The sequence below is a fragment of the Lemur catta genome, chromosome 1 (genome assembly GCF_020740605.2).
Source record: "Lemur catta isolate mLemCat1 chromosome 1, mLemCat1.pri, whole genome shotgun sequence".
NCBI lineage: Eukaryota > Metazoa > Chordata > Mammalia > Primates > Lemuridae > Lemur > Lemur catta.
The window spans coordinates 81,152,542-81,440,899 of NC_059128.1; the positions used below are offsets into that span (position 1 = coordinate 81,152,542).

General features: G+C 38.5%; 5 protein-coding genes across 16 annotated transcripts; 4 read left to right on the plus strand and 1 right to left on the minus strand.

The window, feature by feature from the left end:
• Nucleotides 1–51,324: 51,324 nt before the first annotated feature.
• SLC24A5 (solute carrier family 24 member 5) lies at nt 51,325–72,076 on the plus strand. Of its 4 annotated transcripts, XM_045528541.1 has the most exons (9): nt 51,325–51,475; nt 52,183–52,362; nt 64,106–64,189; nt 64,282–64,385; nt 64,745–64,845; nt 66,569–66,852; nt 68,900–69,106; nt 71,054–71,155; nt 71,651–72,076. In XM_045528541.1, the coding sequence occupies exons 1-9, from the start codon at nt 51,355–51,357 to the stop codon at nt 71,971–71,973; spliced, it is 1,506 nt and encodes a 501-aa protein (XP_045384497.1). In that variant the 5' UTR covers nt 51,325–51,354; the 3' UTR covers nt 71,974–72,076. The 4 variants fall into 4 exon arrangements, with proteins under 4 accessions (XP_045384497.1, XP_045384474.1, XP_045384490.1 ...); XM_045528518.1 differs by lacking the exon at nt 64,106–64,189; XM_045528534.1 differs by lacking the exon at nt 64,106–64,189 and having other exon boundaries at nt 68,999–69,106.
• Nucleotides 71,290–109,600, minus strand: MYEF2 (myelin expression factor 2). 6 transcript variants are annotated; one of them, XM_045528460.1, is made up of 17 exons: nt 109,318–109,600; nt 100,311–100,519; nt 99,033–99,085; nt 97,798–97,805; nt 97,609–97,702; nt 91,727–91,918; nt 90,918–91,071; nt 90,337–90,386; nt 90,153–90,216; nt 83,958–84,059; nt 82,464–82,514; nt 82,110–82,178; nt 81,697–81,795; nt 81,329–81,400; nt 79,112–79,320; nt 78,981–79,032; nt 71,290–72,712 (listed from the first exon to the last, which is right to left on the minus strand). In XM_045528460.1, the coding sequence occupies exons 1-17, from the start codon at nt 109,479–109,481 to the stop codon at nt 72,549–72,551; spliced, it is 1,806 nt and encodes a 601-aa protein (XP_045384416.1). In that variant the 5' UTR covers nt 109,482–109,600; the 3' UTR covers nt 71,290–72,548. The 6 variants fall into 6 exon arrangements, with proteins under 6 accessions (XP_045384416.1, XP_045384425.1, XP_045384432.1 ...); XM_045528469.1 differs by lacking the exon at nt 82,464–82,514; XM_045528476.1 differs by lacking the exon at nt 81,329–81,400.
• Nucleotides 109,601–134,407: 24,807 nt separating this feature from the next.
• Nucleotides 134,408–134,856, plus strand: CTXN2 (cortexin 2). The gene has a single exon (XM_045528552.1). The coding sequence runs from the start codon at nt 134,452–134,454 to the stop codon at nt 134,695–134,697; it is 246 nt and encodes an 81-aa protein (XP_045384508.1). The 5' UTR covers nt 134,408–134,451; the 3' UTR covers nt 134,698–134,856.
• Nucleotides 134,857–139,506: 4,650 nt separating this feature from the next.
• On the plus strand, nt 139,507–226,413 carry SLC12A1 (solute carrier family 12 member 1). 4 transcript variants are annotated; one of them, XM_045528582.1, is made up of 27 exons: nt 139,507–139,536; nt 140,751–141,359; nt 151,710–151,841; nt 151,995–152,070; nt 157,945–158,040; nt 160,100–160,239; nt 161,303–161,413; nt 163,359–163,470; nt 165,169–165,296; nt 171,054–171,138; nt 173,645–173,796; nt 174,946–175,053; nt 175,376–175,499; nt 177,251–177,352; nt 179,278–179,433; nt 182,581–182,680; nt 183,436–183,547; nt 191,362–191,502; nt 194,003–194,109; nt 198,781–198,863; nt 209,235–209,378; nt 212,133–212,264; nt 212,502–212,613; nt 215,427–215,513; nt 221,850–221,985; nt 224,046–224,113; nt 225,095–226,413. In XM_045528582.1, exons 2-27 carry the CDS (start codon nt 140,940–140,942, stop codon nt 225,228–225,230), a joined length of 3,300 nt encoding a protein of 1,099 aa, XP_045384538.1. In that variant the 5' UTR covers nt 139,507–139,536; nt 140,751–140,939; the 3' UTR covers nt 225,231–226,413. The 4 variants fall into 4 exon arrangements, with proteins under 4 accessions (XP_045384538.1, XP_045384522.1, XP_045384529.1 ...); XM_045528561.1 differs by lacking the exon at nt 157,945–158,040 and adding an exon at nt 157,327–157,422 and having other exon boundaries at nt 139,508–139,536; XM_045528566.1 differs by lacking the exons at nt 157,945–158,040; nt 215,427–215,513 and adding an exon at nt 157,327–157,422.
• A 22,700-nt stretch (nt 226,414–249,113) lies between these two features.
• On the plus strand, nt 249,114–259,143 carry DUT (deoxyuridine triphosphatase). Its single transcript, XM_045528591.1, has 7 exons — nt 249,114–249,387; nt 249,898–250,036; nt 250,908–250,999; nt 252,694–252,738; nt 258,165–258,239; nt 258,401–258,471; nt 259,039–259,143. The coding sequence occupies exons 1-7, from the start codon at nt 249,186–249,188 to the stop codon at nt 259,093–259,095; spliced, it is 681 nt and encodes a 226-aa protein (XP_045384547.1). The 5' UTR covers nt 249,114–249,185; the 3' UTR covers nt 259,096–259,143.
• Nucleotides 259,144–288,358: the final 29,215 nt, after the last annotated feature.

The window sequence follows — 288,358 nt, forward strand, 5'->3', positions numbered from 1 at the left end:
AACAGTGGCGAGAGCAAAGTGGCAACAGAACAGTTCAGGAGAGCCGAACCAAACACGAGGAAAAGCGTCCAAACAAGGTGTGGAGGGAGAACCACCCGCCACGCCAGGACGGCCCAGTGTGTCAGAGGTGTGACAGCAAGTGCGGCATCTGACAGCTGAGGGGAAAAGACGGTCTCACCCGCACCCCAGCCGTCCCTGGATGAGGAGCCGCCAGCTGGTGACACAGGGGCTGTGGCTCCCCAGTTTCTCTTGACTGGAACCCGATTTCCAGCTTAGAGGGGATTGCAGGGGAGCTGGGACACAGGCCTCTGGAGAAGACAACCAGCGCCAGCTCTGCTGTGTGAAAAAGGGGGACGAGGTGGAGAAGACGTCAGAAGAAAACTTGTGTGGCGGTGGCGTGTGACGGTGGCATTTGGCCAGATCGGGGAGGGGCTCCTCAGGGCGTGGGGATAGCTGAGCATAGCCTAGGCGCAGGGAAGTCCACGCGTGCTTGGAGGAGGCAGCAATGCCTCATGCAAAGGTGAGAACATTAAGGCCTTCACGGTCAGGGAGGAAGACGTGGCCAGTGGGCAGAGGAGCCGAGGAAAGGCAAGATGGGCCCGAGTGATGGGGCCTTCCTCCCATACTGGGTGCCCAGCTGAGGAATTTGCTCAGTACACCAGGTTCCAGACTTGCTCAGGGTATTTATTAAAATACAGATTCCCAGGCTCCTACCACAAAGATTCTGCTTCTGTAGGTCTGCGTTGGGTCCAGGAACTACAAAGAACGAGGCATCATTAAGACAGAAGGGTCTTTAGGAGTCTATTGCAGTAAATACAGCCCTGGTGGCAATCCCGGTAATAGTAACTACCACTGCCACCTGTTGAACATAGGTTACATCCAAGCTCTGTCATAAACATGTGAGTTTATGACATCGGATCCACACATCAGCCCTATTATTCCCATTTTACAGATAAGAAAACTGAGGCACAGAGAGGGCAAGCCCCTTGCCCAAGGTAGACTGGCAGCATCAGGCGTGACCTCAGGGAATCTATCTCCAAAGCCTGTGTTTTGAACCACTCTGTTATTCTGCCCCTGGGGGCTGGCGTCCTCTGGCATGCGAGGCGGCCAGGCTTCCGCCCTCACCTTGCAGTGCCCTGGGGTTCACAGTGCTCCACACCAGCCCTCTTCCTCCTCACTCGCAGCCAGCCTGGCCAGGAGAGATGAGGGCCAAGCTCGGGAGTCCATGTTTGTCCCGGCACACGGGCAGAAGGTGGGGGAGCCGTCCAGCGTCCTCCCCTGTTTGACCTCTCCTGTCTTTTTTGCTGAGGAAAACTAACAGTTCCACCGCAGAATGTGCCATTTTTTCTTTCTGATGTTAATCTACACAGGTCCCTTATCTCCTTAGGCCAATCGATTGTGCAGACCTGACAGCAAACAGTCCAGGAATTAAGCACCTGGAATCTAGAGATTAAACCTAACCCTACTTATCTGGATCAGACACTTCGCCAGGTGCAGTTTTTGTAGTTTCTCCCTCTAGGGTTTCTTTAGGATTTCTTCCCATTCAAATGTATTCTGCTGAAATCCTTAGTTTTCCCTTGGGTTCCTTCCCTTCTCTCTAACCTGGATATGCTCTTCTGCTGGCCTCACCCCTACATGACCATAATGAATTTCAGACAGGGAGGCCATTCCCCCAGGGATTCAGAAAGATCCTCAGTTTATCTTCTGAGCAGCTGTGGAAGGAGGGCAGGAACTCTGGGCTTGGGAACAAAAGGCCAGTGTTGGGAGCCTAGAAAGTGGAGAAGCCACTTCTCAATGTCTCAGGAACAAAATGGGAATGCTGATGTAAAGGCTGAATAAAATGATGACTTATACACATTCTTTATAAGTAGCAAAGCACTGTGCAAGTATAAGCTGTCACTTCCTATCGTCCAGTGACCCTCCCCAGGGCCAGGTCATTTTATCTAAAAATAAAACACTCCTGGTTCTGGATAGGGTCTATGCCTTGTCTAACACTTTGCACCTACTCAGAAAAGGTCCCTGGAGTCCAAGTTCAAAGTCCTCATCGGTGCTTAGGCTGTGAGTCAGAGACCAGACTCAACAGTGGAGTAGACCAGGAGGAAACTCTCCGCACCTTGTTTCACAGTTAACCTGTCCTTGAACAGGTAGGCGAGGCTGGGAGGAGTGTCATTCTGACCATGAATATGGCAAACTAGAAAGCAGTTATATTGCTAGGAGGATCTCAACCCCGTCCCCTCCAACACAGAGGCAGGACAAATTGGCCCATTCCAGGGGCATGTGGGATGCAAAAGCCAGAGCACAAATTACGACAGTGGGTGGAGCTCCAGCCCACTAAGCATCGGCACGGTTGGCAGTTGGAAACACCTGTGCCCAGTAGGGATGATGTTTTGAATGTTTATTAGGCTGGTCTAGGGCTGTCGTTTGTTTCCCAAGAGCAAAATTGTCTCATGAAGTTCCCCGCAGTGGCACACATGAGTTCAGAATATGAATATTAATGAAATAAAATGATACACCTTCCACTAAAACTTTATTTGTAGATTTTATTTTCTGCTTACAGGAACATTGATGTTGGTGCTTAGGTCTTTGCTGCATTTAAAGTGCCTCTTTAAAAACCTCATTTGGAGTGAACATTCCATTAATGTTTTGTAGTATTTGGCGTCGTTCCTTTGTCTCCTTGTGGTTTGCCTCCCCCTTTCAGGAGAGGGGCAAGAAAAGGGAAAAGGGAAGGCAGAGCTCTAGCTGCTGAGAAGACAAGTATGTGTATCAGCCAGCAGGGTAGGCTGAAAGGGACGAAGCCCTGCAAGATAAAATCTTGTTATGGCAAAGGTGAATCTTGTGGAAATTTTTCACTCTCCGTGGTCTCCCACCACCAACCACCAATTCTTTATTTTAATTACTCTCTGTATTTATAATCTCACCCTGTTTCAGAGTGGATTTTTTGTGGCTTCAGAGATATTATTTTGATTAGCTTATTTTGATAGTTAATGAAGGGATCTCTGGGAGTTGCCAAATCTTTGGCCATATGAGTCAAGTTCCTTGGGAGGTAGGTACAGTATGGAGCCATCTTCCCAAATTAGTTTTGGTGACCCAGGCCAGACCTGTTCAAGGGCTCCTAAAAATAAAACTGGCACTTTGGCTAGAGTCAGCCCAGAGTTCGGGTGCAGAACTCCATCAGGCAGAATCCCCGAGGGAAACCCAATCCCTCAGTCTTTTCACCAGAGCTCTTTGGAGGGCTGGGTAGTAACTCCCTAATCACAGTCCTGCAAGCCCAACAAGGCAAGGCCTTAGTGGGAGCCACACCTTCCCCGAAAGCTCTTTGCAGGACACAAGGGCAGACGGGGCACAAGCTCGCCACTTCGTGAGGCAGAGCGCCCTCCCGGTGCTCCTGGAGCAGGGAAAAGCCTTGCACCACCCCGGGAGCCCCAGGTACACAGCTGAGATGTGGCGCCTCATAGCTAACCGTACAACGTGGCTCTACAGAGAGAAGAAAATGTCCAGGCAGCCAGCTTCAGTCCAGGGCACACTTTGAGGGCGAGGTAGCCGCCGTTGTCTGTAAGTCCCAACCCAAACAGTTTCTGTGAGTATCAGAGTCAGCCCATTTATGCTGCGCACCTTCTACTGCGAGGCAGGGCGAAGGGGCCGGAGCAATGCGGCAAGAGGCTGGGAAGCAGCATGGCCGGGAGCAGTTTGTCCTACTCCATGTGACCCTTCATGCTAGCAGCCTCAGCCCCTGGCTCGTCAGGATGTGAAAGGTCCTAGAAACCATATAAACACAAAAGGAATCATGTAAAATTTTTGAGGGTGAGGTTCTTGATGTCACCCCTGTTACCTACCCAGACCTTTCAGAGAGGATATTGTGTCCTTTCCTTTTGCAAAGCCTGCCTGGCGGCGGGGAGGAAGAGGCCAGTGACAGTGGAGCTCGCCCCACCGGGGCCTTTCTCCCAGACACTGGCAAGCGAGTTCCTGAGAAGAGGGGCTCGTCTGCGTGGTTCAGAGCTGGATCTTCAGTCACGGCAGCCTGTCTGGCCGTCGGTAAGATACCAGGAACCATCACTATGATCAGTTGAATAAATGAGTGAGTGGGGTCTACTCTCAAGAGAAACCTAAAATACTGCTTCAGTGTACCTTCCACGGATGTATTTATGCTTGGGGAAGGAAAACTCCAAGGACTGAAGGATAAAAACCAAGTGAGGTCTGAGTTTCTAGGAGCTGAACTGAACAAGTTGAGACAGCCCGGCCGGGCCGCCAGAGGAGGTGGCAGTGGGCAAGGTGAAGGGCAAGGCGCACGGTGTCGCCTGGGAGCCCTCGTGAGCCCACGATGCCGGGGTCTGGACACCAGAAAGGATATCCGTGCTGTCCCCTCGAGAAAGGGACCCCTTTCCATGGCATCCCTCACAGCTGAGTAGGAGGAACCGTCCCCAGCGCAGTGTTCAGGCTGCAAATAGATGGTACATGGCTGCTCGCCTTCTGCCACACACGCCCCAAGTCCTTTCATTTAGGAGTACTGTCAGAAGGGTGTTATTTGATTCATCCATTCAACAAATACTTACAGAGTCCAGGTATTCTGAGAATACAAATGGGTGAAGACCTAAATTCTGGCCTCAGTGACCAAGGCAGCACTTGCTTGCGTAGAGGCAGGGTCTCACCCTGTCGCCTCAGGCTGAAGTGCAGTGGCACAATCATAGCTCACTGCACCCTTGAACTGCTGGGCTCGAACAGTCCTCCTGTCTCGGACTCCTGGATAGCTGGGACTACAGGCACGTGCTGTCACGCCAGGCTATTTCTTTTTTTGTTGATAGAGACAGTTGGTGGGGCGAGGGTGTCTCTTGCTATGTTGCTCTGGCTGGTCTCTAACTCCTGGCCGTAAGAAATTCTCTCTCCTCAGCCTCCTGAAGTGCTGGGATTACAGGCGTGAGCCACTGTGCCTGGCCTGGACAAACTTCTTTATAGTAGGGAAGGCTAGCCTACTCCTAGGGTCCTAAAACTCAATCATCTGTCATACCTCAAATCTCCCAGCCAAAGGGCAGCAACCATCAGTCATATTCTCTCCCCAGCTTCCTTCTCTTTGCCGTAATCCTTCAGATCAATAGTATAATTACTGCTCTAGTCTGAGGGTCTTTAATTTTCTATTATTCTTGCTGATTGCCAGTCAACTTGTAAAGTTGATTTTTAATCTAATGATTTTTGTAGAGAGATTTTCTGGTTCATTGGAGATTTTTTGGTTTTACGGAAGATTTAAAGAAACAAAAGAATATAATTTTACTTGATTTTCTTTTCTGGCTTACAAATCATAATTTGATGGCATTTGCCAAAGGCGAGTTTCTGTGAGTGGATCTGTTTCCGTGAGCAGTATCTCCGTGAAGGTGTGGGAGGTAACTACACGGCATAGGATTCTGTTTCGTGAAATAACAGCTTGGAGTTTGAGGACATGAGAGCAATTCCAGGAGTGAGTATGGAGATGGACTTAATTAGAGGAATTAGGGTACAGTAGGAAAAACACAGTCTGGTTTGATCCCCAGCTCTGGGACCTCGAGCAGGCAATTTACCTTACTGAATTCTGCATTTCTCATTTGCTCAAAGGATGCCTGCCTAACAGGCTATGTCAGCACTGTTGGCAGTGGGTGCGAGCACCAGGTGTCAGCCAGCAGTGGCTCTCACAACAGGGAACTGTGGCGCATGGCAGTGACATGCAAGGACTGCCGGTATGGTGCATCAGGCCTTGACGTTTGGGGACTGGCTTTCCCCATGCGGTGATTGGGGCACCCCGGCTGTGATTACACTAGTGTGAACAAGCCTCTGGCATTTCATGAAGACTGAGCTGAGGGTATGAAGCAGAGGGGCATGATGTTTATCTCAATCTCAGAGAACTAAAAAGAACCTTCAAGACCAAAGAGCCCATCTGGTAAGTAAGGTCAACTGCCTGAGAAGGGCTAGAACCCAACATGTAACCCATCTTACCCAGAGCTACCTTCCCTCCTCCCACCCACTCCCTTGTCCTCCTCAGCCTCCAAAGCAGGTAAGAAAGCAGAATTACTGCCCAGGTCTACGTTACTCTCTGATATTTTAAGCTGCCCCCAGTCCCCCGCCCGCTGCTACCATGTAAGCTCTCAGTTCACACAGCTCCCATGAAAATCTCTCTAGCACATTTTGGGAAAATCCTGGATGCAAAATCTATACTGACAGCTGTAACAGGGTTTTTTTTCACCCACTCCCACATCGCGCAGCCCAGCTTGCAGGGAAGAGAGTCTGGCGTGTGACCTGGCTTCTGCTGGCTGCTCCCCAGCCCCTGGGCCCTCTCCTGAGCTCCTAGGGCAGCCCACCCTCCTCCCTGGCCCCGTTGCAGGCCATAAGCACCAGCCCCACAGTGCTCTCACCCCCAGCCACTGATTCACTTAGAACCTCTCCCACTTTTCCCAAATCTGACAAATCCGTATTTATTTTGGGAAAACGTTTCTGTATTTTTTTTATTTGCCCCCAACCTTCTCTTTGGACACCCAGAAATCTTCTTTTGCTCCATCTGAAAACTCCTAAGTCTAGGATTCACCCGCCTCTTCCCGGCTTCACTCTTAGCAGTCATTTTGTTTTTAAAACCTATTCACATTTCCTGCCCTTCTCTTCCAGATCATAATCCATCTCATTCTCTCAAACAAACCAGGTCTAGGGAATTCTGAGTAAAATTCTTTCTTATTTTTAACACCATGTTTCAAAGCCTTTCTTATTTTTAACACCACCTTAGACCTTCCCCTGTCCCCGTCGCTTCTCTTTGGCATCTTTTCACCTTAGGATGCCTCCGAACACAATGGGAGGCCAGTCAGTCCAGGGCTGTCGGGCACAATGCAGACCACTTTACTGCGGGGAGTAGACTCAGTAAGGCACGCACTCTATTCAACTACATAAAAGTAGGTAAATCACAGCTATTCGTTACCCGAAAGCACGGGCTTTGAATCTGTTTCACTCTCATGTTCTGCCCTTATTTCCACCTTCTCCCAGCCTGTCCCCCACTCCAGTCCCCTAAAACCCACCCCTCCGTCCACCCCAGCCACACATGGCATCTGCCATATCTCTGTGGGTCGGGGGGATGCACATGCAGCCCACCCTGTCTGGTCTCTCCCATCTCAGCGTCTTGCCATTGAATGGAGGTGAGGCTGCACTCCAAGTCGCCCTGCCCTTCCGAGGGCGAGCCTCCCCTGTCTTCTGCAGACTGCTCCCTGGCTTCCTCTCCACCTAGACTGTTGGCCTCCTCTCTGCTCTCCTAAACTGTCCGTACTGTCCCCTGCTGACTTCCCTTGTCTTTGTCACTCTCCATCACCCGGTAGGCATAGTCACATCACTTGGCTTTCGGCTCCCAGTCTCTCAAAAACACTCCCTCTGTTCTTTATCTCTTCCCTGCTTTCAAGAGGGTCTTCACCCAGGCCCATAATCAGGGCCACAGATCGCAAAGAATGGCCCCATCTCAGCAGGCAGAGTCTTGGCAAGGGGAAGAACCTGTACTTGTCCCCTGAATGGGCGTCTAACCTATATAACCTTACACAGCAGCCCTGCCCAAGACATAGACTGTATTTTAGATGAGGAAACGATAGTAGAAAGTGGAGTCCTCAAGAAGTTGAGTTATGTCCCCAAAGTCATACCTTAATGAAGGGCCGATTCAGAAAAAAAAAACCTATGTCTCATGCATCCCAGTCTAGGGCTCCAGTATTCTGCAAACATTGGTGATGATCATTCTCTCCTTACATCATTAGCCACCATGAAAATGGTAAACTCACACTGAAATTAACTGAGGTTTCTGCCACAATCAGATTCAAGTCCACATGCCAGCAATAGTTGAGGGGTGGAAATTCCAAGATTGCTATTTACACGTTACATCCACCATATCCCTGTGCCAGCCCCCCGGAGCCCCGTGGAATAGATATGAGGCGGGTAGTTGTTTGTATTGGAGGAAGAGAGAGGAAAATGAAGAAACAAAAGGGGGAATAGAGGAACAGAGAGGTCTACATTTTCATTTCCTTTTCGGGTTAGTATTTTTACAAATATAAAATGCTTTCCCATTTATTATAACCCAATTTAGTATTAATTTGCTATTCTGAAGCCAAATTTCTTAAGCGATATCTCTTTAGGCTTTTTTCCTAAGTCAAAACATCTGCCTTTGTTTGGGGGTTTGGGATTTTTTTTCTTGTTTTCCTTTCTTTCTTTCTGTTTTTATAGTCCTCAAGGCAGCCACCCCAACGCCACAGCACCATTAACCCAGCTGCAGCCTGGATTCTGCGGGCTCTTTACTGCCTTTCCCGCAGCTGTTGCCAACGCATTGTCGCATTGTCCTATCCTGCAGAGAGGTCAGTGGAAGCCATAACTCACTGGTTGTGGCACTTACAGAGATACCAGGGAACCATCATCCAGGCTTTCAAACTGTACAAGCAATGTAAATGCTGAGAACATTGCTGTGGCAAGGAAGCGGGAAGGATCCTGCCTCTTGTTGTCCTTATTGCTCAAGACATGTTCCCTCCAACGGCCCAAGAGGAAGAAGAAGTTTCGGGTATCTTGACAGCCGGAAAATTGTCTTCTCTTAATGCAAATCCCAGGAGCACCTACTAGGTACCCAGCACTGTGCCGGTTGCTCTGCCCATGTTATCTCTCAGTATTTTCCTTATTATTTTAGGATGAGGCTAAGAGAGGGAACGTGATTTGCCTGAGGTCGCATCACCGACAAGAGATAGGCTCACTTAAAGGGAACTTGTTATAGGTAAATTAAGTTTGAAAAGGACCCAGGAAGCAGAGTGGGTCATTAGGAAATGAAAGAGGAGAGGAAAAGAGGGAAAATGACCTTATTCCCAGATAGGCCTGAAGTAGGTGCCAGGATGTCAGTCCTCTAATAGCTTGAACTTGATTTCCATCTTCCCTAGTGCTCAGTTGAGACTCAAATGTCCCATGGCTCTTCTTCAAATCCAGCTCTGGGTGAGGCGTCAGGTCGGCTAAAGTTAAGCGGCTGCCCTCCCAAGCCCCTCTAATCTGGCTTGCTCACCTGTGTGCACATGGCTTGCTCCTTGAGACCAAAATTGTTCACACCTGCTTTGTCCAGTGTTGTTCTAGTGTCTCAACACCTTTCTTCTTCCCACTCCTCAGGGAAGAGATAAACTCCCCATCTGGGGACTGTTGGCCTCTAGCCTGAAGCTTTATCCCAAATGGATCAGGATCTGTTTGGCCACCCAGGGTAGAAGGAGGAACTCCATATTTCTAGTTCACCCAGACCATCTGCTCACTTTGCAATAACATTGTCCTCTGGGTCTGTGCTAAGGGACCACTTAAGAAAATGCTGCTTCAGTAACTAAGCACTTTGATGTGAATTTAAAATGGATCCTTATTATAACCAACTTGATGTGATAGCCCATAAAATGGTGGTAGGATTCCAAGAGTCCTAATTCTCTCCATAAAAGGAAAACAAGAAGGAATTAGAAAAGGAGACAGTCTTTTTTACGTCCTAGATTCCAGCTAAGTCACTGCGTAAGTTAAGTAGCAGGGCAGGGGTGCCGCCCAATTCACTGATTCCCACAAGTACTTACTGACTCTCAGCCATGTTCAAAGTTTCCTAAGAACAACAGCAGGAGATACAGTCGTGATGAACTGAAACCCTTAGGGATGTTTTATCAGTCTTTCTTGGTGGTAGAAGTGAGGTGGGGTGTTACTTTTCTGAGTAGGGTTTTACTCTCACGGGAGAGAAGTTGTAGGGAAGAAGAAAGAAGAAAGTAGACAAAAATACTGTCCCATGTAGATGTTTGATTGTCTTGCTGGAGAAAATCTACACTTCCATCAATGTGTTGAGAGTTCGGGTTTTTTCGTGGGAATAATGCATTGACATGTTACGTTGGCAGAGGCTGTTAAAAGGGCCCAGCCACACATGTACTGCACAACATAAATAGATGAGGGTCTATTGCCTTCAAGGAACTTATGATTTTGTAGGATTCATAAGACAATTAAAAAATAACATTGGTGCAGGGAAGAACTTGTTCAGGACCCAAGTTATGTCCTTTGCATTCAAAGCCGTTCAGAGCAGATGAGACATGTGACATTGCTGTTTTAATATCCCAAGTGCCACCTCAGCACGGCATTTTATTGCCCCATCTGGTAAAGTTGGGGGTGGGGAGAATGAGGAACACTGTAAGGATGTCTGTCTTGCATCTTATTTGATATGCCCTGAAAATGTATGGTTGTAAAAGTAATAGAGGATAACTCATTATAACCTTGGAATGGGGAGGATTTTGAGCATTATACCAAAGCCAGAAATAGTGAAGATCAATTTGATGGGATAAACACACACAAACACACAAACTTCAAACAAGTTAAACAAACAAAAAGACAAACTGGAAGAAGTATTTGCAACATATGTCGCAGACTGTCATTTGTTTTTTATTTTTAAATTGGTTTAAGATTGTTTTGATTTTACACTTGGATTCTTACCAAGCTCTGCGCTGCGTCAATATAACAATAGTTTATTCAAATCACTAATAAAAAGATATACACCTGAGAAACCGTCATCCATCAATGGAGACAATGGAGGCATGGTAACTAAATGCAATGTGACATCCTGGACTGCATCCCAGAACAGAAAAGGAACATAAACCCCAATAAGAAAATAGACAAAGGATATGTACAGATAATTCAAAAGAAGAAATAAATAGAAATGAAAATAGTCAATGAAATATGAAGATGTTCAACCTCACTATCAAAGAAAGGAAAAGTTTTATATACATAATACATCCTATAAATTTATATGTATATATACTATGTATTACATAATATATACTATACACACTAATTTTGGATTGGCAAAGGCAAAAAAGATCAATGATATCCACTTTTGATAGTGGTATAAATTGATAAAATCATAAACTCTTCCACTCTTCTGTATTTCTGCCTTGACCATTCTGGTCCAGACTATGTGCTGTGTCTGTAGTCCAGCAGTTTGGGCTATTATCATCTGTGCCTTGGACTATGGCAGTAGCCTCCTACCTTGTCAGCCTGTCTTCATTCTTGCCTCTGTTCATCACTTCTCTCTACTCAGCCAAATTTATCCTTTCAAAACACAAATATGATCCCCAAACCCTGCTTACACCTCTCTTTGCTGTTAGAAAAACAACAAAATCCACAACCAGACCTACAAATGCACCCATGGTACGCTCCCTGCCCTGTCTCCAGGCTCACCTTGCCCCACCTTGCCCTCCTCATCTCCACTCCACCCACGCGAGCCGTCTTCACCTCCCTGCGCATCCACATTCCCACAGGCTATGGCTGAAGTGCTCTTACCTCCCTCGTTAGTGGAGCTAACTCCTATTTAACCTTTGGGATTTACCTGAACTGTCACTTTCTCCAGGAAGCCGGCCTTGAACTCTCATCTAGGTGCAATCCTCCCTACCGTACTTTCCAAAAGTGCTACATTTCTTTCCTTAGTAATACCTACACCAAACTCCAAAAGGCACGAGCCATACCTGGTGTCATTCTCCGTCGTGTCCTGAGTACTTAGTACATGGTTCTTGACACATACAATGTCCTCAATTAATACTGTTGAATGAATTATTAATCTTTCCAGAGATCAGTTTGACAACATTTGTCAAAATTTTAAATATGTGTCTTCTTTGACCCAGAAATCTATGTTAGGAAATTAATGTTTTCCTTTATTCTACTACACACAGGCATACATATATGTCACACATGCACGCATATGGGAGTGAGTCCTGAGATTTTCCACTTTTTAAAGTATGCACATATTACTTATATAATCAGGAAAAAAATAAAGATATTTTTATTCTTGGAAGAAAATGTAAGTTAATGATGTCGTATGTAGGTTATATCTAAACAGTTTGCATCAAAGGAATAGTTTGAAAATATCAGCGTTGTTCAAGAGACTACCCCAAATTGCTATGGCAAAAGGGTCATGTCAAAAATCAGAGGAGGTAGAGAGTTTCACCTGTGGATGGGGAACTGTGGAGTGTTCAAGAGCGTTTTCAGAACGAGATATCCTGTGGGTCAGGTTAGGATTCACACAGATGAGGAAGCAGCGAGAGGCTGCAAGTCAGGCAACAGGACCGGCACACAGAGAGTTATGGAGGTGGGAACATGCTGGGCAGACAATGTGGGCATTTGCCCCGAGTGCAAGGAGTACAGAGGGAAGCAAGATACGAGAGAGACATGGTAGGCAGGCCCAGATTACAAAAATTTCCATAGCTGATGGGAAACAATCGGGCGGTGTTAAGCATAGAATAAACAAACATGGCAGGCTCCATACTTTATTATTGTTTTCATTTCTTTTTTAAGATGATAAAACATACTATTATACCCAGTGTCACAATGCATACCTTTATGTATTTCTTCAGGCACAAGTTTAAATATAACTATAGGAGAAATTCCCAAACATGCGATTGATATGTGAAAGGGTATGCACATTCTAAATTTTTATAGATATTCTGAGACTGGCCTTTTTGGAAGTTGTATCCATTTACATACCTAAAAATATATATGAATCACTGCATAAGCTCTTCAAAATAAGTGGCCAAAAATACATTTTAAAACTCTTTGGCTATTAGGTGAAAATGCAGTTTAAATTTACAATTGCTTATTGTGTTGAAATCTAGGCATCTTTTCAAATACCTAAATACAATTTGTATCTCCTTTTTTGAGCTATTGGTTCATGTCCTTTGCCAATTTTTCTATTAGAGTTTTGATCTTTTTCCTGTTGATTTGTAGAATTGCTTTGTATAACAAATTTAGCTCTTCATCTGCCATGTTTGTTATAAATATTTTTTCCCTTTTTGGGATTTGTCTTTTGACTTTATTCATAGCATTTCCTATCATGCAGAAATGCTTGATTTTTATCATGCTTAGAAAGGCCATCTCTACTCTAAGATCATTAAAATTTTTTTTACATTTTTTTCCTAGAACCTCAATAGTTTAATTTTCATGTAGACAGTCCATCTGGCACTTACTTTGCTATAAAGAGTTAGGAGAAATACAACTTTTTATTAATATTTTCCAGATGGCTCCCCAATTGTCCCAACACCATGTATTAAATTGCAAAATTTTTCCCCATTGATAAAAATTGGCAAGGTCTATCAAATATTAAATCTTCATTAAGTATTGGTATCAATTTCTGATTCTATTCTGCCTATTGTTCTGCTTGTTTATTCATGCACAATTATTAACTACATTAATGACCCTCACTTTGTTATAAATTTAATATCAGTTAGGGTTAGTTCTCCCTTTTCATATCCTCCTTTTCAGAGTTTTCCTGGATATTCTAGTATACTTATTTTTCCATTAGAGTCTCAAATTGGGTGGACTGGTTAAAGAAAAATATTTAAAAAGCCCTGTTGGCATTTTTATTGGGACCCCACTAAATTTATAGATTAATTTAGGGAGAATTGGCAGCTTTATAATAATTTGTGCTCTTGGCCTTTCCATCTATGGAGTCTCTTTTGTGTCCCTCGTCAGCATTTGCAAGTTTCCCTCACATAGATCTTATGGGCACCATACTCTACAAGGAGTACTTGTTAGATGGGAGAGGAGGAAGACTGAGGCAGGATGGTCAGTTAGGAGAGCACTTCCCAGGTGAGATGTCATGAGCAACTGAGTTACATGAAGGCAGTATACTCAAAACGGTAGCATTTTTTACTTATTAAAAATTGAAAGCAAGGAAGAAAGCAGGAATCAAAACCTCCTCCAAGGTTTTGAGTGTAAGGGATGGGAAGTTTGGGAGGTGGGATTATCAGGAAAGGGAAACAAGGAAAGAAGAACCAGAGTGTAAGCAGAAAGGTGATGTATTTGGTTTGGGAAATACTGGCCCTTGGGTTTCAGCAAGATGGCCAGGTGGAAACGTCCATTGAGCAGGTGGAAATGAGTGTCTGAATATGTAGACATGACTTGGAAGACAAACCACTGGGTGACAGTCAAAATTTCTCCGCTTCTCAAGAGACGAACAAGAGCAGGACCTGAGAGGCATCTTTTTTTGAGGAGAAGAAAAAAGAAGGGGTAACAGATCAAGAGATGAACAATAAGAGTAGTGGAAGAAACAGACCAGTGCAGAGTCAGGAGAGTGGAAGACAAACGCAGTGAACGAAGCTGTATTTCCCATCCACTAGATGCTTTCATACACTTGCATCAGAGATTGGCCATCTGGGGTTCAATCTTGACCCCGTTAGCTAGGAGTTATAGGGCTCCTGGAAAGTTAGTTAAGCTCTCTGAGCCTCAGTTTCTTCATCTTGAAAGTGGAGATAATAATAGTACCTCTATCAAAGGACTGCTGTAATGATTAAAAGAAGTACCTCTGCAAAGACAGCAGGCACCCAGAAATACTAGCTCCCTCCCCAGCACCCAGAGCGACAAAATCCTGAACAGTAGAATTTCTTATTGGACCACACTGCAGCCGCCTCATTCTGAAGAACTGCATGGTCAACAGTGGGCAGAGACATCAAGGAAGCTGAGGTTTGGCATTTAGAACACTATAGGTGAGCTACTAGAAAAACCTTTCTTCAGAACAGTGGATACAAATCCAAATCCAAGAGTCTAGAAGTGAGTGGCTTATTTCCTCCTATGGACTCTGTTCTTGCTGTCCCCTCAGCTTACTTCCTCGTGTACCCTTCCAAAATTTCTGTTGCGTATACAAACAAATATTACATGGATCTGAAAGGTAATGTGCTTTCCACTCTGTACTGCACCTGACTTCCACTGTCTTGTAGCTCTTTTCAATGTTCAAATATATTATAACTTTGTTCTCTGTTGATAAACATCTGAGTTGTTTCTGATCTCCTGTTTTTATAAATGATGCTGAAATGGTTAACCATGTACACATGTTATTTCACACAGCAGTTCTATCTGTAGGATGAATTCCCCAAAGTGAAGTTTCTACAGGACAAAATCTTAATCAGGCCTAAAAAAAAGAATCAACTCCTGCAAATACAAAAACCAAGGCTGTAATTCTTCTATGAGATGTCCAGCTTTTAGCACAGGAACAGATAACTAAAAATCCCTACAGGAAAGATATTTCTTACTTCCTTTCCTTATAAAAACAGAAAAAAAACCCAAACACCCATGATGAATGTGCATTTTACTCCCCATTTAATGTGCTTTACTCCAGATGTTATTGAAATCATTGAATTTGATGCACTCTGTTGTAATTTTTATTCACACTCTGCTTGAAGCCTTGAATAGCATTAGGGAGGTGGCTGGGTTTTGCAGGAATTAATAGACAGAATTCTGGGTTGGAGTTGGTTACAATGACAACTATAGAGCCATTTTATGATCATTACAACTTTAGCAATTTCATATTCCTAAACTGAATTATTGAGGCAGTGGTTGGAAGACACGCAAGTTTAAATTCATATGGTTCCCCACTCCTTTCCTGGCTGTTGCCAGCACTTTGACCCCATGAACAACTGCATAACCCTTATCTGTAACAGGGAGCCTCTTCTTCCAGGAGGCCTCAAGCACTAAGACAGCGGTGTGTCCATGGCAGCTGGGAGTGAGGACTTGGCACTTCAACTGTGTCGGGTGGAGGAGACAGACGAGAAGAAAGAGCCAGGAGATGGCCTGTTCTCCTTACTTCTGACATCAATCATTTCATTCTAGATGATTCTGACAGTAAGAGAGCTGAGTTCCCAGGGGAGCTCCATCCCGGGTCATGTCCTCATAGATCAGAATGAGCTGCCCTCCCAGAGTCCACACCAAGGACAAGCCCTGCAGGCTGAGCCAAAAGCCAGCCCAGACATCCCAACAGAGAATGCAAGGGGCCCTGCCTCCATGAGGGATTTCAAAACAAGAAGAAAAAAGCCAGCCAAGTGAAAGTACAGAAATACTGGAGTCTTGTGCTTTGTAGCATTCCTTATCAAATTGAACAATAATAAAAAATTAGAAAACTCAGCCCACAAGGAAGAAGCAGCAGGCAGATAAACAAACTAAGTTGGAGGTAACTAACACCATAGCTCTGAAGATGGTGCCACCTGGTGAAGATTCAGGGAGACGGCACAGGGTTAAAGAAAACAGCTCAAGAAACTCCAGCAACCTAGAGGGACCCTAGAGGAAAGGCATCAGAAATCAAAGTGCAGCTGCTCTTTTGTTTGCTGCTTAAATCATTATATATTAGCTGCAAATTTAGTTTGCTGGCCAACACTCAAAAGTGACATATGGCCAATAAAAGGTTTGGTGGAGTTTTCCATCTGCCGATCGACTTTACCATGGCCGCCATGCATACGGCTCAGTGTCAGAGCAGACTGCACTTCAGAATCCTGTCATGAGCCGTACGCAGGCTGGTAAATGGGCACTTTTCTAAACCAGCGTATGCCACCAGCCCAGCAGAATGTTTAACAGGTTGATGTGCATGTTCTCTGAGATCTATTCCACTCTCAGATCCAACTGCCTTCCAGGTTCCAGAGAAAAAATAGCTCCTGAACGGACAAGCCCTCTGGAATGTTGCGGGTGGGGAGCCCATACATTGATTCCACACGTGGTGTTCCAAGGCATTATCTGGATGTTCAGCACAAAGATTGTGAGAGACAACTACACTCTGGGTGCTCATTAAAACCCAAGCCAGATGCAAAGAACTGGCAAGCGCCAGTGGCTCAGTTTTGGAAACCATATCCATTGGCATTAAAATGCAAAGAGAAGAGGTTTATGTTCCTGGCTCTGGATTGTTCATTTCACTCGCCGTGCAACTACAGTTACCTGCAATTGGGCAAATCAAGGCCAGTGGTCCACTCAGCTTTCACCCATCAGCAGCTGGTAAATGCTGTCCCGCCACCCACTGCAGCTGACATTCAGAGAAATATTCATGGTCCTGCTGTGCTTTCACTTTTACAGCCACACTGCAACAGAGGTCAGATTTTTACCCCAGAAACTTGCAATGAGAAGTCTCTCAAAAGCATTCTAATGCTTTTCTAATTGTTGTGTTCTTAAAAAAATGGAATTGGAGGATGAATGATAGCCACTGTGACTTATTTGTTCAAGTAAAAGAATAAAAACTGTCCCAAAAGGCAATTTCACTATAACCCAAAGGAATGCTAGCAAGAGAGATGACGATCCACAGAGCCGCATTTGCTTGCATTCTGCATCCCGCTGTCATTGCTCCTGCCTGCTCTGCACCTGTCAGAAACAGACTGCCAGAGGCAGAGTGAGATTCTGGGCGAGACTCAAAGACAGTCTGTCGCTGACTCCTGTTTTGAATTTGTTGGCAAAGAGATGGTAGAAGGGCAGGCGGGAGACAGGGACAGAAAAGAGACTTTTGAAATACTACGTAGGGATTGATGTAAAAAATAAAAAGTCCCTGAGTCTGTAAGGAGGTGGCACAAATTATAACAATGAATCATTTGCACAGAAATGGGCCCTCAGTTCTGACAGACAGCAAGGATTTAGGAAGATGGATTCTTCCTGGGTTCAGCAAGAAGCTGAGGCGATGAGGCCAGTGGCGCTTGGGGTTTGGCAGAGAGTCACAGACTCTTCCTCCAGTGCGCTGACTTGGCAAAAACTCCGTCCTCGAGGAGCCAGCCTCTCTGGAGACTATAATTTCTTTTTTTTTTTTAACCCATGTGCATTTGAGGGAAAATTTAATCTCTCTGCCTCTGACTCATTTGCACTTAACTCATCAAAAAGTTGTTTTGTTTGGGCTATTTGATGGACAGTAACTTAGAGTCTAATTTTAGAAACAGCCTCTGGTCCTGGAAAAAGACCCAAACCAAGACCCGAGACTCAGACCCAGCTTCTGCTTTGATTGAAAAGAGTGGGAGGTTATTTTGGGGGGGTAACACTTCAGGAAAAGTGTTCTCTCTGTTTCAACCTTTCCCCCAGCTCCCCTGCTCCCACCACCCAGGGCACAAGCACACACACTCACACATACACACGCTCATGACCTCACACACACACACGTACACACACACTCACACACATACTCACACACACTAGTGCAACTAAGGAACTGAGTCTGGTCAGAAGTCAAGGGAACGGGGTGCCTGAATGGCTTTCTTGGCCATGGTAAACCTGCAAATAGTGATTAATGGTTAAGACACACCATCCTTACCCATGAACTTAAAGGTGCAGGTCTGGGGCAGATTGCCCTTTTCTTGGTGTATTACCTTAGGCAATTACTTAATCCTTCCAGGCTTCAGTTTTCTCATTTGTACAACATTGATAATGAAAATCGTGCCCATTTCACAAGTGGTGAGGCTGAAATGTGTTGATCCATATATAGCGCTTAGCACAGTCACCACAGAGGGTAAATACTTAATCAGGGCCTACTTGAAACCAGTGAACTATAGCTCTTTTAGCCAGGTGGATCGGACACCCATCTGATTCCTGTATGCACCGCCTCACCTGATCCTCTCTGCCTCACCTGACTTCTGCCCAGCAGTCACTGCAGTGACCAGCTTGTCACATCCTCTGAGCAACTTCATGCAGGTGCAGTATGACAGCACTGGCCACGTGCCTGTTCTGTGTGCCCTGCACTTCTGCAAGGGCCTCTCTGTTGCCTAAGTTCTCCCAGAAGCAGATGCTGAGTTAAGAAGTCAGAGGTGAAGCTAGGAACAGTGATAAGGGAGTAGAGAAGGGAGACCAGGATGAGAAGAAAGCCAATAAAGGGTGTGTTCATGAGTGAGTTGTTGCAGTGGGTCACTGGGACTCAATCCCACTAGAAATCTCTGGGAGACATTGCAGCACAAGCTTTATGGTTGGCTCACCCAAGGGACAAGGACACTGGCATATTTAGCCACCAACTCTCAACTCCCAGGGATGTTAACTCCCTGGCATGGGAGCCTGTCATGCACCTGCCACCGGGGAAGGCCTCAAGCAGAGAGCTGCAGGTGCTGCCCTAGAGAGTGAACGTGTGTGTGGAAATAGGGAGTGATGAGGAGCTCGGCGGAACCATGGACAGAGCAGCTGGGCCTGTCCCTGAGAGCCCTGGGACTTCCAAGGACCCCTCTCGGGTCTCTGCATGCATCCAGGAAACACAGGGGAATTGAGAAAGTATGGCTCAAAACTTTCAGGGGCTAGTGGGGAAAACGGGAGTAGATAAATTCTTCCCCTTTCTCTCCTCAGGGAGGACTGTCCTGGGATCCAGTTTATACATCTTGGAAAATGGCCTCGTGAGATCAAGCAATCCATCTCACATAGAGGAGGCTAGCACTCTGACCCACCCTTAACTCACCTCTCCTCCTTCCTGCCTCATCCCCTCAGCCCCACTCCTGCTGCCTGGAGCTCAGCTGTACCAGCTGGCCTTGGCCTCCAGCTCCGCCTTCCAAGGAACCTCGGCTAAGACAATAAGGCTAATTTCTTATTACAATAGACTCCCCTTATCCACAATTTCTCTTGCTGTGGTTTCAGTTACCTGCCATCAACTGTGATTCAAAAATAGTAAACGGAAAATTCCAGAAGTAAACAATGCCTAAGTTTTAAATTGTGCAACATTCTGAGTAGTGTGATGAAATCTTCTGCCATCCTGCTCCATCCTGCCCAGGGTAGGACTTATCCCTTTGTCCAGGTATCCATGTTGTACAGGCTTCCTGCCTGTTAGTCACTTATTAGCTGTCTCGGTTATCAGATGAAAAAACATAGAATATACAGGGCTTCATACTATCCTCAGTTTAGGCATCCACTGGGGGTCTTGGAACACATCATGTCCCCTGTGGGCAAGGGGGAACTACTGTAATTCCAAATCTCCGTCACTTACCAACTTCACAGAGGCTGGATCTGATACAGGGTGCTAACAGGCACGATGTGGGATATCAAGTTACGTGGGCACCTATTAAGAAGCTAAGACCTCCTAAGTCAGCCAGGAAAAAATACGAGATCACAGTATTCGAGCACCCCGTAGGAGGGGAAATACAGCTCCTGGAGAGAATGGTCCACAAATGCAAGACCCTGCTTCTTGAAATTAGAGAAAGCAGAACTCGGAGAGGAGCTGAGGGTTTGTATTTAGTGGCTTCTGGGAATGGAGCTGGAGGCAACGTCTCTGCAGCCTGGCCATGTGGTTCCGTCCACAGCAACCCCACACCGCCCCTCCCCCTAACCAGTGGAAAGCAAGGACTGCATGATGGACAGTGGTCCTTAACAAAAATGTAATAAAGAATAGACATGGCAGTTAACTTCAAGTGTTGCAAGACTAATTTCAGATCTTATTATTTCAAACCTATTTTGAAGGAGACATTAAGTGCCTTCTTTGACACAAAATCCGTATCTGGTGAAGGAAAGAATTCTCAGGACACGTAACTGCCCGGCCTCTGTGGCACAGGAGCCACAATCCCCCACTGCCTGCCCACTCACTCCTGCCCCAGCCGGGGCTGCCCTGCTGCTTTCATGCCGGGAAACACTGGCTGCAAAATGAATAATACATCACTTTGTTTCCGTGAGGATGCTTGTCACTCTTTCACTTGCCAAAGTGCAAATGAATATTCAGCAAGGACTGTAGCTTCTACTGCCTGCCACGAGCAGACAGGGTCAGTGATGACCCCTGTGATATGATTTCAGCATGCTCCTCCTGCCCAGAACCCACCCCCAGGAAGGAACCTGAAACCTGCAGAAGAGGAAATTGGCACTTATTGCGCAGCTATGCACCAAGTTCTGCACTAGAGACTCTCCACGGATTAACGCAGGAATCCGCAAAGTTATTCTGTGCGGCCCAGGTAGCAAACGTTTTATGCTCTGTAGTCCACACAGTCTCTGTGGCAATCGCTCCACTCTGCCAGGCTAGCACCAAAGCAGCCATAGATAATAAACACATGAATGGGCGGAGCTGTGTTCCTAGAAAACTTTATTTGCCGAGACAGGATTTGGCCAGCAAGCCCATGTTTGCTGAGCCCTGGGTCAGCCTATGCCACCTTCGTGAGCACTGTGCGTGGCAGTTTCCTCTTTGTGGCGTTTCTCCTCAAGGGCAGTCACTCTTGAGAGAAATTACACAGCAAATCCCAAACATCTTAGTGTGACTTAATTTGTTGTTAGCTCTTCGAGAGATGAGAAGTGGGGGAAGAAAGAGAAACAGCTCTTCCGAGTGAATGCGAGTACCAGGAGGTAGTGAGCAGTGAGACAGAGTAGGGCGAGGGCACCTCCGGTGGGAGGCAGGGGAGGTTAGGGCTTTGAGGGCAAACTGTTACATGGTCACAGCCTCCCACCTTTAACCCGTATCAAATGACAGCAAAAGCAGGGTCTGGGAATCAACGCTTTGGTGAAACAGGCTCTGCTTCTGACAGGCACTGGGACCCTGGATGAGTCATGAATCCTGGACATCAGTTTTCCCATCTGTCAAGTGGAGATTCGTAAGATTGACGTGAGGATTAAATGAGATAATTCATGGAAAGGGCTTGGCAGGTGCCTGGCACGAAGTGAGCACTCAATAAAGGTCGGCTGTTATTATTGTTGTTATATTGTCGTAACCTAGAATGAGCCCAAGGAAGGAAAGTCTACCAGGATGACAATGCCCACAGTAAACTCATATATGTTTTAGGGATACTCTATAGCTCCCCTCTCCCTTGTAAGGAAGAAGCTCATCAGTGAGTCAACTGGACATTCTGAACTAACAATGAGTCGTCAACAGCAACACACACCACAGAACGTGTCCCCTCTGCCAGCTTCGAAGCCATCAATCTCTGCCTCTAGGAAGTCTCCCTTCCCCAGCCTTACACACTTAGGAGTCGATCACTAATGCTCCAGAGTGTGTCTGGATCAGACCTAAATGCTGGGGCTTGTTTTCTCAGTCATTTATTTCACCCATGCTTTCTTGAAGGCTTGCTGAGGCTTGAGTAGAAACACAAGAAAGAGTACAAATTAGATAAAATAGAGTGTTTACGGGACATAAGACTAATTCCTTTTTAATTCTCTCTATTTGCATGAAGCCTGGTGAGACTGTGTTCGCAGCTCTTGACCCTAAGGGGCCAACACGTGATAAGAACATTTAAGATGGGGAATCAAGTTTCCGGGCAAAAATGTAGCCACCACCAGAAAAATAGAAAAAAAAAAATGTGAATTGGAAATTCAGTGTTTCCTGAGCTGAAGATGCTCATTTACTGTGGAGCCCTGCTGGTCCCATGAACCCCTCCCAGCCCTGGGGGACCCACACGTCCACCTCCTGCGGGAAGGAGCCCTGGGCTCACTGCTCCAGCATGCCCGTTCCTGGCCCATCTCACCACCTATGGGACAAACCTCAGGGGCTCTCAATCCGGGTGCTTAGGGTAATCTAGGGTGCTTAAAAGATAGTAATGCCCAGAACCTCCCCAGAAATTCTAACTGACTTGGTCTTGATAGGACTGGATATCAGAATAGCTTTTAACTTTTTATTGAAATAAAATATATATACAGCAAAGGACACATAAGTGTTCAGCTCAATAAACATTCCCAGTGGGACATATCCATGTAACTAGCACACAGATTGAGAGGCAGAACATTCTCACCACCCTGAAGCCTCCCTCACCTACCCTCTCTGACCCCACTCCTCCCCGGGTAGCCATCCTGACTTCTAATAATAGAGGAACTTTGTCTGTCTTTGTATTAGATATGAATGAAATCATACAGTATGACTTCTTGATATTTAAGTCAATTCTTACATTTTGGAACAGTACTAGAATGACAGAGAAAGTGCAGGTAGTACAGAGAGTACCCACACACCTTGCCCCGCTTTCCCCTATTGTTAACCTCTCACGTTGCTACGATACATGTAAGTGTGTGACTCTCTTCTGTCTGGTTTCCTTCACTCGGCATTTGACTTAAGGGATTTTTCTACATTGTCGTGTGTCATTGTCGCTCTTTCATTCTCACTGCCTGCCCAATGGTGCTCCATTATGTGAATGATCCATAATTATTTATCTATACTGCTATTGATGTGCATTGAAATCGTTTCCAGTTTGGAGCTCTTACAAATAGTACTGCTGTGAACATGGGAGTAGGCATCTGCATTTTTAAAAAGCTCTCCAGGGATTCTAATGTGCAGCCAGAACTGAAAGCCACCCAAGGAGTTAATTCCACCTCGGATTGTTGTCCTATTATTCCATACCCCTCAGTCTTTTCTCTTCCATGGGGCTCTCGGGCTCCCCACAGTGCATGGGGTACAGTGCTGAAGACAAACACCTCTTACTTGATTAATCAATTGATTATGCTTTCATAGTTCACGTCACCCTCTGTTCCAGGTTTGGGGAAACCAGTTCTAGCAGCCACATCTCTCCCCGGGATGGAGCAGGCGCTACAGTGCCTTCGCCTGGCCCAGTGCAGGCCTTCCCTGGGCCTCTCAAACAGGCATCCCCGGGGTGCGCTGGAAAGAGCAGATCCTGAGCACAGATGTAGTGGAGGCAGCACACACAATGAGCCCACATCAACCAGGTGGCTATTGAGTGGTCATCTGTCATTCTTCCTTTGTATACTGATTGCATCTTTTCTCACTTTTCCAAAAGGCATTTTATCTTTTTCTTATTGAGTTTACAATTGTAGCTCTTACATATGAGAACATTAACCCCTTTTTTCTGTAATATACATGACAATTATTTTCAGGGTATGGCTTGCCATTGAATTTTGTGTTTGCCGGCCTCTGGAAACCCGATGTCCAAGCCTGTCTTCTCCTACCCTCGTCCTCTCCAATACCCACACAAAGCTCTGTTCTGTACGTGGCATGGTGAACATCTCCCCCTAATCTCAGCAGCGCATCAGACCCAGATTTCTGCCAGGAGATGTGGCCATTCCACTGCTGGGTTTATCTATGTCTTCATTTCCTAGGGCTACTGTAACAAATCACCATAAACTGAGTGTCTTAAAACAGCAGAACTGTATTCATTCACAGCCATGAGGCCGGAAGAACAAAATCAGGATGTTGGCAGGCAACATGGTTGCCTTCTTCTGGGGTCTCTGAGAGAGAAGCTGTCCCAGTCCTCTCTCCCAGCTTCTGCTGGCTCCCAGCAGTCCTCACCTTCCTTGGCTGTGGACACAGCACTCCAGCCTCTGCCTCTCTCTCAACGTCACCTGCATCTCTGTGTGCATGAGTCTCTGTGATGGTTAACTTTGTGTGTCAACTTGCCTGGGCCATGTTGCCCAGATATTTGGTCAAACATATTCTGGATGTTCCTGTGTGTGTGTTTTTGCACAACATTAACATCTGCATCGGTGGGCTTCTTGAGTAAAGCAGGTTGCCCTCCATAATGTGGGTGGGCACCACCCAACCAGCTGACGACCTGAATAGAACAAAAGGCCGACCTCGACAAAGAGGGAATTCCTCCAGCAAGCAGTCTTTTGACTTAAACTGCAACACTGGCTCTTCTCTTTCCTGCATCTCTAGTCTGCTGGCTCACCCTGCAGATTTTGGACTTGCCAGCCTCCATAATTGCATGAGCCAGTTTATTAATATGTATGTTATTATATTCTACACACACATATACTTCCTACTGATTCTCTGGAGATCCCTGACTAACACAGTCTTTGTGTGTTTTCGTCTCTTCTTATAAAGCCACCAGTCATCAAATTTAGGGCCAACACGAGTCCAGTATGACCTTATCTCTTACATCTACAAAGACCCCATTTCCAAATCAGGTCACACTCTAAGCTTCCGAGCAGTTGTAAATTTGGAGGTGGGGCACTGTTCAACCCAGCACAATCTGCATTAGCTTGGAGTTAGTGGATCCCAGTGCTATTTCCCTTTTCCTACCCATCTTGCAGATGTCATAGCTGCGACGACCGGAGGTGGCACACCTTGCAGACTTCTAGCACCAGCCTGGTCCTCCTTTTCCAGCCATTGCAGGTTGAGCGTGTTGGTCTCAGGTATTAATATAATTGTTATGTTTGAGTTGGACCCTTCCTGACTGTGCTTCCTAAACCCAGGGCGGTGTCATATACTCCAGTGTTTATCAGTTCATCAAACACTGGGCTGAGCACTGAATTCCTGGGGGTGCGAGTATGGTTTCTGGAGCCACGTGGGCTAGGTGTGAATTCTGGTTCTGTCCTGTTTAACTGTGTGATCTTGGACTAGTTATTTTACCTCTCCCTACCACAAAGGATTGTTATGAATATTAAAAAACCAGAAGATGTGAGAAAAGCACCTGGCAATAAATGTTACCTGCTTTTAGATATTATCAAGAAAATAAATGAGACAGGGTCCCCACCGCTGGCCCTCTTGCCTCACTTCTTTGGCCTCCTGGTCTGCATACCACACATTCCTCTCCTCCTCAGAAGCCTGCATGGCCCCTTTCAGAGCCTCCAGAGTAAGGTCTAACCCCTAGACCAGCCTCTCTCCCACAATCTCCCTCTACACACTCTGCAAGCTGGAGCACTCACCACCCAAAATCACAGCCTACATGTTAGGACACCAGGTTTTGTTCATTCTCGTCACTTTGCCTAAAAGCTGCTTCTTTCCCCTTCAGTTGTTTACTTATTCCTTTTTCAATACTTCACTCAATTGTCACCACCATTCTAATGTATTTCTATTTCCCCCAATAATCTTCATGTCTTTTCATCCTCAATTCTGCATCCCTTTATTTATACTTTTTATTTTATTCTATACAATTTTATAATTACTTAGTCTTGTGTCTGTTTCCCTGAAGATGGAAAGTTGCATGAGAGCAGAATGTGTATTTGATTCCCCCGCCCCGTGCATGAGGCATGCAGTAGGCGATCATCAATGTTTGCATCAACTGAAAAGGCCACAGGAGCTCTGATTGCTGCATGCCAGCTTGATGTCTGCTCTAAGCTTCTCGCTCATCTTATATTATTTGTGTTACATTACCTAAAATTCTTCTGGGGCAAGATCTCTTAACATTTCTTCTCATCACGCTGTATCACCCACCTGCATTCACCAGGAAGGAACCAAACAGCTGGTCATTGTCACCATCCTCACATGCCCTGCTGTCTGGGGCTCAGGCACACTGGCACAGGTTACCCACATTGCAGCGCTCTCATCTCGGCCCTTGACACTGCCGTTGTGCCCACATTATTGCACAAACATGTTCTCAGCCCATTAAGGATATGGCAAATCTACCTACAAATGGTGATCTTGACCTGCCTAATCATAGAAATTAACTAAATTCTTAACTCAGGGATCTTAAACAAACACAAGTAGCTGAGACATGACAGAGAATCCCAAAGTGCCTGAGTTCCAACCCCCAAACAGATGGTAATACACCCGGGTAGTATCGCCAAATGGCTAGATACATTTCTTAGGTCTAACATATAGGAAGACAACTGGCATTAAAATTCTTTATGACTCTGATGAGAGATGATGAAGGATTTACTTCAATTATATTCCTGGATTCTTGGTGCAGTGACATTTAGTGCTCCTAACCAGTAAGTGTGGTAGAAGCAGACAACCCTGACTTCTCCCTCCAAACTGCCCTCCATTCTGAACTCTGACCACATCCATCTACAGATTCAAATGATCCAAGGCTCCCCATTTCACACAAGCCCAAGTTTCCTCCAGAGAAATGGGTCCCTCCATGCGCCATCACACAGACACACAGGATCTGCCCCCTTCCAGGCCCTCCCTCATGCTCTTTCCCTGCCTGCACTGCCAGCTTCTCTTGTCTCGGAGGAAAAAGTAACCATATACCATATTGCAATGAATCAGAACTAGAAGCTATTGTAGATTTGGGGGGAGGTGGGTAGGAACAAGCTATAAAAAAAGTGTTTCAAAAATACGCATGGGCTTTGGGCATGGAAGAGCTTCAGTGAGGCCTGGAAGCTCATCCTGCAACAGCTCCTCCCTTTCCCTTGTTCGTGCTGCTTCAAGGGAAGTCGCTGCTCGGTCCCGCTGGTGATGGGGGCTAAACCACACAGAACGCCTCCACCGATGACTCACTACCAGGGCTTAGTCACAGACCCCTGATACCTTGCTGCAGGCAACCAAGCATACTAATCGGATGCCAAGCTGATCTGAGGGCTGTCACCAAAGCTTTGCTTGCATAAAACAGGACTTCATAAAGCAGCCAATTTGAGTTTTAAAAATTGGGTTTAAAAAAAGTTAATCAGAACACACAATCCTGATTCTTACTCCTCCTCTCACTCTCACCCATCTCTGACTCCCCACCATCCATGCCTCTCCCTGAACCTCACAGTGTCCTTTTCTCCCATCTTCTCCTTTATCTTGTCCTTAATGGTGTGAGGGTCAGAGTGGCTGTAGAGAAAGCACTGATTAGAAAGGAGGAGGCGGGGAGTGCAGTGGTGCACTGTGTATTATTCGATAACTATTTTTTTTTGAGACAGGGTTTTTGCTCTGTCACCCCAGGTAGAGTGCAGTGGCATCATCATAGCTCACTGCAACCTCAAACTCCTGGGCTTGAGCAATCCTCTTGCCTCAGCCTCCCAAATAGCTGGGACTACAGGTACGCGTCAACACACCCTGCTAATTTTTCTATTTTTTGTAGAGAAAAGGTCTCAAACTCTTGACCTCAAGTGATCCTCCTGCCTCAGCCTCCCAAAGTGCTAGGATTATAGGTGCGAGCCACCGTGCCCGGCCCACCCTGATAACAGTTTTAAAGGTGAAAGTTTAAGCATTTGTTTATTATTATTTTTTTGATTCAGGATATTATGGGGGTACAAACATTTGGGTTATATGTAATGCCTTTGCGTCGCCCAAGCCAGGGCTACAAGTGTGCCCACCATACAGTATATTCCACTTCCATTAGTTGTGGGTTTACAGCCCCCTCTTCCCCCACCCAACCGGCACCCAGTGAGTATTACTACCGTGTGAACACCTTAGTGTTGGTCAGTTAGTACCAATTTGATGGCGAGTACATGTGATGCATGTTTTTCCATCCTTGTGACACTTCACTTTGAAAGATGGGCTCAAGCTTTATCCAGGATAATATAAGAGGTGCTAGATCACCATTGTTTTTTTGTAGTTGAGTAGTATTCCATGGTATACATATACCACATTTTATTAATCCACTCAGTGTATTGATGGGCATTTGGGCTGTTTCCACATTTTTGAAATTGTGAATTGTGCTGCTATAAACATTCGAGTGCAGATGTCATTATAGAATGTCTTTTTTTCCTTTGGATAGATGCCTAGTAGTGGGACTGCTGGATCTAACGGTATTTCTATTTTTAGCTTTTGAGGTATCTCCAAATTACTTTCCATAGGGGTTCTACTAATTTGCAGTCCCACCAACAGTGTAAGATCATTCCAACCTCTCCAGATCCACACCAGCATTTGTTGTTTTGGGACTTTTGATAAGGTCCGTTCTCATTGGAGTTAGGTGATATCTCACTGTAGTTTTGATTTGCATTTCTCTAATGATTAGAGATGTTGAGCACTTTTTTATATGTTTGCTGATTATTCAAAATATTCTGATATCAAATCACCTGAATCAAGATGTTATGTGACACAAGAAAAGGAGAACAGTAATTGCTGTGGCTAGGGGCTGGGGTTGGAGGGACTCTTATGATTGATCCCCTTTGCATTGTGCATGCAGTACCTTTTCACCAAAACATAAACGAGTTTTCCTTAAGGTCATGTATGCCCTTAGCAGATCCATTGTACTAGGGTCCAAAAGAACTGTGCACACCAACTCCAGAGGGTACTAGGTTAAAATCCCCATTAATTCCAATGTATTTAGACCAGAGTTTCTTTAGAAATAAAAACTTGAAAGCTATCTTAGTAGCATTCTCTCTTTCTAGTATTGGAGGTGGAGTCTAGAATTGCCTGTGACTTACAAATAACAATAACACAAGATATAGGTTCAATATCATTCCTGAAGAGTTTTCAAAATATGTGTATGAGAAGTAAAGGCATATTTAGGAATGCAAGCTCATGTTTTCTGATTGGTGAATAAATATGACAGTCCTGTAACTCAAGACACACAGCCAACAATCTTGCAATGGTAGAGTTTATTGGCTTATTTATTTTTCAGAAACTAAACCAGCAAAATACAACATGCTGCAGATTTGTTTTATTTGCTCTCTTCAGTCAACTCTAGGCAAGTTATAAAAGCGTTACTCTTTTATATGCTATCAATAGTTTTTCTATCAGAAAGCTATTTTAATTCATTATTGATGCTTTTTTAAAATAAAATGCCACTGTCTAACCACTACCCTATTGATGACAGAAGATAAAGGAGAAAATATGTGGGGAAATGCAAGAAAATCCTGTGAGTGCAGCCACTGCTTTTGTTTTAATATGGTTCATTAAATTATCTTCTGGTGCAAGTAAGCTAAGTAACACCTCCATTACCCACCAGAATGCTGGAAGCACTAACAGAAACTCCCTGTACACACCCCTGCTGTTTTCTCCTAAAATCAGTCTGGCGTAAGAATTAAGCTTTGAGGGGTCTGAAATCTGACTTCAATGCTACACTAACTACTAGATTATAATCTTGGCCAATTTTCTCAACTTTTCTACCTAAGGTCCTTCATCTGTTTAAAATAGGGATAGCAGTTGTACCTCCCTCGTCGGGTAGTTAAGTGAAGTAAACAAGATAATGCATTGTAAAGAGGTTGGCAGTGAGTGAGCACTCAGTAAGTATTAGCTATTATGTTTACATAGTGATACAACAGCCCGACCCTTTGTTGGTACATATGGGATCTTCTCAGCCCAGGCACCTTCCCTATTTCGCCATTGCCTCATTGATGATCCATGCGTGGAGAGCAAGTTTCTATTGATCACAGGTTCCCCACTTTTAACTCCTCCATTCTGCCTTGTGGCTTCCCCACATTCAGTATTATCTTCGTCTGTTATGCTGCTATAACAAAATGCCTGAGACTGGGTAATTTTTAAGAACAGAAATTTATTCCTTATAGTTCTGGAGGCTGAGAAGTCCAAGGTCAAGGCACCAGCAGATCTGGTGTCTGGTGAAGGCTGCTCTTTGCTCCAGAGATGGCACCTTGTTGCTGTTCCCTCATGTGGCAGAAGGCAGAAGTGCAAAAGGGTCTAGCTAGTTCCCTCTAGCCCTTCTACAAGGCACTAGTCTCATTCATGAGGGTAGAGCTCTCAGGACTAAATAACCTCCTAAAGGCCCCACTGCTTAATACTATCACATTAGGTTTTAGGTTCCAACATGTGAATTTTGGAGGGACACATACATTCAAATCAGAGCAGGTGTCCAGCAATAGCTAAATGACTTGGAGATGTTGACTGTTTTCTACCCTTTTCTCCTGGGCCCTGCTACACTGATGCTGCTCTTAAACACAGGAAGAATAGTGAGCACCAGTGCAGTTTCACTTCAAGGGATAAAGGAGGTCTCAAGCCTCCCCTCATCCCCAATTATCCCTGATCTCTGGGGACTGCCTAAACTTATGCCATTGGCTCAGTTAAATCTTCAGTTAAAAGGAAAGAAAAGGAGAAATGAAATGGAATTAAAACTCTTCTAAAAAGAAATGGAACATGATTTTACCTTGTTCCAAACTACCTCCAACTCAGGCTTAAGATATGATGGAGAATTAAGACAGACTGGGTTGCCTGTGACATCTGGATTACTTTGTCTCCTTCTCCTTACCCAAATCCCACCCATTATTCAAGGGTATTCTACAAATATTCCATCCAGAAATAAATGCTCCCTTCTTTAAATGCTCATAATGTGTTGCAACTTGATTCTAGCCCTTCTTAATCCCTGCCTTATTTTAAGGTTATTCATGTGTTATAGTTGTTGTTGACCATGCTCTAACTTTTCTGCTGGGCTGTCAGAAACCTGAGGTCAGAGCTCCTGCCTTTATTTCTCATGAATGGTTTGCAGTCCATGCTTGTTTTTATGTTGTGCTGTCCTTCTAGCTCCAGCCTGCACCCATGGCCCCATTTGCTGCAGGAGCAACAACTATTAGAGCCCCAAACTTACAGTGTCTTAGACCCAGTGACATTATACCACAGCCTCGGAAACCATGACATAAACCAAGGAATAATCAATGCCATAGTTTTTAATAGTGCAGCTAAAAATGGATTGCCTGCTCCTCAGCATAGGGAAACAATTATAGCCGGAGCTGCTCTAGAGGGGAGGAGTGATGTTTAATAATATGATATAGGAAATCTCATGATACCACAAAAATGGATCATCTATTTTTAGCTTCAATCTGGATGTGACTTTTCTCACACAAAAGGGTTGCAAACCCCATCTGTTACCACAGCCCTTAAAATTTCAGGTTCTAGCCCCCAAATTACTAATCTTCACAGAGGGAATGCAGCCGTCCAGTCCATCTTCTTGGAGCCACAAACTCAGAAATCTATATGACCATGGGCAGCACATTGGAGGAACATTGATGGGAAACAAAGTCTTCTAAAGGATCTGATGAACTCAGAGCCAGTGATATCAGAGCCAGGAACATCATTTCATTTGTTTTCTTTTCATCAACTTAAATCGACCTCTAAGTTCATGTGACTCAGGGCTGGGGATACATGGCCTCTTGGGCTTTATTCCAGTTTCTTTCTTCTCCAGTGTCAAGAAGATTTACAAAGAACCCTGAACATAGGAGCAGGTCCTCATTTCTCTAATGGTTCCTTCTGGCACCTTACAGGTTTAACATTTGGAGGTTTAACATGGCCCCTTGAAGTCGAACTATCCCAAAGCAGAAAGCCTCACCCGATCTTCCCCAGGTGCTCAGCAGCCCTGGGGAGCAGGGTATGGGTCCAGCCGCTGCTCCGGACTGCTGGTCTCCAGACCCTACTTAGTCCCTAGGACTTGTCCTCCAAGGTGAGCCTCTTTTCTCCACCCAGCACCATCGCTTTGATATTTGACATTCAGTATTTTATAAAGCACTGGAGGACTTTGGCCTTCAAGCAGCTTCTCCTCTCTGCTATGCAAAAATGTCCAGGGTAAATAAATACAAACATCCTGTTTCCCATCTGAAACAAGGAAGGAGGAAAAACAGGGAAATACACACACCAGCTAGTATCTCAATTCTTTATTCTTCCATAAACAAAGACTCTGTAATAAAGACATAAGCAGGGTATAGATATTTCAGGGAAGATCAGAACTTTTCAGATAAGAGCAACATGAAATATGCAGAAAAGAAACCAGTTTGGACCAGACTTAGTAAAAGGTGAATTTAAAGTTCCTTAGTGAGGAGAGAAGAGGAGAAAAGGGCTAGATCTGTTGCTATCTTACCTTTCCCACTTCAAATCTATACATAAGAATAGTGAATGGTGTTTCGATTTCATCTCATCTTCACAAAACCCACCACAGAAACCTTCCTAAAAGTGTTAGAAACAGATGCAAGGTTTAAGTGATACCCACTTGATCATCAGGGTCAAAACAGTGGGAAAACCAGATAAGCAACTCCCCAAGAGGACTGTCTTAACCCCAGATTATTTCCATCTGTGTACGCAGAATATGAAAGTCATACAGCTTTTGAAAGGAAATCCAGGTATCTGGGTGAAACTTTTGCACAGCACAGATGATTTGAAACGTAGCAGATGCTTTCTTCCAACTTACTACACTACTCAGTTACTAAGGAAATGGAAATTTTGGAAGCTGGCCAGCCATGTTTAATCTAAAGATTTGTGCTTTCCAAAAAGGAGTGGAGATAAGCCACGCTTATCTTTCCCATCACAGACACAACCTACACAAGCCAGAAGTTTCCCAGCCACAATATATGGTCCCAAAACTTTACTTCCCCCCTCTAGTTGTTGGCCAAATGGTCCCGAATGGAACCACAGAAGAATCATAAATAGGTGTGATGAACAGGCAGGCAGCCAGTTTGTACGTACATGGAAAAATAATGTATGACTTTATATTGTACAAGTAACCCAGTAATACATGATTATTGTTAAATAAAAAAAACCTAGAAATCATATAGATAAGCCAATAGTAGAAATTAAGAATTGCTTATTATCCTATCACTTGGTAATAACCACTGTTAATATCTTGGTATATATTTGCCTGGACCTTTTTAATACACACATAAATAGAATATACATCTAATTTGTACAAGAATGGGGTCATTGCACATTTTATTTCCTGACCTATTTTTAATTTAGGGATATATTTCCATATAAACAAATAAACTTCTATTTAATCATTTTAACATCTACAGAGCTCTCCATTGTACCATAATTATTTTATTAGAAAATCTAGGTTATGTCCAGTTTTTTGAAATTATTAACAATACTATCATGAATGCATATACTCTAGGTGTATTTCTAGCCATTCTGTTAGTACAAGTTCTTTCAAAAGGAACTTGAGGTCAAAGTTGTTCGTATTTCATAGGTTCTTTTGATGTACGTTGCCAAATTGCCCTTCAGAAGAGCTGTTCCAATTTACTCCCACTTGTGTGGTGTGGGTGAGTGTCCAACACATTCATCTTAATGCTGTGCAGTAAACTCACTGACAGACCCAGCTTTTTATGACTGTAAGAATCTGAAGCCCTGGCCAGGCGTGGTGGCTCACACCTGTTATCCTAGCACTCTGAGAGGCCCAGGAGGGAGGATTGCTTGAGCTCAGGAGTTCGAGACCAGCCTGAGCGAGAGCAAGACCCTGTCTCTACCAAAAATAGAAAAATCAGCCAGGAGTGGTGGCATGCACCTGTAGTCTCAGCTACTCGGGAGGCTGAGGCAAGAGATTGCTTGAGCCCAGGAGTTCAAGGTTGCAGTGAGCTAGGATGACGCCACGGCACTTTACCCGGGATGACAGAGTGAGACTCTGTCTCAAAAAGGAAAAAAAAAAAAAGAATCCGAAGCCCTTACAACATGTTGTCTATCATTCCACACACAAGCACATCTTTTGTACAAAATGTTTAAGTCCTCAGGAGACTGTCATTTGGCAATAATTCCTAAATTATATTCTATTTTTAAAAATCTAGTTTAATCAAATCAACATCTGAGTCTCAGATTCTCAGATTCTTTATCAGCTAGGTGTTCTCTAAGGTCCCTTGTGTCCTCAAACTATGCTCCCCTCCAGAAAGGGAGAGAAAGAAAGGCCCAGGTCCTTCACCTGGCCCAGCCTCCCCTCCAGCCGTCCCTCCTCCACTTTCTCTTCTGGGCACCTTCATGCCGCTGAGCTGTTTCCTGAGCCAGCCAGGCCGTTTCTGAATTCTGAGTCTTTGGACACACTATCCCCTCCATCTTGGAATATTACCCTTCTTTTCTTCCTCCCCTGACGAATTCTGCTCCTCCTTGAAGAACCACCCCAATAGCACCTTCTCTGAGAAGCTATTTTGGGTTCCCCAGCAGCCCCCCTCGGCTTTTCCCACATCAGCTGGTTTACACCCCTTCTGCAACAGATAGCACTGAATGCAGTGAGCTCCTGCACGTCTGTCTGTCCCATGACCATGTGCTCTCTTCATCTCCTGGGTTAAGAACTGTGTGCTGCATATTAAGGATGTTTAGTCAGGACTTGATGAATGTGCAGGTGAGCAAGTGAATCAACAGGTTAAAACTTTTCAGAGTCCATCTGTGACATCTCTAAAAACTTCAGAGATTTATGCAAATCTACATCAACTTGAAGTTGTCATTTTGCACATCTAAGGGCCAGGGTTTATTCTGGGGCTTATCCCAGATCCAGGCTCCTCTTGATAGGATACTTTTCCTCCTTCCTATGAACAAGCACCTACTACCAGTTCTCATCCCTTGGACTAGGGAAGAAGGCGGTTAAAGCCCAGTGTGTACACACAGTGCCACGGCCCCAACCAGGTGCCATATGTGCCATCCACGGTGGGGGTATCAGTGGAGAGAAGGGAAGGTTACAGGAATTCTAGATGAATGAAGAAGGGCTGGTAAAGAGGACACGGTCTTTGCAGTCCGTTTTAGCAGCAACTATGGCATGACAGGAAAAATAAAAGAGAGGAAGTAAAGGGAGAAATGTGTTTCCATTTCTGTTTACTTTAGACTCAGGCTAAGGACATAATGTGAGTTATCCTCAAGCAATGTGAACATTCTGCAGGTCTGTCATCAAGTAACGTTTAGCAGTTCTTAACGCTGCACAACACGGTTCCCAAAGACACTCTCCTCCACTATTTTTACACAGCAAAGGAGATTCCCAGCTGTTTTTGAGATCTGATCTAAGCAAAGACTGTTTATCTGTTTGCCATGCAATTGCAGCCTAGCCATTCTGCAGTGGCCATAGCAAGACCACCACTGAGCACTGGTGAGCAGGAAGTCCTGTCTTTGGTAGTTGGAATTCCAAGAGTTGAGATCATACCTTCAAAACTGCCCTCTAGGCCTGCAGTGGAATCAGCCCAGAACTTTTGGGAGTATGGATGTATGTATGTATAATAATTAAAAGTGAAGGTTCCAGAGTTTCAGACCCTAAGCTTAAATTATAGCTCTTCCATTTTCTATGGGTGTAAACTTTGGCAAGTTACTTAGCTTTTTTTGAGTCTGTGTTACTTCTTTTATAAAATGTCTTACTCTTTCGTACTGTATACAAGTGTCTTATCAAATGTCATCTCCTCAGAGAGGCACTCCCAGACCACTCTGTCTAAAATGGTGCTTCCTGTCACTATCCGTCATTTTCCTGTCTATTTTAACATTCCTCCTGGCATTTATTACTACCAATATTCTGTAAGGTTATTTGTTTATTGTCTTTTATTAGTAGGAAAGCATCAAGAAAGGAAGTTCTTTGTCTCACTCATTCTAGAAACACATATTATGAATTCAGTAAATATTTGTTGAATGAATGAATGAATGGGAGTACTAATTGCATCTGTTATTGGATTATTATGAGTATTAAATAGTGCACAAACATGTTTAGCGTATTTCTTAGCATGTTATAAGCATACAATGTCTGATAGCTAGTAGTTCTAATAATACTATCAACAGCAATAAACATTACATTACCGGAGTCATTTTTTTAAAATCTAATAGTGAAAATATGACTTTCTAGTCTTATTTTATGTAGCCTTTAATGAATAGCCCAGCTTCTCCCAAGAAAGGATTTAAGGTAGCTTACAAATATATGTAAAACTACCTGGACCAACATAACTTAAACAATTCTAGAAGATTTTTATAGTCATTGATACAATTTTAATGCATTTTATTTACTTATTCATACATTTCATGGCAAACACAATTAACAATCTCATTCTCCTCATTTACAACAGTAAATGAATCTTTGGAGGAAGAAGCATGCAGTCATTCCTGATAAAATTACAAGCAATGGTTTGGTCTCCACCCCAGGGTAAGAGGACCGTCGCTGAGCTATACTCATGTAGCATGCTCTGTCCTTGCAGGCTTTGCATCTACATCTGCTGAAAACAGCTCTTGTAAAGTATAGTAGGTGTCTCAACTAGGGTTCTGGAATAAATTTTCCCATAATGCCAGTATTTAATATGCTTATTCAATGCATTTAGTGACTCTCAAATATCATGTATTGTAGAGCTCACAGCTGTAATACATTTCTTCTGTTTTTCCCTCTTATTATATTTTCTATATTATGTGGATTTTTGTGTCTGGTATCCCCACGTGTTTAGTTCTATAGAGTTTCATATCCTTTTCCTATTTCCATTCATTCTTCTCTGTCTACAGTGGCCTCTGTCCACATTTGTCATCTTGATCTCTGCTTTGCTCCTATATTTGCATTTCTTATAAGGTTTCCAGAGTCCTTACTCATAATTTGTTTCTTTTTATACTTCTTAATTTATTTGACTAAACAAATACATGCTTGAAAAAGATCATATTTGTCTTGATTCAATTAACAAAGGCTCAGATAGAAGCTTTTTATTTAATTGATAAATGCTCAGAAATGCTTTACTTCTTGTAAGCAATTTTGTCCCCAGTAGTAGCACAAAATAGGTGACATTTTGACATTATATGTTGTAGACATTCTAAGCTTCACTCAAAAAGATTAGCTGAATAAATTCTCAGAAACATGTATTGCTTATAAATGGTCATAATATGAATCTTCACTATCATAATTTGTAAAATAACAAGCTTGCTTTTCATGTGATCACCAGAAGTTTGCACCAGCTGAAGTGGTCAAGAGAAAATCTCAGCCAGTTGAACCTCAGAGAAACACACTTTAACATTAAATTTCTGAGAAAGATTCTAGAATAGAAAAAGACAGACAAGAAAAAAATAGCAAGATGAGGAAATCAGGAAAAGGTAATTGGATAAAGCACAGGGTAAAATTATTCCTGAGAAATAGTCTATTTTCCTGCATATTTGCTAAAGTTGAACTGGGGCTACAGATCTAGCTCTTACAGGCAAAGCAAAGAAGAAAACGTATTTATTTATGAGAGTCACAAAAAAGTGTCAGTTCACTTAGGAGAGTCACAGGTCTTCTTAGCTATGAAACCCTAGAAAAGTTTCCCTTGTGGGTGCCAATGAAGGGAATATTGAGCAAAGGAGTGAACTATTTCCTCAGCAACCTTCCATACTAAACACCAAGGAGACAAACAGGAGTGCTTCTTACAGCATCCGCAGCAGCAAAAATTTTATAGCCCACAAGGCAAGTCACAAAAAGTGGTCCATAAGAAGTCAAGACAATCAGGGGCCCAGTGTGCAGCTCTCAATTCAGGAATAACCTGGAGCATTTTTAAAAGAATGGAGTTATCTGTTCATTCAATGAGTAGTTACTGAGTATTTATATTGGTCAGGTACTGCAGGGGCAGTGGGGAAGAAGCAGGGACAAGACAAATGCAGCCCTTTTCTGCAGAGAACAAACTTGTTGGAAAGATAAAGCAACAGCTACAAAACATTGAGATGTGTGCACAAGGAGAGGAGATCTAAACCCTGGATTTTCAGCTCCTCAACCGCCTCATGTTTAGTTGCTTTTCCCTTCACTTCACTGGGGCCGAGCTGGCCTTACTATCACAGACTACCCTGTTACTACTGCAATCAGCACCACCTCTGAAATCTGTTTCAGAAAACCCCGTCTCTGGTCCACACCTCCTGTCCTAGCTCCAGCTCACTGACACAGTTCTTCAGCCTCACTGATTCCCCAACCATAAACCACCTTCTCGTTATCTACCAGCCAGCCCCTTTCTTATTTCCTTCTTATTCATTTAGATCACGTGGCCCATCGTTACAATCACCTCCTTGGAAATCTCCTCTCCTCTCTGACTCCTCCCTCTTCTGTCACAAGTACCTAGAATAAAACCAAGCCTGGCTGGTCTCATTTATCCACACTTGCATTTGAAAAACTGAGTATGACTGGAGGCAAACACACACACAATCCAGCTGACCAGTATCACTTTGAACTCGTGATAAAAAGCCCAACAAAACACTCCTCTTTTGTTTTCCTCATAAATTAGCTTCTCCAGTCTCAGAATGATTATTTTATACTTTCTATAGTCTTCCTCCTCAAACCTCCTTCATATGTGAAATAAACATTTTTAAAATTTTTATGATAAAAAAACAGAAAACAACAGATAAGAATTTATACAGCTTCCTCTGTATCAAATCTGTAAGTCTCCTTTGTCTCTATCTCTTCTCCCTTTTTCCCGTTTCTATAGGGGACGCAGGGATCCTCCAGCAAAGGCCCTGTCCCCTCTCAGGATCTGGAACCCCAATCCCTGTGCCTCAGGGATCCCCCTACCCACCAATGCATTTTCCGTCTCTTTCTCACTACGAGACCATTTCCATCAATGCATAAACATGCTATAGAACTTCCCACGGTAAAAACAAAAACAGCCACAAACCAGCTCCTTCATTCAATAACACCCCCCCACCAGCTGCTACTCAGCTTCTCTTTCACATACTGTAAAAACAAAACAAAGAAAAAAAAAAACCTCTACTTCTTTCTAACAGTTTGCTCCAATTTTACTTCTACTCACCGAACTCTATTGAAACTGCTCTGAAGGACGCCCATGAGCTCTGTGCTGCTAAATGTAATGGGCTGCTTTGTATTTCACCTTAACCTCTCACGATGCCTCCCTTTAAAGCTGTCCACCTGCCCCTCTGGCAACGCCACACTCCTCTGGCTGTGCTCCCGCCTCAGTGACCCTCTTTCTGAAGTTCATTTGCTGGGTCTTCCTCTCCTACCAGGCTGTGCCTCTGAGCCATGTGCTCCTATATCCACCTGCCCACTTGACACATAGGTGTTGGAAGGACGGTGGGCTGTAGGGTGGCAAGGTGGGTGACAGGGGACGGGCCAGGAGGCCATTGCAGAACTCTGGGCAGCAGACAGTGATGGCAGTGGGTGTGGAGCAGAGTGCGTTGACTTGAGGACGTTTAGGAGGTAGAGTGATCTGGACTCTGTGACTGACAGAGGTGGTAAGGGATGGCAGGAGTAGGAGTCAAGGATGACAGCCAAGGTGGCATTGTTCACTGAGACTGGGAACTTGGAAGGAAGATGGGCTCCACATAATACATCCTTTAGAAATTTTCCAGAAACCCAGCTTCTCCCAACTGAGCTTTTAAAGAAGAACTAGGCAGCAGAGGGTTTGAGGTTTCTCTGAAAAAACAAACAAAAAGCTGATATGCAGGTGTAGGACATCAAGAGCCACATACTCTGACCATCCTTGACTTCCGAAAGTCCAGGGCCCAGCTCTGTTTGCTCAGCACGCTGCGCCCAGCGCTGGCATATAGCAGGTGCTCTGTGAATAGTTACTCAGGAACCAAAGGAAAATGCAGTTAGCAACCCCTTATGAACAGTTAGGGGGCAGACCAGAATAGGTGCCTTTTACTTAACTTCTCTGTGCTTCTCTTTCCTCACACATAAAATTTGAATATTAGTAGCAACTTTCTCTTAGAGTTATTGCAGAATTAAATACAGTAATAACCATAAAGGTTTAGGACAGTGCATGGCTCATGTGGATGCTCAAAAAAGCTATTTTTATTAATAATATATTTTTTTAGGAAACTTCTACTCTGCCATGTTGAAGGGCCAATTAACTTTTATGACATTTTTTAAAAGAAAACTGTGGGTCTTAAGGAAAGTAAGACTTGAGACCTGGGTGGAACATCTGACCTCTGCTTCAGATTCCCAGGCATATAAAGACCAGGACTCCAAGAAGCACAGTCCTCTGAGAGACCCAACCTCATGGCAGCCCCTGTTCGTGTTTCTCTCAGCAACCCCCTCAGAGGAAGCCCAGTTTGCTAAGGGAATGGGTGCTGAGTGGATGCTGAGTGTTGCGATTAAGCCGCGTTCCTTCAAAAGGGAATCCAAGGTGCCTTGTCATTTGAGGTTCTCCAATGGTCACACCCTACATTGACAGGAGTGTGAGTCCACCTGCAGGACAAATTAATGGCTTCCCAGTCATGCTCGAAAGATAAGCACAGAAGGCACAGAAAGAGAGCCTGACCTTCGAAACTGAACCTCTTGTTCCCTTTGCATCCAGGAGGAAAATTTGAAAATCTCAGGATTGGAAGGATCCTCCAGAGCCACAAAAATAAGTGTGAGTTTAAAGGAGAATAGAAAGCATGGTGCACAAGCATCCCAGCCTTCCAAACCACCGGAACCACCGAGTCTCTGGGAAAGAGAAGACGAGGCCATGTGCAGTGGACGGCAGGCCACATGGCTGAGGGGACAGAGCTCTTCTACCAGTAACGGCCAACGTTTGCCTGGTGCTCTGGAGTTCACAAAACTCTTTAATATAGATATAATGGAGACAATGTTTTCAGAATACTTTCCAACATGTTTTACATTTCCGTTTGCCCTGTGGTTACCCGCCCACTGAATCAATGGCATTTATTGCTTCAAGTAAAGGGCAGCCACAGCCTAGAACAAAGCAGTCATTCCTCAACTTTGAGTTCCAAGTGCAATTTTTTTCTTCTATTCATAGAGGAAAACAGTTTTGAAAGCCAAGATTTGTTGAAGGAAAGAAGCATTTTCTAAAATCTAACACTCACTGTTTATGTATCAAGGGTAAAGTTTGGAAGACTGAACATAGAACTCTCCCAAGCTACCAGGCAGGCTAGCACCTCCCAGTGAGACAAAGCCACTGAGGGAGGGCTCTGCAGAAACTGTTCCTGAGATGGAGTTGGGGGTGGAGATGTTTACTGGGGCTCAGCACCTGGGAAAGGAAGTGGGAGAAGTCAGACTTCAAAGTAAGTCCCATGAAGTCTCGGCCAGACCAGTGGGGAGCTCTGAAATGAGTATTTCCCACCAGAGTTTTCTGTGTCAGCCTGAACTGGCTGGGTTTTTATGTCCCTGCCCCACTTAGATGTGGGCTGCCCGTGCACGGTGAAGCTTGCGCCCTCGGTAAGGCGGCCCTCTGGCTCTCTAGCTGAGGCAGATAAAGAAGGGGCTGAGGGCTGAAGGCTGTCTGCTGCCAGCAAGGCCAGCTGCCGGGAAGACATTCCTTCCTCAAGGGGGATCTGGGAGGGCCGTATCCATGTAGCGCACAGTGTCCTAACAGTTAGAAGAAGCTGGAAAACAAAGGAGAGAAGGGCAAAAGGGGAGATATGTCTGTCCCCAAGCTCTAGAAAAACATAATGTAGTTCTAGATCCTTGAGAATATTAACCAAGAACAAAGCAGACTGAGTAGCCCAGAAGTCCAGAGTGCAAGGGCCCTTGTCACGAAGACTTCTGCATGTTGCGCACTCGAGAGATTGACTTGCCAAGAGTGACGGTAGTCCCAGTCCCAAGAACAGTCTTGGACTACCTGGGCATGATGTGTTAAGCTACTCAGATTACAGTGGTCAATCTTTGTAGCCCACTTCCCTACTTCTCCAGCTCCACACCACCCCACCTCTGCCACAACAACAACAGAGCTATGACAACCTCCATCTCTGATTGCTAAGAAAGGACTTAGAAGCACATTAAGTAATTTTTATAGCCTACCCCAGCACAGAAAGAGTTACAAAGCATTTATTTGCTTTCTCTCTTCAGGACCAGACTCTCTCATGCTCAGTTCTTATGAGCTCTGTGGCTCCTGAGTTCCAAACCTAGGGGAGAACTTCTAAGCCCAGCAAATTCTGAAGCATCCCTGATGAATTCCTTCATCCTGATTATTTATAGTACAGGTGGCATTAATCTCCCCATGTAGGGACGGCAGCCTTCACACAGCAGACTCAGGAAAAATGGTGATGCTAACTCAGACCCTGAGGGGGTTTATTATATTAAAGTGAGAAAAACAAATCTCACACTCTCTCACGTTTGAGTCAGGGCCCCTCCACTTCTTGTTCTCACTTGGCACCCCCTCAACTCCCCAGTGAAACAGAGCTAGAGGAGAAAACAGCAACACCAAGCTGGAGGCAGGCCTTTTTCCAGATCCCTCATTAAACCACCAAACGCCGAAACACTCAGGGAAGCCTTTTATCTACACCCAGAGAACAAAGGCAGAGTAAGGGGAGCACAAATGAAGTGGGAGTCCCAAGTATCAAAAAGCAGGCTAAATGTCAAATTCCATTTTGTGTAAATACAGTTAAATGAAAATCCCTGTCTGTTAATTTTTTCCCCAGCCTGATTTTTTGCCCAGTGCATTCCATTTCACTGAGAGCTGAGCACACTGTCACGTTCTAGTAACATGTTCTCAAGACGTTATGGTGCAGAGGGAGAGGAGACCCACATTTACGTTCTCTGTCTTTACCCACACAGCCTGAAAGTATGCGATATTTTCCCCACTGTTTTGGAAAGTACGGGGTAAGGGGGGTCTAACCCAGATTTGGCTAATTCTAAAAGTATTTACACCCTAAAATTTTGTCTATTTTAAAAAATATGTGATCTGCTAAACTGGAATACTACCAAATAATTTGAATTCCCCGTTACCACCAGACCGGGTCCCTTGCCCACTGCCCAGGTAAAGGCCAATATACTGAGGCACCAGGAGTTGCCTGTCACAAGGTGCCAGGTGAGGAGATGGAAGTAATTCTTCTATCCAACTCCCTTAGAATTTTGGAGCTAAGACTGTTAAAGGTGGTTTAGTGAACAAAGGGCTAGGGAATTGGGTCTGCTGATGGCTGGGGAAGAACTCATAGAGTTGGGAAGCAGAAACTGCCTGGGTAGGGGATTGCAAGACTTGTTGGGTCTGTTCCCGCATGTGGCCACTGGCCCAGTTGATGTTAGTTGTCCCCCCACCCACTGTCACCCAGTGCAAACTCTGGAAGATATCTCAAAGATCAGTCTTAGGTTTTACAATAACAATGTTATCTGTAGAAGCAGTTGGGGAAATCACAAATCTTTCATCTCTGAAGGAGATATGACACTTAAGCAGTGGGCAGTTAATAGCAATAGGAAGTTAGGGAACAACGGCTGGTGAAGGAAATTAGAAATATTTTACACCTTGGGGGGATGGGGGTCGGGGGAGGGGATGGGTGTATGGATGGGGGTGGGGGAGGGGATGGGGGTATAACTACACGATGAGCGTGTTGCGCACCGTCTGGGGAATGGACACGCTTGAAGTTCTGACTCGGGGGGATGGGCGGGACATGGGCAGTGTATGTGGCCTGAACTTTTGTACCCCCATGATGATAAGCTGAAATAAAAAAAAAAAAAAGAAATATTTTATCCCAAAATATGGCATTTTGACATACTGGACTGACCAAAGAAGGCCCAAGATCTCACTGACCTCTCCCCCAACCACGGGCTCTCCCAAAATCATTGAAGTTTCTTTTTCTGAGATACAGACCCACCTAGGAGAACAATTGCTGTTTTCTTTCCCTCCCTATAAGACCACAAATGTGAACAAACCTGAACAGACTCTTAAAGAAGATAATGTCCCCTCTTTCAGACTCATTTGAATTCCGTAGAGAATTATGTACCAGTTAATCTTCATTCCCCCTCCAGCCATCCTCCTTAGCAATCCCTTATTGCCCCTGGACAGAATCCGCTTTTCCCCCATCCCATAACCAGTTTTACCAGAAAGACATATAAACTTCTGAACCCTGTTGGGGAGCTGAATCTTCATTCTGAGGGTCCTGAGTAGACACATTCAATAAATTTGTATCTTTTCCCTCCTATTAATCAATCTCCCTCATGTCAGTGATTTTTCAGCAGACCTTAGTGAGGCAAGAGCCTTGCTCCCTGTAAGAGATTGGAATATGCCTTTCAGTGAAAGAAAAAAAAAGTACAAACTTTGAGAAGACTATGAAGGCCTTCTAGGAATTGAAAATGTTTTAGACAATTTTCACAGAGTTGGACTCATACAGCAGCGGGATGGACCAATCAGAACTGGGTTGAAAATTGGGAAAGTTCACTCATGCTCTAAACCAGAGCTCAACCCAGTTTTTGTGCTCACCCTTAGTGAGATTGCTGGGAAACTTACTAAGGTTGAGGGTCTGGGAAAGTTGGCAGGTATCTTGTGAATATATGAACCACTGAGTAAAATGCTACTCAACACTCAGTCATGGCTGTGGATCAAGTTAGCCACTCATGTGATAGTGAGAGGCAAAAAATGAAAGAGCTCAGCAGACTCAGCGGAAAGCTCCCAGTCCTGCTGCAGCAGCCCGAGAGAGGCCACTCACGGGACAGCAGCAACTAAGAGACTGGCGGCAGTGCCAGACAACAGTGCATTGACATTCAGTATTCACTCTGCTCCAGTTCTTAGCATGGTGACAATCAATCACTTACCTTCTTAGAGGTTACCCATGTGACTTGACTCTGTATATTTAAATTGCAAAAGGCAATGGCAAAATATGTGTGCTCTTCTGTATGTATATTATCTATTCCAGTAAAATATTAAAAAATAAAAAGGTAATATTGATCAGCTGGATTCAAAGCATGGAAACAGCCCTGGCCATCTGCTTCCTTTCCCTTCCTCAGTCTTCACAGTAATCAGGGCAGCCTATGAAAACCTTCCTTTCAGGGGGTAACCAGCGTTTCTTGCTCTTGTTCAATGGAGGAGAGTCAAACTATCTTCTCAAATGCCCGATTTCACAGGTCTCCTAATAGTACATTTTCCTGTATTCCCTCAAACAGGAAGCTGGGAAAGCCCATTCTGTGTCGAGGCATCAGCAGGTGGAGCTGAAGAGCTAACTGAGCCACTGAGTTAGGGGACATCTCAGACAAGTGCTGAGAGAACTGAGCAGATGGCATTTTGGATGAGACAAAAAGGCAGACTCACAAAACGTTCAGTGTATTCTTACAGGGTCCTGTGGACATTGTCAAGGAAAAATGCAATGTGGAATACCTACTGGTTTATTAATATTTCATTCGTTCATTCAACATTAATTAGATACCCCCATGTGCCCAGCACTATGTTGCACACTGAAAGTGCAGCAGAAAGTTACATAGACACGGTTTTGCCCTCATGAAACTTAGATTCCGAGGAGTTGGCTCAGCTTAGTGGTTAAGGATGTTCGTGCACTTGACATTAGTCAGATCGTTGTCTCCATCCTAGCTCTGCCACTGAGGAAATATGCAACCTCACATCTTAGGCAATTGACTCAATCTGTCATCTATAGAGCAAGGATAGCAATATCTACCTAAGTGGTTTTCCACTGTCCTAAAATCATCTGGGAAGTTTTTACCAATACCCATGCCTGAGCAACCCCTATAGATTTTTCTTCAATTGGTCTAGGTAAGTACCAAATCATCAGTAACTTAAAAAGCCACCACATACTCCTACTGAGCAGCCAGTGAGAACTACTTCTCTATCTTTTGTGGTTGGGGGAGAATTGCACTGAATAATACATAGGGACACCTCAAAGCTCATGTAACTGTTAGCTTTGATTCCCAAGCATAACAGGTGCTGTTGAACTCAGCAGAGGTCTAGGTATTTGGGATAAAACTGTTAACCTGAAGTTGGTCAGTGAGTAAGGAAGACGAAAGATAATTCTGTTGGTTTTGTTACTTAAAAGAAAAAGTGGCTCCCAGTCTCTAACTTGCTCACATCTCAATAACCACCTCTGCACTGATTTTAACGGGTGAATTTAATTGAGTATTTTGAGAGATGGCTTGTTCTGGGGCTTCTTTTTTTCACTTCTTTTAATTTCTATTTTTAGTACAAACCACTAAGATCTTAAGAATGTGTAATACTAGCAAGCATTAATAAGGGAAAGAATTAAGAACATATTTTAGAATCATATCTAGCCCAGAACTTTCATTTTACAAATGAGAATAAGGCAGCCCTAAGAAATGAAATGATTTTCCCAAGATCGAACATCCAATAGGTTCACAGTTTTGTTTTGTTTGATCTCAGCATGAATCTATATAACAATTTAGCTGTAGGCAACTTTATATAAGACAGGTGCTCCTCAGCTTACAATGGGGTTACGTCCTGATAAACCCATTGTAAGTTGAAAATATCATGAATCAAAAATGAATCTAAGGCTGGCAACACAACATAGATGGGTTTCCTCCTGGTTGTACAGAGACTCTTAGTAAAGCAAACCATGTGTTCACTGTACTAAAAGAAATTTCTTCTTAAAGAATATAACTATGAATCCCCTTGGTTAAAAACAAAAAACAAATATAGAGACTGCAGTGGCATGGTTTTTCAATCTCTCCAAATCCCTACATAAAAACAGACAAAGCAACTAGATAGCAAATCCAAAGACCCATGGACAAATTTAAAATATCATTCTGTCAAGCTATCCCTATGAACCCCAAATACAAATGAGTAGGAACAAGACACCAAGCATGCATAGTACCAGCTTCTATGCAGGGGAAAATACAGGGAAGGCACAGGAAACCTGACTGACCTGAGAACTGGAGACCCCAAAATAGACAGCAAGTATGCACAGAAGTACAATACAGCAATTTGAGAATAGCAGCTAAAACTAAAAAAAAAAAAAAAAAAAAAAAAGCTTGGCTCATTCCAACGGTGTGTGAATACAGGGGTCACAGTAAGATCTGACCCATATGAACTCTCAAAACTGATCATCCAGGGTTGGGTTCTCTTCCAGCACAGGGCCCAGTGCATGAAGATTTGAAACTACATATTGAAACTGCTAGTAATGGAATAATAGCTAAGCAGGATGGAGACAATAGAGAAAAAAAGGAAGAAAAGGTCCAGATAAACATAGGGGTGGAGGACTGAACCAGTACACTTAAGAAAGCAAGCCACGTTATTTTTCAATACTACGAGAAAACAATAGAAGAGGTAGCTCTGTGAATTGAGAAAAGCTATAGTGAATAACACCCTTCCTTTAAATGTGCCAGAAAAATTAATTTAATATAAAAATGAAAAAAGTGTGGAGGTCAAAGCCCACAGAAATTTATTAAAAGAATAAAAGAAAATAAGGGGCAGAATAACATCTCTCCAGACAGTGGAAGGATTCCAGGAAGACACACCCACAGAACAGATCAAAACTGTAACCTAGAACCGAAAAGACATGAGGGAAATCATACCAGACATAAAGAACAACATAAATCAGAATTAGAGACAAACCAAGAAATGAAGTGGTAAAACTCAGGAAAGAATCAGACATAATAGGAAAAAAGCCATTTGAAAAATGAACATTAAACTAGAAGGGACATAAAAGCATTAACACCATAAATAATGTCTTAAGAGAAATAGAAATGAAAAAGCATGAAAATTTTTAAAATCTAAAAAGAAACAAAGAGATAAAAAGGATTTATAACCAAGTTATGATACTGAAAATACCCAAAGAATATCCAACATAGAAATAATGGGAGTCCCTGAAAGAAGAAAGCCAAAAAAGGAAAAAAAGGAACAGAACATTCCTAAAATAAAGGGATTTGAATCTAATAGTGAAAGAGCACACTATATGTCTAAGAATATTGACCTACAATGACCAATACTATGATATATTCTAGCAAAATTACTAAACTTTAAGGGAAAAAAAAATCCTTCAGGTACATAGAAAAAAGAGCATGTAACTTGTAAAAGGAAGAAAATTATCGACTTGTCAACACAATGCTTTATGGTAGAAGAAAATAGAATATTTCAGATATTTAACAGAAAACATGTGAGCCAATAATTTTGTATACAACAAAGCTGACTTTCAAAGTATCAAGATCAATGACAAATTGTTAGCAACATGAGAGAACTGAAGAAATATTTTCCCATGAGTCCTTCTAAGGAATCTACTGGAAAATAAGTTTCAGGCATCAAAATATCTAGAGAAACAACAGCCTAAAGACTACAAGTAACATGTAGTTACTTGTAGAACCAAGACTAAATGAGGGTTAAAGGGAGAAACAGTGCATTTGTCTATATGCTCAGGCAATGTAGAGTGACTACAGCTTTAAAACGAATAGGAGGAGAATGGAAGAGCACACGCAAAAATAATTAACTCTTCTCATAACTATTTTGGTACTGATAGTACCAATGTTATTTGAGACTCATATATAAGTAATATGGGACCAGTAAAATTATAAATTGTCAAATATCAGATATTCTAATTTTATCATCTCCTGTGTTCTTGAGAATCAGAACCCTTGATATGAAAGAAAGGGGATATAGAGTTAGTACCGAAAACGTTCAAATTACAATGAAAAGCTGTAGTTCTGATTTGAATGAGAAGTGTCAGTATGAACTCCAGAAGTACTTTTTAAGAGGTAAGAAAGTGTGTGTTCTGTGTGTGTGTGTGTGTGAGAGAGAGATAGGTTTAGAAACAATGACCAATCCAATTGCAATAAGCATCTCTAGCAATCCAGATTCTTAGATTGTGGTCTTGAAATACTTTCCACTTAAAAAATAAAGATTCAGAAGAAATGGGTGCTGTCGTGTATAATATGAACCTGGAACATCTTTTTATACCATATAGTGAAGAAGCTATCAAAGATGGTTAAGATCATGTCAAAGATGCTCAGAAACCACCTTGAAGAGGCTCTCACTGGCTAAAGATGAAACAATGTGAGCTTCAAAAAGGATAATAATTGCAATTGATTGGAACCCATCAAATATATTTAAATACATTAATTCATAATAATTTTAATCTAATTGATTATTTTTAGAGGAAAATGGAGAACTGATTAATTGTCTTGAGAACCAGTAACCAAAGGGAAATAATGAAGCATGTCTCTAGTCTTTCCTATATAAACTGGGTACTCTTCGGTACCCAAGAGTAGATGATAAAAATCATCTCTTGTGAAATATTCCAACTAATAAATGAAAGATAAATTATAGAATTAGAATGCTACCCTTTTACAACCCCCAAAGAATTAATGGATCTAGGTAATGGGCATGAATGGGTGCTCACATTACAAAAAGATGAGCCTCTGAACACACCACTATCTACAGTCTTGCTGCAGGGACAGGACCAAGTCTGACCAAGCCTCTGCATCCAGCTGCCAGTCTACAAAAAGATAGAAAACAGAGGAACATATTGAACTATACCATGAGGACACAATCATCAAAACCAGGACTGCAGGGAAACTCTACAGATCAAATGTCCTGAGCTCTTCTGACAGATAAGTTATAAGGAAAAGAAGGAGGGGAGATCTATAGACTAAAAAATGTAAATGATATTTTTAACACAAAACTAAGCTATCGCATCCTAAAGATGCACTGTTAAGTGATAAACTATTACACACACACACACACACACACACACACACACACATACATACACGCAAAAGGAAGTGATTCCTATACAAGTCAGGAGAGAGATTACTTTCAGACCAAGGGAGATGAGACTGAGAGACATGAAGAGGCTTCTAGGTAGCTGGCAAAGTTTTATCTCTTGACCTGGGGTGTTTACAAGGTTGTTCATCTTATAAAAAAAATAATAACAATAATAACATGATAAACTATAAATACATGTGGCTTTATCTGCTTTTTATTTTACAATAAGAAGATTTTTAAGATCATTTTGTAAAATGAAGAATAAGTGTGCAAAGTAAATCTAATTAGCCTTCTAAATTCTCTTTTCTTAGTAAATCCGTATTTAATTGGAAAATTTGTTTACATCAAGTGCATGCCTATTCTGGGAGTGTGTTTTCAAGAATCATTACAGTGTAATGAATCAACAAATGTTGACTGGATACCTACTATGTGCAAAGCAGTCCTGTTCCACTGCAATTGGCTTGTGCCTTCAGACAATTGCTCCCTCTCTTGGATTAGCTGACAACATGCATTGGAAGTTTTCACTGTGGGTTTGAGTTTTTGCTATTGTTGGTGCTTTATTTGTTTATGATGGTTTGTTTTATGAAGTCATTAAGTACTGCATGTTGAAGAGAAGAGGCTGCTAAGATACTTTCACTCAGCACAAAACTAAGTGGCCTCTTTCCCTAGTCTGAACCACGGCTGGCACTGAGGCCACAGGCCAGCAAGCCAGGGTGCCACTTCCTGTGGCTGTCAGCAGCTGGGACTCGGATTGTTGAGAATCTGCTCTGTTACTGGGCTATGCCTTGGTGACTCATCATCCCAGCCTGACAACCACACCACACATCTGAATATCTAGTTCCTAGAAATGACAGCTTCAGAGTGGTTTATAATGGGTAGCAATTCCCAGCAAAACAAAGGACGTTTGAGAATTTTTACCAACCTAGGATCACAAATATCAGGAAGCAACTTAGTCCTTTCCACCAGATAAAGCCAGTTTATAAATCTAAAACTTTGCAAGCACATCAATTTTTATGCTTTTTCTGCACAGAAAAGGAACTATGAAAGCTGCAAAACTATGAAAATTTTTATAACCAAAAAAGCTTCTATTTCAATCAAGAGTAATAAATAATAATAATAGTAGTAGAAAGAAGAAAAGAAAAAAAATTAAAGAAATTGACTACATGGCAGAGGCTACTGTAAGCAAATTATGTGCATTCATTTATATAATGCTCACCACAACCCAAACAGAGGTGATCCCTATCTCATAGATTGTGGAACAGTGGGGCAGAGAGGTTAAATAACTTGCCACAAGGTCACATAACTAGTAAGCAGCAGTGCTAGGACTCAAACCATGTGGTCTGGTTCCACAGCCTGTGCTGTTAGTTACAGGTTACTATACCGCCACAAGTTAACATCTTGGCAAATATCTTAAATGCTAGAGAAGATAGTAGCCTATATTTGAACACTACCTGGCTTGTCAAAATTGCATTTTAGATAGCTCCCTCTGAGAGAAAGCACAGCTAATCAATAATCGAACAGGATCCACTTTATCTCCTTAATAGTTCTTGACGCTGTTGGCTTCTCTCCATCCTCATTGCCACTGCCTTGGCTCAAGCCACCATCATTTCTTGGCTAGATTATTGCAGTCACCTCCTAACTGGCCTTTCTGCCTTTAGCCCTAAATGGAGATGAAGACTAGAAGCCAAAACAGAATTATAAAAGGGTGCCAAGCTAGCCAAAGAATGTGCAAACACCAGCCCCAACAACTTCTAGGAGCAAGGGCTGGAGAGAGAGCAGTGGAAGCAGTTGCAAACTCAGATCTTTACAAATCTAGAGAAAGTCGAAAGCAGAGCTAGTATGGAGACATTAACTAAAACCATGCATTTTCATCAAGTGCAACTGCCTGGCTCTGCCCTCAGAGACTGTGGGCCATAGAAATAGCTGCTGGTAATGGTTGTCTGCTCCCTCCCTTTCTCCTCCAGCCTCCCTGGGGCTTGGGTCTCCCGGTCAGAGAAGCTTGGCTTGCTCCAATCTCCCTGCCTCCTGTGCTGGTCTCGCTGAGATGTGCCCTGGGCAGGGCATTGGGCAGGAAGGAGACTCCTCACATGATCCAGCTTAATCCTCCTTTCTTCCCTTCCTGAAGCGGCACACTGCAGTGAGAGCACAGCAGAAATGCAGACAAAAGGGGGCCCAAAATGGGCAAGAAGGGCCCTACTGCTCGGCATCCTCTGGACCACCACACACCTGCCTCTCCCAGGAGCCTCCTTGCCCCAACGTCTCCCAAGGGCCACAGGTAGGTGGACACTGGGGTCAGTTACCTTTGCTGCTGCTGCTGCTGCTACTGCTGCTACCACACACAGAGGAAGGGACAAAGATAGGAAAATTCTCACATAACTTTTACTATGCTTCCTGCTTGAAATTTGCTCTGAATTTTAGCATTTAGAAAGATAGCAAACACTTTTGGTACCTCAAATAAGTTCTTAAAGATAGTTCTGAAGTAATTCACAGAGATCATGAAGAAAGCAAGTCTCCAGTTTTTATTGTTGGAAAAAAAAATCTCTCATCCTAGAAACTGCAACAGCAGATGATTCTTTGCAGACCTGTGGACATCTTAGGCTCTGAAATGAGAAAATGAAATTGTACAGATAGTAGAAATCTTTACTCACCAGAGATATAGTTTTTACTTGGGGAGGGAAAGGAGTTCAGAATTCCTTTTTAGAAATAATGCAGACAAGGAAGAGTGATTTCATGATTTCCCCTTTTTAATTCTTTATACCATCATCACCATAATTCATTAAAGCATCTCTTTCTGGTCTCAAAAACTAATTTTTAAGGCTCTACAACTATATCATATTTGGAAGTATGTTATACATTTTCACTGGGTTCTTAAAATTCTACGCAGATACCTGACACTTACAGTTTTTTTAAGGACGCTCTCTTTGTAAGCTTAGAATGTGTGACTCCAAATGCTTCAAACTTTTGTCTCCTCTTCCTTACCAGAAAATAGCACCCAATGTGTTATTTCTCCATCATCAGAGTTTCCCGAAGGGTTTTTCACAAAACAGGAGCGCAGAGATGGCGGCATCATAATCTACTTCCTAATTATCTTTTACATGTTCATGGCTGTGTCTATTGTGTGTGAAGAGTACTTCTTACCCTCCCTGGAAATCATCAGTGAATGTAAGTGGCTGGAAAGCTTCCCTATAACCTTCAGGAAGAGTGTGTCACACAGATAAGGCTCTCTTTGAAACAACTCAGCAATAATTCTCTCCGTCTCAACTGGTTACAGAGCAGTGACTTCTGTTTTGTGGGGTCCTGTCTCTTAAGGAATTGGCCGAGTGTGGTTTTTCTTGGTAGTTAACATGCATCAGAGCATCTTTAAGTTGGTACCCACCACTTTATTATTATACTGCCTATTTCCAGAAACTTCCGGTTTGTCTACTGCTTAGCTGTTTGTTAATGAGAACTGTTCCAAGATTTTGCTTGTATGCATTTTGTATGTACTCCTAAGACAATGAAATTCCGAATACTTTCCATTTTATACTTCAAAAAACTTTTTTCATTTTTATTCTAAGATCATTATAACTTTATTTAAAGAGGTAAGTGATAAACATATGCAATTAAGGACCACCCTCCCCCTCTTCCTTTCCCAGCATCCTGCCATTAAGGAAACTAATTGATAAATTTAAGAATCAGTCAATAAATACATAGAACAGTAAATCCTGCATCCTATGTAAAGTGACTTCAGGCATCAGATAATTATAAATTCAGTTATTAAAAATTAAGCTCCATTACTGGTTTCTGAAAATAAGATCAGCCAGTCCAAGCCCTGAGTTCTCCTCCTACAGCAGCATACGTTGCCCAGAATTCTGAGGATAGACCTTCATTGGTGCACTGGTCCCTAAAATCAGAGTATCTGTGATGTTTTACACTATTTAAGCAAAAGTGCCAGTGTTTCCAGTTTCTGTCTCTCACTGGGTTAGCTAATTGGTGGAGCATGCTCACTTGACAGCGATGTCAAAGCTAAGGGTTGGCTTTCCCATTACATATTCACGGGACTGCACAGAAAGATCATCCTCCACACCCTCCCCCGCCATACATATGCATTGCTACTATTTCTTCACAAAGGGAAAGAACATGAATGTAAGCTCTCCTTTTTCTCCTCTCCCTACTCTACTCCCCCACCCTACTCTACTCCCCCACCCTACTCCTGCTAAAATGCAAGGCAAGTTATTTTGTCTCTTGCTCACTGCAGTCTAGCAGTATCTTTAGGATAAATAACAGTAACTGGCAAGAGCAGAGGCACTCAACACTCATTTCTCTAATGAAAAAAATCTATAGAATAGGTTAGGGTAAGTTTATTATAATTATCATTTAGCTTAAGTAGATGTAAATATATACTTTTTTACATTGACATTACATCTTACTTTGACATTATTTTCTTTAATAAGGATTAAATTACTTTAACGTATTATTTTTACTTAGATTAATGAAATACAAGAAAAATAGAAGAAAAAGGTAAAATTACTGTTGCTTCTATCACTCTGAGATCCCCACGGTTACCACGTTGTATATATTTTCTTTAAATCTTTTGAATCTTCAACGTTTGGGGTCTTTCTTTTTCCTCATGTAATATTTTAATGTGCACATTTCCCCATATCATTAAATACTCTTCAAAAAGATTATTTTTAATGGGGACATGATAGTCTGTGATTCAATAAATGATTTAAGCACCTGACGCTGGTTTTTAACACATAGTAGGGACCCATTAGAAATATATCATAATTTTTATAATTATTAATCTCATTGGACATTTGATTTGCTTAAGCTTTTTGTTAAATAACGTTATGCCCATACTTGTATAAAATCTCTGCACACTTCTTTGATCATTTCCTGATTAAGAGGAAGAACTACACATTTTAAGCCTTAATGATATATAATTGCCAAAAGGCAGTCCACATAGGGTGTGCCAATTTAAGCCTCCATAATGCATGCCAGCATCCATTCCAGAAAACCATGAAAAACATATTTGAAGTATCTTTGTTAATTGCTTTAAAATGGAACTTTATTTTATAAAACTTGTATTTGTCCTATTATTCACGAGAGTGAACATTTTATATATTTATTGAATTCTGTGGTTTTGTTTTTGTCCATATACTATGGGGGGGGGTATTAGTCTTTTTCTTACTGATTTTCAAGACTTTAAAAAATATATAAAGATATTAATACTTTTTCTAATATAATCTTTATATCATATGTTTTCATAGTTTGTTATTTGCTTTTGTACTTTGTATGTTTATCACACCAAAGTTAAAATATTTTTAAGTAAATTTATAAATTTTTTCCTTTATAATTCTCCTTTAGGTTTTATACTTAGATCTTTTTATCCCTAGGTCAGAAAAAATGTCATATTTTCTTCTACTTACATTATAGTTTTTATTTCTTCCATTAAGAATTTATCTTGCTATAGGATAAAATGCTACTTTTTCCAAAAGTCGATCAATTTTCATATACTAAATTCTTGTATACATGTGAATCTGTTTCTTTACTCCCAAATCTATTCTAATAATCTATTTATTCATTCTTGTGTCTGTACCACACTTTTAATTAGAAAATGTAAAAAACTAGAAATTAAAAATGTTAATCATATAAAATTAAGAAAATTTAATGGTAAGGTATTATATACATATACAAACAATGACTTTACTGAACAATGGCATGACTGAAAGAATAAATTCATCAAGAATTTTGATTATAAAAAATTATCTTGGGAGTGGTAAAAAGTAAATACACTTTTCTGGCCCTGTAGAAGAAACTATTGCATTAAAATTTAGAAATTATGACTTCAAAATAATCTTCATTAAGTGACTTCATATGTCTAAAATAATGACTTCCACCCTGCCACTTGTAAAATCACTTTGAAATATCATCAGCAAAATTGCATTTCTCAAGTGAGTCACTCTGCCCTGAAATATAACATGGTAGCTATAATAGATGTGTGATTGATAGACGCCCATGCCACTGCCAAATCTTCAGCCGTTAAAAATTGACCCTGGTCTTGAACTGGGAACAAAATGAGATAGAAATAATGCTAGCTCAAAAAATTTTAAATGCCTATAAATTAATTCTGCCATTTCTCTTTTCAAGGTCTAGCATGGTCTTATCCAAATTATGACATCAGCAATAAAAAACAAGTCCCCTGCAATTTGTTTACATCCACAGAAACTGGCTTCAGAAGAGTCTGCAAATACTTTGCATTTCCCCACAGTTCCTTGATGAGCATTGAGTTGTAGTAGTTCCACCCATTTTGTCAATTAATAATTATTAACATAATCCTCAAAACAGTTCACTGAAGCATTCCACAATGTACTAGTGTTATTATTTATTTATCAGTTACTTATCATGATACAATTGCAGAAGACCAAGCACGATGCTAAATATATACATGTATGGCTTCATTTAGTCTTTACAAAAACACAACAAAGTAGAGACTAATATTTTGGTTTTGCTAATAAGAAAACCAAAGTCAAGATGGTAGGTATTAATAATTTCTCAAGCCCACACAGTCACACAGAGAGAATCCTGATCTCTCTGATATCAAAACCCAAGCATGATCTCAACTGCTATGTGATATAATTTTATACATCCTTGTTTGAGATTAGCTGCCATAATATGGTTGTTTCAGAACTGTTCTGTTTGAACAATCATATAAGAAGTTTTCGTCTCAAGAGCACTGAAAATTTTGACCAAAAAAAATATATCAAATATCCATTGTAATCATGGAAGTAGACTACAAAATAAATACACTGAATTATTTATAAAAATAGACTTTTGATAACCTATAGGGGTTGCAAATTCATGTTATAAGCACTTGCCCATAGTAATTAGGCTCCCAGGCCTAGACATTTTGTCTAAGATAGACATGAGATTATAGTGTACTACTGTGGAACCTCATCATCATACACGAGTCCCTAATTTTCTGTGGGGTACATCTTCTGAGTTCCAGTCTAGGATACAATGGGAGAATTCGTAGGCCCCTGTCCCACCCCAGCCCCATTAGGCCATTACTCCTTCCTCAAGTCCCCACAGGAGCTCCTTTGGTCAGCAATAGGATCTTCAGCAAGGTGAAGACTAGGAGAGGCTTGGGGCTGGAGTCTCCAAGCAGAGATGAGTTGGAAGTGGGGGAGAACAGAGCCTCTTGCTGACACTCTGGCAGGGCCCCAGCTCAGTCAAGAAAGTGCCCTCTCTTTCTGTACCTATAGATGTTGGTCTGGCAATATTTCCTAGAGCTCACCACCAGAGGCTTCTAGCAAGGATTTTTTCCTTTTCCTTGCTCATGATCACAAAAGTCACACAACCTCTTCTCCACCCTTCAACGTTGGAAAAGCTAGAAAAGCACGTATCTCTGTTAGGCAGCCTAAAACATTCTACCATCATCTTTTCTGTGTGGAACCAATATAAGAAAATGCTGTTGCTATCCCTTTAATCTCATCTTCTTCCTTCCCCCCACCCCCATTTAGGTTCTGTAGGAAAAGAAGCTAATGATGATTCTCTGAATGCAGACACCTAAAGTGAAATTAATCCATGTTATAGAGGGGAAAAATATATCATACTCTAGTTGTTCAGGGCATTTTACCTTTTGAGAAATGGTCTGGCTTCTGTAGTGGGAAACAGGATGGAGGTCCTGGGAAAAGGGTTAAAAGATGTGATCAGAGGGGGTATATTATCTGGGGCCAAGTTAGAGCTAAGGGAGCTAGAGGTCAAACAGTGAGAACAAATCCAAGGGCAGCTCCCTATACCCACCAGTTGTGCTTACTTGGGGGCGGGGGGCAGTACTCTGAGGGGTGTGTGCAGGAGAAAGAGACAGAGACAGAGACAGAGTGGAATCCAAATGACAACAATGCAGGGAAGGGAGCTTCTGTGGCCCCTGGCCATTCATGTAAGCCTATCTTAGGAACCTGTGACTTGATTTGTGAGTTAGCTACATTACCGTGTAGTCATAACTGGTATGGTTTGCTTGGGGCATTTTCCATTTTTTCTATATCTCTATGTTGAGATACTTGCTGAATGGTCAGTGACAATGCTGGAACACTGCCATCCTATGCTCTAGTGCCATACTACTACTGTGAGATGGTTGAAAGTGCCCGCCCTGGAGCCAGACACAGCCTAGGTTCAAATCCTGGCCCCCCCATTTGCTAGCTCTGTAACCTTGGGCAAAGTGCTTAACTTTTCTCGCTTCAGCTATCTTAGCTGTGAAACAGGATGATTATGGTCCTTAGTTCATAGCGCTGTGTGCCAAGTACATGAGAAAATATAAGTGAACTGCTTACACAGGTACCTAGCACATAGAAAGCATTCACTGAATATTCATTTTTACATAAGAACAGACTACAAAGGTTAGGATCCTTTACTCAGAAAAGATGAAAATGGAGAGGTGAATGATCAAAGTCAATATAAATAAGTTTGGAGGAAATAACCAAATATATATTGCATCTGTTAAAGCTTGAAAATCAAGTTTAAGGTAACTAAAAGCAAGCACTATTTCACAAGGTAGGAAGTAAGCTCATGAAATTCATTCTTTTATTTCATCTAATAAGCCATGTGGCAACTTTAAACTATACTTTAAATATCTCTGGAATATTCTGTTTAAAGTTCTTTTTATTTCTCTTACATTAGCACCCATACCATTTTATTTCATCTTTAACAATCTTTTATTGTTAGAAAGTGATACTTTTAAATTATGTTTAATTTAAATATAAACAAATATATATAAGTTTAAAATATAATATAAACCAGATTACCTTAAAGGCCAAACAGGACTATTATCACTCATCTCTATAAGCAATTCATTTTTACAAAAGTTAACATAAAATGAGAACAAAATATCCTTTTGGTATGTAATGGGAATCTCAGAGGTTTTGAACCACAGTTTAGAGCAGCTTTCTTCATATTTTTCTAAGATACAGATATAGAAAATTCTAAAAACTCCTTAAGATCAGTCATTTGATAGAGCCCAAATTCCACAATAAGTTAGCTATGAAATTTTCCTTTTTAAATGTTACAGTAATATGCTATTCAATTAGAAATTAAAATCCTCCACCATGCTTATACCTTTGAGTTATAATATGCCTTAAGTAAAAATGATCTTCATAAGATTTGGGGGAAATATACTTAAATAAAATATTTACATTTTTATTAAAAAACTATTTTTACTCACTCTCCTTTGAACTAATATTTGCCTGTGTCCTACTTCATGTTTCAGAAACAGACAATAAGAAAGAAATGCAAGTTTTAATTCCAGGTAGAATTGTTTCCAAATTGGTAAAAGTGGGAGTTGAATAATTCTGTGAGTATGGCATTTGGATAGTCTACAGTTTCAGAAGATTGTTTGATTCTTAATCCTCATGAAATTTACAGAAGCAAAAACTTCCCAAAGAACAAAGCATCTAAGAATACTGCTTCCTCCTTGTTACACAGACACCCATCCTCCTAAGAGCATTTCATCCTGTTTGTTGTTCTTTTCTCTCTGATCTAAATTGTAGTCCCCTTGGATTGCAGCTAAATCTACACCATACATAAGGATCTAAGTAAGTGCTAAGTAGTCTGTGTATTACCAAGACACTATTTCATGAAAAAGTAACAATAATAATAATAATAATGATAAAGCTATATATTAATCTCTTTACTTTGCCCACAAAGATAGCCAAAAGAGCAGCTTCTTGGTGTCAAAAAAGATCTAGGTTCCCATCCCACCTCTGCATTGTGACCTTGGACAAGTTATGGATCCAAAACTCAGGTAACTGTAAGGTTTGGACAACACAGAGCATATACATGCAGATATGTATTCCTAACTCCCAGTAACTATTTTTCCCCCTGGGCACAATGATGCTGATTTCACTCAAAATATTTCTAGAAATACATTTGAAATTAATTGCAGAACCAGTTTTGCAAATCATAAAAAAAAAAATAGTTTGCTGTCACATTTCGTTTTAGGTCCTAAATAGAATTAGTCAGCATGACGGCTCACCTTAGTCACTAGAGTTGGGTCTGAATGACTTCTGATTGTTCCCAAAACTCTAATCAATTCACAAAGCACAAAAATTTGCAGACTTAAAAATTGAGCCAGAGGACACCAAATTGTATCTAGCATGGTTGTAACTATATTAAAATGTGCATTGTGAAAATGACTGGAAATACATTAAAATGATAGCAGTGGTTAAAATACAATGGTAAAAGTATAAGTGACTCTTCCTCCCTGTATTTTCTTCTCCATCCTCTAAATTTTCAATAATGTAGGACTGAGGTTTTTTTAAATTATAAAAGAAATTTAATTAAAAATAAAGAGTGGTATAGAGTCTTAAGGAAAAGAATTCATATTCTACATTTTGAGTAAAGATTAAAAAACTTAGATGATACCTTAAAGATTGTATAGTCCAACTACTCTCCATTTTACAGATTGCAAAATACGAAGCTTGTCTATGTGACTTATCTAAAGTCTCATCAAGTTACTGGCAGACCAGAATCCAGGTCTCAGTTATAGTTTAATACACTTCCTACTATATCATGTTTCCAGAAGATTTTCAAAAATTGTTATAAACTTTCCAACATGGCATCACCGAACACATTTGAGAAAAAGTCTGATGAATTTTAATAATGAGCTCATTACAATGAAGTTGCACTTCATAAAAACAATGTATTAGTACCTAAACCTAAAGAGAAATCTCATCTTGAACATTGCTACTATACCCTGAAGGAAATGTGATTATTTCTTTAGAGTGGGTGGGGGGCGGGGAGGAGAGTAATAGTGATAGAGGAAAAACAAAAACGGAAAAATTTATCTTTAATAATAAACTATAGCAGAGAGAAATTCTACCCAAAAGGTCAGGGAAGACAAAGCCAATCTATTCTAAAGTTCAAAGGTATAAACCATTCAACAAAATATTCTTAGAACCTCAAGATACAACTTGTTAAAATATCTTCAAAGTTTTATACATCCATCTACACAAAATCTTTTTTTCACAATTCAATTAGAGCTGAGTGAATAGCAACAAGCTTCATTCTTACTGCCGTTTGGGATGGAAAGAGTTCTAAAGAGCCACCTATTTTTCTACCTTGCAACAGCCCAATGGATCACCTTTTCTCTTTCTTGAGATTGAATTTTTCTAAAGTAGCATTCTTCGGCTAGTGCTAACAAAGATTGGTCAATCTTCAGGGGGCACCAAGTTTGGACAGTTATTTCAAGATAATGCGTTCTGTTCTTTTTCATTTTCTTCCATAGATTAGCTAGCCCTAATTTGATTTGGGAAGATAATTCATGATAATACCCAGTAGCACTAAATTTATAAATTCTCTAGAATATGCTACAAAACTTCCAAAGTACTCCTAACTCCTAGTAACTACTTTTTCCCCTAGGAAAAAATGGAATGGCGTGTTTAGCCATGAAGGAGGGGCTAAAAAATGATTCAATCACCCATCAAGTTATAATTGGCCTAAGTGCCATTTTTGTATTGGGTTTCTGTGGTAAAACAGAAACACTGGACCTAGAATCAATAGACACAGGGTTTATGCTCTAACTCCCTACATTTAAGACCCTTACTATCCATGTGACTTTGAATTACTTAACCTCCTGGACCTATTTCTTTATCCATAAAATGGAATACCACCATTCACAACTGAGGATAGTTGATATTATTAATACTAAATTATATACATGAAAGAGAATTGTATACCATGAATGTATACATGGTATATATTATTTTGAAGTAAATTCCTAAAATGGAAAAAATGTTAATCACTGAGCAGGCTGCTTTATCTTTTTGTTCTATTTTTATGGCCAGTTGTTCTTACTACAGATCACAGAGTTGTAATAAGAATATAGTATATATATTTATGTGTATTTATGTGTGTGTGTGTGTGTGTACATATACACACACATACTGGCTGGAGTGATTATATGTATACATGCACTCTCACCAAGAAAAGAAACACTATGAAATGTGCTATGGTTCAGATATTTGGCCCCTCCCAACCTCTTGTTGAAATTTGATCCCCAGTGTTGTAGGTGGGGAGGTATTTGGGTCAGGAGGGTAGATCCCTCCTGAGTAGATTAATGCTCTCCCTGGGGGTGAGTGAGTTCTCACTCTCTCTCCTAGTTCCCTTCCAGAGCTGTTTGTTAAAAAGAATCAGGCACCTCCCCTCTCTTTGCTTCCTCTCCCCATATGATCTCTGTACACACTGGCTCCCTGTCATCTTCCACCATGAGTGGAAGAAGCCTGAGGCCCTCATCAGATGCCCAGTCTTGAGTTTTTCCAGACATCAGCTTCATGAGCCAAATAAATCTTTTGTCTTTATACATTGCCCAGCCTCAGGTATTCCTTTATGGCAACACAAAACTAAGACAGAGTGTAAGCTACACAGATCATCATTTCTCTCTCTTCATCAGTCAATGCAGGTGGATGTTCTTCAAGTGACATGACCAAAGGCAATAGTGAGATATTCAATAAAGGGCCTGGATTAGATAATTCTAACTATCCTGAGAGAACCTTTCACCATGGTTTATCAGGTGTCAAAACAGCTGCACTAGAGCTAGTTGGGCCTCTGAGACCAAATAACCCTGAGGGATCAAACTAATGACTGGGGCTGGTATCATCAGAAGGCAGTATGTAGATGACTTTCCAACCACTTCCCGTATCTTTCAGAATAAAAGCCAAAGTCCTTACTAGGATCCATAAGGCCTCACATCTCTATTACCTTTTATCTCAACATCGACTGCTCTCCCTTCACACTGTTCATTCCAGACACACAGGTCTTCTGTTTCTTGAACATATATGCTACCTTCCATCTCAGAACCTCTGCAGTCAATTATTCTCCCTAGGATACTCTTATCCCAGGTATACAAGTGGCTAGCTCCTCACTTCAAAGTCTTTAGTTACTTTCTCAGTTAACTCCTTTCTGGTTACTCAATCTAAACTTTCAATCCTTTCTCCATGACATTTTATATTCCCACTCCCTGCCTTTACTCCTTGGTACTTATCTCTAACATAATACATATTTTATCTGGTTTGTCTGTTTCCCCCCACTAGAGTTAAAGCTCCATGAGAGCAGGAACATGTCTGTTTTATTCATTGCCATATCCCTAGCACATAAAAAAACATCTGGCAGATAGTACGTACTCAATAAATGTAACAAATAGATGAACAATAGCCAGATGACTACATGTTGCTGCTAAACCAATCACCCCAAACCACTTTATTACCTTTCACACTCCTGGAGGTTTACTGGGCTCAGCTAGGTGGTTCTTGCTCAGGCTCTCTCTCAGGCAGTTACAGTCAGAGGATGGGGCTGGGATCATCTGAAAGCTCACTCCCTCACATTTCTGGCACCTAGGCCGGGAAGACTCAAATCTGGGAAATGAAACAGCCAAAGTTCCTCAGGCATCTCTATTTCTTTATGGGGTCTTAATGAAGTCTCTCCAGTATGGGGGTTTCAAGGTAGCAGGACTCCTTATGTGATGGCTTAGGACAAACGTCCCAAGAGAGGAAATTGTATCACCTTTTATGTCCTAGCCTCACAAATAAATGGCTCTGCCAAAGCCGTACTCATTAGTCAAAGTCACAAACGTGGATTCAGATTCAGGAGGTGAAGACAGATTCCCTTTTTTTTTTTTTTTTTTTGATAGGGGATAGAAAAGTTATGAAAACACATGTGGGGCAGAAATATTGTAGCTATTATTGTAAAATACAATCTGCTACACCAAGAAACAAAAAAAAAAAGGAATCAGTAAGTTCAAGGGCCAATGTCCCAGCAGAGTGGAAAATGAGATGGACCTGGGAGCAGGTAACGGGTGACAGTCCCACAGATAAGAATAAGAAGGAAATAATGACCACCTATAACAGGGACTCAAACAAGCACACCAGAGTTTGAAGGTCTGGGAAAACTTAACTATCAAGCATCCAAAGGTATAGTAAACAACAACAAACATCAACAAATAACCACCATCAAGCCTTGAAAACCTGACTTTGACATTCACTTTGTGACCTAGGGTAGATAATAATAATTTAACATCTAGCATGTTACCTCTACTGACTAGTTAGCTTACCAGTAAGGCCTGGTTAGAGATTTCTGATGCCACCTTATCTCAACTTTCTCAAAGCAAAGACAGAGTAGTTTCTTCAAGGCTTTCTCTTTTCCTTTACAAACTAGGTCCCTTGGCTCTAAAATTGAAAGGTTCAAAGATTTCTTAAGACTTTCATCCTGTCAATGACTGAAGTTAATGGACTTGAATGCTTGTAAGTCTGGAAGATATACACAAACTATTTGAATAGTATTGAAATATTTTCTTTTATTTCCTACTCTAGAGCCAAGTTTTAACAGGTCCATGTTTTAAATCAATAGGCTGTATTTATACATTATCAGACTTATTGGGCTTTTAGTTAACCAAGTAATTTCTTCTCGTTTGTAATTAGATAAGGTTGAAATTGCAAATTTGTGAACAAGCTCAATACAGCTTCATTTATAGATCTTAAAAACTACTACTATCTTTTTACCCCCTCTTTCAGGTTGGGTTAGGATTCCCAAATTATCATGTTGTTGCTACTCACCTCAAGCCCTACCAGTTAGAAAGGAGTCTCTTTTCTGGGTTCCAAGAGACCCCATATCTTGGTACTCAGGATACTGAGCTGCAGTTCCTTCCAATAGTCTCCTGGCTTTCTCATCCTTTCTATAGAAGCATCAAGTGATGAATTCATAAAGAAACCAAGACAATAGATTCCTTTATTTTTTAACCATCATATTTTAGTTTTCCAGCTTAAGTCAATATTAGTGTTTTTGTGTACAGTTGTAGCTTTGAGTACCTGTTGTATTTAGTTATAAAGACATACTCTTTCACTTTATCAGGCATAACAATAATTTCATTTATGTTCAGCCCTTGGATTGTCTCAGGATGTTGCAGGTGCAACTTTCATGGCAGCGGGTAGTTCAGCTCCTGAATTAGTTACTGCTTTCCTAGGTAAATATTGCTTTTTATACTTTTTGCTTACTCAATGTGATTTTATTCTATTCAAGTTAACACTAACTTAGCTACTACTATCTTGCACATAGGTGTATTTATCACAAAGGGAGATATTGGCATTAGCACCATTCTTGGATCTGCAATTTATAACCTCCTTGGCATCTGTGCAGCCTGTGGCTTGCTGTCTAATGTGGTATGTAAGCAAAACTCCATTCAACAAAATTTTTTGTCTTGACAGATTCTAAAAATAACTATTCATAGTCTGAGACAAACAACAAGGCACTAGTAATGTGTTCAATCAAATTTATTAATCAGTAGAAAAACATGTATTCAATTTAAAGTTAACCCACAAATAGCTCTTGGTCAAATTTATGAAAATCAGTGTAGGTTTAGAAACACAATTGTTCTTTAAAACTCCTTTTCCTCTAAGCAATATGCAAAAGGTAACAATATATAACTACAAATATACACGCAATTTTAGTATTAAACTAAGCATTGTACTTGAAGAAGTTACACTATAATGGAAACAATAAATTCACTATCATTTTACAGGTTTCAACACTCTCATGTTGGCCCCTATTCAGAGACTGTGCAGCATATGCAATTAGCGTAGCAGCAGTTCTTGGCATAATATTTGACAACCAAGTTTACTGGTAAGCTTGAGATAACTGTTACTCTTATACAAAATACAATTACGGAGAGGGATTTTATGAAATTCTGATGGTTCAGTAATTTTTTGTTCAGAAATGTTATTTCACTCAATCTGCCACTTCCACACCATATTCCAATGAGTCTCTGAACTAACTTGCTCATTATACTACTAGGTGGGTTCTTCTCATTACTTTGCAATTTCTTTTTAGTCACCTCAGTCTCCTTTTTTGTCTCCTTAGTTACTAGAGACCACCACTCTTCCTTCTCCCCACTGGCTGCCTGTTTAGAAAGTTTCCCAACTTTTGTTGTCTGCTGAAGTCCCAACAGTTGGCTTTTTCCTTCTGCTGGGTTATTGCTTACCTTGCCTTGATTAGAAGTGGTCATTGTCACAAAAGATTGGAGAAAGATGGTGTAGGAAGTAAAGAAGTCCCTTTATATTCCTCCAAATTTTTCTCTGATGCTCATTTAGCAGGAGGAACTACAGCCTTCTTCCTCTAAGAACCAACAATGTTTAGCTTTCAATATTAAAAATTATTTTTCCTGTAATCTCTCTGTGCCCAGCTGATCCACGAAAATGAAGGGGGCAACTTAGTGAACAGACATCAACTTTTTCAACTAATAAGCACCAGAGATCTACTAGGTGTCTATTACTATGCTAGGCATCATAAGGGATAAAGAAATGTAAAACTCACAGCCCCACAGGTTGTACACTGCACAACCCCCAGAGGACATCAGAGAAATAGAAAACAATATAAATGGTGCCCATCTGGGGTAACACAACTTAAGAACACTGTATAATACCTGCTATTAAGAAACTGAAAATCTAACAGGGAGCAGAATTTCTAAATTAATCATCCAGTCATCTACATCTAGTCTTTTCCCCAAAGACAGACTGTGTTGGTAAACTGAGAATCCTTCTGGAATTCAGCAGCTGTCTGTAAGGGACAGTGACTGTGAGGGTATCCAAGCTAAGGCTCCCACCATTAGGGAAATCAGGAACTCTGTTCTTTCAGCTGTAGCAGAGAGAGATTTATGGCTATAAAATAAAAAGTAAATGCAAGGTTCAAATGTGATGACATTAGCTAACTGCCAGAGTATAAACAGTTCTTGTTACCTAAGTAGTAATTTTTTATAATGTCCTTATTTTCTTGTGAATACAAACCAAATTCAGTTACATCACAATCATCAAAAAAATCTCTGTATAACAAACTGAAAAGCCCCAGCCAAAGCCTTATATATTCTGAATATTTTACACAAAGTTCCTATACCAGAAAATTTGAATGGACATAGTTGAAATGAATTAACAGATATTATATTCTCTTATAGTTGTTATGTATTTGGGAAATGTATGATGCCAATGAACTGAGGTAGAAAATGCCCACCACTATTTCACTTTTTACGTTTTACTTTTATTTTGAAAATCTCCAATTATTAGTTTCAAGGAATTTTTTATGTCTATCATTTGGAAAGAATTTATACATAAAGACAATGAATTATAATCCTCTTTTTTAAATACAGAAAGAAGTATCAGGCTCTTATCAATAAATATACAATAATGTTATAACTGGAAAAATCTACAAAACAAAAAATACCTAGAAATGTTTGATTGCTCTAATGCTGTTTCTGTTAGAAAATCATTAGATAGATACTGCCCAAAAGCTATTAACTCTAAAATGACTTTTGTTTTTAATTTAAAAACACAAATTTCTCTTCTTTAATCTATAGGTATGAAGGAACTTTATTACTTTTGATATACGGATTGTATGTCTTAGTGCTGTGTTTTGACATTAAAATTAACCAATATATTATAAAGAAATGCAGTCCTTGCTGCGCCTGTCTTGCCAAAGCTATGGAGGAGAGAAGTGAACAGCAGCCACTGATGGGATGGGAAGATGAGGGTCAACCATTCATTCGTCGGCAATCAAGAACTGATAGTGGAATATTTCATGAAGATTCTGGCTACTCTCAGCTCTCTATAAGTTTACATGGTCTTAGTCAGGTTTCTGAAGGTAATAACTACATCCTGCCCACCATTAAGTCTAGAAAAACTTAAGCATCTCATTTCAATTCGGCAAGTATTGTGTTCTTATTATGTAAAAGATGAGGTGATTAAGAGTTAATAAAGAGGAAGTCCCTACCCTTAAGGAACTTCAAATGTTATAGGGAAAAGAAAGCAAAACAACTAAAATATGAAGGTATATAAGTACCATAAAAAGATAAAGTGTAACTGTGGTTCATAAATAGAACAGATTGTACAAAACTTAGTGAAGAGAGTTAGGAGATAATCACAAAGCATTTAAACTGAGCCTTGCCGGACAGGTAAGATTTTAACTAATGACCTGATATTATGACCAATAAGTAATAGCTACTGAAGTCTTTATATTGTATCAATGATGTAGACAGTAAAGTATTAATATATGACACAGCATATGCACAGTAAGGAAGCAGAGGAAGGATGGACAGAAAGGAATAGGATACGAAGCATCTTAAATGCTGGTGTTAAGAATCTTGGAAGGTTTGTGAGGAGGGAAATTATTACAACTGTTAATTTAGGAATATTATCCTGAACTAATGTTCATAGAAGAACTGAAATATTAGGTAAGAGACAAGGAGATCTTACAGAACACATCTAGCTAATGTGTTCACTTAGATGCCTAGGTAGAGTAAAAGCAGTGGGAAAAAAGAGAACAGATGTGAGACAATACAGAGAAAGCATCGGCAAGACTTGTCAACTGAGGGACTAGACAGAGCCAGAAAAGGGAAAAAAGACCAACTCCAAGGTTTTGATCTTGACTGAGAAAATGGGAGCACCACTTGTAAAACTGTAAATTCCGGGAAAGAGCCTGGTTTGGAAGAAAAGAAAGAAGAAAATAGTTAAGGTTTAAACGTCATTTGAAGCAGTAGCAAAACATTAGATAAATATGTTCAGTAGGAAGTCAAATTCGGCTAGGGCCAGAATTTTAAGTTTGTGGGTTTTTTATGAAGTCGTTGTATACAATGATACTAATTTTAACTAAGTGCATTAGTAAGGGAATTTGTTCTAATTTACTATTTAAAAAACTTAAAACATCACTTTTTCCCCTTCTTACAAAAAGTATAGCTTCTAGTCTTTCAGGTACAAGAGTTATGGATCTCTAAGTTAAATTTTGTAACAAGAAATTAAAAAGAACCAGTCCAAATTCTTTGATTGCATTAAAATTATTTCTAATATGACTTAATGGCACACTGGTTAAGGCTTGGCAGATTTTTTAATGAGTTATTTTACTAGCATTACTTGTAATGTGATTTGATCTCATATATGAGTACATTATTTTGTCAATGCCATACAAATTTTAAACAATTTTAAATTCCCCCATTTATCCAATATATTATCATTATCCTTGTCTTCCACTAACTTAAACTGAATAAAGGAACATACTCAACTTTCATAAGGTACACTGTAGAATATACTACCTTCTATTTTCTTAACGTTCTTTGTAAGAATTTGGTAAAGGCTGAATTTAGTAAATAAAAGAGTAATGAAACAAACAAGAAAAACCCCACTTATAAGTATAAGTAGAATGAAATATGCAACTTGATAAAAGGATTATGCTAAAACCGTTTTATATTCCCTAAGTATGCATTACCTGATACATAGCGCAGGCAGAGGCACCATCAACATAGTGGAGACAATTCCAGTACCTGGGTTAGAAGTCAAGTTAATCCCATAAGCAAATGGTCACTGAAGACAATCCGCATTGTAGAAAACCAAGAAAAAGCCAACTGATACTTCATAAACACTATGTTTAACATAATTTAGCGAGTGAGCCAAGACATTCTGATGTATTTAAGGCCCCAAATCAAGAAATGCTGAGTATCACATCTTACATTATTTGCCCTAAAGTTTCAATTAGTTTCCTTTTGCCAACAATATCAGTAATGAGGTCTGCAACTGTTTTAAGTAGCCTTTTAAAAACTGATACAGCTAATTTATTTCAATATAGCTTTCTAAATGGGCATTTCTAACTTAATTGGCAATTTTAGAAAACTCAAAATTGTTTAATTTTTCCACAACAGATCCACCAAGTGTTTTCAACATGCCTGAAGCAGACTTAAAAAGAATTTTTTGGGTATTATCTCTTCCCATTATTATATTACTTTTTCTAACCACACCAGATTGTAGAAAAACGTTTTGGAAAAACTACTTTGTGATAACCTTTTTCATGTCTGCACTATGGATATCTGCATTTACATATATCCTGGTTTGGATGGTCACAATTACTGGTATGTATTTTAAGCACAATAGCACAATTTAAAAAGAAAATAATTTCATATGAGAACAAATCGCATATGTTTACTTCAAGTAGTCTAGCTAGGCAGCAAATTTCTTTTTCAACAAGACTAAAGATTAGTGCTATTTACTAAATGATTAAATATTAATACATTAATAACAACAAGATCACTCAGGTTTTGTGAGTTGCATATTGCATATCAATTATATTTCTCACTGCTATATACTCTAGGATACAAGTCAAGGGATCATCTTAAAAATGCAATCAAATTCATGGGATGTCTTTCTATTATGATAATAATTAAATCACATTGCATGGGGTCCACAATAAACTCCTCATATTGAATTCCATTTCATAATGAAAAACAGAGCAAGGAGCCAGTGTTTTGGGAAAACAATGGGTGCTGTTAACTGGATTATATTTTATTTTGCTTTAGAATATGGCAAAATAAACATACTATGAAATGAGTGAAAAGGGTATAAAATAAAGTTTCATTGTAGGTTTCTACTACCTTTATAAATTAAGACTTAACTATTACTGTTTAACTGTTACTGCTGGCCATAATCTACTCTAGTCCCCAAAGGAAAAACTAATTTATAAACATAGACCAAAAAATCAGGAACTTCTCCCAAAAGGGTTAACCTAAATTGACTCATATTAGAGGTGAACAAACTACTGTTTGTGCCAAAATTACCCAGCTTATTTTTATTAGTATAGTCAGGCCCATTCATTCACATATTATCTGTGACTGCTTTCACACTACACTGGTGGAGCTGAATAACTGCAACTCTTTAGCAAAGTAATTACTATCTTGCCCTTCACAAAAAACAAACAAACCAACCAAACCAAAACTGCTTATCCTTGACTTTTCTCAAATTAAAATATAATATATAAGTCTTAGAATAATATACTAGCAAAATGTGAAATATTAGAGATTTTTTAGAATGATAAAAAGTCCAATTAGCTTGCATGTTATATCTATCCAAATTTTTTCAGCCAGAACATTTGATATTAGGAAAATAAAAAGAGCAAAATCAAGTAATAGATCACAGAACAGCTACCAAGATGTAAATATTAGTGTAATTTATGTACATATGAACTCCAACAAAGCCAGTAACAAAAATTAACCAATTCCAATTTGAGAATCAATATGTAAGCATGCAATAAATAAGCAACTTTCTAATTAAGTTCTTTTAATTGGCATTTTAAGGGAAAAAAAAGAAAAAGATCCTAAACCAAGTTTTCAATTACAACATTAAAAAAACAGTTAAATATCTTTTTTTAACTTCCCTCTGGTTCTGTTTCCCATAATGAATACATTTCTGAAAAACGTTGAACTGACATCAAATTTAACAGAAGTATTAAATTGGGGACTGTATGTTAGAAAGACTCAAGTAGAAAACAAATAGGTTTTGTTTTCCTCAAGAGATTTATGGACTTTCCCAAAGAAAACACTAAATTAAGGTACATCACTAAAGCAGAACTTTAAAAATGTATATATACATGTTAACACATTTATAGCTTAAAGATAGCTGTAAGTAATTTGCTTAACTCTGACTACTTTTAAGGAAACTGTTTTAGAAAAGAAAATGAGAGAATGATCAGTCTCATTAGCATGTATTAAACGACAGCCCTGATAGGAAAAAGGGTGGACCTCCTCTACAACTTCTATAAGAATACCAAATAGGGTAATTTCTCATTGGTAGTATTTTGGCTGTTAAATATCTTTAAATATCTTCTCTTAAAAATCTGTGCTACATTGGTTGCCCAAATTACCAACCTGATTCAAATATTTTGCTAGCTAAAAACTAAGTAAAACGCATATTGGTTCTGAAATCTAAATGTGCCTATTTTATTTTTGTTCAAGAAGGAAATATCTGTAAAGACTGGTTAATCAATCTATAAGATTTGTAACTTGTAATGTCTATGTTTATTACAGGGGAAACACTAGAAATTCCAGATACAGTAATGGGCCTTACTTTATTAGCAGCAGGAACAAGCATACCAGACACAATTTCAAGTGTGCTGGTTGCAAGAAAAGGTAAGAAACTAGATCCCTCAAGCTGCAGTGCCCATTCTTCAATCCTGGCTGGAATATACTGAGTAAAGGTAGCTTTAAAAATATTTATTTCCTCAGTAACATACTTTGAAGGAAAAAAAAAGTGACTCTAGAGCAAGAGTTTACTATTTAATAGATTAATTTCACTTATTCTAATCCCCCAAATCATATTCACCTGAAATGTACATCAAATAGTAATTAACCATTTAAATTTGAATGAAAAGCAATGAGTAAGCTACATACCTTATTGAAAAATGGTTTAATAAATAATGATAATTATTATTAAATAAATGTTAAACTATAAATACTAACCCAAGAAAAATTTTGAAATACAAACTCAATAAGACTTTTGCTCTAATAACAATATTCCAAAACCAACCAACAACAAAAAGTATCCAGTGTTTTTTTCCTTATGAAAACTATTAATAAAATACAGTACTGGTATGCATATTTTAACAACATGTTTTTCTTATGTAGGTAAAGGAGACATGGCTATGTCTAACATCGTGGGATCCAATGTATTTGATATGCTATGTCTTGGCGTTCCATGGTTTATTAAAACTGCATTTATAAATGTATCAGCTCCTATAGAAGTGAACAGCAGAGGACTAACTTACATAACCATCTCTCTCAACATTTCAATTATTTTTCTCTTTTTAGCAGTTCACTTCAATGGCTGGAAACTAGACAAAAAGTTGGGAGGAGTTTGCCTATTATTATACTTGGGGCTTGCTACACTATCGATTCTATATGAACTTGGAATTATTGGAAATAATAAAATAAGGGGTTGTGGAGGTTGATATTTTTAATAGTGTTATGTGGGAAATGTGAATGGCAGGGAGGGGAAGAGAGGGAAAAATCCATTTCTTCGTTTAAATCAAATAAAAAACATCCTGAACTTCAGAATCTAAAACTCACAGTAATTCTTCATCACCAAAGTAACTCAAAACCAACCAAAATCACATCCTAATTTGTCTGAGCCCTTTCTTCTCATGAGCAATTACATATTATAAAACAGAAGTTTTAAAAAAAAAAATCTATGTTTTACCTCACAATAAGTTGATAAAAGCTGGGGAAACTAGAACAAACAAATCCCACTATATAGTACTGAAAACAAGAAGAAAATGGCTTGTTTCATTAAAAACAGTATAACCATTCATTTAAACTGAATGACCAGACTTGCTGTCTTTAAAAACCCAAACTTGAGATTAACAAAAATCACAGTATATTTTTAACATTATACTGTTAAAAGCTGGTGGGAGTTTTAAAAGTACATTTTTACAGCTTTTGTAAGCATACAGTATTACTTAAAAAATGACTTTTACTAGGAGATTCAGCAAAACAGATGTAGGAATGTTCCAACCATGGTTTGAAATTATGCATTACGATCCAAGCGAACATCGATTTCTCTGCCACTGATTTTTATGCCATTCATTATTCTACAGGCTTTTTCAGCTGATTCTGGCGAGTCAAATCTGACCGTTCCACAGCCTTTCGACTTTCCATTCTCCATTTTTATTTCTGCAAACATTACATGACCTGTAAAAGAAAATCCATAGAATTATTAGCCAGTTTAAATGGGTTCTATTTCACTATACAGGTTTAAACTTCCCCACATCCAGTGAAATGATAGGTAATTTGATTAAGAACATTAATATTAATGATTTAAAAATTACAAATCACATAAGCATTATTATCATTTTATATTTTGAATATAATACAATTCACATGAAGTAATAAACAGATACATATTAGAATATACAAAATTGGGAACCGGGATAGATTTGCTTAGGACTTAACGTATTTTATTTATGTTAAATCCCTAATTTCTGAAGTGAATTTTATAGCAGTAAGTCAAGGTAGCACAAAATGCCACCAACTCACCACGCCCCAAAACAAACTTAAATATTTAAACAAAATTATTTTTAGAATTTAATGCCCAATCTCCTAATCTCTCTTCCTTTTATCCTCATTTCACCCCTTCATCCCCTGCAAATAAGTGCAACTGCCCAGAAATCTAATTTCTCTCAGGCCACAAAGGGCCCCAACTAATTCAGCTTTTCAACCACAATGCCAAAGCCATTTACTCACTATCACAATTTGAGCTCAAAGTCTAAGAATGGCACCAAATATGTTATGGAAATAGTCATGGAAGAGACAGCATAAATTTAAGTCAATAATAGTAAAAACAGTCATGTTAATAGCACAAAAGAGAACCTCAGAGAAACTTCAGGGAGGAAGATGAAAACCAGACAATTGTTCCTTGTACAGTTAATATCACTCCTAACTCTAGAGACTGATATTTGAAATAAACCAATACCATTTATAAAAATATAAAGTGGCCATAAAAATTCATCATCTAAACCAGAACACTTCTGAGATTAAAAGGAGGAGTTATCAATAATTACACGTAAGTAACAGATGTAAAGTGAGACTATCCTCAGGCAAACTGGAATACATGATCACCCAATCCAAACAGGTCATAAATTTCCTTAGGTGTGACTACTTACCATAATATTTCCCTCCCCTCTAGATGTATGTGTCAAAACAAATCAAGTTAGAGAACTTCAAATATTATAGTTGCCAGATCACTATGGGTTAATACTCTGGCAACCCAATCATACAGCCAGATATATACAGTTCCATAAAGAGAGGGGGGAATTAAGGAAGAAAGGGAAAGGTAAAAACAGAGGGCCCATCAAAAAACTGCATAAGCCCTTCCCAGGTGAGGGGATCAATTTTTAATCTCAATGCATGAGTATGATTTTTTTCCGCCTTGAAATATTAATCTGAATGATCTCTTATCTACAATACCCTGGGATACTTTTCTACTTTTGTTTTTTCATCCACCCACATTGGTGGGTTTCTTTTGAAAACCAAATGGTAGTCAATTGCTCAGCTACTAAACACGAATTAAATGGTCTAAGATAATGAATGCCATACTGAGCCAAAACCATCATCTTGTTACCCAGGCCAGGCAGGCTTTAAATATGTTCTGAAAGTTATAAAACAGGCTAATTAATCTCCAGAGGAATTACATTATAATGGTTAAAATAGACCCAAGTAATATTTAACCTACAACTGGGATTAAAATGGAAAAAATAAAAACCCATAGCAATCATACTTTCTAATAAACATCATAAAATAAAACTGGAAAATATATTTTTTAAAAAAAACTTTAAAGATAAATGCACCACAATTTTCAGAGTCCTCTTAATATCTTGAATGCTCATATCTGCAAAAAAGCAAGCTGAATTAAAGAAGCCTACCTTTGTAAATGGCAGCACTTAATAGTGATTTTGAAAGGGACTGTATAATTTTCAAGGGCAGATTAAAGGTTCTTCCTTATTCTAATTTTACCTAAAAACTTAGGGTTTTTCTTAAATATCCCATCACAGGTTTATTACCAATAGTAAGGTTCACCCAAGCAAGAAATCTTCAAAATTTTAAAGGAAAATATGTCACTATCTTTTGCATAATCTCTCAATCTTTCAAAACAAGTTTCTCTCTCTTTTTTGCTTTCTTCTTAAATTATCTCCCTTAGTTTAGGAATCAGCACTCAGACCTCCACATTCCTGACCTCAAAATGATCTCAACAATTTTCTAGCTGACAAGGCCCCTCAGCTAAGATACTTGAACCTTCTTATAGTTTGGACATTCAGGCTATACAGAGAGTAGTCCATAGATACTTGTTTCATGGTTTGACTGTCACCAAAAAATCCCAGAAGGATGGAACCAGAAAGAGTTGTAAATTTTCTAAGTTTCTTCCTAATCCTATAAAAATACCAATTGAAAAAAAAAATACCAATTAATATATTTTCTAAAGATAAATAATTCAGGAAAAAAATAGTTTCAAATAATTGATTAAAATTAGGCCTGCCTTTTTACATACTGAGGACTTCGTCAACTGACTTAAATATCTACTGATCTTGTATGATTCCATGAAAACAAAAATATGACTGCTATTTTAGTAATAGTAAAGGATAAAACAGCATGCCATGAGAAACCAGTATCACAGAATAAGCAAACATATTGCTGTTACATATACTAGTAATAGAAATGACTTATCCTTCAGTAAGAAAAACCTTTCCACTTTATTTAACCTAGCCTATTAACATCTGTGGGGTACACTTTGGGAAATGTTGATAAAAGAGCATATCTAAAAATAGACCAAGTCAAAGCATTTATAAATAAATAACTGGTTCAATAAAATCTAGTGCCTAAGTGAAGCTGTAACATAATCACAGGAGAAAAAAGGAAAATCAGATATTCTACCATAAGAAGCATAATTAAGATATTAAGGACAAAACACAAAGTTTTGGTGTTTCTTTACAAACGAATGAAAGTGACTATCAATGAATGTTCTTCAGATATTATCTTTGCTATTACGAAATTATTTTTACTGTTAAGTTATTCTAAAGTCCACTCATCATGTTTGAAGCAGCAAGTGCTTTAGTAAATAAAATCTACCACAAGTCTCCATTTTCTATGCAGTTAACAAGTATACTGATGTAGAAATATTGCATAATGGAAATCTGTGGAACAAAGTTACTAATATATTTGTTTATATGTCTTACCGCAAGAATAGTTGGGAACAAGCTTTCCTTGCACTGAAATTCTAAAACGTTATAGTCCTGCATCATGCTGAGCCAGAAAGCCAGAATTCAACTAACATATATAGACAACACGAGAACAAGTTTGAAAGACCATGCCTATTGGACCCCATTAGCACAAGCGAAACTAATGTGGAGTCCAACTTTGGAGAGGTCATTTAATTTATTTTTACTCAGCCTTCTTGAAAATGCATGTCACTGAGGAATTACACAGGGCATGATAAAAAGAGAGATCTCTTTTACTACAGGAAAGATGTGTGTCTTATTAGCCTGGGGTCAAAAACATTATCTTTAGGGGCTTATTGGAATTAGAAGGAATTGGAATATAGCAGTTATATTCATTTATTGCTCATCTTGTTATATTTGGGAAGGTCTAAAAATACTTTTTCCTGAATTTATAAAGGCTGAGAAAATGTTGTATTGAGGGTAATATAACCCATAATACAACATTTTCTCAGGCTTTGTAATTGCTCCATCAAGGACAGCTAATCACTAGAGACATTTTATGAGCAGGAAGGCTTGCCAGTGGGACCATTTACTGGCAGATATTGTTTAGGAGAGATGCATGGAGTACCACTAGACTCTTATTAAGAAGCAAGCAAGAGAATATACTTACTCAGTTTGGGCGCAGGGGAAAAAAACAAACAAACAAAACTGCCTTTACTGCCAAAGAGGCCATTACTGACTCACAGTAGGTTAAAAAGAAACATCCCATACTGAGAAAAACTCTTAAGATTTATAAATAAACAAAGTGATGTGCCATAAAAATGGATGGTTTAGTTCATATTAGCCAGATGATTTCCACAGTTGTCAATAGCTGGACACTAAATTCTATATTATTATAACTTACTTTCTTTCCCATCAATGCAATTCAGGTTAAAAATAAGGGAGATATATTAGGGAACTTTATATCTTGGTATTACTATAATATAAAATCTAAAAGTCAGAAGTTTTTATAATAAATTGAGAGTAAAAACAAATATCATTAATCTTAAGGTATAACTATAGGTTAATCAAAAAGGGATATAAAAATATAGCTAAAATAACAAAGTAAAGAATAATTTAACCGTTATTTTATATGTCTAAAATACTGCAGAAATTTTTCAAATGTAGATTTGGATGCTTTTTCCTTTCAGAAAATGTCTTTCAATTGGTAATATCCATCTGTCAAAACAATGCCACTCCAACCAGAAGAAGCCCGCAAAAAGACCAAATTTGCTGCAAGCCTTATTCACACCTGACCTCAAAAGGAAACCTGCCTATATAGGACAATGAACAGTCAACTTAATATTGCTCAAATTTTCATTGTCATTTCTTTGGCCCCCTTTGCTCTTTACCTTGTTAAGGTTCATTTCTACTTTTTAACATAATGTCATATCTCATTTGGAGATGCTTTTTTTACTGAAATTACACCAACAGAAATTATCTACACTTGCTGCCACTGCTCTCCATTTGATGTATTTCACTAAGGCCCTAATATGTTCTTTCCTCTGTAGTCTGGGATTCACGGCCAGATGTTGTTTATACAATCTGGCAGATCTTCTTACTCCTATACAAAGACAACCAATACCTCGAAACGACTTTACTACTTTGCTTTCTCTTAGTGACAAATATTTACGAGTCGACTTATTTTCCACAAATTTTTTAATTGAAAAATATTATTTTTCTTCCTTGAACTTTAGATTAGTGCAAAATAAAAGGATGATCAACAAAGGGAGCCAACAGAACATCCTAGACAAATTCATGCTGTTTGTTCTTGAGGGCAGGGGTATCTGAATTTGTTCACCTTCATAATTCTAATGCCTGCAAACTGCAAAAAATATATTTGTAGATTTAATGAATGAATAAATGAATAAAGATCTATCCAAAACATTTAACTTATAAATATTTCATAAACTCTTACTATATGGACAGAGATAATGAAAGTTGCTATGATAAAGAGATGACAGTTCTTGCCCTCAAGAGCCTCCATCTGGGATGGAAGAAAACATGAACAAATAATTATAATATAATATAAACTCATAGTATATGTACAGAGGCGATGAAAGGTGCTAGGATAAAAAGATGGCAGTTCTTGCGTTCACAAGCCTACATCTAGAATGGAAGAAAATGTGAACAAATAATTACACTATAATAAAAACCACAACAGAGTTACGTATAAAGAACTACGAGAACCCAGTAGATAATATTATCTCTGATAGTGGCCACAAAGGCTATTTTTGTCAGAGAACACTAAACCTATCCTATCCCCTTTCATGACCTTGAAAAATTAACGATATATTCCAAATACTCTTAGCTTTCTGTTAACTCTAACAGGCTGAATGTGCCACTTTTAACCCTTGTTCATCATATTTGCTACCTATGTAGCTTACTATTGTGATTATAGTCTCTGGTATTATAGTCTCTGCTGTCCCAACTAACAGCAGAAGAACACTATCAAAAAATCTGTTACTTAGTGACACTCACACTAATTCTGTCATTGTGACAAAATAAAATAAAAGTGAGAACTTTATAGGATAAGATATTTTGTAACAAAAGTAAGTATGGTACATAAAAGGGTCTCTTTTAAAAGTAATAAATCACCTAATCTTCTACAGATCTAAGAAACACATTAAGATTGTATAGGTAGTATCATTATAGTTAAGAACAGTTTAAAAAAGAATTAGAAGGGCAACCAAAATATACCTATGTCTAAGGCATTCCTGGCAGTGGGTTCTACGCTACCAGCCAAGTTTCCTATTTTAGGCAGGCAATGCAGCGTATGCATTGCCTATTAACTACATATCAATTGGATGTCAGCATCTCAGCTCGTCATGCTGACAATCCACTGTACTACACTATAAACAAGGAAGTAAATATACTACTTATTAGTATTTCTCATAAAAAAAAACTTTTTAATGCAAACGATGATATGTTAACCTTTTAAAAATGAGCTAATAAAATAAGCCCTTGTTGACAGGAGACAATGACAAGCTGCACCCTAAACCCTATTATTTAGTAGTAATTTGCACTGCTCTAAGTTAAAAGATAGCAAAATAATTCATTTAAAGTGGAATTAGGTCTGGCACACTATCCAGACTATCCAGGAATAAAGATCTGGACAGGTAATGGGCTAAATACAGTGTCTAAAAGTTTAAAACCAACGCTCCTCCATAATTATATCAACATATCTACAGTCACATTAGCATACTTACCACACTGACTGAATTTCTCTTTTAGTTTCTGCCAAGTCAAGTCAAAAGGCAGCTAGAATGAAAAAAGGTATTAGTAACATATATACAAGAAAAAAAAGAATTTTATTTATCCTTTACATTTATTTGCTTACATTTCTGACAAATATCTGGTTGCCTTTGGAGCCTATTCTGTCTCTCATTCCGCTTCCCATTGGACCCGACAAAAATCCTCGATCCATATCGATGCTCCTTTCCAGTATAGCTCCTATACCTGGTCCCATTCTATCAAAGCTGGAATTCATCCGGTCCAGTCCTATCCCCATTCCTCCAGTCACACTGTTCATGCCACCCATTCCACCACCTGGATTTTCAAGAAGGGAAGGGAGGATTTGGGAGTTTTGTGTTTGGGTTTCGAAAACATAAGGAAAAGAAGAAGAAAGAGAAGGAAGAAGGGAAAGAAGAGTCATTTTTGAGAAAAAAGAGGAGAGAAAAATTAACTCATTTATAAACATAAAATCATTTTCATACAGATAATTTTCCAAGGAATTCACTTTGGTATACATTTGGTTAGTTGAGAAATTGTAATTCCAGCCAATATATAAATATATTATGCAGATATACCTCTATAAAATTATATTCTGATCATAAAACACATCATATAAATTATACCAATCCTGTATCAATCACTTTACCCATTAATATTAGTGGTTTTTAATCCTTATTTTTTATTTTCAAATAATATCAAGCACAATAATTGCTAGAACAAAGATATATAGAGATAAATTCAAATTATTACAACTCCAGCACACATGCTACCCTTCTCATACTTTTCACATGTAAATATTCCTTTCCTAGCTTACCTTTTACCTCAGTTATCTTCACCTCTGTTTCCCACACAGTTTTTCTTTACACTGTTAATCAATTTTCAATATACAAGAAAATCACAGCAAAACATAACTTTTAATCTCAATATTATACAGAACTTGTGAAGGGAACAACAAAAAATGGTATCTCCCATTTAGCCAGAGCTTGAGAATTTAGCTTCTAGCTGATACCTACTTCCTTTTTATGTACTAACTCTTTCCTGGCCCCCTTAATTATTACAATCTTACCCATTCTCAAAACTTAATATTGTTTCTCATACCTAATATCCCCATACATGGAAATTCTAAAAATTAATATCACCCTCAAATTGGCTTTCTGGGAATAACAAATATAAAATTAGGGAAACAGAAGTATAAACACTGAGATAAAAGAGGGTAGGAAAGCTAGGATTAACAGGAAAATGGCCAAGGCTAAAAGATGATAAAGAAGGAATAAAATGAGGGGCAGGATACAGTGGAAGTAGATTTTGTCGATAGGATTTTAGAATTCACTCTTTGAGTAGGTTGTATTCTTATTTGTGAATTTTATCAATTAAATGAAGTCAATATGGGAGGCCAAGGCAGGAGAATTGCTTGAGGCCAGGAGTTCAAGACCAACCTGAGCAAGAACAAGACCCCATCTCTACAAAAAATAGAAAAATTAGCCAGGTATGGTAACATGCACCTGTAGTCCCAGCCATTCAGGAGGCTGAGGCAGGAGGATCGCTTGAGCCCAGGAATTTGAGGTTGCAGTGAGCTATTGATGACACCACTGCACTCTAGCCCAGGCAACAGAGAGAGACTCTATCTCAAAAAATAAATTAATTAATTAACGAAGTCAATAAAGTACGGGGAGCTCACAGATATATGGCCCAGTAAGTGATAGAGGTTAAAAAAAAAAAGGAAAAAAAAAACTTAAGCCACGTATTAAGGCTTAATGTAAGGCCTAAAATGTGGTAGGTGGAAACAGATGGGAAACACAGCATTCCCCAGTGTGGCAACTACCCTTGATTCTATCACAGAAAAGGTTTAAGAGGAAAGGAAAGCACGTCTTTCAACCTTAGGTGTCAACCTCAGGAGGTCTCTAAAAGTGTTATATCTGCATTTAACAAAAGACATGATGTTCACAGATGAAATGAGCTAGTCACTAACAGCTGTTACAGAAAGTAAGCATGGAAATAAAGTTGGTCCTAAAGCAAAAGTTGTTCCTGACACACAATCAGAGAAATCCCCACATTCCTTAGTTGGAAAGAAGGTTCTTGGATTGGCTTGTTAACACAAACTGTGGTGTTAGTTTAGAGATATCAAAGAGGTAAAATTCAGTTAATTCAGAAATTTCAAATAATGATCAGAAAGGCTTAGCTCAATAATTATCAAAGTTTCTCATATTATGACAAGACATATTAACATAGATGAACAAAGTATTACTATACAATAACTATTCTTGCAAAGTTTTTGCAAACACTCAAATATTACTGAATAAATTCTAGTAAAATTTAAACCTACTTATTCCAGATCCTACTGGACCCATGTTAGAAGCTCCTATTCTTCCTGCAAACCCTCCAATCATTGCACTGCCTAAACAAGGACGGAAAGATACTAATTAATTTAAATAATCATACTTTAAAATTCCCAAGGTACTATGCTCTCAGAAAATGTACAATAACTGAAAACTATAAAGTCTTCTGGAAATAGGGTTCAAATGTGTAAGATATGAAAAGGAGAGCAAGTACATTAAAATCCCTAAAATGTTTTCTTCAGGTAGTAAGTTGCATGAAACATTATAAATTTCTAATTTTTCACAAAAAAAGGAGAACAAATTTTAAAAAGTATAACCTGTGAAAAGAAAAGGAGAAGTATACAGCCAACCCTACCAAGTCTACCAAAGGAATCTCCAAAGCCTCGATTTATTCCAATATCACCACGTCCAAAATCTCGCTCCATGCTACTAGTCATCGCACCACGGTATAGCTCTGAAAAGATTGTGCAACAAATTAACCCTTTTTCAAGCATATTAACGCATGGTAAAACACTCAGGAACATACATCTAAACTAAACTGAAAAGACAGCGTAAGTCACAAATACAAAAGTCTGTAATTTTACCCAACTTACCTTACCTGCCAAACATACCATGCCCATTCCCATACCATGGCTGCTCTTATCCCCTTAGTGCCCATATGCTATCTGAAGACATCTATAGCACCCATTCCTAAGTGATGGGGGGGAAATTTTAATAATAGGGAAAACTAAACATAGCACACACATCCCACTCCATACATTTACCTACCTCCCATTCGGCCAACTCCTCCAAATCCTCCCATGCTATTCATTGCTTCCAGACCACCAAACCCAATTCCTACGGAATAAAGATTAATTTTGAGATTTGACTGTCAGTTATATAACTGAAAGGTACATTTTGTAAATGTTATATCTCAATAAGCTCTTCAGCCACCCTACCTGTGTAGCTACTTCTTAACACATTACCTATCCTTAAGTATGTACTGAGCTCAATTTCTCCTAGCAGCCTTTACAACATGAGCCAACAATAAACCAAGACTTTTTTTTTCTTTGAATTCTCAAGAGTTCCCAGTTTATTAAAAATGGAGATGGGTACATACACAAAACAAATGCTTATACATACCTCCTCCAATTCTATTCATTCCTCCAAAACCTGGACCATCCATTCCCATACCTCAAATAAAATACACAGTACGTACTTTGAGTAAATTTTATTTTTATGACTAAAGAATGACATAATGCATTATAACAAAATAGATACCATTGGTCTAGCCATAATGAAACACTAGAGAAGCAGCAGGGTACAGGAAGGATGGTTTAAAGTACTATGCCATAGCAGTTTTCTAATCATGAGTCTTCAAAAAGGCTTCTTTGAACATTAGACAAGAAAGCTAAATTCACTAGTCACACCTACAACATTCAGTTAGAGAATATCTAGGACTAGGTAATTTTGTTTCAGAATAGACACAGAAAGATTGCTATAGCAGATTTAGAGATTAGGCCAGAATGTAAGGACTCCTCTTAACATGGCAGTTAAGGGAGTTGTAAAAAATTTAAAAATATAAATAGTATGTGTTTGCGGGAGGGTGGAGAAAATTTGCTTGGATCAGAATGGTTACCATAATTACTCTCATAATTTAAAGTGTGACTATAGCATCTCAACAGAAGTAGGATTCTGACAACATTTATCAGTCCACCAATTAAAACAGTAATTCTCAAAGTATGGTCTGGGGACCCTTGAGGGTTCAATAGGTCAAAACTATTTCAGTCATCAAATACTACTATGACATTGACTGTTTTACTCTCATTCTTTCATGAGTTTAAGGTGTCATTTTCCAGAGACTATATGATATATAGTATCACAACAAACTAAATGCAGAAACAGATATAACAGCATGGCTGTCTTGTATTAAGCCAAACATTAAAGAAATACGTGAAAAGTTAAAACAATGCTACTCTTCTCACTAATTGTTCTACATTGGAAAATACAGTTCCTTTTCTTAAAAATCATATTTATGTTAACAGATAATGGGTTTATTATTGTTATTTTTATATAAATATGTAATTTTTTACATTTCTAAGTTTTCATTTATAATACAGTAAATATTGCCAAATATAAGCACATGACCAAAACTTTTTGGTCCTCAACAAATTTTGAGAATATAAAAGGGTTCTGACACCAGAAAGTTTGAAAACCAGTCTCTAAAAATGAACTATGAGTTAGTCCAGGTGAACAGCCAAATAGCTACCTGAAAAGCTACCTTCCCAACTAGATACACAAATTTAAGTTGCCTATGATATGGTAGCATTTCAGCCATTTCACAAATACTCCATGTCCATCACATTCTCCTTCTGCCTTAAAGACATTTCAAAATCCATGTGGCTAAATGGCTAGCTACAATATGGCTGGCCCCAGAGGCGCCCTCCTGACCTTTGCCTAACTCTCTTTCATGTCAGCTGCTTTCAAGGTTTCATTTCTTTTTCAGACTGAAGTGACACCCTAAATATACCACTATAAAATACAGCCCTTTAAATATTACTACAGACTAGCAAATGTAAGCGTTATTACCTAGCAAATGTATCATTTAAAAAGAAATAAGAAAGTTAGAATACTCACCACTTGGACCTAAATTTCCCATCACACCACCTATATTCAACTGGCTGGCACTAATAGGCTGTCCACCTGGACCAAGTCCCATTCCAATGCCTCCAAGACCACCTAAACCACAAAAAAGAAATTAAATAATGTCTTCTGCAGCAATGGATGGAACTGGAGGCCATTATCCTAAGTGAAGTCACACAGGAATGGAAAACCAAATACATGTTCTCAATTATAAGTGAGAGCTAAGCTACGGGTACACAGGGGCATGCAGAGTGGCATAATGGACACTGGAAACTCAGAAAGGGGAGGACAGGAGGGGAGTAAGGGAAGAAAAAATACCCACTGGGCACAAGGTACACTGTTCGGTGATGGGTATACTAAAAACCCAGACATCACCACTATACAATTCATTCATGTTACCAAAAACTACTTGTACCCCTGAATCTATCAAAATTTCTTAAAAAGGCAGAAAAAAAAAAAAGAAAGAAAGAAAGAAAAGAGAATAATATTAGCAAGATCCATATATGATTAACTAACTAGCACTAAAATTTGAAAAAAACTATATGTGTATAACAGTATCTCTAAAATATTGTAAATTTGCCAATGCAAGCACTGGTTCTTGCTTTCATTTAGAAAGCAGCACACTGAAGCCTGACTATAATACCATTTATTAAGGAGAAGTGTTTTGTGAAACAGGTCCATTTTATATCCCACTTAAAGGTATACTGAAAGGACTACCAAAATACCAAGAGGATTTTGAATATCATATCACTTTATAAATGGAATATACATCTGAAAATGAGTATCTTGCCCAAATTTGTAGAACCACCTAAAATCTTGGAATTACTTTTAAGATGATTTAAATCAAACTAAAAAGTCAATAATGAAACATAACAATGAATAAAACAAATATTACATTACCTAGTTTTCCCATTGACATACGTATTTTACATTTATGTGGCATCTTAAGTGTTTACACATCTACTACCCACATAGATGAGGAAATTTTTGAGACCTTGAGTTACTTCCATACAATGTCATTTAGCTATGTGATTAAGCTAAGACTAGAATTTGAGTCTTCTTTCTCTAAATCCAATTCTTTTTATTTCTTTTTATTTTTTAAAATAATTAAACTATATTTATATATATTTATTAATATGTATTTAATTAAATTGAAATAATTAAATTAACTGGAAAGACTTTAAAGAGTATAATTTGATGACCTTAAAAACAGTGAACACATATAGATGGGGACTGTTTTAATCCATTAAATCTGAGTATGGTTTTAATGTCCTTGCTAGTCAAAAGTATAAATTAATTAAGTCTTAGGAGCTTAGAAAACCATATACTACATTTAATTTTATAAAATTAGAGTACAGAAGGCTGGGCGCGGTGGCTAATGCCTGTCATCCTAGCACTCTGGGAGGCCAAGGCGGGTGGATCGCTCGAGGTCAGGAGTTCAAGACCAACCTGAGCAAGAGCGAGAACCCATCTCTACTAAAAAATAGAAAGAAATTATCTGGACAACTAAAAATATATATAGAAAAAATTAGCTAGGCATGGTGGCGCATGCCTGTAGTCCCAGCTACTTGGGAGGCTGAGGCAATAGGATCGCTTAAGCCCAGGAGTTTGAGGTTGCTGTGAGCTAGGCTGACACCACGGCACTCACTCTAGCCTGGGCAACAAAGCGAGACTCTGTCTCAAAAAAAAAAAAAAAAATTAGAGTACAGAGCATGTTGTATTAAACTGTAAAAGATCAACATGAAGGAAATCTTTTCCCACTCACTCCTCTAAAACGGCCCACCTGAAAGCAATAGCATATCTGACCATCACCAATGCTTATGTGTACATCAAGCACCCAAATTTTCATCTATATCATTCTTCACTAAGAGAACCAGGTCTCCTTGAAGGCAGGTCAATCCTGTGTATTAAAACAAGAAAAATCAAAATGGATCTGGGAAATCTTATCTTTACCAAAAAGTAAGAATATCAGAAGCATAGGGAATGACGTTCCCACTTGCCCAGTTATAATTTGAGCAAAGGAAAGGAGGTAAGGAGAGAGGAAAAAAACTAGTTGGCAGAGGGGTTATAATGATTAACTTAACTAAAACAAACTGATTCTGTCAAAATCCATGAGTACATACTATGTATCAATAGACAAGAGTATATAAAAATGTAAAACTCAAGAAGAATAGATGCAACATAAAAAGTATGAACATAATAGTACAGGTTTGTAATCTAAACAAACAGAAGAATATTAATAGTGAGAAAGTAAATTGGAAGCCCCTGCATAAAGCTACGGTCTTGAAAGATGACACCCTGACTGATTAGGTAAACCCAGGGAAAAGGAGAAGGACTGCCCTACAAAGGGGAAAAGAATATTCAAAGACATAGCTGACAAATTTTTGACATTTATTTTTTAACTGAATTCTCAGATTGTGAAAGCCCAATAAATAGTAAACTACACCCATACTAAAGGAAAACTGCACACCAAACACAAAGACCTTAAAATCAACTACATAAAGAACACAGATTATCTACAAAGAAACGACTATTCAGTAGATAGATGACTTAATAGCAACAATGGAAACCAGAAGACTGGAATATTTTCAAAGTGCTGAGAGAAAATAACTACCAATCTTAAACTATATAACAAGTGACACCATCTTTGAAGATATTTATAGACAAACCAAAATTGAGAGAAGTTACTAACAACAGATCCTCATTAAAAGTTTCTAAAATAAATACTCCAGAGAAAAAAAAATTAGTACCAGCATCTGTAAAAGCAGAGGAATGATGATATGACAAAATGGTAAATAATAATAATGTCTAATTTGTGATATAGGAAAAAAAAGCAATATAGAACTAAAACATTGAACAATAATAGCATATAATTCCACAGGAAAATTATTAGAATTAAAGTATTTGAAGGTCCCTCTACTATTAAGAGAATAATCATATTAACTTCAGGCTTTATATAGACATATTGCAATATCCAGAATAGCCACTAAAAAAGGAGAAAAATACTTGTAAAACATAGAAAAATAGAACAAAAAATAAAATAACAGAAATTAACCAAATGAACCAATAAATGTAATAAACTCTTTGATTTCATGGAAAAGTCTGTCAAATTGACTTTTTAAAAATCTAATCCCAGCTATAACATTATTTATAAGGGGCACATGTAAAACAGTAAAAACTAAAGAGACAGGAAAAATGTACCAGGCAAATACTAAATAAAGCTGTTATACTTACATTAACATCAGACAAAAGACTTAAAGGTAATTACTACAGTTAAAATCACTCTATAATGATAAAATTTTTTGATTCACTAGGAAAATATCTCAATTTAATCTTGGATGCATCTACTAAATTAGCTTCAAAATATTTAAATAAAAACAAGAAAAAATAGACAAATCCACAATTACTTGTTTTTGTTTGTTTGTTTTGAGACAAGAGTCTCTCTCCGTTGCCTGGGCTAGAGTGCAGCAGTGTAATCACAGCTCACAGCAACCTCAAACTCCTGGGCTCAAGCAATCCACCTGCCTCAGCCTCCCAAGTAGCTGGGACTACAAGCATGCACCCACCATGCCCAGCTAATTTTTCTATTTTTTTGTAGAGATGGGGTCTCCTATGTTGCTTAGGCTGGTCTCAAACTCCTGGCCTAAAGCAATCCTCCCACCTCAGCTTCCCAAAGTGCTGGGATTACAGGTGTGAACCACTACAGCTAGCCCAAATCCACCATTCTAATGGGAGATTTTACCAGACACATTTCTCAATAATTGATAGCACAAGTAAACAAAATTATTGGTAAGGATCTAAGACAGTTTAAATAATTAACAAACTTGATTTAATGGACACATATGGAACACTGCACTCACCAAGCACATCTAGAATACTTACAAAAATGTGCCATAGGGTAGGCCATCCATATACAAGTCCAAATTAATTTCAAAGAACCACAATCATATAGACCATGTTCAGTGACCACAATAAAGTTAAGTTAGAAATTAATAAGAAAAAAAAACCTCATACATTTGAAAATTCAAAAATTATATTTTCAAATAATACATGGCTCAATAAATCATAATCATAATTTTTAAATACTTTATAAAAACTGAACCATAATAAAAATACTCCAAGCAAAACCTGTGCCCATTGGCTAACTTCACAGTCATAACTGCTTATATTAGAAAAGAGAGGCTGCAAATTACTGAAGTAAGCATTCAACTTAAGGAGTTAGGACAAAAATAAGAGACTAAACTCAAAGAAATAGAAAAAAATTGCAAAGCTAAGAGCAGAAATTAAAGGTAGAGAAAACAATATTCAGTTCTTTGAAAACACTAACAAAACTGATAATCTCTAGCAAAATTGACAAAGAAAAATGGCAAACCTTTGGAATTTAAAAGACAGAACTATAGATGCAGCAGAAATTTAAGAGACAATCTTATGCCAATAAATTTGAAAATGGCAAAAATAGATAAATCCTTAGAAAAACAGAAATTACTAAAATTCACTCAAACAGCAATAGAGGGAAATATGATCAATCAGTAGTTAAAAATCTTACCCAAAACAATGTATGAAGGCCAAGACAGTTTTACACACTATTTCTAGCAAATACTAAGAGAACAGATAATTCTATTAAAAAAGAACAAATACTCCCCAACTCAGTATTGTTTCTAATAACTAAAAATTAGAATAACCTGAAAAACAGAAAAATGTATAAAATGTGGTATCAGCAGTTAAAATGAAGAAACTAGAGCTACATCTATCAACATAAATGAATCTCAAAAACAATTTTAAATAAAAAACAAGCTATATAATACTAATATACGATATTACGTCACTCATACCAAATTTTAAACATAGCAAAACAATTCATATGTTTATGATTTACAAATGTGTAGTCAAATTATAAAAACCTAAATGATAAATACTATATTCATGAGTTGTTTCCTCTGGGTGAAGCATATGTTGAAAGGTGGGTAGAGGATAGCGGAAATCTCCACTTTATTATGTAAAATTTTATTTAAAGAAAAAATATATACAACAAATATGTCATATGATAGCTACAGAATAGTTTGTTTAATTTGTCTATATATTTAAAATATTTTATGATAAAAATCTTTAATAACCAGAGAAAGTACAGTGAAATAGTAAGACAATAGCTAATATTTCTTGAGTGTTTACATTATGCCAGAAAGGTTCTAAATATTTTACACATATTAACTCATGTAATACTCAAGCCAACCCTATGAAGGAGGTACTATTATTATCCCTATTTTTCAAATGAGGCATTGAGACACAGATACTGAGTACATTTTGGTTTTTTAATCCTTTGGAAAACAATCTGATAAAACTAATCAATGGACATACACCGAGAACTGCACATATACTTCAGAATATCTAACTTAAGGAAATAACCAAAAATATAACAGAGATTTATATGCAAAAAAGCACACATTACTTTGCTGGTTATCAAAGGAAATAGAAGTTAATATACCTAAAACACTGAAATACTTTAGGGCAGCGGTCCTCAACCTTTTTGGCACCAGGAACCGTTTTTACAAGTTTCCATGGACCTGGGAGCTGGGGAGTGGTTTCGGGATGATTCAAGTGCATTACATATACTGTGCACTTTATTTCTATTATTATTATATTGTAGTGTATAACGAAATAATTAAGACAACTCATCACAGGTAGGGGGCCCCTGCTTTATGGAGCATCTGTATAACAGACTATTATACCACCAACAAAAAATATCTGGAAAGAATTTTCAACATGGAAAAATGCCTATACTCTAATATTTTTTTAAAAATTTACATTTATTTATATGATAGTTCCCAACTACATAAAAAAATACACATAGAAGGAAAGACTAGAAGAAAATATACAAAAATGTTATAAAGGGGGTTACTTGTAGGTGATGAAATTATAGCAGAACTTTTTTCTTTTATGTGTTTGAGCCTACCAAATATTTTAGGATGTATCGCTTATATATTCAGGAAAAAATTACCAAAAAGAAAAAAATGGCATACACATGTATCTTCTCAGTCTTCCTAATCAATAGCATGAAACTACTTACACAATTCCAAACTAATCCCAAATTGTGTGCAATGTAGGATGTAGGTACAAAAACAGTTTCGTTCAGCACATAATAAAACTGGAAAAAAAAGGTCTGTGTTGTTTCTAATAGTAGCTTTTACTTACGTGGTAGTTGTGGCGTTTTACTGTCATGTGAACGGTACTCTTCATGAGGAACAGACTTGTCATCCTAAATGCAAAAAAGTTTATTATATGGTTAGTATATTACCAAAAAAAAACTATAACGTACAGAAGAGCAGATAAAAGATTTGAAGAGGTTGGAGGGTTGAGGTGATACATAGGAACTCACCATTTTCACATGCATAGGTCTATCAAATAAAAACTGTCCATTGAACATAGCTGTTGGTTCAGTCAAGGAAAGGCAGTTAAGATAGCTACAAAATTATACTTGAACACAACTAATTTTTAATAATCTTAAAGTCCAACTATCTCTAATATTTAATTAACATCTTTAATAGTTATTGGTATTAGCCACTCCTGTATACTCAAAAAAATCTTTCTTTGCTTTATACTTAAATGCACAAATAAGATATACTCTTTTCAATTCAACCACTGAAAAAAGAAACTTAACAAGGTTTCATTTAAAGCAATTGCTTTAATGTACAATGGATTACATAACTGTCAAAAGCATGTATACATATGATTAGCTGTGGTAGGAAGAGAGTAGAAAAAAACTTCATACCAGCCTTATAAAAATTGCTAATTCAAGTTTTAAGAGTGACTTTAGTACTTGGACATAGTAAAGGTTTTATGTGCTGGAGACTAAAGTCTAACATATTTCTAAGCCAGGCAACCTTAAATTCTATTACCCCCACAAAATGGTATCAAGCTTCCACTTCATAAATAAAGCTAAAATGTAAATCAGGATACAAATTGCTTGAACTGCTTCAATTGCTTGCTCAAAAGTGACAGTGCCCATTCCTCTGCTCTTGCCATCTTTGTCTTCTTTAATATCTGCCCGCTTTACAGTTCCAGCTATGCTGAACACTTCCTTTAGCTTCTTCCAACCAACTTTGAAGTCAAGCTTAACATAAAATTGTATAAAGTTACAAACCTAATAAATCCCTCTCCCCATTTATAAATACAAAATAATCTTTTCTAAACCCTCAAAACTATAAAGAACTATAATTCTTATTCAATAGTATATCAATAATTTTCAAATAAACATCTTCAGTTGTTTAAAATCAGTTAAGCTACATCTAGGTTGTTCCTTATCCTTATTATTTTTAATTTCCAAAATCATCTCTCAAGTGCTCAACCTGTTTGTAACATTTGAAACTTGCATATTTATTTTTACCAAGAGAAATTCAGATTTTAAAAAGTATTAATTTCACTGACTTCCAAAAGCTTAGAACAAATGACAAACCAACTATGATACGCACATTCACAATAATCAAGGCCACAAGAAATCCATTTACCAATATGCACCATAATACCTATTATTAAAGTAAATAATTTCAAGAACTGCTTAAATGTATATAAATTCTACAGTTCTCTGTTTAAAAATCCAAACAGTCGTACTTAAACTCTAATCTTGTAAGTATACAGACTTAAATTGGATTTGAGTAAAAATAAGCAAAATGTTCTGGAAACCTGTAAGTCATTCATCTAATTAAATTATCTAATGATCAGAACTAAGTATCTGAATGACAAAATTTTAAACTAAAGCTTAAACTTACATTAGCAACAAAAATTGTGGAACCAAGCCTACCAGCCTGCAAATTACTGATAACCTCAGGAGGAATGTTTGGATTATTGAGAATGGAAGGTGGTAAATTCATCAACCCCGATCCCACATCAGGGACATGTCCTCCTGGAAATGATCCTCCTGTTCGTTGCAATGCCCTACGAGCATTTTCTCCGTCAGGATCCTATAACACATATTGAATGTTAAATGCCACTAAATATATCAGTAAATCTACATAATTAAAATAACAACTTCAAATTCTACAGTAACTATCCCATTTGGCTCAAATTATTGACCCTCTTGAGAGTGAGCTTTTTTCTCATCCAGAGAATTGAGTCTCATAAAAACCTGTGGATAGACAAAAGATTTCAGTCTCCAGAGATGTCAGTTAAATACCTCTTTCCAACCACTAAAGTCACTTAAGAACTTGAAATTAGTTTAGTTTTGCCCTCACACTAGTGTACAAGTATATGGCACATGCACATATATGAGAGCAAAGTACTCACTGTGACCCTTTTCTTTCCAAAATGTAGAAATGGTGAATTCTTACCACTGGATGCCCAATGGAATGCCAAATTCAGACTAATTCAAAGCTTTTCAATAATGGGACACACAGTTATTATAAAACCCAGGAATACTGTGGTAGAGGGAGACCTATTATCATCTATAAATTTCATTCCTGAATAATTATCTACCTTCTAACCTCTTACCTTCCTCAGTAATGATTATGATCTGAGATGGGGGCAAAGGAGAGATAAAGCACGGCTAAGTGTCCAAATGGATAATTATATTAAACATTGTTTTTTGTTAATTTCATTAATTTTATGAGAGAAATACCCTAGGTTTAAACAAAACCAAAAAAAAGCAAGTTTAAATGTACTTCTCACTCATTCCACTAGGTGGAATGAAAAAAAAAAAAAGCCAAAAACCATATAAACAACATTGATAGACTAACATTTGCAATACCAAAGATTATGCTAAAAAGGTAACCATCAACTCTACTCTTCTGGCCTCAGTCTGTGAATACAGTACTAATGAAAAGAAAGTTGGATGACCAACAAATTCTCTAGGACAGCTGTTCTCTAGGATAAAAGGTGAATGTAAGAATAAAGTTACTCTGGCTTCCAATGTATTTCTTCACTATGAAGGAATAAAAAGGATTACAAAGTAAAGAAATAAATTCTATAAAATGTTTAAATTAATAAATAATAAATTCTTCAGGTCTGAGTACTCAAAACCTTGTACAAATACAAAAGTTAGGATAGTAGTTACCTATGGGGAAGATGTTTCTTGAACTATTAAGACATATAGGCTGTGCTTATCACATTAATAAAGCATATTGCTATTTTTTGTCTTTTATATATATGACAAACATATATACACATAATACATGCACACATATACATATATAATATATAAAATAAAATTTACATAAAACAAATGACCTACTAGATAACATGGCTCTTATTCCTCGGTTGCCTTGCTGTCAGCCTGACAGTCACTGACTGCTATTGCTTTTAGAGGGCCCATAGTACATTTATAACTACTACTAATCCCCATTTAATTAAATGAAAAATTGTAATTCTTGGATCTGTTAAGAAACATTGGAAATATACTTTCCTTAGACTTCCATCTCAATGGTAGTTCTAAGCATTCACCCCAGCCACCCAACTGTAAATCCCAGGAAAGGGACTGCCTGTGCTAATGTTAATCCAAAAAAGTTAACTGAATAAATCCCTGATCATTTATCCAGGCCAAATTTGACCATTTTCTCTCTTTAAAAAAAGTTAAAAATGGAAGCATCCTTATGCATTTGGATCATATAACTCTACTCTACGGCCTCTGAAATATTACTGAAGATCTACAGTGTGCTAAAATTAAAAGAATGAAATAACATGGCCTTGGCCTTTAACATCCAATAAACGTTTTTTCCAATTAAAAAAAAAGACACTGAGAATCTATAATACTTGTCCCTTGACAAGAAATAGGAAACATAAAATAGCAAATTATAACCCTCAAAAATAATCATTCTGAGGATTATAAGAGAAATTATTCAAGATACCAACATATTTCTGAAGAATTGGTCCTGGCTTATACATAAAAACCACAAATAAATAGCTGACACAAGCCACAACAGTCTAAACTTTTTCTACCAATTATCCACGTCCCTGTCAAAAAATTTTCAAAAATAATAACCCCCAGGGGCTCAAACAGGATTAGAAGAATTTGGAAGCTAACTGTAATAAAGGGATTTAGGATACATGTATATATGTTGTAGCAAGGCCTTTAATGTCAAGCTATCATCACTGCACACTCAAGAACAAGAGACCAAGCACTCTTAGGATTAACAACAATCATTACTATTACTGCTAACATTTTTAGGTAGTTACAATATTTTGAGCATTGTACTAAGTGCTTTATATAAGTATAATAAATAGCTAACAATTAAATGCTTTACATGTATTAACTCTTTGAGTCCTTATAACACTATTAGGTAGGTTCTATTATTATTCCCGTTTTAGTTATAAGAAAAAAGAGAGGTTAAGTGATTTGCCCTGAGTCACACAGGTTCTCTGATGCCAGAGACTGAATTCTTTACCATGTATCTCATTTAATCCTCATAAAAACCCTATTAGGTAAATACAGACATATCTCATTTTATTGTGCTTCATAATATTGTGCTTCACAGATACTGCATTTTTTACAAATTCAAGATTTGTGTCAACCCTGTGTCGAGCAAGTCTATCGGAGCCATTTTTCCAACAGCACATGCTCACTTTGTGTCTGTGTCAAATTTTGGTAATTGGTGCAAAATCTCAAACTTTTTCATTATTATTACATCTGTTATAGTGATTTGAGATCAGTGATCTTTGATGTTTTAATTGTTTTGGGGTACCACCAATCATGTCCACATAAGGCAATGAACTCAATCGATTATTATTGTATATGTTCTGACTGCTTCACTGACTGGCCATTCCCCTTGTCTCTTTCTCTCTCCTCAGGCCTCCCTGTTCCCTGAGATACAATATTGAAATTAGGCCAATTAATAAGATTACAATAACTTCTAAGTGTTCCAGTGAAAGGAAGAGTCTCGTGTCTCTCACTTTAAATCAAATACTAGAAATGATTAAAGTTTAGTAAGGAAGGCATGTTGAAAGCCAAGATAGGCAAAAGCTAGGCCTTTTATGCCAAACAGTAAATTAAGTTGTAAATGCAAAGGGAAAGTTCTTGAAGAAAATTAAAAGTAGTACTCCAGTGAACATACGCACAAGAAAGCAAAACAGCCATATTGCTGATATGGAGAAAGTTTTAGTGGTCTAGATAGATTAAATCAGCCACAACATTCCCTTAACCAAACAAACCCTAATCCAGAGCAAGGCCCTAACCCTCTTCAATTCTACAAAGGCTGAGAGAGGAAGGAAAAGCTGAATAAGAAAAATTTGAAGCTAGCAGAGGCTGGTTCACGAGGTTTAAGAAGAGAAGCTGTCTCCATAACATAAAAGTGCAAGGTGAAGCAGCAAGTGCTGATGTAGAAACTGCAGCAAGTGACCCAGAAGATGAAACAGTCTTCTACTGGGAGAAGATGCCTCTAGGACTTTCATAGCTAGAGAGTAGAAGTCAATGCCCGAATTCAAAGCTTCAAAGGACAGGCTGACTCTTTTGTCAGGGGTTAATGCAGCTGGTAACTTTAAGTTGAAGCTAATGCTCATTTAACATTCTGAAAATCCTAGGGCCCAAGAATTACACTAAATCTACTCTGCCTGTACCCTATAAATGGAACAAAGCCTGGATGACAGCACATTTGTTTACAGTATAGTTTACTGAATATTTTAAGTTCACTGCTCTGACCTACTGCTCAGGAAAAAAAAAAATTCCTTTCAAAATATTACTGCTCACTACCAATGTACCTAATCATCTCACCTAAGCTCTGATGGAGATGTACAGGGAGATGAATGTTGTTTTCATGCCCATTAACACAACATCCATTCTGATGCTATGAATCAAGGAGTAATTTTGACTTTGAGGTCTTAAGAAATATATTTTGTAAGGCTATAGCTGCCATAGATAGTGATTCCTTTGATGGGCCTGGGCAAAGTCAACTGAAAACCTTCTGGAAAGGATTCACCATTCTAGACACCATTTAAGAACATTCATGATTCATAGGAGGAAGTCAAAGTAGCAATATTAACAGGAGTTTAGAAGAGGTTGATTCCAATCCTCATAAATGATATTGATGGGTTCAAGACTTCAGTGGAGGATGTAAATGCAGAGGTGGTGGAAATAGCAAGAGAAGTAGAATTAGAAGTGGAGCTTCAAGATATGACTGAATTGCTGCAATCTCATAATAAAACTTAAACAGATGAGGAGTTGTTTCTTATGGATGAGCAAAGAAAGTTTCTGGAGATGTAATCTATTCTTGGTGAAAACACTGTGAACATTGTTAAAATGACAGCCAAAGATTTAGAATATTACATAACTTTGTTGATAAAGCAGCAGTAGGGTTGGAGAGGAGTGACTCCAATTCTGAAAGAAGTTCTACTGTGGGTAAAATGCTATCAAGCAGCATTGTATGCTATAGAGAAATATTTCTTGTAAGGAAGAGTCAATCAATGCAACAAACTTCATTGCTGTCTTATTTTAAGAAATAGCCACAGCCACTCTAACTTTCAGCAGCCATCAACATCAAAGCAAGACCCTCCACCAGCAAAAAGATTAAGACTTGGTGAAGACTAAGATGATCACTAGCATTTTCAGCAATAAAGTATTTTTTAATGGAGGTATGTACGTTGTGTTTTTAGAGGTAATGCTGTAACACATTTAAAAGACTATAGTACATGTAAACATAACTTTTATGTGCACTGAAAAACCAAAAAACTCATACAACTTGCTTTATTGTGATACTCCCTTTTATTTTGGTGGTCTGGAACCAAATCCACAGTATCTCTGAGGTATGCCTGTGTTATCAGTAGTAGTATTACAATTACTGAGGTTTAGCAAAGTTAACTAACATACCTAGTCATATAGCTAGAAACTGATGGAGCTGGGACTCAAATCACTTGTTAAATGCCAAGGCTTACTGACAGTACTGCTGTACAATCAACAATTAGCATCAGTGTTAGTAAAAAATCTTCAGGTTCCCCAGGTTAAACCATCTCTCTCTCTTAGCACAGACTTTAGCAAGGATATGTGCATAACTGGTCTGTAATCAAACCCTTAGGATAAAAATACTACAAAGCTGCCCATGAAAACGAGTGCTTTACAAGCTAATCATTCCAAGGTCAATTACACCTAACTGTACATAACATTTTTATGTATCTTCCGGTTATTTTTTTGTCAACCTATTTATATGCAACAATTCCATATAAAGAGAGCATTTCCACTTTAGGGGTTTCTGAGTTCTAGTTATAAATTTCACTAATAAAGTTATAACTTTCCTTAAATTTTTAAATGGAAGTTTCAAAGTTAATTTTATTAAAAGTGAACATCAATTTTATTCAAATCCCTAAGATATTTGCACATTATTAAGCAATCTTTAATTATCAACTATAACACAATCTAAAAATTAAAATGTCTATACCAAATAAAGTCAGCACCTAAAGTCTGTCATCTTTAAATTTCTGGGTCCTGAAATTTTTTTTAATTTTATACCTCTGTTTACAATAATTTGAAATAAATCAAAATATATAGGATAACTGCATAAGAGCAAATAGAAAATCATGTACAAGTAAAACTATCACCAATATATACAGCTTTATAAGCATCTATGCGTAAAAAAAGGTATAGTTCAGACAAATACATTACCAAAAATGAAAAGTCCAAAGAAAGCACATCCTTATAGTTAAATGTTTAAATTCCAAATATAAGAAATCTTACCTCTTTAATATTCAGGGGTCTTCCACTAAGATCATATTTGTTCATAGTTTCTAGTGCTTTCTTTACAAATTCTTCATCTTTGAATTCAACCACACTTAATGGGGGAAAAATGTATAGGAAATGTTTATGTACTAATTTTTTTCCAATCAGAAGTTTAATTTGATTTAAGATACTTAAAAAAATTCTTACCCACAACCCTATATCCAGGTAGATTTGTCAAAATATGCAAAAGAAAAAAAAGTTTTAGATCAGTAGACGAAGGTAATGGTAGATTCTAACATTTAATTCATTAAAGGTAACAATATAGTACAATAATATAGTATAATGACTTTTCCATCTTTTACACCTCCAGGACATAACAGGCAAGTGATCACAAATTTTCTGTAAATCTTCAACTCTAAGATGTAAAACGTAGCATTTAACAAGCTTGGAGCACATTTTTACTTTTAGATGACTTTCAAGTTAAAACTAATGTCACTGCACAAATTCAATCAATAGTAATCCAAGGAAACAACTGAAGGCTCCAATATACCTACCCTTACATAGTAACAAATATTTTCCAAAAATGTATTGTGTACAATATATTTTTCAACTCTATTAAAATCAAAATAGCAAATAAATATTAATTTTATTTTGAAGAAAGTTCTCTGTTAGATTAAAACTGGCTGTATATAATTTTAACAGCACCCAGCTGTAAGTATGTAAAAATTACCTATGCTAAAGAAACTAATTTGTAGAATCATTTTTTAAAATATTTCCTTATGTTTACTGTTCAAAATGCCATTTGAATGTGATGACAAAGTTTTTATTTCTCATGCACCTAACTAGTTCTTTTAATATAATTAAACATTGTAAAGAGCTTTCACTGTATTCTTCAGTATATTGCATTCTTGTTGCTAAAAATCAAAATCTACTGTCAACCAATTTCTTTTATGTCAATTTATTCATAAATGTCATTCATACCAAATGGTCAGAGCACTGCCTCTTATGTAGTCCTGCAGGCCACCAAACTAAGCTTTTCAGTAAAAGTTTCAAATATACATTCTGATTAACACCTTTAAGCTATAGGCCTCTCAAAAAAACTCTTAAGGAATATTATCAACTCAGTACTTTTAAAATATCCTTGAAGACATCAAAATACAACAGAAATCCTATATTAAAATCTTATTGGCTAAAAAGAAGCATTACCTTAGTGCATCAGAAAAGTGAATGCCCTTTATGAGCATTTACAAAACCCATCCCTTCCGGGCAGCTAGTTTGGTTTGGATAAGTGTCAGACTTGCTAGTATAAAGCCTCAAATCTTGCATAATAAAGTAAAACAAAATGAAACTTAAGTTTCCAAAAACTGGTACAAGTATTATACAAAAAGTAAACTGCTGAGGAACTTTTAAACCTCAAGCAGATTATTGCCCACAGCACTTACCCTTGATTTTCCTTCCGCATCCTTAAAGAGCTCCACGTATGTAACCTCACCAACTACATAAGACATACAAAAGGAAGATACCAAGAAACAATACATTTAAACACCAATATCTTGCTTTACTGCACACCTGTGCACAACTCTACAAAGAAGCACCTATTATTCACCAACAATCAAAACCAGACCAACATACCTCCTATCAATGGCTAGGTAAATTTAACTAATTTTCAGAAATGTACATCATCCACATTCTCTAAAAAAAGCTAACAACCATATTAACCTAATTCATGCTACAGATCATATTTTGGCCAGCATGATATAGTTGGTGAACAAATGCACATATACATACAAATGGTCCCTTAGCCTATCATATTAAAAAACATCAACATTTGCACTTTTCAAATAACTTTGGTCAGCCTACACACAACAGCTGTTTTAAGGTGACTTTCTACCTGAATGTCTTCAATCATGTTTGCCATCAGTAAACTAAATTTACAAGTCATGCTTCACAGCAAACCACACACTTTCTAAATAAAGTCAATGAATAAAACCAATCAAATAGTTGTCACCTTACAACAGATACACCAATGCAAATTTTTTAAATTTATTAGAAGAGATCAGCCTCAAAGCCAAGTACATAGTTTGCAGGACTGTTGAAACTCAATTTTTCAAGAGATAACAAAACTAACTTTTACAAGATCAAGTATTAAAATTATTTTTCCCCAAAACCAACCATATATGTAAGATGAAGGTTTTCAGATTATTCTGAAAACTGCAACAGCAGTAATGCAATTTTAATATAGAACTTCAAAGACAGCATCATGGCAGTCATGACAATGCAAACAAAATAAATTCCACACCCAGATTCCAGACTCCACCAAGATAATAACAAAACAGCTTTTGGAAAAAAAATAATCAGACCTTATTATTCATACTTTAACACGCTAAATGTATTGCTTAACTAATGCAGTAGTCCTTTAAAAATCTATAAAAACTTCAACTAGACAAAGCAATCACTTTAACAAAGTTCTTGGTGGCATGCATATGCTGGCTCGCTACTATCCCACTAAAATGGCAAAAAGAAAAATACTTCATTTATCCATACTACCTTGTAATGAAATTGTGTCAAATGAAAGAAGAGGAAAAGATTAATTCACATATCAAGAAATAAAAATCAATTTTTTGAGTCTGTGTGGCTCAGAAGAATAAAAAAGTTTAATTAGTTCCCTCCCCTTTCTATATGAAGATTATCCAGTAGTGGTTTATTTCAGAGATAGTTACCTTTTTCTCTCATTAGATCTTTAATAGCTTGCCATTTCATGTCATATGGGATATTGCTAATGAAAACTCTGTTACGATTTGGACCCTTCTTTTCTCCAGTGCCTGAATTCTTGTCTTTCGAATAAGGATGAAATCTATTTGCCTTCTTATTTCCTGTAGATTTTTCTTTTAAGTCAGACTTCTCTTCTTTCACTGATTCATCATTCTCCCTATGAATTTAAAACAAACAAAACCCTCAGTTGTGCTTCTAAGAATGTAAGTCTATATTAAGTAAATAATTCATATTTATCACTTCACAAAACTCTCCACCAAGCGAGACCTCAACAAAGTAGCTGGAGAGTCAGTCTGATAGCTTTGAAATTAACCAATGCCATTTCAAAGCAAGGGTTTGGGCATGTTACCAAACTTCTCATTTAAAAAATCCTTGTTTTTTATTGTGTTAAATAGTTGCAAGCATCCAAACAACCAATTAGTTTTTCCCATCATACTACTTAATAAATGTTATTAGAGTGGGGGAGGTGGACATAGGTGATTATGTTTCTATAGTATGTAAAACAGCCACCTATAATGAAGACTTAACTTTCTGGGCTTCATTCAAAACTCTAAAAAGCTAATTTACAAAATGATACCCTGAAAAAGTTCCCAAAACTTTCTCCTCCCCTGCTTAAAAGCATAATAAAATATGGAGCTATGTCTATACATCTGCATCTATATATGTATATACTCACATAAAACTCTCAAATTTTTTCTATTCCTAATTTTAATCAACAGAAAATTTACAAGGCATCCTAATATTTTTATGTTTAACATTTCTGTTTTAACCTATAAACTAGGATAGGGTACTTCACCAAATCATGCCATTTTTTTTATTTATTTTACCTTATTATGGGAGTATAAAAGTTTAGGTTATGTATATTGCCCATCCCCCCCCCCGCCCCCCTCCCTTGAGGCAGAGCTTCAAGCATCTCCATTCCCCAGACAGTGCTCATCACACTCATTATGTAGGTATACACCCATCCCCTCCTCCCGCACATCTGCCCAACACCCAATTGGTGTTATTCCCAAAAGTGCACTTAGGTGATGATCAGGGAAACCAATTTGCCAGTGAGTACATGAAATCACGCCATTTTTATTAGTAATATTAACTATAATGAGGGGATGGGCTGGAGGAGAGAAGCAGTACTTTAATGCAACTTACACAAAATTTTATAGATCTACTTTTTAATGAGGCCCTAAGTGGGAAAAAATTTAATTGATAAGACTGTAATCACAACACAACTACATGATGCTATACACCAATCATCCCTAATATGTAGGTGTACACTTAAAGTAAATCCTATAGATAAAAATCTGGATTTATATTTAAAAATGCAATTTACTTTTCAAAAGGAATCTTTTTTTACAAAAGTAACAATAAATTTCTTTTAAATCACTAATTGCTCTAGTGAATTTACAACTATTTTAACAATCAACTTCAATTTTAAAGCAATTTTTCACAAACACACCTAATAAAAATCTCTAGGAATGACATCCAGCAGTCTAAATTTTTTTAAGCTTCCTGTATTCTGACAACCAAATAAGTTTCATAACCCAGGCTTTAAATTATCTTTTAAGCCAAGCAATTCTGGGAATCTGTACATTGCAGTGCTACACACATACCTCTAACTATAGTCACCTGTTACACAGCACAGTAAATTTCTTAAGACACTACTCATCTGAGCAGGTAACAACACAGCCATAAATACAGTACATAAACTCTGTGAGAACAAAAACCATCTGCTTTCAGCAGCACCTAGCATGGTGACTGCATATAACATGTGCTGTATAAATAGTAAATTTTGAATGAACAGTCTATTAAGAATCCACACTGGGCCGGGCGCAGTGGCTCACGCCTGTAATCCTAGCATTCTGGGAGGCTGAGGTGGAAGGATTGCTCAAGGTCAGGAGTTCAAGACCAGGCTGAGCAAAAGCGAGACCTCGTCTCTACTAAAAATAGAAAGAAATTATCTGGACAATTAAAATATATATATACATATAAAAAATTAGCCAGGTATGGTGGCGCATGCCTGTAGTCCCAGCTACTCAGGAGGCTGAGGCAGGAGGATCGCTTGAGCCCAGGAGTTTGAGGTTGCTGTGAGCTAGGCTGACACCACAGCACTCTAGCCCAGGCAACAGAAGGAGACTCTTTCTCAAAAAAAAAAAAAGAATCCACACTCATCTGAGCACAGACATTGCCACTGTCTGCCAGAAAAGCTGTTAAAATAAAGAAAGAGACATTAAGGCCACCTTGCCAATTTGCTTTGCCACCTGTTCAGACCTTGACAGGGACATCTTCACTATCAAATATATTCCCTCATCAGAAATAGCATAGCCTAGAAGGTGTTATCTCAAGTGTTCAACTCTAAAGTACCTACCTGTCTGAAGAAAGTGGCACTTCTGAAAATGACAACAAGCAGTCAAAAGACACAGGGGCCTTTTCTCTGGTTTCTGGATACAGCAGATATAAGAACAAACCCTTCTTTTTAATCCCCCGAAGGACCTATTTACATAATAGGGTTAGGCTAAATTCAATGAATGTTTGTGAAAATAACTAAGTCTCTGTTCAGGTGAGCAGCTACCTAGATAAATTTACCCCTATCCCTGCCTATTTTCTTCCTGGATGAAACCAATTGTAAAAATTACACAAAGTTCTGATGTACTCATGACATTCTATTCTTGACCTGAGTGGGGATTACATGGATATTGTAAACATTTGCTTACAACGATCTGACAATTCCATTAAAAAGCAGTAATATACACATCTTCTTTACAATATTTACTTGAATGATAACTAGAGAGTAATTTCTTCAAGTTTTCTCCAATTAGTAGCATTTTAAAAAATACTGCTAAACTGCTTATCTACAGTGTATAAACTGAGATTATCTATGGAAGTCATATCAGTTTAGAGACTAGAACAATGATCTATTAAGAAACTAAGCCATATTTACACAATTTCTGAACTATTTCTATGTCATAAATACACTATGGAATAAAAAGTAAAAATTAGTGAAAACTCTTAAGGAAATGATGCTACATAATACAAAAATATTGGCACTATATCCAGAATTACATGTACTAATTCCCAAACTATTCCTTTAGGCAATTCCCCCCAATGTATTTAAAGCCTCTAGAATAGTCACAAAAATGTTACCTACTCTTAAGAGTGAATTACGCCTACCCAAATTATAACATAAATTTCTGAAAAAAATCAATATCCAACATCAAATGAAGAAACAGTTTAATGTGTGATTTAAAAAGTATAAGGGTATAGTATGAGATCCAAAATTAATCCCAGTGCCAGAGGAAAACTACCAGAGAGAAGTGCATAGCAATAAATGACTACATGAAGATAAAAGAAAGATCTCCAACAACCTAACTGCACACCTCAAGGAACTAGAAAAAAGAACAAATTAAACCCGAAGTTAGTAGAAGGAAAGAAATAACAAGAATTAGAGAAAAAAATAAATGAAATACACTAGAAAAATAATAGAAAAGATCAACAAAATTAAGACTTGCTTTTTGAAAAAATACACAAAATTGACAAAGATTAAGCTAGACTAAGGAAAAAAAGAATCAGAAATGAAAGAAGAGGCATTAGAACTGATAACAAAGAGATACAAAGGATCATAGATTACTTTGATTATATGTCAACAAACTGGATAATCCAGAAGAAATGAATAAATACCTAAAAACACAACTCACCAAGTCTGAATTATGAAGAAACAGAAAATCTGAACAGATCAATAATGAGAAAGGAGACTGAAACAGTAATCAAAAATCTTCCAACAAAGAAAAGCCCAGAACCTGATGGCTTCACTGGTAAATTCCACCAAACATTAAAGAACTAATACCAATCCTTCTCAAACTCTTCCAAAAAATTGAAAATGAGGGAGTGCATTCAAATCATTTTACAAGGCCAGCATTACCCTGATATTAAAGCCAGACAAGGATACTACAAGAAAATTATAAGTCAATATCCCTAATGAACACGGATGTAAAAATTCTCAACAAAATACTAGCAAACCAAATTCAACAGCACATTAAAGGGATTATACACCATGATTAAGTGGTATTTATCCCAAGGATGCAAGGATGAATTCATATACCTAAGTCAATAAATATGATATACCATATTAACAGAATGAAAGATAAAAAAATCAAATGATCATCAACAGATGCAGAATATGCATTTGACAAAATTCAACATCGTTTCATAATGAAAACTTTCAACAAATTAGGTACAGAAGAAATGTTCCTCAACATAACAAAGGTCATTTATGACAAGCCCATAGCTAACATTATACCCAACAGTGAAAAGTTGAAAGCTATAAAAGATAAGGTGCCTGCTCTCATCACTTCTATTCAACAAAGTACTGGAAGTCATACCCAGAGCAATTACACAAGAAAAAGAAATAAAAGGCTTCCAAATTGGAAAGGAAGAAATTATCTCTGTTTGCAGATGACATGGTCTTACATATAGAAAACCTTAAATACTTCACCAAAACAACTGTTAAAACTGATACACAAATTCAATAGTAATAGGGTACAAAATCAACATTCAAAAATTAGTTGTGTTTTTACACACTGACAACAAACTATCCAAAAAGAAATTAAGAACACAAGCCCATTGACAATAGCATCAAAAAGAATAAAATACCTAGGAATAAATTTAACCAAGGAAGTGAAATATCTGTGCACAGAAAACTATAAAACACTGATAAAAAGAAATTGAAGATAATAAAAAAAAGGAAAGATATCCCATGTTCATGGATCAGAAATAAATTGTCAAAATGTCCATACTACCCAAAATGACCTATGGATTTAATGCAATCCTTATCAAAATTTCAATGGAATTTTTCAAAAAAATAGAAAAAATAATCCTAAAATTGGATTTGAAACCACAAAAGGCCCCAAATAGCTAAAGCAACTTTGAACAACAACAACAACAACAACAACAAAGCAGGACTTCTTTATTTTAACTTATATTACAAATCTATAGTAATCAAAACAGTATGGTACTACTGTTTTGGTAGTTCTATGTTTTGTATTCTATGGTACTAGAATACAAACAGACACACAAACCAATGGAATGGAAAGCCCAAAAACATATCCACACATATACGGTAAACTAATCTTCGGCAAAGGTACCAAGAATATACAATTGGGAAAGAATAGTCTCTTCAATAGATGGTATTGGGAAAACTGGATATCCACATACAAAAAAAATGAAATTGGATCCTTATCTTACAACACACACAAAAATCAACCCAAAATGGATTAAAGACTTAAACATAACACCTGAAATCATACAACCCTAGAAGAAAACACAGGAGAAATGCTCCAAGACACTGGTCTTGGCAATGATTTTTTTGGATATGACACCAAAAGCATAGGCAACAAAAATAAAAATTAACAATTGAGACTACATCAAAGTAAAAAGTTTCTATACAGCAAAGAAAACAATAAACAAAATGAAAAGACAACTTAAACAATGGGAGAAAATATTTGCAAACCATATATCTGATAAGGGGTTAATATTAAAAATATATAAGGAACTCATTAGCAAAAAAACTCAATAGCAAAAAAAAAAACCTGACTAAAAAATGGGAAAAGTACCTGAATAGACATTTTTCCAAAGAAGACATATAAATGACCAATAGGTATATGAAAAAGTACTCAGCATCACTAATCATCAGGGAAATGCAACTCAAAACCACAATGAGATATCACTTCACACCTGTTAGGATGACTACTATCAAAAAGTCAAAAGGTAAGTATTGGTAAGGATGTGGAGAAAAGGGAACCCTTATACAAATACATATTGGTACAGCCATTATGGAAAACAGTATGGGGGTTCCTCAAAAAATTAAAAACAGAGCTACCGTATGATCCAGAATGCCATTTCTGGGTATACTTGCAAAGGAAATAAAATAAGTCTCAAAGAGGTATCTGTACTCCCACATTCAATGAAGCATTCACAATAGCCAAGATATGGAAACAATCTAAGTGTCTGTTTATAGGTAAGTGGATAAAGAAAATGTGGAGTATACATATAGATACACACACACATAATGGAATACTATTCAGCCTTTAAAAAGAGGGAAATCTTGCCATTCGCAATAATGTGATGAACCTGGAGGACATTATGTTCAGTAGGCCAGACTCAGAAAGAAAACAACTGCATGATCTCACTTGTATGTGGAATCTAAAAATGTCAAACTCATAGAAGCAGAGAGTAGAAGGGTCTTTAACAGTGGGGGTGGGGAGAGACGCTATTCTTCGGGTCCAAACTCTCAGTTCCAAGATATATAAGTTCTATAGATCTAATGTACAGTATAGTGACTATAATTAATAATAACGTACTTACTTTATACTTGAAATTTGCTAAAAGAGATCTGCAGTATTCTCACTATAAAAAAAAAGTAACTACATAAAGTGATGGATATGTTAATTAGCTTGATTATGGTAATCATTTCACAATGTATTCATATATCAAAACATCACATTATATACCTTAAATATATACAATTTTTATTTGTCAACTATACCTCACTGAAGATGGGGGAGGGGAATTAAGCCCAGTTCCAGTCTTTACTCCTAATATAATAAAAATTACTACTCTAAAATGCTTAATGTTCTATAAGTACTCTAATATAACCCTCAAACGCCATTTACTCCAAGGTGTTACTTAATCACACATGAATATTAAGAGTACTGGTATTTTCCCTTCTATTCACTTTTAAAAAAAGGAGAGCTAGTATACCATTTTGGCATAAAAGAAAAGACTAGATCTAGGGAAACAAATCTTTAATTTCCTACCTAAAGATGTGAACATGCCAACTAAATTCTCTGTATATGGGTTTCATAATCATAAAAGTTCACTTATGCATTTCTTCAACAACTACTTACTGGGCCTTTTTAAATGGCTTTGAGATGAATAAGACACAGTAGTCTCCCAGCCTCAACAACTACGGATTAACCTCATCAAAAGTTATTTCAATACTGATGACAAACAGTACTCTATTCACTTCTAAGCAATACACATTTTAGGGCGATATTTGGTCATTTTTATCATCCACAGTGAATTCTTATCATCAAAAACATATGGTAATCAATTCAAAGTTTATGTGTTGGGGTTGTTAACTACTCCTACTAGTTCACAGAGTCAAAAAGGTTTAGGTCCCTAGTTATTCAGTGTGAGTGACTTATGCTGGACCATCGTATGTTATATGTTCTTATGGCATAGACAGTAAAAGAAAATCCCTGAGAGTAAACTAGCCTCTACTCAACTTCTGGGAAAAGAGCAACGGAGAAAGATGAATTACAAGCAATTTGGAAAGAATCTGTATTTACTAGTAATATTTCCTAATTTCTTCACCTTATATTTTTCTCTTCCTAAAATGAGAAAGGATTCTTTCCACACCTCTCTACTCCATCTTTTCCTTTCTTGCTAAACCATGATGAGACTTTTAATGGGATTGGACTTTTAGATCTAATGTAGATTTAAACACCAGCTTCACCTGTACCAACACTATCACACTATTCATACCCAGGTAGATATTCAAGGCTGTGCTTTTTGTTCAGGAAAAAGATAGCACATATGCCCATGGTAAGATATGAACTAACAGCACATACTTTTAAGTTCATCATTCCAGGATTTTCATTTCTATTTTTTAATGCCAAATAAAATCCCTGAAAGCCCACATTTTGGCAGGCACGGTACAAAGTGCCTCACTTACTTTCTGGTTCTTCAATTACCGAGGTGTACCACTTTCCATCCAGGAAAAAATTCTGTGAGTTTCCGAAGATGCTACCTATCTTATTCAAATCCATTTGAAAGCAAGAATGTCATAATGGAGAGAGCTACCCACTTCATCTGCAATCAACTCCTACACAGGATGGTCCAGATCTTATGATACTCTTTCAAACATTTTTATGCAAGAGAAAGTCAGACGTTTCCCTTTCCTATTTTAGTGTGAGCACATGTTTACTGCTTTCTACTCTGAGGCATAACAGAGAAAGGAAAAGATGTTTTCACTAAACTAACATGCTTTCAACTTCAGGTTTAAAGAGCTGAAAATAAATGCTTGACTTCGTACCCCCCACACGACAGGAACAAAGGGGAGCATAGTATTTCTCTGTAACATTTCCTTATAATGAGAATTTATCACGAATTTGAGTCAATGAAATTCTTTATAGGTACTGATGACAGCTGCAACCTTAAAAGGGGATTTTCTTCTATTGAAAAAAAAAAACATATTACCATTGTACCAAGATTAAGACCATCAAACCAGAGTTTTTAAAATAGCCTTCACAACTGACAAATGTTAGCGAGTGGGTGGAGAAGCAACGCACAATCCCTTTTAAAAAGTAATGAATAAAGTCTAGCCAATGCAAGGGTAACACAATAGATTGAGTCTAACAGCACATTCTTAAACTTCCTCTCCGTATCAGTTCAAAAATGAATATACATTTTAGAAAACAACAAAATACTAAACTTGTAAAGCTCCAAATAAGGCCAGGGATATTCCTTTTAAGTGCGTTCTCGGTGGTTAAAAGGAAATGTCCGATGATGTCATCCCTAGATACCCCCTAGTGATGAACACTAACTACTGGCCCTTAAAAGGGGGACCATTTTCCTGCAAACCGTGGCGGTCTCCAGGCTTTGCTCAAAGGTTCCTCAGTTGAAGTCAGGGAAGAAGGGGTGTCCCGCCGTCTCGGCCCAGAGATAGGGGAGCAGGGCCGACTCCCTTCCCCCCGACCCTCCGCCCCGGCTCACCGGGCCGCGCCAGGCCCGAGGCAGGAAGGGAAAGGCCCGGGAGCCGCCCGGCTGCACCTGCTTCTCGGGCAGCCAACGACTAGGGGCTGAGAGGCTGTTGTCCCCTATCAAGGCCTAGTCCAGCCTCCGGTCCCTCGGCCGAATCCCTGGCCCCCACCTCGCCCCAACCCCCGGAGGAAAAGACAATACATTTTAACGCCATTGGAGCTGCTGCTGTGCTGCTGCGGCTGCTGCTTCTCCGCCTCCGGGGGATGCGGTTCTCGCCGCGACTCGCCCGGCGGCTCCGCGGGCTGCTGATGCGGGCTGTCGTCGCCAGGGGCCCCGGGCACCTCGGGCTTGTCGGCGTCCGCCATCCCGCCGCCGCTGCCTCCGCCTCGGTCGCCTGCGCTAAGGGGCTCCGAGCGCGACAATGGCGGCGGCCAGGGAAGCGGTAACGGATCCCGATTTGAAAAGGCCCCGAGTGCTCAGTTGCCCGGATCTCGCGAGAACCGGTCGAGGCTGGGCGACTGGGAGACGGTGTGTGCGCGTGCGGGGGCAGTGGGTGTGCAGGGGGCGGGGGAGGTGGGGGAGGTGGGGGAGAGGGGAGCCAGGGAGGCGGGGGCTACGGTCGCCCGTGCCGCAGTCGGCCCTGTACCTGCCGGGGGAGGGTGTGACCAGGCCTGAAGCCCCAGGTGGTGCCATATGCTGACCACCATGCCGCCTGTCTCTTGGCACCCAATGGGGTCTTCGTTTGAAAAGAAGGATTAGAAACTTTGGGAGCTCTGAATCCCAGACTGTTCAATTCTTTCCAGGTAGGGACAATTTAAGTTAGAGAAGCACACACCACGTTGCATCTTTAAAGGTGTCTGCAGATCTTCAGGCTCCCCTTAGAAATCCTTTGAATGATCACCTACCACTTCAATGCCTAGGCACCCTGTGGACACTCAATAAATAGGTGTTGATGATTGATTGCAATTCACCAATTGAATAGCATGGAATTTCTTTAAGAATTGGTTGTTCTTAAGAGTGAGGATTTCCTTGGAACTCAGCTATCAGCTTAGTGAAAGAAAATTGAAATTTTTTAATTCTCTGGGCAGCAATCGGTAGGAGGAATCTATAATTTTCATAAGACATCTAGATTGGCTAATAATGGACATTTTGGTTTTTGGTTATGTGTTTATAACATGCTGGTGGAAATCATATGTGAAGCAGTTACAGGCCCTCAAATAAATTTAATTACCATGTGGAGTTTTAAAATATAGTAATAGATTTTTTTCCCCTACGTATGAAAAAGAAACCCATTAAATTTAATCAACTCCTAACTCTTGAGTACTATAATAATATTTCACACTGAAATAACCTTTTCAGCTGAAAAATTCAAACACCTTCCCAAACATTTCTTTTCATAAAGAAGCAAACATACATGGTTTACGTGTTCTGCAGAGTGTCATACACGCATTAGTGGTAAAGCTGTAGTTAGAAAGTAATACTCAAGTGATGCATACTTTTTTCAATTTCCCTCGTTCTTCGGAATTTCAATATGTAGGTTCCTGACCTCTACCAAAAAATGCCATAAAACATTTGATCCTGTGCCTGAAGAGTTGAGCTACTTCATCAATCATACATACACACACACACACACACACACACACACGAACAAAATCAGAACGTTTTACTCTGAATGAGAATGCTTGATGAAATACTGCTGTTAGGATACTGCCTACATTGTTTCATAAACACAACAAATGCTATTATAGTTGTTGTATAAATCATTTCTCATCCAACCCTGAGATAACAGTGTTTAGAGTAGCAGAAAAGGGACTCGATTTTGACAGACAAAATCTGAGTTAGAACCCCAGCTCTGCCACTTTCTGCCCATAACTCCTTGGGCAAATCACTTCACTTTTCAATCTCTCCTCAATAATTAAGGATAACAATACCTCCCTTGCAGGATTGAGGTGAGAATTAAAAGAGAGAACTTTATGTAGGAAAAAGTGCTTTACAGACATAAAGTAGTGTTACAATTCACTGTCTCTCCAGGCTCAGTGGAGTTTTAGTCAAAGAGAATCTAAGTGATTTTCCCACAGCACTAAATTATAAGTACTTTCACAATAGTCATCATTCTGTTACTCTTTTGCTATAGTTGCATTTAACAATAAAAATTAAACCCTACCATCCCTAGTACAGTATATTCTTGCAAAAATCCCTTAATTCAATTCAGTATTTTTTAAGAGGGCTTTATGTTTAAAACAGAGTAGTAGGCACATGAGGAATACAAAAATGAGTACGGCCCTATTGGGAGAGGACTATCATAAAAAGCACAATTTGAGCACCATAATAGAGATAAAGCAAAGTACAATTAAAAATGTATTTACAAAAACAGGAGACTGGCCTGCGTGTCTTAGTGTGCCAATTAAAATATTCCTTTAAAATATTTATCTTGACTACTGAGCTTTTGAGCGCCCCTTTAAATGTTGTGCCCAAGACAAATGCCTCACTCACTGTAGCTTAGTCCTGATAAATGCATTAAGAGCGAAGGTTAATTCGTACTGGGGCATCGGTGAGGGCTTCATAGAAGATCTGGATTTGAAAAGATGGAAGGAATTGGGGCAACTTCTGAAGAGAAAAAAATGATTAATCCTTATCACTCTATCTAACTGCTCTATGGATGGATCTGTCCTACCTCTCTTGCTGTTAATGTACTTACCTTAGCTAAACCTGCAAAAGATGAAGAAAAAATAGTTATTAATATTCTATTGCTGAATTCCATTTCTATATTTTCCATTTTTCCTCTCTTCTGTTTTTTTTTTTTAGTACATGTATTCACCTTGAAAAATTCTTGAGTAATACTCCAGTTCTTATTTTCCCACAGTTCCCGTTGCAAAAGTGTTATCCTTTACAATCACATGAAATATATTACTGGCACAACTTCATGAAACCACTTAGTTTTCTTTCTTACAAATTGGAGTGTGTGTGTGTGTATGTGTGAGAGAGAGAGAGAGAGAGAGGCCATTATACTTATCTAGAAATGTAACCCTAAAATTCCAAAATATTTTCAATTAATACCTTAATATGTGTGTCATTTAGAAATTGTGTTCACCCACTAGTAATAGCAACTGGAAATAATAGTGTCTTAAACAAGATAGATTTTATTACTCTCAAATAAAGAAGTGCAGAGGGAGCATCCCAGAGAAGGTATAATATCCACAGTCCTCATGGACTCAGATTCCTGCTACCTTAATCTTTCACTATTGTAACATGAGGCTTCCATTCTTAATGTTGCCCTTCAGCCCAAGATGGCTGCTGGAGGTCTAGGCATCTTGTCTCCATTGTAGGTTAGGAGTCCAGAAAAGAAGGATCCTACCCAGAATTCTCACACAACACTTCCACTTATGGGCCAGAACTTAGTCATGTGACACACTTAGCTGAAGGGGAGGTTGGCAAACAGATTTGGGCTGGGCTCACTGCCCAGGATCCTGTTACAAAAGAAGAAGGGAATGGAATGGCAACTAGAATGTAATCATTCTTTTTCTTTGCCTCTAAGAATTAAAAGGCAAAGATCAACAATAGGAAGAAAATATAGTATGATTTTTAAGTCAATTTGCTTGACTATGTAAATTAAATGGATGGATTTGAAGGCACAAAGTTCTCTCTTTTTTTGAAGCTTAAAAAGGAATTTAAAACTTTAAAAAATACTATGGGCTATATTTAAAATCTAATATATATTTCCCTTTATTCAAAAGTTCATCCTATGATGAAAATGTGGATGTTGGTTATTGTCAGTAGAAAGAGAAGTTTAATCTTATTCTGACTATCAACTACTTGTTATTCTCTCTCTCTCTCTCTCTCTCTCTCTGTCCCCGCCATCACCCCACACTCCCCACAGCTCTGCTTAATTTAAGAGTCAATTTTTTAGCTTTTAGCATTCCAAAAATGCATCCTGTATAAAGTCTCCATAGGCCAAGTGAAGCTTAGAATTAAAACAATTTTCTGAATAATCCAGGCAGAAGCTCCACTTTCACTTCTATTATTCAAATAATTCAGATAACACCAAGAGTTTTGCTAGAAATCCTTTGATAATTGTTTTGCTTTTCAACTTTACAATCCCAGAGTCATTGCCTGGTGACAGATTTACGTTTGGATTTTGTAAGCAATATTGGGATGTATTTTTTTTCCTTGAAGACTCCTATAATTCCCAGATATTTGAGTCCCAACTTTTTAACCACTTTCTAACTTTTTAACTTTAGTCACCCTGCCTTTTCCTCAGTCTCACCCCAGTAACCCCAATAAAGGCAGATCAGAAGAGCAAATTTCCAAAAGCCCTGCCCTACTTTCCTTCTTGAGAACATAGCTACTCCCTCTTCTTTAATAATCCCATGAATTAGGCTTCCTGTGTCCAAAGCCATAGGTGTTATTTGGAAATATTTTTAACTATCCTCAGTTTGGTATCCTAATTCAGAATATTAATGAAAATGATTGCTTTATATCAATTTTTGTTTTTAATTTAAATAATTATCCTTTTTAGCAACATCATTCTCAGTTTTCAATTACATTTGGAAGAAAGAATAGATTTCTTACATTGATGAATTATAGTGTTTCATCCACATGCTATCCTGCATATTTGAAGATAATCCTATAAATGATGATGAAAGAGATAATAACTGACACAATCCATCTCCCTCTTTTTATTTGGTAATAGAAAGCCAATTTATTATGGTGGCTATGAGTATTACTAAAAGTCTACATTTCCTAGTCTCACTTGCAGCCAAATATGCCCATGTGACTATATTCTGGCCAATAAGATATAAACAGAAATGTAAGGACCATGTAGCAGTTTCCATAGAAAGAACTAACTTAACCTAGAGAATGATCCTTTTGTCCTCTCTTTCCTCCTCCTGCTGCTGGCTTGCGATAGAGAAATGATGTCTGCAAGAAAACAACCCTGTTAGACCATGAAGTGACCTTGTAATTGGAACCTAAGTGCTAAGGATGGTGGAACAAGAAAATAGAATCCAGGTCTCTGATGACACCATGAAGTCACAGTGACAACCCTGATGTTCCTACCCCTAGACTTGTTTTCAAAAGAAATAAAGAAATTTCTATCTTGATAAATTGCTGTTATTTGGGGTCTTTCTATCAAATAGAACTGATCATAATCCTGATGACTATTAATTTAATTGAAATGACTGATTTGCTTCAATAGTTTCTTTTACACTGTGATCACACATAGACTACTCTAAAATGTTTTTCTGAAGACATCATTTACAGTGGTTTTGGTTATCTCTTTTGCTTTATGCTGTAGAACACTACAAGAAGTTTTCTATATGATATCCATTTTCCATTTTTTTCTTAATGACAGAACCACAATTTTGTTTAAGATAACAATGTGCCCAGCTTAAATTCTAGGAGTGACCACAAGACACATCTCTATCCAATGACTTACAAGAAGTAATAATAATAGCATTTCTGGGAGAGTCTTTATTTTCCTAATAAGTTCTTTGCCTTTCTTCCTTCTTGTGAGTCTAGAGGATAGAATACCCATCTTGAAACCAAAAGTCAACAGATACAAAGACAAATGCCACAAGCTAAGGATGACAGACCAGAAAGATATTAATAGGAAACTAAAACATTGGTAATCTCACAGTCATTGTATAAGCTCTGGACTGCCCACATCCAAACTTCTTGTTTGTGGAGAAAAATAACCTCCATTGTTTTTAGGCATTGCCATTGGATTTCTGTTGCCTCAGTTTCATGAAACTGAACAGAATTCAAAAATTATACCAGGCTGGGTGTGGTGGCTCACGCCTGTAATCCTAGCACTCTGGGAGGCCGAGGCGGGTGGATCGCTCGAGGTCAGGAGTTCGAGACCAGCTTGAGCAAGAGTGAGACCTCATCTCTACTAAAAATAGAAAGAAATTATCTGGCCAACTAAAAATGTATATAGAAAAAATTAGCCTGGCATGGTGGCGCATGCCTGTAGTCCCAGCTACTCCGGAGGCTGAGGCAGAAGGATTGCTTAAGCCCAGGAGTTTGAGGTTGCTGTGAGCTAGGCTGATGCCACGGCACTCATTCTAGCCCGGGCAACAGAGTGAGACTCTGTCTCAAAAAAAAAAAAAAAAAAAAAAAAATTATACCATATCACAGCCCTTTTCAACAAAGGCCACACCATTCCTGATGGCTGCTAATGAGCCTAGTTTGTTGGAAGCAATGGTTTTTCTGTAGTATACCAGGGTGATACGTTTTTTTCCCATGGTATATTGCAGAATGGTAGATTGAAGTATTTTCATGTCACTATATACTAATTTTTCAATTCACAAACTGTTTAAACATGTTTAATATGCATATGTATATATGTACAATATGTATATAAACAAACTTGATAAGGTATATTTCCAAGATTTTTATTTCTAACATTTTTCAGCAATCAGCAAAATAAAGTTTTTGATTCAGTCAAACACTACAGATATTTCATGCAAGAAAGGATTTAATGCAAAGTCTTAAAGGTTTATACAATAATTAGTAGGGCTGGGAGACAAAGGTCCAGGGGCTATTGCTAGAGTTGGAAAAATTAGGAAGGGCAGAAATCACAAAGAACTACCACCAATGATGTCTCTGACCTGTGGCAATAAGGTAAGTCTCAGGATGTTCCGTCTCCCATTTGCTGAGAGTAAAGGTTTCTCCTTCTTGTCCTCCACCCAAATTTTGCAACAGTTCCTCTCATTAGCAGAATTTATTTTGGTGTAGTCTCTAAGCCATTTGACATACTTTCTGGGGTACTTGAATGCAAAGAAGAGAATTATTCTATGTATTTGTTCATTCAGCCTGTCAAAAATAAAATCAGGTCAAATTAAACATTTTTAAAGTTTATCATACACACAAAAGAACAGATTGCAGCCTGGGAAACCCCAAACTGAAAGTGGTGACAGGAAGCACAGAGTCATGGCATTATAAGTTGACTTATGATGCAAAAATGAGGCAGTTGTTTGGCTTTTACGATGATTGGTTATTACCATGGGGGTTTTCAGATGTCAGAGAATTGGTTCAAAGTGATCCTCTTTTTCCATTTTTAGAAGGTGAGTTAAATTGAATTTATGGTTATTCGAGGCATTTACAAGAAATAATTTAAGTTTTGCTTATGTGGCCAAACTGATTTTATCTGCTCAGAAGATTCTCAAGTCTAGTCTCCATTTTATTTTAACAATCCATTCACTCATTGAGTCTGTTAGATTTAGAAATGCCTACCCATCTAAACAAGATAAAGTATGTAAAAATACTTGTGACATATATTATTCCTTTAACTCCATTAACAAATCTCAAATATGAGTTCCCTGTAATATCCTTCAGGTTACTAAGGAAACCACATGGTAGTCCTGTCAGGGTAGATGTTCTGACAGTCCCAAAGTCACAGAGCAAATGTCAGCTTGCATAAGTGTCCATGTATTTCAAACTAGATTTTTGCAGCTGGACTCCTAATATTTCTGAAAATTCGTATCAATAACATTTCTGAAAAATCAGACCTTATTCTTCCCAATTGCTTATTGCTTTAAGCATCACCTAAAGTCCTGGGGACAGTCACATAAGAACTACTGAAAATATAGAATATTACATAAAAATTATTAAAATTAATCAGTCCTCAAAACATTACATTTGTATTTTCTCCTTAAAATCTTCATATTTTTAAACTACTCTTTTAAACAATGGCAACTAACTTCAACTTATTTTACACTGAGTTTTAGGTAGTCTTGAAAGATAAGGCCCCTTTTTGGCCTTTCTAATTGTCTTCTATAGTTGCCTAAAGGGACTTTATATCTTCCTGGGTAAATATTCATTCCTTTTATCTTTACTTAAAATATGAGAGGTTTGAGTTTTATTTGGCTAACTTAGATATAGAAATCTACTATAAGTGTACAGGTGTTTCTTCTTTAACAATGCACACATTGTCTGATAAAGGACTCATCCAAATATACAAAGAACTCTTAAAACTCAACAATAAGAACACAACCCAATTAAAAAGTAGAAAGCTCTGAACGGACGTATAACAAAAGAAGATATACAGATGAAAAATAAGCATATAAAATGACCAAACCATTATATACCTATTAGAAGGGCTAAAATCCAAAAACACTGACATCACCAAATGCCGAGGAGGATATGGAGTAACAGGAACCCTCATTCATTGCCGGTGGAAATACAAAACGGTATAGCTGCTTTGGAAGACAGTTTGGCAGTTTCTTACAATGGTAAACATTACCTTATCATACAATCCAGCAATCATGCTGTTAGTTATTTACCAAAATGAGTTAAAAATTTTATTGTCCACACAAAAACCTGCACACAAATGCTTATAGCATATTTATTCATAATTGCCCTAAATTGGAAGCAACCAACATATCTTTTAATAGGTGAATAGATTATCAAACTGTGGTATATCCATACAATGCAATATTACTGAGCAATAAAAAGAAATGAGCTATCAAGCTACAAAATGTCATGAAGGAAGCTCAAATGCATATTGCTAAATGACAGAAGCCAGTCTGAAAAGGCAACAGAGTCTGTATGACACTGTACATATATTCTGGAAAAGACAAAACCATAGAGATGTTAAAAAGATCAATAGTTTCCAGGGGCTTGTGAGGGGAAGAGGAAGGAATGAATAGGAGATAGTTGGGGATATAAGACTATTTTGTATGAAAATATAATGCTGGATACATGGCATATGCATTTGTCAGAACTTATAGAACTGATGGACACAATGAATAAACTCCAATGTAAACTATGGACTTTAGTTAGTAATAGTGTAACAACCATTGGTTTATCAACTGTTAACAAATGTACCACACTTTTATAAGATGTTAGTAATAGGTGAAACTGTGGGAGAAAGGGAAGGGAGATATATGAAACTTTCTGTGCTCTCCGCTTGACTTTTCTGTAATCCTAAAACCGCACGAAAAAAAATTGTCTATTCAATGAAAAAATAACTGGCAAGATTTAGGGAGAAAATCATGTTGGGGAAAAATGAACAAAAATCCTACACAGCATCACAACCATAGCACTACAAAGACATTATAAACCTAATAAAAGTGCTAGCACAGTTAAAAACACAAGTTGAAATATATGTTACAATATATATTTAGAATTCCACAAATTTGTTTTAGTTAAGAATGATGGGACAAGCACAAGGAAAGGTTGAGTTATGAAGAGAAGGACAAATGCACAAAGATCAGGAAGAGTTATGCAATACACATTATCAAGACAGAGCATGTGGTCAAACTGAGCTAAGAGGAAAAAGTGTTCCCAAATGGCACTGTGTATGCACTGTGCTTTCCTCCACAGCTTATTGCATTCAGCTGTGTTAGTGGATTTAGCGTTCAGCTGCTTTCACTTGGTAGTCAAAACATTAATGTATTGGGGAAAATCGTGTGTAAAACAATTGATTTCCACATTCTATTGACATCCTTATTTGCCAATTATGTTAACTGACTCATTAAAGAAGCATACATTATAACAGAAAAAAAAAACTGTTTTTGTTTCTCTGTTTCTTTAGCCAAGCAAAATAACTTAAGCTAATTACTATATATTAGATTGTAGTTATAGCTCACACATTCCTGGAGATTGTGCCCAAGGTATCCTATCATACTCATTAGATTCAATAATAAATATAGTGGAGGGCTTGAAGTACACTTTAAATGAAACAATTTAAGGCTATGGGCAGTAAAATTAAAACCAATTAATTAAATGAGACTTCATTTAAATAGATTACTTTGAACTGAAACATTTAGTGCATTTTTCTTTGCAGAAAAGTTTACCAGCAGACATAACATCTCATTTTCAATGGGACTCATCAAATAGACCAGCAATAGATCATTAACTTCACTGAAGTGTCATCATGCTCAATTCACTTATGAGTCCACACACTTAGATAATTTCTTTACTGTTGACAAAATCCCACTCAGTCATTTTCTAATCAAATCTAATCATCCTATTACTGTACTCTCTAATCTTATTTCAGCACATTCAACATTGACTACTCTCAAGATATCATATGGTAAAATGACTTAGAGAAGAACTCCAAGGAAAAAAACAGAAAACTAATAGGGTGGTTGACAAAATATACAGGACTTTAAGCCATTCAATACTTGCAAAACTGGAAATGAGATCACAAACCATTTATTTATTTATAGCAGATTTTTAAGTAGGTTCCTTGAATTACTTGGGATTATAGAAATTAACTTCCAGAAGTCCACGAATGCCTGAGCTGTGAGCACAATATCTGCATATACGTATTTTTAGACAGATGGGTATATTTCCGAGTGAAATTTCAAAATCAATCTTACTCTCTCTCCTAAAAAACATATTAAAACCACTTATGTAGAAAAAAAATCATGAGTAGATAAAAATGACACTCAAAATAGATAGGAATACATTTTTTAAAAAACAAACAGTTGACTTCTGAATATAACTAAGTATTTAACATCATCTAAAGCCAAACAAGCATTGTATTAATCTTTAAAAATAATTATATCAACACTAATATGTATCTGTTGTTAATACTTGTTAAAAGTTTTTTGCATTTGAGGCTGCGTGTAGTGGCTCATGCTTGTAATCCTAGTACTCTGAGAGGCTGAGGCAGGAGGATTGCTTGAGGCCAGAAGCTGAGGTTACAGTAAGCTATGATGACACCACTGCACTCTAGCCTAGGCAACAGAGTGAGACCCTGTCTCAAAACAAAACAAAAAACTATGAAGTTTTTTTTTTGCATTTGAAAAATGTGATATCCAATGTTTGAATTTATAGCAATATTCTAATAAAAAGGCACAACTACATTAAAATATTTTAGCTCAGGAAGAATAATCAAACTTCTACCAGACAAAATGTAGATTTCCCTGAAAAGTTGAAGGTAATTTATCGGCCTAATATGTTCAAGAAATGATCTCACTTTACAAGAAGTCAACTGGAGCCAGGGTGGCAAGAATTCATACAAGAAAAATTGTCCTCTGATAAGAATTCTGAGCTGACTTGTTAGAGAAAATTCTTGCTTTCAGTTTCTTTGTGACACCCCCATTCTAGAGTGTATTCGCTATAGTGGGGCTGTCATGTTCTCTAAATTCCTATAGTTACCATGACTTCTAACAAGGTAGATAATTCTTCCCATCTCTAACATAATTAAAAAGGCTTAGTCATATAAAAGACACTATTTATTGTATAGAAGGAGAAACAGAAAAACAAAGTGATTTGAAGTTAGGATGATCTGTTATTATATAAATGGAAAATTTCTTCTGCCACCTTAAGTTTTTAATATTTAGCCATTATAATTTAGATTTTTATCTTTATAGCTAAATAGATGATATATTTTTCTATGTTTTAGTATCTTACTTAAAAAAATTTTATAAAACAACTATATACACTCACCTAATAGTCAACATACTTTGGCCAAAAAGTAGAGAAATTTACCTATTTATTTACTCCACTACTGATTTTATGAGGACTTTTACATAAGGTCACACATTAACATAGATAATTCAAAGAAAATAACATATCATTACCTAAGAAAACAAAATTCCAGTAGTTAAGGTGATAGAGAAAGAACACAGATATAAAAGCCTTAAGCTCTTATGTAGTTATTAATCTTTAGCTGTTAGTTTGACTCTGACATGCCTGGCAACTAAAAAATGGTAAATGTGATCAGTGACATAATTTTCATTCTACGTAGGAGAAGAATAAACCATTTACCTTGGATTGGTTTAAGCGAGCATTCAATTCATGAAATTGGTATCAAAAGAAATATTTTGGAGGGGATGTCTATGGAATCTAAAGTACTTAGGCATTTTTATATAAGAAATAGTAAGTGATGTGTCGACAAAAGCTTTAGTAACAGCCCCATAGTAGATACAGAACAGGTTGTGTAAGCTGGAAGTTGTCTCATACAGAATATTTGTATAAAAGCTGACAGCACAATATCAAAGCATGGTAAAAGCAATTCTGTCTGAGGGAGGTCTAAACAATGCCACTCACATATTTACCTTTGTAATAATTTGGATTGTCCTGAAAATAAACTATAGACTCTCCAGAAGTATAGGTTAACCATATGTGCTTTTGAAGAGTATTCATATATTTTATTTCTTTCAACAATTTTTTATAAAAGTTGGGCAGCAGATATTGTCAAGGACCTGAAGTGCAAGTACTCTGTGTTTTACCTTTTTGTGATTCTTTACCACTTCTTTGGCAGTGGAGAATAAAATATCAATAGCATATTAATTTCCATGCTTCTACAGAACTTTGTAGAACTTGCCATGTTGTTTTGCAATGTTTCTCCTCAAGGGCAGGGACGAAATCTCATTTATCTTTGTATCCCAGCATCTAACAAAGTGGAACATAATGGATTTTTAATCCATTGTGTTTTCCTGAATGGGCCATTTTGCAGTCTTTTGAGAGCATCACCACCTTTCATATAGTTTGAAAGGGTCAAGGTCATGCACCAACTAACACCAAGGAACATAATTTATAGTGAAAGCATTCCTTTGGCATCAATTCAAAAGCATTAACTGGAAACATTGTGTCAGGTAATGTAGGTATGGATTTTTTTTAAAAAATCAGAAAACCATCCAGAGCAACCTTCAAAATCTAAGCACGTGTATATGATGTCAATGACCTGACAAGTCACCATTCCCACAAATGATCTATGAAACAGTAGTACTATCCCACTTTCTAAACTAAGTGAGAATTAGATCTGTAACATCCAGATTTTTAAAATCAGCTCCATGAGCATTTACCATGGAGCCATATTTAAAGTCATAAAATGACATGTCAAAGTCCCTAACCACAATAATAAATTCTTGGAGGCCCATACATCAGCAGCAGAATCATATAACTTAGTTCTGTTCCCTGTTCCCTTGAGCTGGGTTTTCAAAGAGAATGAATAATTGCAGATCACAGTATGGAAATATAGAGTGGAATCAACTGTACCATGGGTCTGGACAATGTCAAAATCAAAATCAGATGAAACAAATTCATAAACAGTTAATCCTGTGCAAACAAAATGTTTACATGATTAACCTCTGAACTGATTTGAATATATTATTTTTGTGACAGTCTAGAAACATACACAGAATAATAGATGGAAGAAAATGATCTCCTTATCCATGCTTTGTGAGTGATTGCATTGCCAGAATACAATATCTCTAGCACCTTGCTACTTGAAATGGTCCCAAGACTAGCAAACTCTGGCATCACCTGGGATATTGTTAGAAATGCAGAATCGGAGACCCAATCCCACATCTACTGAATCAGAATCAGCATTTTAGCAAGACCCTTAGGGGATTCATTGCACATTAAATTTCAAGAATCACTGTTACAGCACAGAGTACTAATAAAGGATGTGGCCCTTAGCAACCTTACAAAGAGTTAGTAAAACCATTGGCTATGAAAATTTCACTAGAATAAGATATGTTTTCCACTCTCTTCCATAGTGTGGAGTTATTTCACCTATATTTTAGGACATTTTAATCATTTTAAATGAAAAAATATAACTTTTTTTAATGTGGACTTATATGAACTCACAGTTATACCTTGCCCATGTTTTTGTAAGACCATGAAATTCCTAAATTAATAAGTACCCTAAATAACCATAAAGTTTGTGTTTACTTCAATATTGAACCTGGTTATACTTACACTATGTATTTTCAGTCTTTTCTTTTTTTACATGAACGATGTCCCAATTCAATATCTACGTTTTACCCAACCACATGACAATACAATAGTTCATAAGGTGAATAATTAAGTTTATAGGCAATCTACAGGTACTTGCAACTCGTAGGTTCTGGATATAGTATCAAAACATAAATAGATTTGGGAACCTTATAACTGAGTTCGGAGAAACCACCAGACCCCTAAAATAGGGATGAGAAGGGAGGTTTCTGTTGGTTTTGTTTTGTTTTGTTTTGCTCTGCTCTGCTTTGCTTTGCTTTGCCCTGCTTTGCTTTGCTTTGCTCTCAACGTGGTTTAGGTTTGGAATCTACATATTCAACACTGTTTAGAAAACGTGTCTGGCAGCTATCTAGGGCATTATCCGAGTATTCCTCCACACTATTTTGGGAGTGAGGTCTCACCGCTCAAATTTCAGCACTAAGGACAGCGCTCAGGCGCCTAGTCCTAGAAACCGTAGGGGATTCAGTTGTTTGTGTGGAAGAGAAAAGGAAAAGCGTAGGGAAAAAGAACTCCAAATGACGCATTCAGTTTCCAGTGAAACCAATACACCTTTCACTCCCATCTTTCCTTGATCGCATGAGAAGAAACATGTAGGAATTTAGCACCTACTATTTGACTGTGACGGCTGTCACCGAGCACAGTAAAATGCCCGCGGCACAGCCAGGAATGCAGCAAGGAGAGGAAAACAAGGATTTCAGCAATAAATGAATTAAACACCCGGTGCTTTAGGAAGTAAAGATTGTGATGAACCCTGATTGCTGACCTGCAGGGGTGCGATATAAGCGAAAATGAGATCTTATCTTTTTCTTTCCTTTTCCTTTCTTTCTTCTTCTCTCTTTCTTTTAGCAGAATTGAAAAACAGAGCCTGTTGCTGCTGTAGCTGACTCCCTCGCCCTTCTCCCTTCCCACCTGCTTTCCGTGTCACGGATATACGCGGTCAGACACTCTCACACACACAGCTCGAGCGCGCGTGAGTATTTACACACTGCCACCCCGAAGAAATCCAGGCACATTTGCCTGCAAACACGCGCGCGCGCACACGGACTTCGGCGGGCGCCCACGTCCTCTGTCCCTCACCGACGAGACACAGACATTCACACACGTAGGCCAGGAGGGCGCTAACCGCGGTCCTGAGACCACGCAGGTTCCCAGAACGCGCCTTTCAGTGTGACTGAGCCGATCAGCGAACGCAGGCCATCCTGCCAACACTTAAGTCTACTGGCTGGATTTCATCTCCATGGCAACAAGCATGGAAGGTGAGACATCGCTGCCTGCGAAGTAACTTTCTCCCGGTTCCCTCCGCAGTAACTGACAGGGTTCCCAATGCAGACCCAGAAGAGAAGTACGTTCTCGTTCTCTGGCATTTCTGAAGCCAGGGAACCAGAGGTGGGGTGGGGGGTGAGGGAGCCTGCAAGTCTGATGTAGTTCAAATTCCAAAGGGGAGAGAGCGGCCCTAACGCTTCCGCCGCTGCTGATGATGCTGCCAAAAAAAAAAAAAAAAAAATCAAAGGATATGTTGTGTGTGTGCAGATTGCTGATGCTTCTCCCATAATGTTTTGTAGGAACTTTCCATGCTTCTTCGGTTTAATATGTAGAAAGAGAACTGGAGACAAACAACGCAGAATGATAATGATGGCCTAGGTTTCTCTAGTGAGTCATTTTGAGAATTTTCAGACCAGGTTTCCCAGTGCTTTGGAAGGAAGGAATGTCAGAGTCCTTGAGGAGCCCTCCAAAGATCCTCTTAAGAGATAAATTCTCTTAAGGTTGAAATCTGAGGGTTTGGGGGTGGATTCTGGCAGATCCCCAGGTTTTGGATCTCTGGAAAACCCTGAAATTTATGCACTTCACTATGATGAAGACATCTGGGTTTGTAATTTAATTTAATGTGATTTCAACACATTCCATTTCTTATGATTAACTAACTCTGCAGATGTGTATTCAAAATTGCTTATTTTTCCTCTTTACTTTTAATAGGATTTAATGATCTTGTATATTTTGTGTGGGATGTGTATGTATATGGTCTATGTATGGGAGGGTTCATTATTTTTTAAGCTTGGGTTTTCTTATATGTCTCATTTCATGAAATTATGACTGTCATACCATTATCATTAGAGATTATTATATCTAATGGCCAATACTAAAGTACTTTTTACCCAGAACATTATATTCCACTCTAATAGTTACTATTTCATATTTACTATTTGGAATATCATTACTAGATAAATAAACAAGAGAAAAAAACCTGTTGATTAAAAAAAAAACAGGAGTTTCTTTAATTGGTACATACTTTTTAGCATTGGTTTCTGCAGTTATGCATTCTTGCACACAAATTACATAACTTCATCTGAAAAGTGAATTTTTATATCTTCTAACCAGTAAACTTATTTTACTTACTTCACAGAAGAAATAAACATCACATACAACATTTATGAAAATAACAGGCTATATATCAGGTATAAAAATACTGTTATCTTTTCTTGAGTACTTACAGTGGTATAATTTGTAATAATTGATCATAAAAAGACTGCTTTTTTATTTATTGCTTGCTAACTAGGAGCCAACTTCATGAGATTTGGGCCTTTTAATATCTACAGGTAGACCCTTAGTCCAGTCTTATGACTCATCAGGACTTAGAAATCTCAGTGCCTGACAATTGCCATGAAATAAATGGTGTACTTTCAACTGAGTTGCTCATTTCTAAAGTATCTAAACATTTATTCCAGTAAATATGGCTAAAGGCAGTATTTTATCATTTGCAGTAGTATTATAAAAATATACTTAAATATTTTAATCATAATACATATTGATCCTGATATTTAAACTGTGCAATGTTGATTTTTCCCATTTTTGTGGTGTAGCATATTTAAAATAACTTTACCACTACCCGATTGTACATTCTACTTTTTTTTTGAAAATTCATTTTTTTCTTAAGTATTTTTTCTCCTATGTTTTTTTTAAATTTATGGTTTTGTAACTTCTTAACATAAATTTTCTCATATTTCTTTCATTTTCTATTTCCCAGTAAACAAGATATTAAGATGATGTTTTCCTCCTGAGGTAGGCATTATGATGTCTGTTTTACAGAACCTAATGATTTTTTGTTTTCCCATCTCTGCCAGTGATTAAAGTGAAAATGTATCTTTTAACTATAATTGTTGAATATTTTGGATGCCTTACTAATTATGAAAAACTCAGTGTTGTAACTGAAGACTTTTATTTGTTTTTAATAATATTTTGTTATTAACAATATTTTATATCGTATTATGCTCTGTATCAATAGAAAGTTACAAAGCTCAGCACTTAGAGCAGTATATCCTCAAAAACTTTGGACTTCGTATCGAAATCAGACAAATTCATTTCAGAGAGCAAGTAAAATGGAAATTTTGAGCAATTACTTGAAAAATTTAGGCCTGAAATACAGGTATTTCAACTGCTACATATATGGTTTAAATTACCTAGATCATCTATTTGCTGAACATATTGTTAGGCAATTGCTTAAATTTTTACTTTTATTTGCTTATGTAGATACAGGCTGCAGTAATGGCCAGACTTTTTTTCAGCTTTTGATTATTACTCTTTCAGTTGTTCTCCTTGACCTGTATTTTGTTTTCATCTTTGGTATAAAGTAGAATTTTAAGATGAATATAGAAGTCTAAGTTTTTCCTTTTAAAATATTGATAATACATCTGTTCTTTCTCAGCCCAATTTTTTTTGTTAAAAGTTGAAATGTCATAGTTCTTTGAATCTCAGGTGAATTTACTTGGCTGTTCTTTTAAAAACTGAATATTCAGTCATGTACTTACTATTGAAAATGATTAGTCTCATGATTTAAGCTTCTGCACCTTTAATTTTTGTGCAAGTAAAATTGTATTCTGTCAAGTTTCTTTACCACCTGACTCCATTTTCTCATTACCCATCACTCCTAAATCCCCTTCAATTTATTGTCCCTCCTGGACACTCAACTAAATTTTTGTAATGATACAGTTCTGAATGCCAAACCCAAGGCCCTGGTTTTCAGTGCTTAGACTCTATCACCACTGCAGAATTTGACCTTGTTTACCAGACTCTTCTTCTATTAATAGAAACCCTAGCCTCCTTTATTATGGGTGAACTTCCTACTACAGACTTACTCATGATCCTGAGTACTTCTTATATAACCCCACTAGGAGATCTTGTTTTTTCTTTTTAGGAGAGGCATTCCTTGAAACTAATTGCTATGTTTCCATCTTCAATCCTTTCTGGTAACAGCAAATAGAGCTTAATGGAATTACAACAAAACAGTCTTCTGGATCAATCTAGAACAAGTCTATCTGGCTTTCTACAGGATAACACTTCAAATAATTAAATTCACCTATTGTCTTCCTAGGTCTTACCTTTACTAGGCAGAACTCAACAATTCTTTCCTTCTCTTAAGTTTTTTTTTTTTTTGGAGACAGAGTGTCGCTTTGTTGCCCAGGCTAGAGTGAGTGCCGTGGCATCAGCCTAGCTCACAGCAACCTCAAACTCCTGGACTTAAGGGATCCTACTGCCTCAGCCTCCCGAGTAGCTGGGACTACAGGCATGAGCCACCATGCCCGGCTAATTTTTTTCTATATATATTTTAGTTGGCCAGATTAATTCTTTCTATTTTTAGTAGAGACGGGGGTCTCGCTGTTGCTCAGGCTGGTCTCGAACTCCTGACCTCGAGCGATCCACCCGCCTCCGCCTCCCAAAGTGCTAGGATTACAGGTATGAGCCACCGCGCCCAGCCTTCCTTCTCTTAAGTTTTGATCTGCAAATACTTTTATGTACTGAGGTACCTCCATCCTGGACAAATTCTTCTACACAAACTTTGACAACAATACTCTTAAAATATTCTCCCCATCAAAAGTTTTATGCGGGACAAAATGATCTGGATTCATTTATTTAAAAATATCTATTAACTCTCTACTGTGTGCCAGGCATGAGTACCATAAATTCACCAAGTCCAGAATAAAATTCTTCATTTACTTTCTAAATCTATACTTTGCTCTTATTTTCCTTTCTTTGGTTAATGAAAACACTCTTCTTTACATTTGTCCAGGCTTAATAGAGTCATCTTTGATGTTTCTCTCTCTCCATGGCCCACCTATATTTCATCAGTTGCCAAATCCTATCCCTTCTATTTTTCTAAATATTTTCCAAACCCATACCTTCTTCCTCTATACATCTACTGCCTAGTGCACACCCTCATTGCTTCTCACCTAAACCATTTCTTTTCCATGATGCTCTCTCCCTCAAACTTACGTCTACTTCAGTCTTGTTATCGAGCCACTCAACCTTTATGTAAATTAATTTCAAACTTTTACCCTGGCAGTCAAAATACTTCAAAATTGGGCTCTAACCTATCTTTCTAACATTTTGTTTCCCATACTCCCTTTACTTGAACCAAATTGCTCACTGTCCTCTGAACAAACCAGCACTCTTCTGCCTTCACATTTGATGTCATGCTCTTTTCTTCTTCACATATCTACATTTTTCTATCTTTCAAGACTCAGTTCAAATACAATCTCCTACAAGAAAAATTATCCTGATCCCCAAGGGGGTGAAATCTCTTTATTCCTTCTATATTTGTTTATCCTCTTTGAATCTCCTTTTTTTCAACATGTTGAAGATAATAATATCATAACCATATGGCTGTTATGGTGATTAAATAAAATAATATATGTAAAGAGTATTTGATACACAGTAGATTTTAAATACAGGTTTGCTTCTACTTCCCTTTTTATTGCTTTTGTAGAAGGTTACATTGTTTTATTCTTGTTTATATGTGGCTCCTCTTCTTTACTAGTTAGAATCTCTTTGAGTAGAGAAATGTACTAAAATATAGTAGCAATTCAATAAATATGTTTGGATGAAAGTATAGTGAATATATACAGTATTACTTTATATATGGCCTGACATACATAATAATAGTGTTATTACTTTCTATCATTTGCACCCCATTCAATTTAAGACAACATTTGCATTTTCAGGCAACCACCTCATATCTTTGACTGGTACTAAATTTTGATTAATTGCAGCTTACAGACTTATTTTACATGAACTGCCAAGTCATGTCTCCTCTATTTGGGGTTGGTGCATCTCCCTTCCTTTCACTTAAACACAGGACTTTAGAAGTGTTTCTCTTAAATTTTATGCTCTGGTTTCAACCCAGAATTCTAGTCATCAAAATTGTTTTGAATCTTGATTCTGTATGTTACCGTATAGTTTCAGCCAAGCTTTGCGTCAAATGTAATAATCATCACTTCAATGTCTTCAACCTAGTCACTGTTCAGAAACACTAAAGAGTATATAGATAAAGTTAGACCTCTGTGCTACTACGTTGGAGACCCATCTCCATGACAGCAGAACCCAGTGTTTATTAGGGTAATTCAGTCAACTAGGAATCTGCATTAAAATACTATTATCCAGGTATATCTCATGTCTTTCCCACAAAGATAGCATGGGAGACCATTAAATGCATTGCCAAAATCACTAAACCATGTCCATGCTATTTTTCTGATTCACCATGTTGGTAGCAAACTTTCAAAAAGGAAGTGAATTCGGCACTACTTATTAAACTGATGTTAACTTTTAGTGACTTCTTAAACGTTAACAAATTACCTGTTAAATAATTAATTATGGATTTGCAACAAAGATTATACTGATATATAACTTTCACAATTCCCCCTTAGTCCTTTGGAAAATTGAGACATTTGTCCATGTCCTTACCTCTGGCAGCTTTCCCATGGTTAGTAATTTCTCAAAGGTCTTGAAAGTATATCTGCAAGTTATAAATCATCTGATCTTGGGAGATTCGACTCATTTAATGTGGTTAAACATTATTCCACTACATCTTTGTGATAATTATTCTACTACATCCTTGTCCACTTACACTGTTTGGTGGTTTGTTTTGTATTTTTCATTTCTAAAGACCATTCTACCTTGGTTAAAAAGACAAAAGTAGCTTAAGTAGTTTTGCCTTTTCTTTGTCATTTGATACCATTCATTAAATCACCTTGCCCAAGTAAGGGGTTTACTCTCTTATTGGTCAATTTCTTGATCTGAACATCTCCCACCTTGAAGCTTTTGCAATGGCCATTTCCTCAAACTTCAATGCTATTCTTTCAGATATTTTCATGGCTCCCTCCTAGACATCATTCAGGCTTGGGTCAAATGTTATCCCCCCAGGTAGGCCTTTGCTGATCTCTTTAACTAAAGGAGTGCCCCTCATCCACTATCATTTTCTTTTCTCTTAACTTGCTTTGCCTTCTTTCTTAGCATTTACGACTGTGACTTCCTGGCTTATTATATAGATATGAATATAGAGAGATATTTTAAAATAATCGTGTCTATTTTCTCCATTGGGATGTAATCCTCAGTATGGCAGGTGCACATTCTTATCTAGTTCACCACTGTACTCCAGCACCAAGAACAATACTGGCATATAACAGATACTCAATATCTATTTGTTCATTGACTAAATTAAAATATTATTATATGTTACCTTAAGCTTCTTCAGCTTTTCAAACTTCTTGACAGCATCCTTAAAGTTTTTGGTCACTTCTCAGCATTTTTCCTAGTTGCATTGCATTTCTTCTATGTTTTTACCAATAACAGAAGAACAAAGAGTGCTTATAAATTATGTTTAAAGCCATTAAGTAGCCATTTATCTATTCCTCCAAGGCAGTGTAAAAATAGTGACTTTATTTATTAACAGTGACTCTGTATATCCATTTATTGTTTAGAGCCCTACCTGATTCCAAAAGCCTTTGAAATACCGTACAATATTTTCTTAGCTAAGGGTAACAGCCAAGTATGTTGAGGGCAGGAACAAAGGAAGAAGGGATAATTATACTAGAAATCTTAAAGTCACTGGAATAGAATACAAAATTTAACTCTGTACTTTCAGATACAGATTAATGTCAAAGTAATATGATGGTTACATACCTTTCCTTAGACAACAGAAGGAAAGATCCATTTTCACTACTTTGAATACTAAAAATCATGTGAGTCTTTCTGAGAATACTAAATAAATTTGATAGGAAAGAACAGAAACGCTGAACTCTGAAAGAGCTACTGAATTTTGATATTTATCTTCGAGGCCAATTATTGAAATCGAATAAAAGTTTTCTTTTTCATTTTTAACTAAATAAACTTTCATGTTTTCTGGATATTTAAAAATTAGATTTTTAAAAATAATAACTTTATTCAACAGAAATTACATTCTTCAACATATTTAGTTTAACTCAATTCAGATGCTTATTAAATACCTATAGTAGGCCAAGAACTGTGGCCACTACTTGAAAAGTCATTATTTTTCCATTAAAAATAATAAATAACTCACTAATCCACATACTTTCTAAAACTCTAAAAACAAAACATTATCTGGTATATGTTAAACAAATTATAATAAAAAATATAAGGGATTTTGTATGTCTAACTAGGAAAATATCGTGTTTTAATTTAATAGCAACAAATGAGAGATGTATTTTATTGCTACCACTAGAAAACGCCTCTTTTGTTTGTTTATTTGTTTGGTGTGTTGGTGGGTTTTGAGAAAAATAACAGATTCTAGTGGATTAATAACTGGCTAATAGACTTAACTTCTCCAGTGATAAGCTATGACATTGTATCTGTTTCTACATTATAATTTTTAAAAACACCTAAATAAATTTAGCTAACATCATAGCTATAACCAGTTTAGGCTATTTCAACATGATAACAAAATGAACTAGCTGAAAAATGAACAAATCCTTAAAACTGCCCAGGTATTTTAACTTCTGCAATGCCAATTGTTAAAGGTTGTGTTCCCAAGCACCAGACTCTGAGACAGAATTTAGTTTGCTGGATGCTTATTTATTTGTTTGTTTATTTTGTTTTTTATTTTTTGAGACAGTCTCATTCTGTTGCCTTGGCTAAAGTGCAGTGACATCATCATAGCTCACTGCAATCTCAAACTCCTGAGCTCAAGCGATCCTCCTGCCTCAGCCTTCTGAGTAGCTGGGACTATAGGCATGCGTCACCATGCCCAGCTAATGTTTCTATTTTTTGTAGAGACAGGGTCTCACTCTTGCTGAAGCTGGTCTTGAACTCCTGACCTCAAGTGATCCTCCAGCCTGGGCCTTCCAGTGTGCTAGAATTACAGGTGTGAGCCACCATGCCAGTTTGCTGGATGTTTATTAAGGAGTGTCCTTGGGCTCAACACCTGTGGAGAAAGGGAGACTCAAGCAGGAGTGGGCAGAAGTTGAGCTGCAATATGAACCCAATAAGACAGCCTCAGCTGACCCCATTTGGAACTCTGGAGCTAGAATGGTCCTTCAGAGTTTTCCCCTTTGAGTCAAGATGGCCATGACTTTATACTATCACATCAATTAATCACTGAATATGGTCTTCCCTGGAAGGGCCATGACCTTGGATGAGGCAGCTCTCTGCAACTGAGGCAATCAGTGAAAGGCATTGACAGCTGAAGACTGTTTTGTGGCAACATTCCTTGCCACTGGGCAACGAATCCTTCACTGAAGGGACTCCACCAATAAACCAGGCTTATTGTCTCCTTTTACCCACATAGCCCCTGAAATAGCCAACTGTCGTAGCCTAACAAGGCTACACTCTAGTTTAAAAGTAATTTGAAGAAGTTACTTGGCTGAATCAATCTTACATGAAGAATGCTTGGTCCAGCATCTCCATGTAGAAATATCCTGCTATTCAGTTTCTCTGTTCATTAAACAAATGAGCCAGAAAGTATATGGATTCAACAGATAATCTTTAATTGACAAAAGCAAGAAAATTAGCAATTTAGTTAGAAAAATTAACTTAAATTCCAGTTAAGTCTCAGAGTCATTAGATACTCATTCTACTCTCCCATGACTTTTACAAGATAGTGCAGCAAGAACTCAATCTTCAGAAAGCTCACCCTGAGCCACTTAAATGTTCTTAAGTTTAAAAAACTTAAAGCATTTTCACTATACAATGTTTAGTAGGGCAGAAAAATGATTTAGTGGAAAGAAATTCAACAGGGGCTTGAATAATATTTTTTCCCTTTTATTGAACAAAAAGTCAAAAAAAAAAATCATACCCCAGAATGTTGCATATTTCTGCCACTTAAAGTTTGAGAATAAAGTTCTTTTGTAATCCAAACTGTTATAAAACAAAACATTGATTGCATTAATTGGTATATTATTTGCAGAATAATTTTAAAAGCTACAAGGACTATTATTCTCATTCTGCATTCCTTAACTCCCATCCCTTGTTTTGTCTCAGTTGCTTTCTGAAAATTGAGTCCAGAAAAATCTCAAGCATCAATTATTTTAACAAACATAATTCTAAGAAATAATCAGAAGCAGCAGCAATAAAAAAGAAAATACCGGCAGTCTATCATTCTCATTTATTGGATGACAACTTATTTGGCGATAGTTTTCTCAAAAAAGGTGGCTGTACATTAATAATCATTTAAATTTAATTAACTAATTTTTTATTTTGGTTGATTTAATTCATTTATTAAGACATCAAATGGGAAAAAAAGTTTTGTTTCAATTCAACATATACTTCCTAAACATTTTAGTTGTAGTTTTACAATCTTGACATCGTAGGGGCTTAGGAATAGAAATCTGGCTGGGAGGGGCACTGGGGTGCTTGTCTTGAAGCTGAGTTTGCAGAGAAAACATGCTGTTGTTTAACTTGGATTTTATGTTTATTTAAGGTGTTCTGAAAGCTAATGGCGATGGTGGGGAGGTGGCTAGCTACTGCTGCTTGTTATTTGCAAGCTGCTATGTTGTGCACTGCTTCTGTTAACATAATTCCAAAAACATAAATTTTCTCTTTAAGAAATTGACATTTAGTGTATTAAGTAGCTGTGGAGAAGAAAATAAAAGCACATAGGTATAAAAGCTAAGGTGGTGAAAAAGAGAGAAGACATTATATCCATTTAAAAGGATCAGGCCCTGTACCTGTAATCCCAGCTACTGGAGAGGCGGCAAGAGGATCCCTTAGTCCAGGAGCCTAGGAGTTGGAGGCTGTAGTGAGCTATGATCTATGATCACATCACTGCACTCCAGTCTGGGCAACAGAGCAAGACCTTGTCTTTAAAAAATAAATAAAAATTTTAATTTAATTTAAAAGCAAATAAATAAATATCAAAATCTGTGTCAGACGAAATGGCACTAGAGATAAACCTTGAAGTATAGGCTTTAAACAACTTGACCAGCTTATGCTCTATGATTACACATGCAAAAATGAAGTGAAAATTAGATGACAGTTCAGATCAAAGAAGCAGGGACTTAACCATCTAGCAATGAATCAAAAGCTGTTAGGGTCCATTATTTGATATTCACTTTCATACTGGATTTTAGATTTAGAGTATGTAGGCACAGTGTTATGTGTCCACAAAGGCAATTCCATGACTACTACAGTAGAAGTAGTATCTCTAATATCAGTTTCACTCTGATAGGTATCTGATGATGTTTTCAACCATCTTTTGTGAGTTAAGTCAAGAGGGTTTGAAAAATGCCATATTTTATGAAACAACTAGCTGCCCAATTCCATATAAGGGTAAAACTAAACTGTGTCCAATTTTGTACCTAGGCCAAGAGGTGATTCTCGCAGGAATTCTGAAGAGCTGCAACAATGCACCCGTGAATAATGAGTAGTACCTACTGTGGCAACTCTTCAGCTAAGATGAGTGTCAACGAAGTATCAGCTTTCTCCTTGACTCTGGAGCAAAAGACTGGCTTTGCTTTTGTTGGGATTTTGTGTATCTTCTTGGGACTTCTAATTATCAGATGCTTCAAAATCCTGTTAGACCCATACAGCAGCATGCCTTCCTCTACCTGGGAGGATGAAGTTGAAGAGTTTGATAAAGGGACATTTGAATATGCACTGGCGTGAGAGTCCCAGCTTGATAGGTTTTATGGTTGTGCCATTGGGACACGTGGCGGATACGTTTGTAATTACCTTGAGTGTGCAGGAGAGCAGTTCAGTTAGTGCACTGAGTTCAGTAAACATCTGCGGTTAATTTATCCACCATGCTGTGTAAATAATAAACCATCATTGGAATTTGTCACTTTCCTCTGTCCCCAAATGGAGGTTTCTAATGAATAGGGCATAACGATTGCTGCAGCCATATATACCATTTGTATTCTTATCTCAAACATCTGCCTTGAATTTCTGCTTCCTTTCTTGTGCTAATAAACTATGCTAGAGCTTCCCTGCTTTCTCTCCTCTGCAAAGCTCAGGCACCCTCTCCACATTCCAGATTCAGCCCCTTTAGCTTTAGCGAATCAGGTCTTAAACATAAGGAGCCTTCAGTCCAAAGAATAAATAGAATATGATTTTTCTAATAATAGCCATAGGTCCAAAAGGTTCACAGGTAAAGAAAACTCAAAAAACTAACACCCAAATAATATAAGTTACAAGTAGCCACAGGGCCTAAAAGTCTCCACATCTCACAAAACTCTGACCTTTCTAGTTCTTCTCCTTGTTGAATCTCTTGCACTAAAATTTTATAGCTTGGGATCCAAACCAGACCTGCCTCACACTGGTGCTCCTTCCCCTACTCCTTGTATAAGCAGAATGAAAAAGAGCACTCTGCCAGAAACAAGAAGTACAGTCTGCACGCTGCCACGGTTAGAGCTGTGCAACCTTGGGCAAGTCATCTATGTAAGGTTTTTTTGGACTTGCCGCGCCAGAGAAAGAAAGACGAGCAGAGGCTTTATTGGAGCGCTCCCAGGTGAGGGTAATGAGTCCCAAGAGAGGGGCCCAGGCGAGATTTTAGGGTCCCAGGAGATAGAGAGAGAGAGAGACCCGAAAAGTTGCCCCGCTCAGAAGTCTGAGTGGGTTTATACATGTTTTTTTGGGCTGGGGAATGGGGGTTTCTTTGGCGGGAAGATTTCGGCGCGAAGAGTGAGGAATTTCTTTGTTGCAGTTTTAGGGCGGGTATTGAGGAATAGGAGGGGTTTCTTCTTTTTTTTCATTAAGGAAGGGAGGGGTGCCTGCCACCAGCCTTACAATCTAATCCCTGTGGACTTCAGTGAGAGAGCTAACCAGATTTCTAATGTCCTTTTCAATTTTAGTGCCCTGTGAATGCTACAAATGTACCTAGAAACCCAGAGATATGAGATGAATGGGGACTTAAGATATTATGAGAAGTTTTCAGATCAGGAGCCTAAACTCAGCGATTTGAATTCCAATATTGGCCTAGGCAAGAACTAGCTTTATGACCTAGGAAGTTTCTGTATCTGTAAAACAAGGATAAAGACACCCATCCTGCATATCTTCAGGAATAGTGGAAAGATCAATGAGATATGATGAATGTAAAAGCAATTTACAAACTATAAAACTGTGTTTAAACATATCTTGCTATCATTATTTAGAATTCTCATCAACAGTAGTAATAGAGATTTTCAAACCCTAAGAAGCAATGGCTTATTTTAAGTTAATCTCTCCAATCTTCATTCTCTTTATTTGAGAAATGAAAGGGTAGAATTATACAGTTCTAAAATTCTTTCCAACTACAAAATTCTAACTATGAGTTAGAATGAAGGAATACAGCAGGAGATAAATATAAAAAATATTTATGTCACTCAAGAATACAAAACTGCCAAACATACCAAGAAGGAATAAGACTAATATTTACTGAAAGTGCTAAATTAGGTGCTTTCCATTTATTTGATACTCTTATCAAGCCATTGAGTTTGGGACGACTATTTCCATTTTATTTTTTTCTCAATTTCACAGATAAGGAACTGAAGTTAAGAGATTAAGTAACTTCCCGGGGTCACCAAGCTAGGAAATGATTGTGTTAGGAATCAAACACGAGCAGACTAATGTCTGCTGTACTCCTAGACACTGTCCTCAATGCTTCTACATATCTTATAAACGATCACTATTCAGGTCTATGGCACTCCCAGACTAGCTGTCTTAGTGAGATTCCTTGATGCTTTCCATCTCATGGTAGATTTAGAACACATCACTATTGGCTATGGATCTTCTGGACCAAACCCTCATCTCAAGGAGGCTCTTTGTACCCCAGTTGGTACAAAAGTGTAGACCTAGAACACCTCATAGCCAATTAATAATTTGGCCCAAAAACACCTCATTGGCCAAGCTCAGCTGAACATATTGAAAGTTGTATATGCCAGGAGATTAGCCATCTGTTTTGTGACCAAGGCTTTTAAAGTACTCTCCAAGATACACATTCAAGTACCACGTGTTCCATTTACCTCCTAGGGAAGACACCCACCAAGACCCTCCATTTTGGTGACTAGAGAAAAACAAGGGCAGATCTTTACTTCAAAAGAACAAAGGCACATGAAACCAAAGACAAGAAAACTTTATGAAATATGAGCATTGTTTCTGAAAATTCAACTCCCATAAGCTTTTTAGATATCACCAACTCCACCACAATATTATTTCCAATCCCACTGAAGAGAAATTCTATTAACCAAAAGTCTCTTTACCCATGGTTTTATTTGTGTACCTTAGACTTTATTTTGTGTGTGGGGGGGGGGGAGGCAAGAAGGGTCAGCATCTGTATTTTGAGAACTAGAAACAATATAAAAAATAGAAAAAGCTGGTTACAGTATGGATACAAGGTGGAAATTTTATTAAATGCTAATTCTTCTAGGAATAGATGTCCAATGCCATAGCCAGATCAGCCTCCAGCTTCACCTTCTGAAGAGCCTCGTCAGGGAGGACAGGAGGAAAGACAGAGGCACGTACCTCCACCCAGCTTGCTGCTGTTACCTCACCCACATGTCTGAAAGGCTTAAATCAGGTTCCCCTTTCAAGGTTGGCTTTATGGATGGTGTAATTTCACCCGTATCCCCCAAATCATCTCCTATCTGCTCCAGAATGTCTGAATTCCCTTAACAGAGAACAAAGACTTTCATTTCACAGTTAGAGATAAAAGGCTTAGAATGAAAATGTCTAGTTGATGTAAGACCAAGACTAAAACTAATTCACGTTGCAGTGAAGTCAGGCAGTCAGTCAGCAAGAAAAAGGAAATTGACTGGTATCAGAGGCATTCACAGTCTTCAGGAGAGGGATAGGGTTACAGAATAAATAGGTGGCTCCTGAGAGGGTTAGAAGATGTTAGTTCACAGCTCCTGTCCTGGCTGGCTGGATAGAACTTGTTTGGGATCCCAGCCCTACCCTAGTGGTCCCCAGTCCTGATCTAAATAACCAGCCCCTCCCAGCTGAGTCTGAAATGTGACTAACTCCCATGCCTAAAAACCTTCTATCTGGGGAGTTAGAATCCTTTGTTGAATAGATAAATGTCTTGTGCTGGTGGCCTTTAAGAGCAGAATGAGTTTAGGTACATACTTGTAATTCTGTCTCTATTTCTGATACAGCTTCATGACATTAGCCTGACTGATTACCATGACATTTACCTGACTAAGATTATCAAAGGGGTTTTACTTAGGTATCTCCAGATTCCTTTATCTCCTGTATCTGCTCACTAACTTAACTTTACCTTTCTTTTAAGAGGCAAAAATATAATACCTATCCCAGTCTCTAATGATTCTTGGAATCTTAGATATGGCTAAGTAAAAGTCTTTAGCCAACTGTAAATAATGCTGAAATAGTAGAAGCAAGCACTGTATATAAACTGTTTATGTTCTAAACCCTATACACAGATTAAGTCATTTACTCTTCATAATAACTCTATGACAAGGTAGGTACCATTATTATCCATATTATTTGCATTTGCAGAGGAGAAAATTAAGGCACAAAGAGATTGAGTAATTTGCCTGAGTTCACACAGATAGGAAGTGGCAGGGCCGGGATATAAATTGAACGTTCTGACTTCAGAGTCTTTTCTTAACCACTATATTACACCACAGCCAACCTACTCAGACAACTGAGAATCACTTAGTTTCTTAAAAGACACAAGGAAGACTCATTCCATCATCCTGATTGAAAACCAGTGACAGAACCTGCAGGGAGGAATTGTTTGTGCTGTGTTAATAATCACCTACTCACAGATTTGAAAAAAAAAAAAAAAAAAACCTTTCCTCAACAAAACTCAAAAACTGGATTTGATAAAAAATGTTTTTCCAGTTGGAGACAAAAAGGTCATTTAGTAGTGCCACTGGGAAACAAACCCACAGTTTTATTCCTGCTTGAAACAGTTTTCCCACTAGGCAGAAATATTCTCAATAAATCATTGATTTCACTCTCAATCTGTTCACTTCCCATGAAGAGAGGAGTCAAGGTAATATCTACTACAAGCAAGAGAAAATAATTTCAGATACCATTTTCTAGTTACAAAGTACCGAAATTATCTCTGGAGGACTATATTTTGGTGCACATACTAAACAACAGGAGATCACTAGAGCTCCTCTGAAATAAGACAGACAATGGGATACAATTTATTTAGCCCCAAACAGCTAAAGCAACACTCACATTTTTTGCATGATTGCAGTTAAAGCAATCCAATTCTCCTTATGAATTAAAGAAACTTTTTTTTAACTTTCTGTGTAAAAGGATTAATGATTTACTGCTAGTTGCCAGTTGATGTGGTACTTAAAGTTTGTTCCTCAGGGCTAATGACTGGGTGGGGCTTACAGTGCTATTCCAGGCCAATCATTGCACAGTCATCTCTTTCAAGAAAGATTCTAACCAATAAGAAGAAGCCTAACAATCTGGGCTGAAAGCGGAGTGCCCCATATATTCCAGGGTGATGCTGAAGTAGGATACACTTTCTCCAAAGAAGGCTCCTTGGTGGTAAGTTAAACATTTCTGGGCAGGGTAAAAAATCGCACTTAATATGATGTCATAAAGTAGATTCTGAGGGGTGGAGTAAAGGCGAGGATGTCAAGGAAGAGCAGTGAGATGCTTTTGCAGAGACTAAAAAGATAACAACTTCACTTATAATTTCTCTAGGGAAGGTTATTTGAGAGTTGAAGTTGGGATTTTTGTTTATTCAAAGAAATAGCTTTAATATCTGCATGAGAGAGGCAATTTTTTTGTTTATATTTATCTCATCTTTCTAGAACGTTCTTTGAAAAGCAAAATTTTATGAGATTGATAAAGAAATATTATTCTAAATAAAGTATTTTAAGACAGGCCAATACTGTGGAATTGTGAAAATTATTATAAAGTCTGTTCATCTCACAATCAAATATAAACCTCTCAATTATTGAAAAGCTTTCATTAAAGGGAGTTGGGACAGCATGATTATTTTACCTAAATATAGCATACGACTTCATTAAGGCCTATGACTTATTGCCTTACCCTCAAATATTCATATATTTCTTTTAAAGCTTCCATAATTTGTTTGCAGAACAAATATATGCACAAATGAAACATTTTGAAGGATATTAAAGGTCCAAGACTTTACAGAGACATCAGCTTGACAGGATGTATTTTTTAAATTCACATTCTAAAATACAGGTTTTCACTTGTTGCATAGGTAACAAAACATTTCTAGAACAATTTTATTACTTGAACAGATACAGATTTTTGTAAACTAGCAAGAACATATTTTTTAGAAGTTTTTTATTTCTTTTCATTTTATTTGTTGTATAATTTATATTCTTATCAATCATAAAGTATTTTACAGTTTAAGCATGTAGTACTATCAATGAACTGTTTTTCAGGCTGAGAATATTCTCATCAGTTCTTACTGTACTCAATTGGTAGAGTTGTATCTTTTCTAAAGTCATATTGAATTCAAGTGCAGTGAATCCAAGCAAATGCTACAAACACACGTGAAGTTTTCATGACTTCACTGAAGTTCTGTTTGCTGAAGCAGGTCTCTAGTTATTTATTACACAATTTAATTGCTCAGGTGACTAACGTTCCTGAACAGGTAATTTTTAGTGAAATGAATTTAAAATTGTATGTATTGTAAAAGAAAACTATTTCCTCTTGCCCCACCCCTACTTAAATATATTTGCATTACTTGGAATGAGCTTAATTTTCTTTTGCAATGACAGCTTTGAAGAACACTCTGAAGATTATATAGGAGACAATATATCAAGAATCTATTTATTGAGTCCGTCTAGAACAAAAGCCAGGAGCTCCCTAATGTAACCACTAGTGTTTATTTCAAGGAGAAAAATATATAGATTTTTTTTCACGATCACAAAGTAGATAGTTTAGTCCAAGAAAATCCATTTTGGAAGATGTCACTGAACAACTCTTCCAATGTATTTCTGGATTCCATACCCAGTAACACCAATCGCTTTCAAGTTAATGTCATAAATGAGAGCCATGAGAGCAGTGAGGCTGTGAATGACAACACTGACCCGCCACATTATGAAGAAACCTCGTTTGGGGATGAAGCCCAGAACAGACTCAGAATCAGCTTTAGGCCTGGGAATCAGGAGTGCTACGACAATTTCCTCCAAAATGGAGAAACTGCTAAAACAGATGCCAGTTTCCATGCTTATGATTCTCATACCAACACATATTACCTACAAACCTTTGGCCACAACACCATGGATGCCGTTCCCAAGATTGAGTACTATCGCAACACCGGCAGCATCAGTGGGCCCAAGGTCAACCGACCCAGTCTGCTTGAGATTCATGAGCAACTTGCAAAGGTAAGCTTGAAGGACACGGGCAAGTATCCTCCTTTATTCATTCCTTCAGGTCATTTCCTCCCCTTTCATAATGCTATGAATGTGACACAGTCAAATGAAGAGGTCTATTGCAAACCATCCATCATACTTATATAACTGTCTCAAGTTCCCCCCAAACAGAAAATACACAGAAAGTGTTTCCCAAATGTTTACTGCCTTAGGATAGAGAACTAAAGAATTAACTCTAAAAGCTGGGCAATATGTCATATCTTGTTTACAATTATAGTCTACTCAATTCACACTTGGTTAAACATGTCAAACTGAATACTAAGCTGGTTCCACCTCAGTATTAATGCTTCTATACCAACTGTTTATAAAAAATCACTTGTGCTTGCGATAGCTAATACTGTGGGTGCCAGCCTTTAGTGTACATGGGTATGTTTTATATTCTTTAAAGAGAGAGTAGAGATTCTTATGAGTCTGCATTTTATCCCTTCCTCTTTAAAACTTTGCCTAAGCTTCCTGAACATACTTAAGCATATAAAATAACTAAATTAAATTTACGTACAGAAGCAGCAGAAGTGGCTAAACTTTTCATTATTTAAGGAATATAGCCAGGGTTCCCAAATCTGCTAGAAGTATGAGGCAGCATTTTTTCTAATCTTGTAGCAAATCATTTAGAAGCCTGTTAGATTTCTTCTTCCATAGCTTGCTCTAAAATATGTTGATGGACTTTATCTTCCCGCTCTTCTGGAACACAGTTTGGAATGAGTGTCATTCTTTATGGAATACAATTACTTGCTAAAAAAGAATGTTTAGATGTCACATATTCAAATGAGTTTACTCTTGACCAAGTTTTGAATAGGGGGGAAAAATGATTAAAACAGTTTCTTTCATATTCATTCATTCGATAATTTTTTATTAAATGATCACCCACTCCAGAGATTCTAGGAATACTGCTCTCAGGAAAGATATGAATAAAGGCAAAAATCTCTCTTTAGTTTCTGCTCATCCTTTCTTCCATCTCCAAAACTTATTCCCCTTGGCTGCTAGGGTCGCTGACTCTGGGTCCTACCACCAGGGACTGAGTGACTTGCTGAGGAGGTGCCCATGTTCTCAACTTTGTTCCCTGTCCCTTCTCCCCATCAAACCTTGTTTATTGTATATGCCACACCAGTAACTCTGCTAAATGGCTGGTTTCTTTACAGACATAAGCTTTAGATTTTATCTGGAATACTTGGTGCTTTAATCAAAAGAAGTTAACAGTATGGCCATTTCAGACAAAACGGCAGCCCCCAAGGAAAGTTTTGAGAAGGGAGGCAATTTGAAACTCCTGAAGTCAGACTGAGGTGTCACTTTCCTTTTCTATGTGAGGGGAGAGGAAAGGAAAATGGCAAAAGAGAGAAAAAGGAGAAAGGAAAAAGAAGGTTGACAGAAGCAGGCACAAGGAATTTCCAAGATGTGGAAGGGACAGAAAGAGAAATTTAGGGCTTTATAAAGAGATTTCAATTGATTCTGAAGAAATAAATTGAACTAAAGTTCTTCAAAATAAAAGACCTGAAATTCTATCTCACAATACTTTACCACATTACACATGATAATTTTTAAAACTTCCTCCTTCATTAAAATTAGTATCAAAATTAAATATTCTCATTCATCTCCAATTTACCACAAAAGAAAATAGAATTTTAACTCTATTAAAAAGGAAATGGAGTAAACTCACATCGTTCTTAGGACTGACATTCTAGAGAGAGAAAAGTAACTTATTTATAATTTCTAAAGTCATGGCTTATATAAATAAACCTTTCAATAAAGGGAGAAAAGCCCAGAAAGAACAGTTGTTTAGAAAGCCATCCGAATGACCACACAGGAGAAATATGATAGCTGAATTTGACAAATTTGATAGCTGTTTGGGGTATCATACCACCTTTGAAGAGATAAAATGAGACTAAGGACTTAACATTGACTTATAGCACTTTTTTTCTCAGACACAAAGGAATGGAAAATTAAATATATTAAAATTTAGGTTTAAGCTCAATTCCCTGAATGATCTTTTTTTTTTTTTTTTTTTTGAGACAGAGTCTCACTTTGTTGCCCGGGCTAGAGTGAGTACCATGGCGTCAGCCTAGCTCACAGCAACCTCAAACTCCTGGGCTCAAGCGATCCTACTGCCTCAGCCTCCCGAGTAGCTGGGACTACAGGCATGCACCACCATGCCCAGCTAATTTTTTCTATATATATTTTTAGTTGTCCAGATAATTTTTATTTCTATTTTTAGTAGAGACGGGGTCTCGCTCAGGCTGGTCTCAAACTCCTGACCTCGAGCGATCCACCCACCTCAGCCTTCCAGAGGGCTAGGATTACAGGCGTGAGCCACCACGCCCGGCCCCCTGAATGATCATTTTGAACCAGTGTAGTAAAAAGTTACTCTTCTTATAAACTTGACCCTCACTTATCTAAGGTACTTCATCCTGATTAAATCAAGTAGAGGTATCCACATAGCCAAATTGGGAGTGGAATTCAAATTTAACCCTGGAATCTGCAATGGGCACGTTCCTGCAGCCACCAGCACATTCTAGTGTTGCTGAAGGTGTACGGACCAGTCTGCCTCTCCATGTGTAACAGTCTGGAACACCTGCAGTTTACCTCTTTCTTCTTTGCTAGTGAATTTGATTTAACTGTTTTTTCCCCCTCAAATAAGAGATGAAGACCTGCAAAGTAAGGTAGCTGGGCTGCCACCACCTGTGGCTCTTGACATTTTCACAGTAGTTCCTCAAATTGCAACTAGAAATCATCAATAAAATAAACGTTACATAATTATACTCAGACACTTCATAGATTTGGTATGCAAAAAATATAAATAATAGTATTTATTTAAATCATTTAAAAATGGAAAGTATTGACATAGTACAAGTAAGGCAATATTTTTTATACCCATAATTATAATGCTTGTAAAAGCCATATAGCAATGGCATATTCATACTGAATAACAGACTATTTTTAGACAGAAAACCAGTTGAATTTTTATACAAATAGTGGTTATAATTTCCAAGTCAGAAAAAAATTATATGACTAGATTGTCCTAATAGGTAAAATGAAAAATAGGCTTGAAAGACATTATTTTAAGTCTCTGCCTTAAGTGAAACTCTAGGTATGATAGATATTGACAGAATTTGTAATCCTAATGATTTGAGTCTAATTGAAGAAATGCTTTTTGTTTTCTATGGAGGAATGAGCTAAATGCTTATACTGGTGGCTATTAATTATGGATTTCTTAAAATTCTAATTAAAAGCAGATAAAAAAACCTGTCATTTATTTACTCTGCAATATTGTACAAACTACATAACTTCTATTTATCTTGCAAGATGCTTGTGAATATTAGTTTATATGCATATAAAGTCTAGCTCAATGCTTACAATGGATAGGAACTCAATAAATGGCCATTGATGTTGATAGTGGCAATTTTTATACTAGCTTTTTATTTAAAAATTGAAATATACACAAAATATTGAACAAGTACTAAAAAATATATAGTAAAATGTTTCTCATCTAACATGAATCTTTCAGTTATTCTTTCCAGGGCAATCATTACTGACAGTTTCTCATAAATCCTTCCAGAAATTTTCTAGGCTTATACAAACATATGCAAACATCTATAAATATCTAGCTAACTTTCTGCCTGTATTATTTTTGCAAACATGTATTGGAACATATTTTACACATTGTTCTGCACTCTGCTGTTTCTAACAATGCACTTTGAAGATTCTTCCCTATTAAAACATATGAAATGATTATTTGATATCTGGCAAAGATTAATCTAGTAACTTTACTTTGTAAAGAGAATTCTGCTTTCAGTATCCAATCTATTCACACACAATTCCAAACTACAGAACTAACGGAAATGGAGTTCCTTTTCAGCATTACTAACCACCATAGTTAGTATTTCAGAAAAAAGATATAAGTATAAAGGATTCAGGAAAATATATAGCCTTTCTATCAAAGCCATGTGTTATGATGTCATTGAAATAAACTATCTATGAAAAGTATAAAATATCATAAAAATTAAGACAAAAATATTACTTTTAATGAGGCCACCATATAAAAACTGATCCAAAACAGAAACAATGGGATGACTTCACATTTGGCCATTAGGTTGTTAACAACTAAAAATAATTTGTAAATAAAAACATTAAGATTGACTGCAGGGTAATCATAACCAAATTTTCACTAAGACTTTTTTATGCATCAGACACTGTGCTCACATGTAAAAATTTCTCATTCAATCCTCACAACAATCTCTCAAGGCAGGTGCTATTATTATTGCTATTTTATAGATGGTGACAGTTTTATAAAATGCTATGGATCTTTTAGAAGAGAAAACAAAGACTTGGAGAAGTCAATGAACTTTCAAGGTCTAGAGGCCAAGGTCATATAGCTAATAAATTGAACATATGTCTGCATGACTCCAGAGTCCTTGCTGTTTATCACTGCTTTCCTTCCTCAGTCTGCTCTCCCATCGCACTTTGCCTTAGCTCATTCAACAGCTAGAGAGAATGGTGGAACTCAGCACAAAGAGGAAAATCGCAGCTCAGTCGTGATGGGCTGAGCAGGAGGTCCTTCCTTATTTCAGTCCTGTTTCTGGGACTGTGCCAAGAGATCATATTGCTTGTCCTACAGAATTATAGGTCTCAATCATTTTCATGGTCATCATAAAAAGCATTTATTAAGTATTTATTTACAAGAGCTGCTGTATAAAGTGAGTTAAAGAGATTTGACCTCTTCTAGAATTTTATGATATAAGGCAAATGACATGGTTATGAATAGAAATAAAGGACATGTAGTCAAGTTAACAAACATTAAACCCACATAAATCAAGTTATTAAATGCTTGTCCTTTATGAAAGGACAAAAATGTACAAATGTTTTCCTAAAAAATAGTCTTTTCTAAAGCATTTCTAAGTTCAAATTCGTAACTTTAGCATTCAAATTTGGGATATCTAAAATTAGAAATAATCACTAAGCTAACAGCAGCCAAATAAAATATACATTAAAATTGAAGTAATAAATGCCTTACAGGCCAGTGGTGACCAGAAGCCACCCCTAAAATATTTGTTGGAGTAAAATTCTGGAACTAAGTTTCATTCTGATACTTGTTAGATTTTCTTAGTATTCAAAGACAGTTCCCCTAGGAGCTCACACTATTAAAATAATCTGTGGAAAAAAAACAAAAACAAAAAAGTGTAATTTCCCATTATAAATAGTTCAGTAATAGATGGTGAGAAGAGTAGGAGTTCTTGTAAAGGTATACTGGAAAATATTAAGAACCTTTTAATTTTCTTTTTCATATGCCAGTTTATTGCACATAGCTAACTTTTGGCCTGAGTTATTAAAAACACATCAATTTGTGTGTCAGATATATATCTTCAGATATAGTAAAATTCTATGATTACAATTGTAACCATTAGCAGTGAATATAGGCATAGTTTGCAATAACTTTTAAAACAAGAAAAACAAACCTCTCATTTTCGTCATTTAAAATACTAGCCTTTATCACAAAGGGATAGAAACACACAGACATAATAACATTGATCAATAAGACAGTTAGAATGGTTAGAATCACAGAAATATGGTTAGAATCACATGTTTTCTATTCAGAAATGAGCGTTAGGAATTATCTAGGTCTTGATGGGATTGGTTTTCAAATAATTCAGTGGCAAAGGTGTGGGGGGCTTAGATAGAACAAGACTGGCCATATGTTGATAATTGTTGAACCTGGGTGATAAGTACATGAAATTTATTATACTATTCTCCTTACTTTGGCATATGTTTGAATGTGTCAATAATAAAAGAAAGTTTAAAACAATGGGAGATCATCTAGGCATAAGTATTTAGAGGACTATTTCTCAATGATGGTCTAAGAATTCTATCACCCTGAGATTAGAGGCTCAAAACTTGAAAGCATGTGTAAGTAGTAAATATTATCTAGTTGGAATTAAAGAATAAACATATTAATTTCCTCTGCTTTGATGATACCTAGAAAGATATTTGTTATTTTTCTGGAGCCTGAAAAAACATATTACATGTTAAATAAAATAATTTAATCTTTCATCTTACAACTCTTTAGTAATTTGCCATTTAAACTACATGTGATTGAAGATTCACTAGTTTGCCAGTATTGGAAAGGGAAAGTTTTTGTTTTTATCAAATGATCTTTCTTTTTTTAAATGTACTTTATTTTACCTTTTCTGAATCCTTAATGCTCAGGTAAAACTCTTGGTAAATAAATAATCATTCCCTAAAGCTACACTATTAAAATGCACTTATAAAAAGTTACAGGTCATCATTTATGGTAATGGAGAGTGAACAAACAAATCAATTCAAAGTGTGAAGGAAAAAACTAGTTTCAAGACAGCAATCATAAAACTTTTAGTTTTTGAGACTTTGGTCTCAAGAAAATGAACCAGTCGGGAGTCTGAAAGCCACTGGTTATAGCTCATATCCACCAAGTCTCCACAAACCCTCAACCCAAAGTCATGTTCAGTACTTTGATGATAAGTTGAATTTATAATTGCTGTTCTGACTTACACCGGAGGCATTTATTAAAAAGTGAAACCAAGGTTTGCTTTGCCATGTCTAAACAGGAAGATGGCAAACATAGAAAAATGATTTTGACTTCAAGTAAACTGCTTCAAAATAAAATTTTTGGAAAACTCATTGGATTTATTCCCATTGCTGTATCCAAGAAAGATAAAACAACTTGCTGGAGGACACACCCTGCATTGACTGCGCAGCCAAAATTGGATTCTAAGTCTCCTAGTTTATATGGTGCAGGATTTTTTGGCTCCTACATGATAGTGAGCAATGGAAATGGTTTCTATGCTTGTAAATTTTCTCTCAAATCTTAATAGTCAACAAGAGAAGTACACATTTAAGGGTTTTTTCCCCCTCTATGGTCTAAATGTATTTAAAACTTTGAAACTCTAGCAGGTTGAACATATTTACCTAAAGGAGAATTGAACACCATACATCCACTATATTTTTTTAATAATTTAGAAAATGATTGCTTCACTAATTTCTATTTCTGTATACGGTGGCTTCTCTGCCATGCCCTCAATGAATGTTCTTTTTTGCATCATATTGTGAAGTTCTAGTGATAAATTGAAGAACCATTAAACTGTGAGCAGGAGGAGCATCTATCAGGAAGAAATGTTTGTTTAAGGGGAAATGTTAAATATATTATTCATCCTTTAGCCTACTTTGTAAGATTTTTTTTTTTTACAGTCATTGGTATTCTCATTAATTCAGATCTAAGGGTCACAGTCACCATTGAGTTCATCAGGTAGCAGAGTAATTTCCTGGACCAACTCTTGAAGTTCAGATTTAATCAGAAAACATGGGTTTTATTCCCAAGACTTCTTTCAAAAGGCAAATGACTCAGGCTATGTCTCATGGGATCTTCAATTAATCTAGGCAAAGGAAATTGCCTTTTCCCCGAATAAGTAGTTGCTGACGGTCTGGCTATGGGAGCTTGATTAACTAGAATGTTGACAATTAAAAAAAAGTTTTTCTCAAATCAAGTCAAATAAATGTATCTCCTAACCAAATAATCTCTTCAACATTCGTTGACAGTTTAACACATTCCTCAATTCCCTGCTCTCATTGATTATATGTTTCAGTTATGAAAAATGAAAGTTACATTTGACCCATTTGGCTGCCTTATGTGTGTAGAATTCTTTCAGAGAAAAAAAGTGTTTTTAATTGACTGGAAAACAGCCTCAAATGTTTCATCCATCTGAAATCGACTGTATTGTATAGACCTATGCTGTTCAATATGGTAGCATTTCAAATGTTCATGTGGCTATTGAGCATTTGAAATGCAGCTAGTACAAATTGAGATGTGCTGTCAGTGAAAAATATACACTGAATTTCAAGGACTTAGTATGAACAAAAGAGTGTAAAATATTTCACTAATATTTTTATACTGATTATATGATGAAATAATATTTTATATAGATTCTATTAAGTAAAATGTATTATTAAAACACTCTGTAATTCAATTCTCTCCTACAAATTGGGGTACAACTACTGCTAACAAATACTTATATTGAAAATATTAGAAATACAATATTCTACAAAGATTAAATATATTTTTAAAATTTAGGAATCCATATCTAAACCCAAGTTATTTACCCAATTTCTTTTTACTTTTTAAAAAGTAGCTACTAGAAAATTTTGAATTACATACGTGGCTTGCATTTGAAGCTGATATAGATCACTTGTTTCTGCCCTGCCAGTTCAGCCTCAATTTTTTTGGACTTTGTTTATACATATCTTACATTGGTATGAATATATAATGTCAGTTTTCAATTATTTGTGCAAATAGGGACTGGTGATGCTTAAGATTAACATATTCCTCAGGTAATTCAAAACTAAATTTTAACTATGAATTTTAATCTCCTCTGTCATTCAATTTTTTCCCAATGCTGTCAAAAAATAATAAGATAACATGGCTTGGGATTCATTCCCTTTATCTCCCTTTTTAAACATGGTTTGCACAGAGGAAACAATAAGAAATGGACTGCCCCACAGGGAAGGAATGGAAAAGAAATAGGCGGCAAGAATGGATAAGAAACTAGGGTGTCTGCTCCCAAGTGGTAGAGATCAGGGACTTTCAAGTCAGACTTAGGGATTCAGCATTGTTTATTGATGGTCTGCTATATGGTAAGCCCTTCACCAACACTAAGAAAAGTAATCCACAGCATGGAATGACTAGTAGCATTCTATAATACTGGTAATTAAATGTTAAATCTTTCTCCAATTTGGTTATCATACAATGACTCTTAGTACATGGATTACTTTAGTTATCCAAGTGTCACCATGGTATTATGAACAAAGTCTCCTGGGAGAAGAAAGTCAGGGAGAAATCCTTGCTTAGGTAGAGAAGAAGAGCAGGTTGGAAGAAGACAAGAAGTCAAAGTGACTTGCAGTCAATAGCCCAAATTAAGGTCATTTTATAATGGGTCTGCTAATGACACAGTAAAGCCCAAAGAAACAAGAGCACTTGAGGATAGCAAGTGCAAGAACTTCAGTCATCCTAAAAGGAAAAAAAGAAGCCTTTATAATACATATTGAATGTTTATTTCACACCAATCCCAGTTTAGAGGGGGGAAAAATGCTTTTGTCCAAGACTTTTTAGCTAGTGACTTCAGAACATATCATTTTAGGCTTAAACCAATTTAGACCACTTATACGATAAAGTTATTCAATAATTATGGTAATTAAGTGATGAATCTGAGAGATTTCTCCAATGGTTTCAAAACCCTTCCTAGAAAAGAAAGCTTTTTCCAGAGCTCAGAGAGATGTATAGTCTACCCAAATAGCCAGATAGGTGCTAGTTAAGCTAAATTAAGTAGTTTCCTCTGAAATTATTCAAAGTCACATCTAAAGGGAAATTAGAGATTGAGAGTTATTCTTAACTTGAGAGAAACAGAGCTGTTTCCTCCCTCATTGAACTCAGAGACTATCCTACTGAGAAGGATGATCTTTTTCAGAATTAAGCCACAGGAAAAAATGACATAAAAGTTTAAACCCTTATTTATGCTACTACTTATTTCTACTCAATTAGTCTTTCTAGTAGTCGGTTATGAGACTTCTTACCTTCTATATGATAGTAGCGCATTCAACAATTCTCACCCAAAGGCATATGGAATCTGAGAGAAACTTCCCCTATAAGAATAACATTCTTGTATTCATCCAGTGACTTTAAACTTTTGTAGAATACTATAAAAATTTTTTAAGAAAACATTTCTATGTGTTCTTTCATTGAATCTTCTTAAAGATCCTCTAAGGTGAGTAGAGAAATGTTATCGTCATGATTTTAGGTGAATAAAATGAAGCACAGGGATGTTAATGGAAAGAAGTCCAGAGACTCTGCATAACTGAGGAAGGTTATCTCTCTGTCCCACCTAACATGCCTTCTAAAGACCCTCATCCACTCTTTCTGGGCTTTCCTTCCTTGTATCCCTTCTTCTCTCTTTTGTTCTTTTTGTGTTGTGAATTTAACTAAATCTGACCACTTTCACCAAAGGACATACTCTCACTAGTGGAAGAACTGCTCAGGGTCCCTCCACTACCCCTGTAGTCTTAGCCATGCCTAAAAATCATTCACAAAAGGAACCCATCAGCTCCTAGGGAAAAAAAAAAAAATTACTAAAAGTGACCAGAATATATTTCCCCCCAACACTTTTTTTTGGGGGGGGAGGCAGGGTTCCAAAGTTTTATGTCAATTGTTTTGATTTACCTTTGAAAGTTTTGTGAAACAGTTCATTTATTGACCAACTATTTTATTTTTTGCTGTCTATAACAATGCAGAATGTGGCGGTGGCCCCAGGTTCGGCTGACAGGGTTGCTAACGGTGATGGGGTGCCTGGAGATGAACAAGCTGAGAACAAGGAAGAAGATCAAGGTGGCGCTGTGAAGTTTGGATGGGTGAAAGGTGTGCTGGTGAGAAAGCTCCTCTGTTTACAATGAAAACTGTGCATTCAACGTGGTAGCGGATTAGGTGTTTGCAAGGCCTGGACACCAGCATGACAAACATGGCTGTCTTGCCCCACTGTCACTTTTCACGTCTTCTTTCACTGTCCCTTCAATCCACAGGTCAGATGCATGCTGAATATCTGGGGAGTCATGCTCTTCATTCGCCTCTCCTGGATTGTTGGAGAAGCTGGAATTGGTAAGTATTTTTCCTGAATAATTTTTTATATAAATTATAAGCTCAATAAGCAGTTTGTTTTCACCATTAATGCTAAACGTGAGATGAAGGTCACAGAAATAATTTACACTTGGGCTCTTTTTACTTTGCCCCTTTGACAATGTTTGGCAGAGAGGAAAGGTGAAGAGTTAACTCCTGTGAGACTGGAATTTTCCAGCTTGCCAAACAGGTGAATGCTCAAGTGACTATTGCCATCTTTTAAAAGACTTCTAGGTGCACATAAAAGCATATGAATTTTAGATAACAATATTCATATTTTGGGATATATCGACATTTGCCTCTCATTTGTCACAGAGTGTCCCTATTGTGATGATTCGTAAAACTTCACTAAATAAAAGTAACTTGTGGGAAAACCGGTGAAAATGTGACCTGACTAATAAAAAATGCTGAGTTGTTGAACATTTGCCAAAGAAAATACTTGTGTTACTTTCAGTTACCAGCAGTTAGAGAGCAAAGGTTAATGAAATATTGCCAGCTGTAAGCTTAAAATGATAGATGAAATAACTCAGATGATGTATATTTCTAATGTTTTTTTCCCTAAATGGGAAATGAATGATAATGACATTATTTTAAGAGTGATTATTTAAAGTTTTTAAATATTGTATTGCATTTAAAATATTATTTCCTCTAGCAAATCTTTTTTTGTTAAGAGTAAATTAGTAAAATATATATGGAAAATTTATTTGAATTTTATCAAAGCTCCTGATTTAATGTAATAAAAATTAATGCTGTTCTACTCCATATATGGAAAAAAACTATAAATTCACTTTAAGGGGAAGACGTAGCATCGAGAACATAGACATTCAAATGTGTTCTCAGATATTACTTCAGAAAGTATCTCAATTCACATTTTTAAAGGTACTTGGTCACTATTTATTGCCTTCACTCCTCAAAACACATTTAGAATCACCAGAAAACTAACTCAAAAAACAAAGGGCTAAGCTGTAAATTGAAAAATTGGCACCAGTTCCCATAGTTTTTCCGTGTTTCGTGTTTGGCAACTGCTGGGTTCCTGACCAAGGGCTGCTTGCCGGTTTTATGGTGCATATCAAATGAGTGCATACAGCCACGGGGTCCAAAATAAGTATATGCTGTTCCATGGAAAATCTGCATCTTAATATTGCCAAGGTTTTGCTCCAGGGTTTCATGCAAAATTAGGTTTTTAAGGGCAGTTTAGTAACTTATTGAGATCATCAAGAAACATTACTTTGTTTGGAGGTGTGAGAGTAGCCAAGGGCAAGAGTAATTCTTTTTAATGCAACTTATTTAACATCCATATGTTTGGGCAATAATCTGAACTTTAATCAGATCTTACGTTACTCTTCACAGTCAACCCAATTTCAGGTTTATTGTAAAATTGTAAAATATGAAGAATCCTATCTTCTGCAAAATAGTTTATTATACTATCAGACACTATCCTTGTTTTAATAAGGATTTTTTATTTAAGTAGTTAAATTATATATTAGAAGAGATTAGAATTCTACCTAATGAGTGTTCAGTGGGTTTTCCTTTGAATGGAGGTTTGTGTTTTTCTTTTCTTTTAAATTCTCAAAGGATAGACTTTAGTGAGTAGTAGAAACTTACTATCAACCTTGGTTTTACAGACCTTTGCTGTGAATCTAAAGCTAGATGAGTTAAGTCACTCTCAGGGTCCCATTTGGGTTTCCTTTATTGGCAAAGAAAAGAAACAAATGCAAGTATTTTCCTCTTGCTTTGGGCATAGTTTAAAGAAGTCTGAATACATTTGCAAGCCCAGACCTTGGGAATAAAGCCAAAGAGAATCTGGAGCCAGAAGTCACAGTAGCTACAGCCCTTGAGTAACCATTCTGGGGCTAAAAGTTGTGGCTGTCTTGTTTCCAAAAGCAAATGGTAGAATGAGCTGATAATGCTGTTGAGTTGTTCTCTGTCTTGGAGACCTGGGCTGGGGCAAGTTGGTTTCCAATAACTTACACATTAAGCAGGAAAGTTGGGTGTGAAAAGCGGATATATGGCCTGAAGCAAGTTACTTCTACTCTGTGAATTTCACTCACTCTTCTAAAAGTTAAGGAGTGGGTTAGAGTTCATTATTTCCCAATCAATTCTTTCAAGATAAAGCTAAAGAAGCTTTCTGAACAGGCAGACACAAGTTGAGATAGGCGGAGGGTAGCTTAGTCATCTTACTGTGGAGTGCATAGAAATTACCTGGGAAGTTGAGTTAGGAAACTGCAGAATCCTGGAATTCACTGTTAAAGATCCAAACTCAGTAGGTCTGGGCATTTTTAATAAGCACCCCAGGCATTTTCTGAGGCTGGTGGTTCAAGGACCACACTTTGAGGAAACAATGAACTGAATATTCTCTAAATTGCATTTTACCCTAGGATTTTATTATGCTTGATTGTGAGAGAAGCAAATCCTTTGTTGTTTAAAAGTATGAAACTTTGTTCCAAGATTTCAAATGGTTTACGGAAATATATGCAAAGCAACAAGATGAATTAAGAATTCTTGAGAAAGTAAGAGGCAAAGGGAAAATAACGGTGGGGAAATAATAAAGTCAGAGTAGATTTAGTGTCATGAAATGCAAATTATATGTTCCTATACAGTTTCTGGGGTGTGCTAAACATCAAACATCCTCAAAACAAAGTCAAGAGCAAAATAAGTGCAAAAGATAAAAATAAATCACCTTTAGTGGTACAGGGACCTGAGGCCACATAGTGAAACAGAGGTGATGCTCACCACAGCATCCCTACAATAGATATGAAGAATTTAGTGCAACTATTTCTTATAACTCCCAGCTTTTAAGAGTCTATAGGGGCCAAAGCAATATGGTCCAAGTTTGCAGCTTGTACCCCACAGTTATACTCTTCCCACTGCACTTTAACCTGCAAAATAGCGCAGAATACCCTGCTAGTGCCAGGGTAGAGCTGGAACGTCAAAGGAGCCAGCCTCTAGTACCAGATTCCCATTTCTGTCCTTAAGCTCTTTTCACTTCCCCTTCTCCTGGGGCATAGCCAGACAGCTCACAGCCTCTTTTGGGGGACTACCACTCTAACCATTCATGGGGCAAGAGAGCCTGCCAACAACTATGGAGCATTCACTTTATGTAGGGAAGCATATCAAACAGCCCAGATCAGAGCATTCTGGATGGAGCCATGGTGAGTTCAGTGGCTGTGACCTCATAACCTTCTCCCTGAATCCTGGATCAGCCTCTATTGGAGAGGGTATTATAGAGAAGGAAAAACTGTTTCCCTCTAACCCACCTTAGGTTCATTGGCCAGGGCCCTATAAATGAGACTGACCAAAGTCAGATTAACAAGAGAAAAACAAACAGAAGTTTATTGACATGTGCGTGGTGCATATAGGTGGGAGCACTCAATGGTAAGTTACTCAAACGGGTGGTTAGAACATGGATTTATATGCCGTCTTAACAAAAGAACTATAAAATTGGAGAGAAGTGACAAGACAAAGAAAAGGACTTTTTGTTCCTAGGGTGGCAAATCATAGGAAGGTAAATGCAAATGGAAGAAAAGGGCTTGTTTTGTAGATTCCTGTGGTGCTTTCTTCAGGCTAAATAAGGGTCTTAAGTTGTTTCTTGTGATTAGCTTCTGTTTTCCCTGGTAGAGAGAGAAGGAAGGACGCATGTACAAATTTATATCCTGCTTTTAAGCAAATAGGAAAGAGACCAAGAGCTTTTCTTATATCTGCTTCTTTTGAATTGCCTTCAGCTCAAAACAATCCTTATGGCCATTCTGCTACCCTTGGGTCTCCTCCTGGCTGTGTGTTTATTGAATCTGAGAGCAGTCTCACCTTTCTCGAATTCTGGCCTCTACTGCTTCCTCCCTCTCCAAATAGTCATCACCCTTCTAAACCATAAGATCCTTGAGGACAGTGTTTTCATTTCATTTTATTTGCTCCTTGCATCTCTCACATTGCCTGCCACAGAGCTGGGTATATAGTTGTCTTCTAAAAAGCAATAGCTATTATGACTATTTTCAATATGACCAAAAAGCAGTACCATTGACTGTGTACTGTGTTCCATGCTCCATGCTAACCACTTTACACATGCATTCTTTCTAATTCCATTGCCATTTTTGGCTCAGAAAATAAGTAACTTGACAGAGATCATACAGCCAATAAGTTAATATAGTTTAATTTGATTCTATCCACTTTACCCATCTGCTGGATGAACAATTTGCTATACTGTGTGTAATTTTCCACCCCTACATAACCATATGTACATAAAAAGGTAGTTACTTGGAAGGATGAACATTTAATCTCCCGTTATATTGACAGCTTGGAATTGTAGACTAAATATTATGTTTATAGGTGTGTAGGACTTCATCAAAGAGGAGGTTCTTATTAAATTTTTACCAGACATAGTTGTTTTGTTGTGTACAACTTAGCAATGCACATTTTAGCTCTTGAGTTTCTTGAAACCCGAGCTGTTACAGGCAGAAAACTTCAAAGCTGAGCACTCATTCTTTGTGATTTCCCGGCCAACATGTTGAACTCAAATGTGATTTTTCAGTGATTGCCCTAGATTTGCTGGCAATTATTTAAATAATCTAAAGGATTGTTCCACCATTTAATGCTTTTATTTTTCCTCTCTCAACTGAGGTCTTGGTGTGATTATCATCGGCTTAGCCGTGACAGTGACTGCTATCACTGGTTTATCCACCTCTGCTATTGCCACAAATGGATATGTCAGAGGAGGTAATTAAATTTGTGATGTGCACCATCATTTGTAAGGTAAAGCCAACACAGGCTCTCATAGTTCACCACTGACCTTTCGGGAATGTTCTCAAAGGTAATGCAAGTTGGTTCCTTCTCCCCTCCCCCAGGCAAAGGGATGCGAGAAAAACGGAGAAGGTTTTAACCTTTGTCAAACACCCAACTTCCTCATTCAGGTTCCTCAGAAGTAAGAAAGAAGGTCAAATGTCATGTTTTCTCTTTTCACAGCCAGGGTGGTTTCTCTCCCAGGACACCAGCGTAAGTCAACTTTTCCTTTCCAGGGCTGCGGTTTCAGTTGTGTTTATTTTAGAAACCATCCTTCATCCTGATGAGCTGTTCTCCTCCGACTTGATCTTTATGCCAGGCATACCAGTTTCCCCTTAGCACACAGAAACCCCGATGGAGCCCAAGGCATGGACCTGAAAACTTAAAGGCAATGTAGTTTGCAGCAATAGGGAAGCCAAGGAAGAAAAGTAAAACATAGTATCTTCTATCTTTCATTGCTAACAGGTCTCGGAGTTCTCATAATTCTTCTTTCCACCATGGTAACTTCTATTACTGGGTTGTCAACTTCTGCAATAGCAACTAACGGGTTTGTTCGTGGAGGTAAAATCTCTAAGATATCTAATGCCCTCATCACTCGCTACGGGTAGGCAAAAACTTTTTATATACTTCTTTTTGATGGGAATGAGAAAGTAGTCCGATGTTCTTGAAGCCTGGCTAAGTATTTGGAGGAGCCAGATGCAGGAGAAAACATAACATACGGTGAGTACAGTCCAGCTCTGCACTGGTCATCTCTGGTCTTGTTTCTAACAGACCTCTCTGGCACATTTCAGGTCATGCCTTACAGATGCGCAAATTCCTTGAGTAAGTGGTTTATTTTTCAGGCAGGTCTGCATACCTCTTGCTGGTGTTTCTTGGAAAATGATTCCTGGACATGGCTTCAGTTTTAAAGTTTGGTACATTTCAGGTGCTTGCTAGACCTTCGTGGACTGGGATCTTTTAGAACATTTCAGGTTTTCATGGGGAGACTGATTCTCCTACGACAAGATTCAAACAGCTGCCTCCTGAAGTACCGGTGATTTTCTCAGTACTGGAGCCAAACACCTTTCTTGGGGGATTTTGCAGGTCTTGGATTCGTCATCATTGGCCTTAGTGTGGTGGTGACAACACTCACAGGTATTTCTATGTCTGCTATTTGCACAAACGGAGTAGTGAGAGGAGGTAAGCCAATTAATTCACTTATGACTACAGGCTTGATTGCTAGTAATGTCTAGAGTTGGTTTAATATTGGAAGTGAAAGTTGCATATTGCTAGTTAGTCCCCAAAGTCTTAAAATAGAATAAAATAACACAAATTTAAACAGCAAGGCCAAATTCTTCTCAGTTAAAATTAGGAGGTCTCCAGAAAAGATTTTTTGACCCGTTTCCTATGATGAAACATGTTTATAAAGTGGAGAGTGACCATGTGTTTAGTAAGAAGACATGGAATATTCCAGTCAAATACATGGTTTCTTTGCACCTTGGATGAGCCCCGCTGGCTCTCTCTTGCGTTCCCGCAGCGTGGGTCTTCTCCAGCGCCCCCGTGAGCAGTACTGACAGTCCCACTCGGTGAACCGCTCCTGCACCCACCCCCAGGGTTCACCCCAAACCCTGCACTCCCAGGCATGGGAAGACCATTAAAAAGAAAAAAATAAATAAATGAACAATTGCTTTCAAAACATCTAGGAGCAGGCAGGCCCAGGCAGGCCCAGGCAGAAAAGGAAGTGGATAAAGTTTATCATTTTTCTTCTAATTTCCTTTCATTGGTTCCTCTGGTTCCGTACTTGGGAAGTTTATCTAGGTCTCCCTGCTCAGCGCCTTCTGAAACACCATCCCTCCCACAACACACCTCCACCCCCAACTTCTACCTGGCTCTCATTTTGACCAAGCCCACCTAGGTAACAAGGGGCTAGCTAATGTGTTTAAGGTAATCTGTATAAAGGAAACAATGCAAATTTGCCCCACCCAGATAATATGTTGCATTTTTAGAGAGGACTTTGACCTCTGAACCCAAAGGAATTACTACAGCGAAAGAAATTTCTTCACAGCCAAAAGTAATTTTGTTTTGTTTTTAGGTGAATTTATTCAATGTCATTCTTCGGCCCACTCAGTTCACCTCTAAGACCAGCTCAGTATAAGAAGTCATTAGTTTACTATGGTCTGTGATAATCAGACCTCTTGATGCTATTCTTTTTTTTTCTTTCTTTTTTTTTTTTTTGAGACAAGAGTCTCACTCTGTTGCCCTGAGTAGAGTGCCGTGCCGTCAGCCTAGCTCACAGCAACCTCAAACTCCTGGGCTCAAGCGATCCTCCTGCCTCAGCCTCCTGAGTAGTTGAGACTACAGGCCTGATTCCACCAGGCCTGGCTAATTTTTACATTTTTAATAGAGATGGGGGTCTCACTCTTGCTCAGCCTGGTCTCGAACTCCTGACCTCAAGCGATCCTCCCGCCTCAGCCTCCCAGAGTGCTAGGATTACAGGTGTGAGCCACCGCACCCGGCCCATCAGACCTTTTAACATTCAGTATTTTCATTTTCAGTAACCTACTCTAGGTACCCTCCAGTCAGTTGACCAATCTAGTTCTGTGTTTCATGCACACAGACATATGCAGCCATATATAGAACTACTTTTCCAATGTGCAAGGAAGAGGCAATTGTTCCAAGTCCTCCTTATGTTTCTTCCCACGTGCCACCCCCATACACATATGAGTATTTGGCAATAATCATGCCTTCTCTAGCTAAAAACGTAAAAAAATAAATCTGATCTATAGATGAATAATACATAGCACTACACAGAAACCTTGATTTATGCAGCAAATATATACCGAAAAATTATATACACTTCACCCACTTCATTTTCTACCCAGGCTTTCCTATTCCTGGAAATTCTGGATATAAAATTTTACTTCAGTTGCATTATTAATTTGAATATACCAATGATATTTTTTTAAGACAAAACAATTTTTGGGTAAAGTTTGCCATGTTCTTATTTGTAGCATATTTTTTTTACATTTAGGTTTCTGTAAGTTGGGTTTATTAAGTCAGGCTACTTCTATTGTAGATTATAGAGTACAAAGAAGGGTTAAGTTATTCATTAGGGTAACACAGGATTCCTAAAACTATTAGGAAGTTGTAATATTTTATCAGAATAATTAACATTTCAAATGCTTTCAGACATTTAAAACTACTTGGTCATATAAACTAGCAGTTCCTTGACATAAAGCATGTTCATTTCTTGTTTCAGGTGGAGCCTATTATCTTATTTCCAGAAGTTTAGGCCCCGAGTTCGGTGGGTCAATAGGCTTGATCTTTGCTTTTGCCAACGCAGTGGCTGTTGCTATGTATGTGGTGGGATTTGCTGAGACTGTGGTAGATCTTCTTAAGGTAATTGAGAGCTTCTCTGTTTTTCAGCCAAGCAAGATAATTCAGTTTAGTTTGCTTTTTCGGGGCACCAAGGGATATTATTATGGCAAGATGAGAGGAAAAAGTTGGATATCTTAGAAGGATCCTGAGCTTAGCATTGGAAGATCTGGCTTTGAGTCCTGGCTCTCAAATTTACCAGCCAAGAGACTTTGGATCAGTTTCTCTATTAATCTAAACCCTGTTTTCCAAATCTATAATATGGGCTAATAATGTTATTCTATGTATTTCACAGAAGTGTGCTGCAAATCCAACTAAATAATGTACATGAAATACTGGGTAGCATTTGAAACACTGGATAAATAATGGGTATTATGATCAGCAGTAATACTCTGATTATGGTTGTAGATTTCCAAAGGGAAAGAAACTTCAAACGTGGAAATAACTCCCAGCAGAAAACTAGGCATTTCCTAGTTTAGGTGTCAGTCTAGGATGGTGTATACACAAGCACAGTAATTAGCTAGTATACTAACTAACTTCTAGTTCATGTCTTGTGGTAAAGATAGCATTCACTGAATTCAATTAGTAAAAGTACCTCTATTTGAAAATTAGATAAATAAATGAACTTGTAGTTCATAAGGTGTATTGTCTTCAAGAGATGCATTATCAGGTTTGTGTGGTCTGTTCCTAAATTAAACAGCACTTAATTTCCTATGTTCATACCATGAACCACTCATTTTTATTCCTCTAGGATTCCCCTTGACACACAAAAATAGTCATTCTTCTGAAACAAAACACAATATATTTGTGCACACACACTTTCACTTAGTGCTATCATCTCTTCAAAAGCTATGACTAGAATGAATCTCTAAAACTTCTAACTTTTAACCATGGCTATCAAAGGCCTATTATCACAGAAAAAAATAATGCTAAGTTATCTTCTGAAATTTATGAACACTTCATTTTTGTATCATCCTGTATGGCCCCAGGTGTCAGTGTACAGTATCTCTTTTAACTGTTATATGCTACAATAAGACACACACCCAAAAAGGTGCATCTCTAACCATTTAACCAATTTCCCCCCCAGGAGAGTGATTCAATGATGGTGGATCCAACCAATGACATCCGGATTATAGGCACCATCACCGTGGTGATTCTTTTAGGAATTTCAGTAGCTGGAATGGAATGGGAAGCAAAGGTGAATTTCTCAAAAATGATGTTACCCACAACTGCTGGTTGGGTCCTGAACAAATTGCAGGAATAGAAGGAACCCCATATTCAAAAAGAATTGCTGTCACTGTTTGCTATGGTGAAAGGAGCAGGATAGCGCCAGATGGAACACGACGCGTGCAAAGCGAGAAGTCCAAGCAGTCGTGACTCACAGCTCATGAGTCACGTGACAGGGCCTGTGTTTTGTCCTTTCTGCTATCATCACAGTGACACAGCCACCAAGGTGGCTGCTGCCATCTTCATGCATAGACCCTTTACGATCATAGCAGTGGGGCACGCTGGAAGCCTGTGTCTCTCAATCACAAACCCTGGTGTCCCCTTTCAAGCTGCCCGTGGGTACTACTGAAGCCCAAAAGAAATGGCAAGTGTCTTAGGAGAGGGTAATAGAAGCAGAAGCTATCATTCTTTTCTGAAACCCAGTATTTCACCAGCAAGGTTGAAGACACCATAGTCTTTGGAACCAGAAAATACCTGGGTTGAACTAGTAGTAAAACAGAGAGTAAATTTCTAAATGATGGGAAGCATGTCTTTTGCCTTCTTTGTAACTCCCTGCTCTGATTGGTGCAATTGAAAACGTTCCTCTGTGCCTGGAGATGAAGTAACTAGATTTCAAGTGGTCACGAGAAATAGAAAGACAGCCTAAGCCTCTCACCTATATAAGGCAATAGCAAACATTCCTACGTGGCATTTATTTGTGGATGATACATTCACGCATTAACTAAAAATTAATTAAGTGCCTACATGCGTTGAGCATTCTGCCAGGCACTAGATGTTCAGTTGTGACCAAAACAGGCAGAATCTCTGCCCTAGTTCAGCAAATGGTCTACAGATAGATGAGTAATAAACAAGTAAACAAAGGAATAAATATAAAATGGTAAATTGTGAAAAAGTATTGTGAAGGAAATAAATAGGACCCTGAGATAGAAAAAAAGAAAAAAACAGAGGAAACTTTAGATTACTGGATTCCAGGAGGGAGGCAATGAAGTTTAGTGGCAATAGAAGGTAGTATTTCAATCTCCAGCTTTGTGGTTGGAGTGCCTGGATTTGAATCTGGTTTATATTTCTGTGACCTTAAGTAAATTATTTAACCTTTCTGTGCCTCAGCTTCTTTATCTTTAAAATGGGGGTAATAAAATTACCTACTTCATAGTGTTGTTAGTTAGTCGTATTATTTAGCTAAAAGAATACAGGTAAAGTTAAATCTGAATCTGTTCTATTGTAAGCCCTCAGTGACCATATAGCTGTCATTATTTAGATTAAGTGGTCAAGAAAGGCCTCCCTGAGGAGGTAACTAAGACTTAAAGGATGAGAAGCAAATGGCTTCGTGGGGTGGGGTGGAGTGTGTTCCAGGTAGAGGAAAGAGCACGTGATAATACCAAGCCAGTAAACACCTTGAAATGGAGAAACTGAAGGAAGACCATTTAGCCAGTCACCCTTGCAGAGTGCTTGAGCTAAGCACACAGTGGCGGCCTGCGGTCAAGTGCGCTGGGCATCCCAGGAATTCTGTGACTCGTTCTGTGTTCTCACTCTCCTGCACTCAGCACCAGGAATAGGAAGAACACACAGGTGCTCTGCCTAGAGAAAAACTCAAGTCTATCAGTGTTAAAACTTTTGGCTCCATTTATATTCCTGAGACCACTGTGGTAGTTACCCACCTGCTGTTTGAAATGTTCTTGAAATGTAACCCTCAAGGGCCCAAGCACATGCTCCCATTGAAAATGTAGCATTAACATTCAGGAAGAATAAGGTTTATTAAGATCCTATTCTATAAGGATGCACTTATCTTCTCTGGGTAGCAGAGTCTTCACTAGAATAATCAGAGTCTTTCTCCAGTGGAAAATTACAACTTTCATAATTACATAAGAAGTTATCAAATATATCTAATTTGGTCTCCTTTTACTTTGCCATTCCAGGCTCAAGTGATTCTTCTGGTCATTCTTCTTATTGCTATTGCAAACTTCTTCATTGGAACTGTCATCCCATCCAACAACGAGAAAAAGTCCAGAGGTTTCTTTAATTACCAAGGTACATGTTACAAATTAGCTGCTTCTCAGTAAATGGTTCTCCATTTCCCACCCATCACCATCCCCACCCCTGACCCCAGCCATGGGAATGCCAGTGTGGTCCAGGGAAGAGCCTGGAGTTGGATTCGGGAGACCCAGGGCTGGGTCTCTCCTCTTCCACTTACCAGCAGGGCAGATCACCTAGCGTGTTCAGGTCTCAGATTCTCCAGCTAAAGTGTGGGTGATAATAATAACTTCCTGAAGGAATTTTGAGAAGCAAATGAGACAGTAGATGTGAAAGTGCCTTGTAAATCTTGGACAAATTGTTGGACAAATTGTTGCCCCTATCAAATAGTAGAAACAGAGAGCATACTCAGTGAAAGAGAATAGCTTCAACACCCACTGGAGGTGGGGGGCTCCGGCAGGTAAAAAAAACAAAAAACAAAAAACAAAAAAGAATAGCTTGAACAAATTGTTCAATCATTGCAGAGCACTAAAGTTAAATATAGAATTTTTGCACCTTGCTTTCCTATAGCATTACCTACTTAAGCATCATTGTCAAGTTTTCAGGCATAAAAGACTGTAGGAGTTATTTAGTGTAGTGTCCTGTGATGATGTCACTGAGCACGAAAGCTGACTTCTTTTCCTCCTATTCTGCTCCTCCTATCCACTCTTTCCCCTCTAGCTTACTCAAGAACCCACTGCTGTGGTGTTTTTTAATACGTATTTCCCTTCATTATTTACTCAGTTGACAGTATTTGTTTCTTTTCTGGATCACATCATCTCTTTCTTCTTAATTCTTTTTCTTTATAAAGATTGTCTTATTTGCTTTGCATGTTAGCATCCTTTTCTTTTCTATTCTTTTCCCTCCTTCCCACTTCTACCATATTTTTTGATGTTTTAAGCTTTTCTTCCTTCTTTGGTACCCCAGATTCTCTCGTTCACATTTTTCTTCCTCCTCTTTTCTTTTTGATGTTTTAAGCTTTTCTTCCTTCTTTGGTACCCCAGATTCTCTCGTTCACATTTTTCTTCCTCCTCTTTTTCCTTTCTGTTTTTCTTCTACATTGTTCTCTTTTATTTAGGTAACTTGATGACAATCTGTGGGATAGTATTATGTTGTGAATAAAACCCCTCACTATGTTATTCTCCCATACTGAGAGTATGGTATAAGGACCTAAGATCCAATTTCTGGGAGAGAGGAGTAAAGAGATTAGGACATTAGTAGCAAAATTGTAAAGTAGCCTCACCCACAAGGTTCTTCAATAATTAGAAAAAAAGGCATAGAAAAGCAGTGTGTTGATTGTTTAAGCTATTTATGTGTGTGAGGATGTAGTTCCATGAGTTTGGGTGTGCATGTGAATGTGTGTGATATATTTGCAAGTATGCCAGAATGGTATATTGAAAGAGTGCTTCATCTCCTCCTCTTTCAATTTATCCTAGATTCTAAAAAAATCAGGAAGCCTGGGTCTCTGGTGGCATAATTATTATTGATTTTTTTAGAGCTATGTCCTAGAGATCTAAAACCTTACGCTATATATTTTGACTCTTGGCAAATATTAACATACAGTTCATCAGGAGTATACCAACATCTTCAAGTTCATTTCATTTATCATATAAGAATATAATTGCATTTAGGGCTATGGAAAGCAAAGGTAACTTTACCTCCTACTCTGTTAAAGAAAAAGTCTACATAATAATTTTCTCATAATTTGTGTTGCAGCATCAATATTTGCAGAAAATTTTGGGCCAAGCTTCACAAAGGGTGAAGGCTTCTTCTCTGTCTTTGCCATTTTTTTCCCAGCAGCTACTGGGATTCTTGCTGGTGCTAATATTTCAGGAGATTTGGAGGTATGTTGTTTTCTCTGCTTTGCAGCCCTGAGAGGTGATGGTGATGGTGTCGTTGATGGGTAACACAAAGAGCTATAGAGATCGAATGTGACCGTGTCTCCCTACAGCTTCACAACTATAGGATTTCTGCAAAATTTTCTGCTTATTTAAAAGTTTTCTCTTTTAAGGCCAAATTTAGATTCCTATTCCAGATAGTTCTTACAAAAGTTTTATTCAGTGATATCAGAAGAACAGAGTATACTGATAATATGTCATAATTCTAACAAAATGAGTATAATTCAGTGAAAAAATACCAGAACCATGCTTTCTCTTTTAACCCCATAATGAGTGAGAACATGAAACATTCATGAAAAAGTAAAAACAAAACAAAGAAAAATAACCACATTATTACCTAGCACTTTATCCATATTATTCTACATTAAGTACGGAAAGGAACACTGTATAAGTTAGGATATTAGAATATTACAAAATACCAGTAACAGTGGGCTAAAAAAGACAGAAGCTTGTTTTTCTAGTATATAAAAATTTGAGCTCAGTCAGGCATGGTGGCATGCACCTGTAGTCCCGGCTACTCAGGAGGCTGAAGCTGGAGGATTGCTTGAGCCCAGGAGTTTGAGGCCAGCATGGGCAACATAGCAAGACCCTTTTTCTAAAAAAAAAAAAAAAAAAAAAAAATCAAGCTCATGGACCATCCAATGGAATAAGAAAGGTCTGCTCCAAAAGGTAGCCCAGGAACCAAGGTGACCTCTCTTGTTTCATCATTACCTTGGGGTTTGTCCTCATCTGGAAGGTCCAAGATGACTAATCATTTCCAAGATCACATTCCAGTCCACAGGAAGGAGAATAAGGAAGTAGAGGGTAAGCAATGCCTGGAACTTGTACATATCACTCCTGCTGACATTCCATTGGCCAGAATTTAGTCTTGTGGCCTTACCTAGTTGCAAAGGAAGCAGTTTCTAGCTGGGTAGCCATATCCCCAGATAAAATTTTAGGGGGTTCTAGTATTAAAAGGAGGAAAGTGAGGATGGATATTAGGGGACAATAAACAGTCTCTACCACACACAGAAAAAAGTAGGAGACACGGGTTTTTACCTCAATAAATTTATAATCAACTTTGGAAGACAAGAAATATTTTCAAGAGTCATCAGAAGATATGTATAAATGAAAACCATATGCACTGTCCAAGTGGGTTGTGAAATACAAATACTGAACAAATAATTGTTAAGTTAGTCAGGGAGGGTTTCCTCAAGGAAGTAACTTTTGAATCCGAACTGAAAGCAAAGAGTACATGCTTACTATTGATGAGGATTTATATTTATAAGAGTATTCCAGGAAGAGAAGACAACAGGAACAGTCAGGCATGAGGAGACTGGGAACAGTGAGGAGTCCCATGCACATCAACTGGAGAAATTCTGATGAGGCAGGATCACCTTTAAGGCAAGGGCAAACAGAGGGTACCCAACTCTCTGAGTGAGAACTGCTTGCCCCAGAATATAACTCCATGAAAGTGAAGACTTTGCCTTTGATTTTGTTCATTGCTGTATCCTCAGAGATAGCAAGTATTCAATAAATATTTACTGAGTGAATAAATAAAGGCAGTTAGATTTGTTATATTATTAATAGGAGCCACAGTACTGTGATAAATTCTTGAGCAGAGATATGGCATGAAACAGATTGCGCTGAAGTGCAAGAAAGTTAAGAAACTTATTCAAAATGATTCAAGTAGTAAGCATTGCTGCTTAATGAAATTTAGCTCTGTGGGTGTTGAATTTCTGGTTTCTCAGCTCTGTAAAAGTATCGGAGGTCACTGATTTAAATTTCTGCAAACTGGAAGCATACCTTTACATTAAAGAACATTGTGCTTTCCCTGGACTCCTTAAAAACAAGTTTGTATCCCATGCTCAGGAGTTAGTTCACCTTACCAGCACCTACTGAGACCCTGCTCACACCAGGCACTGCAAAAGCAAAGAGCTTCATCCTTCCCTCAAGGAGCTCCTAGTCTAAGGGGAGACAGACTTACTCTAGCTGAGTTAGAGCAAGCAAGAACAGAATCATGTGCAAGGGAAAGAGGAAATAGTAATTACCTGCCCCCCCAAAAAGTAAGGAAAGACGTTCAGGGGAGGGGACACTCACTCCAGATTTCGAGGGATGGAAAGGAATCAATAGGACAAAGAGGACAGGGACATTTGGAACAGAAGGAATGGGATGTCAAAATGCACAGAAAAAGATGCTGCTTATGGGAATTGTTTTATGAGTGAAGTTGGGTACGTAAGTAAAATCATTCTATCAAAATGTTAATAAGCATATTTATAAAGAATCTTCTGTGTCTTAGGCACTCTGGGAGTAAGCAAAGAATTAAAAGATACTATCCCCATCTAAAAAGGCAAAACTTAAAATTCCCTTCTCAAAATAAGTGCTAACTTGATTTAAGGTTGTTATGTTAGTAAAGAATTTTATTTATTTATCAATCTGTACTAAGAAATCTCTGATTTTGAGTTTACACATAAAGAAAGTACAGAGTATGGCCTGTCATGATTTTCAGGGCACACATGGTCATAATATTGTTGCAGAATGTTGCATTCTTTCCATTCAAAAGTACTTTTATGATGTTTCAATTAAGCTTAACTTGTAACACATACACTACTATATACCATATAATTTTGCTTTATGCTGTGTAATTGTAAGTAGAATTCAAAGGTCCTTTAAACTACCAACAGTAGAGTTTGGGTATTATTCCCAAACTAGCTAGAGACACCAAGGAGGTTAGACAAGGGAGTACCATGATTAGATATGTGTTTTAGAGAGAGCCCACTAACGGTTTGTGAAGGACAGGTTAAACGGCAGGGGAAGGGGGACATAGGTAGGAAGACTGGAGACAGAAAGATCAATTAGAAAATATCCCAGCAGTCTGGGCAAGAGATGACATGGGCCTGAATTAAGGCCATGCAGAGGAAAAACATAAAAAGGGTCAGCTTTTGTTAGAGTTAGGAGAGGAAATAGAAAGAATGTTTTTTTTTTTTTACTATGATCTGCAGTAAGAAGACATACATCACGACCAAGTGCACACTCACAAAATTTTCCACCATGGTTCTCACTTTATTATAAGCAATGACTTCTGACATTTTCACATCAGTTCTATTCTATTTTATTCTTTTAATGCTGGTTACAACCTGCTGAATTGATTCCATGGCACAGGAGAGGAGGAAAAAGCAGCTCAGATTTGCCCGTTGAGGCTAAAGGGCACAAGAAGGACAGGTGTCTAGTGGGTCACTGGGCTTATGAGTCTGGAGCTCTGTAAAGGAGCTAGGGCAGAGCAGGAAGCTATGGCATGGACGAGTTCACCCAGGTACGTGCAAGAGGGGAGAGAAAAGAGGTCCAAGGCAATGCTAAGGGAAACACAGACATTCACAGTACTAGTGGTAGACAGGGAGTCTATAAGGAAAAAAGAGAAAGAGCAGCCTAAGCGGTAGGGGAAAGCAACAGACAGTGGGGTTGTGCAAGTCAAGAAAGGAGAATTCTTTGAGGAGTAACAACATGTCAAAAGCCAGAGCAGTCAAACATGGTAAATACTGAGAGGTGACAGTATGTTGGGAAATGGTGAGGAAACTTCAGTACTTACAGATATTATTTCTCTGTGAAAGTGAAACTAGAAGTAAAACACAGTGGATTCAATTCAACTGAGTAAACATTTATTGTTTACACACTATGGGATAAGCAAGATGCTGACCTCTCCTCACAGCCTCAGCATCCTCAGGAAGGCACTTCAGGCTTCCAGTGACTGTCAATGAGTGTTGGCAATGAGTGGATGCTACGAAGTTCCCATTCTGAACCTTCTATTTGCTAATCACACACACACTAATAGGTGATCTGTAAATGTGTACCTGGGAAAAGATTTGGGAAATATCTAAGTCTAATGGAGAGAGATGAGATGTGATTTCAGAGATGCAAAATTAGAGTGTGGTTGGCGTACCCAAAAAGCAGCAATCTAATAGACTGCTTGTATTCTGTTGTAATTAAAAAATATGTTTAATTAAGAAAGGTGGAAGAAGGTTAGATTTTGGATTATTGCTGGGGGATGGAAACTAGCATTTTAGAGTGAAAACTAAGAATCCGTCAAAGTCCCAAGCCCTGTCCAAGGGAAATGTAGCCAGACTAGACCATGTGACTATATGATCATATACTAATATATTGGCATCCCAATTTATATGTTAATTATTAGGGTCAAGCTGGCCTCTCATGTAACTCCTATAAAGTAATTTTGGACCTTGTAGCAGTTAGTTGTAAATAAAAACTAAGCTTTTGTGTTTTAGGAACAAGACTGCCTTCCATCTTCATGCCTCTTATCCTTATATATATATATGTGTGTGTGTGTGTGTGTGTGTGTGTGTATAATATTTCCTTTCTTCCCACTTAACTCAGTTCTTTACATTTCACTCAGATCTCAAGAAATTCTTATGCAATAAAGTAAATTATGAAACATAACATGAATTAGGAGATTGAGTGGGGCCCACTTCAGCCACAATTGCCATCTTCTTCTTTCCATGTGCTGCTCCACTGCACACACCTGCCACCTTGACTTTTGGAGATGATAGTTTGGAAGGAAGAGACTGGGTCTGCATGTATCAGAACAAATCCTTTGTGCAGAAATTCCTAGAGGAGTGGGGAGGAATTAACGATCACAGAGTGGCTCCACAAGGCTGACTTACTCCCATGTGGGGGAAGGTTTACTTGAATCCGTTATGATTTCCAGCAACTGAGTCTGCATTCACCATGAGTGACCTTTCTCATGGACTTGATCAGTGTATTTCAGGTTTTCTTTAAAAAAAAAAAAAAGTGCAAACTTTGCTTGACTGTATTGACTGCATATTTGTATTGATGAATCTCATGTCCTCTGGCGGGGGGACTAATGCCTACTGCAATTGTGCTTTCTCAATTCAATATTTATTGACTCCTACTATATGCCAGGCACTGGCCTGTATAAGCAGTGAATACATTAAAATTTCTATTTAATAATCCCTGTTAAGTTGAATTGAATATAATGTAATATGCTCCTTGGAAATTGATTTGGTATGATTGAGCCCCGAAAATAGGATATAAAATGGTAAATTAAATATGATGTGAACTCAACTCAGTGAATGTATATACATTTATGCGCAAGAGAAAAGCCCATTTTCTGGTATAAGCTTGAATTTGCCTCTTTCTTTATGCCTGCTTGTGGAAATTAAATATCTCCCCTTACAGTAATTTCTGAACTAGATTCCAAATGAAGAATTTAAGGGATTGAAGAATTTAGTAGATCATACTTTTGCTCAGTCAAAAGTGATTTTTTTAATGCAAGCCCAAGCTCAGTATAAAACAAATACACACAAACACACAGATATCAATGAGCCAAATATGTTTGTATATTGTCCCCTAACACTTCAAGGTCTAGGATACAACTACATGAAATTCACAGGAGGTAAAGGGAAGGGAGAGGTCTAGGTGAGTGAACTACACTTGATATTAAAAACTTCCTTCTGGACAGTTAGAGTTCTCTTCTGTTCAGCTCAAAGTTTTACAGATTTCTTTATTCACTCGGAACACCTTTTCTTTGTCCAAAAAGAGCTTGAACTCATTGCCTTGCCATTTGCTTGATCTTTTCTTTAGAACTTGCATCTGGAAGGGTAGCCTAAAAATTTGAAAATATGGAAATAACTCCAAGTGATCTGTTTCTCATTCTGCCCTGTATTCTCCTACCTCCACCTTATTTTTTCAAAGGATCCCCAAGATGCCATCCCCAGAGGAACCATGCTGGCCATTTTTATCACCACCGTTGCCTACCTAGGTGTTGCTATCTGTGTAGGTAAGTGGAACGTCTCTGGTGTCAGAAAGTCAGAATTACAAGGGGTGCAGTTGTTCTTCATGATCAGTGGACTTTCCATGAAGCATAAGTAGAAAGTTTTATAAAGGCAACAATTTTAATTTTCTTCTTGGTACCTTAATGTTAATGATTCAGATGCTTTGGGGGTTTAAATGCAATTAAGCTGTAATGTAGGTGTCTCTGAGTCAGGGCTAGAGTATAGCTAATCAAACTGTTATTCTACCTGAACACAAAGAGGCTCCCATTTTCCTACCCTAGGTGATAATCCCATTGCTAAGGAAGCTACCGCTTCCAGCGCACACTTCCCTTGCCCTAGGAGGCAGTTGAGAAACAGAGCAAAGAAGCGGAAAAACAAACAAAAAAACAGCCTTCAGGAAGTATAAAAGAGTAGATTTTATGACTTTGTCTCATCCTTGCACTGTTGTCCCTAATGTGGAAATGTCACTGTCACCAATTGGCAGGAAATCAGAACAAGAAAAGACCCAGCTGCTGGCAGTGTGGGCGGCCAGCCCCTACATTGCTCAGTGAACAAAAAATATGTGTATTCACCTGCTGTTCCTGAGGCTGACTTTGGTTCCACCTGCTGCCTGTAGACATACCTCCTCCTGTTTGGGAGCTGCCCCATACTTCTGCCATAGTAGGAAAGGAAGAAATGTGCTTTCCCAACATTCAGAAAAGAAAACTCTTTTCTGTGTACACTAGGGAATATAGCTCCAGGCTGGACCCCTACGGAAACCAAAAGATATCCCAGTCCTCCTCTGCTTACTATAAGGGAAATTGGGAAAGTGCATATTTCTGGAGATAAAAGCAAAAAAATTAACTTAGATTCTTGCCTGCCTCTTATTGGAGGAAATTGGATAAGTTTGTTAAGTGTATTGTTGTGGCAGTTCCAAGTTTAGTTACATGCAAAGAAATTTCATTCTAATATTTAGAAAATCAACACATTTTTAAATAACATTGAAACCTACAGTTAAATTTCCCAAATGGTTTTCTTTTTTTTTTTTACTCACAGTAAAAATAAGGTAATGAGTAAAGTTATAATTCTAATCTCAGAGATTCTTCTATTTTTGCCCCTGATGTGTGGAAAAATCTGTTTCTACACTTTTCCCAGAGTAAGAGGGCAGGCATAGGGTCAATGGCCTATCGTTAGTGCCAATGATGACTCACAGCCTGGCTCATGGGAATTTGGAGAGATCTGTTACTCAAAGGTTAAAATACAGGATTCAGAAAAGTCAATTCAACATAAATGAACATGAAAGAGGTAAAATCTGGGATGGATAGTTTAGCTTGGTAATCAACACCCATAGTTTCAAGTGTTTAAGCAGAGACTGGCAAGCCACTTCTCAAGACTGTGATAAAAAGGGTTCTGGCACTGATTATTTTAAATGGCTCCTTCATCTCTAAGATTCTATGATGTTTAAGTCTTTCCCAGATTAAAAGAATGTGAATTCCATGGCTCAGATTGAGGGTGCACAGTAGTTCCTGTCACTGGGACCTGTCTTAAAGTTATTAGCAAGGAATAGGAATCCACCCTGGGTGGAGTTTGAAAAACAAAGCGAACAGTTTTATTGGTTGACATTTAGTTTGTAAAATGTTTATCCTCGTGTAGTTCAGGACAGTTTATATATATTTCATATGTGTATTCAAATATTTCAATAATCCTATCAAATACATAGTGGCAAAGATTACAGTTAGAAAAATTCATAAAGGAAAGTGAGTGATTTCAAGAGGCTTGAATGTTCTTGAATGTTCATAATTCCATTTCTGAGAATCTATCCTAGAGAAATATTTTGAAATACAGAAGAAAAAGTTTATGCATAAAGATGTGCATCATAGAATGTTTATGATAGAAAATAACAGAAACACTCAAATGTATGAAAATAATGGTATAGATAAACTGAGTCAAATATTTGATAAATATTATTTGACCATTACCTAGGAAATCTTACCATTTTATCCTAAGACGTTTTCTTTATTATTTAAACCAGTAAATTTGTATATAAAGTACAACTATAATTCTGTTTAAAAACTTATGCAAGGAATATCATTAGTTGACAACAAGGGCTTTTTTTCTCTAAACTAGAATTCCATAATACCATCCCCTGATTCTCTTCCAGATGAGGAAACAAATCCTTCTACTTGAAAAACACCCAATCAGTAACACTAATCCAGAAATATGAATTGAGTGTGTATTATGCTGAAAGCACCCGCCAAGTGTATTTTAGATCAGAAAATAAGACAGTCTGAACTCCTAAGTCTCCTACCACCCAAACTTAAACCGCATCGGCAGTTGAAATGGCAGCTGGTTACAGACAGGGGGCGCTCTCGGGGCCCGGAGAATGGGAGCCTCCAGCTGCCATGTCTCAACAAGCACTGACAGGGAGCAGAGGCTAGGAAATGGACCTGTTCAGACTCAGAGTAAACTAAGTACGTTTTCAGAAGGAAACCCTAAGGGAGCAGAAATGACAGGCCATGGTTGTTTCTACAGGAGCCTGTGTGGTCCGAGACGCCACCGGGAGCACGAATGACACCATCATTTCTGGGATGAACTGCAATGGTTCAGCAGCCTGTGGGCTGGGCTATGACTTCTCCAGATGTCGACATGAACCGTGTCAATACGGACTGATGAACAATTTCCAGGTTCAAACTGCAAAAAAATGATCATGTTTATCGCTGCTGTTTGCATCTTCAGAGCATCACGTATAGTAAAATGTCTGAATCTGCAACTGATTGATTAGTAACTGATATGAATTCAGCAAGGAATAATTCGTGTGAGAGGAAAGAAATCACACAGGCATGATGTCGTAGCAAATCCTGTGGCTACATTTACTGTGGCGGTGGGAGGGCAACAGGCAGTGGCATGAATTGTGTCACTAGGGAGAGATCACCGCCTGGCACTATGCGTCTCCCAATCAGCTGTGCAAGGGTTCATAGTGGGAAGGAGAAGTTTAGATTAGTTAGCACTCGGAGTCCACTTCATGCATGGGCTTCCACTTAGCAAAAGCCTTTGAGGTGGCCCCGGAGAGCCCAAAAGACAAAGCCAAGAGAGAAATTGTGAGTGTTGGAGTGGAGCGGTAAATGAGAAGGAAGGAACACGGGAAGTTGGGAAAACCGCAGGACTTGAAACATTAATTTGTCTGCATGATTGGTGAGCAGAGGGAGAAGTAAATCTGTCGTGAAAGCTTCATTCATTTATTTTAACAACCAACAAAGAGAAATTAACTCAGCTGAAGTCATTATTCCAAAATATGACTTAAAGTGATAGAATCTCCTCATGTCTCAGATCTAAAATTACATTTAATGAGCACAGAAAAAGCAAAGGCTTGAAAGGCCTCTGTGTGCAGGAAGAAGAAGAAAGGTTAATGTCTTTTAAAAGACTAGTAAACAGCTGGAGCCCCTCCCCAAACCTTATTAAAATAGTACTTTCTGCTAGATAGAATTTCCTATCATCAAAGAAACACGTAACTACAAAGAACAGAGGGGGGAAATGTTATTAAAATCCTGGAAACCATTTCTTTCTTTATTCTTTCCAGTATCTTCTGGCTATATTGTGGTGAAGATTTATTATTTTATAAATAACAAAAAGGGCCATTTCCATTTTGAAAAAATAAAATTAAGAACTTGAGAATGAAGCAGGGGGAAAAGATCTGGTTAGAAGCAATTAGCTTATACAGGAGATTCTAAATCCCAGCAAGTGGAAAGTGAACCATTCGCATAAAAATTTGGCTATTTTTTTTTTTTTTTACTGTCTATTGGATGAGACTCTTGACTTGAACCTCTCTTCCCAAGGTCATGAGCATGGTGTCAGGGTTTGGCCCCCTCATCACTGCTGGAATCTTTTCTGCAACGCTCTCCTCTGCCCTGGCTTCCCTCGTCAGTGCGCCCAAAGTGTTCCAGGTAATACAGGCACAAGACCTTGTGCTCCTCCTTATGGCTGTTTCCACTGGATGTAGCTCAAGCTGAGATATTCATTCTCACCGGCTATCATTTTCCATCATTTTCTGAAACAGTTAATGTTTGCATCTGGCTCAAGTGCGATGTCTGCCACATAGTCAAGATCGATTCAAATAATATAAAGAATGATAAACGGCAGTGTTAACTTGTGCCTCATAGTGTGTATCACTTAATCTTTCCCCAAATATTCTTGTTTGAATCACCTAGAGAAAATGACTGTGCATAGATATATAAATGACAAATTTCTCCTCTTCTTTTCCATTAGGCTCTGTGCAAGGACAACATCTACAAAGCCCTGCAGTTCTTTGCAAAGGGATATGGGAAAAACAATGAACCCCTGAGAGGATATATTCTCACTTTTTTTATAGCCATGGCGTTTATCCTTATTGGTTTGTAGATTTCTTGTTCTTACTGAAAGCCAAAGAATTCTTCTGATTACTCATAGGGTTTTCCTTTTAGTTTGCGAAATTACCCATTTTATGTTTAAGATCCCATTGGGGAATATTGGAGTCTGTCTAAGGAGGAAATGAGAAATCCTTGTGTGTAGAAGGCCTTTGAGGAACTTGAAATAGACTTTGGACTTTAATCTCTTCTTTAAATCTGAGTGTTGGAAATCCACCAACCAAATGCAACTGAATCCTTTCTCCAACCTGCCTGATGTTGTCTGATTCCAAGCCTCCCCCAGCTGCTGTATCTCCTGGCCTGATGTTAGTGTCCCCCAAATGTGGTCCATTGACCATCTGTATCACCATCACCTGGGGTGTTTGTCAATGTGCAGAGATTTTAGGCTCAGTTGTAGAGTTACTGAGTCAGAATCTCTGAGGATACAGAATCTGCATTTTACGAGCTCCTCAAGAGATTCGTGGGCCACTAGTGTTTGGGAAACACTTACCTAGACTATAATCTCCGCTTCCTCTCCCCAAGTGATACAGAAACAGCCACATAATCTTGGACAGGTACATTCATCAGCTTCAGCCTGCACAGTCCTCACTCCTCCCTAAGGCCCACCTTTGCTGATGAGCGTATGAGAGGAAAAGGAGCAAAAGTCAAAGGACAACAGGAACCACACACAGGCAGGCAGACCCTTCCTCAGCCCAGCGGAACCGAGCAACGAGGGCTCCTCATCATTACGTATTAAACTCAGGAAGTGATGTTAATTCATAAATCCTCATAAGATTTCTATAAAGCAGAAGAAGGGAATATATAACTCGTTTGTTAGATGTTTTAAAATTAAATAAAAAGTGATTACATACAGAGATATTTCAATTTTGTAATTTAGGCTTTAAGACCTCATCATTGCCCTATGCCACATTTAAGTGATTAAGCAACCAAAGTTTTAAAAGTTTTGAATAAATTAAATAATATCCTCTAAAAATCACTCATTCAGAACAATGTAAATTAGCTCCATGCACAAGCTTTATGGCAGCTGTTCATGGCTACTGTCTCCGTATCCACGTTCTAGAATCACACCCAGCTGCCTGCGTTTGCATTATTGAGGTTGATAGATGTCTGACCCTCAGATGAAAGAGGATGTCTCTATATTTTTTTATACCACACAGTAAACAATCCAGCTTGGAGTAAATCATACAGGATATTTAACCATGGAGGCAAAAGTACTTTTGGCAAGCCTTAAAAGGTAGAACGAACTCTCTAGAGATATGGAAAAATAGAAATGACTAACAAGAGTCCTGAAAGTCAGAGAAAGCATATTGGGTACATACAGAGATATTTCCATCTGGGAGTTTCTGGTGCGCTGGTGTTAAACTGGTACTCTGCAGAGTCTTTTGAGTATATACATAGAAGATAAAGAACACAGGACTTGGTGCCTCCAGAAAAACTGCAGGGGAGTTTATAGTATGCTCAGTCCCCAAACCACCTCCCCACTCCTACTTGAATTTTTTGTAAGTAGAGGTCTTGATTCCCTATTTTCTGATTGGTAGGCTTTCTTACTTACTTTATGGAAACCTTGGCTAAGAGAATGTATGTAGCTCCCAAAGAAAAATCACTAACTTCCTAAACTTTGACAGATGCTAGCTACGTTTTCAATTTCCAAATAAAGTCAAGCTTCCAGGATACAACAGCTGTTCCGGCCCTGCTCTCATCACTCACACGTTCATGTTCAATTCTGCTTCTTTTGCAGCGGAACTGAACACCATCGCTCCCATCATCTCCAACTTTTTCCTGGCCTCATATGCACTTATTAATTTTTCCTGCTTCCATGCCTCTTATGCCAAATCTCCAGGTAAGCTTTCAAAAAGCTAAAATACACCTAAGCAAACAGTTAGTTTGTCTCAACAAAATGAAATAAGTCAGTGAGAAGTGTTCAATCTGTGTTTATCTGTTTCCTTATATCCTAGTGGGAAGTGTAATCCACTTTATTTTAGTGAGTTGGGGGATGACTTCTGAAATAGAAAAAGAATCATTTGAGCAATGGCCTTTTTGACCAACCGTAAAGTCAATTTTCTCCTGCGGCAATAAATTATTCATTGCAAGAGAAACCACATTTATTTTAGCAGTAGAAAAACACCACTATTTATTTCCAGGGTGAAAGTGACCACAGAAGTGGAATTAATGTATATATTTGAAACTTCCTTACTATCAATTTGTTTCCTGCCCATGGTGCAGAAGAGAAGGATGAGTAGTTCCCATAATTACCTCCTGAGTGCAGGCAATGCAAATACACATTGGGCTTCGTCATATTGATGCTGGTGGCATCAGGGCACCAATTGCTTGAAAACTGGTCAAAATTTCACACCAATGAACCTTCCTCTTTCTGGGCACCCCTCACCTCTTCTTTGCTTCCATTGTCCAATAGAGTTTTCCCTGCCTTTCCACCAGAGTAGAGACTTGTAATTATCAGCATTCAGAAGGTCTCCACCACAAGGACTTTTACCCAGGATGTAAACATATTTCAACTCTTTTAGGACCTGCCAAGATCTCAAGTTTCCTTTGGAAAACCTGCTGCCAGTAAGAAAAAATAATAGATGGAAGGGGAACCTTTATCCACCCAATACTAGGCTACAGAAGATAGTAAAAGGGATTTCTTTTCTGTTTTGTTGTGTTCTTTTAACACATAGAAATGTGTGACTCCGTGCCACATTACGGCCATTTTTGAAAAACAAGGTGAATTAATAGAGGCAGGCACGGGAAAGAGTGAAAAGGAGGAAAGGAAAGAGGGAGAGAGAAAAAGAAAGAGGAAAAGTAGAAAAGCATATAGAGGAAGACACATGGATACACTAACCCAGAAAATGACTCTCTCTCTTTCTCACACGTGTACACACACACACACACACACACACACACAGCCAGATTCAGAGAAAAATAAGGGTATTTCCAGTGATGTTCTTGAAGTGCTGTTTCCATCTTGTGGCCATTTGGGAAATTGCTTCTGAAGACTTAAAGCTCTGTTGTGTTTTGGCAACTCCTAATTTAAAATGTACTTCACTCATAAACTAAATGTGCCCTTCAAATCAGAGCTTCCCCATCCTGACCATGCTGTCTTCCAATTTCTTTCATTTCAGGGACCCGATAGAACACAGAAACCCCCTATGCATGTACGCACTGTGAGAAATATTTTAATTGCAAAATGCGTGACATACTAATGCATTGGGTCTAGGAATCCTTTGCTAGCCATTTGGTTGTAAGAAGCCACTTCTCCCTCTTTTCCATAGATTATTATTTTTGAAAGGGCAAGCACAATCCTCTAAGGGTAATGGAAGAGCTACCGGGAAGTCAAGCTGATTGACTCTTGATGGCTGCTCTGCCTTCTCCATGGGTGCAAAAAGCCCGTTGTCTTAACTTTCTCTTTCTTGAACCATCTAGACATTCCTCCTTCCTACTCTTTTTTCACCCAGTGGCATAGAATTAGATGCTTATGGTTTGGTATTAACAGTTTGGGAAGAAATCAGGGGACATGCAGAAAGTATGGCGGAGTCATGAGGGGCCCATTTTCTAGGTGCTTAATATTTTTAAATTGTTCAGCATCCTATTTAGTATAAGTACCACCTTCATAAAGCAGGGGCCCCAAGGTCATAGGAAAATAGTAACAGAGTTAGGGAGCTGACCTAAAAGTTCTAATTCTTTAAAGACGTTATATTCTTATAATATTCAGTGGCATGATAGTAGTAGCATGGAAGTTTTTCTTCTGCACCTCTTTTTAATTTTCAGGGTGGAGACCTGCATACGGAGTTTACAACATGTGGGTATCTCTTTTTGGAGCTGTTCTGTGCTGTGCAGTCATGTTTATCATCAACTGGTGGGCAGCCGTCATCACCTATGTCATTGAGTTCTTCCTCTATATCTACGTGACTTATAAGAAGCCAGGTAAGATCAGAAGCACCGTATAGGATGGGGTTTCCAAATCTCTCTCTCACTACTTATTTATTAAGCACTTATTGAGCAGCTTCTCTGTGCTTAGGTGAGTCATATGTAGGGTGGATATTAATGACATAATGTGCTATAATAATAACAATAGTTAATGTTGTTGAGCATCTATTATAGCTCATGCACTCATTTCAGCCTCACAATAATGCTGTACATTACTTATTATTAATCCCATTTTACAGATGAAGAAACTAGGGTTTGAAGAGTTGACCACTTGCCAAAGTAATGGTCAGGATGCAATGGAGCAGACATTTTAACCAGAGAGTGTATGATACCAAACCCCACAAGTTTTCCATTACCTCCCCTTCTGCCTCTAATGTCCTGATGAATGAGATACAGTCCCTGTACTCAAGGAGTTCACAGACTCACACTTCAGCAATTAATTATAATACAATATAGTTAAGTACCGTGAGAGTAATCTGAGCAAATTTCTGAGAAAAGGGGAGGGAGTGGTTACCTTTGACTGGAGTTGTCCAGGAAACCTTTCCTGGTTCATGGCTTGTGTTCCCAGGGCCAAGCACTCAGTAGGCCCTTAATAAATACTTATTGAATGAATAAATAATCTAGGTTTAAAAAAATCAAGGGACTAAGGGTTAGTTAATTGGACAGAGTCAGGGCGTGATACTCTCGGCAGAGGCAAAGCAGGAACCAAGTCAAGGACACATACAAGCACATAGGGGCATGTCTGGGAGGACTCAGGCCTTTATCAAGGTGAGGTTCTACAGTGCTCAGGAGAAGGGGCACAGGGTGAGCCTGGTAGGATAGGTAGGGGCCAGATAAATAAGAAACTTAAATGTTATGCTAAAGAATCTGATAATATGAGCAACAAGATGATGCCGGAGGTTATTCAATTGGAGAAATATAACTGGATCTGAACTTTGGATATTGACTTTAGAACCAGGTGAATTGAAGCTGGGAGAGACAAGAGACCACAGAGTGCAGTGCTGAGAGGCTGGGAGCCACCCGACACTCCCTTCCCCTCACTCTGCCAATAAAGCAGAGATGGTAGTAACTACCTTGGAGGAGTCTGTTCGCTTTGTTTTTATCACTTTATATATTTTTAACATCAGTTTTAACTTACATATGGTAAAATTCACCTCTTTTAGATGTGCATTCAATAAGTTCTGACAAACTTACACAATCTTGTAACCATCATCATGATCAAGACATAGGATATTTCCATTAACCCCAAAATTTCCCTTACACCCCTATGTAGTCAATCCCTTCTCCCCAACTTAGTCCCTGGCAACTGCTTTTCTGATGTTTGATCCTATACCTTTGCTTTTTCCAGAATATCATGTGAACAGAATCATATGTTATATGATATGCCTTCTTTCACTTAGCATAATGCTTTTAGATTTATCCATGTTGTTGCATGTATAAGTAGTTTGCTCTTTTGTACTGTTGAGTAGTATTCTATTGTATGAATATATTGCAAATCTTTAAAAAATCTATTCACCAGATGATAAGTATCTGGGTTGTTTCCAGTTTATGGTGATTATTTAAAAAGCTACTATAAATATTCACCCACAGGACTGTATGTGAAACTATGTTTTCATTTCTCTCAAGTAAGTATCTAGGAGTGGGATTTCTGATTATATAGTATAGTAAGTGTATATATAACTTTATAAGAAACTGCCAAACTTTTTTCCATGATAGCAGTATCACTTTCCAGTTCTACCAGCCATGAATGAGAGCCCTAATTGCTCTACATCTTTGTTATTAATAGCATGTAATATCGTCAGTTGTTTTTATAAAAAGCCATTCCAATAGATGTATAGTGCTATCTCGTTGTGGCTTAATTTGCATTTTCCCAATGACTAATGATGTTGAACATCTTATTTGCTGCCCATATATCTTCTTTAGTCAAGTGTCAGTTTAAATCTTTTGCTCATTTTTTAGTTGTTTGCTTTCTTATTATTCAGTTGTGAGAGTTCTTTATATATTCTGGATGCAAATCCTTTAGCATTTATGTTTCGCAGATATTTTCTCCTGATCTGTGGATTCTTTTTTTATTTTCCTCGCAGTTTGTTTGGAAGAACAAAAGTTCTTCATTTTTATGAAGTCTAACTTATCTCTTTTTTTTTCTTATGTGGTTTGTCCTGTTGCATCTGATCTAAGATATCTTTCCCTAATCCAAGGCCATACACCTCTTCTAGAAGTGTTAATGCATTGGGAATTATATTTAGGTCTATTATCCATTTTGAGTTAATTTTTGCATATGGTATGAGGTCTGCTTCAAGGTTCATTCTTTACATATGAATGTCCTTGTAAAAATATTTTATCAGCATAAAAATAAATGGCCTATGCTATGCTTACTGCCTGGTACACAATCAACACTTAATGAATATTAGTCTTCTCTCTCTCCAGATAATTATCCCCCACCTATTTCCTTGACTCCAGAGCAAGACTGGGGAGAATTAGCTCTGTTTGTCATCTGGGGTATATCTGTACATTCCTATCAGGGACCTCATCTCATAAAACTTAGAGGATTCATTTAATATTTAAATTTATAAAAGAACAAAATATTAAAAAAAAAAGACAAGGGATGTAGAGCTGACCTCCCTTTTGATGAAGATTAGGTTTTAAAAGTTCAAACTAAAGTGCTTACTAAAAAACCTTGACCCTGTTCATGAAAGTAAGAATTCCCAAGCTATTCAGTATTACTGTTCAAAATATAAAGATTACTGCACACTATTTGTGTATACAAAATACTACTTTTCCTTTCAATTTAAAAATTAGTGAAGACACCTTGAATTGATTCAGGGGCTGACCATTTTCCCGAGTCCGGCTGCCTGCAGTGTGTTAGCGCACAGCCTCTCCCACCAAACCAGTTTCCCGGGACTGCAGCTTTCCAGTCTGCTTCTTCGCTGGAAAGAAGTCTCATTTCCGAGGAGTCACGCAGTGTTCCTAGCAGGACACAGTGTGCCTTTTAGGAAATACTACGTTATATTTTGTCTGATTTGGACACTCATCACTGCTGGCATAGCCAAGGAAAATCATAGAAGGGAATGGCTTGTAAAATTATTCATGGTACACCGAGGAAAGGTCAATGCTTATTATGCCAATTTCCTCCTTTATCCGCAGATGTGAACTGGGGCTCCTCCACACAAGCTTTCTCCTACGTGAGCGCTTTGGATAACGCTCTGGAATTAACTACAGTGGAAGACCATGTAAAAAATTTCAGGTAAAATTGGCTTCTCGGACATGGAGGTGATGTTTTACAGTGAAAGTGGTTTTCCTTTTTGGGAAACAAGTGCATTAGAGTAGTTATAAGCTTTATGGGTATATTCTAAAAATAAGCAATCCTACAAAACTGCCACATTTTCATGACAGCACCTCCTATAAATGAGTGCTTCTTTCCTTCCACACTGAGCTATGCCCACCCCAAGCTACAGCCCCTCCAAGGGCCAAGTGTCACCTTCCCTGCATGGAGACAGAAAGGTGGCCTAAGTGGTGTCATATCAGAGAGGTGTCCCTAAATCCCCATACACCTTACTCATTGGTATTGTCTCCATTCAGCTGAAGGCTTTATGGCCTATTGAATTCTCTTAGAAATAACACTTTTAGCTCTTCATTAGTTGTATATGATTTTGCGTGGAACCTCAAAATACAAGGGTGCAAGGAGGATGAAGGAAAGCAGCATAAAAATACTGGGTGGAGAGGGATAGGTTGTAGGGGATTTGGGGTAGGGTAGTGTCCAGGGGAAAAAAATATGACCACCTTTTCCTCACTTCACACTTTTGCTGTAACTAAGTAAACTAAGAATACAAAGATTTCGAGGTAGGCAGGTGGGATGATTCAAGAATTCTGACAGGAAAGCCAAGACACAGTGAGGGGAGAAGTTGTCCCATTTTTCTAAGCCTTCTGTTGCTGGGGTGGTTCTGGGCTCCCAGGGTTTTTGCGATGGCCAATTTCCCATCTTCTTTTCTCCACTTTCAGGCCCCAGTGCATCGTCTTAACAGGTGGACCCATGACAAGACCCGCTCTCTTGGATATAACTCACGCCTTTACCAAGAACAGTGGCCTTTGCATCTGCTGTGAAGTCTTTGTGGTAAGAGCCACTTCACCCATGGGAAGTGCTTTTTCCTCCCTGCTTACCTTGGGTTATTTTAGGTGAGCAGAGAAGTGCATGCGGTGATAGAAAAATAGCAAAACAGTTTGGACAAGAGCCCTCTACCTGACTCATAGAACCAGGGCTAGTAAGGGCCATGTTCCTGAATTTAAATGAGTAAATGAAATGCATTTCAGATTTCATAGGAGACCAGCTAAAAGTGATAAATATTTCCAAATGATGGTCTTTGAGTCAAGAAAAAGAGAACTGGCTCAGGAATAAAATGAAGGCATTTGGGGTGATAACTGTCTACGGAAATATGGATGGAATGAGGTAGATAGAGCACTGTTATATAGATTCACTGATGAGGAAATACATAATGGCCTTAAGTGACAGTACATAGAATTTAGATTAAATATTTGGATAAACTTGATAACACTACAGATATCTAGGGGATTAAACCAAGTTTTCCATGTTTTAGATAAACACTCAGAGCTAAATGAATTCCTCTTTGTTCAGGAAGTATATGGTGGTTAATAACTTATTGGTGGTTGTCCTAGGAGATATTCATATTCAAAGTAGGTGCTAAAAATTTAACCATAATTATTGACCAATTTTTTCAAGTGTGGAGAAAGCATTAAAAGTACAAAATAATAAGTCTAAGTTATTCCTACAAACTAGCCAATCTCTATTTGTATTCTCATAATGCACTCTTTTCTCTCTCTCTCTCTCTCCCCCCCACACACACACCCTCCACTCAAAATCCTTAGCTGTCAATGTGTTTTTCTAGTACTTAAGTACTTACCTATTCTTCAAAGTGTTTTTCTACAGTTTTTATTATTCGAGCCACACAATAGACTAGTAAGGCAGGAAAGAAAAGAAGCCCTGTTCTAATTTTACTGATTGGCAAAGTGAGATTCAGGAAAATTAAATTATTGCACTGTATCACATGACAAGAAAGTGGCAGAGCCAGGATGTCAGTCCAGGCCACGTGCGTGTGCTCTGCATCATGCTGTGAGGAGAAGCCTTAGCAGACTTGTATCCCTGTGAGTACTACCACACTTAAATTTCCAATAGCTGAGGAATAGGGCTGTCAGGAAGTCGTGTGACCCTCAGGCCAGTCAACTCTGCCATCGTGCAGGGGGCTAATTCACCACATGTCATCATGACCAGCACTTAAGCAACCTGCTACACTTGGCAATATTCTAAATGCTTTATGAAGCTAGTTCTTCCTATTCTCTTTCTTCTCAGCGCTAATATGACAGTAACTCACACAATATAACTCAATGCAATTATCCAGTGGGGGGTGGAGAGACTCCTACTGAATACGTAAGATTGACAGGTTAAGTAATGACCAACTGTGACTCCAGAGGATATTTTAAAATCTTATCAAGTACCCCTCTCTCGTATTATCAACTTTGGTGCCTTGGATTAGTGGATTTCATTTTGGCCAATACAATATAGGAGTCAGTTTTGATGGAATAAGTAGTTTGGGATGTTTCTCTTCTCCAGCAATTTAGAGAAAACTTAGTTTAGCAGGCAATAAAATATCTTTAGGACTGGAGAAATGAACTGGGAGTATAAACAGTCATATGTTGGCAAGGGAGAAAAAGTCTTCTTAGAGACAAGAAATATTGCTTTTAATTAACTCTTTGATGCTTTAACTCTAATAAAGGAGTATGATGCTGGAATATCATTTCATCCGAGGTAGCGTCCTTCGTCGCTGCCTCCAATGGCCCTGGCTGGACCACATTATACATTACTATGCTGGTGTCTCCATGGAGGGCCCAAGAGTCTTGCTCCCAGGTGCTGAGGTTCTCTTGGGGACAGAAAATGGTTACTGCATCAGTTAATGACTTTCCAGTTAGTTACTTTCTGTGAGCTCCTGGGGCTGCAGATGTTGTCAGCATTTTTAGACTCCAGGCTGAGTCGTCAATCATCTTTGCACAGAAGCAGATGGAAGGGGATGTGGGGGCAGTCAGCACAACATTAGAAATTTTTTTTTCCAAAAGCACCGTGGTTGATGGTTAGGCCAACTTTGTGGAAAATGTTAAATAGTGATGATGATAAGAGAATGACAATTTAGTGTTTAACTCTAGGAAGCTGGTGCTTATAGGCTTTTGAGAATAACAGTCAGGTTCTGAATCACTGTTTTGCCACCTATTATTAGCCATGAGTCTCGTAGGGGCATAATTTTCATCTCTCTGGCCTCAATTTTCTCAGCTATAAAATAAAAATAATAAAAATAGCACCTGTGTCACAAGATTGCTGTGAAAATTATATAAGCTTTCCAGTGCTGAGTTTGATATCTGTCAGATAGTAAATGCTCAGTTAATTTTAGTTGTTGATTTTGTTATTGTCATTATCATTATTTTTAGTATGCTGTAGTTGCCATTGTCATTCCAGAAATATATTACAGTCTTCAAAAACCTAAAGCATCTCCTCTTGAAAAAAACAGGTCAGACACTGGATTTTGAACTTGTTAGGTATGCAGCAGTTTGATCATGGTGGAACAGTGAGACATGTGCTCCCACCCGATTAGTCACGGGACAGCAGGCTCTGCGCTCCATCACTCTGGTGGCCTTCAACTACTGAAGTGCTTGCTCGAAGTGCTGTTAACACTACAAAAACAGAGCCAGACCCAGAACTCACCGGCATTTTAATGTTGGTGGGCAGATAGAAAGTTTGTGGCCCCCGCTGCCATTTCCTGCACCCATGATGTTTGTAAAGGGCCAGAGGTCATGGCCCTTGAACCTGTGGAAATTGAAATTAAGAAATGTATGCTCTTTGCTAGACCCCAAGCACCTGCTGTGGCCTTGCAACTATCCAACTAACTCTTACACCCATCAGAACTCCTCCTCCCTCTTCCTGCCTTTTTCCTACTCAGCCTAAAGATTTCAAATGAGGGGCCCTTCATCAAGACAAATTTGGAGACTCATTTTAAAGAATTCAGCTTGGTAATTTTTAAAATATTGTCTATTCTTCTCCTTTGAACTAAAGGAGAAAATAAATAAGTGATATACTTGTATCTCAAGAGGCTTCATATTCAATATGTAAGTAATATTGCTCTTCTGTTCCTCACTCCTGTCGCCACAGGAAGGCTAGAGGGAGTAGGACACCACCTTGTAGCATCCCCTCATGTCTGAGCATAGCCAAGTTCAGTGGTTCAGCAAAAGGCAAGTGTTCAGTCAAGAGGTGCAAACTGCAGGACAGGTGCAGTGGTTGACACCGTAATCCCAGCGCTCTGGGAGGCCAGGGTGGGAGAATCTTTTGAGGGCAGGAGTTCAAGACCAGCCTGAGCAACATAATGAGACTAGGTCTCTATGAAAAATAGAAAAAAAATAGCTGGACATGCTGGCATGTGCTCGTAGTCCCGGCTACTCGGGAGACTGAGGTGTCCTGATACACATAAGCACTGCCTTTGTCTATAAGTTTCCTCATTTATGTCATTCATAGTAGATGGAGAGAGAATCAAACCAATCATCACGGATAAGTTAGTTTGAATTTATGTGCCCTTAATTTTCTAGGCACATGACATCCAGCTCTAAAAATCTCGTGGCATCCGCCCACACTTACGTTTCCCATGTGAGAAGGCCTCACGCTGCAGCAGTCCCTCTCTCCCATAATTATGTTTTGCATTTAAAGGCAAGGATTTTTTTCAAGTAAAACAAACTAAAAAATAGGTATACTTTTAAAGATCGAAAGTTGATTCAACAAATCTGGGATTTGGAATGCAAATCAGATAAAGCCATTATTGTCCAAAAATATGCCACTTACCTCTTTTCTGAATTTTTTTTTTTTGTCTTAAAATTGCAAAAGGCTTTTAAGTCTATAGTGGCATCTTTTATGTTGGTGGCTGAAACATAAGGGTTTTTTTTAAAGATTGACTCTATTTTTTATTTTGAAACATTAAGAAAAATATTAATTAAGTTGAATCGTATGAAATTTGCATTTTTGAAGAGCAAAACTGTTGAATACTGGCAATTTCATATGGCTCAACTATATAAAATTAAATGAGATTTATATTCTACCTCTCTTACTTAATAACTGTTAACATTCTTGTCAAAAGTGCTTCCAATCACCTTTTGAATGAAATAAACCATCACAAATCAAGCTGAAGTCCCCTGTATGACCACTCCAGACCCCCCACTCTCTCGCTCTCCAGGAACAGTGTTATCTGAGTTTTATGTATATTCTTCTTGTCCTTTGACACATGTGTACCAAGATGTAAATCTGTTTTGATTCATGTTTTTCCTACTCTTTAATATTACTTTAAACCTCAATTGTCTTCCCCCATTGTCAGGGAGAAGAAGGGTCACTTCTAACCAGCTTCTTCATGCAGAGCTGCTCTTAAAATTTCACTCTTAGTGTTTCCTTTTCTCTTTTTTTTTTTCTAAAAATTTATAAAATATTCCTTCATGAAACCTAAAGCTGTCTTTGAGAGTTTCTCAAGAAAACTCAGAGAAGACACCCATCTCCTGACTCTGCGGCATGTGGAGGGCAAGTCACGCCCAGATAACGGAGAGGAAACTCAAATTCTCATTTTTTGCGTCAAACTTCAACCTCCTCTTAATCCCAACTTTCACATCCACCAAGAAGAAAATGTATTCCTTTCAGATGCATCTATTCTCCTTTCGTCAGTGAGCGTCTGTTCTGATTTTAATAAAGTAGTGACATGACCAAATATAGAAAGAATAAAATGACCTATAAATGGTCACCAGGATTTCATGGTGAGACAAAATATGGACCAAATCAGAAAAGGAAAAATTCTCACCCACAATTCCAACCAAAGCAGCAAAGAAAACAAAGACAGACAAGACTCTCAATGTTTTAAAAGATAAAATTGGAAAGAACATTGCACTTGGCCCAAATTCCTCTGTTTGATCTTAATGGTGTCAGAACTTCTTTGCAAACTATTTTTCATAATATTCATTTATTTGAAGTAGTGTCACATCAACTTCCTCTCCAGGCTAAATAATTAGAAATTCTTTAGCCCTTTCTCCCATCCAAGAACTAACCAGGCTTGACCCTGCTTAGCTTTCAAGATCATATGAGATCAGATGCCTTCAGGGTGGTATGGCTGTAGGCTACCCCTTTCTCAATCAACGTCAAAGTTATAATATATACAAGATTTTTAAAGCTTCTTTGTTCAACTCCTGAATTAATTTATATATTCATATTTGGATTCCAATAGAAACTAATCTCTATAATATTATAATGCGGTACTAAAATCCATTTTTATGACTATGACATATTTGAATATTGAATAATTGCATTCTAGTATGTCTTCCCTCTTTGTTAGTTTGTTTTATTCTTACTACATTTGTATTGCAGCCTTCCTTGCCTCACATTAATAAGTGAGCTACAAGGATATTATAATCGCTTTTAGCAAAGAAAGATTCTGCATGAAATATTTTTATGACTTCTCAATATGGCAAATTTAGACATTAAAGTAAATCTCTCTGTCACAATGAATGTTTAATCTAGATTTTTGTAATACTAATAGATATATGTTAGACTGTATTTATTTAAATAAATGCCATTTTCCCCAGGGGTTCATAATCATTGTGATAGAACTCAATACACTGATGATCCAACATCTTTCCTAGATGTTGGTTATTCTTCTATCTAATGGCTGTTGTTACCACTGAGATTCCTTGAATAAAATATTCTCTCTTTTTGCAGCTGTTGAAATCTAGAATGCCCAAGAAAGGACTGGTGACTCAAAATGTATTCATAATCTGGAAACCTGAGCTAAATTAGATTCATAATGACATATCTTTTCTTAGACTATGTCTTCTGGTTTAATAACTACCCTCCCTATCTCTCTACCTTTTCTGTCTTCATTGAAGTTTCTTGTTTTTTTAATACTCCTTTAATTGTAAAGTCATCCAAACTATTTTTGAAAAGTTGTCAGGATCTGGAAAATATACTGAAAAAAATATAAGTATATAAAGAACCTGATACAATTTCAGTAGAATATTAAAATGGGAGGAACACCAGAGATCATCTACGATTGTATAATAGAAATATAATATGTGCCACATATGTAACTTAAAAATTTCTAGTAGCCAATTAAAAAGGAAAAAAGAAATAGTTATTTTTTAACCCTATACATTCAAAATACTATCATTTCAATATGCAATGAATATAGAAACATTAATGAGGCATTTTATATATTTTTTGGTACTAAGACTTTGAAATCCAATGTGTATTTTACGTTTTTAGCACATCTCAATGTGGACCAGCCACATTTCAAATACACAATAGCAACCTATGGCTATGGGCTATCACACTGGGCAGTGTTAACCCAGGCAATTGCCTTATTTTTATAGATGTAGAACATATGTCAAATGAGGACAAATGGTATACCCAGGGTATCAATGAGTCAGTGCCAGAGCCAGATCTAAACCCAACCTCCTGACTCCCAGTTCAGTGTTCTTTCAGCTCTGTTATAGAATAAACACAGTGATGGAATTTGGTCTAGGGCTTTGATGAGATTGTAAGTACTCATTTAAGATAATAAAAATCAGCTTTAGATGAGCACTTAAAAATTTCCAGACATTGTACTAGGTACCTTATTATTGCTACTTAAAACAATCTTTCAGCATAGAGTTTGTCCCCATTTTCAGAATAAGATATCAAAGCTCAGAGATAATAAATTACCTCTGAAGCAGCCAAACTTAGATTTGAGACCAGTTCTGTCTGACCGCAAAGCGTGGACCTTTTTTTCATGTATCCCTATGCCTTTTCTCTCCAATCCAAGACCCTCTGAGACTGCGACTCAAGTGTGGTCTAAAAACCAGCGGCATCCTTGTCACCTGATAGAAATGCAAAACCTGGAGCCCCACCCCAGACCCACAGACTGCATTTTATCAGGATCCCAGGTGATTCAGATGAAATCTAAGACATCTCAACAAAATTCAAATCTATGAATTGAAAGAATTCCCTGGGAAAATAATAGATTTATACCCTGTCAGACACATAGTAGATAATCAGAAATACCTTTTGGGTTGAATTAAAACATGAGAAGAAAAGAACTAGCTTGTATTCTTAAGGAAGTAGAAGCAAAAATAGAATTTTTAGTTAAAAATGAGTTTCCAGAACTAAATCTTGGAATTATAAAATACCTTATCTACCATCACAACACCTGCCTCCTTCTTTCTTCACTTCTTCCACTCTTCTTCTGTCATAGGTATGTGAGCATTTGTTCCCACCAAATGCACTGAATGATAAGGAAATGCTAATTTATTTGAGTGGAAATGTGTCTACGTTACACAAGGATATTTTTACCACACAAAAAAAGCAATGCATCAGCCAAATAGAATTGTCAAGGTGTGCAGTTAGTTCGTGGCAGGATTTGCAGCTCACCATGTTCTGCCTTCCAAGAGCCCTGTCCGTTCTTGAAAATGGCCTCTAGCTGAGATCTTTGATGTTCCTAAAAATGGCTCTCGCTACTGGGTCAAAGGTTGACTATGTATTTATCCTGAGCCTCTGAGCCTCTTCAATCATGTTTTCAGTATTTCCTCACGTGCCATAATGCCCTCAGGTTTTCCTCTCATTCAGAGTAAGGCAGTTAATTAAGCCGGCATTAATAAGCCTGGATATTTTGGGTGGAAAGTGAATGATATAAGTAGCACAGGTCCTCTCTAAAAGGTTGGATCTCTGTGAACCCTGCTTAGCAAGGTGTTTTTCCCTCTTTCCCATTTCTTAACTCAATGGGGCGTTGCTGGCTATTTTTGTGCTTTAGAAAACAACAGCAGTGTGATGTATAATCGCAGGGCCTCTAAACAATATTTCATTGTGTCGTACAGGGATCACGCAAGCTGTGTGTTAAGGAGATGAACAGTGGCATGGCGAAAAAACAGGCGTGGCTGATAAAGAACAAAATCAAGGCTTTTTATGCTGCAGTGGCGGCGGACTGTTTCAGAGATGGTGTCCGAAGTCTCCTTCAGGTAAGACTGGCGTTGAGGGAATGAGCACAGAGGCAAAAGACAATTAGTGCTCCATGTTAATAAGGCTGTCAAAGTGAATGGCTGTAGTTAGGCAGCCCAGCATCAGAGATCAATGCAGATGGTTAAGGAATTCATTTCGAATTCCTGGGGATAGGCAAAGCTAGAACAAAAGCAGAGAGGTTCTAATACAATGAACTATGAATGATACACTAGAAATGGGAAATTAGGTTGCCTTTGGCCACCAGCATACATTCTGCCCCCATACTTATTGAAATGCAAATTTGTTCTGGTGCTTGACGACATTCAGGATGCTATTGAAACTTCAAACTATTTTTACATCTCATCCTGCATATAGCAACGCTCAAGTCAGGCATTCTTTTCCTTTTTTCTTTTGCAAATGGTGTGAGGGTAGCTGCTAGACTCAACTAAATTAATGCATGGTGATCTGGGCGTAAAATCTCCCTATCCTCCTGAATTATTTCCAGAATGTTGAATAAAATGTAATAATCTCTACAGCTCAACCTTAAATCCATCTTTTCTCCCTGGTTCTTTCCTTTTTCCTCCCCTTCTTTATAAAATCTTTCCCTAGTTGCAATCTTCCTAATTTAGAGTGCCAAAAAATCCTTAAAACAACCCCAACAGTCCCTCAGACATTGTAGGGCTTGGCTTTCTAAACATTTTGGCTTTAATATGATTGAAAAGTCCTGATTCTTTGTATACCAAATGGTGCATTTGGCTTTCAGGGTTGCCATGTCTAGGAGTGTCGGCATTCAGGACTGTATCCAGGTAACCCTGATGGTTATGCAGACAGGAAAGAAAAAATATTGGTTAAACTACAATATTGTGAAGATTAAGATTATGCGATGCATTCCTGTCTCTAATGTCCCTTAAGAACACTTGCGAAGTAGCTGCACATGCAGCGAAGCCATTTCTGAAAGACCTATTACCCCCAATGAGCCTCTTTTCATCTGTTATTAATTTACTAAACCATGGAAATAGGTATTATTGCAAGATGCTGATTTTTCTTTCAGTAGCAAGTTATTTTTCAGTAGCTCTTTGGTTAAATATGTTGGAAGGGTTAGATATTTAATATAAAATTGTCACAGAAGATTTGTAAAATAAGAAAATTTTCAACTAGGAATGGAAATATAGACATAGAATAAGAGCAGGGAGAGAAAATACATAGGTATAGAGAAGAAATCTTATATTAATCTGGAAGAAATGGTAAAAAAAATTGAACATGCATAAATTCACACACATTTCTTCAAATAAAATTAGAATACAGAGGGTTTATAGCAAAAGGCAGGACAGAGTGGTATTAAAGGAAGCACTGCCAACCACATCAGTTTGGATAAAGCCTTCTTTGCATCTAAGAAATTATGGCACACATTACCACATCCTCATGGAAAGACTACATCCACGCTACCATACATTTTCCAAGGGCCAGATGATGTTCTAAAGAGCTTCTGGGCTAAGAGCAATACACCAAATTGTTGAAGGCAAAGTTTATTTCAGGAACCTTCCATCACTGCCCATCTCCTTCCACTTGCTACTGTCTCCTCTAAATGTCAAACTCTGGTCACTTCTTTCACTATTCCCATGGCCCAGAGTGGCCTTCCACCACTCCCACTGCTCTCCTTATCTTCACCCACCGACACCTAATCACTCTGCAAGACTGAGAACAAATGCCATGTTCTCTCCCACGACACTGACCGTGAATTCTGGTTCAAGTTTTCTTCCTTTGTGCTTCCATATGTATTTCTATCGCATTTGTACCTATGTTAGAATTATTTGTGTATATCTTGTCCCTTCCACCCTATCTGGCCCCTTAAGACCGAAGAATGTCCTTCACTACTTTCCCACCACACCTAATGTAGCACTTTGCAATTAATAGGTGCTTCATAATATTGCCAAATTAAATTTGATTAACTGGAAGCCATATCCTGTCATCTAATGGGGAGAAACAAAACTTCTGATATGTAAGATGGCTATTAATGATACTGTCATGCAAGAGGATCAGGTTTAGGAAACATAGTTCAGTCACTCTTCAGTAAATAATATAAGTAGAGGTTTCAGTGATCCTTTATGTAAGAATTTTCCAAACATGAATTTTATTGCTAATGACATTATGGATATAACAGGTGGAAACGAGCTTTGAACCACTAAGTTACAACATGCATAGCAACAGTTAAGCTGACCCTCACTTGATTTTAAATTATTGAACCATTTTAATGAGTGTGTCAGAAGAAATGCAAATGACTACTAATTTAGAAAAGCTACATTTCTGTCATCTAAAATCCATTTATGGCTGAGATGATTTAGAACTAATCTTTCTATTTTATGCTTGAGTACGGGCATGAAGGACATGCACTAAAATGTAATCTAATCTTCAGCATCTTCAGAACATTACTTCAGTGCTCTCTGGGACATTATTTTTCATTCGTGGTGGTAGTTTCCCAGTATGGTAAGGATTACCCATGTGTTTATGTCCTCTCTTTAGGCCTCAGGCTTAGGAAGAATGAAACCAAACACTCTGGTGGTTGGATATAAAAAAAACTGGAGGAAAGCTCCCTTGACAGAGATTGAGAACTACGTGGGAATCATACAGTAAGTGATGGCTTTTGAGACATGTTCTTGTTTATAAAGCACTAACTAGGGCAGTACATAACTTGTACTTCACATCACACTGTTGTGCTGGATTAAATTGCCTGAGAAGAGCACATTCCCCTGGTGCTCTGAATTCTTTCCCAAAGTGAAAAAACATCGCTAATGATAGAACCTGAGGGAATCAGAGTGTCAGAGGAGGCAGGGTGGGAGAAGCATTAGTGTCAAAGAAAAAAGTAAATGTTTAGAGTTACAACTTTAAAATCTATTTACAAGATTAAAAGCGAAGGACTGCTAGGTAAGGAGAAATTTTTCTTTAAAAACACCTGGAATCTTGGGTTGGCTGGTGTGCCCAACTCAGTCATTGTCTTCTTCTGAGCCTTGGATAATTTGTTTACTGTCCCAGACACCCATATCTCTCTCTGCTGATAGGAGGCTCCCATACGCCAGGTGCTTCCGCTACCAGGTGTAGCAGCATCAGTTTGTGTGCAGAATGAGAGTCTTAGATGGTATGTGACATCTAATAGTTAAATATTTGAAGACTCTTAGGGTATAGGGAATAATGATAGATCTTACAACAGCAGTCCCCAACCTTTTTGGCACCAGAGACCGGTTTCATGGAAGACAATTTTTCCATGGACTGGGGGTGGGGTGGTTTCAGGTGGTTCAGGAAGAGTGGTTTCAGGATGATTCAAGTGCATTACATTTATTGTGCACTTTGTTTCTATTATAATTACATTGTAATATATAATGAAATAATTATACAACTCATCATAATGCAGAATCAGTGGGAGCCCTGAGCTCATTTTCTGGCAACTAGACAGTCCCAACTGGGGGTGATGGGAGACAGTGACCGTAAATACAGATGAAGCTTCGCTCACTAGCCCACTGCTCACCTCCAGTCTGTGGCCTGGGGGTTTGGGGACCACAGCCTTAGAGGACTAGCAGGCACCAGGTTAACATACTTAACATGAATTATCCCATTTAATTCTTATAAGAAGCCATGGAAGTAAATACTATTATTGTTCCCATTTTACAAGTGGAGACATAGACATTAAAAATTAGGTAACATATTGAAAAATCACAGAGCTCAGTAAGTGATGGAGCTGGGATTTCTACCCAGGACTATCTGAATTCAAAGTTTAAACTCATGACTACAGTGCTATGCTACCTCTAAAAGCACATATATACCCGAAGTATTACCTGGATTGGTTCCTTCTTTTGAGTGAGAGAAAATAAGTTATACACATAGGGAGAGAAACATTCTAGAAAATTGAGACTTTCTTCTAGGCTTGAAAATACTCCACCAGAAACAAGAGGGGCAGTGTAAGCGATGCCCAAGAGGCCATCTCTTATGTCAAAACCCCTAGAAATGGAAGGTTTCCTTGTCTGGGGTCTGGCTGCCTTCTGATTTCATACTACAGGATACAGAACGGGCCCTGAGAGGTACAGCTGCACTTAACAGTTCATACTACACAGGGAAGAAGTTCTCACACCTTCAAAACAAACGTATGCTTAGTGTTTCTTACAGCAGTTTATCTTCTCTGCTCCTGTTGTAATGAGCATCACATTTACCATTATTTTGGGAAGATTTATAAAACATATCAACAAAAGCATTCTTCATTCTATTGAAAAGAAGCATAAGAAAATCATTTTCATTTTCTGAAATTATAGGCATTACTGACCAAACAGAAATTCATTTAATAGTCTTTCTAATGTGAGGAGCCTATATATTAAGTGCACTGTGTTTCTCAAATATATAAACCCTGAATGCCGTGTGCTGCCATCTGGCTCCTGCTGGTGTTGTAAGTTCAGTAGGTTAAGCCTAACCAGGTCATCAGGATCAGAGTTTTACCAGGCGCAGCAAACAGCGTATTTACATATTTAGAATCACTGTGAGTGATCCAGACATTCTTGGAAATGGCTTAGGTCTGCCCTCTGTTATCCAGAATCTTCATCTTCATATCAGCTTCACCTTGGGACATGAAAAAGGTAGAGGGAAAAAATTGAGTAAATAGGAAGAAATGTGTAAGTCTTCAGACAAAGAGTCCATGATTCGGTACAGAATTACCTGGGACTGTCTGCCAGCCTTTCTACTGTCCCAAACATTCTAGAAATGAAAAGGGACCAAAATAATCAAACCCGGTAATACTGAACCAAGGGGGCCTCCGGGTTTTACAATAAATGAAAAATTGGTCGTCTTGGTAGTAAAGTTCAGTCCTAAGGTGGCTCAAATTTGTAATAATATAAAACTTAGCTGGATTGGTAAAGTTAAATGACTTTACTACCATAGCCATGGGATTAATACAGAAGGAAGATAATCATGCATCTGTACTGCACTTCCCTTCCCCACATTTTGTTGCTTTATGACTTAAAGCACGCTACTATTGTTAACCAGGGGCATTTTATAAGAGTATAGTATTTTACCATTTCTACTTGAATAAAAGATGTTAAATCTCTGTAATAGTCTTAAGTATGTTCTAATTAAAATTATAATCTGGGCTGAGTTTAGTGGCTCACGCCTGTAATCCTAGCACTGGGGGAAGCCGAGGCAGGAGGATAGTTTGAGCTCAGGAGTTCGAGACCAGCCTGAGCAAGAGCGAGACCCCGTCTCTACTAAAAATAATATAGAAAGAAATTAGCTGGACAACTAAAAATATATATAGAAAAAATTAGCCAGGCATGGTGGCGCATGCCTGTAGTCCCAGCTACTCTGGAGGCTGAGGCAGTAGGATTGCTTGAGCCCAGGAGTTTGAGGTTGCTGTGAGCTAGGCTGATGCCACTGCACTCTAGCCCGAGCAACAGAGTGAGACTCTGTCTCAAAAAAATAAATAAATAAAATAAATTATAATCTGTATGTATTAGTTTTCAATGGCTGGAAACACAAATTACTTCAAATTTAGCAGCTTAAAACAATACAACTTTATTTTCTTATAGTTCTATGGGCTAGAAGTCTGACATGGGTCTCACTGAGCTAAAATTATGGTGTGGGCCAGGCTGCATCTCCTTTGGGAGGATCTAGAATAAATTTCTTACCTTTCCTTTTCTAGCTTTTAGAAGCTCCCCTCATATAGGCATGGCTAAGGCCACCTTCCTCAATCTCTAAAGCTAGCAGTGACCAGTCAAGTCCTTCTCACATCACATTACTCTGACATCCTCTTCTGCCTCCTAATTTCACTTTTAACTACCCTTGTGTAATCCAGAATAATCTCCCCATCCCAAAGTCCTTAACAAAGTCTCTTTCGCCACACAAGAAAACATAGTCACAGGTCCCAGGGATTAGGCTGTGTTTGGGAGCCATTATTCTACCTAACCTTACCTAACAGAATCCATTTTATTTTATTTTATTTTTTTTTTTTTGTGGAGCACATTGTGTACTTTTTGTAATCAAGGACAATTAGAAACAAGATTTGTGTTTGAAGAATTTGCTTTGTGGCAACTTGTGTTAGAGTGGAGCTATTTTGTTAAGTAAAGATTGTTTATAGTTTGAATCGTGAGTAGATATTCATATTGCACTGAACTTATATCATTATCTGAAAAACTCAGGTGTACTTTGGTTGTTGGAAACATGTTTGCATGCGGTGGAACAATCACAAACTTCACTGTTTCTGGGGGAGGATGACCTAATGGCAAGTGGTCTCAGGTTTTAGGTCCATGGAAGATTGAATAAAGAAACTCTCAAAGAAAAATTTTCAAATGACTCCAATTATTAATTGGCATGCTTCCATATTTAAGACCAGGAAACAACATATGCTACAAGAACAAAGATAAAGGGAAGAGAGACTTTATTTCTCTTTCATATTATCTAATTCCATTGAATTAGATGTAGAGAAGGAGCAAGAACCATCTTCAACTACACAGTGTTGCCATGAAAAAGTGTTTCTCCAAATGGCCTGTCCAGAGTCAATGGTAATAAAAGTTCCTTAGAGGAAATGGAGATGTTTTTAACCATGAACTTGATGTCAGAAATGTTGCAGAAGGAGGCCGGGCACTGTGGCTCACGCCTGTAATCCTAGCATGCTGGGAAACTGAAGCAGGAGGATTGTTCAAGCTCAGACCAGCCTAAGCAAAACCAAGATCCCCATCTTTACAAAAAAATAAAAAACTTAGGTGGGCATGATGGCATGCATCTCTAGTCTCAGCTACTCTGGAGGCTGAGGCAGGAGGATTGCTTGAGCCCAGAAGTTTGAGGTTATAGTGAGCTATGATGATGCCACTGCACTCAAGCCCAGGTGACAGAGTTAGACCCTGTCTCAAAAAAAAAAAAAAAGTGTAGAAAGAATCTTCCTTGGAGAGTTTGGCTAATAATTCCAAAGGGTGTTTGTAGCCTATAAACTCTCTGTTATAAATATATCATTGATTATTTTGCTCATCTATAAAAGATTCAATTATTTTGAAAGTATGTGACAAGCCTTAATCAAAATTCTAGATGACAGTCTCATTTGAATAAATTGGTCAGAGTGAATGATTTAGTTACCTCTACCCAGAATATATTTTAAAAAGACACAAAAGGAAAACAAACAAACAAAAAAAGCATCAGCTCTTGGCTATATTCTAAAGTGGATTTTAATAGTTTCATTATATCAAAATCCTAGAAACATGTTTAATATTAATGCAAATCTTGAGGATGGAAGGAGCTGTTTGAAACACTAACCACTTTGCTTCTCCTTTCAGTGATGCTTTTGATTTTGAGATTGGAGTGGTCATAGTCAGAATCAGCCAAGGGTTTGACATATCTCAGGTTCTTCAGGTTCAAGGTATGTACTTTCTTTATTCAACCAACAAGTGTTTATTGAGAACCTACTCTGTGCCTGACGTTATTCTAGATGGTGAGGCTAGAGCAGTGCACAGTACAGACAAAACTTCCTAACAACAGAGCTCACCTTCTAGAGCTGGCCCATGGCACATACACTTCCTCCCTGACTTTCTCCATTGCTAACACAAGTAGTCTTGGACTTGCTAATCGGAAATATAGAGTAATTCAAACTGGTCATCAATTATTTTTCTTATCACAAAACCTCAAACCCAGCATCAAGGAAAATAAACACCTTCGGTAAAATAAACTGCCAAATTAATCTCTGCAAGATGTTTTGGAAAATGAAGATTAATTCTTTCCTCAGAAAAACATGTATTTTGCTTTTAAGAATCCATGAACTGGTTAGTTGCTAACATGGAAATGAGCCTGAATGTATCATGCTGTGAATCACTGATCTAAGTCAGAGGCAGAAACACTAATTCAGATTAGTGACTCTCTGTTTTTTCCCTGTAGAGAACTGGTATACTTGCTTAGTCGTAGAATTTAAACATACTCTCTAGTGTATAAAATAAAGAACACATTTAAAGAGTTACCTGAAGATTGCAACAGACCACAATTCATGACTTATCTGCTCAGCTGAACTTCATAATAGAGTCCATTTAAGCCATGACACTAAGACAAAAGTGTGCCTTTTGAGTACCTATTATGTACCAGGCATAGTATGGGTATGGGTACTGGGTAGACTAAGATTAATAAATTCTGTCTGTACCCTTAAGAGACGCACAGCCTAATAAGGGAAGTGGATATATTATTAGTGTCCTAATAGGTATAAATAAAGATGTAAGAGAAAGAAAGAGGGGGTTCCTAATGCCAAGAGGTCTTTCTCGAAGGAGTTACCTTTGATTTGAGATTTTTTAGATGTGTAGGAGTTAACACATTGTAGGCAATGTTGACAAAGAGAAAAATAGGAGAGAGTTTGGAGAATGCATTCCTGGCAAAGAGGAGAGCACCTGCAGAGGTGAAGACAGGGGATTATGGAGGAGTGGGACATGTGGGCAACCAAAAGCAGTTTAGTGTCACTGAAGTGAAAAGCATAAAGCAGACAATAGTGAGAATCGAGGCTGACAATATAAGGAAGATCCAGGCTTTAAAAACCTCATTTGCCATATTAAAAATTATGGAGCACATATGTAGATGATGAGGGACCATCAAAGAGATTTAAGTGAGGGGATGACGTGGTCAAGCTTGGCTTTAGATCTCATACTCTTTCAGTTATACGGGGCAGGGACTCAGGACTAGAATGGAAACAGAGACAAACCAAGAAGAGTTCATGATAATCAAAGCAAGAGAACGTGACAGCTTGAACTAGGGCAGCCTCAGTAGGGATGGAGTGAAAAGGACAGAATTGAGAGGTACTTCAGAGGTACAAAGAGTAGCATTTGGGAACTGATTGGATATGTGGGGGGTTATGGGAAAAGGAGGAATGAAGAAAAACTCCTTGGCCGACTGGGTGAATACCAATGGAAATGGGAAATGCAAGAGGAAGTGTATGTTTATCAAGGAGATGCCTCGCTCAATTTTAAACAATCTCCTGTGGGAAAACCTACTGGAAATGTCCAGTAGGCAATTAGATAGTCCTAGTCATGAAGGAGAAATCGGAGCTGGAGAGATAGATCTAGGAGATGTTATAGACTGAATTATATCCTCCCCCACCAAACTCATATGTTGAAGTTCTAACCCCCATACCTCAGAATGTCACTGTATTTGGACATAGGGTCTTCAACTCATTGACTGCCATGTGAATTGTATTTAACTCAGGCTAGTTTTGAGTCCAGGACCTTGTGAAGCAAAACCCTGAAGTTGGTTTGTACAAATCTTACTTGTTGGATGTTCTTATTGTTACAATTAATATTGACAACTTAATTCTAAAAATGTGGATTGCGTTGCATGTAACTCACACACAAAAAACAATAAAAAAAAATAACAAATTAGAAAGGATCGTTTTGTTTTAATAAAACACCATGGCCCCATGTAAAAAAAATTGTTTCTCTAGTGTGGTAGTCAATGTGTTAAAGAGGTAATTAAGGTAAAATGAGGTCATATGGCTGAGCCCTAATCCAATATTGCTGATGTCCTTATAAAAAGAGGAGATTAGGACACAGACCAAGGGGTGATTATGTGAGGACATGGCAAGAAGGCAGCCACTTTCAGGGCAAGGAGAGTGGTCTCAGAATGATATCAATCCTGCTGATGCCTTGATCTTAGACTTCCAGCCTCCAGAACTGTGAGAAAATAAATTTCTGTTGTTTAAGCCACCCAGTCTGTGGTATTTGTTATGGCAGCCTGAGCTGATTAACAGAGAAGACATCACAGTTAAGGTGAAAATTGAAACCACGACCCTGGAAAATATAACTCAAAGAGTGTGTATAGTTGATAGCTCCAAGGCATAGGAAAAAGACCCTAAGGAAGGGAAGGAGAGGTCAGAAAACTAATCAGTAGTTTGGTGTCTCCCATGTAAGCCATGGGAGTAGAGTGCTAAAAATGGGGAGAATAATCAACATTGTTAAATCCAGCAGAAAAGCAAAGTAAGATGAATAAAATGTAATTGACATGACATAGATACTCTTAGTGAGAGCAATCTCTGTAGAGCAGTGTGGTCAGAATCCACATTGCAGTGGGTTGAGAAGGGAATATGAGATGAACAAGCAAAGAGTACGTATGTAGGCTACTATTTCGACAAGTTTGGATGGTAGGGAGAGGAATGAGATTGAGGAGATTTACTATGGGGGACCTACAGACCTTAGAATAGGAGACTGAGTCATGTATCCAGACTGGGGAAATGGGCACAAGAGAATGGCAGGGATGTAAGTTGTAGGCAAAGAAATGGACGGCCCATAGAGTAAGACCCGGGAGGGACAGGGAATCAAGCGAGAGACATGGATGGAAGAGTTGGCCTGAAACAGAAGAAAAATCCTTCATTTTCTAAAATTAGTGCAAAGGAGATGATGACTGATGATGAGCGACATGGGTTGTGAGAGTGGAGTGGCAGATCCAGGGGGATAGTGCACAAGGGTCTCAATTCTTTCTTTGAAGCTGGAGCAATGGTTTTCTTCTAAAACCAAGACAGACATGGTCTAATTGAGGTTGAGAAGATACTAGTAAGAGATTTTAAAAGTCATAATGAGGAATGAAAGAGAGCAGAAGAGTCTAGCAAGTGATCAGCTTACAACGGTGAAAACCCAGTTGTGGTTGTCTGGTTTTCTTAGGCAGCGTTTGGTCTCCAAGGTACAAGAAAGAGCATCAGAGTGTTACTGGGTTGGTTAGGCGGGAAGAAAAAGCGATTTGTGAGGGATGTTGCCCAGTGGATCCAGATTCCATTTGTTGTTTCATGGTTGTCTCCATTGTTGCAAGAGAATATGTGGGGATTAGGTGAATTTTATGATGCAGCCATTGTGGTATATTTTGGGGGAGGAAGAGGAAGAAGACAAAACTAGAGATGAAGTGTTTGTATAAGATAGAGAGCCACTATCTGATGATGCATACTCTATGATTATGAAGAGCTTTAAAAAATAAAACTGAGAGTAGAGTCCATCCTGTGCAAAATTGTAGCATAAAGGCTATCTTTTGGTACCTTTAGCCTCCTTTTTTATGCCTCTTTTCTCTTTTATGGACCTTTTACATCTCCAGATCAGATATACTAACCCCCACTTGGTGTTCATTACTAATTTCTATTTCTTCCTAGTAGAGCTAAATACATTAGTAGCAAAAATGGCTAACATTTTTGAGCTCTTAGGTGCCATCTGATATGTTTGTGCTTCATGTTCACATATAACATTTATCATCCCAACTACCCTGTGAAGAAATTATCCCCATTTTATAGGTGATAAAATTGAAGCTTACCCAAGATTCATAAGGCTAGTAATTGGCAGAGCTAGGATGCAAACCTCTGTCTGTTTGAAGCCACTATTCTGCCTTTTAAAATGTAGGGCTAGAGAGAACAACTACTAACCTAATGAGAGGCAACCATGAAATCTGAGAGATGGGAATGGGCAAGGCTGTTGCCATGTATTCCTAAGACACCCAACATAGGGGCTGCCTGTCTGTGGTAAGATAACCTGACTTTGAGGGCAATTACAATAACCTAACATTAGGAGTCCTTTTTTGTTGTTAACTTCCTAGGTTTCACTTTAATTTTTTTTCTGGCCTTTGTGCTGTCATGTTTTCCCATCTAAAAAATTAGAATGCAAAGTACAGTTTGTGTTTAGATTATACATTTGCTTGGTATGTTATGTTGATCCCTTCAAGCCGAAAGATATGATGTAGCAGAAAAATATCGCTCCCACCCCTCCGTGTTCCATCTGCCAAAATGCACCATCAATTTATGTCTATAAAGCAATACAGCAAACAAATTTTGTAGCATTTCTCAAAGAATCCTGGCAGTGAACTACATCCCCTTTTAATTTCCCAAGGGATGTATCCTATTTAAATCAACTTTGATGTTTGAAATATTTCTGCGTCTTAAGAAAGGGAAAATACAGTTGGATGCTAATAAAATAATTATAAGTACCAACTATCTAGGGTAAAGAATAAAAGCAATGTTACACAAATACATGAAGAACATGCAGAAAAACAACAGCATAATGATAGAAATTAACTTTACGCCACATTTCCATGCATTGTTTTGAAGTTATGTAATTTACGACACAAACCTCATATTGGGTTTTGAATTGGAAGAAATAAGCTTGCATTTCATTATATTAGTCTGTAATTCAGGGCTTAATAAGAGCCTGATAAATCTTAAGTATTGCATTATACTATGTTAATGATGATCATCATGGCTTTTCCAACACAGGCACCACAGTGTCATCACAGATTATAATTTAAAGGAAATATTAGCAATTCAGAATGCCCATATACTGTAGTTAATAAAGCAGTGAATAGAAATCAGCTTTATAGGTAATTTACCCACTAATGACAATTATTTCTATATTGTATCACAGGCTTATGTGAGGAGAATAACTTTTTGTATAAATAAGATCGATGCTCATAACATTCTAACTTGTGCACTGCAACAACTCATCCAATACCGATGACTGATAGCGTCTCTTAATAAATTAATTTATTGCCTGACAACACCAAAAAAAACCATGGTATTTTATATTGCTTACTTCCCAGGAGTATTTAGCAAGTTTGCCAACTACAACAAAGAATTCAAATTGTACTGGTAGGAAATAAAGTGATGAAACATGATTTGCAATATATTGCGGTCAAGTATTCTGTGTAAGTACAGCACGATTTATGACCATCTCAGAGCACGAGGATACTGCTGTGTCTGATCGGGTGGCTTAGCGAAATAAAGACAGATGGCAGTGTAGTAAATAATTACTTGATTGGAAGGCAACCGCTGCAGGATTGCTTCCTGCCTTCAATGCAGCTAGACTTCACCTGGGGTACGGCACATTGATTCACATGAGCATTTACAGCTTTGAGTTGATTGACCAAGGAAAGAATCACGATTTAATAATTAATAAAGAAACAAGGTGCTGCAAAATGGGAGGGGATACGATACCCCAGTGGATTTCCCTTCTCTCACTGCTGTCAGATAATTAACGACTCTCTATCGTTAAGATTCAAAGCAGATTGTAATTTGTAGACCCCTGTCTATTTCTGAAAGACATTTTTGTTTTTAGAAAAGACTGAGGGTAGAACATTTTAAGCTATCGCAACAACTAAGTTGAATTTCCGCAGATAGCCCCTCCAATTGGTTACCACACAATCAGTTTACAGAGCATTTGAAAATATAGTAACTACTGTCCAAAGAGGTTTTGGCATTTGCATGAAGATGGAACCCTGGAGTCACTCTGTGTTCTCACTGTGAGCACTGTCAGGGATGTGTATGATGGAACTGGTTAGAAACCAACCCTCAACCAAGAGAACCTGAAGGTCTAAGCTTTTTCTTCTACCATTATTACCTCAGGGATTCTCTTGAAATGTTGAAAAGAGAGAAGCGCAGGCTCTTGAGCTCGCTCTCTCTCGCTCTCTCTCTCTCTGGCTTTATAAATCATGCTACACTGTGGAGTTATCTAGCATGGAAGATTCGACTCCCTGTAGGTGGTACGACCTGGTTCTCCTTCCCCACTTACCTTGCACTCTTCAGATGTGTCCTCCTGTCCTGACTTCTGTCCACCGCAGCCCGGCTGGTCCAGCAGCCCCAGCAGCTGCTCTGTTGATAACTTTATATACAGCATTAACTTCACTTCTTTCACACCTGGTCTTTTGCACCTACCCCCCAATGCACACACTTCTCACACGCCCATCTCGAACATTCTTCACTTGTTTTTCTTCTTTGATAAAGATAATACTTCCAAAAGTATTGTATTGACCTGATCTTCATTTCAACAAATGATCTTTGAGTGCCTACCATGCTCAGATGTGGCCCCAGCAGGGAGGGGTAGGCACAACTAAGAATGCGGGAGAGAGATGTGAAGTCCCAGCAGAGGCTTTGGAATAGACACATCCGGGTTTAAATCCCAGCTTTGACACTTTTTGACTGTGTGGCCTTCATCAAATTATTCATCCTCTCTGTGTTTCACTTTTCACATTTTCAAATGGGAATAATTATGGTATCTACCTCCCAGATTTGCTGTTTTGAATTAAAGAATACGATGGCTGCAAAGTGTTTGGCATTGTACTCGGCACACAGTCAATTCTCAACGAATGCTGGAAATAAACGTGACTTAAGCTCTGCCCTCCAGGAGCCTGCAGTCGACCAGAGATAAAATAGGCATCTGCGTCACACAGTTATAGTTACCAGATAAAGGTTTAAGCAGGGTGTTATGGAAACATAGAGGAGATTGACTCTAATCGAGAAATTTGGGGACGGTTTGTTGAAAACATGCAGACTGGCATCTATGAGGCATATTACTGAAGAAAAAGGATGAAGAGAGATAAACACTAGGATTGGGCGCAGAAGACTTGGGTCACTAGCTATGTGACCTTGGACAAATCACTTAAACTTCCTGAGCCCAAGTTTCCTTTTCAATAAAACAGAGAGAATAATCCAACTCTGCCTGCATCCCAGTACTGGTATCAGATGAGATACCAAATGGAAAGAGCTTTGTAATTTCTGAACATTAAAAATGTAGTAGTGATGGCGGTAGAGGTGATGGTATGCAATGAACGATTTTTATTGTCAGTCTAGTGGAAATCAATTTCTGTCTATCCATTTACACTGCCTTGGCTTATTTGTTCCCCCTGTGGCCAATGGTACACTTTTGCAAGTCAGCTGGCCAGTATTCTTGTCGAAAGAAATGTTTTAACGAAGTCTACTCTTAATTTCTCATGCACACCAGACAGATAATTCAGAAGAACAGATAATCAAAACATCACCTCTACTTAGCACTGGAATGTGAAAAGGAGGGAGTGCACAGAAGGAGGCCTTAGATCACCTACGAAGTGAATAATTAAGAATTAACTCTAATATGAAGTTGCAAAATCACCGTGCAAGTGGGGAATCACACCACAGTGTGGATCTGAAAATCCAAGATGGCAAAGCAGGCAGGTTTTGGCCTTTAGAATTATTCACTTTCTCTGTCAGCCTCTGTCTCTGTCATCTTTGAGGGAACTGCTGAACTGAAGCAGGCTAGCAAAATTTGATTCTGTCTCTCAGGCTGGGATTTTGCAGTTTGCTCTGTCCTGGATGGGCTGTGTGCATACCTTCAAGCAAATTGTTGGCGTAGCTCCCGGTTCGCTCAGCCAGCTGACTTTGTTACAAAGGAGGATTTATCTTTTCTCCTCCTTTGTCCAAACTAGAGGACAAAGAGCATGGCAACTAGTGGCTGATCACAGGGTCCACTGGAGCCTGCCCATAAAAGAAAAAAGAACTCCCCCCGCCCAGTGCAGTCCTTACAGTTGCCCCCAAAGAAGCTCACAAGTGTTCACCTTCCAGAGGACTGCAAAGAGCTGGCCCCGGGCAACATCCCAGAAAGCTAAATAATAGCAAGGGTGCTGTCACCAGGGCAGTGACAACAAAGTCTGGCTGCCGATGCTGCTGCTCTGGGGCATCCTGCCATGTAGACCTGATCTTTAGGGTCCTCCCTTTAAAATGACATGTTGCAGGGGCCATCGTTTGAGGGAGTTAACTTGGCATCACAGCATGTGCCTGAGAATATGTAGGTTCATCTTATGATGAAGAATTGGAGGTTAATAAAACAACTCGGGGCCGGGCACAGTGGCTCACGCCTGTAATCCTAGCATTCTGGGAGGCCGAGGCAGGAGGATCACTTGAGCCCAGGAGTTTGAGGTTGCTGTGAGCTAGGCTGACGCCACAGCACTCTACTCAGGGCAACAGAGTAAGACTGTCTCTCAAAAAAAAGAAAAGAAAAAAATAAAACAACTCAGAAATATTAATAATAGTAATAAGCCACGAGAAGAAAGTCTTCACAGTGGGAAGCATACAGGATTTGGAGTCAAGCAGACCTCTTTGCATTTGAACCCTGTAACTTGCTGGGTGAGATCAGATAAGCTACTTAACCTCTCTGAGCTTCAGTTTCTTCATCTACAAAATGAGGGTAATAATAGTAATTATCACAGAGTTGTTTGGGAAGGAATAAAAGTCAGCACAGTCCCTGGCACTCAAAGAGTATGCAATAAATAGGAACTGCTAAAATAACTCCTAGGCTTCTCAAAATGCTCAGTTTGCTTGGCATGACTAAGCCCATTTCCAAAAGGTGCATAAATACACTGTCTACAGAATGCAGTCATTGCTCTGTTCTTTAAGGAGCTCCAAAGCACTGTTGTTGTTTCTTCTGTTTTGCAAAGCTGGGAGGGTGGGAAAGGGAAGAGTTACAATTTTCCATTTCACAGACAGGAAATCTGAGGCATAAAAAAAATAAATTACTTGCCTAATGTCACATAAAGCCAGCAGCAGAGCTGTAATCGGTCATGACCCCCAGTGCAATGCGGCTTGTCTTCACCTTTCAAAAGTCGGGGGTAAGCAACTCCTGTCTGAGCTCTAATACCATCAGTCTAATTTCTCGGATTTTCTATAGCTGCTGATCTTGAGAACCTTTGAAGCTTTGGGGAAATCACATGGGTGATTTGACCTTAAATCTCATGCCACTGGCAAAAGATTAATTACTAAGACCTGGAAAGGGGCCAGATACTTCTGTGCAGCTGAATAACAGCATCGTCTAGGGATGTGCTGGTCCTGACAGATTTAGTTAGTACTTAATTGATAAATCTAGAGTTTGTGTACCTTCACTTTGCAGATAGATAAGGCAACAGGCTCCAAGGGTTGACGTTTCCAGAAGCTCTACCTGTGTTTTGTAACACTGAATCCAGGTTTTCTACCCTCTTCCTTGGAGCACTGCTCATTCACTAAGGCTCAGTTGCAGCAGCCAGGAAGAGGAGGGGTCCTGACAAGAGTGCCACCTTGCCCAGTGCAAGCAAGAAGCCTCATCGGGTTAGCACTGTCACATGACTGCTTTGAAAGTCTTATTTACCCTGATCCGATGCAGCTTGAGGTCAAAGAGGGATCCAACGCATTACATAGAAGCTAGAAAATTTTCTTCACCATCAGAATCCAAAAAAGATAAAAGGCAGCCAGTCACAGTATCAAAGCTGGGACAGTGGGTCTAAGCCTTGGTCAGGAAATTTTACACAGCTTGACTCTTGTTCCAGACTCCAGTGTCATGAGACCCTTTTGAGCGATTTGAACTCTGACAGACACACGCAAACCTCAGCTTTCATTTCTTTGACTTTGGTCACTCACTCCACAAAGTACTTCACTTATCAGAAGGGACTCGTGGTGGGTATTTTTCACTGTGATTTGTATTCAGAGCCCTTCGAGTTAATTTTAAGACTTGGTTATCTTTCTTTAATTCTAGCTCTGTAGTTTTAGGTTTCAATTCCAGAGCCATCGTTGTGTGCCTGATATATACCCAGTGCACTTCTGTTATTTTGTTACTTCCGATTGTAAAACATCTGACCCAGTATCTTAGGTCAGTAAATCAGTGGCTCACGGTGTACAAGATTTTATACACAGTGGATCAGGTTTTTTGTTTCTTGGATGGTAGAGGATAAGGATGGCATTAAATAGTCTCTCTTGTCCTCACACATAAAACTCCAGTCACTTCATGTATTGTAACTTAACACATTGTGCTACTTTTCTGAGCTAATTGTTACTGTTTTCTGAATACAATTTACTGAAATATATTATTTTTTAATAATCATTTAGGAAAAAGATCATATTATGTATAAATAATCGTTGTATTGCATATATAACATTTTAAATATTAAAATAGTTTATAAGGTTGTTCCTGGAAACTCTGTGGCTCTGAGTTAAGTAGAAGATTTTATCTCCTTTTATCAGATGAATTAGAGAAATTGGAACAGGAGAGACTGGCTTTGGAAGCCACCATCAAAGATAATGAGTGCGAAGAAGGAAGTGGAGGCATCCGAGACTTGTTTAAAAAAGCTCGCAAGCTGAACATTACTAAGCCAACACCTAAAAAAGGTAAGCACTTTTGAAAATTTACAAGAAAGTACAAGACGAGTCACTATTTGAGTATCTATAAGAGTCAGAAGTCGGCATCTAAGATGTCGGGGACACTGAGTATAGGTAGGGACTGCCAGATTTCCCTCGAGAAGGTAGTACGGCTCAAAGGTAGAAGCTATTGCCATTTATCAACATCAGTAAGTACTTTGTACTATCTGCTGTAAAAAACTTTATTTTAGAAGAGTAATATTTTGTTTGGGAGTTATATAGTGCTTAAGCAGATTGAGTGTCATAAAATAGAAATTTCTCAGTTAAGATGGAAAGGAGATAGAAATTTAAGAGCCAATATCCAAACTATTTAATCTACACCCTGCTTACCTTGCTGACCTTTCAGGCAACTGAAAGTCGACTAGTATAGGTAAATGGGGGATCCAGCTAGAATTCTAATTTAGAAAAAAAGCATCTTTATCACAAACCAGAATGCAGGATTTGGAACTTCGTGGATACTAAATACTTGTAGATTTCAGCTAATGGGTACACTCATCTCTGACTGTCTGGTATATATTCCAGGACAGAAGACTAGAGGATGAGAGAGCTTGTTATAAGTTTTATAAACAGGTGATTCAAACGTCTGATTTTTTAAAAATTTTCTTTCTTTCCAAAACACCACTGGTTTGAGTTTAATGAGGTCCACAGTGACCTCTGCTGGTAGCAAATTAGACTGCTAACATGCATTTCCTCATGCACAAATGCCTACAGTTACTGAAGGCAAACACTAGCGTGAGGCCAGGAAAAGATCATTTCTCTGGGAGAATCTCCAAGTCAAGGTTGAGATCCAAGTTGAGACTTAGCAGGCCTCTGGTCTAGGTTGACCACAGCCAACCCTTCAAAGAGGCCATTTTCTACCCTCTAAATGGTTTGGTTCTGTTTGCTTGTTCTCCTACTGTAGCCCAAGGATGAAATATCACCTATAATATAACATTTTTATATATTTACAAAGAATGATAGGAAATTCAAATATCGCCCCACTTTAAATACTACAGGTAGACTTGGGTTCCAGGGATACCCCATGGGCCATGGACGAGCCTACTACTTACTAACCACCTCAAAATGACATAAATGATGTGTTTGAATCTGAGTTGGTGCTACCTCAGGACTTTCAGGGTGCAGAAATAAAAGTAAAACTGTTCTGCATTCTAACTACTATCTTATTTCCTTTCCAATTATTTTGTTTATTAAATCTGCTCTATTAAGTGGTACAGTCTGGAAAAGCAATGGGACATTCAAAAGTCATAGTCCAATACTATCCTCTACCTAATGGGGAGAGGGAAGCATTAATGTCCGTATTAATGAAAATAAGACTTGTTATTACTATTTATTCTGAAGCCTATTTCTGCATCACAATACTCCTTTGGGCAAAAATGTACTCTTCTGAAAGTCAACATGCCTCATTGTTCAGAAAAGCAAAATAACAGTGTTATGCACTATTTTCAAGACCTAGAGGCTTAAACACAGCTCCAAAGTGGGCACATTCGCTACTTTGGGCTTTAGTTGGTTGACAGCTGTTTTGAGTTCTAGACCAGGACCAGCCCCGCCTCTCTGATATAAAAGTCCTCTGGATGCTTTGATTTCCATGTAAGTGAGAGCAGAGTTTAGTCAATTTTGTAAATAAATTTTTCTCCCTCAGTGGTCCTAGGGATATAGAAACAATATAAGATAACTGCTCCAGAACTGACAGACCCCAAATACGGCAACAGCGACAGACAGAACAAAGAAGCTTCAGAAGCTCTTAGATCAGAGAGGACGCTCTGAAGAGACTGTCAGCTCTACTCTGAGCACTACACTGATACCAGCTCTTTGAGACAGAGCAATGGAGTCACAGCTCTCAAAGGCACGGAAATGAGAAATAATACACACAGTGTGGTAGTGAAACCCCTGCTGGCAAACAGGAACAAGGGTCCTGCTCAAACACTGGCCTACGTTCTTGATACACTTTCACTGCATCTGTGCTAGGCTGGAAATTGCATTTCAAAAAATTGTTTTTAAGTATTTTATGTGCACCCTTAATTATAACTGCAGTAAAGGGATTTTGTCTTCCCATATATGCTGGCTTTTTGTTTCATCTCATTCACGAAGATTCAAATAGCTCAAGTGGCTTTACCTTAGCTTCCCAAGATTCCTCAAAAAGAAAACGGAGAAGCCAGGCCAACCATGGGACCAAACAGCCATAGAGAATTCCAGATGCACATGGTTTCTGGCAAACGTTATAATTCAGATCTTGACTGTGCTTCATGAATGAATTCCCGAACAAAAGAATTCCCTGATTGTATTGCTTATTTCTAGAAAAACAATCACAACATGTTCTACTTCTAAGTAAATCTGAAAACATTAAGTTGATTTGTATCTGAGATTAGGGAAAATTGGGATATTTTGGCTATCATATCAGATATTTTAGCATTGTTACATGCCTAAATAATAATTCCATGCTCAGACAGACAGGATCAGAAAATAATCCACTCCTTTACAGTAAATACTATATTCATAAAGCCAATGTCAAATTTTTGTTTCACTATTGAAGGTGATCCCATTATTATTGTGGGATTCGACCTTTATCTCCTCTTTTTGGAAAATAGAGCTCACTATTTATCAGTAGGTATAACAAACATGAATTCATGACCTTTTCTCTATTTTCACCAGTAGATTTGTTGGAAAGTTGTTTTATTTCTGTCTTCAAAAAAAAAAAAAGATGCATCACTCTCCCTTTCCTTTCAGAAGGCAGCATTAACACGATCCAGTCCATGCATGTGGGAGAGTTCAACCAGAAACTGGTGGAAGCCAGCACTCAATTTAAAAAGAAACAAGGAAAAGGCACAATTGATGTTTGGTGGTTATTTGATGATGGAGGTAAAAACTTCTAGAGCATATACTAGGGAGCAGAATTTCTGCTTTGATAAATTTAACAAACTGCATGGGAAGGTAGATGAAAACAAGACTGATTAAAGAATAACATTTCTGTGTTCTCCAAAGATTGTGAATTATTGAAGAGCTATGAACATGGGAATGAATAAAGATATAAAGCTATTCATTTCCTTTCAGTTAGACGTACTCATCCTTTCTGTCATAATTTATTCTTTATTCCAGGGTTAACACTTCTTATCCCCTATATCTTGACTCTCAGAAAAAAATGGAAAGACTGTAAATTGAGAATCTATGTCGGAGGGAAGATCAACCGCATTGAAGAAGAAAAAATCGCGTAAGTAGTTTACTCCTCATGTGCTAGTTCATTTCAGATCTTCGTTGCTTTAATGCTTTAATTTTAAGAACCTTTAAGTTTCTTTGAGGCACAATAGATTTAAAAACAAACACTCCAGTCTACGGCCATACCACCCTGAATGCGCCCAATCTCGTCTGATCTCGGAAGCTAAGCAGGGTCAGGCCTGGTTAGTACTTGGATGGGAGACAAAGGCTCCAGGATAGGCCCTGTGTTTACTCGGTTTTCTGGTCAATAAATCAGATGTGTATTTTTTCTAATCACTGTCTTCAAGTCCTCTTATCTATCTGCTGTCACAGATGCTTTCAAAATGGAATTTGGCACAGAAACCTCATCTCAAGTCTTGAATGGGAGTGCCATTATCTTGTATATTGTTTATTTCGTTCTGACTAGTAAATGTACCAAAGAGAGGGAGAGCCTGATGGAATTTATGTCCAGTTGTTTCTTTGGGGGGGATCGAAACCTGCGAATTCATGGCAGTCACTCTCAGCACAGCATACGTAAGAGAACTAAACTGAGAGACTGCACCTGGGTCATCGCCCCAGCCCTGCCATCAAGGAGCTGCAGGACTTTGCAACAGTCACTAAACCTATCTGGGTCCCCAGTTTCTCCTTTGTAGTTTGGAAGAGTTTAAAAACTATTGAGAACTCTTCTAATTAAAAAAAAAAGTCTCACGGTAGGAGGCTGTATCTTTCTCATTCATGTAGCCATTGAGTTCTGACAGGTAGTTGTGAAAATGACAAGCATACTGAGAAGATGGCATAGTCAGAGGTCTCTGGTGGAAATCTGGAGAACCACCTTCAGCAGTTCTTGGTCCCTCAGGGAATACTTAAGCCCTGAGCCCTTCTTGGAACCACTGCTTCCAGAAATCACAAAATAATGACAGACTTATATTCTGTAATTTTTAATATTTTCTCTTCCCTTTCAGGAGGATGCGATCATGTTGTGATTGTGGTATTGTTGGAACCACTGCTTCCAGAAATCACAAAATAATGACAGACTTATATTCTGTAATTTTTAATATTTTCTCTTCCCTTTCAGGAGGATGCGATCATGTTGTGATTGTGGTATTGTGGTACATATGTGTGTGTATATAGTCATGCATCACTTAACAACAGGGATATGTTTTGAGAAATGCATCATTAGGCAATTTCATTGTTGTGCAAACATCATAGAGTGCACTCACACAAACCTAGATGGTATAGCCTACTACACACCTGGGCTATATGTTATAGTATGGCCTATTGCTCCTAGATACGAACACGTATAGCATATTACTGTACTGAATACTGTAGACAATTGTAACACAATGATAAGTATTTCTGTGTCAAAACATAGAAAAGGTACAGTAAAAAAACAGTATAAAAGATAAAAAATGCACACCTGTGTCGGGCACTTACCATGAATGGAGCCTGCAGACTGGGAGTTGCTCTGGGTGAGTCAGGGAGTGAGTGGTGAGTGGATATAAAGGCCTAGGACATCGCTGTACACCACTGTAGACTTTACAAACACTGTACACTAAATTTATAAAAAATATTTTTCTTTCTTCAGTAATAAAGTTACCTTAATTTACTGTAACTTTTTTACTTTATAAACTTTAAACATTTTTTTAAACTTTTGAGTCTTTTGTAATAGCACTTAGCTTAAAACACGAACACATTGTACAGCTGTATAAAAATATTTTCTTTCTTTATATGTTTATTCTATAGGATTTTTTCTGTCTTTAAAATTTGTGGGATTTTTTTTACTTTTTAAACTTTTTTGTTAAAAACTAAGACACATTTACATATTGCTTTAATATATATTATTTTTATATATGTATGTATATATTATTTGTGTGTATATATCCATACACTCATATATTTATTTTCAATTAAAGCAATATGCATATATATTGTTATATATATTTAATTTCTCCAAAGATAGTAATATTTATAATAAAATGGAAAGGAACATGATGTCTATAATAATTTCTATTTCTTAAAGCCTCCAGTATTTTATTGAGACAATTGATGAAATTTGAAGATTGCTTATGGATTAGAGGATAGTATGGCATCAATGTCAAATTATCCCATTTTAAAAGTTGTACCCTGTTTATATAAGAGAATGTCCTTATTCTGAGGAAATGCTCATTGAAATATTAAATATTTAGGGACAGAGGGGACTGATACCTGCAACTGACTTTAAAATAGCAGATAAGTAGATAGAGAAGTAGATAGATAGGTATAAAGGGGGAGAAACAAAGAGAATGACAAACCAAATGGGGCAAAATACTAACAACTGGTGAATCTGGGAGTGCTTTGCCCTATCTTTGCAACTGTTCTGTAACTTTGAAATTATGTGAAAATTATCAGTTGCTAGGAAAATATCTCCAATATATAACCATACAATATATGATAATTATTAGTTTGTCAGTTTTTCAGTAACTCTGTAAAAGTTATCAGCAAGATAATAGTCAATAAGTATTTAGACTTGCTGTCTTTCTTTCAAATAATAAGGGAATGTAGACAGCTTTGCATTGTCTTCCCTGAAACATGAATGCAGAGTTAGACTTGCTGTTTCTAGTATCTGCACCTACAGGGGTTTCTTTATGCCGTTAGCAGAGTAGCTTGGTCTACACTTAACGTGTCCATCAAGTACTATAATGAAAATGAAACACTGACCAAAAACACTCTCTGAAAACTAAGCTGTAATAAGACCCAATTGCTTTTGATATCTTAATGCAAGCACAAAAACCCTTTGACTGAAAATATTTAAATGTGCAATGATGGAATGTTTTTCTCCTATATTTTCAGAATGGCTTCCCTTCTGAGCAAATTTAGGATAAAATTTGCAGACATCCATATCATTGGTGACATCAACGTTAAACCAAACAAAGAGAGGTATGAGACATTTAACAAGATCCACTGATTACCCACTGTACTTTCTCATTCTCTTTTGTGTTGCTTATCAAAGGGGAAAAAATGTTATATTTACTGCAGTGACTTCTTGATAGGATATAATAAGAAGGGCCTTCAAATAATCATGACATAGAACTATCAAGTACATTCTAATGGGAAAAACGTTTTATAGTGAAGATAAGCCTGAGAAGGAGAATTATTGAAACATAGGTCAGTTAGCATTTTAGATTTGCTCTTGGTTTCTATGGTGGCAAGAGTGGCAAGAAGCATAAGGTCCAACTATGCTGAGCAACCAGGGCAAGTTTCATTGTTCAAAGCTGCTCGTAGGGCATCCTGGATGGGGAGCTCTGACAGAGAAGGTGTGCAAACAGTTTGTGTCTTCTTGGCACAATGACAGTACCGACCCTCCAAAGCCTAAAGCTTTTGGAATCTGAGGGCCCAACACTTAGGGCCTATGAACTTTTGGGGAACCTCTAAAACTATCTGAAGCCTAGAAAAGAAAATATTGGCTCCAAAATTTTTTAAAATGACAAAATTAAAATAATCATTTAAATACCTTCAAAATGTGACATCATTTTAACCCTCATTAATTGTTAATTTTACCAATTCCATTATTGGCTTAGTCAGCTCAGGCTACTATAAGAAAATACCATAGACTGGGTGGCTTAAACAGTAAACATTTATTTCTCACAGTTCTGGAGTCTGCAAAGTCCAAGGTCAAAGTGCTGGCTGATTCAGTTCCTGGTGAGGCCCCTCTTCCTGGCTTGCAGAGGGCGACCTCCTGGCTACGTCTTCACATGGCAGAGAGAAAGAGAACTCTGGTCTCTCTTTCTTTTCTTATAAGGGCACTAATCCCATAATGGGGCCTGATGCTCATGACCTCATCTAAACCTAATCACCTGTCAAAATCTCCATCTCCAAATACCATCGCATTGGAGAGTAGGGTTTCAACTTATGAATTTTGGGGGGACACAAACATTCAGTACATTACAATGATATTTGAAAACAATTTGTAAGTTAGACCTTCACAGGAGTTCCCAGGGGTGTCATAGCCAATTGTAAATTAGATTATATGACTTAGAAGTATAATTTAACAATTATAAAATGCTTTTAATGGTTTACAGTCCAAAGTCATATTTACTGTTGCATTCAGATGCAATTTAATACATTTGATTTGTTGTGGAGAAGAGCCTCCAAGGGTCATCGTCCAGAGGGACACAAAGGTCTCAGATGGCTTAGGTCCTCACTGTCCTGCCAGACTGCTTCCCTTTGCTCCTTCCTTTTGCAATTCTTTTTTTTTTTTTTTTTTTGAGACAGAGTCTCACTTTGTTGCCCAGACTAGAATGAGTGCCGTGGCGTCAGCCTAGCTCACAGCAACCTCAGACTCCTCGGCTTAAGCGATCCTACTGCTTCAGCCTCCCGAGTAGCTGGGACTACAGGCATGCGCCACTGTGCCCGGCTAATTTTTTCTGTATAGATTTTTAGTTGGCCATATAATTTCTTTCTATTTTTAGTAGAGACGGGGTCTCGCTGTTGCTCAGGCTGGTCCTTTTGCAATTCCTGATGGGTGGTATTAAATGATTCTATACTTCTCGAGTTTTCTTGCCCCTTCTCTTCTTATTTATTATTATTCTGAATGAGCTTAATAATTAACTGAAAATTATTCATATTTAAAATGTATTCTTATTGACCAGACAAACCTGAACGTCCTATTCTTTGAAGGTATTCATGATTCCGCTAAGGCAGTCAGTCAGTCAAAATGGGTCAGTCAAAATGACTTTACAAAAGCACCTTAATTTTTAATAAGAAAACTACAATCCACAGAGTTGAACTGGTTATTACTTTGTAATATTTCCTTACATCATACATACCTCTATTGCTTCATGTTCTTATATTTCTACAGTTATAAATGCTTACGAAACATTAAGAACACATGTATAATTCTCCTTAGTAAATGGAATTAACCTTCTGATACAATTGGGTTGTCATACAACAATCTCTGGTAGCCTTCTACATTTTATGGGAAGAATTTTAATTTCCTAAGTCGTTGCCTCTTGGCATTTGCAGTGGTGTGATCAAACAGGCTCATCCTATGACTCTGTTGGTGGAAATGCACTCTCTTTCATAGCACAAGAGGTCCAAGGATTCTTTAGCATGTGCCACTTAGCAACAGGGCAGAGCCTGCCAATGCTCTGCAAGAGAAGAACATTTTCTGTTATCTAGAGGGTAGTCACTGTGTCGCCTACTGACTTCGGATTTTCTATAAGCCCTGGCTTGATGCTCGGCACAAATTAGACATTCGTAGCTAAATTCTTCTTGCTGTTGTCTGTCTTATCAAGAGCTGAAAACTATGTGTTTGCTAATTAAATTAGTTCCTATATTCCTTTGTCTCTTTGCCCATCCATCAAGTTTTCTCTACCCAAGTCCTTTTTTCCTTCCCCTTCTTTCATACTAGTTTCTATCCAGCTGCCACTGTCACCACTCTGCTTGCCCATTCTGTCCTATCACTGAGGATGCTGACATACCTGTTCCATTAACCAAGCCTTGGCATTCTTTGAATACCTGTCGTAATCCAGTTGTTCTTTGTCTTACTGCCCTGACCTTTGTCTCATGGTGTCCTCTTCTCAGGGAGCAAAATTCTGTGGGCAGTAGTAATAAATAAAGTACAGAGCCATTTTTGCTTTTGTCCTGGTATCTAAATTTGATTTTAGACACCATTTTAATTTGATGTTTCTTACATGTCCTCATTATTCTGCAATGAAGAGAATTATGTTCCCTCTTCGGAAAACAAAGGAATTAGTTTTCGAAACTTTGAAGATTTTCTCTTTGCCATTTCAAGGTCTTAAGGAAGATGCAGGGAAAAAAATCTCCATCCTTAGTGAAACAGAAGAATCCTTGTGGCCAGTGCTCCCTGGTGCAAGGACAAGCAGCCATCAGAAGAGGTGTGCTGGGAGAGCCATCCTCCTCTCTTCAGCTTCTACCATAACTCATGCCATGTCATATTATAAAACAGTCACATATCTGATATTGGCAACGGCTGTTCCAATATGTGAAAGTAACCCCATCTTAAAACAAAGAATGTGCATAGTAAATCTCACAGGTGGCCACTGGTAGCACATCTGGCACATTTGTAATACCTTAAATAAGGGAACTCCTTGGGGTGGTACAATTACAGAAAGAAAACTCTTCCTCTGGGCTGATGCAGCCTGGACCCAGTTGCTAAGGCTTAGAGAGTAGAACGCTGGCTTAATTTCAGCTCCCACATGGCCTTCTTGGCAGCCCTTGTGTACCATTAACAACTCTACCCTGGTCACTATTCTTTCCTGGTCACTAGGCGATGCACAATGTCAAAAATTGTCAATGATTTCCATGTTGGAGGCTAATGTTAAATGCCCTTACATCGATTGCCTTCAATAAATCTTTTGACTACCCATAAAACATCAGTAAGTCTTGGTGGAGGCATTTTATCATATAAATATTATCTATAAATATGGTAGGGCAAGGGTGGAAGGGAGTACAAAGACAAAGTTAATGAGAAAATAATTGAGCCAGGAGAAACCGAAAAGCTTTTGTGGTTAAATTCCATTTTTTATTGTAGAGACTGAACTAAAAGTCATAGGACAAAAAGACAACAATCTTATATAAAAATCAAAAAGAAACTAAAAGCAATTAACTAGATAATTTAAAGATGCTAGAGTAATCACAAAAACAATTGGTACTTTACTTTGAGAGAAGAGATCTTTGTGGACTTGGAGGAAAATTTTATGCAATTAAAAAAATTAAAAACTTAGTTATGAGGAACAAGGATGGGGAAGGCATGGCATCTGTTAATTTTCAAAATTAAATTAATTCTTATTTATATTTAATAGCATGTAATACTTGGCTTATTCTAGAGTCAATTAAAAAGTACTTCTAATAAAAATCAGCTTTAAAGAGAATCAAAACAGAAATCTTGAGCTACCTCGGGATCACCTTGCTAGGAAAATGGAAAACAGCGAGCTCGGAGATGAGCTCTAGTAGGAACAAATCAAAGATGAACAAAAACAAGGAGTAGTAAGAGTTCAAAGAAAAGGAATGGGCAAATTCAGCCTCATTATCACCTACTGTGTCACTTAGCATGTTTCAATTGCAAGTAAAAGAAAATCTAACTCATAGTGATTTAGATGGTGGGAATTATTGTCTACATAACTAAAAATATACAAATATACCTTGGCTTTCAGGCTAAGCTTGATTTAAGTTAATTTTGTAATCAAGGAGTAATTGTCTTTCAGTCTCTCTACCTGCCATTATGAAATCATCAATCTAAGTTGATTTAGCTTATAAAAACAAGATGACTGGTGATAGCAACCAGGACTACATACTTGCTCCTGTATGTTCAGTAGGAGAGAAAGTTTGCCTCTTTCTGAGTCATTGAACTCAGGTCTAGGGCTCCATTCAGGTTTCACTAACCTAAGCGACTGAGCCACTCACTGTGGTCAGCGTAACACCGGGAGCTTACTGGTTCAAGCCTCCTGAGTTATGTGCCCACCCTGGCCAATCGCTCCGACAGAAGGTGTAGAGTTATGCTGACTGGCTGATGTTAGGGATGGAGTCATTCCCACTTAAACTACAATGGGAAAAGCATAATGTGGATGCTGGGAAAACAACCAGCAACCTCTACTTCACCCTCTATTTCTTAGGAAACTATTTTTGTACTGTACTTTCTCACAAGGATCTGGGCTGAGATGCAAAGAAATTCTTATCCTGAACATAATAAGTATATGAAGAGCTTAAACAAAGAGCCTCTCAGTTGCTAACCTCAATCCTCTGCCTGCTTAGTGAAGTGAATGCCTTGCTTTTACAAGACACTGCACACTTTTCAGAGCACTGTCACCCAAATCATCACTGACTTTCAAACCAGGCCCTAGCAGCCATCGTTACTCCAATTTTATAGCCTGTGTTAGCCAGGCCAAGGAGGACAAAGGAAGAGCTAGAGCAAGAACCCAGGCTCTTCTCTTTGAGGCCAGCACCTTTCTATAATACTGACCACTGCCAAGGGTCTCTAAAGGCACTGTTGGAAGTAATAGCAAATAAAAGTACTGTGTGATTGAAAGAATAACAGGGCCTATCAGTCATATTCTTTCTCTGTCTTCCTCTACCTTTTTAAATAAGTCAATGCAATAGGAACCTACTGAATTAAGTGTCTCTTCAGTCCCTTAAACAAAGGCTCACTGGTAGAGACAATCTTACTCCTTTGTAATCACTGCACTGTTATCTGCAAATCCTAAATCAGGCCAGCTGATGAGATAATTGAACTCATCACTTCATATTTCCATTTCTTAAGCTAATGGTATATTGATTCTAATTATCACTCATTCCAAAGTTTCTAAATTATAAGTAAGCTACATTATGTAAAACCAAAGAAAATTGTGCATACTTGAGATCATCTTAAAGTAGCATACTGAAGACTACTGCCAGAAATTGTAAGATTTACTTTGTGCTATTGTTTTAAAAAAAATAAATCTTATGAGAATCTTAGATAAGACAAGTGAGGTTTTTTTTCAGCAATTTTAAAATGTTCTATAGCTCTTAGATACTGCTGCTAGTTTTCTCCCCAATGTTTTCTTTTTAAATGCTCTAACATGTCCTCAGGTTTTTAGGCATTAAAACATTATTGATTTTTGTTCTTTCCCCTAACATACACCTGAATGAATAATACTCATTTGAAAATCTCAGGCAGTAACATCAAACACCAAAAGGACAAGGGCAGCATTATTTGAAGCAAACATACAAATTGTCCTATAACCATTAAACTTGCGGGAGCTCTTGCTGTTCTCCTCCTGCCTGGCCACAGCTTCCTGCCTTGAGTGGAAGTTGCCATGTGGACTAAAGGTGAGGGTGGCCCTATCCCACTCCCAATGAGCCTAGCTCATCTCCGACATTAATTGATGAATGTCTCCCATAGAGTCTGTGCAATAACTAGATGAAAACACATTTATGGGCTGAAGTGTCTACATTACAACTGTGTCTTTGACTACACTTTGCAGAAAATGTATTTGCGGAACAATTACTGTCTATGTATTTGGGCGTTAATATTGAAGATCTAATACCTAGTATGCTAACAAGGCTTCAAACACATTAAGGCCTTTCTCAGGTAGGAAGGGAATACTGTAACCATGGTTTTACTCACAGTAAGTTCCCCGCAAAGATAATTCTTAAAAGATTTGCATGACATTCAGCTCTGATTCCACAGCCAGCAGAGCCAGTCATACCTGGAGTATCTGTGAAATAATGAGTTAGTTTCCCACTGTGAGGCCTCCTTTATAATTCAAATTTCAGCTGGAAAGTCTTTGAAGAGATGATTGAACCATATCGTCTCCATGAAAGCTGCAAAGATTTAACAACTGCTGAGAAATTAAAAAGAGAAACTCCATGGAAAATTACAGATGCCGAACTGGAAGCAGTCAAGGAAAAGGTAAGGACTTCTCTTCTTTAATTTTTACTTTGTTGTGTAACTAGCTGAAAAAGCAAACAGTGGTTGATTTAAAGATCAAGAAGCAATGTATTTATTATCCAATTTCATTATTCAAGATCCAGGGTTTCTGCATTTTTCAAGAGTTTTTCAATCACTTATTAGATATGAGGATTTAGAAAACTGCTTTCTTTTTTCTATAAAGTCAATTATTTTTTAAAAAAGTTTTAAAAACAGGTTATTGGTACATACTGTAAAGTCTCCTTTCAAATTTAATTTTAAAGAACAGGAGGCAGATCCATCAGGCTAAAATAATTTGTCGATATGTGTACAAAGGAGATAAAGGTAGATTGACTCACAACACAATAACAAAGAATTTTAACCTGGTGTAGATGGCTATGGAAAAGTAACAAAGGTATCTGAGGAAATATGTGATATGATTGGAACAATGAATATGAGAGTTGGGTCTAGCACACGTTGTAAAATGGATGAAAAACAATGAGCTTTTCTAGAGATCCCAGTAAGGAGGTAGGAGTTACCTTCTTCTGACCTGAGCTAAATGAAGTAGGTGACAGTGGGAATGATGAAAAGGACAAGGATTCAAGCAAAAATTAGGTAGAATTGACATTTAAATTAGATATTAAAGAAAAAGGACCACAAGACCTTCTAAACTACAAGATCTAAACAAACTACATTAGGAACTGAACTTGGAAAAATTAGACAAGAAATACTAAAAGCTTTTCAGATTTAATGAAAAAAAATACTGAATTTGAATCATAAAATCTGTGTAATCAACTGCCCAGTTCTAACTCAGATTTATCAAATAATTGAGTAAATCACACATCTGAGCCTCTCTGAACCAGGAAAACATAATAATAAATATTACTCTCATTGCTGCAAAATACTATTAGCTATTTTTCCAAGTGAGTCTTTTGGTGGCTTTTTAATTGAAGCCAGCTCCTTGTGCTTATAAAATATCCAGAGATCTTAAAGAAAGGTAGACTAGGATATAATCTATGTTCTTAGGATATCAAATTGGTATCAAGATTCTGCCATCCAAAAGAACACCAGGATGGCTAAAGAGTAGAAAGGAGAGCTTTATTAGCAATGTCAGTTTGCAAACTGGGAAGAGATAGTCTCTAATATGGATGAAGGTGCTCTCTCTTCAAAGAAGGAAAGGGCAGGTTGAGCTTTATGCCTCACAGGGTCTCTATTATACAGTAGAGTCATACATATTCAGCAAGTTTGGGCGAAACCTATACCTATTTATAAGGGGGTAGAGCACATGTGCAATAGATAAACATATATATATCATACATTCCCTGTTCACTTTGGGGCAGTGTTTTAACATTAAAATGAGGTGGAATTTGGCTCCTTACCGCAAAAGGTAAACTACAGGACACAAAGATAGTTTGTGTGCAGTCTCTATAAGCTGGCTGAAACTGGCTTAAGGTCAGCAGTTGCTTATCAGAAAAGAACATTTATAAGGTTGTCCTTTGTCCAATCAGAGTTATAGTGGTCTGGGTTGTAAATAAGAGTTAGGAGGGGTCTGAAAGTTCCGATTGTTAGAGACTTTAGCAAGAGTGTAGTTTTTCCTGTAGCCATAGGAATTTAGAAATTTGCCATGCCAGCTGGGCCCTGAACTCTCAACCCATAGGTAACTTTTATTTCCTTAACCTTAGGGTCCATCTTAGTTGGACATCTATTAATAGGGGCATCTATTTTGGTTTCTCAGATCATAATTGTATCAGTTTTCTTTAACCAAAAACCTATTGCCCCAAACTGGCCATTCTCATCTTCTTTTTATTGTTATCCATATTGTTTGCTTCCCCGCAACCCAGAATTTAGTAAGTCACTAAAGCACAATGAAAATCTGGTCTTATTCTTTACATTTCTAAAATTTATCATGAGTTTCTAAAATATGGTAAGTTTCCAAGCCTGAAAAAATAATTGCATTTTTTTAATGAGGTTTTCTGCTTGTCCATGATTTGAGGTAAGAAGGTAAATTCTCATTCATAAGTCTGGTAGAACTGTACTCAACAAAATCTGAATGTTGTCCACAGAGTTACCGCCAAGTTCGACTGAATGAACTCTTACAAGAGCACTCAAGAGCTGCAAATCTCATTGTCCTGTAAGTATCACTGCAGGCATTTAAAATTGTTAGAAAAAAATCTTAGGGTAAATGGGTAAATCAATTAAAAGCTCATGATTCTTCACGAGGAAAGTTTTTTTAAAAAAATTGAAATGTGGGATTTTAGACAGTGAAGGAAGATAAGTGCCACCCTGAGACCCTGATGACTGGGGCCATGAATGTTAGAGGGCTTTGCTTGGACTCACTGCCGGTCATGCCATGCCCACCTAGAGCCCAGGCTTCCTTCCGAGATGATGCTCCAGGAGCCGGAGACTCTGCTGTTCCCTGCCCAGCAGCCCCAAGTCAGCCACCCAGGCTCAAGCCTCTTCCCTGGGTGGGTGTTTCTGAGCTGCTGTGTCCATGGCAGGCAGTGACCTCCTCCATTTCCACTCTTTACCCTCTGGCCCTACAAATGTCAGGGGAGTATCTACTGAAAATATTCATGTCCATTTACTTTAAAGATCGGTAGGTAAATATGAAAACCTCCAACTTTCACATTTATACCTCATGAACTGACTCCTACGTGTGAAGATAATTGTCTCCGAGCACAGTCTAGACTGGAGGACTTTCCATCAAAGATGTTGCAAAATGGTCTCCTGAATTGGGTGGTAGGGCTCCAATAGCTGGTGTCTGAGATTTCTCCCAAATACAAGAGATTTAAACTATTGGAAAAAAAATAATTTACACCAAAAGGGGGCGGGGGTAACAGTTGATAAAATTTTTTATTTAAAGAAGAGTGAACATTTATATTTCTGTTTTGTCTTTACAATGCCTAAGCCTATTTTTCTGGTTTATAGATATTTGTATTATCTGAGATATATGTCAGTTTAATACCTATATTCAAAATAATTTCAATGCTTTCATTTGGGGTGAGGATAAAAGTTTTAGCCACTGGTTATTAAATAGTTCAGAAATGCTAGTGATGTTTCTGCCTGTAGTAATTTTCGCTTTCATTTTTTTCCTTTTCTTCCATGCCATCAGGAGCCTTCCAGTGGCAAGAAAAGGATCTATATCGGATTTGTTGTATATGGCTTGGCTGGAAATCCTCACAAAGAACCTCCCTCCTGTCTTACTAGTTAGAGGAAATCACAAAAATGTCTTGACATTTTATTCTTAATCTGTGAAAGATTAGAATACATTTTAACTTCATGTATGAATAATTAAGAAACATTTTCCAGTACTTTATGTTGTAAATCTGATCTATGGATATGCAAATTTCTGGAGACTGTCACAACAGATTCTACATAGATTTTGTCATTTTTTATTATTAGTTAATGGGAGCTTTTTTTTTTCCTATCAGTTTAAGGAGGTGTCAAAGCCAATGCTACCCCTAGAAAAACATTCTTATCATTGCTGTTGATAAACAAAAAAATTAAGCAAACCCATGCTGGCTTATGTTCATAAAAACCACCAGTTTGATTTAAACTTCTCCAGGCAAACTTAATTGTTTGTTTCTAGGGCGTTTGCTTCTTAGCCCTGGTTTAGGTCTCAGCCCCACAGCAGGTTCTCGATACAGGCTATTGACAGGCTGGTATGGAACCATAGGTGGTTATCAGGGAAAAGACCAACTAGGTAGGGAACCTGATTATGCTTGGCCTCCTGAGAGGCTTATACCTACAAAGAAGATTTAAAAATCAATAATGGAAAACTTCAAGAAGTACTTGAGTCTACAAAATGTTGAAAGCAGTTACCTAAATAAGGATATTTAATGTAACAGATTATATATTTAAAGTGATCTGAGCAATCTTTGATAACATACAACTTGAATTTCCTGCTGACTGAAATGTATTATATATTAACTAGATTAGAAGACAACATACATTCCAATTAAATGAAATATATTTTATTCTTAGCATATAAACTTTAATTGTGCTCCCTGCTACATATTTTGAAATTTCCATCATGGCATTACTTTGCATATTTTTTTCTAATTAAGTGGTTAGCACAGATGAGATCTTTATAGATGTCTAATTGAAAACCAAGTACCACAAATTTTCAAACCATTATTAAGAAATATATCCTGAATCATCAGTTTAGTTACTTTCTATAATGATTGTATGGATTTTAAAGAATGATTAAAATGTGAAGGGGAAAAACTTTGCAAATTTAGAATATGCAGATATTGATTTTTTTTTCATTTTTATTAGTATACCTATAATACTTAATCACATTGACAAACCAACAAAAAGTTGTTTTTCTGATGAATGGCCTGATTTTTCTTCCTGACATATTTTGACTGTTTATTCTACCTGAGAAAATGTATGGGGAAAATGAACCTGAAATAAAAAGCACTCAAATTCTACTGCTTTGGCCTAGGTCATGTTTTTACTTTTCAATCACCCAAATCATGATGCAATGGTATATCACATGTGAGCCTGAAAATTTCACTCAGTGCCCTCATCTGCAGGTTATTTAAAGCTGGAAAGCAAGATTAAAGCTTCCAAGCTCAGCCTCTCTGCTCAAAAGGACGACTGCAGGAAAAGGGAGACCATCAGCAAAGCTCAAAGAGCTAGAGATCCCCATTCCAAATCCAGGGCCCTTTTACTTAACTCTGCCCTCCATTAAACCCTCTCTCCTGAGCTCTAGTACCTGAAATCCAAATGCCTAGACTTGGTCCTAGGCACAAGGGACCCAGCTTCATCTGAGCCTGACACTTCTCTGAAATACCTCAGAGAGAGGGTCTCTGGGAAAGGTGAGAAGTAATATGGCTTCTGTAACAGATAATCCTGGCTCATGTTTCTTTGCACAGCTGTTGCAAGGTGGGTTCCCTAGGAAACAGACTCCCAGTCAGAGTTTAGCATGCAGTGCCCTGGGGATCAACACTGGGGAAATGGTGAGCTGTGATGCAAGCCCAGTGACAGCCTCGCAGCCCCACAGGAAGTAGTCCCAAGTAGGGCAGAGAGAGCCAGGCCTTTGGGCTCCACATTGATCAGTCACTGGATGTGGGCTGTTGGGAAGGCGTGTGACCTCAGGTGAGGCAGCCCTGTGCAGCAGAGGCAGTCCCTGAAGGGCCTGGGAGCTGAAGTCTGTCTGCTGACAACACTCCTAGCTGCGGGGGCAACAAGCCCTTCATTAAATAAGGCCTGGGTAGAACATTGCCATGTCTATAAAAGTGGCCATACAAGTTAGTGGTGGGGGAAAAAAAACTCAGTTATTTAGTTTTCTGAGGGCAACTGGCAAGAGGGTGACTGAGTGATGTTCCTTGGGCTTCAGGTTAAGTGGTGGGTGGCAGTAGGGACTGGAGATTTTGAAATCAAGAGCAGTTCTATTGGGAATAGATTTGGATAGCAGAAAATCAAAAGGATAGAGGCTGTGGTCAGGTGGCAGCAGATTTTTATAGCCCTTGGTTGTCATTTGCTGTTGTCCTTTGCTTCACCCAACTCTACTGAGCCAACTACCCAATATACCCATGTCTACACTCAGGTTTCCAGCAGGAAGGGGAAGTTCCACAGTCATGGGCATTGGGGTCTGACTTTTTCTTTCCCCTCACTTTGTGCACATTCCTCATCAGCATCCCCACCCTTCCCTCCACAATGACTTTTCAAAACTTCCGTCACTTTTTCAGCTGATGACCCTGCCCTCATCCCTACAGACATATGCATGTACAAATAGACATAGAACTTTCTTTCACAAATAGGGTCATACTGGGAGCATTGTCATGTGAGTTTCCCCCTTATTACTCAATTTTAGAAATCTTGCCACAGAAGCTTTAAAAAGAGAGTATAGATTCTTGGGGATGACAAAGCCCTGCTATATTAGATTCTCTGGGAGTGGGGCCAAGGGACTGTACATTCTGATGATCCACAAGATCTTGGAACCACTGCTCTAGAAACTCCCTCTCATGCCCATGGTTTGATTTCCACCACATGTTGGTGTCTCCCAAATTTATATTTTTAACTCAGATCTCTCCTATCTCTTAGACCCATATATTTAAACATTAATTTTCTTGGTGTTTCTCTTGTTAATGGGAAAGAAACCCCAAACTCTGTAAAATAATTTTAAAAGGTTTATTCTGAAATGAATATATATGACCATGGCCCTGGGGGAGTCACACCCAAGAAGTCTTGAGCAAGTGGTCCTGAGGTTACAGTTTGGCTTTATACATTTTAGGGAGACAGGAATTGCAGATAAAATCATAAATCAATACATGGAAAGTATACATTGGTTTGGCCTAAAAAGGTGGGAAACCTTGTAGGTGGGAAGACTTACAGATTATAGGTAGGTTTAACAATTCTTTGATTTGCAGTTGGTTAAAGAAATAAAGCTTTGTCTAAAGGCTTGGAATGTTTTTAGTTAAGATAAGGGAGTCTGTTAATCAGAGACAGGCCACAATATACTCACTCAAGTTAAGCATATTAATGGACTGCAGGTGATTTAACCTTTGGCCTACATGTCCTGTTAATAATTTAGTATCTTATTGTTATCAAGACTGTGTTTTGTCAGTCTTATGAACTCTGTTTTGACATTAATGCTGGTCAATTGTTGTATCTAAACTCCAAAAGGGAGGAGATATAACTGACATGTGTCCAATCTCCCTTCTCTTCATAGCCAGGAACTCAGTTTTAAGGTTTTTCTGGGGTCCTCTTGGCAAAGAGGGAGTCCATTCAGTTAGTAGGGGGTTAGGATTTTATTTTAGTTCACACTCTGGATGTCCCACAGACACCCTAAATGTAGAACAACTAGACTTCTGTAAAACACACACACACACACACACACACACACACACACACACACAGAGCAATGGCTCTAATTCTCCTTCTCAGTCACCTATCAGATGTCCCCTGAAATGACCAAGCAGACATGAAAGTAGAAAAAATCTGCATCACAGCAGGAAACTAAGGAAGGATGCCATTCACACCATAACATTTTTGTAGAAATACAATCAAGCTACAGTTTACATGGGCAGAGATTGCAGGAAGCTATCGAAGACCAGCTTGCAACCAATGCTTCTGAGAAAAAAAATCTTAGAAACTAATTACAGGAAACCCTGGGAGGATTCTACTAACCCATGTCCCCAGTTTGAAGCTGGAGGTGAGAATAGGTGTAGCACCTTCCTTGGGATGCCTTTTGTTGGCTACTGAGAGTATTCAGAAAGGGCTTCCCTGAGAAGATGCACAGTGTGCTTGGTGGGCACCCAAAGCAAAATTGAGTGTTGTAGTGGAGCATCTCACAGATTCCTTTGGCAGCAGCACCAGAAAAAAATTCTGTGAAAATCTCAATACATAAAGAGCATAAAAATGGGAAAAAATAATCAAAAACAGAAAAGTCAAAAAAATTTTCAGCCCAGCTCGGTGACTCACACCTGTAATTCTAACACTTTGGGAGGCTGAGGCAGGAGGATCACTTGAATCCAGGAGTTCAAGACCAGCCTGAGCAACATAGGGAGACCCCTGTTTCTACCAAAAAGTAGAAAAATGGGAGGCTGAGACAGGATTGCTTGAGCCCAGGAGTTCGAGGCTGCAGTGAGCTATGATCACACCACTGCCCTCTAGCCCAGGCAACAGAGTGAGACTCTGTCTCAGAAAAATTTGTTTTCCATTAAAAAAGAGAAAAATCGTAGAATATAGTAGAATAGAAGAAAAATCAAACGTACAAGAAACGAACAGAAAATGTAAATGCGTTAATCTTTCTTATTAACAAAGACTCTCAAATTTAATGAAAAAAGTCAAATTCTACTCTGCATCATTTTCAAAATAGAATATCAAAAAAGTTAAAAGTCTACAACTAAAAAAAAAGGACTAAAAGCAAAAGAATAAACAAAAATACATACAAACATTCAAACAAAAAGAATATACAGTTGGCAATATTAATTTCAAAGTTTAAAACTAAAAGAATGGGAAGGACAGGAGATTATCATTTTATATTTACAAAATATGTATAGCCACACTGTAGCCATAAAAATAATGCTGCTTTATGTAAACAAACAGCATAGTATTGACATAAATAATACAAGAATTGTTAGAAACAGAAGGAGAATGACAGAAAGTCAATTTTCTCAGTAAACAGCTCACTTATATTACTACCTTTGACAAATCAAGTAAGTATAGGAAGAATTCAAAGTATGTTTAAAAAATGGATTTAATAGGTACAATGGTGCTCACCCACAAAGCATGCACCATTTTTGAGAAATCTATAGAATGTCTATAAAAACAAATTATATATTTGTGAACTAAAATAAAATCTTAAGCCCCTCTAGCTGAATGAATGGACACCCTCTTGGCCAAGAGGACCCCAGAGAAACAAACCTTAAAGCTGAGTATAGTAGGCCAGGAGAAGGAAGGTCAGGCACACCTCGTCCTGCCCCTCCCTTTTGGAGTTTCTGATGAACAAACATCCTTATCATAAGCTAAAACATTCTTTTAGACAAAGCTCTATTTCCTTAACCAATTACAAATCAAAGAATCTTTAAACCCACCTATAACCTTCAAGCAAGCCCCACCCCCCACCTCGTTGGCTCTTAGTAGCTGATATACGATCTCCAGAAATGTGAGATAACATTTGAAGCAGGCAGGATTTCTAAGATGGGCTGTGTGATCTCCTCCTCTTGAGTTTGGACAGGACCTGTGAGCATGATGGAGTGTCACTCCAATTATTAGGTTACTTTTATGAAAGAGATGAAGAGATTTTATAGATGTAATTAAAGTCCTTAAGAAGTTGACTTTAAGTTTAATTATAAGCGGGCTTGACCAAGGTGGGCCTCGCTTAATCAGGTAAGCCCTTTAACAGAGAGGCTAGAGGTTAGAGATTTCTTCCTGCTGGTCTTAAAGAAGCAAGCTGTCATGAGTTCTACAGCAGCAAGGAAATTCATGCAGCCTCTAGCCACTTGAGCTTGGAAGAGAATCCTCAGCCTCAGAGAAGACTGCAGCCCCAGCTAACACCTTGATTCCAGTGTGGTGAGATCCTGAGCAGACAACTCAGTTAAGATATGTGTGTACTCTTGACCCATGGAAACTGCGAAATAACAAATGGGTGCTGTTTTAAACCAATAAGTTTGTGATAATTGTTATGCAGCAATCGAAAATGTAGCATCCCACTTGGATTTTATGTTTCATAGAATGAAAGAACATACTATACTTGTAATGCATAGAGTCACACAAACTCAATCACATTATTATAATTACCCCATCCTACAATGAATAATATCAGTTCTGAGTTTTATTTGGCCCCAGATATAACTCAGAACCTATCAAATTATACTTGTCTAATCCTAGCTTCAGAAAATAAAATATGCAATATGAACCTAATGGTTTGCAGGACTGTATTATTAATAGTAAATCTGATGAAACATTTCTCTCCTCTATCAGTTTCTTCACCCAAGGAAGAACCATATTTAAAAAAAAAAAATCTTGTCAGTGGGTGTGTGGTGGGGTCAACTCAGTTTTGGGTTTTTTTTGTTTGTTTGTTTCTGAGACAGGGTCTTGCTCTGTCACCCTGGCTAGAGTACAGTGGCGTCATCATAGCTTACCGCAACCTTGAACTCCGGGGCTCAAGCAATCCGCCTGCTTCAGCCTCCCAAGTAGCTGGGACTACAGGTGCACATCATCATGTCTGACTAATTTTTCTATTTTTTAGTAGAGACAGGATCTCGCTCTTGCTCAGGCTGGTCTCAAACTCCTGGCCTCCAGTGATCCTCCCGCCTTGGCTTCCCAAAGTTCTAAGATTATAGGCATGAGCCACCATGCCTACCAACTTTTTTTTTTACAGTGATATTTTAGTTGCTTACTTATTTTATAAATAAGCGCAACACAATAATAATGGTGATATAATATCTTACATTTTTGAGTGCTAAAAAGTTTATTATATATGACCTTTACAATATATGTCACTTCAAACATGAGTTAATAATTAAATACTTAGCAGGCATTTATTTATGGATTTAATTTTTAAAATATTAGTTTTGAATAGTTATTATTGGCATATAATATCAATTAACTGTCTCACCTATCTTTCATTCATCTGTTTTTCTCCAAAGTCAACCCTTACTGGTTTCTCGCTTATTCTTCTAGAGGTACTCTATGCATTTATAAATAAGTATTCAAATAAATATGAATAAATAAATGATAAACAATGGTCACTAAATGTGATTAATTAAGTTAAAAATAGTTCCTAAAATGCCCAAATAACAGCTCCCCTGTTTTTGCACAATAGATCATACCCATTTGGGGGGATATCTAGAACCATAAAAATAAATTAAAGCTGAAAAAGACCTCAGAGATCCTCTAGTACTAAAACAGGATACTCATATAGAACATTTGTACACAATTCTGGCGACATGGTTTTCCAGTGAACAGCATATTAAATGAGCAATAACTAGCAATAAGTGGCACAGGGATAATGCAACAAAACATCAAAAACATTTAAAGAAAGGAATACAAGGCTCAAAAATGCAGCAGCCTGAGGTCATGAATGTGGGAGGCACAGGCTCTACATACCTTAAAAGAGCTTGAGTTCATCATCACTTTGTAAGAGGACAGAGTAATGGCAGAAAACCTCAATTTTGTTCTCAGTATTCAGGTTAAGAAAGCAAAGATATATACAGTTCATCCTTAGAAAAATTCTCATCTACATGGCTGACATCAGAAGACGGCTAAGCTTCAGTTGTCTGGAAAATTAATTTACATGGAATGACTCTGGCTGCAGTTAAGCAGAGTGCATACAGCACTAGTGTAAGATGCAAACAGTATATTTTCAGGTTAAGCAATTTAAGATGAGGAATGCAGAGAAAACTTCTCAGAGGCTGAGGCCAAGATCCAAGTCATGAATGTCATCACTTCAGAGAAGGTGACAAGCAATGACATCTGGGCGAAGAGCTTTTACTTTCTTCCTCCGCCTGGAAGATATTGCAGCAGGGAGTAGTTTGGGGGAAAAAACTAAGCAGCCGACATTTGAGAGAAAGACATGGGTAACTGCCAAGCTGTGGGGCGCTGCTGCAGCCCCTGGTGGCCGAAGTGCAGGCCTCTGTTCTCACGCAGCTCCCTCCCCAGCAGCAGTGGCTTTCCCTGGCTTCCAGAGGTCCATCTGCTCTGTCGGATGCCCAGGAGATCAAGAAAAGGAGACTGGCTTCTCTGTTATTATGTACTTGGATTTTCCTATCGTACTTCTGCCCAGCAAAGAGGTGGTAGAATCATTCTCAGGGAAAATGAGAAGTTCAGAGAAATAAGCAATAATGAGTATTGAAAGATGTTAAACAACTCCAGTTGCTAATGCAACCAGCACGCTGGAGAGAGACAATCACCGTTCTACGATTTTCTAATGCTCACAGGTACATTTGCAAAATGAATTCTACTCAAAAGTTTGTGCACTTTGGGCTTAATGTGTGGATTTAATGAATCCTGGAGTCATTTTTTACTTCTCTCCCAACTCACATCTGATCTCTCAGAAAATTCTGTTGGCTTCAGAATATATCCAGAATCTAATCACCACTCACCATTTCCACTGGGACCTCTCTGACCCATGCTGCCACCGGATCATCTCTCCCCTGGGTCACTGCAGGAGCCTCCTCAAGGCTCTTCCTGCATCAGGCCTTGCTCCTCCTCTGCCTCATTTCAACATAGCAGCCCAAGCAATCCTGTTAAATGAAATAGAGCTGGTTACTCCTCTTATCAACATCTGCTAATCGCCCCCCATTTTACTCCGTGGAAAAGCCACTGTCCTTACACAAGCTCACACACAAGTCTCTACCACTGCACCCCACACACCCACTTCTGTGACCTCATCTCCTACAACTGTAGGTCCTCCCCTGTCACTCTGTTCTGACCACACTGGCCTTCTTACAGGTGAGTTTGCACCTCAGGGCCTTCGTGCTTGCTGTGCCCTCAGCCTGGAATGCCCTTCCCCAAAATATCATTCCTTCAAGTGATAACCCCACACCCAGCACACAGCATGGACTCACTGAGGCCTTCCCTGGCCACCCTCTCTAAAATCAGAAGCCTACACTCCGCATCTCACTCCCCTGCTTCGCTTTTCTTCTTAACACTCAACACTATTTATTTTAATCACATCTTCTATTTACCGTGAGACTTATTTTTGTCTGTTCTGTTCCCTGGTATATCCTTAAAGTCTAGACCAGTGCCTGGACATGGAACGCATTCAAAAAATATTTGTTGGAAGGACGAATGAATGCAGGGCACTGAGGGAAATGGAAAGCATAAAGCTCCTTTGGGGTCTGGTATCCGACTCACGATGGGGCCTCATCCCACCCTGCACAGACCACACCCCCTCCACACCAGCCATGCGCCACACAGTCTCTGTGCATCTGGGATCTCCGAACTTGCTGGTCCTACTGCCTGTGATTTCTGACTCTCCTTTGTTTTTATCACTTATTTTCATCGTCATTTAGTTCACTACCAATGAGGTAATTGCTAAACTGTCCCTCACGAGTTTATTGGCCATCTGGTATCAGGCCTTTTGTCAGTTCAATTCAGCAAAAATGTGTCAGGCTCTCAAAATAGGAAGTTACATTGTTCTAAGCTCTTAAGATACGGCATCCACATTCCCTGTCCTCAAAAAGTTAAAAGTTTAGATAGAAAGGCAAACAAGTACACACAGTACTTACTAACTGTGAAAAAATACTGTGAAGGAAATAGAGAGGAACCTATGACCAAGAATAATGGAAACCGTAGTTCTAGGGCACACGGGGAGGGTGTCTATGAAAACTATTTAAGGTTGAGAATGTGCTGACAATGCTGAGCTTTCCGTGAGCCCTGTGCTCCTGGAAAACAGCAGTAGTTAAGAGATCCCCCCAACATTTTGTGTTCTAGAAAATGGGTCAAGAATACACACATACTTAACTAGGTTCTCTGAAAACGGCGAGCTGCAATGGACCACCATTCTGCACGTGACTTAGATAAGCATTATTGTCAACTCTTTCTCTTGACTCCTATAAGACTTGTAGATGACTCCTTGTTTACAAGGTCAAACCCAGGCCTTTCTGCTTTTGCCAGAGCCTGCAGACAAGGTCAGACACAGACCCTTTGTCCTTTGTCTCATGAACGATTAGCTGAGATTAGAATTGTTTGTCCCCCTGAAAGTAGCTAGACACAAAAGTGAACATTTCCTGTTCCGCTGAAACTTCCCTTGGTTGGAAACAATCCCAGCTGCAAATTACCCCACTTGTAACTTGTCTATGCTTCCCTGTAAAAGTCTAAGGCAGAACTACCCTGCTGAGACACACTGTAGTCATCTGAATAATGGCCCCTAAAGACATCCAGGCACTAATCCGTGGAATCTGTGAATGTTACTTCATAAAAGGGCTTTTGCAGATGTGATGAAGGATCTTGAGAGGAGGCAGTCATCCTGGATTATCTGCACAGGCCCTAAATATAAGCACAAGTATTAATAACTTTGTAAGGAGGAAGCAAAGGGAGATTTGACTATGAATAAGAAAGTCATGTGACAGAAGCAGAGAGAAACAGAGAGATGCTGCACTGCTGATTTTGAAGACAGAGGAAGGGGACTTGAGCCGTGGAACGCAGCTCTTGATGTGGGGAAAGGCAAGGAAACGGTCTCGCTAGAGCCCCCAGAGGCCATGTGGTGCTGGAGACACCTTGATTTTAGCCACGTAAGACTCATTTGGGAATTCTAGCCCCCAAAACTGTAAGAGAGAATGAATTTCTGTTGTTTTAAGCCACTAATGTTGTGGTAATTTTTTGCAGCAAGGATAGAAAACAAATACACACTCTAATCTCCAAATTTGGAGTGTAGATTTGAATAAAATCACTGCCTTTACTTGCTCAGTTTTTGTCTTTGATGGTGCTACCCATTTGAAGAGCAGAGAGTAGAACAGGCCTGGCAGAGTGAACAACGTGGGCGAAAGACACAGGCAAGAAGACAGAGCGTGGTGTGTTGTTCTAGGACCTGGTTGATGAATGTCATTCAGGAAGAAGTTGAACAACGAGACCCTGCTCATACAGGGAATTTGTGTTTTATTTCATGTGTGATGGGAAACCTTTAGATTATTTTAAGCCAAAAAGAGTGGAAGCAGGGAGATAAGTTAGTAGTTCTGGTAAGAGATGAGGGTGGCCTCAGAATGTGAAAAGAATGTCGATATATTTAGATAAGGAATCAGTAGGACTAGATGAACGGGATTCTGTTTCTGTAAGGGTCATAGTAAAAAACAGAGAGCACAAATTAGGATAATTTGAGGAGGGCTTACTAAAGGGACTGTTTATAAAGGCACGGGCAAGACATGGGAACCCAAAAGCCCACGGGAGAGTGCAGTATATGGGAGCTAGTCACAATGCAAGCTTACCCCCTTCACCAGGCCTAAAGGGAAAGGGGAGAAAGGAGTTTCCAGGGCCTGGGAGAAAGGGCAACCTTGACCAGAGCAGTGCTCTCCAGTGGAGGGACACAGCCAGCCAGGGGGTCCCTGGCCGTACCCTCCCTTTTCCCTTTCACCTCCTGCTGGGGCTCTCCATTGTCCACACCCAAATGGAACCTGGAAGACAAGGGAGCTCGCTGGTGAGGTCCACAGAGGGCAGCCTCCTGGGGCAGAGAACACGGTGTAAAGGGGCAGAGAGTGGGTCTGGAGGGAACAAAGAAACATATGTAGCAGGGACGGGCCAATTATTGCAATTCATTAAGAGAAAATGTGGAGAATTGAATTTTCTACATGATTTCCTTAACATTCAGTGTTGCCTAGCCCATGCCTATAGGCACAAAAACAATGAACTCTCACCTTCCTGACTTTTCTTTGAACATTTACAATGGCTCTTTTGTCCTAAAGGCAATCCGGAAAGGCAGTGATTAAAACACTTATGAGGGAATAATAATGCTATCTTCAAAGCTCAGTGGAAAACTTCTTTTGGTAAAGGTACAAAATTTGAGGAAATACTGCTATAGGAAAACTGGATAATATCCACTTTAGACTGAAGAGAATTGAGTTTGTGCAGCCTAGTGAGGAAAGGTTGTTTCACAGGGGCAGAATATTGAATCACAATCAACCGAAACCACGGCAAACCTAATTCATACATCTCCCTGCATGAATACCCATATTTGGCCATTGTTTCAGTTTCCCTTTTTTTTTCCTTGTTATTACTCTGGAAGATAATTCAATTCATATTGCACATTTCCTCACAGAAATTTTGAATCTTATGAATATAAAAATCATGGACTTGGCCCAATTTTATTTTAATCAGTTTTTCAGTTTCCTAATTCAGGATTAACTTCCTAGCATATATGCAGAGATTTAGTAGCAAGTGCAACAGTGTGCACATTAAAATATGGAGAGTTTCAGCAGCAATTTGAGTTATGGTAATTACTGGATTTGTTTACACAGACATAGATGAAAAGCGTAACCTTTTTGTTTCTGTCTTTTCCTTTTTAATTTGGAAAAAATCATACAACAGTTGTTTAATGTCGTGGAGGAAATCAGGTGCAACCAATGAGACTGAGAAATAAAGAGATCAAAACTGTCTAAGGTAGTGTCTTAACTAGGCATCCTTTCTCCAGGAGCCCCCAACCCCCAATAGTATAGAAAGGCTCTCATGCCCCAGGTCTGCTCAGAATGATTGCCATGACCTTCACCTGCCCCCAAACCACCCACCCAGTAGACACCAGGATCTCCACATACCAATTCCAGTGTGGCCCCAAAGCCATCTTCTACTGCATTTGCACAACCATTCTCCACACCTTGCTCCCTGGCCCCATGTGCTTCACCCAGGAAGTGGGACTAACGCATTGGGACCCACATGGGAGGAAGATGCTCTCCCCACCACCCTGCAACTGGGAGCAAACAAGAGAGGTACCAGTGCTGTTGGGGAAGGCAGGAAAATAAGCCCATCCCGGGGGACACTAAGGAGCAGATCAGGCCTGCTTTTGTGAGCCTTATTGATCCCAGATCGGAAAGCTTTCCTGACACCTAGATTCCTGCTGTCATGACTACAGGGCTGATTCTCCAAAGGCAGCAAACAGGCAGACAGAAACTTTGACATGTCTTATAACGGTTAAAAAAGGGGTGAAATTACCCAAGTGACTAATACTCGATTTCAGTATCTTCCTCCATGTCTTCTACCCTATTCCTATATCAAATTGACTTATTGTGCCATCAACCCAGCTAAAAGGGAAGTCCTACTGACTACTTAAAATATCTGTTCTAAGTCTTTCTGGAAAGACAGAAGAAAGGCCCTCAAAGAGGTCCATACCTTGATCCCCAGAACCTGTGAATATATCATGTTTACACAGCAAAAGGTGTGACTAAGGGTAAGGACTTTGAGATGGAGAGATTATCCTGGATAATCTGGGTGGGTCCAATCTAATCACATGAGTCCTTAACACAGAAGGATCTTCCCTAGCTGCGGTCAGAGAACCAGAGAGATGGCAGTGGTAGCATGATAGAAACCCAACCTGCTGTTGCTGGCTTTGAAGATGGAAGAAGGAGATCACAAGCCATGGAATATAGGTGCCTTTAGAAGCTAGAAAAGGCAAGGAAAAGGATCTTCTCTTAGAGCCTCTAGAGAGGATGGCAGCCTTGCCAACACCTTGATGTTAGCCCATTGATACCTGCATCAGGCTTCTGACCTAAAGAACTGCAAGATAATAAGTGTGTATTGCTTAAGCCCCCAAGGTTGTGGTAATTGGTTACAGCAGCAATAGAAATGTATACAGTACAGAGTTCATCAACTCAAGCTTGGATTAGCATGACAGAAAATTTCCAATCTCTTCAGCCTCCTTAATCTCTGAGTCATCTTAGAAAATCTTATTCCACCAAACTCCTGCCAAATATCACTCTACTCATTCTACTTCCCTATTCCAGAGCCTATGAATGGCAATTTTATCAAAATAAGAACATCAGAAGATCTGTGGTGTCCCCTTTGGGCCTGCCAAGAGGGGAAGACGGAGGATCATGGCACCCTGATCTCATTTTAATAGGAAAAGCTTTGCTTTAATCATCCTACATAGTGTACTTCAGAATAAAATTAGTCTTTAAGAATCGGTTCCATTGCTTTATAAGTATTTGGCCTATAGCTTCAAATATAAACTTCTTTGCTCAATTTTTAAGCCCTACACAATCTCACCCTATTCTACTCACCTAGTCTATTAACTCCGTTAGTCCCCAAAAGTAATCATTCACATTAGTCAATACAATTTACTCATAATACTGTTAGGCAAGGACCAAATCTACAGGTGGCAGATACAGGCCAGGAGGGTGGTTCCTAGGGAATCATGTATATCAACCGTCTGCTAACATCCCACAGCTCCCATAAGCCCTCCTCCAGACCAGGCCTATAAAAGGAAAGCACCTGGGAGTCTTCAACATCTTTCTCCACTTGTGGAAACTGACCCGTTCCTCTCTGGAATGTACTTTTGCTTTGTGTAGCTCCCTTCTTTTCTACAAAAGCTGTTTGTGTGGAATTGCTTCCTGTCTGTGGTCACTCCATCGCACTGGCCCTGCTTTTGAATTTTCAAAGGAAGGAGCCAAAGAACCAGGACAACAGTCCACCAAGAGGCCAGACCTGACAATACATACAAATAGATGTGTTCCTATTGATACCCAAACCCTGGACGGTGCAAATACTGAAACTTAGAATCACTCCAAGTCTTCTCCCACCTCAGGGAAAGCCATTCTGTTCACCTCCAGGCCTTTTTTTCCACCAAGAAACCAACTCAACTCCCCCAACTCTCCCTGCCAGGAAACTCTGCCTCCTGCATACCAAGAAGCATTTACAGGTTGAGTATCGCTTTTGTGAAATGTTTGGGACCAGAAGTGTTTCAGATTTTGGACTTTTTCAGATTTTGAAATATTTGCATATATATAATGAGATATCTTGGGGATGGGACCCAAGTCTAAACACAAAAACTCATTTATGTTTCATATACACCTTATAAACATAGCTTGAAGGTAATTTTATACAATATTTTTAATAATTTTGTGCATGAAACAGTTTGTGCATGTACAAAGTTTGTGTAAATTGAACCATCAGAAAGTAAAGGTGTCACTATCTTAGCCACCCGTGGGGACAATCACTGTTGTTTGGCATCATCATCATTCCTGATGTTGAATTGAGATGCTACTCATAAACAATCATTTTCTTACACTTACACACAAGTACTTAACAGTAAAAAATATGACACACCATGAATACAGTGAAAAGATAATGTTCTCAGAGTAACTAAGCAGCACAGTAGCATCACCAGAATACCTGTATCAGCTGTTAAACAGCAACAGCAAACAATGGCAGGCTTTCAATCTCCACCTACTTTCTGTGTTTTGATTAAAAGATTACTATAGGAGCCCCTTGAGGATGCTGAATAAACCATGTGCTTTGTGCCTGTTTTGACTGCAACCTGTCACATGAGGCCAGGTGTGGAATTTTCCACTTGTGGTGTCATGCTGCTGCTCAAAAAGTCTCAGATTTTAGAGCATTTTGGATTTTGGATTTTCAGATTAGAGATGCTCAACCCAGAATCACACAGAGCTACAGGAAGTCATTGTGTATCCCAAGTGAATGCCTCTCCCATCTCATGGCTCACTTTCCTCCAGGTTATTTGAGAGTCAATTTGTTCTAAAGTCTAAATCTTCACCGCTCCCTAGTTTCTTCTCAGAACCTTCTCTTCCCACTCCCTGGCTCAACCTGGGCCCTCAGACCACTTCCGCTGATTACTGAGGGAATTCTAGGATTTTCCTTATTGCAATGCTGTCATCATCAGACTAAAATCAGAGGAAGGATGTTCCTTGGAGAGCACACTCCCATTTTCTGCTTGATCCCTTCATAGCCTAAAATGCAACTAACCTTGTAGGCAACATGCCTTAATGAAGGTTTGGGATAACTGAAAGAGATCATAATGTAGATTTAAAACAAAAATGGAAACAAAAAGTAAAACTGGATGCTAAATTTGACTTCAAACAAAGATCAAGGTGAAATATGTTTAAAAAATCACAAAGTTTCCAATAGCCACCTGTTCTTCCTGAGGGTTGGCAGTTCAATTTAATAGATTGAACAATATACCCCACCATTCTCCAATACATGTTCTTTGTGGATGAAGGCAGCTCAAGTTGGTTTCTGTTACTTACAAGCAAAAGACTACTAATATATCTTAAAAAGAGAAAAGTGGTTCTGTAGTCATATATGTTTGGGAAATGCTACAGAGCACATAGCCCCAGCTTAGAAATTCACAATGTTCATTAAAGACTCTGAGAAGTCCTGCCATACAGAAACGACTTTAACTATTTAATCCATAATTACCAAAGATATGTGTCCCAAACTTTTGCCAGTATGAAACTTCTATTAACATCCTGTAGAACTAATATTTTACCTTAAGGTAAACAATGAAATGCAAGAAGGCAATCACATTGTTATTCCAAAAGAATTCATCCTATTATTTTGGCCACATTCCACATAGAATTTTATGAATCATTCATATTAACATATTGATTAGAAGTAAAAGGGATAATACTTTTAAAGTAACTTCTTGGTAATTCAGATTTTTTCCTTTACTTTACCCTTGTTGCTCCAGGGTATGGAAGGGTGAGATCCAAAAAGTTTATAAAGAAAGGGAGATCTTAACCCACAGGAAGAGACAGGAAAAACAGCAGAAAGGAAGAATGTAGCAGAGAAAATTGACTGAGGATCCTAGATTTCCCCGCTACCCGCCTCACCTCTCCTGGGTCAAAAACATGGGAGAGATGGGTGTTTGTTGCTTTCCTGGGAAATTTTCAAGCCCTTTAAAGAAGCCCCATGACACAGAAATATGTTTGGTGACCTGAAATTTATTCCCAACCTGCAAATATTGCAAAGAAATGTTTGTTACATTGAAAAATAATTAAGACACTTGGTCAAGACTACAAATTGATTTAGTGAGAGTATTTTATCAAGCGACCCTCCTGCCTTAGCCTCCCAAAGTGCTGGGGTTTTAGGTGTGAGCCACCACACCCAGCTAGGAAAAATATCTTGATTCTTGTTGTGGACTGAATGTTTGTGTCCCCCTTCCCCATCAAATTCATATGTTGAAGTCCTAACCCCCAATGTGATGATATTTGAGATGGGGCATTTGGGAGGTGATTAAGTGAGATCATAATGGTGCAGTCCTAATCTGAGGAAAGACCACATGAGGACACAATGGGAAGGTGGCTATCTGCAAGCCAGAAATAGAGCCCTCACCAGAATACCACCATGATGGCACCCTGATCTCCCTGATCTTGGGCTTCCAACCTCTAGAAATGTGAGAAAACAAATTTCTGTTATTTAACCAGTCTATGGTATTTTGTAATGGTAGCCCAAACTAAGACATAACTAGGTATTTTAAAGGACGAATATTTTGATTCCTGAGCTTTTACACAATGTATTAAAATATTCCTAGTTCCCAAATTTCTGCTGCAATAATTGCAGTTTAGTGTCCCTTATTTGCAACATAGATTTCCAGACATTAGTTGTTTCTGACATTGGGTCTATATTTACCTGCACTTGTTTTAATATTAATAGAATTGTAGACAGGAACATTGCCTGAGCTTCCATCACGATACTCTGAAACTTATGAGCCAAAAGTCAGGCTGAAAAGTTAATGACTATTACTGAAGATAACCTGAAAAGATTCCTTGGAGAGATTGGACAACAGAAGTTTCCACGGTTTTCATCACCAAACATGTTTAATAATTGGAATACACTGGGCAGATTACAAAGTCTCACAGTGTTTGCCTGTTATACTGCCCTACTACTGCCATGAAAATAGTCTGTGTGCTGGAGGGAAACCAGTTCTGCCCCTCTGGCCAGATAGAACCATACAATTAATCTCTGAATTGACTCAGTAGGGATGGTCTGCATTATATAGTTAATTTTCAAGTCCAATTAGATGCTTTCCAAAGATGAGAGAGGGAGATACAATATGAAAGAAATCATACAAACCAGGAGAGACAGTGGATGCCTAGAAAACTGACTTTTGTTCTTGAACAGCTTTCCAGCTTAGTCTATATGATCTCCCCCCAACCCTTTCCCCCTTGTCTAATCTTGCAATTAAAACTGTCAAATAAATCAGATTCCTTATTACTCAAAATTTCACTTTACATTCTACATTGTTTCAGCCTTTTAGTACTATTTAACTGTTGTTGGGGCATGTTTTGTGACTTGTTGTAATGGTCTGAATTCAGCATAACTAAGAAACAAGCAGAGATTCTGACTGCTGCCTGGGCTGCAATTAGTCTTAATAAAATTGTACCACAAATTTATTTCCAAGAACAAAGGTTCTGGCTCTGCTCCTGTATTTAAGGTCATGAAGCCTCTGTCAAAATGGTCCATAGCATAGTAGTTTTTGTAAAGCCGGTTATCTTGGTTAAATGTGAAGGAATTCTTTCCAGGATGTCTTGACCCCGGCAGATTTTCTAGCAATAAATCCCCTAAAGCAGTGTCCTTAACCAGCAGTGGGCAACAGAGTCACCCTAGAGATTTCAGATGTCAATGTGTAGTAAGGTTTGGACATGTGCATTTACCCAAGCCCTCTAGGTGATTCTCTGTATACCCTGACTCTTAAGTCATCTGCTTTTATTTTCTTTACTTTCTGAAAAGTCAATGATGTTTTAAAAGGAAATAACAATAGTCCTTCTCTGGACTGTAATTACAGAAATCTTGTCTCCTGGTATTTCTACACACTCTGGCATAATTCAGAGTCAGATTTTCATGAGGATTATGTTAGTTAAGAGAGATTGGGTATTTACTGTATTAGAGAGAGCTGTAGTTCTGAGTTCGTGGGTTAAGTATTCTGATCTCCTTCTTCCTTTGTCATACAATGAGGCAGTAATTTGTGAGTTAGTCCAAAGTAATTTTGTAAAAATAAATCTTTGTTTTGTTAATTATCTGCTAGCTCCTTACCTGTTTATTTAACTGCCACTCAACTTAGTGTCACTCTACTGAGCTACCTGCATGCTTAAGATCCCTGTGCTGGTCTTATAAAAACAAAAGTCTGCATATATTTATCTGATCTTTGTATTCTTCCCAAGAACCTGGCAGGAACATATTTGGGGATTTCACAGTTATACACTAGTTAAGTATTTTCAGATTTAGCCATATATATTCCTGGGGGAACATAAAGACATTCCAGGAAATTTCCTGATGGCTTTTTGGACCAAACAGTTTTAAAAGAATGAACTTCCAGCTATCCAACATACATATGTACTTTCTACTTAAATTGATCTGCCTGTAAACCAGTTCTTCCCAGCTCCCCTATTGCAATTGCCTTTTTACAAAGATAGGCATACTTCTCACTCATGCAGAGCCTGACTCTGGTACTTTGCTCTATGGTGTAAAAACATCTAGCTTGAAACAAAGGAGCACTTCTAAATTTGGGTGTTCTGGCACCAAAAGCAGGCTCAGTATTAAGAGTTACTGGAGATTCAATAGGGCAGATATAAACCTACAGAGCATAGTGGCTAAGTGCAAGGGCTCTGACATCTGACTATCTGAAGTTGAATCATGGTTTAACCTCTTTCTAGTTGTGAGCTGTGTGATCTTGGGCAAGTTATTTAACATATCTGTGCTTTGGTTTTCTCATCTGTAAAATGGGGATAATAATAGAACTTGTTTCCTCTAGTTGTGATTAAATGAGTTAATATATTTAAAGCACTTAGAATATATCTGGCATAAGGTAATCACCATGTACGTCTTTGTTAAAAGGAGAAATTCCTATAATGGCAAAGGTAGGAAAGAACTTTGCCTGTAAAGTACCTACTTGCATTCTCAGAAGCTGTGGTCCCCAAGCCCCAAGCTGCAGACCACTACTGCTCTGTGGCCTGCAAGGCATCAGGCTGCAGAGCTCCACTGCCCACCACACTGCCTGCCCCACCTGGGTCCACGGAAAATTTGTCTTTCATGAAACTGGTCCCTGGTGCCAAAAGGACCACTGGTCAAAAGGTTCAGGTTGGCACTAGGCTTATGTAATGGAATTAATCAGCACGACTGATAACTATATTCTGATAAAGACAACAGCATGAAATAAATTGTGGTTGGAACATGTCTAGTGCAGTTATCTTGAATTTAAGGTATATGTTCACACTGAGTTATATTAGGTCATTAAATATGAAATGTCTGATTTTGAATCAAAAGTGCAGTTTATCATATCTCAAACAAGAAGCAGTACAATTACTAAAAGTATGTGCCTAAACTATCAGCACAGTTTTGCCACCTTAACAGTAGCTTGTTTATGCCAACAGAAGCAGCCTGGAGAGTGAGTGGCGATGAAATCACAAAAGGCATTTTCCACAGCTTGTTGAGAATAGAATGTGTTTCCTTGCAAGAAGTCATCCAAAGCCTGGAAGAAGTGGTAGTCAGTTGGTGCAAGGTCTGGTGAAAATGGTGGATGACAGAGAATTTCCAAGTCCAGCCTCTGTAGTTTGAGTAGCATTGTTTGTGCAACATCTGGTCAAATGTTGTTTTGCAAGAGGATTGGCCTGTCTCTGCTGACCAATCTGGGTTGCTTTATCGCAAGCATCCTCATCATTTCATCCAGTCAGTTGCAGTAGACATCCACTGTAATGGATTGACCAGGTTTCATGAAGCTGTAGTGGATAATACTAGCACTGGACCACCAAACAGACACCATTAGCTTTTTTTGATGAATATTCTGTTTAGGACTATGTTTCAGCATTTCATCTTTATCCAACCATTGTGCCCAATGCTTGCAATTGTCAAAAAAAATCCATTTTCATCATACATAACAATATGGTATAGAAATGGTTCACCTTTATGTCGTGACAGCAAAGAAAAGAAAGGCAAGGTTCAAGACAATTTCTCTTCTGATGCTCATTTAATTCATGCAGAACCCATCTATCTAACTTCTTTACCTTGCTGATTTGTTTCAAATCCAACATTGTTGGCATAGTAACATCAAACCTTGCTGCTAATTCATGTGTAGGTTGCGATGAATCCACTTCCACTACAGCTTTCAGCTCATCATTATCCACCTTGGTCTCAGGTTGCCCACGTGGTGCATTTTCAAGATTAAAATTACCAGAATGGAACTTCCCAAACCATTGACATGCCGTGTATTCATTAGCCACATTCTTCCCAAACACTTCGTTGATATTTTGAGCTGTTTGCGCTCCATTGGTTCCATGATGGAACCCATATTTGAAAACAACACAAATTTTTTACTTATCCATGGTTCCACAAAAATTGCTCTAAAAAATCTGTGAAAGATAATCACAAGCCAAAACGTGCGTTTGAAAGACTGAGGAAGTACTTTCACAATAAAAATTAAACAAGAAGTGTCAAAGTGAAATGTCAGAGATAGATATTAACTGTCAAACTTAGTACTTAAGGAAATCGGACATTTCATGCTTAATAATCTAGTATTTCCATTGTAATAAAGAATGTCCCATTAAATGCTTACTGGCTTAGAACCCTAACCTCTTACTCTATTCCAGTTGGATTATGGCCTTTTCTCTTTTCAGTCTAAAATAACCTTGGATGAAAAGTGATAATAATAAACACTTTCTGTATCCTGACTCACAGAAAAAATAGCAGAATACCTTCTTGGTGCTAGGTATTATAATGAGCCAGACAAATAACTTTTGTGTAAAATACTGAAGTAGGTGCTTTGAAGTATTCATAAAAGTTTATGACTCTTATTTTTTTATGACTCTTATTAATGTGAAAGATAAAATGCACACACATGAGAAGATTACACAGTGGGAGTATATGGTTAAGTGACTAACAGGTGATATAGTAAGTGTTATGAGAGATAAGATGGGGCAGAGGTCACTACTGATTGTAAGGAAATTTCACAAATGAAGTGAGATTTTTATCTGGATCTATGAAAAAGAAAGTCATTACAGTCATTACATTTCCAGATAAGCAAGGACTCAAATAATTTCTCTCTCATGTAAACTTCCTTAGGAAATTACTAGAAAAAATACTTCAGCAAAACAAGGGAGAACACTAAGAGGAAGATATTAGAGCCATAAAACCAGGGTTCTAATACAAGGGAGGGGTGAAGGAAGTCCTAGGACTAGAGAGTCACCAGCACAGACTGGAGCAAAAGAATGGAGGAGGGAAGGAGGCAAGCTCTAGGGGAAAAATGGAACTAATGGGGATTTGACATGTTTCACTGTTTCATTCCATGTGATACACGTTTGAGATATTGGATCCACTATAGCAACTGGGGGGGAAAAAAAGCCATAGGTAAATTAAATACACCACCAACAAAGACAAATGGAAAAACAAAGCAATTACTGACTTGATGGGGGCAGGTGTAAAAAAAGGCAATAATCATATCAGTTGTGAATATTTACACGGTCATGATAAAGTAAATATGAACTGCTGACTTATCCAAACATTGTTAGAAAACTACTGGCAGAATAGTGAGAGGGGTAAGAGACTTAAATCCTTAACTAACCTATTGAGATAATTTCTACACCATTAAAAAAAAATAGCAACATATAATCTAGAAACAAGGAGGTAAGTTCCAATACAAACAGCCAAAAAAATTTGGAAGTGTTGCCCCTAAGGAATGAGACTTGGGGTGATGGCGTATGGAGGTGTAGGGCAGGGACTGCTGTTTTTCATTGTAACCCTTGAAAAACATTATACCGAGAAAGTGTTCGCTTAAAAATTAAAGGAGTGGACAGAAAAATCTAAAAGACTTTGCAAAATGATAATAGACAAGGGTCTGATGGACTAGAGACAGTAGGATCACTATCATTCATTCATATAATAAATATTTAACATGCATCATTCCAAACCAAGCACTAAGCCAGACACCAGGAATACAAAGGTAAATGAAGACATAAGGTCCACATCCTCATGGAACTTGTATCTATCTACTACAGGAAGTAGACAACAAACAAGAAAATAAACACAAAGATGTACAGATTGTAGTAATAAGTAGTGTGAATAGAAACAAACTAATTACTGTGATAGAAAATGGTGGTGAGGGGAAGACAAGGCAGATTCTTCAGTTAAGTTTGTCAGGGAAGGCCGCCCTGAGATGAATAGATTTGAAAGACATGAAGCAAAAACCAAAGCAAGAAAAAGTCTGGTGGGTCTAGAAACTGTTAGAAAGCCATTGTGGCCAGAAGCACGAGCATGATGGCTCAAGATGAGGTTGGAAAAGTAGCAGGACTCAGATTGTGTTGCTATAGGTATAAATTTGGGAGTCCTCAAGGGAATAGGTAATATTTAACGTCTTGGAAGAGAGTGTATATTCCACAACCTCATCCAGAGGAATTCCAACACTGAAGAGATGAGGAGCCAGTTAAGGAGACTGAAAAGGTGGGGCCTGTGAGGAAAGGCACAGCAAGGAAGTCTGAAAACTTCACCAATAATTCACTAACATTTTTACTTGTCATTTCTTTAAAACTGCCCTACAGCTTCTATTAACTTTGAAAATTAAAGTGCATTCAATAGGGTTTTCAGATTTTTGTGCCAGATCCGGAAATAACTGGAGATACTAATACCCCAGAAAAATCAGTTTACAACGATCTAGAGTTACTTGTTCATCTCCGCCCTAAGTTATACCACCGTGGCCCAGGATCTTCGTTGGACTGCTGGCCACGGGGTTCCCCGTGTCTGCTTGTGGTCTTCCCAAGCCTCGGCGCTAGGATTTTAAGAGTGTTGTCCTTGAGGTTATCCCGACGCCCGCGCCCCCGGCCTCCTTTAAGAGTAAACAATGTATCGTCTTGCGCTCCCGGTGCTGCATGGAAATCGAGCGCGCTGTCTTGCCCGCAGCCTAGACACTGGACGCAGCAGCAGCTGTCATCAGCCCCGTGATGTGGTGCCGTTGCTTTGGGAGCATCTGAGATCAGAACCCGAGGAGTCATGGCCGCAGGCGGTGCCGCCCCAGGTAGGTCAGCCCAGGTGCAGGGCCTGCCGGGCACTCTCGGAAAATGGCGGCCAGGGAAGACATGAAGGGGGAGGGCGGGAGGCAGAGGCACCCGGAGGCGGCGGCGAGACTCGGGACGCCAAACGCGCCGCGTTCCCTGGGGCCCAGGGCCGCGCTAGCCCCGGGCGGCCGGCGCACCGCCTCCCCGCGCCCCCGTCAGAAGGCAGCGTTACTGCTTCCGAGGTCATGTGCCCGGGCCACTCTTTAGGGTGCAGGCCTGGCGCGCGGCCGGAGGCGCTAGCGACAACCAGCCCGGATCTTGGGGGAAATGACACCTCTATGCCCTCGCCCGGCACTCTGCCACCATTTCCTTCCGTCTCTGCTCCGCTCGGTGTTTAAAAGCGCGCCAAGCGCCCGGCAGGGGGCCGAGGCCGCGGGACTCTCCGAGCCAGGCCCAAGCCTGGGCCCAGCCGCCCTGCTCCGGACGGTGTCCAGCGCCAGCCGCCACAGCCGAGCCTGCCGCGGAGCCAGTAAAGTCGGGACCCAGGCTGGAAGGGCGGGCTTTCTAAGGCGCGGGCATGCTACCCGTCGGTCGCCCGGCAGCGGCGGGCGCAAGGACCCCAGCCACCCGGAAGGACGCCCTCCGCCTTCAGGCGACGGGGGCTGTGGGAGGGCGCGCGACTCCTACGCGCTCGGGAGCGAGTCCATGCCGGTCCCCTGATGGGGGGGGCGACGGTGGCTTTCTATTGTGTGTGACCGAGGCCACCGAAGCTGCCCCCCTACGTTGGACCCGTGCGCTGAATTTGAAAGGTTTACTAAGGCTCAGGAGTTCCCAATCCCAAATCTGGTTTTCGGGAAGGGCTTCTAACCCCAAATTTGAAGCTCGCCTCCCTTCTCAGCCAGAACTATGGGCCCGTCCAGGAGTGGGGAGGAGCTGGCGGGAAATTCAGATCTTGGCGTGTTCCCTGCCTCAGGGTTCATCCTGGGCTCTCTGCTCTTTTCCATTCACTCTGCTCTCTCTGCCATGCCCTCCTCTGAAGAGACCGCGGCTGTTTCCCCCGGCAAGCGGGCCCGGCCCGCGGCGGAGGGCAGCATGCAGCTCCGCTTTGCCCGGCTCTCGGAGCACGCCACGGCCCCCACCCGGGGGTCCGCACGGGCAGCGGGCTACGACCTGTACAGGTGAGTGGGGACCCCCGGGCCTCCGCGCGCCTGGGGCGGTCGGCCCTGGCCAGGAGGCTGGGAAGGGCTGCCTTCTGCCTCCGCCGTCGCCATCCCCGCAAAGAAGGACCAATTCCTGAGCTGCAGAGCTCCAAGGCATGTTAGCTTTTATTTTCAGGCCATCTGCTGCCACAGGTAGAAACATTCACCGAGAAGATTACGGAAACAAACAAACTCTTTGTGTGTGTGTGTATATATATATATATATATATATAAAATATATATATATATATATATATATGTATAAGGTTTCTGTCCTTCTGTAGGTTTTCCCTAATCACATAGTGGATTGTTGTGAGAATAAGATCAGTAAATGTACGTAAGCCAGTTAGAACTGTGCCTGGCACATAGTAAGGACTTAAGCAGTGTTAGCTATTATTGGCTATTATTTGGCCTTTTTTTTTTTTTGGTTCTTTCTTCATTTTCCTCTTTTCATACTATGTTAGTGAAGCATACACCTTTTAAAAGTCTGACTTTCTGCCCCCTCATCCAATTTGTATCTCAATTTCCCAAAAAAGTTTTGTTCAGAGGCAAAGACATTCATTAACACAATGTCAACATCCCTTTCCTCCACCAAAAATATTCACAGATAATTATTTAAAGCGGTCATCATTTAAATAAGCTAAAAGAATCTACTTCTACTGTCATAAACTTTTTTAACGATGAATTGGAAATTCACCATAGCAAGATTGATTAAAGAAACCAAGGTTGCATGAGTTATTTTATGAAATATATTAATAAAACAATTCTGTATGCTTGATCACAAGGAAAGAAAATATAAAAACAATTGTATAAATAAATTCGGTTTTTTTTTTTTGAAATACCTTCTTAGTGCCTATGATTACACAATACCACCTATGGAGAAAGCTGTTGTGAAGACAGACATTCAGATAGCCCTTCCTTCTGGGTGTTATGGAAGAGTAGGTAAGTGATTTAAGAAACAGGTAACTATTTGTCAAGCTCTTCCTTTGTGGTATGTTCTTTCTTCTTAGTTTCATTTGGGGTAACAAGTGAAGGGATATTGCTTGGGCTGTGTCAAGTCAAGCAACCACCACGCCTGGAGGCAAATACAGCCATTTGAAACCCTTCATTTGCATATCTGCTTTAGCCTCCATCTCTTTTTGCCTATTTACTTCTGCTTCCTTACTGGAGCTTTTAGGCTCACACTGGCCCAGGATATTGTTCTCAGAACACCTCACTGTGAGAAAAACTGAAAACTTAGGTGATTTGTAACTGAAGCTTTTTCTAATGGTAACGCCAACTCCCCCTTCAAGGATTCGACTGCATATGAGGTCAGATTTCTTTGTGAAGACAATGATGAGAGTGGCTGATATTTGTTAAGTAAGACAGAGAGGCTTAGGATAATGGCACATGGCATTTTATATTATGAGAGGAAAACTTCTGACCCCTGTTAGTATTAGAGTATATCAACCCACTTAACTTTTTCTTTGGATATCCTCCCATGGGATTAGGGTAAAGGATACTCTTCAGTGTTCTAGAGAGAAATGCCTCATTGAGAGGAGCTAGGACAAAATAGAGTGCACTTCAGCAAGGTTGATTTTTCTGGAGCGAGTCAGTTGTCGCTAGAGAGAGTTCAAAACTTCTTTTCAAGAGCATAATACTTTTTGACTGATTTCAAAGTAAACATAAAGGGGCAAATGGAACTGTGACCACTTCTTCTGGGGAAGGAAGCTAGTCTAGTACTATCTTGATAGCCATGAGTGGGAGAACAGCTACTACTTCAGCCCTTAAAAGAAACAAGATGGGCTGTCTCCTCATCTCTTTTTGGCATCATTGACTGTGGTTTCAGAATTTTTGGTGAGGAGAAAGGGCAGGAGATGGATTGAAATAAAAGTCAAGGCAGGAAGAAGCAGCATTTATTGACAAAGTACCTGACTTAAGTTATTCTAAAATGACAAACTAGGAGTTAGGATCATTAGTGATAGGCCTGATGCTTACTTAAGTCACCAAATATAACATATAAAGTTAGCTTTTGGTTTTCATTTTTAGGATAAAAAGTATACTGGAATTGAATTTTCGAGGTTTGGTTTTAGGCATTTTACTTGACTGATGTTAGGCCTTTTATCTTATTTTGGTTCATGTGTTTCATGCAGGCACATCTTTTGGCATCTGAATCTTGAGTAGGAGGAGTCCCAAGTTCTAGGCTATGCTCTGCTACCTTTTGGTTAGGTTTGTTCCTCCCCCGTCTGCCTTCCTTCTTCCCATCTTGAAACCAAAGTCGACTCTTCTCTTTCTTCCCCTTTGTGGCCAAATTTCTTGAAGGAGCAGTCTATGCTTGTCCCCACTTGTTTACCTTTCAGTTCATTCCAGCAGTCCTTCTCCCACATCTACAACATCACAAATCAATCCTGAATTGACTGAATCATGTGGGAGTGCTTTAAGTTGGTTTTAAATTAAAACCTTTTTGAGTTGTTCTAAACTAGTCTTTCCAACTTTGGTAATCCAGTATGATAAAAAGGTTCTTTAATTCAGAACCATCTGCTAAAGTTAAGATGAAGATAATATAGGAGAAGAGAATAATATGCTTAAAGTGCATCAGTTATATCCAGTATTTCCCTTCCCCTTAAAATAACTAATGTCTCTTTTTTGATTTTCAGCTCCACGTTCTGGCTTGGCTGCAAAACATTTTATAGATGTAGGAGGTAATATGTTTACTTTTTAATTCTGTAAATGTTTGTAAGTATTTACTTTGTCTTGTTTTGAAAGTAATATTCAGGGGCCCAGGTGAGATGGCTCACACCTGTAATCCTAGTACTTTGGGAAGCCAAAACTGGAGGATAGCTTGAGGCCAAGAGTTTGAGACCAGCCTGGGCAATATACATAGCAAGACCCCATCTCTACAAAAATAAAAATATTGACCAGGTGTGGTGACCTGTGCCTGTATTCCTAGCTGCTCGGGAGGCTGAGCCAGGAGAATTGCTTGAGCCCAGGAATTCACAGTTATACTGAGCTATGATCAGGCCACTGCACTCCAGCCTGGGCAACAGAACGAGACCATGTCTTTAAAAAAACAAACAAAAAATTAAAAAAAAAAATTTTTGTCAAGAAAGTCCTCAGTGACACCTATTTTTCTTATAATGAAGCCTTGCTTATGTCTCCCAAAGTTAACAACTTCCTGACGTGGCCCTTTCATAAAGAAGCTTCAGTGTTCACTGCTGACCACCCTTGCTGTAGGATTTTTTTTTCATTGCCTAGTCATCTAGAAACATTTGCTGTAGGACTTCTAACCACCCCATCTTATAAGGAAAGTCTCACTTTCCTGCCATGGTTCCTTACTTAAGATCTCAGACTTGATGTCCTGACCCTTCTTTATCCCCACAATAGTAAGTGTTCCACTTAACGACATTTTGGTCCTCATGTAAGTAGGTATCTAGATTCTCCTCTTCCAACCATTTTTACAGAGCTACTTTATCAAGGCCTTTTAACAGATCAGGAAACTGGCTCAGAGATGAGCCCAGGTTCATACTTGTTAATACAAACAGAAGTCTCTATCCATGTGATTCCAACCCCTTTGTTCTTTCCACTGCAATTAAATCTGGAGATTACCCTGCACCATCTCCTTTACCAAGTAAACACTGTCCTAAGTTAGCTCACTGTTTTCTGCCACTGCAGGGGTTAAGCATGTTATAAGGCCTGGCTATCCCAGACAAAACTGCAGCCATTATTCAATTTTATTAACAGGATTTGTTCTGTAAAATTTGGATTCAGTCAAAAGGCCACACTCAAGGAAAGACCACATGTGGCCCCAAGGACGCAGGTTCTCCACACCTGGAAGGGCCTGGTGTCTCCCCCTGGTGTCACTAGGTGGTGCTATAGGGCAAGACAGGAGCCTGAAAGTTCACAGTTCTTAGGGACTCAAGGGGAGCTGAGTTGTATGTAAGCAGGGATTGACATCAACAGCCCACCGTGGGATGAGGATTCCGTGGGCTCAGTAAGTTACTCTTGATGTTTGAAAATGCTTTAACGAGGTCAGGTGTGGTCATTTGGGACTGTAACGTAAGGATATAAAAGATTGTATATATTTTTAAGGAAATTTCAAAAGGTTGTGAAAGGAATAAAGCTTTGGAATAACTACTGGGTTTAGGTCCCAGCTCTGTCACTGACTAGCTAGCTGTTACTTAACCTTTCTGAGGCTTAGTCTCCTCATCTGTACAATGGAAATTAGTGTGCCTGCCTCTGAGAGGCGGGAGGATTAAATGACAATGTATGTAAAGCATCTAATACAGTACTTGGCACATACTAGATTCTGTAAGTTATAATTTCTGTCCCCTAGGGACTTCACTGATTTTTTTTTTTTTTTCAATGTGGAAACTTTTTTTTTTTTTACTTTGTTACTAATTTTTGCTCTATTCAAAACAACCCTCTGGAAAAAAATTCATGTAAAAGAAATGGAAAGTTAGTTTGCCTGGTGGTTGGTATGGTGTTATTCATAAAATTACATTGTGGTGTGTTCTTGGATGCAGAGTATCTTAAACATGTCTGTTAGGCACAAGTTTATCATAGTTGGCAATGGTTTTTATTTCTGAAGACAGCTGTTAGAAATCCCAGGCTGTAAATAAGGGTCAAAGGGAAAAGTTGAGTATGCAGGATTCTGTTCAGAATTCACATCTGGTAGGTGTGGATAGTTTTCACTAAAAAAGGTTTCCAACAAATGACATGCCAAACTCTTGACACAGTAAAACTTTTGCCTGAAGTCAGTTAATCACTCTGCCAGTTCCAATGCTTGATTTTTCCAGTGATAACTTCAAGATACTTTCTGCTTTCTCATGAAGAGAAATATCCCTGGTGCTTATATCCCTTATGCAGAGAAGGAATATATTTTGGGTTTTTCTTGAGCGTCAAATGACAATTGGTTAAGTGAGTGAAATTCAAACTATTGAATTTTTTATACCATTGGCATTCATGCTAGAAAAAGTATTGAGGGCCTTTTTTTCTGCCATACATTTTAATTGACTTCAAATGACTTCATTTCTTTTAGTCAGTCAAAAGCTTTTCACATTTTTGTGCCCCAAGCATAAAATCTTGTTAGATCACCTGGCTCTGCAGAATTCAAGACACGTAACCATTTCAGTACTCCTAATGTGACTGCTGTACAGATATGTAGCAGAGGTCTTTACAAAAAGGGACTGTTTTTGTGTGTTAGAAGATACCATAAAGTCAAAAAACAAATAATTTGCAACTCATATGAAAAAGAACAGATAAGAAAAAAAATCATCAACAACGCAGAGATGATAATATGTAAATGTCAAGCAAACATATGGGAGGGAAAAAGTCCAGTCTCACTAATTGTCAGGGAAATCCAAAGTAAAGCAATGAGATAACATTTTTTTATCCATCATACTGCCCAGAATTTAAAAGATTACTGCCATCTGGTACTGGCAAGGATTTCGCAAATGGGCATTCTCAAGTATTGAATGGCTATACTTTTTTTGTGAAACTATCTAGCAGTAGCCTTTAAAATTGAAAATACACAGACCCTTTGACCCAGGAAAGTGGTTTTTGCAACCTATTTGATGAAAATAAAAAAGCACTAATGTACAAGGACATAATGCAAAGGCTGCTTTGTTTATTATAGCAAAATGTGAAAGCAACCTGAATGTCTGTTTTTATGTAAGAGAATAGTTACATAGAAATAATGGGTATTGTATTTCCATATCTTATATCCAAAAGGAGTAGCTAAGATTTATATATATATTAATCTCAAAGGGTATCTATGATATTTTAAGTGGAAAAGTAAAATATATTACCGTAACATTGGCTACCTCAAGGAGGGTAAAGGAACATTATTAGCTTTTACTTATATATATTTGCATTATTTGGATAGCTTTAAAATTTGATAAAGTAGGAACAGAAGAGTTCAGAAGTCAGTCAGTTCACATTATCTTTCTCTGACTTGTTCGAGATAGGTGGATTATTAACCTGTACCTCAAAATCTCCCAGCATGGAAATTCCGTAGCCTTCTGTGGTCATTTGTTCCAGCATGGAACAACATGCTGTGCTGAGGGTTTTCTTTGTTAAATCTAATTTAAATCATTCCTGCGGTCGAAATTTTCTCCAAATAGGTAATGTAGAAAACAGTTGGTCCCATCTTTATATCAATTTTTTTCATAAATATTAAGGTCTAAACTAATGGTCAGTTGGCAGTGGGGAAAGAAACCAGAGTTTAGTATTCTTTGAATTGGTCAAAGTTGTCCCTGTACAACTGGAAAAGAACTGTTTCTTTCAGTCCAGATGTGAGATGAACTGCCTTTGCTGCTTTTCAGCCCACTCTTAGACTTGCCCTTATCCTCACTGTTAAATATTGATTTATCTTTAATTCAAACGCCTAAAAGTATTGCATCAGAACCTTTTAAGACGTGCTTAAATTCAGATTCACTTGTCCCTAGTAATTTATTCATAAAGCACAAGGATTCGTTTAAAATTCTACTGTAATCTACTGGAAAAATCTAAAATGTTGTTTTTTCTGAGTATTTTTCCCCATGGAGGAACTAAGAGTTTGCCTTTTTTTCCTATATGAGAAAATTGGAGGCGTGTACTTAGGAATTATCCTTGTTCTTAAAAAAAAAACCTTCAACTAATTAGAAATACGGGCAGACAGCATTAGTACCCATTGAGCTAAACTCCTGATTATTTTTATTTCCTTTTTTTTTTCCCCTTCGTAAGGGTTTTTTTAGGGGATAGGGTGTTAAAAGAAGTAAGATGTAAAATGGAGCTACATTCCATTAGGTTCATGTGAATCCCGTTCAGCCTTTCACAAACGGGAAAGAATTAACATGTATAAAAGGAAATTGATGGGGAGGGTGGAAGGTGACTACTAATAGGTAGGAGATTCCTTTTGGGGGGTAACGAAAATGTGCTAAAAGCTAAAGTTGACTGGTGATGGTTGTACAATTCTTTTTTTTTTTTTTTTTTTTTTGAGACAGAGTCTTGTTCTGTCACCCTGGGTAGAGTGCAGTGGCCTCATCATAGCTCACTGCAACCTCAAACTCCTAGGTTCAAGCAATCCTCCTGCCTCAGCCTCCTGAGTGGCTGGGACAACAGGTGCATACCACCAAGGCCAGCTAATTTTTTCTCTTTTTAGTAGAGACAGGGTCTTGCTTTTGCTGAGGCTGGCCCTGAACTCCTGACCTCAAGCAGTCCTCCCACCTTGGCCTCCCAGAGTGTTAGGATTACAGGTGTGACCCAACGTGCCTGGCCCGTAATTCTAAATACTCTATAAAACATTGAATTGTATACTTTAAATGGGTGAATTATATGTGAATCATATGTCAATATAAAAAGAGAAAATGAGAAGACCTGGTGTACCTATATTATCTGTGCTTGTGTTTATGGAAACATTTTAAATTCTTGACTCAAAAATAAATGCTAGCAAATCTGGTAAATGTAGCTTTCTGGGCCTGGACAAGGACTTGGCTCAAGTCTGTCTTGTAAAGATCTGCCCCTTTGTTCATAATCTCAAAATAGGTACTAATTACACATATAAAAGTATATTCATTATTAAGCTTATGTGCTAATGTCTTCTGAGAAATCATGCTCTAAGAAAGGATGGTGGTTCAAATTAAATGGAGAGGAAGAATATGAACTAAAAGTTCAGCTTCATTTTATTACAAAAATGGAATGTTCAGGTATTTGTAAGACTACTGCTTAACAATGTTAGTGTTGACTGAATCCACTGCAGATCTTCAGGCTTTTTGACATTTTTATTTATCACTCAATCGTAAAGCCTTTAAAACCAAAGTCAAAATTTTCCCATAGTCTTTTTGGCAAGTGTGCAGTGAGTAGGTGGTAGTTTGGAGATGGCAATTGCTACTCCCAGCTTAAAGTAGGAAATGGTTACCATTTGGTAAGGGTGACAGGTTGGAAAATTAGGACCCATTTTCTAAGTTTTTATTTACATTTTAGTAATATTTCTTGGTTTTGAGGCTTTACATAGTGCTAGAGCAAGACTGACTTATTCAATTGCAGGGATAAAAATCTTAGAGCTATGTAAGAATGATTTTGAGAAAATCTTACTCCCCTAGGGTTCTGATAGCATAAATCAAGATAATATTATTTTTCTTTCCTCCAGCTGGTGTCATAGATGAAGATTATAGAGGAAATGTTGGTGTCGTACTGTTTAATTTTGGCAAAGAAAAGTTTGAAGGTATGTTAAATACATACGTTTGCATAAATGCAGTGAGTTATCTGAGTTATGTCTGTATAAGTAACATTGACTCTTCAGATTCTCATAGAATAAGACAGGGTATAGAGGATGCATCAATAAAATATCTGTAATAAATTGTCCTGTGTTTTTTTTCTTTGAAGTCAAAAAAGGTGATCGGATTGCACAGCTCATTTGTGAACGGATTTTTTATCCCGAAATAGAAGAAGTTCAAGTAAGTAATATAAAAGCTAAGTAAAGAGTGAGTGATATAACATCTTAAGACTTAAGTGAAGAAAAAAAATGTCATCTTGTCACGTGCAGTGGCTCATGCCTGTAGTCCCAGCTACTCAGGAGGCTGAGGCAGGAGGATCTGTTGAGGCCAGGAGTTCGAAACCAGCCTGGGCCACATAGTGAGAGCCTATCTCAAGGAAAAAAAAATCTAGTTTTGAGGATTATGCTCTCTGTAACTAAATAGTATATATGACTAGACTTATTTTAAGCAAAATTAAAATTTTAGTTTTGGAATTTCTTTAAAGGTTTTTCATGTAGATATTATGCAGCATTACTTCGGTTAATAAATTATTTAAATATACTACGGACTTCTAGTATTTCCTTAGATTTAAAAAAATTATCAAGTAATCTAATTAATGGAGCTTTATTAAAATTTAATTTTCTTATTGTTATCTCCCTTTTGAAAAAATGATATAGCAAGAATAAAAGTCTTATATTAGGAGCCGTAGAGACAAAACTGAAAGCCTCTAAAATTAACTACAAAGCTTACCACCTTTCTGTTTTTCAGGTTTTGGATGACACTGAAAGGGGTTCAGGAGGTTTTGGTTCCACTGGAAAGAATTAAAATTTATGCTGAGAATAGAAAATGAGAAATTGTACTTTTTTCTTAAAATTAAAGAGTTTTTGCTTAAAGTACTTTGGTGTTTTGCATTTTTATAAAAGTTAATAGCTTTACCTTCTATAAAAATATTTCATTTTCTTATGATCTGTTGGGATCACAAAGAGACTACTTTCTTATGTTTCTCTGCAATTGATGGTTGTATGGAAATCTGCTTTGTGGTGACCTAAATGCAGAGTGTATTTAATTCAACATATGATACCCCTTCAACTTACTTTGCTTTAATTGCTTTAAGTCATAAGCAATACCTTTAATTCAATGAACTTATTCTTTCACAGATACAAATTATTGCATATGTTGAACTAAAATGAAAAGGAGAGGTTAAAGTTCTTCCTTGTTCTTCCTTTGTCTTCACTAGTCTAAAAATTTTTTTTCAGTCTTAAGATTCTTTGTGAAGTTTAGAAGAGAAGAATTCTGTGTTTAATTTTTTTTTATTATTGTTTATCTTTCAGTAGATCCTGCATTGACTGGGTAGAGGTATGTTTGTGAAATGAAATATAACTTGGGAATTTGTTAAATTTGGGTTGTTCCCCTGAATTTCATCCCATCAGACAAATTGTACTAGTCATATAGTTACACATTTCCCTCACTGAAGTAGCAATAATAGGCTGTATCCAAGAAAATATCCAATTTAATAGGGATAAAATGAATGTAATAATATATATTTGGGTGACTAGATTTTTCCATCCCAAGTACATAGCTTGAGAAGTATGTATAACAGCATTTCATGGCAGATATGGGGCTGATTCTGTAGATTAGTTTGATTAACGTTTATTGCTACTTTCTGCTAGCGTGCTTTCTTTTCTTTACTGTGTTTTTCAGGCTCCTTTGTACCAGGGTTGTGGGTGTCACTTAGGTCTTGTCCATCATTTGCACTGTCAGAATCACTAGGCCTGGTTTTGAGGATGTGGGCCATACAGATGGAGCTAGAGCTGGCAATTCTCTAGGCCACCCACCTTCTGGAAGCACAGGCTAGAGGTGGTTCTTCAATCCTTCTGGTCCTTCTGCCCCTCTAGGCCATTTAATACCCTACAATGTAATCATCCATCTGTGGGTCACAATCTGTTAGTGGAGTCATGAAATCAACTCAATGGGATATAGCCAGCATTTAAAAAATTTGAATAAAGGACAGCACATATCACAAAGTTAAATATTGTGAAGATTATTTGAATTATATATGTAAGCATGTATTACTGGGTTATGGTATAAAAATCTTTTTCTTCTAAACTAGCCAGAGTGGATTCTGTTCTGTACAATTGAATGCTGACCAATACGTGGTAACAATTAAGAACAAACAGTGTTATGTGGCTTCCTGAAGAGCTGGTGTTAGACTGTTAATGTTAGTTACTGCTTTCACAAGGTCTACTATATCAAGCACTTCATAAACAACTCATTTCTTACACGGGTTTTATACATTCCAGAAACAGGCTCAGAGGTTTAGTAACCTGCATAGCATTTCAGCTAATGATGACCACTGTCTTCATTTTGGGTTGCTGTAACAGAATACCAGAGACTGGGTAATTTATAAAGAACAGAAATTTATTCTCACAGTTTTGGAGGCTGGGAAGTCTAAGATCAAGGTTCTGGCAGATTCAGTTCTGATTCCAAGATGATGCTTCACTGTTTGTCCGCCAGAGAGGTGGAATGTTGTGTTCTCACATACCAGAAGAGCAGGAGAGAGCCCATGGCTCCAGGCCCTTTTTATTACAGCAGTAATCCATTCATGAGGGTGGAGCCCTCATGACCTAAACACCTTCCATCCTCACCTCCAACACCTGCACTGAGTATTGTTTCCAACACATGAATTTGGGAGGACACATTCAGACATAGCAATGACAAAACCCAGGGCCTTACATCTTTAAGTCCAAATTCTTTCCAGTATCTTCAGTCTCTTCCAAGAAGTGGGAGAGGTGGTTAGTGAAAGTCCTGCTCTAGTTTGTTCATACCTAGAATGATTCCATCTGGGCACCATGCTTAAATATGAAGCTGCTTAGAAAGAATTGAAACCATATTCCTGGGGGACAGATGAAAGAACCACAGTGTATTGTTTAGAGAAGAAATATGTACATTGGGAATGGGAGGAATATGTGGGCAGGGGTGGCTAGAGAAGGTCCATGGGAGTTGATAGATATTCTTGGGTTTTAAAGACTGAGAAGAGGAATTAGCCTGGTCATTTGTGATTTGAAGGACTGGGAGTAGGACCAGGAGGTTTAATCTGTAGGAAGTTGATGGCATAGGGCAGATTCATGGAACGTCTCTAAAACAGCAAAATGAAATAAAACCAAAGTATATACCATCTGGAAGAATATTATATAGTCTGTTGGTCTGGGATTATTGGAGACTTTTTTTATGTTATTGTAAAGGTTGAATATGATATTTTGAAAAGTATATAAAATATAAGTATACAGTATAGTGAATAACTGCAAAATAGGAACATCTAAATAAGTATTACAAGCAGAATATTGCCAGAATAAATCTCTTAACCACACCCCACTTCTAGAGGTATCTTTTTTTGACATTTAAAGTAATCGTTTCCTTTAAAGTTTGTCACCTACATAGGCCTAAGTTTTGATTTGTCTGGTTTTGAATATAAATGGAATCATATTATATGAATTCTTAGATCTTACTTCCTTTACTAAACACTGAGATTCTACCCATGTTCCATGTAGCTGTAGTTCATTTACTTTATTACTTTATAATGTTCCATTGTATTAATACACCAGAACATTGCATGCCTGGTATAAACCCAAATTGGTCATGATGTATTTTTTATTTATTTATTTATTTATTTTCTGAGACAGATTCTTGCTCCATTGCCCGGGTTAGAGTGCAGTGGCGTCATCATAGCTCACTGCAACCTCAAACTCCTAGGCTCAAGTGATCCTCCTGCCTCAGCCTCCCAGGTAGCTGGGACTACAGGCCTGCTCCACCATGCCCAGCTAATTTTTTCTATTTTTAGTTGTCCAAATTTCTTTCTATTTTTAGTAGAGACAGAGTCTCACTCTTGCTGAGGTTGGTCTCCTGACCTCAAGCAATCCTCCCGCCTCAGCCTCCCAGAGTGCTAGGATTACAGGCATGAGCCACAGTGCCCGGCCTGACTTCACTGGTTGGTTTTAAGATTCTGTCTTTATATATGTCTTTGGTTTTGTGCAGTTATACTACTAGGGTGTAGATTAGTATTTATTTACCTTTTAGTGATTCATTGGGTCTCTTAATCTGTATACATTGATATCTTTCATCAGTTCTGGAAAATTCTCAGCTTCTCTTTCTTTTCCTCATGGTAATGTTCTAAAATATCTGTTCAAATTACAGTTATAATGGCTTATTCTCAATTCAACTTCTTAAAAAAAAAAAGACTATTCTTTTTACAGCAGTTCTAGGTTCACAGCAAAATTGAGAGGAAGGTGCAGAGATATCCCATATACCCCCTCCTGCCACATGCACAGCCTCCTCCGTTATCAACAGCCTCCACCAGAGTGGTATATTTGTTACAACTGATGAACCTTTATTGACATTATTTTCACCCAAAGTTCATACTTTAGGTTCACTCTTGGTGTTATATATTCTATGGGTTTGGACAAATTTATAATGAGATATCCATCTCTATTGTATCACACAGAGTATTTTTACTGCCTTCAAAATCCTTTGCACTTTGCCTATTCATCTTTTCCTACCCTCAAACTCCACCCCGGCAAACCTGGCAACCACTTATCTTTTTACTGTCTCCATAGTTTTGCCTTTTCCAGAGTGTCATACAGTTGGAATCAGAGTATGCAGCCCATTTTCTTCCATGTCTTTTTGTGGTTTGATAGCTCATTGGTTTCTAGTACTGAACAATATTCCATTGTCTGGATGTACCACAGTTTATTTATCTATTAATCTACTAACGTACATCTTGGTTTCTTCCAAGTTTTGGCAATTATGAGCCAAGCTACTATAAACATGCATATTTTTTGTGTGGATATAAGTTTCCAACTCCTGTGGGAAAGTGCCAAGGAGTGTGATTGCTGGATTGTATGGTACGAGTATGTTTAGATGTGTTAGAAACTGCCACACTGTCTTCCAAAGTGGTTGTACCATTTTGCATTCCCACCGGGAATGAGAGTTCCTGTTGCTCCACATCCTCACCAGTATTTGGTGTTGGCAGTGTTCTGCATTCTAGCCATTCCAATAGATGTATAGTGTATCTCATCACTGTTTTAATTTGCATTTCCCCGGTGAAACAATGTGGAACATCTTTCATTTGCTTTTTGCCATCTGCATATTTTCTTTGTCTAGGTGTCGGTTACGGTCTTTGGCCCATTTCTTAGTTGGTTGGTTTGTTTTCTTATTGAGTTTTAAGAGGTTTTTCTTGTGTATTTTGGATAACAGTCCTCTATCAGAGATATCTTTTGCAAATATTTTCTCCCAGTTTAAGGCTTCTCTTTTCATTCTCTTGAAAATGTCTGTTGCCAAGCAGAAATATTTTATTTTAATGAAGTCCAGTTTATCAATTATTTCTTTCATGAACTGTGCCTTTGATGTTGTTCTGAGAAGTTATGGCCAAACCCAGGGTCATCTAGATTTTATCCTATGTAATCATCTAGGAATTTTATAGTTTTGCATTTTACATTTAGGTCTCTGATCTGTTTTGAGTTAATTTTTATCCTCTTTATTTTTGAATTATAAATGTCTTTATTCTGGATTCAAGTTTAGTATCTGATATATGATTTGCAAATATTTTCATTTATTATATGGTCCTTTCACATTCTTGATGGTGTCAAGAAGCACAAATTTTTAAATTTTTGATAAGATCCAATTTATCCATTTTTAATTTTGTTGCTTGTGCTTTTCATGTCATATATGAGAAACCATTTCCTACTCCGAAGTCACAAAGATTTACACCTAATTTTCTTCTAAGAGTTTAATTGTTTTAGCTTTTACGTTTAGAACTTTGATCCATTTTTACTTAACTTGCATATATGGTGTAAGGTAAAGGTCTAACTTTGTTCTTTGACATGTGGATATTCAGTTCTCTCAGCACCATTTGTTAAAAAAACTATTCTTTCCCCATTCCATCATCTTGGTATCCTTGTTGAAAATCAATTGACCATAAATGTAAGGGCTTATTTCTGGATTTTCAGTTTTATTCCATTGATCTTTATGTCTTTACATATGCCAATATCATGATGTTTTGATTACTATAGTTTTGTATTGTTTTGAAATTACACATCCTCCCTGTGTTTCTCTGTATCTGTGTCCATAGTTCCTTCTTCCCCAATCCAGTGCCACCTCATCTTAACTTGATTACATCTACAAAAACCCTACTTCCAAATAAGATCACATTTACTAGTACTGGCAGTTAGGACTTGAACATATCTTTTTACGGGACACAATTCTACCCACTGCAGATATAATTAATAGTATTTTTCTTTCCTTGTGATATCTGTCTGTCTTTGGCATCAGGGCCTCACAGAATGAGATGAAATATGTTCCCTCCTCTTCTGTTTTTGAAAGAGTTTGTGAAGATTGTTTTAATTCTTTAAAAGTTTAGAATTCACCAGTGAAACTATTAATATCTGGGTCTGCACTTTTTTGTGTGTGAAAAGTTTTTGATTACTAATTAAATCAGTTTAATTGTTATTGGTCTGTTCAGATTTTCTATTTTTGAGTTGGTTTTGGTATTTTGTGTTTTTCTAGGAATTTGTCTATTTCATCTAGGTTATCTAATTTGTTGGCATAGAGTTGTTCACAATATTCTCATAATCCTTTTTATTTCTGTAAGGTCAGTAATAATGTCCCTCTTTCACTCCTGATTTCCGTAAATGAGTGTTCTCTCTTCTATTCTTGGTCATTCTAGCCAAAGATTTGTTAATTTGTTGATATTTTCAAGAAGCAAAAGTTGGTTTTGATTTTTCTGTGTTTTCTATTCTCTACTTCATTTATTTCCACTCTAATTTTTCTTATTGCCTTCTTTCGTGCTTGCTTTAGGTTAGTTTGCTTTTCTTTTTATGGTTTCTTAAGGCAGAGGATTAGTTTATTGACTTGAGATTTTTCTTCTTTTTTAATATGGGCATTTATAGTTATAAATAAGGAATGAAAAAGAAAATAAATTCTAAAAAGAGACTTGTGTGTTCTCCCAAAATGGAAGGAAGCCCCTCTGAAGTAATTTCATAGCACTGAAAAAGTTCAAAACATATAGGAAAAATAAAATAACTAATCTTTAAGATTTTCTACATCACAATAAGAGTTACAGTTATTTATGGCACTTGTTATTCATTTAACATCCATCATACTTTGTGTGTGGCCTCTGTGGTTTGGACTAGTTTTCCAGAAGGTGAAAGAAAGCCTTTTGCTAATGAGGCTTGGTTCTAGAGCTCACTCAGCTTTGCATCATTCCAACTGGCTGGATTCAGTCGGTGGCAAAAGGAGACCAGGGAAGTCTCTTTTTCTCAAGGCAAGTTCTTCTTGCCCACTAGAAAGGAAATCAAATTTCTTTAGTCACAGCCAAGAAAAAGCATCCTTTTCACATGTAAAACTGCACCTGATGATTTTCAGATTATTTACAAACTGAATAGCAGTAACCACTCTATCAGTCTTAATAACTTCCCAGCAGAAACCAGGCACTTTTCCTTCTCGACAGTTCCGCGTCACTCACTGTTGATGCACATGATCCACTCCTGTCCTTGATGCTGTCTACATGAGAAGAGAAATAACAGCAAGTCTCTTACAAACTAATTTGATGCTCCATCCATTAATTTACCTTAGTGGCTATTTCCAGAGGAAGCCATAGTAGCCCCTAAACAGTTGGCCTCACTGGGTGGGGGCCAGGGGGCCAAGGCCCAAGACGTGGGTTTCACAGCACCTTCCCTCCACAGCACTGTACTTCCTGCCACATGGCCATCTCCACCCTACCTTGCAGGAGACTATTGCCTCAACTTCATTTTCCATCCTAGCAATGGAAGAGAGTGGAGGGCTGGAGGGCTAAGGTGTGCAGGCACCTGGAGTGTTGTGAAATGAACACATCAGAGTTCGGGATTAATGGGCCTTGGACATACTGGTATAACCACATGAATGTTGAGTAGTCCAAGCTGTCATATAAAGCATTCCCAGCAGGGCTCCTACCCCAGCCCTCTTGTGTTGACTATCTATTGACATCCCCAAATCACTTATTTCTTTTTTTAATTTAATTTAATTAATTTATTTTTTATTTCAGCATATTATGGGGGTGCAAAAGTTTAGGTTACATATATTGCCCTCCCCCCCCAAATCAGAGCCTCAAGCGTGTCCATCCCCTAGACGGTGCGCATTGCACTCGTTATGTATGTATATACCCATCCCCTCCCCCCCCCACATCTGCCTGACACTCGATTAATGTTATTCCTAAATGTGCTCTTAGTTGATGATCAGTGAAACCAATTTGATGCACATCACCTCTTTCTTATTTGCCCTGCTATTCCCCTACATCAACTCCACCAGGGCTCCTGGTAGGAGAGTATCAATAGTTTGTACTATCTGGGCTCTCCAACTTCCTTTCCCTGCCGACTCTTACCTCTACCATGTACCCATAAAGTAGTGGTGACAGACTATCAGTCACCAGAACTGCAAGTAATAAAGGATAGAAATCATACAGACCAAAATTCAATTATCAGACAGTCGGCCCTCCACGCCTGTGGGTTTCACATCTGTGGATTCAACCACCTGTGGATCAAAAATATTCAGGGAAAAACCCCAGTTGCATTTGTATTGAACATGTACAGACTTTTTCTCCCTAACTAATACAGTATAGCAGCTACTAACACAGCATTTACATTGCATTCAGTATTGTAAGTAATCTACAGATGATTTAAAGTACACAGGAGGATGTGCATATGTTATATGCAGATACTACACCATTTTATGTAAGGCACTTGAGCATCTGTGGATTTTGGTATCTGTAAGGGGTGGGAGTTGGTCCTGGAACCAATCTACCACGGATACCAAGGGACATCTGTGTTAGTAGTAGTACTTAACAGATTCAGAGAGCATCTCTGGAGACAGAGAAAACTATATTGCAAAACCCATGCTGAGGCATGTGGTCATTCCAGTAAAGACAGCAATATGATCCTTGATCAAGCATTTAAAGCCATTTTATCTTCTGTTCATTAATGTAAAATGTAATTTATTTATTTATTTATTATTATTATTATTTTTTGTAATTGACCTGATCCTTTTAAGCTGAGAAATACCCTCCGGTATTATATCCAAGAAGAGAGGTGAGGTGACAAGGAGTAACTTCTCAAAAAGGAAAAGAAAATGCCTTCTGTCAAAAGATACTTCTCCATTTGGAGATGGGTTATATAAGAAGTGTTTTGATATTGCTCTTTTTCTTACTGAAAAGAGAATTAGAAAATAGAAAAAATATAAATGAAACAAATTTTTACTGGGGAGGAATTCTCTCAAGAAGCATATGATGAAAAAAAGTATATCAAAAAAAGTGTTTCTCTGTTAGCAACTAAACACAGCTAGGTTGGAAAGATTTAAAAAGATCCAGGATATCCCATCAAGAAAAAGTCTAACAACTATGAAAGTAAGATCATAGAGAAAAGTTAAGAGTAACAAATTACTAAATTGTGTCTTGGTTTGACCCTAATTTTAAAAAATGGTTTTACAGGTAAGTAAAGAAAACTCTGGGCTAGGTGTGGTGGCTCACACCTGTAATCCTAGCACTCTGGGAGGCTGAGACGGGAGGATTGCTTGAGATCAGAAGTTCAAGACCAGCCTGGGCAAGAGTGAGACCCCTCCCCCATCTCGACTAAAAATATTAATAGAAAAAATGAACTGAACATGATGGCACATGCCTGTAGTCCCAGCTACTTGGGAGGCTGAGGCAGAGGCAGGAGGATCACTCGAGCCTAAGGAGTCTGAGGAGCTGTGATGATGGCACTGCACTCTAGCCAGGGGGACAAGAAGGAGACCCTGTCTTGAAGAGAAGAGAAGGAGAGGAGAGGTGAGGAGAGGAGAGGAGAGGAGAGGGGAGGGGAGGAGAGGAGAGGAGAGGAGAGGTGAGGAGAGGTGAGGAGAGGAGAGGGGAGGGGAGGGGAGGAGAGGGGAGGGGAGGGAGAAAGAGGGAGAGAAAGAGAAAGAGAGAAAGGAAGAAGAGAGAGGGAGAAAGAAAGAAAGAAAGAAAGAAAGAAAGAAAGAAAGAAAGAAAGAAAGAAAGAAAGAAAGAAAGAAAGAAAGAAAGAAAGAAAGAAAGAAAAAGAAAGAAAGAAAGAAACCTCTGGAAGAGTATATATCAAAATAATGGACATACTTGGCTATTAGGATTGCTGGTAATATTTTCTTTTTTGCATTATCTGTATTTTAACATTTTTTTAAAACATGAAAACTATATTACTTCATTAAGAAAAAGATTAAAATTTCATTATAAGATATCTTTGTTAAATTTTAATGGCATTTACTATTTTAAGAAATATTTTTAATATTGAAAATATATGAGGAAATTATAACTAAATTATAAGTTTTGAGGAAAAATATGCAGGTTGATATAATGGAAAAGCAGTAAATTTGGGAGTTTTACATATAAGTTTAAATTCTGCTCTTTTACTAACTAAAAGATCTTGAATAAATAAAATAAACTTCCACATCCTCAATTTTTTAATCATAAAAGAAGAAGAATGGGTCAGATAATCTCTGGGGGTCCCTTCCAGCTCTCCTAGTCCTTAAGACCAGGCTGAACCGTCATGGCAAACTACTGCCACCTTGTGGCAGTTATCTAAAGTGAGAGGGCTGTATTTAAGGGATGAAACCACCATCATTCTTTCCTTCATGCTTGTTTTCCTAGCATGTATGTGTTAGGCAAGTCCCAGCATTATCATTTATTCAATTTAATGTTTTTCTAGATGATGTAGGTGAAACAAACAAGACATAAGTTGTCACATGCCAGCCATATGACCTTGAGGACATCATTTAATCTCCTTTGAGTCTGTCTTTCCATCTGAAAAATAAAAATAATAGCCCCGTTACATTATATAGAAGATCTAAAGATGATGAATGTAAAGTATCTTACACAGTCCATGGCAAAGAATATTCAGTCAATAGATGGTAGCAATTATCCTTAGAAAGGTTACCATCTAGCAGGGGAAGTAAGACAAACACAGATTTCTATGCAAATATAGATATTGTGCAGTATGTGATGTGCTATGAAAATCCAAAGAAGGCACAAGATACATTCCCAATATGGCAAAAACCGACGTTCAGATAGACTGGAGTATAAAAGACACGAAGGGAATTGTTGGTAACTATTCTGGAATGGTAGGTTGCAGATCTACTCCGGAGGGTCCTAAATGCCAGGGAAACTGACCGGCCACGGGAGAGTTTTGGACAAAGAGTAGTATCACTAGAGCTGAGCTTCAGGAATCTCAATATTAATCTGATGTCTGACGACAATGTTAAGAAACCATCGCCAAAACAACCAGGTAATGAGCAAAGAGGACGGCAAAAGAAAGATGAATGGAAACGACGCTGAGGAACTGCAAAATCAGAGCTGTGAACGAAGCTAAGATGTGCTTGGTATCAGGACCCCAATCGAACCACAACAGTTGTAGGACTAGACTCCAGGTTTTCTGATTCTGGGTCTAATACCTCTTCCCTACCCATGAAAGATGTTAACCCAGCTTTCCGCTGAGTTCTTCCGAACACTGAACCAAATGCGAGGTTGGCCTTCAAACCGACAATTTTCTAATGTGCCAGAGGTTAGAGGCGAAATTTTATGAGAAAATATTCTTTCACAAGCCCATGCACTTTTAGTATCAGAAAGGGCATTATACTTAGAAGAAAATGAAATCTCAAGTGTGTCCCATTTTGAAAGCCCTGTGGGATTTATAATGGCTTAACTTTTAGTTGACAAGGATTTTTTTTCTGGCATCGTAGAGAAGCAGGCAGTTTCAGAGGTGATGGTTTGACAAATAGAAGCATAGATCACGACAAATGACAAGAAGCCCTCATAAAATGTACTTTGATGACAGCAGAGGCAAATAATGATATAATGCCCTGCGGCAACATGTTTGAAACAGAAACTCTCGGAGTGAGGACGAGAGGGAAAATAGTATTAGAAAAAGACTAATGCTATACCAATGTCCTGGCAGATGGGAAGTGGAGGATAATCCTGCAATAGTGGAATAATATGGTTGGAGAAAAAAAGGTGACTGTTGACTGAGACTGAGTTTGATTATCATAGAAGAGATGAAACACGTTTTCATAGTCAGAAAAAGCAATATTCAGCCAAAGAAGAGAAGTCATTTGATGATAAGGCAATAAAAACTTCAAAGGGTAAGTTAAAATTGTTTCCTAATTCACTTCAGCCTAAACTGATCCCTGCGCCCGTCTCACGCTGTCCGCCAGCTCTCTCACTGGAATATGTTACCCAGTCTCCTTGGAATCATTACCCGGTCTCCTTGGAATGGAAACTGTGTCAGACTCCAGGGGTGAGTGGGAGGGAAAATGGTGCTGGCAGAAAGAGAGGAAGTGTTTTTTCAATTTAGAGCCAGAAGTAAGTGCTGACATTGTCTCACATGTGTTTGGGGACAATGGCACATGCCAATGGTAACACGTCCACTTTTCCGAGTCCCTCGCTCACAGGCCTTTGGCAGGAGGCTGCAGAAGCCGAAGCTACTTGCTGACCCTCACCCCCAGATCTCTGAATCTCTTTCCTCCCTCTCGGGAATGTAAAACGAGGGACAACATGCACCATTTCCACCCTTATGTTATGAACATAATTACCCAGAATGAATTCTCTTATTATTGCCCCACATATATTTTGAAACAAAAATTTTTTCCCTTACAAAACTTCACTTCCTCTTTCTTCATAAGCATACCGTTTGTGGGGTTTGAACATTAACCTCAGCGGACTTCAGAGCTGCATTAAGCAAAGCCTGTGTTTTCTAGGCCAAGGTAGGCAAAGCTAAATTAGAGGAAATGTTGAGGAGGATGAGAGAGAAGCTGGTTCCTCACAGGGGGCTCCACACCCTGCAGCGCCCCTTCCCCTCCCACTGGAGTTCATCTGCAAGTTCAGATCCCTCAGGCTTTCCGGTCACCTCTGATGAGCCGGGGCTGTGATAGCTGCTTAGCCGCTTGGCTACTGTACTGCGGTTGGTTGACAGAGAGGAAAAATAATGTTTATTTTTAAAGATAGTTTCATTTGTGTACAACACAATGTCTACATTGAACATCTCATGTTTAGAAGGCACAATAATCCACTGCTTGTGACATTTGCCTTGTGCTTTGTAGGCATAGAATAGCATCTTGTAAACTGCTTTGTCCTGGTATAATGATCTGGGCCCACTTTTTTAGAATCAATTATCAGGACTTAAATTAGAATACAACAAGTAGGAGGAAGACAGCTAACATTTTTAAATGCTATAACCACCAGGTGCTATGCTAGTTGTGTTATATTTATCTGAATGAGGTATTTTGTAAACCTGTAAGAATTCCCTCTTAGGGTGAAAACTGGTCTCTTTATTTTTAGGGAGTCAGCAAGCCATTCTGACGGGCTACTACAGTATTAGAGTAGGACCCCAGAGCTCAGGGGCTTTCCTGGGCAGCCTGAGGGAGAGGAGGGGAGGAGATGTAGGGGCTCAGAAGTTATAGCAGTGGGAGATCCCAAAGCGAGTTGGGAGGCTAATCTGAGAAGAGACCAGTGAGGAATGTCCTACATCAGGGATCACTAAGAAACCTTTCCTTTTAAATTTTTATTATGGCAATTCCAAGCATATACAAAAGTAAAATGAGTAGTATGATGAACCCCATATAGTCATCATTCAGCTTCAGCAATTATCATCTAATAGCTGATTTTGTTTCTTACGAATCCTATCTAATTTCCCACTCCCAATCCCCAGTGAATTATTCTGAAACAAATCCCAGACATTGTATCACCTCATAGATTACATTTTAATCTGTTTGCTGAGCCCTTTGTGCTGTAGCTCCCCTCTTATTATTCAAATTTCAGGAAAATCGAAGACTTTAGTGTCAGTGGTAATTTGAAGGGGGACTAAAAGCAAAAAAAGTTTGCATTGGGGCCAAAGTGGGTGTAGAAAAAGACAGTAGTAGTATGAAGTCTGAGGAAGAGCGGAGATTAAGAATAAACAACGCTTATTCGTGAAATGGCTGGGGCAAGGGGGGAGGAGAGGATGCTAGTGTTTCTTCACGAAGTTGGATGAGAGCTTTATACAGGAATGCGTGTGTGTGTGAGTGTGTGTGTGTGTGTGTGTGTGTGTGTGAGTGTGTGTGTGTGTGTGTGTGTTATTATTAAAATGAAGAGTGACTCTAGAAGACTGGAAGGCTTGGGGACAGCCAGACAGCTGGCATTTGGGTTACAGTTGCATATTCCAAGTTTCCTTTCCTTGAAAGGAAAGAAAATACTAAATTTAAACACCATCTTTCAGTTTCTCAGTCAATAATTTCCTTTTCTGTCTCTTTCATAAATGCAGTTTCTAGACATCAATGCAAGGCATTTATTCTCCACGGTGCCGTTCAGAAACATGAAATCCCTGAAGGAGAGGGGGTTGTCAAGCAATTCCAATCCCAATTAAGTTTTCAGCTGATTTCTGTGTAGCCCTGGTTAAGTCACTGTTCTTTAATAACTTGTGGTGAAACCAGCAAGAATTACCAAAGGTTAAAGTGGACCTAGATACTTGCAAAATTCCCCCCCAGCATTCTCAAGGGGGAACAAAGAAAAATAGGGACAATAATTGAACTAAATATAGATTTGCCAAATTAATAAAGTTCTTTAAGTTCATAGATAAACAGAGGAATTGGGGATTTGAAATATTGTCTTCTCTTAAAGACTCATCTACACAGTTGACAGTTGCCCAATTAAGTCCAGTGTTGGATAGACTGTGATCTTTTTTTGCATAAATATAGCATGAATTATAGCGGAATTATTTTCAGGATGCTTTATATTGAACACCGTTTTCATATTCTAAGAGAAAGAAAATTTTTTCTTTGAGAAAATAAAATGACAACTTTCCTATCTTTATCAGATGTTCTTCTGTTTTTAAAAAAAGACAGAGGATTTATGTGGGAAACACAAATTATAAACCAATATTAAGACAATACGTTGTTGAAAATATTGGTATCTAGAGGCCTTAGGAAATAACATCCAGACATCCACTAGATGTCACTTGATGTTTGCTTTTTTGTAAATGTAGTAGTTTTTTTTTTTTAATGGTTTATCTGCAATTATGAATTGACGACACTCAGTGAGTCCACACTGGCAGAAAACAAGCAGCAGAAATATTTGACTAAAATAGGGCAAAAGTCATCAGATGAGAACAATGATTATAACTTTAAATAAGATTTGGGTGGTTGTAGGGTCCGTATAATCCCTTCTGGCATTTGTAAGGATGAAAAGAAGCCAGCAGCTTTGCCCTCCTGCTGTGTTTAAACAAAAATGGAAAATTGTAATGAACAGCTAGATTTTTCCTATCTTCCATTTTCTTTTTTCTTCTTCCTCCTTCCCCAGTTTTAGGACAATGTGACTTTTAAAATGATTCCCCTTTAATGAAGTTATTTGCAACATTTTAAGATCAGTTCTTCTTTGTTCAAATTTCTACCCACAAATTAAAACTTTTAATTCTCGTTATCTCAGTAAATGGAGAAGATCTCTAGAAATTTTGCGGGAGTTCTCTGGGGTTATCCACTTCCTGTATTAGCTAAAAATCTAATAATCCCTTCCCTTAGAGACCATGTATCCTGGGGTTTTGTTTTGTGTAACAGCTATTTGTTTATTTTTTTTAACTGTCATTGTATTTTGGCTTCACGATGGTTAAATAAGTCTCAGTATTAAGTAAACTTCTCTGACCCTGCCTATTTCCTGTCTTGTCAAACCTTTCCTTGTAAGAATAACAGTGTTCTTTTATTTGGTAGTGTGCAGCATGATGTTTTTGGCATACCCAACATTTTTGACTTGCAAAAATTTGTGACCTTAAGTGTGAGAGAAGTGAATGCTTTCTTCAGAACCTCATAGGGTCCCAATCTTAAAAAGTGTCCTGTTGCATATACATTAGAGTTGTGAAAGAATTATCAGCATGTTTATTTCCCAAACACCACAAATGACAAAAAGAAATGGTTTTTTTTTTCACCAAGTTACTAAAATTATCAAACTGGTGAAGACTTGGTGAACATTTTGCTGCTACTAAACTTACATAAATCCTCAAACTGGTCTAGCTATACAAAAACGTGATGCTTTTATTTACCACGTTCTGTTTAAATAATTCATATTTTTAAAAACATGTTTACAAGCCTACACACATTACATGGCAAAGGTAGTATTGTTATTCCAGTGAAAGAATGGAGGAAATACCTCTGTTGCCTGAACTTTGCATATGCTATGTATACAGTTGTCAAGTGGATTCTATAACGTAAGAACTGTCAAAAGCAAAAGCTTCAATCAAGGGTCCCCCCACCTTTTTTTTTTAACAGTGACTAATGGCTAGCATTTTTCTCTGTTTTGGTTTATTTTTCAATTGTGTGGACCGTTATGAGAACAAAAACCATGGTAAACATCTCTTTCATCTAAAACTGACAACTGCTAAATACTTATCTTGAAATATTGAGAACTAAGAAACTGAAGAAAGTAGATTGAGCCAGTTTAAAAATATTATAGAATACATTTTTATAGTCACATAGCAGCAATTCTGTGAATTCTCTGAAAGTCTCAGCTAACAAAAATCTCAGTATCTGAAGTAGACTGAATTTGATAAAAATACTACCAACTAGTTTTATATCTTCGGTCTAGAAATATTGTTCTAATGAAGAGCCTGTGATACAGGCAGTAACAAAGAGAAAGCTGAGGGCTGAAAAAAAGCATTCATCACCCTAATCTGGTGTATTTTTCCTCTAAAGGTCTGAAACATGGAGCTATAAACTCAATTTAAGATTTTCTTAGACTTTGTCATTAATCTTCCTTCTATTGTTCATTGTCACTAGGTATTTCTTTTTTATTTTTTCCAGAACTGAATCCAAAGAGATTTAAATTGTGTTATCAAGATTTATTCTCTTTATACCACACACATAGACTTACTTTTCTATACCATGATCTAAAACACTATTGCATTCTGCCTTCCTTTTGTGGAAAAAAAAGAAGTACAGTAATACTAGAAATTTATTTATCGCTCTTTTCATTTCTTTCACTTTTTAATGTAAAGCTGTAATATGATACAATAAAATAAAAAGTATTTTAAACATTAAAAACCAGTATGTTTTAAAAGAAACACTCTTTAAGTAAAAAAGATGAAAACCAGAATAAAACCCATAGGTTACTTAGCTGCCTTAGCTGGATTGTAGGGTAGCTGTGAGTATGGGCTTCGACGTCAGGCTGCCTGGATTCAATCTCAGCCTCACCACTGACTAGTTGCGGACTTGGGGACTTAATTAACCTGTGTGTGCTTCTTCAGTGTCTTCTTCTGGTAAAAGGGGGTAAATTATACTGCTTATGCTACTTTTTTTGAAGAGCAAATAAATTCTATTTGCTTAGCACAGGGCTTAATCCCTAGCAAATGCTTAATAGGACGCACTATCATTATTATTATTATAAGGGCAGACAATTATGTCCTTAGAAACTTTGGCCACTTGGCACTTTACGGTATCTGTAATATTTTTCTCAGGAGAACTTTGCAAAGAATTGAGTGTTTGGGACAAATTTTTTATGGCACTAAAGCACCCAAAAATACACCTTGAATTTTATTTGCAATTAGTTCTACTACATTAATACAAACACAAGAATTAATAAACTTTTTGTTATAAATTCTTCATATTTGTAACAGGTAGGAAAATATTTAAAAATTCCTTTAGAGCATGCACTAATCTAGAAGATATTTTGAAAAACATTTGTTAAATATTTGCCCATTTAAGAATGAATACAATGAGATCTTGCCCAAAATGAAATATATTCATTCACTTGCTATTTGTTCTCTACTTTTTAAAAAGTCTAAAATCTAAATGTCTATTGGTCTATATCACTAGCATTTCTTAAAGCATTGACTAGTGATAAACGCAATTCACGCCCACAGAACAGTCTTGTTCATTATTATTACTGTATTTGAGATTGTTTAGCAATCTTAATGCCTGTAGGTTATGAGGTCATATGAATAACATAAATAATCTAATTAATAGTAGAGCAAATTAAGTACTATGGTTCTACCATGGCAGCAATCCAGCCTAAACAAAGATGCTCATCAAATATTCAGCTGCAGTATTTACAAGCATAGTGACCAAAGAAATGCAAAGGGAATAAAAATGACCAAATTTATACATCTTAAAGTGACCCCTAATATCTCTTGAATAAATATGCGCATGAGCACAGTGTTTTTTTTTACATTTATTGAAATTAAGGAATCCTTCTATGTTTTCCTTACACTCTGAGATTTTCCATCACTCATTGGTTTGAGTTTGCAAGGCCAGCAACATAGATGTGATTTCTTATCTCTGCGGGGCGAGGGTTGCAATTCCAGCGGACCTGTGATAGGTGCGATGATGCCCCTTGAAACAGAGTGTCAGTGTCTATACAGGCAGGCTCACCTCAGGAATGAAAAATTAAAAGTAGTGTAATTTTTTGCTCACACAATTTTACATTTTAAGTGCCTTACACTTACAGCTAAGGCACACTTATCAGACATTGTATATGAATGAGTGTGATGTCACAAATAGAGGAATTTAGGCAGCTTTTAAAATCAACGGTTGTTCATATTTTCATCATACTTACTGCCAGGCACTTTCACACATAATATCTGTTTTAATCCTCATGACCACTATGTAAGGTGAGCATTCTTATCCCTTTTTAAAAATGTAAATAACTCAACCTAGGAATCAATCCCGTGAGAAGACAATCCTACATCTTCTGACCTTCGAACTCTTTCCATTGTGCCATCACTATTCTTAAGTTATGGCTTGAAATTCCATGGTTTTCCCCCAGGCATACGTTGATTTAGGGACTTTTTTAGGGCTTGCCTATTATTCTGAGATCACTAGAGGGCTTTTCCATTGGTCAAGAAACCTAAATCCTTTGTTTCACCATAGCATTAAATTATCCTAATTTTTATTCTAGCAAGAGAGACATGCTATTCCCTACATACCTCTTCTAAGGAAAAAGCCCCCATTTGGCCTTCCAAGTATTTTGTTCTTTTGACTTTCTTCAAGGTTAAACAGGACTTTAAAAAATGAGAGTTTTGCGGTAACAATACACTGGACAGGATGACAATTTTTTTGCAGTTAGAAGGAAGTACTGCCAGCAGATTCTGAGATTCTGAGCTTCCTTCAATTTTAAAGTAACTTTGGGGACATTTATGGTTGTTTCCCCCCAGCGCCCCCACCACCCCCAGCCACAGACAGGCAAGAGCTCTTGCTTTACATTTAAACATCAACGTGGTTCTAGGGAGGTTGAGCCCACCTGCGATCCAGTGCTTTTCATCTTCTGGCCAATGCTTGGTTCAAGGGTATGCATGTGACCCAAGCCTGGCCAGTCCAAGCAAATATTGAAACTTTTGCTGGGAATTATCAAAGATACACACTCTTTCCCAACGGACTTGAAATAGGAAGCATTAACCCCAGCAGAGAATAGCAGTCATCTTTAAAATCAAGAGAGAGGCTGGGCGCGGTGGCTCACGCCTGTAATCCTAGCACTCTTGGAGGTCGAAGACGGTGGATTTCTCGAGGTCAGGAGTTCAAGACCAGCCTGAGCAAGAGCGAGACCTTGTCTCTACTAAAAATAGAAAGAAATTATCTGGCCAACTAAAAAATATATATAGAAAAAATTAGCCGGGCATGGTGGCGCATGCCTGTAGTCCCAGCTACTCGGGAGGCTAAGGCAGTAGGATCGCTTAAGCCCAGGAGTTTGCGGTTGCTGTGAGCTAGGCTGACGCCACAGCACTCACTCTAGCCCCGGCAACAGAGTGAGACTCTGTCTCAAAAAAAAAAAAAAAAAAAGAGAGGTGTCAGTTTAATTGAGGATGAAGCTGACCCTGCGGCAAGCAAAGCAGAAAGCAAGGAGGGAATTGGATACTTGGTGACATCCTTGGTGCAGTCTTGTCGGGTATCTGCCCACCTCTGAGCATTTTAGATGAGTGAATAAATTCTCTTTATTGCTAAGCCAGTTTTAGTTGAGTTTTTTGGTTGCTCACTACCCTTAGTATTTTAACTAACCCAGTACCTAATTTTTTCCACATTGGTGGTTTCATAGTCCTCCAGAAGTAGCAGGAGTAGCCCCTTCTAGCTACAAGTTGCCTTTAATAGAACCTATTTTTTAAAAGCACGTTCAAATTGCACAATCAAGATTTAAAATAATGACTACAATAGTGACTACATTTAAATGCTCTAAACTCCTTTGGAGTAAACACAAGTGGTTGACTGAGTTTGACATCCCAGCTTCTTGGATCTCTAAAAAGAATACAGTGTGATTTTACAGCTTCTTACAAATTCCTCTTCATGCAACTTACTAGGTGCTATGTACGTATTTTTATAAAAATTAGTCGGAATCAAACTGTGCTTTGAAATGGGTTATTTTATTTCATATTTTAGAGTTTTCTGAAATGTTTTTAATTGCTTCAGCGTGATGCTGAAATACTTTATGTATGTAACTTTAGAAGTCAATAATATTAAATATAACATAAAAGTAGGAGTCCTCTGTCTACCGCTTTACACTCTGAGTCAAAACACTTTCAACTGTTTGTTATTTTCTTTGCTTTCATGTTTCTAAATATTATATGCATGTGCAGTTATTTCATTTCTTTTTTCAAAAGAAAACCAGTAGGCACTTGCTACTAGTTTTCTTCTGGGGTTGATGACAATTCAGCTTTCTTACCACACCCCTTTGCTGCACTCTGCACCCCCACATGTTTCCCTCCCTCTCATCTTCCGAATGTAATTGTATAACAATATTTTGGCTAAATTTATAGCTGAGCCATATAGTATACTATGGTAACATGTTTGTGTAACTTTCTGTAGATTTCCTTTTTTTCATTAACAATAGCCTCTTTTTTGTGATTGCTGTTTTTCATATGTTTATCATTAACTTCTCCCCAAAATTCTCTGATAGAGTAGTAACATTCCCTTGAATAGAGTTGAACACTAAGATAATCTACCAGTTTGTTTTTCTTTCCTTGTTTTTCTTCTAGATGCTTCCCTGCTTTGATCCCTCTGCCTCCAGCTCCGATCACTAACCACTCTCTAGCCTGCTCTATGGCTATTGTTCTGGGATTCACTTGTCTTTTCAGAAATTCCTTTTATCTCTGCCCTCTGTGGGATCTCCTAGTTCCTGGCCCCCATGCTTTTCTAGTTCGGTTTATACCTTTTGTTAAAAGCACAGTCTCCAGTAGCTTCTTTTTAAATTTTTTTAAACTGAGATACAGCAAACTGTTTGCTAAATTTAAGCGTGCTAAACTTAAGTGTCCAGCCCAGTGAATTTTTGTATACATAGACATTCATGTCCCTGCCATCCAGATCAAGATGTTGAATATTTCCGGCGCTCTGCAGGGCTCCCTCACGCCTCGTCGCAGTCAGTAACCTCCATCGCCACCTCTCCCCTCAACAAGCAGTCACTATTCTGACTTCCACCACCATCAGTTAGTTTTGCGTGTACTTGAACTTTATATAAAAGAATCATACTATGTATACTCTTCTGTGTCGGCTTTCTTTCACTCTTCATTTGTGTGTTTGGGAGGGTCATGCATGTTGTTGCATGTACCAGTAGTTTATTCCTTTGTTTGTTTTTTGCTTCATGAGTAAAAAATACAGTCTCCTTTTTACCTATGAAGGAAAGAACCAGATATTGGTGAACATAAATAATGTATACTGCACTTCACTTATCTGACAATACCTTGATTCTAATTTCATATTGAAATGAGAGTTTGGTCAGTTGTTAAAGTCTAAGTAGAAAGTAATTAGTTTCCGTGGGATCTTGAAGTCATTTCTCCATTGTCTTTTAGCTTCCAGGGTTGCTGTTAAGAAGTGCAATGCCACTGCGGTTGTTTATGTGGGAACTATTTGTTTCTTTGGAAAATTTTAGGATTTTCCTTTTCACCCTAGTATTCTGACATTTCACAATGATATGCTTTTGTGTAGGTATTTTATTTTCTTATTTTTAATGATTGTTTCTTTTTGTACCACTTTCTGGAAGATATTCTCAACTTTACCTTCCAATCTTTTGCTCATTTTAAAAAATGTTTCTACTTTAACATTTTAATATTCAATAGATTTTTATAGCATCCTATTGTTTTTATAGATGCAATACTCTTAATTAATAAGAGGTTTTTGAAGTCTCTTCTCTTGCATTGCCTCTCTTTTCTTCATGTTTTTCCCCATTTATTTATAATTGCTTTTGTTTTCTAAATCTATTTTTCATATTAGAGTATCTCCTCGTATATCTGGATATCTTTGGCTGCCTGTCTGTGTTTAGGTATCAGGGAATAAAAAGTTGAGTGGCTTCCTTGTGTGCAGACTGGTGAGCCTCCCTGTAGGGTGACGAGGTGGGAGCCAGGCATTTCACTGGGTGACTGCCATGTCAGCATTAGCAGGTGTTTTCTTTTGGGCTGTTCTTCAATGAACTTGCCAGTCTCGTCTGTGGGGAGTATAAGCTTGGATGTCAACGTTCATGGAGCTGAAGGAAAGGTTCAAATGTCACCCTTCGGTAATGGAGACTTTCACTTAATTCTTCTGCTTCTGTCCAGCCTCTCACCCTGCTTCCTAACATCACTGAGTCCAGAACCCTGCTGGTTCAGCATCTCCAGAGAGCAATATCCTGCCTTCTACCAGGGCAGGGATGTGCTCATCTGGCTGGGGGTGTGGGAAGGTGCTATACCTTACTCATGCAGACTTTCAACGAATCTTTGTTTTGGGCTCCACCCATTCCCTTCATCTTCATAAGCACCAATAAACATCAATCCTGACCTTTGCAAAGTTCTTTAGAGCATCTTATCATGCTTCCTCTTGGATTCCTCTTAGGTTTTATTAGGCTTTTAAGTTTTAGTAGTTTTCCCCCATGCTGTTCAGTCCACTACTCTTTTTTCAGTCTTCCATCTTCCAAAATGCAGTTGTCAATGTTTGTCTGATGTCTCCTCTACAGCTCTCTTTGTTGTTGGGAGTTTACATCTTTTTTAATAATCCCCTTACTGTCATTTTCAATAGGTTTCTCAAGAGAGTATATATAAATGCTTACTTTAATTTTCAGTGTTTTATCTGAATTGTAACTACTTTCCAAAGCCAAAATAGAATCACATCACTCCCCTGTCTAAAATCTGTTCCTAGAACTTCAATACCTACAGCATTAATTCTACCTTATGTAAGCACCCAAGGTCTTTCATGATTTGGCTCTTGGTAACTTTTCTAACCTTAATCCAACAATCCAGACAATTTTTCAAACATGCCAAAAGAAAGAGTACTTTCTTTATTTTTCCACTATTTTCTTTTTTTAAAAATTATTAGGGGTACATAATAGCTGTATATCTTACAGGGTGTATGTGATGTTTTGATACAGGCATATAATGTCAATTAATCAATGCAGGGTAATTGGGATATCCATCACCTCAGGCATTTATCATTTTTTTGTGTTAGGAACATTCCAGTTCCACTCGTTTAGTTATTTTAAAGTATACCCTAACCTACTGCTGATATGGCCGCTTTGTTGTGCTATCAAATATTGTTAATTCTATCTAATTATCTAACTATATTTTTGCACCCATTAACCATCCCCACTTTATCCCCCTCTCCCCACTACCCTTCCCAGCCTCTGGTAACCATCATTCTACTCTCTTATCTCCATGACATCAATTGTTTTTAATATTTAGCTCCCACATATGGGTGAGAACATGTGACATTTGTCTTTCTGTGCTTGGCTTATTTCACTTACCTAATGTTCTCCAGTTCCATCCATGTTGTTGCAAATGACAGGATTTTCATGATTTTTTGTGGCTATATAATATTCCATGTGTATGAGCTCTTTCTTGTTTTCAAAACTATGAACGGACTTTCTAGTACATGAAATCTACTTTTTTTTCCCCATAAAACAGCTACTCATTCTTCATCTTCCCTATGAAACATCCTTTGACTCCTCCACACTGAAGTAAACCTCTTCATGTATATTCACATAGCACTTGATTCCTTTGGTAAATACCACCAAGGCTTTTCACAAGATGCACCCTTTTTGTCTGACCTTGGTTGCTCAACACTGACCTCAGATGAGGCTATTATCAAGTCCCACCCTACAGCTGTCTCTCTTGGTAATCATGTCTTGGGCCAGGATTTGTTTTGTAGAAGATCCAGCTGTTGGGAAAGTCCCAACAATTGCAAACAGTCAATAGAATAGAACCCTCAACTCTTTGTTGCTGAGACTTTCAGGTGGGGAAACTTGTGAAAAAATCAGTTCCTCTCAGGGCACATCATCTCCATGCCTGTGCATCTTTTCTGACAGTTGCCTGATTGAAGACTGTTGGGACAAGCATGTTTCCCTGCAGAGAGCTCCTTCAGAGCGTCATCTCTGGGGCCAGCCAGACACGGGGGCTGGTTCTTTTTTGCTGTCGGACCTTGGCAGGTTACTTACCTATTTTGAACTGTTTGTTGTCTGTGCTCTTGTTAAAAAGGGGTATTAACACTCACCTCAAAGGGCTGGTTGAGAGGATTCAACAAGGTAATGTGTGTAAAGCAACTAGCACACAGTAGACAGTAGGCATTCCCTTTCAGGACTTTTCCTCCCAGAAAGAAACTCAGAGTTCTAGTCTCTAGTTTTTTTCTTTTTTCTCTCTTTTATTATTTTTTTTTTCTTTTCCTCCTCCTCCTCCTCCTCCTCCTCCTCCTCCTTCTTCAAGTCTTTTACTGTTCTACCATTGTGTCAGCTTCTTTCGTTCTTCTCTATGTAGGGAATAAAGAATATTTTTAGTTTCAATTTTAAATTTAGAACTATAAATTTAGAAAAATTTAGTTAAATTTTGGTCATATCTCTTATACCTAGTTTGTGATTATTTCCTTCTATTTTAAATTTCATTTCCTTTCTTCTTTTTTGGCACTATGTTTTCCTCTTGCTTGGTCTAGTGGCTTGAAGGGTGGTTCCAGGTAGAGTTTGAGAGAAGTTTGTTCCAGGCATCCGTCTCCATGGTTGGAAGGAACACTGAGGCAAGTCCCCCAGTGGAGGCGAGGCGGTGGTAGTTTGGAGGGAGAGTCACTGGGAGTAGTGGGTGGTAGAGGGGTGGCATGACGGTTAGGAAACAGAGAAGAGTTACAAGAATTCAAAACCAAGTAATGACATGCCACAGGAACTCATGGGACTTGGAATCCTGCGAGGATCCTTTTAGTGGTGTCTCCTCTCCTCTGCTGTCTGCATTCCCCTTCCCTTCTCTGTATGTGCTCTGCTCCCTTTTCCTCATTGCGTGTGTCCCACGATGGCCAGCCCAGCCTCCCAGTCTACGTGACCTTGCACGTATCTTCTTACAGCTCAGAAGTCAGTCTCTCAGTTTCCCAAGTCCAAAATTTTTGAGAAAGGAATCAAATTGGTCTAGCTCCTCTTTTCTCATTAGACCGTGCCTAGGCCACTGGCCTGCCTGTGGGTGAGCCAGCCCTGGGCAGTGTCCACCCTGGTCCCGCCGGACATTGTCTGGGAGAGCAGCACCGCTGGGAACTTCTGTGGCTTCCTGGGTCTGCCCCTTCCAGCTGAAGTATGAGGCTCCTAGGAGAAAGTGCGACAAGGGTTCCCAGCTCCAAACATAGCAGGGCACTGGACTTGATGAAAAATACAAATATTGGGATGCTGATTTCAAATGAAAAACTGCAAAGAAAATAAAATATATTTAGTATGTCCCAAAAAAGGCTTATCCTATGATGCAAAGTGTTTTTGGAAATTTCCTCTACTAAAAATTTAGATACTTGAGTGATCCCTCTCCTTCCTTTGGAAAATTTCCTTTACGTGAAAGCTGCTTGCAAATAATGCTAAAATGCCACCATCCCAAACCTTAAAATCTCACCTCTGGAAACTCCTGTGATATGGCATCACTTGTTTTCTCTCCAGCTCATTTAAGAGAGGGTGGCCACGGGGCACCTGCCACCAACTGAGCCAGCCTAGCTGGCCGTGGAGTTTGATGGGAAACTGGCCTTCAGGTGTGTCACCTGCACACATCCCACACATGGGCACAGTTGCGCTTGACAATGGAGCCCCCAAGGACTGGGGCTAAGAGGCGTCTTTCCCACCATTCTAGGGACCTGGCACTTCTTCATTCATCTGTGTGACCAAGCCCAGCTGTTGACACAAACAGTAAATATATACTGTCTGAAATTCTCTTTTCACAGATTGAATGTCTGTGCTCCAGATTATGGCTAAAAATTCCTCTACACATATCCAGGGAGACACAGTAAAATCTCACAAGCTTTTCTGCCTTTTTTTCCTATCCTAGTTCTCTTAACTATCTTCTCTCCACTCATCTCTCCATCTTCCTTTTCTCCTCTTCCCCAACACCCCAATCACACCTAGTCCATGTTCCCCAACTCCCTCCACATGGCTTTAGGAGCAGCCTTTAAGAATATCTGACTAGTGGAGCCAAATCCCCATAAATATCTGAACCATCACCCCGAGGAGCTGGAGTACAGCTTGTAAGGCCAAGGTGGCACTGTCCCTCAGGTTGAGTGATGAAGAGGCTCTACTTTGCTTCTCCTTTCCTTCCTATGTTCTCACAGCCAGCTTTCATAAGGCATGGATGGCTGGGCACAGGAAATTTGATTCTTATCAAAAGCATGAAAAATGAAACCTCATTATTTTCCCCTACCCATTTTCAGTGATTAAACCTGAAATGTTACATTTTGCTTTTCCTTTTGAGTTCAACAGTTTCTTTAAGAAGCAAAAGTTTAAGGTCCCTCTACCATTGACGACAGAGAATTATTTTGCTACATCTTAATTTATTAAAAATACAATGTACCCCAAAGGACAGTATTTAAACAAGCTGGGGACAAACGTCAGGGAGAGAAGGGAGTTATTTATTCTTATTACCAACTTTCCTCCTTTTGGCAAGAAACCTTTGAAAGAAATGAGTCAGTTTCATGCCACTGTTGAAAAACATCCCCACAACAGTGCTAGTTAGTGTCTTTGTCTGTTTTCTACATAAAGAGTGTTTCATGAAAGACACGCCCAAACAGCACAAGACCAGAGCTTGGGAACCTCAATCTGTTCCAGAAACCAGAGTTCCCACATAACTACATAATGTGCTGCTATCAGGTTACCAGCTCACCACAATTGCCTAACGTAACAGTGATCTCGGGGCGCAGCCGTGGGGAGATATCATTACCAGGGGGGATGACTTCGGCTGAGTGGTTGCAGTACTTGGGAATTAATGTGCACAGCTCATGGACAGCCCAGTTCTCCACCTAAATATTTAATCCCAGGCCAAGGATATCCAGGATTAAACTTTCCACAGTCTTTCCCTCCTCTGCAAGGTAATATTGTGTATTAGCTGCTGCTTCTGTGACACAAGAGTCAAGAAAAGGATAGTATTTAATTGAACTGCTGGTCTTGCTTTCTGAAATGTCTTGATTTCAGAATCCCCAAAATGATTTCTGGCAAGATATCTGACTTTTCCTGTGTAGTGGAAAAGATTGCTTGCTCACTTTCTTTGTAATGGGATGGCAGGATGGTGATGATGAGAATGATAGCCTGTGACCAAATGTAATTTTTTTTTTCTTTAGAGACAGGGTCTCACTATGTTGCCCAGGCTGGAGTGCAGTGGCTATTCATAGGTGTGATGATAGTGTACAATGGCCTCAAACTCCTAGGTTTAAGTGATCCTCCTGGCTCAGCCTTCCAAGTAGCTGAGACTATGCATGCAGACCAGCATGCCTGGCTTAAATGTAGTCATTTTTATATCAAATTTCAACCTATATCTGTTCTTGTTCCTAATTTAGTACCCAGTGCCAGATCCTGACCTGAAATAGGCTAGGTTTACTCGTAGACTTTATGGAGTTTATTAAGTCTAGCCAGATGACAGGGTTGAATGTTAATTTCACACATTCATGAAAGCGACAAGTAAAAGTGGAATGTTTAGAGGACAAGATTTAACTCTGTTTAATGTGGCTGGTAGTGTTTCTAGTACTTCACTGAGGCTCCCAGGAGTGAAGCCCAACCTGGATCACTAGGATTTAGCAGAATTCTGCTGTAGGTATGAGAAGAATCTGGAATTTGATTCCCTACATTCATTTCTTAGTTTCAATTCACACCACACACATTCCCTAAAGTGGTCCTGCCTGGCTCAGAGTTCTTACCATCACAGCCTTGGTGGGCCACCTCCTCTGCCCTGAGTGACGGATCTCTATGACTCCTAATCCCACCTCTTGAGCCTGATCATCACCGACCTCCTAGCTCCCATGTGTCAGTCTAGGTCACTGTTTACCTCTCCCAGTGGCAAATTCCTTGGCTGAAAATTATCCAGATGTCCTGGACAACTAAATGGACAAGAGGTTAAATAGTATTGATTTTCAAAAATTTTTCTCCTAAGTAGCAAAATGTTCTTCAATTTAAATCTCATGCAGATGCCCAGTATCTAAGACAGATGGACAGGGCACTGCAGAGATGTTCCACCATGATGTCATGTCAACCCTGAGAACTTTCACAAACTTGAAGGCTCCTCTGAACACGGATGGGAAACCACTACGGAATTCTGAAAGGGAAGAGGAAACCAAAAAGTTTGCGGCTTATTTCAACAGCCACTTCACTCAGTAATTATAGCTTCTGTTCCATGACCTGCCTCTGAACCCTAGTTTCTTGGATCCTATTCAGAGGGATGGGGGTGACCCAGAATAAAGCTAACTTCCCATTCCCTTGCTCAATTTCTTCTCCAAGTTTTCCACTGATTTCCTGCTCTTGTACGTTCTGTGGGCCTCTAGTCAAAGGATCTAGATTCCAATTCCAGTTCTGCTTCTTTCCAGCTGTGTTTAGGATCATTTGAACTCCCTAAGACTTGGTCTCTTCCTGACTTGATGGGGATAATAATACCCACTTTGCCTGCTGTAAAGAGGAAGATTAAAATAAGCTAACTGCATAAAAGTATTGTGGAAACTATGCATCATATATACTTTGAAAGTTATTAATACATACACTGGAGTAATGGAGACAAGAGATATATTACCACAGAATTTTGGCTAGACTGTAATCATTGTTCATAAAACTACCTGGCTCTGGCAGCACACGTAAAGAATGTAAATGTTGGAGAAAAATGAACTGCTTTGTTTTTGGCATCATCCCAGTGCTATGAATGCAGAGTTGACTGTGACCAAACTCAGATCCTTGTCAGCACTGGCAAAATGATGACTTTCTTGAGAGCCAGTATAGGATGTTTGACCAAACATCCATGTGGGGCTGCAGACAGAGGAAGGCAAGTTTCAGAGTCTGTCCTGGGTAATCAGCAGGGAAGTAGCTGTAGAGCCCGTGATTGCTTCCGTGATTCAAGCAGAAGCTCACAGGATCCCGGGCAGAAGGGCGATGAGGACCAACAGTGGCAAAGAGGGACACCTGTTAGGACCGTAACCTAAGGCAGGTCGCTGTTGGAATCATTCATACATTATTAGAGTATTCAAAGAAAAACAGGAATCTAGAGATTATTTGGTGCAGAAGTCAGAAACTCAAGGTACCTACGCTGCCTCTTGCCTGTCAACACCAGGACTGTGGCAGACACCACTGAAGAAGACTGTCTATGATAACCCTTACCCAGAAAATGGGGCCAATAATGAGCTAGTTCATGTCAATTACTTAAAACAATGACTTTCACAGGAGACTAAAAAATTGCAATTCTTCCCACTGAGCCATCTGAGCATTTTCCCACGGAGCAAGGATGCAGTCTCAGAATCCCTTTCCACACAGCACTCCAGGAAGCCCCTTTCAGATGCAAGAAGAAACTGAGGCACTATCTCTGATGATTCCTGGCTCAGCCTTCCTCCTGTCCTTGCCTCCCCACTGCCCCATCTGTGACTAAAGAGCCTGATGCTGAGCGGAGAGGAGGGGCTGCCTGGCTGCTGCCTTGTCCAGCCTTTGGAGACCTGTCATGGCGTTGGGCACCATGTTTGCTTCCTGTGGTGTCACGGTGCAGTCTCTCACCCCCACTTTCAATAGTCTTTCGCAGGTGGGGCTATCCTTTCCTCTAAGATTTTGGTAACTTACTCTCTCCATCTTAATGTCACTGATCAACTTAGTCAAATCACAGTGTGAGGTGAGGTGAGGTGAAGGGAGCCTCCA

Bases quoted from the DNA above. Each gene is read 5' to 3' on its own strand.
- SLC24A5 (XM_045528541.1), top strand. From the start codon at position 51,355: ATGCAGACAAAAGGGGGCCCAAAATGGGCAAGAAGGGCCCTACTGCTC. The intron at 51,476-52,182 runs GTAGGTGGACAC...CTTCCTTACCAG, and splicing joins ACGTCTCCCAAGGGCCACAG to AAAATAGCACCCAATGTGTT. The intron at 66,853-68,899 runs GTAATAACTACA...TTTCCACAACAG, and splicing joins TCTTAGTCAGGTTTCTGAAG to ATCCACCAAGTGTTTTCAAC.
- MYEF2 (XM_045528460.1), bottom strand. From the start codon at position 109,481: ATGGCGGACGCCGACAAGCCCGAGGTGCCCGGGGCCCCTGGCGACGAC. The intron at 100,520-109,317 runs GTATTGTCTTTT...TTAAATTCATAG, and splicing joins AGCTCCAATGGCGTTAAAAT to GGAGAATGATGAATCAGTGA. The intron at 91,919-97,608 runs GTAAGATTTCTT...TATGTGTTATAG, and splicing joins GACCCCTGAATATTAAAGAG to GATCCTGACGGAGAAAATGC.
- CTXN2 (XM_045528552.1), top strand. From the start codon at position 134,452: ATGAGTAGTACCTACTGTGGCAACTCTTCAGCTAAGATGAGTGTCAAC.
- SLC12A1 (XM_045528582.1), top strand. From the start codon at position 140,940: ATGTCACTGAACAACTCTTCCAATGTATTTCTGGATTCCATACCCAGT. The intron at 151,842-151,994 runs GTGAGAAAGCTC...TTCAATCCACAG, and splicing joins GATGGGTGAAAGGTGTGCTG to GTCAGATGCATGCTGAATAT. The intron at 183,548-191,361 runs GTAAGAGCCACT...TGTGTCGTACAG, and splicing joins TCTGCTGTGAAGTCTTTGTG to GGATCACGCAAGCTGTGTGT.
- DUT (XM_045528591.1), top strand. From the start codon at position 249,186: ATGACACCTCTATGCCCTCGCCCGGCACTCTGCCACCATTTCCTTCCG. The intron at 251,000-252,693 runs GTAAGTGATTTA...TTTGATTTTCAG, and splicing joins TGGGTGTTATGGAAGAGTAG to CTCCACGTTCTGGCTTGGCT. The intron at 258,240-258,400 runs GTATGTTAAATA...TTTTCTTTGAAG, and splicing joins TGGCAAAGAAAAGTTTGAAG to TCAAAAAAGGTGATCGGATT.